General features: G+C 41.3%; 2 protein-coding genes and 1 long non-coding RNA gene across 5 annotated transcripts; 1 reads left to right on the forward strand and 2 right to left on the reverse strand.

Moving 5' to 3' along the window:
* Positions 1–22429: 22429 nt before the first annotated feature.
* LOC104578150 (sodium channel protein type 5 subunit alpha) lies at positions 22430–182699 on the forward strand. Of its 3 annotated transcripts, none has more exons than XM_088534772.1 (27): positions 22430–22742; positions 24339–24457; positions 29717–29806; positions 33260–33388; positions 38039–38130; positions 46065–46295; positions 61043–61106; positions 73119–73260; positions 74860–75057; positions 78842–79024; positions 81378–81779; positions 90267–90399; positions 92646–92884; positions 97005–97178; positions 98575–98931; positions 114650–115120; positions 129689–129835; positions 136253–136373; positions 144656–144810; positions 148785–148958; positions 163442–163564; positions 170102–170383; positions 177197–177250; positions 178756–178897; positions 179617–179717; positions 180206–180476; positions 180994–182699. In XM_088534772.1, exons 1-27 carry the CDS (start codon positions 22476–22478, stop codon positions 182226–182228), a joined length of 6096 nt encoding a protein of 2031 aa, XP_088390898.1. In that variant the 5' UTR covers positions 22430–22475; the 3' UTR covers positions 182229–182699. The 3 variants fall into 3 exon arrangements, with proteins under 3 accessions (XP_088390898.1, XP_088390899.1, XP_088390897.1); XM_088534773.1 differs by having other exon boundaries at positions 129692–129820; XM_088534771.1 differs by having other exon boundaries at positions 24339–24449; positions 29688–29806; positions 129677–129824; positions 136233–136373.
* Positions 144632–145050, reverse strand: LOC148592450 (uncharacterized). The gene is made up of 2 exons (XR_015913932.1): positions 144920–145050; positions 144632–144855 (listed from the first exon to the last, which is right to left on the reverse strand). It is a non-coding gene; the product is annotated as an uncharacterized LOC148592450 (long non-coding RNA).
* An 85256-nt stretch (positions 182700–267955) lies between the features above and the next one.
* EXOG (exo/endonuclease G) lies at positions 267956–284986 on the reverse strand. The gene is made up of 6 exons (XM_088534766.1): positions 284846–284986; positions 284012–284161; positions 281864–282003; positions 279905–279981; positions 279012–279126; positions 267956–268422 (listed from the first exon to the last, which is right to left on the reverse strand). Exons 1-6 carry the CDS (start codon positions 284976–284978, stop codon positions 267961–267963), a joined length of 1077 nt encoding a protein of 358 aa, XP_088390892.1. The 5' UTR covers positions 284979–284986; the 3' UTR covers positions 267956–267960.
* Between the last annotated feature and the right edge of the window lie 3372 nt (positions 284987–288358).

The raw sequence follows: 288358 nt of genomic DNA on the forward strand, positions 1-288358 counted from the left end.
CATTCAAAGTGTGTGACCACGAGCAGTTTGAACCCTGAAGTTTCTTAGCACAGTAGAAATTCTAGAAATGCACACTCAGCAAAAGTGCTGAAAATAAAAGAGTTCATCCTTCATCCACAAGAGTAAAATGTCTGCAAAATATTAGAAATGAAACTAAAAAGGAAGAAAAATTAAAATCAAAAGGAAGAGAACATGTATTACTAGTTCAGCCAAAAGAACAATTGCACCTGCTAGTACCAAGAACAGCTTCGTCATTCGATGCATGGACTCCTTCCAGCTTGTCAAAACAAATACTGCAAACCCAAGGCTGTTTGTTGCATTAGCCATAAACCAGTGGGCATAGGAAGCTGAAGCTCGGTTTAGCACATAAGCCAGGCACCAGTTACCACCTATGCAAATATATTGCAGTTTAGCAAGTAGGAGAGCTGGTGAAGATGTGAAATGACATTGGTGACATACTTTGTGGCCCACCTCCTCTGAACAGAGTGTTGATGGAGCCCAAGTGCTAAGTCAAGCTTCAAGTGTTATTATTATCTACTATTTTGTTAAGAGTACTTTTAAGGCATCCATCACCTTGATATAGTTAAGACCAACCTTTATTCTAGGATTTTGCAGTGTACAGCAGCAGCTAACTTCAGATCCTAAATGACATATTTATCAGTGATCACTCTAAGAAAGAACCTGCATGCAGCTGTGAATGAATAGAAGGGAGTTCCTTATCTTATTGTGAACATGACCTGGATAGAGGCAAGATATTTTTCTCAATATGACTGAATTCCAGAGAATTCTAGGTCTGCCCATACACACCTTAACCCATGACAGAAGAGGCTACATCAGAGCAGCAGTGCAGCCAAGGCTCAAATCTTTCTATGTTGCTAAGGTCTTGCACCCTGAATGTCACATGGGAGTGAATTGGCAGTCAGATGTGTGCATATTCCCTGTGTAATGTGCTTGAGTGGTCTGATTTGTTCAGAAGGCTGATAGCCTCACATTGCAGTTCACTACATTCTTGGCAAAACAATTTCAAAAGTTAGCCCCAGGTTGAGTATGCTGCAATAATACAACCTTGAAATGACAGAGACCTGAATTACTTTGATGAAAACTCCATTTTATAAAGATATTTACAATCTTCTTGATACTTGAAGCAAAAGAAAGGCATTCCTATGCAAATAATCCTCCAGGCTGCAAGTGACACAAAAGACAAATGTGGAAAGGGATAACGTGAGGAATAAGGAAGCCCACAATTTTCTTGTTAGAAGTATTCTAATGTATTTCTTGATAGGCATCACTCTGATTTAGCTTTTCGAGGTAAAATCATCTGGTTCCTGTCTATTTTGAGAAATGGATGATCAGAGAGACAAGGGCTGCACCTTTTGGCAAATGGTTGCAAGATAGTTTGTTATTGGTTTCCATGATGAAACCATGTAAACAAGACCTGTATGACTTTGCAACCCAGATTTTACTCAGGGTATTGACCTACTACCTGCAGCAGAGCTATCAACAAGATAAAGGAATGCAGAGAGGAAAGTCAAGGGGGAAAGAGCAGTTGAATCAACTAACCTACGGGAGCCCTCTGGAAAGAGATGCAATTGCTCCTGTCTGCATTGCCTTTTGATGATGACCTTGAGGCTTCCCCAAAGACAACACCTGCAGGATATTCAGATGGTTAATCCTGAACCCAGAGTCAGCTACAGCAAATGTGGCCTTTAGAAAAACAGCCTTGTTAGTGTTCGTGGGTTAATTTATCAGAACTCCGTCTATAGGCTGCAGGTGATGTGCTCACAGAGGCAGAAGATGAAGAGAGACAGAGCACAGGGTGACATGACATCTCTTCGGAGACTGCTGTTTTAGATGTGCATCAACCAATCCACAAAAACCAATGCTATCAACTCCAGTTAGGCCTCCCAGTTGCCTAAATTGTATCCTCTCCTCCCAGATTTCAAAGCTGACAGTGTTATTTTGTCTGTTGACTGCTGATCTAAAAGCTGCCTCTAGAACCAGAGCTTGACGGATGGGAAAACTAGCTTGCCCACTCAGTGGGAAGAGGGCCTCCAGTTGTGGGAATAATTGTTACATTCCATGATAGCGTAAGGAGTGAGGCAACCCTGCCTGTGAGGACTTCCACAGAAATGGCATTTTTTATAAAATGTCTGAAATACCTCTTACAGGCACCCCATTAAACACTCCTCTCAGCCTGGCCACAGCCACGTCTGAAGTCCTCTGAACTTCTTGTCCCCCAGGCAGATGCCACGGTTGAGTTCTGCTATTCAGTACTATGGCTACTCATAATTTTAGTACATCAGGTCATCACTTGGTGCAATGAAGACAGCCCAGGTGCCTATCTAAAGTTTTGCACATGAGGAGCATCTTGCTGGCCGTGGTAAGGGTTGCACAGACTCTCCCAAAGGCAATGCCTCCTGCACTCCTTGTGGCACCGTGTGTGTTGGCAGACTTCTCTGCTTAGCGGGGATAGAATTTGGACCACAGCTGGTAGCCAGGCAGGCCACCAAGCGCATCAGCCATTTCTCATTTTCTGATGCATAGCAGCTGAACTTTTTTTCTTTTTTCTTTTCTTTTCTTTATAAAACATGTTGAATTTGCCATGCAGGAAAATGTCCCCTTATTCTCATGCTTGTTTGTGTCCACTTGTAGCAAAGGCACAGCAGTTTGGGAGCTGTTTTCCCTTCTGGCTTAAAGCTTGCTTTCGGCACAGGGTAGCACATGCATGCACAACACGTCTTGTTAAGATACCGAGATCCTGTTTCTAGGTGCAGATCTACAGTGTGATCCATGTAGTCAGGGAAATAAAGCTAAAAGTGCATGTAAATTCAGAGCTGCTGTTGCGGGTCTCGGGTGCCATATGCTGTTCTCTGGGAGAGTAGGATTTCAGCCCAACAATTAAACTCCTTGGGGAGTCTTCTCTGCTGCCCTTGTCAGAGACTTTATGTGAAGTTCCTACCCCTGAACTCAAATGAGGACTGAACGCAGCCAGAAAGAACTGAACGGTTTTTCACAATATAGTTATTCTGATCACTTTAAGGGATTGATTCACATCAGTGTTTGGCTTCCTACTCTAGCTTACAGACAAGTGATTCAACCTTTGCCATTTCAAGGAGGAAAAGAATAAGATGAGAGCCACAATATTAATCTCTGTGTAGCAACAGCATGTTATTTTACAATGAGAAGAATGAAGCTCATGTTGCTGGATGAGAAGCAAAACTAATTCTGCTTTGTTTCCTGTGGCTTTAGGTCCTGTACCTCTAACTTGGCCTTCCAAGTCCATACATTCTTCCTAGTTATTTGTGGACTAAATGGCAATGTGTGCAATGGCTGGCTTATTGCTCTATGTCATATTGAACTTGCTGATTGCCAGAATAGATAAAGGATTGGAGCTACTTCTCCCACACTGGAGCACTAACTAAGTTTGATTTACTTTACTAGGTCTTCAATTCTATAGAATGAGTAGGCGTTTAGCATATCTGAGGTGTCTACTTCCCTCTCAGTATGACTGAAATTTGCCAATGGATTCAAAAGTTATTAGAGGGGATTAAAAGACAGACAGCATGATCAGATAAGGTTGTTTCCTCAGAGGGGAAAAAAAATAAGCTAAAGGGGGGAAGAAAAGAATACTGAAAGGACTCCTGCTATGCCCCCAGTACAACCTGACATTTTCTGCCTTCACAGTAATTAATACTGAATTAGTTAATACTGTAAATACTATATTCTTTACAAACAGGTGATGTAGCACATTCCAAAATGGAGCTCTCCTTTGCTCTATTTATTTACATCAAACTTAGAATATTGAATGTGGTGTCATTGATGTGGCATCAATCATCTCTGTCTCAGCAGCTGCAGCCTGTCATGTTGCAAGAGAGATGGGTCGAGGCTACCCGCGTTTCATCAGCCCCTTGCCTGAAGCAGGATTTAGCTGTCGGAAGAGAGGCCTTGTGGACTAATCACTACTCATAAAGGTGCTGTAAGACAAGCCACAGGGCTGGCCATGCTGCAGCCGGGGCAGCTGAGTGGCAGTTTGCTGCCTCTGCTTGGTTCTAGGTGCGAGCACGGAAAAGTTTTCAGTTGAGTAAGGATATAAGGCTATGCTGATCACAGCCTCTAAATGTATTAGATTGGCACCTTTCACAGTGGGCAATATTTTGCTGGTTAGAAGCTGTCAATCAAATTTGTAGATCAAGATTTCTAGGCTGGGGAAGCCTGGGAAGTCCAGTTGTGCTGGGTTTCCAGGTAAGAGATAGCTGCTGCGTGTAGAGCAGAGCTGATGGCCCTTTGATCCCTGTATACCTCTCAGAGCAAACACTATTAGTCACATCCCCCCATTCCAGAAGCAGTGTTAGGAAGGGGCTGGAATTAATGGAGTCTTTCATCTGTGAGAAGGGTGCAGGGATTAAAGCCAGCCACAGCCGCAAGAAGCAAAATAGTTAAGAGTCTGTGAAGATATTGAGACGTGGAATTTGATTTCAGGCTAAATAAAGGCATGTTCAGGGAGGTGGATTTTGAAATGTGAAGGAAAGCTACAAGATTGGCATTTGGGGTTCTGGGTTTTCTTGGCATTTCCAGCCCAATTTCCTGGGTTCCTGTTTATAGTGCAGAGCTGGTACAAATTTTCAATCAGACACACAAATCCAGAAATAAAAAGAATAGCTGGTCATCAACCTGCCACCCACACACACAGATAGAGCGAGCCAGCTGGGCTGGAGCCCTCCTCCCTGCCTTGCTGCTTCTCTGACGTCCGAGTCACCTAAGCTGTCATGACACATATGAGCTCCTGCAGAAGGTTGCTGAGGCCCACGAGGCAGCTCCTTGAGAGCAGGATGGGGAATGGGCTCTGAATGATTGCCTGAAGAGACGGACTTCATCCCCAGCCACCTTAACATAGGGGGCTGGTAGCTTGTGCGTGCCTTCAGGGAAGAGAAAAGAGATGTATGGATCAAATTCCATGCTTTGTACTCCGTTTGGAGGAATTTAGATGGGCTGGTAGGCACTGTGGCTGTTTGGGGTGACAGGTTCCAGAGGAAATTCATACCTGTCAAAGAAAAGGCTTCATTGGGTGCCCACCTGGGCTTACAAACCTTCTTACCAGCCAACAGGGCAGCTGTCCACTTGCAATTCTTCCTTGGGGAGGCAATGGACATGCCGATGGGCAAAGCTGAGCTGGGGTCCATTCCTTTTGCTTGTGGAAGAGCCATGCAACTTCAGATTGTCACAGCTTTCCTTTAGTCCGTTATGCATTTGTCCATTGTCAGATGGAGAAGTAATTTCACGTGGGACCCCCGGGTGCTACTGTTAAAGAAATGAAAAAAGCAACAGGAATTTCTAGGGCTGGGCTTCATTTTGGAGTCTCCAGAAGTTTGTGCAGAGTTGAAAATCCTTCCCTACCCTTCCCCCTCAGCTGGACACTTAATATTTTGCAAGAACATTTGGTACCATGTCTAGTCTTCAGGATTAGTAATTTGCTTTGTTGTGTGTTAATCTAAAGCCCCTGACTATGCAGCAAAAATTCAGCCAAGTTCTTTCTTGGAAAAATCTGGGAGGAGGGAATTAATCTGGTGCGCAGAATGAAGCACTGTGTGCAAAATGGTCGTCATCTGTGCTCTGTGAGCCCAGGGCCTGGAAGGGACCATCCACAGTCACCACAACTGCATCAGGTCCCCCAGATGTGCAACCGGGAGGAAACCCCAATATTCCTCACTGCAACCATGAGAAAGATCTGAAAATGGTTTAGTGCCAGAAAAAAAGTTTCCCTGCTGCAGTTTTTGTCATTTTCTTTCCTCCCAGAGATCACCAAGGTGCTACATTTTGCTCACCAAGCAAGGCTGATTATAGCGTATGCCCCTGCTTTTGTTGAGGTTGGCTTGCAGGAGATATAAATGCCCACCCTGCTCTCAGGGGGTGGATCACAACCCATGCCTAAACATTGCAAGATGAACTTTACGTGCTTTGATTGCAGGAGACTTTATATTCTGTATGCCTTTCTACCAAATGCTTCCCTCCACCCTGCACTCCATCAAAACCTGCCCAGACTTATTGTTTTCTTTCCTGCAAAAATGTGGTGGTAGTTTCTTTTTCTTTTTTTTTTTTTTTTCTAGGCTTCTAGAGATACAGACTCATCTAACCTAACTCAAAAGACGCTTACTTATTCCTGTTTGGCTTGCGTCTCATTTTGCAATTGCTATTATTTCATCCCTCTGGGGCTTCCACTAAGGCTACTCTGATGATTGATGCTGCAGGACCAGATGCATAAATATTAAGGAAGGTGAAAGGAGTCAGACTTACTGTTTCTCTGTGGAGAGTAGTGATGGGGATGCAGTTCTGAGAGCTGACCAACACAGTTGCAGTCTGTCCTCCGGATTTAAAAGCCCTGGAATCTACAGGTTAAGTTAAAGTTTCATCTAGAACTGAATTACATATTGCACAGGTCAGGCAGAGAAATGAAGGTGCTGCTGGTACTGGTGATTTTCACTAGACCAATAATGCACTTGCTGAGGATCCTGAAGTGCACTGGTCTCTTAACGCATGCTCTGCCTTGTCTAATTTCTTTTGCTTGTGGAGTGAGACAAATCTCTGGCCAGATGATCTTATTTATTTGCATAGTTTCCTGAATCTTGACATGCAAAATCTGCTGCAAACCTAGGTCCCTGTGCATGGCCCTAGAAATGATTATGCTAACTGTCAATCTTAGGATGTTATCCTTGCAGTTCAGTGTTGCTAGTCATCTCTCTTTGTGACCACCTTAATAAATCACTGTGTGATCGCCTTGAATTGCCAGAGGTTTGGTATTATCAGAAAGCCTGATGACAATATGCAGATACTGGAAGAACAGAAAGTCTTGCTTAGTGCTGAGTTAGCTGTCTCTTCTCTAATGCTGTTTCCAGTTCAACGGATGTCTTGATAATAGTGTTTGGTCTGAAGGCCACAGACTTATTGATGGTCACAGATCAAAATACCATCACTTCTAATAAATTATGCTGCCCTATTTCTTTTAAGAGGTGCACCAAGGACCAATGTACATAAAAGCAAAGGGAAAATCTGAACAGTCTCAGCAATGAGTCGTAGTGCTGCTGCCTAGAGTGAAAGTGAGCTCAACTGAAGCCACAAGTGAAATTTGGGGAATGCAAATTTGAGGCTGGCAGCGTTTCCTTATTGTGTGCCCTGTAGCACAGAGAGGTGGGTGTTGTTGTTAGAGGATGCCAAATTCATGCTTTTCTTGATGACAGCTGCTTCTGCACTCCTCTTTGCCCATTCATTCCACCTCAGATCAGATACAGTTTTGGAAATTTGAGCATAGATATATCAGAACTGTGATAAATGACACTGAATATTCTTTTCATAGCTCAGACTTGCAGCTAATAGTAACCAAAGATTTCCGATGGACTAAATTCAGTTTAATGTTCACAGTTTCCAAGACATCATTTCCCTGTTAATACCTATGAGGACAAGTGCTACTAGTGTGATCACGCTAAGATCTGGATTTCTCTACACCAATACCAACTGAGTAAATTAACTTTTTAGAGTCAGGGGTTGTGCATGAACCCTGATCCTTGTCTTGCTAGAACTGATCTCTCCAGACCTGTATGGGGTATATTGGTGATGGATGCTCCTCCAGGGATCCCGCATTGTCACTGCTCACGGTCTCTGGGGAAGTGGAGGTTCCTCAGTCTAGCATTGCCCATAAACATTTGCTTTCACATCCCCAAATCCTGAAAAATACATTCCTCCCTTTAAATCCCGTAATCACAGAGTATTGAATTTTCTATAGTAGAAAACAGGCTGGAAGACCTTTTGTTTAAGACCATGCAAAGCTATCAGAAATTCCAGAATCACTCTCTCTTCTCCATTTCCTACAGCAGAACCCTAAAAGCAGCTATATGCACAGTTCTGATGTTTCTTTAAGATGAAAACTTTTACTACATGTATAACCTATGAGCATCTATTAAAACACAGATTGTGAAGTGGAGCAGATTGTGTGGTACTGCCCATCTGCACATCGGATGCCCATGCTTACTTTTTAATAAGAGCAAGGAGCTGGATGTAATGTCATGCAGTCATAATTCTTGGCAGTTGCTACAGTTCATATGTTTATTGGAAGCTGAAGATTTGGAGCATTTATTAGATCCCTTTATGCTTCCTGCATTAATGCTTGGGATTTTTTTTTTTTTTTTCAGCTGAGCTCTCAGGCTGCTGTTTGGTAGGAAAAAGGTCATGAATCCAGAGCACTTTTACATGGAAAAGGAGCGTTTTGTGTGCCAAGTGGCACAAAAAATAAATAAATAAAAGGAGAATAAGTCCAGAAATGCCTTCCTGGCAATGCATATTTGTAAATTTAGAAGTCAGGGTGAGTTTTTATGACAGCCCAACACAGCTCAGGGTGAGTTTTTAAGACAGCCCTCTCCCAAAAGAGGGACAGAGCTCTGCAAGGTTATCAAACAGAACTGCTGCCTTTGAGAGGATGGACTCTCCCTTAGTGAGAAGAGGGCTGCAGCAGACTGAACCGGGGGTTAAGGCAGCACTTTCTTTTAGTTTTGGATCTGTGTTGGACTGGAGTCATGGCCTTGGGGCCTCTAGGGTCTTAGCTTGCAACAGATGGGATTATACAGTACCTGGAGCCAAGGGACAGTTTCTAGATGATTTACTTAGAAAGCCGCTTGGTGCCTTAGTAGCATGATCACCTTAGGAGAAGGCTGCAGGAGAGCTGCAATCTCTCCATCTCCAGCTGTATTGCCCACCCCTGTGCCACGGCGCTGTGGCACTGAGTGTTTAATGCCCCTTGTGTCCCTGTGCATGTTCCCAGCTGCGCAAGAGGGTAACTGATTGCTGAGGGGGAAGAAGATGCTCCGAGCAGCTTCCATCTCTTTGCATGGTGCTTTGGAGACCACCAAGAAACAATTTCCTAGATCTGAGATCTCCTGGGACAGCCCTGAGGAGCAAGTGGGAGTAGGGGTGCAATATGGGAAGCGGCTCCCTGCTCCGACAGCCCCATCCCCAAAATGAGCCCGGCAATGCTGGGCTTGGCCCTTAATTTACACAGGGTACGAAGGTGCTCCTAGGGTGAAATTCCCTCTTTTAATAAAACTCCCATTTAAATAATCAAAGTCCCAGAGATGAGCCCAAGAGAGCGTTTCAGAATACTTTTACCCAACAGTTGGTGTGAGATCAAAACGCGTTGGCATTGCGCTCCTTCCTGGATAACACGCCGTCATTATTTATTTATCTGAACCAAAGTGCTTGATGCTTTCATGCAATCACTCAGAGCCTGATCGTCTGACTCTTCATTTTTCTTTTTCTTTGAATTTGTTGTGTTTCAAAAAAGTTTTGAAGCTGTTGCACTGGGAAATCCATAGCTTAAGTGGCAACTTGCTCATCTTTTATTTATTTTTGCTATAATCCCATTGTTACTCATTCAAAACTCCAAAAGATCCTTGTCCTCAGTTAAAAGATTTATTCTTGGATAGGAGCCTAATGGTGGCTTTCAAAAGAAAAGCATGTTTTCTTGGTTTTATGTAGAAATTTTCCCATTTATACTTTTCCCATTTATGCTGTATCATTTAAAGAATTGCTGTCAGCTCAAGCCAAGTAAGTGTAAAATAAGTTTTTCATATCAGAATCAAAGCCACTTTTTGTATACTTCACAAACTCAGACAGAGGGAGGTTAAACCAGTGAGTGAGCCAGGAATAGGATGTGATTAGACTGATTTCTGGCCTGTTTCCCAACGTTCTTGGAGAAAAAATATCTTTCCCCCTTAGAAAATTGTGATTTTCACTGAGAAATCTGTTCCCTTTTCAGTATGCAGACTTTTTTATCTCACAAAGAAATTGGTATCTCAAAGTAGATGCTCTTTACTAAAATGCTTCTCTTATTGGAAAAAAAGCATTTTTTTTTCCATAGAAATAAAGATTCAATAGGAAATTTGCAGTCAGCTGTTACGTGCGGCAGGCAGTGCTGCTCTCTCTTCTCTTGAAAGTGATTTCATACAGAATCTCCACTTCTGCGTATCCCTGACACTGTTGTGGTTTTGTAAGCACATTTTCCTATTTTGAAATGTTTTCCTGTCTCCTGTTCTTGTGTAAAACATCCTCACAAAAAAGGAGAGAATGACTAATTGGAAACTACAGAGGAAACTACAAAATCAATTGCACTCAAAGAACTGTCTAATATAGATACTAAGCAACTAAAGAAAAAACAGAGAAATATGTGTCTATATTCTCTTTCTGAATCCAGCCAAAGGAATCTTGTCTATTACTTTGAAGTTTTTTCTCAGACTGAATTTTAACCCTTATATTTTGTCTCTTTGATGCTCAGCAACACAGATATGTACCCACATCTTTGGGTACACCAAAAATATTGAAAAAAAGGGCAAAGACAATCTTCCTGGGTTACAGGGTTATGTTGTCCATTTACACCAAAAGAAAATCTGATCCCCAAGCTGACTGTGCTCCTTTATAAAATTAATCCATAAGATTTTCTGCTCATAAATAACTGTGAAATGATTGAACTTTAAAACATAAGACTTCTCATGTGCTAAACCTCACGGAAGAATAATCTCTCGATAAATTTAGTTTTAAAGTAACGGAAGCATAGATGATTGCAATTCTATTTTTAGACATGCGCAGTAAAATATCTCCACTTGGCTTATGGAAATGTTAGTTTAAGTCAGAGCCTCCCGTTGACGATGGAGATGGTGGGGGGTGAGAGGGACAGCAAGGTCTGCATGGTGAGCAGCCCTGGCACTGGGTTTGGAGGCAGTGTTGGAAGGGACATTGGCCCAGATTGCATTGGCCAAGGTAGGGAGAAGGAAGAGGAAATAAGTGAGTTATGGGATGGCAAGAGCTACTGGCACTGCTAACATTTTCTGAGATGGCTACATCAGAAAAGCGCTTTCAGTCTGGATCTGTATCACTGCTATCTGTGCCAGCCAGCAGAAACACTTAAATGTTCAGTTCTCAGGCTCATTAAAGTGTGTACTGTGTAAAAAAAATCAGTTCAGGACCTACCTAGGTCTGTGTTATCATGGAATACCTAAAAAACATAAAAGTAGATCAGCTGGGTGACCACACTGAGATCTGTTTCTACGTCAGCTACATAAGGAGCAGACAGCTCAAATAAATCAGCAGGCCTCTCTTCTCAGCTATCTTATTCTTGTTAGGCACCGCTGGAGTAAGTGTTAAGTATGTGAAGTGGGATTTCCCATTACATTCTTAATGTGAATCTTCAATTTAATTTAGATTCACCCGGGAATATTACAAATTGTAAGAATTGAGAGCATCAGTAATGCTTTTAATAGTCTGATATTTCAAGCTGGAGGCTCTTCTTGTTTGGACCTAAGGGCTGACTTACAGGCTCTCCTTCGTGTTTTGAGACAGTATTTTCTACTGCTCACTGCTGGCTCTGGTCCTTCAGGGAGGATGGGAAGGGAGGGATCAGAAGTCACGCTTTGTAATTCTGAGCTGCAAGCTTGTCTCTTGTGGCTCATTTTTCCAGTGTATCTTCTTTAATTTTTTTATAACTCACTGATTGCAGATTAAGTGAGAAGAAGCATTTCTGTAGAGGACTCGTATTGGGTTGAGGCCCACAGGGTGTGTGAAATGTATCCTGCAGAGGTTGAAAAGGAGTGTCTGTGAAATGCCATCCAAATTTGTTTCTTTTCTCCATTGTGTCTCATATCTGGCTGGCAGGAAGGGTTGGCAGATAAGGTTGAGACTACTTGTAACCACTGAAAGCTTTGGGAATACTTCTGTAAGGGAAGGAGAGTCAGGGGAAGCATATTTTAGAGGCAGGCTAAACATATGTACATGTTAGAAGAGAGAAACTGTGCTATGCTGTTTGTTCTTTTAAACCACTGTATGCTTTGGCATAATTGTCAATCTGCAAGACAAGTCCAAGCCTGGAGCAGGAATTTGTCTGTGAACTAGGACCAAGTTGCTTTTTAAACTGCTATTTTGTCTTCTTCTTCATGGGTGCCAGAGTTTTGAATATTACTAGGCATTGCTTCATTCCACAATAAAAAAAAAAAAAAGATGAACTCAGAAGAATATTGCCCTATGTAACTCTATAATCCAGATCTCAGTTGTCCCTTTAATCTGTAGGAAAATAAATAAATAGAACCATAACGGGAAACCTTTTTTCAGATTCCTGACTCTGTGGTGGTTCTGAGTGTGTCAGGCTAATCTGGGTGGTCGTGTTTCAGCACGCTTGTCATTGACTGATTAAATATGCACAGTTCTTTGAAGCTAAAGATATATAATTAATGTCGTAGTGCAATTGTGGTCATTGGAAAGCTTTCATAGAAGTGTTAAGAGTTTGACACCCACCGGAGTAGAAAAGCCCCTTGGCCTGCCCCCTTACTACCATGCACATGGAGATAGTTGATCTCGTTTCTTTCAAAGGAAAATGGGGAAAAAAAGGTTATCCAATATCACATACTTTGTATCATATCCACAGTGGTCTGAATCTCAGGGAATGGATTTTGGTCCTTGATGCACCTGCTGGGACAGAAATGCAGCTTTTAGGAAGATAATAGTATGCCTGAGTAATAGGGATAGCCTAATATGGCCATATATTTGAGGGAAATTTTACTTTTTTTTTTTTTTTTTGGTCTGAATGAATTAAAACTTTCAAGGAAAATTGCTGTCTTCTGGAGAAAGCTGTTCTTTGCTTTGACGGTGATTGAAAAGAAATGCTCTATGGAATAATCTGGAGTAACATGGGAATCGGTTTGCAGGTTAAGATATGTATATCAGGCTGCATGTAGGTGTCTGTATGTGAGCTGAGTGCCCAAGCTCCTGTTCATCGTCAATAGAGATCTAGGGCTGCATGCATTAGCTGACACACTAGTGTCCATGGATATTGGAGATGGACTAGGGTATCCCACAGCTGCTGTGGGATTTGCAACTGCTGTTCCCTAATGGCACAGGTTTCCCACAGGGCTTGTATTCCTTCCCACCAGACCCAAGCAGAAGTTTAGATATGGTGGAGCAATCCAGAAGGCCCCATACACCAATGTGACCAAGCCTAGACATTTGGTTTGCTAGTACATATCTACATGTCAACACCTTTATCTACGCATTGAAACATCAATGCTTTTGCTAGGATCTAGAGCATTTTTTATCTCATGCTGAAGTTGACATCTAAAACAGGCCATATGACTCATGTCCTAACCATGACTACCTCTCCCTGAATATCTAAAATCCCATAGTTCTTTAGTTTGGCTGTTCTGTTCCATTGCATCAGAGATTTTGGTTGGTTCATTGTGTGTATGAGGCTATTTCCCAAGAATTTTACATACAAAATGCATGTATTTATAGCCAAAAAATTCTATAATACATTATCTGACCTGACCAAGCTGAGGGACAGGACTACATCTTAAGGATGAATAAAGATATACATGAATGTGTAGTGGAGCAGACAGCAGATAATACTTGAATTAATAGTTCTTTACAGGGCATCTTAAAGATTAGGAAACTTGTCCAAACTCCTACATTTTTGTCATATTTTTAATTTTTTGTTGAAAATGCCCTAAGAAAGGAAAAGAAGTCTGAGTGTTCAAACAGTGCAGTTATTCTATATCATACCAGAACCCTACCGGAGAAGGTGGTTTTATTCCTCCTACATGTAATGTCCTTTGGGGACGCTCACCTAGTCAGAAACAAGGCACAGAAACAAGACTGACCACAGAAGGTGATTAGGACCAAAATATTGGATGATCTTGCTATTGCTATTTATCACTGTTTTCATTCATAGGAATGTTATTTTTAAGAATAGTTAGTGGTAGTTCCTTCAGGAAACATAAAACCATTCCCAAATTGTGAACTAGTGCATTTTCCATTTAGGAAAACCTCCTACATTGATACCATCATCAGATGTTTCTCTTTCACAGGCCACTTGACATGTTATTTATTTTCTGTTTTACTAATTGACTACTTGGTCCCATAAGTTAAATTAAGCAAGAAGCCACAACAACGGTTGCAATGCTAGGCCACTGTTGTATACTTCCAGTGCACTGTGCCTCAGGCCCAAATGAGTATTACCAACCACTCAAGCATGCACTGTTGACACATAAATACGTATTTGGATGTAGCCTGTTAGTAAATGGAATGTACCCTGCAGTTTTATTTGGATGATTATATATTATTGTTAATTAACAGAAAATGTCATGACTTTTGGAAAAATAATTGTTCATGCAATGTGTTATTTACTCTAAAAAAAAAAATTCCCTGTAAAAAGATAAGGAAATTATACAGAGGAGAAGGGAATGATGGAATATTCAAGAGAGCCACAGGGTTCTCAGAGGAATGAGTCTCATTGACTGTCAGTGGGACATAGCCAAAATCACTTCTGGTAAAGTGACTGACTCATATACCTCTAAAAACACCCATGCTTCTCATTCTTTACATGCCCTTCTTCTCGTGTTCAGATGTGCTTCATGTTTTGGTTAGTTTCAGGACAAATAAAGTTTAGTTTGGCTAATCAATCAGCAAAATACAATAGCTAGAAGAAGGCAATCATCATGCTGGCATTAAGGGTATTTGAAATAAAACATATATACGTATATATATATCACTGCCTCTTCTGCCTTCTTGCTTTCATCTGCCTCATTTACATAATGGCTTAGAGCATTATGTAATTCAAATCAAATAGCTGTCATTCAGCCCCAGCTTCCGTTACATCTTTGCCATGAATCTACGCTGAGTCCCCGAAGCCGATGGGTTTGAAAGGAATGACAGAAATGAAATAATTCTGGCTCTCAGACACCAGGGGTCTGACCCGCTGCCTCCCGCAGTGAAACAAAATACTTCCCTTGACTGATGTGAGCTAAGGATTGGACCCCCAGAGCCTGTGTAAGCTCTTAACTCTGATTCCTAAACTTGGCAACTGAACATGCAGTTTTCAATTGCAAATGGGCAGAATATCCCTCCCCTTGGACAGCAGTAATCCCACTCTGTCTATCGGGGGGAGGAAATCTCTTTCTTTCCATCAGAGTGGAGGATTCGCTAGCTTTTTCCAATTTGTGTTGTCAGATTCACAGTGTACTAAATAATGAATCAAATCCTCAATATAACCTGGCAAACAGTGACCATACCCCAGCAAACAGTGATCAGCTACTCCCTGGTAGGATTCACGAGCCTCCATTCCCATCACAAGAGAAATAATTTGGCCAGTGTGCTTCTAAATTTGTGACCTTTGATGTTATTCATGTGTGTGTCATACGGCAAAAGCAGTGAGGTATCCTGCCCTGGAGCTGGGTCCCCATACACTGCCCAAATCCTTGGACAAACAGGGATCTCGTGTCCTCCTCCAGAAGAACTTATGATGAGTAACAAAAAAAATGCATTGCATTGGACAAACAAGGCAGTAAGATAACAGCGATAAAATCACATAGGTCTGGTGTGAACGTTACTGGCGGACTAATGCTCCATGCTGTGGACAAAGAGAGGTATTTGGAAGGATTATGTTGACTCTGAATAAGGTAGATAGGCAGGAGGGTGAGATAATTTGGTGCGATAATTATTAGGAAAGGGACTGAGATGGAGAAGCATGGGGGCTTGGGTGGTTAGAGATGTAAAGATGGGATGGAAGGCACATAACTCTTGAGCAACAAGCTCCCGATGTTGCAGAAGGAGGAGCTGTTAGGAGGACCTGCTGCCTTGCCTCATAACCAATGGCTGCAGGAAAGGGACCTGCCACCTCCTGCAGCTTATATTACACATCCATGCAAGTCTGACTCTCCTTTTCTTTATCTTTCACATGTAGTATTTTATTGACTTTCCACCTCAGCCTCTTTTTGCTCTTTGCACACAAAATAAGGAGAGGCTATATTGTGCTGTTTACTATTAAAAATAGGCTTCAGTTTGGTTGTCATGTCTGGTTCTTCTCTCTTAGTTCAATGCTAAAATTGTAAAAGATGCCCTGGTTTTGCTTGCTGAGTTCCATCCAACTCTTTTTAATGGGAATAGTCCAGTTCTGCTGAGTGTTTTGAGAAGTCTGTTGTTTTTTTTCCTACTGATGAAATGTTTCTCCATAAGCTACATGGTGAGGGGAACAGTGATGCCTTATTTATACGTTCATGGTAATATATCAGGCAGTCTGGTTTGCCAGCCATAGTTCCCTCTCCCCTTCAAGGCCTAGCAGTAAAGCTTTTGGTAGTCAGCATAAAACCTGACTTATTTCAGCAATATAACTATCTCATAATGGCTCCAGAATATATTTTAGTATCTGGTTTGCAGCTTCCTAACAAATGTTAGAACATCTTTATAAAACTTTCTGTGAGTAAAATGGACCAGATTTGATATATTTAATTCATGTGAGCATTAAAAGCACCCACTGGCGCAAGTAGCATATATTTGACATAATAAGGGGTTCTCCTTTAGATTTCTTAGTTCTTGTTCAAAGTGAAGAAATTTTTCCTTCTCCAAAGCTCTTCTGCAAACTCTATTGGTTCAGAGTAGCCGAGGAGTAATCTTTCCCTGGATCTGAAGGCTGAGTGGTTCATAGTAAAATAACTCTGAGGCCAATCTCTAGTTAATTAAAAGCAACATGAAAATCAGATTGGTGCAAAGAATGATAATTTCCAGTAAAATATAAGGTGTTAACTATAATGTACTGCTTTCCTCTTGCTTGTTCTTGTCATTCAGTTGCAACATAATTTGAAATAAAAACACCTGCAAAAAAGTAGAATATTTTATATAATAGAATATTTTATCATAAGAGAAGACTTAGTGCCAGCATTTAATGTTTGACATAACATTTGTCATCTGCAGATACTATTTCAATATTGGGATGAAATCTTCTGAATTCATTTCCTTTTAGCACATATTAGCTTTCTGAAGACTTTATCTTATGAATACATCATTGACAAGGTCAGAATGTTGTGATTCTGATGAGGAAGATGCCAGCACAACTCATTAAACTAGATTTAAAAGAAGACATAGTGTAGGCAGAGCTGCTTGCAGACTGAAGGCTTGTAGGTCAGCAATTCTGAGATTTCAGTTTTGGACATTGTGCTGTTTTTCCTTCCCAATGTGAATTGCAATGAGGTCTTCTCTTCCTTACTTATTCTAGCCCCTGGTCAGCACGTATGCTGAGCAAACCAGGCTTGTTTGAGGAGATGTGTGCGTTATGCGATGTCATTTCAACCTGCAGGGTTGCTCCGCGACGTGCACAGCAAGCAGAACCTCCGTTCCATCATTCTCCCTGCGTCACACCGGGGGTTATGCCAACACCACGCTTTTCCTAAGACATTTCCTGCAAGAACTTCGTATTGCATCTATTTTCATCAGATTTTTGTGGAAGACACTCTGCCCCTCCTTTTCCTTCTCCAAGGTCTTTTGTGCTGAGCCTGGTGTTCTGCATGTGGGGACATATGGCTCAGTGCGTGGATCACCCAACACTGTCTATCTGGGTATTCCTTGTCTTAGCAGCTCACGTCCTCAGCTGCCGGAATTTCCATGGGATGAGTAGAGTTGCACTGATTTACTCCAGCTGCAGCTGATTATATGTGTAAGGAGCATGTACCAAGAAAAATCATTGTTTACGGTCCTGACAAAATTATGCCTGCAAGAAAAAAAAAACAAAAAGAACAAACCAGATATCAGTTTAAGCAGAAGTAATGAATGTGTTCAAGAACTATTTTACTCACTTCTCCCTTGTTTCAGTACAAGTGTACGGACCCTCAGCAGCAACTGAACATTTTCAGTAGTATTTCCCATGGCACCTCTTAGTTGAGGAATGTAAAGTGCAATATAAATATGAGTGAATTAGATCTAATAAGGTTGCCTGTGATCATGAGCAAAATTATGATAATGTCTAGGTCACCTAGACTCCTACTGCCTCTTGATCTTTATGCAAAAGGTCTTTATTTGATCTTAATTAAAAGCAAGAATTCTCCATGAAGTCATCATTTCATGTTGCAGTAAAACTTCCATGCAGCGCCGTATTACTTTGCAGTAATACAATGCAATAAATACAATAGAGTAAGTGTGCATATGTAATTTATACATAAAAAGTTGTGAATGTAGGCCAGTAACATTAAATTAGATGTATCATTGTCTTGTTCTCCATTTCTGTATCCTGTTATTCTCATGTTTTTCAGTGCTTTGCAGGTCAAAGGAAAATGCCAAAGAGATTATATAGAAAGGAGAAAAAAAAAAAAAGGTGATAGTACTCCATGCATTCTTAGCACTTAGCATTTAATAGCAAGCCATTCTCATGACTGTTTTTGCTACCACAGCAGTTGGGAATGCGACATCCATATTTAGCTACAACCATTTCTTAAACAAAAGAAGATTTGGGGACTATTGTTTTTTTTCTTGGAGGATTTAGTTCTAGCAGAATTCCAGTAGGAATGCCTGTGCCTGTGGGCTATCATTCACCTTCCTGGCTTATGATCAGTAGCAGATTCCTCTGAGACATCATGGAAACTGGTAGGGTTAAAGAGATGAAGCTCTACTCAAGATGATCATGCTTGGTGGTATCCAACCTTGATCCTGTAAGTGTTGCTTTCACTTCATCAGTCCTAGAGGTTGACTCCTTTTTTTTCATTCCTAAGTGTCTGAAGTGTATGTAGATATGTCCACGACACTCCAGTGTGCCAGGCAAGCAGTTCTGTACCCCTGTTTGGACAGGAGATGGGGCCAAGAGAGGCTGTGGCTTCTCTGAAGTCAAAGCCCAATGAAGCCTAGTGCCCACAGGGAGCTCAGCCTCTGCTTCCCACACTGTAGCTGGGTGACCCGATCTCCTCACCGGCTCGGGGTAGTGTCCCAGGACATGAGGAGGGGTCGCAGGCACGAGTAGTGGTGGTCTGAGCTGGAGTGCTGCCAGCTGGAGGTGAGCACGTTCAACCTCTGCTATGTTTGCATGCCTGGAGGTGACCTGTTGCCCAAGCTGGCCTTCAGGGTGATGGTCATCATCCGTATGAGGTCACGGAAGGGCTCATGGGGCAGGCACAACTTACACTAGGAGCCTGCATAGTCTTCTGAGCAGGGGTAGCTGAAGCAAACGAGAATAAGGCTAAAGAACTAGTCGAAAATAGCATTTATCTCACCGAATAAATGCACAATATTGTATTTATTTGTACTTTTCTCCTCCATTTCTTGCCATGCCATAGAAAATATGCATCTTGGGGATTTATTTTTTTGTGAACATTTTGTTTACATAACCACTACATATTTATCAGCGCAAACTGATGTTAACTGAACTTAACAAAGACAAAGCAAGAGGAAAATGCTCATTCTGTGCATGGTGATATCACAAAAACAATGTGTTTGAAGCCTTGTACTTCAAAAATATGCCTGAGAGGAATGGAAAAATCCAGATTCATATTGTAAAAATATGAGTCACAACAGCTATTATCTCTTAAGAAATGGCATTCCAGCTCTTTGATTCAGTCATTGATGATTTCCCTTTTTAAGTTGTGGTGCTTTCTTACCCTTTTAAGAAACAACTGGGCTAACCCTGTCTATTTGTAGAAGTGTTTGCAATTCACGGATTAAAAGAAATTAGACATAGAAAAGACCCATGAAATTATCTTGTCCATTTCCTGAAAGCATTTGAAATTGAAGAAGAATTGTGCTAAGTATATATATTAAAATATAGCAAATTTAAATAATATACATCAAGAAGACAAAACACAAGATCAAGATTTTTTCTATTACAAGAGTGCTGAAAAATGTGAACCTTGATTAGGGAGAATATATGGAGGAGCAGGAAAAGCTCTAATCACTTTTGTGTAGTATTTTTCCACCTTGTTCTTAGCTAGGTAACTTTCTGGAATTTGCATTTGTGCTTGAAAAGCTCTGGTTTTGAGTAGCAGAAGTGTAGAGCTACTAGAAAGGATGGATGTGCATGGGTCCTGGCCAGCTATAGAGTCTTCATCAGACAGGGCTGTCATGCACGTACGTTCACACATGGACATGTGCTAGGTCCAGGTAGGAGAATACAACATCAGAGCACTGATTTCTGCAGGCTGGCAATGAGGAGGAGTGTGAAAATGAGGCAGATGCAGGGGCATTTCTTGCTTGCACCCACTTCCTGTAGCTTAGGGGTTTTCTCAGGCAGTATCTTTGCCTTTAGAGTTATTAATGGATCTTTTGCCCCTGGATTTGTTTTGTTGTGAATCCTTGCCTTTTTTTTTTCTTTCTTTTTTCTTTTTTTTTCTTTTGGCATTGACAGCAAGTTTGCTGTGAAACAAGCTTCAAGGTATAGTCGTGCACCATGTGGAAAGGCAGCTCCGTTGGTTGCTCCAGATCTGGTGCTCTGTGATTTTGTTTGAAATTTCCCAGTTCTGGTATTCTGAGAAGCAGTGAACAATCCCTCCCTATTTACCAGAGTGCTCATGATTATACAGACTTCTACTAAGAGCTCTCAGTCAGCTTCTCTCCAGTTTAGAGACCTAATCTATCCCATTCTCCTGATTTTTCTTGCTTCTTTCAGCAATGAGACAGGATTCACTGTAAAGAAACAAAAATCAATATAATTAAAAATATATTTTAAAAAAGAAGAAAAACAAAAGAATACTTTGGCCACCTGCACTGATATCATTTATGGAAAGTGAAATTTTATTCACTTGCACTGGTGCTGAGTCACATAGCTTTGAGCATAAGGAAACTCAGTTTGTGGGAAAGCTGATCATTTCCTGTTTTTCAGGAGAGAGGGGAGAGCACAAATGATGTGAGAGGAGAGACAAAACAAATAAGGAGAATATCTAAATAAATGAGAGTATCAGAATACCCAAATTCAGGGAAGGGCTAAGTCATTTTAGTCTGCTTGCTCAGGCAAACAGCAAGGCAGAGTATGATATATAAGCTCTAGTAAATCATTTCAGTATGATATGCTGTGATCAATGACAATTTAATGAATTCATTTTAAAACAAAGTCAGAAGAAGAAAAACAGTAGCTATTTGAAAGAGTACTTTTCTCAAATAAATTGAGTCAATAAATATGCTATTTGTCATGTGAAGTCCAGTTAAAGTTGTTTGCTAACAAAAATGCTGTCATCACAGAGCCTAATAGAAGCAAACTATCTGGAACTATCCACTGTAAATAGACAAATACCATTTGAAAGCAGAAAACAACAATTGCAGCTGAACAAAGAATTGTATCCTGCATGCATTGGTGAATGCCGTAGGGTAGCCCACCTCAAAATCTATGAAGATTTTGTTTGTCACCATCTATTATTTTAATTCAGTATGATGGTCTGGTGGGAGTAAAAGATATTAAAAAAAAAAGGAAAAATAAAAAGCCATGCTTTGTCTGTGAAATGTATTTTAATTGTTGCATAGTGAAGGTTCTTCTAGCTGGAAAAACATGTCACTTAAGTTACTGTTAAATTGCAAAGCAGGGCTTCAGTGAAGTTGAATGCATTTCTGCAGGCTGCTAGAAGAGGGATAAGCTTCATCTCCTTCCAAAGAGTAGTTTTAGATTGATTTTCACAGCTATGCATGTTACTTAGCACAGATCTAAGGAAGTCTTTGTTTTTGTCGTGTTTCCAACTTGCGCTTCGCTCATATACATTGAAAAGCGATGGTGCCTCTCACTCATTTTCATTTTGGTAGGGACTAGAAATGTTACCTGGGAAGCACCATCAACCTGAGATGGTCAAACCTTGCTGCTTTGAGTTAGATGTCCAGACAGGTATGTAGGTATTTGTTGAAAGCAGCCTGATTTTCCGATGTCATGAACTGGCAGCTCTAGTTGTTCATCTCCTCAGAAACCTGGAGTTTTCCCATGAAGGCATCAGGGCTTTGCCATGCATGCTTAGGCTTCCAACATCTTTGAGATAGTCGGGTGTGGAGGAGGAGAAAATGTTCAGAAGTATTGCCAGATATCCTGAGGATGGCATTTCCTATCCCCAAAGGAAAATAAACGCTGAAAAATTATGTTGCTGAAGCCCAAGACAGAGATTATTAAGAAGTTCGATGAGATATAAGAGTCTGAACTTGACCTTTCACTCTTTATATTTGGAATAGAACAGCTGGGGCATTTTTAGAGTTTGCATCATGTGGCCTGAGATCAGCTGATTTAAATCTTCCCTGCAGTCACTTAGGCACATTGTTCATCCACTCCCAGAGCTGCATTTTAAAAAATGAGTTAGGAATCCAAATCCCTGTCACTTTTGACAAAACTTAAGCTTGTATGAATCTAAGTTACTTTTAAAATGGGACTTAGTCTGCTAAGTTACTCATGCATTTGTGAATACTCCACAGTACATCTACAAAGCCTGATTATAGAATTGTTCCTAATTTAAACTACAATTTAAATCATTTCTCTTTTTCCTGATGATGTACTTACCACATAATATTTGATGAAGAGTTTTCTGATAACCTACATGTTATTTATTTATTTGTTTTTTCTTCCTCTTGGCTCTCCCCTTCTTGCTTTGTTCCTGTGACTTATCTTCGGTCTTTTTTGTTCCAGTTATTTCCACTACTAGGAGCAAAGGCCAGTATAGACAAAGCAGGATGAAAAGATGGCTGACTTCTTGTTACCACCGGGTACTAACAGCTTCCACCGGTTCACGCCTGAATCTTTGGCTGCAATTGAGAAACGCATCGCGGAGAAGCTTGCAAGGAATGCTAAGCAGGAATACAGAGAGCAGCTGGGTGAAGAAGAGAAACCTCAGCCTCAGTTTGACTTACAAGCCTGCAAGAAGCTGCCCGATATCTATGGGACTGTGCCTCCAGAGCTCATTGGAGAACCCCTGGAGGACCTTGACCCTTTCTACAATGATCGTAAGGTGAGCACCTTATGACGACAGTCTTCTTTGCATTTGCTAAAACATAGAATATTTTACTGTTTTGAGAACTCTGTTTCTTGTCTCTCCTCAGCCAGTGAAAGTATTTTTTTCCAGTTTAAGGATGAGAATTTTGTCATGAGCAGGGTTCTCAAGAAGTACCTAAATAGCAGAGCAGCAGAGTAAACAGTGTAATTAAGACTTGGGTGTTTTCAGATAACACTGAGTATGAATATACAGTGTCTGACAAGAGCAGCACAGTAGCTGAGTTAAATGAAGGGTTTTATCAACCATATCTTGCTGTCTTTATGAGACTTGACTCTTCACAGGTCTGTTTATCACTCAAGCCCCTTAATGTTAAGCGCTTCTGGTTGACTTGAGTCTGGCACTAGACTCTGCACACGGGTAAAAGGCACCTGCCTGACTGCTCCTGGAGGGCAACAGCTCCTTTCCTGCCAGGGCTGGTTGAACTCCATCACTATTGGAGATGACCAAAGGTTTGTAGTATGTGCTGCCCTTTGCAGAAGGGTGTGCTGCATCCTACAGCGAGTATCACCTGGTGTCCATCATGTGTAGACCGGACAAAGGCCAGAGAACCACAAACAGTTTCAGTCCAGAGCCACCTGGCTTGCTTACCACAATTTGTTCCCCCCATTCCAAACATTTTGCAACATGGAGGAGGACACAATAAAGCTTGGAAGCACAACATATTTCTAGACTGCTTCCAGTTCTTTCAGGTAGTGATGTTCTTGATTTGGGAGTATGCAATTTTCTGTAAACAATGGGTTGATACAATCACAATGCCTTTTTTTTTTAAAAAAAAAAAAAACAACCAAACAAACAAAAAGTGTGGAAGCAGAGGTAATGACTACAAAATAAAAGTTAAGCGGGCAAACAGAAACAGATTACTTATCTGGAAGGGATTAATTTAAAAACATCTATGGCCATGCTGTTCCTGTTATTCTCAGGCAGTAGCAGCAGAATATGGATTTGCATTTTTTTGTGTTGTAAAGGTTTTAGGTGCAGGATAGGCAAGTAGCAGAATTACTGAGAGTTACCTATGGACTTATGGAGTGGCCTGATCCTGGCTCCAAGTGACTCTTAGCTCATCTGTGCATCATTGGGCATCTTCAAGGCCCTATAAATTGGTCAAGCATCCAACTAACCATTAAATAAGTTGGGAAAAAAAAAGCTAAGTTAAAAAAAAAAAAAAGGCTGAGAGCAACAGGATGATCAAGGTAACAAAATAATAGGATTGCTGATACCTGGGAAGAAAAGTGGTGTGAAAATCCCTCCTCCACATTTTAGTTTCCAAGTCCTCTTTTAAAGGTGAGTCCTCTCCCTCCCCAGCCTCATGATGGAGATGATGGCAGGAGATCCTGTAAGCAGTGAAAGAGTAAAATGGTTGCGATATTGCAGTTGTTCCACGGGGAGTATCTTGGAAGAAACTTCATGGAATTAAAATGAGTTTGGGGGTCAAGGAGGGAGTGGGGAAGAAATTGGAGAGGCTGTCAGGTGTTTCCCATTGGGAAGTGGGCTGGGAAAAGCTGAGTGTTAATGCAAATACTGAATGTTCTCATTTCCTATTTTGTTTTCCAGACATTTATAGTACTGAACAAAGGGAAGACAATCTTTCGATTTAGTGCCACTCCTGCCTTGTATATACTTAGCCCTTTCCATACAATCAGAAGAACAGCAATTAAAATTTTGGTACATTCATATCCTTTCTGTTGATTTCCCTCCTAGTGTGCTTTATATTATTTTTAAACACAGATCAGTGGAAATATGAAATCAGTTGACTTCAATAAGCAGTTTTAAAATTTTGTTGCACTTGTTTGCTCTTATAACAGATATGTGCTTGGCTTTTTGGTCCGTTTTATATTGTTAAATGAGGTGTGAATGTAATTAATTTGTACTATTGCCATCAGATAGGTGAACTGCACTAGAGAGTTTAGTGAATTACTTAGGTTTGTAAGATCATAATCAGCAAAGAGACAGTGGAGTGAATTGAGCATGGTAAATCAGAAGCAGCAAGTGGCTGAAGTCCATCCTGGGAGATGTCCTCTGATGGACAACTTTGTCATAGGATGCTTTCCTATGGCTACCTTTCCTATGAGACCCTGTACCACCATGTGCATATGCAGTTCTATTTTGAACCACCTCAGAATTAATTTTTGGTGTTGTCTTGAAACAGAATATTTAAAAAGAAAACTTTGTTGTATTGTTAATTTATTTAATTTCAAGCTGTTGGCACAGCTGTTGGCACAGAGCACCTTTCAGCAGAAGAGCAATTCCTGATTTCACCTTGCTCTAGTTCTGAAGTAATACATGGGTGTAACTCAGGTGGTAGTGAGGGTTGCTTTGTTTTTTAAATATGTCCGCAGAGACATTTTATTCTGATTTAGTCACACATCTCTGAAAGATCAAACTGAGCCAAATGTCCAGCTTTGTATGAACATTATTAAAAACACAGTCTGCTTTTTCTACAGTGCACCTGCAGCTGTGATGGTTTTTTGACATTTTAGTGATAGAAATTCCACAGCTGCAATTCCCATGTCTATCAGAGAGCGCTAATAAATACTAGCATCTTAGAATCATTGGCTTATTATCAAATTTAGGGGAAAAAAGAAAGAAAAGATTCCCTGTAGTTCTGAATGCAATGGGAAAAAAAAAAAAAAGCGATATGAGAATATATATATCCTAACAAGAGGAAACACAGGTGAGGCTCCTAGTAACAACAATTATATGTAAAAAGGAATAAGAAGTATCAGCGAAGATGTTTTTATGGTTTCTAAGAATACACCATAGAATTTTGTGGTGACATTTGTTTGTGCATAAAGGTACATCTGTGCTGCTGTATACACAGGGCCAGGCAGTGTTTATTAGGTACAGTTACATCACAACATCCTCGCTGAAGCTAATTGAGGTAGATGGATTTTCATGGGTATGACTCAGGGAAGAATTTGACAACTGAGCTTCTCAGCAAAAAGTGTATATGGATAAATATTGGCTCCAGCTGCAAAGGCCTGTTCTGTCTTACTGCTCACTTCTGCAGCTGCTCGTGAAGGCAAGAGGTCACAAGTATGTGCAGTGCACAGGAACTACACGCCCTTGGTGTCAGTCAACCGAGAGATAAGAGGGCAAGAAGTCCTTATCACGTTACCTCCAAGCACAAGGCACACAGAGGAGCGAATTTCAAAGACATGTCAGGCACAAAAATATGGTTAGATAAGGAGCATAAAATCTCTGAAGTGGAAGGCCGCGAAGCTAACAGCGTTTTAGTTCCAGAAAGACCCAAGTTATCAACTTGTGTTGATAATGTCAGACAACCTCACAGCTCAGCCTTCGGCAAGCACAGGCAGGAGGCAGCATCCCGGCACAATAAGACAGCAGCAAAGTCCCTGCATTAGGCAGTGTGTTGTTTTCAGTCAATAAAGGCCTTTCACAGCAACCTGGAACACAAAGGCCAATTGGCTGAGTAGGAAGTCAATATCTCGGGCAGAAAGGAGCTTGAATTGGCAAGTACTCAAGCAGATAATATCACAGACATGAACTTGGGAACTAGATTTACTGTTTTGCATGAGTGTAATCAAGCAATCTTTATTTTCTCCTGAGGCACAAACCAAAAGAGCATTAACTGTCACGTAAGTGTCCAAAGCAACTTCTTTAGCGGATGCTGTATTTCCATTGCCAGTTGTTGAATGTACCTTGAAGGCCAACAGAATAGAACAGAGAGGACAGAGTTAAAATCATCCTATACAGAAACTGGGGATCACATTTCTTGGTTAAGCAGCTTATGTAGAGTTTTTCTTCTGAAACATCAGACAGGGCAGAGCCTGTAAGTAAGGTTAGTCCAGTCAGTTAGAGATAAGCCCTTTGAAGGGAAAGGATATCTATAGGCTGACAACCTCCTGCAAATGAAAATTAGCAGGTCTCATGGCAGAACCATGGTTTAGGTGGCCGCCTGAGCAAGACCATGGTCCAGTTCAATTATGGGAGACATTGGGTGCGTGGTGGTGGAACTATTTGTTCCATATCAAATACAAAACAAAATTCTTGAATGGTCTTTGTCTTCTGCATCATTAACTATTTTACCATCTCCACCTATTAATAAGATTAAACCACTGCTAAGCATTCATTTATGTCTTTTGCTTTAAAGACTCCCCCTTATTTCATATAGCATATGAGCCATGGGCTGTTCTGTGGTGTTCTTGGTTTCTCCAAGCAGTTTGCTGTCCTTTGCAGGATATATAGCAATTGCCTTTCCTAGTTATTGTATATTCTGCTCAATTTGCCACAGATCCAGGATGGCCGTTGCTCAAAAATTACCCTCCTTGACTCTATAATTATGAATTCTTGCTCATTGAAAATTTTTCTTTTTAAAGATTTACTTTTTTTCGTGTTTTCTGCTTGCAAAAATGCAAGAATCTACCGTGTGATTTGACACATTTTACTCTTTAAGGAAAAATGAGTCCTTGTAAATCATTTGTAATATCTATTATTGATTGGGACTAACCTTTGCCTGCCCATATTATATCTAATTTGGCTATGATCACTTAAACAGCTGCTAGTATCCAGTCTGCTAATTAACCATTATCCATCATAATAAAATCTAAAATAGAAGTATGTTATGTTTGAATTGATGACTTTATACTAGAAGACAATTTATAGTTTTTAGGACTTCCTTATATAGACTACTTAAAATGCCATTCTGTAATTTCAGTTTGGGAATATCCTATAAAACAAAAGTTTTACTTTCGATTTATTGTATTAAAAACCCTAATGAGGGGTGTAGTATTTTAGATTTGTGGTCTGTAGTCAGACTCCTCATTGGAATGTGTTAGCCATGTGTGTACTCTGTGTTAACTCATGGACTAATATGTTTTCAAAATTTAGAATTAATAGTAATTCTAAGTTATGTTATAGGCAAAGGCCTTAAAATAGGTTATTTCAATATCATCTTCTTCGCTCACTCTGTCCTTTCTGAGTAGACAACTGCCGTCATTTTTGACAGACTGCTTATGCAAACAATTGCATTAATTTTCAGGACTGCAAATATTAATTCTGTAGGAATCTCCATTTTTTCTTGCTTCTTACATAAACCTCTAACTTCAGCCTGAAACGAGCTGAAATATTTCTTCCCTTTATATTTTTTGTCATGTAGATCTTTCTGATGAATATCAGTTTAAATTTGTAGAGCATTTGATGGCCCCAGCCTGAACACTTACATTACCACCTTGAGTCCTCCTGATTATTCTCGTGGGACTTCACCTGAGAAGATTGTGGCATCTGCTTAAGAGCCTTTAGGAAAGCTGCTAGATTCAGCCTATACTGCAAGGAAGCAAGAATATATTAACCAGACTAGTGATCCTAAGATAGGTGATTATAGAGGAGTTTCCTTGCATAGGTTCGAATTGAAGGATAGTCCTTGTCTGGTATGGTCTTCAGATATCACTCTGTTGTTACTACTGTTGCTTTCATAGGATTTTCATTGTGGTTGAAAAAGTAATCCAACATTTTCTAGGCTAACTATAAGTCATAACTAATCATATTAAGCAGATAGACCAGATGATAAATAGTTTTATAAACCCATCTTGGGCTGAATTAAGAAAAAGAAATTAGATATCACATATCCTTCAGAGTTATTCCATAGGAGGTGTAGGCCCCAGAAGTGGAAAATGTTTGTGAGATGAGCAGTCCCTTTGAGTTCAATTACTGGTTTCTGCAATGGCACCAGGGAATATGTAGGTTGGTTACTACCAATTTAACTTGGTGGTTGCTTGTGTGGCACATCAGAAAATGTTCCATGCTGTATTCAACAGAGGTTTTGACTCTACAAAATGACACTTTTCATACAAACATTTCAGGACAAAAATCCTTAAAACAACCAACATTATCCATTCACTAGTCTCAAAAACAAACAAATCAACAAACAAAAACCCACCAATAAGATCTAAACAGAGATAAAATAAAATGTATCATTTTTACTGAACAAGACAAAAGAAAACCACATTTGTATTCTGCTGTATTTCCTTGACAAGGGTTACATCCTATTGACTGAATAGTAGTTTTTTTTCCTTTACCTTAACTTCTGTCCCTTTAAACTTGTTGCTTAAATGTTTCCCAATAACATGGGATCTGTTATTTCCACGAGATGATCCCATCATGTTTTTTTCTTTCTTTTTTTTTAAAGGAAGTGACATGTTCTTTCAGGAGAGTTGTTCAGTGAACTATGTTTTCAGTTTCAGGATTTTGATTTAGGGTGCTCCTTGCCTTACGGCCTCTGCTTAGTGGCTAAGTACACAGACCATACACTTATGATGTCAGTTTGAGCCATCAGTTAGAAAACTGGTGCCTCAGCTGAGGTGGTCAGTTTTGCAGCAGACTAAGGCTGTATATTTGCCAACAGAATTTGCAGATCAAACTTGAAAATTAGTGCTCTGAAACTCATATTAGCTTTTGGTGAAACTGTATACCTAGAGCAAGACCTAAAGCCCCCTAGATAGATTAGAAAGATCATATTTACAACTTGCCTGTTGCCTGAGAAATGCTTCAGGATGCAAAATAAAACAGGAATGTGCAGACCCGGGTTTTCCTTAAATACTTAAATGATACTAATCCCTCTTTTCACACAAAGTTGTGCACCTATGCATAATGTCATCTGACCAATACAGCTGTAAGTTTGGGGTATTGTATTTCCAGAAAACTGCACAGTCGGTGCATTTGTTTACTGTGGGAAGTATGCATAAAAGATGTAGGCAACCGAAAAAAAAAAAAAAAAAAAAAAAACAGGGAAGAGTATCTCAGCTCTTCTGTATTTTCATAATTACCTGTTCCCTGACACACTTGCAAACAAGCGACTATGGTAGTTTTTAAGTATCTTGCAAATTATGAAAGAGCTGTCATATCTTGTGTGAAATGATTAAAATTTATGAAGTCTTCTAGCAGATGTGGTTTTCCTTAATTCACTTATTTACATTGTTCAGTATGTTTATTATGTGCACTATTTTAACTAATTGTGTGTTCATGGCACAATCAGAGACTCCGCCGTGGAATAAATACGTTGAGTAAGTATCTTTGCTGGTACAAAGCTGCCCTGCCCTTATGTTGTCCTTCCTCTGCTATTTGTGACATTCTTTTTTGTTTTTTTTTCATCTTGTTTGATGTTGTCTGATTTCTTTCCAGTAATACTGAGCATAGTAGTTGTCCTGACAAAATGTTTTGCCAGGTGTTTGTCGCCTGTGAAAACTCCCTTAGTAAGTAAATTAACATTTTTAAGTCTCTACCAAGCTCATATTTATTGCTAAAATATGAGCAAAGCATTTGCTATGCTACATCTGAATGAAACCATGTATGATCAGAGTTGCACTTCAAACTGGCCTCCCACAGTTCCCATGCAAGAGATCTAAAGCAGTAGACACCTTAGAATAAGCTGATGGACCTTAAGTTTATTTTCTTAAACTAAAAATTACCAAAAGCAGAAGTTCCATTTAGACTGAGCACATAATGAGGAGTGTTCCTCTCTAATCAGTAGCAGAGATACTTTGTGAGCAAGTGCAAAATTATTTGAGAAAATTATTTTAGAACACCTTTATCAAGACCTCTCTAGCTTTCCAAATCCTCAGAGAAATTATCAAGATTTCCTATATAAAGATCAATTTTAAAAGGGGTATTAAGCTTTAAAAAGTCCATTTCATTTCTTTAAGTTGCTTTAAAATATTCCTTTTAGAAATAGGTACCAGATGCACACACTTATCAACCTACAGTGCATTAAACAATTATTTTGGCTCATTGAACCAATCAGAACACACTTTTAATTTTTGACTGACATATGATAAACACAGCCATCTGCTGCTCCAGAGCCTGGTGGTTGGTCTGCTCAGGATGGTAAGGAGACCAGCAAAATGCCCTTATTTTAAGTTTCATAAGATAAGGCAGGGTACATCTTCTAGGCCATAAATTACTAATTATAGACAGGACTGAACCAAATACTTCTGATCACAATAATGTCTTAATCCCAGGGTGTTTCATGTGTCTCTGTATAGTATACTGCCCTCAAGTATGTCTGTGACTGTCCTTTTCCCCAATGTTGTCCTTCTCTTGCTGGCAACTGTCACACAGTAGCATAGCCATGACATGCAGCTTCAACATGGACTTTTCATCTGTGTGAGATTGGGTCACTGGGTCTCCATTTGGGAATTCAAATGTTCTTCAGGAAAATATCAGAGTCATTCTTTAGGCAAAGAAAATATGGATATTGTTGTCAGTGCCCTGGACAAGACATGCAAGAAAGAGCAGAAATCAGAATCGTGCAGCATGGGGGAAGCCTTCTGCCTTTCATGTTTCCCCTTCTCCTGCTTCCACTCATACCTCTCAGCTTTTCCTCCTCAAATTCAGAGAACAAAATCAAAGCAGGTGCTTTGAGGAGCAAAATAACACGGTGAACTTTAATTCAAATTAATCAATATTGAATTTTAATTAATATTGGATTTGGAAATGATAACTTTAATTCATTTTGTTCCAGTGACTCAAAGCCTTAGAAAAGGTACGGTATAGATATTTGTCCTACCTCTTCTTTTAAAAACAGAATAATTTTGAAAAACAACAGCAACAACAACAAAAAAACAAATGAACTTACCCACTAAAAGAGTTAAACTCTCCCCTCCCCCAGAAACTTCTCCTGTTAAAGAAGCTCTTCTGTTGCTAGAGGACTTTGCCCCATCCATTTAGAATTCGACAATGATTATACAATCAATTAAACCATCTGACATGCTGAATAAATACAAGTATTTTATCACTTTAATGAGCTTATGTACCGTTAAGTATTTTTTTTTCAGTTTTTGCATGTGTTTTCTGCATGTATTACTGAATACACATGCTCAGAGAGACTGTCAATTGGTTGACCTATATTTGTGATATGAAAGCAGAACTAAATAGGAGCTGTAAATAATTGTATACAAGGTAGTGTTCAGGTGTACAGTCAAAAAGGAAGTGTGAGAAACATTCTAGCTCCATAGGTGCACACATGAAAAAACCCCACAATTCTGCTATGTGCAGATTATGACAAAAAATACTGAGGTCTTATATATGTTTAACTACCTCTACTGGGTGACACAAAGGCAAGAGAGTGATCAGTACCTGTAAGTGTGACCAAAGGAATACAGCTAAAGAGAAAATCACGGAGTCGCGGAATGGATAATTCCTTTTTTTTTTTTGCTCAATGAAGTTCTTCAGTATATTGACACCTTTAATTGCTTACACCTTGTGATTTGCCAGATAGGAACCCAAGCAGTTATGAGGAGTTTTACTGATGGCACCATTATGGTTAATATTATTTAATGTTACTTAATGACTAAACAGGAAACTCAAGACAGTATTTCTGGTGAAATTCGTAGCATTGCATCTTATGAAATCTTTGCTGTATGAGCTTTTAACTGTTTTCTTTGTGGCAGATACACAAGAAGAGAACTCTGCTGTGATATCCACTGCATCTTCCTTTGGGAAAAAGCAGTGGGAAAAGCCAGTGATAGATACTAAGCATCTATATTTATAATAAGATATGGCCTAGAATGTATAGTCCCAATGATTTAACTGTCTCAGGTACAAACATACAAAAAAGAGGTGATGTGTGCGCTGAAGAATGTCTCTGATGGTGTTTGGAGAACTGTGTATGTCTGAATGGTAGAACTCAATGCATTGCTGCTCTCCACAGAGAATTTGCCAGATTTTATTATGGGTATCATCCTTATTGCAAAATTCAAGATGTGTGTTCTATCCAATATTATTCACAATAAAGAAGCTACTGGCAATAACTTACTCTACTATAGAAAAGAAACAAACAAAAATCTCCCTTATGTCTTTCTTACTATCAGGCAGGTTGAAATTAGTACATAGAGTATTGGGGATATGTGCATTGATTTCCTGATTTTTAGTGAGGCCATTTTATTATTGCTCCATTCTGAAACCAATGTGATTTACCACAGATAGTGAAGTATAGGGGAATTTACAAAAATAGTTGATAAAAACAAGTTGCACCAATTATTAAACTGCTGCCCCTTGAAATGGCCTGAACAGGAAGGGCTGAGAGGTATGAATGGAATTAACATTTTCCATTAAATCACAAGGATTTAATCATTTAAATCACAAGGAAATCAGAAGGATTGCTGCGTAATTCATTACTTTTTCACTATTACAGTCAGTGCTTTGAAAGTCCCATATTGTAGCTTATCAACATAGTATTCAAACTTGACTTAAATGAGTGAGAATTTCCTGCACATCCAGCAGCCTAGTTTCATTCTGTGGCTGTCATGAGCACTTTCCCATTTCTTATAAGTTTCTTGGTCCACACATGAAGCTGCTCATGGATAGGTCAATGCAATGCTTATGAGCAACCCCAACAAAATGCGAAGAGGGCCACACACAATTATGTTGGGACCAACGTAATTAAGCTGAGTGAGCTTCTGCCATGGCTTACATTAACTGCTAATGTTTTTGCTTATCTTGGCCACTTTATTCCCCAGGTACACTTTCACTGGCATTTACACTTTTGAGTCATTGATAAAAATATTGGCGAGAGGATTTTGCATGACAGAATTCACCTTCCTTCGAGATCCATGGAACTGGCTGGATTTCAGTGTTATTGTTATGGCGTAAGTAACACTCCATTATATTTTTCAAGACTGGGATGAAAAGCAGAATATCTTAAAGAATTGCTTGAAAATGAGAAAATGCTGAAGTACATTAGCATGGACTTTGTTTTCCTGTGTGGTTTTAGAGCAAGAAGTCAGAAAGTTTCAATTCTGTTCCAGATCTCTCAATTCTCTAGAGTATTTTGGAGAAACTATCTAATCTTTCTGTGCTCCACTAGAGTTGCTTGTAAAATGTTTGTAATAATACTTGGATGTGTAATGTAGGTTTAGGAGAGTTCATTAAGTGGGCTGCAAGACCTTGATTAGAGAGTATGTGACTTTATTACTCCTGTATCGGAATCCCTATTTATACCCTATCCACCCATAATACCACCAAAGCCCCTCTGGTGCTCCATTTAAGATTTGGTCTCACTTTTGAACACATAAAATAACAATTAGCCTGACTCATTGTGGATCAACTGTGCATTAATAAACAAATTTTAGTTAGTAATTGATAGAAAAAAAGACTGTACCACGCTGACATTCATCTAAGAAATGTACTGGAATACGACCATATAATGAGACTTTCAAAAGGGAGTGAGAAGTTGCAAGATGTATCTGAGCAGTGGCAAGTGGAAGCCTCACAGGGAGGAGCATAGGATACAACTGTACTTCAGGGTTTGCAGTCATCTCAAGGCTAAACTTGACTTCACAAACCTTTTTCATCCTGAAAATCATTAATACTTCACCTCTATAAGGAATGAATTTGAAGGCTTCTGAAACTTGCTTCATATCTTGGGAACAGAAATATGGCCCTAACATGATATTTCCTTCTAGCTATTTAGTTTACCTAGACTATTAGAGTTCAGACAGGACGTTTGGGGTTCTGGTGCTGTGAAAGAGCTGATGGAACTGGGACATCCATATGGCTAAAAATACACTGGGTAGGGGAGGTGTCGGTCAGTGCTTGTGGGTAACATGGGATCAGCACAGGCTCTGGCCAAATGCAGGTGTCTGACAGTGTCAGGATTTCCTGCTGAGCTAAAAGTCCGGATTCTCTGGACAGAAGAGAGAAAAGCCCTTCAAGAGCACACCTTGTGTCATCTTGAAGTGGAAGCCAACAGAGGTGCCTGGAAGACACCATTTCCTCGCACTCATGATAGAAGTTTATGGCACCAGCTCAGGTCTCCATATGTGGAACTGGGCACCGGGACTGTAGAAGCCCTCTGAGAGCTTGTAGGACTAATAATCTTAGCGGTGTTTCACAGAGGAAGAGCACAGAGATGCACAAAACTGCTGTGGACTTCAGCAGAGAGATGCACGTTTATTTTAATAACCTTTGGATAAAAGCCATTCCTAAGGCCAGGTCCTGAAATCTGTTACTACATTCCTGTGGATTCTGCTGAAATGACTCCTGGTCATTATGAAAAGAATTAAAAAAAAATAGAAGGCAGATAGGGAGGCGCTTTTGGAGGGAAGTGCACACTAGGTATTTTTCTGAGCCAAACTTTCCCTCAAGAAGTGCTAAATACGATTCTTCCACAATATTTAGAGACAGAACAAAATACGAAGAGTTACAAGTCTGATATACGCCTGCCCTTGGGATAGTAAAATCAGGGTGCTAGAGCTCAACCACTTGTGAGTTAGTACGTGATGAAGGGGTTTGTTTGCAGGTATCTGAATTCCTCGTGACCAGGAGAATTTTTGTGCATAGATTTCTACTTGGCTAGAAGGCGAAAGGAAAGAACAGACACAAGCACAAGATAAGCAATAATTTGAGCATTTGAGCATTTTTGGCAGCTGCTCTCCTGAGCTGAGAAGCTGAGGGTATCCCCACTCTGCTTCGCAGAAGTCCTCTTGGAGTGTCTCATCGACTGCCACTGTAGCTCATCTCTCAGTGGTCAGTGCTTTAGGTTCTGCTCAGACGGTCCCTGTAGGTTTGTGCCTTAGAGATCTGGAAACGCGAAGGTTTGCACAGACCTTGCATCAGGCAATTGCCCAGAGGTGAATTTTACTCCCTGAAGGTGAGAACTAGGATTTAGTGCACAGAGGTTTTAGGATTAAACCTTTTTGTTATTCTGATTATACTAAAATTGAATTGCAACTCAGTTCTCCAGCGCTTCATAAAGCCTTCCTTGAAGCTTTAATGAAGAATTTGAATCTCTGCATTTTATTTCCCCTCTATATTACAATTTTCTGTCCAAATGATTTTTCATTTCTTATTTAGAAGGTCTTAAAATACAAGAACAGAGCTGCAAGTGAGAAAAATAAAGCTTCTTAAAATCAAATTACTCCATTGGCTACATTCTTCAGAATTGGCATCCATTCCTGTTGTTTTGTATTTTAAGCCATATTATATTAGCATTTTGTATCAAATATGTTTTTGAGACAGTTAAGGAGTGTAGGTGGAAAGGAAGGGAAAGAATTTATTAGTTTAGCCAGCTGTAAATGGTTCCTTGAGCTCACAGACAGCCTTGAAGGAGTTAAAAATGATTGCAATTTGATCTTCATACATACAATGAATCCTGCTTGCCAAGTATGTAACTAGCAGATAGTACAAAGGGTTGGATAATGGACTCTCTTCTGATATGGTTTATCCTTCATAGAAATCCAATTTGCAAGTAATTTAAAGTAAAATTGATTATGCAGGTAGCTCTGCTGTATCTTTTCTTGTAGCTAGTGTGATACTCATGGTATTTCCGCATCTGGAAATAAAGACATTATGAGGGTTCAAAACGGGCTGGAGGGGCCTGATAAGGGGACATGAGGTTTAATTGAACCTAGAGTGTTAAGCCACAAGACAACTGGATTCTTTTGCTTTTTGGTGGGTGTTATAGTGGAATGACCATCACTTGCTTTTGAGCAGAAATCACACTGATTGTATGGGTGACAGCTAGGGAGTAGCTTTTGATAGCTCATAAGAGAATAAGCAGTGTTTCCAGGGCTTTTCTCCCATACCTTGCTAGCACACCATTTTTCAGCCATGGTGTGCTCATGGATGGCACCAGGGAAAGCTGTGAAACTGTCCCCATTTCAATCACCATTTCTCAGGCAAGCAAACCCTTTCCAAACAGGCAAGGCAGTGATAGCTATAATTCTGGGTTGCAAAAGGAAACAGATGCCAAAAACTGTTAAATACAATAGGCATTTTCCTGGCTAACAGAACTTGTAGAATTCAGTTTACTTCTCACTCCCTGATAGAGAGGAATTGAGCTCCTGCAGTTTCATCTGAGAATGACAGAAGTAAATCTTAGAAGGCTATTGTGAACAAACAGTTGCATTTTTCATATGTTTATTTACATATTAGCAACACATTTTTACAAGTCTGTAGTCAGCAAAACCACATTAACATACTGTTGCTTTTCCCAAAATTATTTTGGTCATTCTTGCATGCTGCAGAAGAGTTTGGGAGAGAACAATTGTGTGAACCTAGGGAGAAATTAGCAAATAGCCATATCTCTTTGCCCAGATTCCCCTATGAAGAGGAGAAGCAATATTACTATTCCAGACCATAATCTGGATTAGCAGATATCGAGATTATGTTTGTTTTTCCTCCCCCAGAGCCTTAAGCAGGCTTTGTAAAATAACCAGGTGAGTTTTGTCCTTAACAAAACAAATGCCTCTGTTTGTAGTAGTATATGTGAATTTAATAGTAATATGAAAGGGTCCAAGATTTGGTTTGTCCAAAAGATATATTTAGTGGTGACTGTGGTGTTTACTGTATGCTCTCTTGGAGGAAATAATTTTGGAAAGCAATGCCAAAAGCAGGTTTGTTCTGTAACTGACCTGGGCACTTTTTGCTCTGATGATGCACAGGTCTCTGTGATGACAAAATGGCCAAGGTAGTGAAGAGCTGTGATTAGTATTTTAATCATAAACAGCCTGTAGTAGGATTGCAATTATATTCATTCAAAAGCAGCCAGAGGGCATGGATTTGATGTACAAAACAAAATCAAATTTTAAGTATCTCTTGAAACCAAGGTCTGCTATTCCACACAATACAGCATTGTACATGAAATAGCCCAGTACAAATATTTGAACCGATATCTCCCTATATTTCCTATGTGTAGTTTGTTGAAGCTGTTATGATGAAATATCTTGAGTATTAGAAATAGTTATTTTGTTAGAGAATCAAAATAACTCTTAATGATGTGAAGAATTTTTGTAAAACTACATGATGTTAAAAGTGTTTCTAGCATTTATTGCTGATAACAAAGTTCACATGGCCATTTTAAAGAATTGATGCCTGTTAGACGAGTTGAATAATTCAAGAAACTTTTGAAATAATATATACTATGGAAAGCCTAGGAGAAATGGCATCAATGAACAGCCAAAAAGTGGATGCACCTTTCGTTCAGATGCGTTCACTCCTGCTATGTATGAATGCATTCTTCATTCAGACACGTCTCTACTGTATAATTCCAAATAACTGTGACTTAATTCTACAGGTATGTAGGAGAATTTGTGAATGTAGGCAGTGTTTCACCTCTTCGGACTTTCAGGGTATTGAGAGCTTTAAAAACTATTTCAGTTATCCCAGGTAAGAAGCCCTGATCCTTATGTATTGGCTCTCAGCTACAAGTGATTCTTTCTCTGTCTCTCTTTGTCCCCTTGACTGTTGTTTTTGCTGGTGTTTTGTCATTGTCTGTGTGTGACTTTCCCTTGTTACAGATACATAACTGAATTTGTGGACCTGGGCAATGTCTCAGCCTTACGAACGTTCAGAGTACTTCGGGCGCTGAAAACAATCTCAGTCATTTCAGGTGAAAATCAGGTTAAACACTCCGGCTGCAGTTAAAGCCTACATGCCATTTCCAGTAGTAAACACAATAAATTCAAATGACTTAACTATAGATGACTGATCAGGAAATGGAGAAATGTAGGGAATGTGACCTGTCAATAGAATGCATTTTTCATGTGTTTTCCAATACTGTTTTCTGTTGGCAAAAGAAATGAGAGTGCTCTCAAATTTACCAACCCCAGTGAAAAAGTTCTGCTGTATAAACGCTTGTATACAGTAGATCATGAATCACATCCATAAAGTGCTCATGCACGAACCTTATGAAAATGGTCACAAAATTCTAATATAATCTATGGATATTGATTTTAAAAAGGGAAGGCTAATTGGCCTCAAAATGTTTGAGAGTTTCAGAGCACACTGATAGAGGGATCTAAATCTGTGCTGTGAGCTGATACCTGCTCAAGACTGAGAGCATAGATAGCCTAATTGGTCTGGTGATTATCCATTTGCATGAGATATAGAAAGATTGTTTAATTTCTGACCCTGAAGAGATCAGGAGAAGTTTCATGATTGATTTTACTAGATTTAGCATTTCGCAACTCATTTTTATAATTTTAAAGGTCTTCCCCTGGCAAAAAAAAAAAAAAAAAAATAGCGTTTTTGCTACAGGCCTGTTAGTGAATTAAACTTTTTTTTTCTCATAACTTTTGATCTGATTTATATTTCTGTTTCATAAAATAATAAACATTTTTGGTACTTACTAAGTTATGCAGAGAAGAGTCCACTTAGGACTGGCTGTATGGTATTAATATATATCCTTGACAAGTGTTATCTATAGACAGGTCTCATTCAGCCTCAGTGTTTAACATCTTCAACATGCATGGCAAGGTAGAGAAGATAGCAAAAAAACGTGCATGGTAGATCCTATCGATGATAATCCTGAACAGATGTTGGCAATCACAGGTGAAAAATATGCTAAACATTGAGAAAACTGCTCAGAATCTCACATGCGTCTATGTAAGGTTAGAAAGGTTTTTTCCATCTTTCAAATTAGGAACATCTGCCCTACAACATAAATCTAAACAAATGCCACAACTTCTAGGGATGTATATCAGAACTAATCATCTCCAATGCTCATAAAGATTTTAAGCTGGAATTGGGAATTCTGGAATGGATTGTTAAGAAGAGTGAGGAAAATATCTGTGTATATATATAGGTCTTTACTCCCTCATTTCAACATTAAAGTAACAGAAATCAGTGAAATGACTCAAAGAGCAAGGTGCTTTTCAGTGCAAGTGTATGTAGAAATATACCTCTGAAGGGGTACTTTAAGATGAGCAGGCATTATATCTGGTATTTCTGGAAATCAGAAATATATATATATATATATGTGTATATACATAATCAGTTAGCGAGAGAATTTTTAAAAAATTTTCTATAACTGGATTCCACAGTTAAACTTTTTGCTTGGGAAAGGCTTAGATGGGCAGCAAGTTGAGTGTGGATTTACAGATCATGTAGGATAGCAGCAGCTACACAGAAATGTATATAAAAAAAGAAGAATTTCTTGGCTTCCTTTGCTAGTGATTTGAAGACTAACTTGGAGGGACAGCTGTCTCCAGGGGACACCTTTCACTTTCCATCTTGTCTCGATCTAGAGACTCTTTAAAGAAAAGCCTGTCAATTTTGCTGAGTTATATATATTCATTTTCTGATGTTCTCTATCATAGTTGGAGCTGAACCATATTTTACATCACTAAACTGTAGCTGTTTTGTACTGAAAAAAAAAAAAGGGAGCATAGAGATCCAGAAGAATTTTATTTAAAATAAATTCAAACCTTCCAGTGATGTTAACACCTACATGTTCCACTTGCTGGTTAAAAAAAAAGAAGTGTATTATTTATTAGTGTGATACATTGTAACTCACATTCCTCCCCCTTTTTTTCCTCTGTGATTGAATATGTGATTAGTTTTCCGATAACTGCATTTTTAGGTACTACTAACTAAATTACTTGCTGACATAACTGCAGGAGCATATGCTAATAGAAAATCTAATTCTTAGATTTCTTTTGTCAAGATTACCTGTGTCTTAAGTATTCTTGAATTACAGATGTGGAGAGATACAAATCACTAAAGATAGTATAGCTGCATGTGAAACAGCTTTTTTTTATGTTAGCAGATAATTTCAGAGGGCTTGGTTCATTTTTCAGTTAGGCATACATTTTAAAGAAGATATTGGGCATGATACTGTGTCTATTTGGAGCTCAGTCGAAATTTATAATGATAACATGGACTTATTCTGGAATAAAATATTATTCCACGATAGACTTAGAAGCGTGAAGGTGATGAGCACTAATGTCTTTGCTGAAATTTTTGTGTTGAACAGCTAGAGTGAGGGGAATTTATTAATTCCTCTGTTGTATCTTAGAGGCAGAACCCTGAAATGTATTTTCTCTTTGGCAAATATGTAAGCTTTTCCTCTATAAAATTGATCACGCTTTTCTATCAGGTAGTTATATTTGCACAAACATACTTGGACTCAGCATGCTTGGTGAAATTGCTTACCGAAAGTAATGGGCCAAGGCCTCAGTGGTGTAAGGCTTCGGTCCAGCAAAGCACTTAGAGGCCAGTTTTCAAAGGCTTTCTGCTTCCCTTGAAATCAATGAGTTTCACTATTGACTCCAGAGGGAGTCAGTAAAGCTTGCAATTAATGCTTTTAAAAATCTCACCTACTCTTCATGCCTGGCTTTCAGTGCATAAGTTGGTCCAGGGACATTTAGAGGACACAGGACTTAAAAAGACCACCCAAAGCCTTAAGAGTCTGGCCCCATGGCCCGAGGTGGCACTGGGTATAACTCAAACCTGCCTGAAATTTATTGCCTAACTTTTCCTAGAAATCCTTAAGGGATGTCTTCCTAAGAAGCCCATTTCCTTGGTGTGCCTGAGGAGGAGGGATTCAAAGTCAAAACACAATCGAAACTTTAGTATTTCCCTGAAAGCCACGTGTTTCCTGGTCAGAAATTTGGCTGCCAGCATCTCCTGAGGCCATGAACTGCTCACCTGTGGGTCCTATCTCTGAATCCAGACCTTCCTACCCAGTCTGGCTCTCCCTAGATGCAACATGATACTTATTTTTCATCCTACATCCACCATGCAGGATGTCAGGGCAGTAGCTCACAACGGCCTTTAATGTGTCTGAAGACCATCGTGTGTCCCCTCAATTTTTCTCTTGTCTGCACTAAACAGCCTCTCTATCCTTCCCAGCCCTCCAGGATATCAGGTATAACATGCTGTATACAGTATCTGGGTATTTGTCTGGCACTACAAGATGCTCCTCCAGACTCATTAAAAGAAAAGTGGTTTTAATTTCTTTGTGTGTCCCTTATGTTCAGGTGCTTAGAAGTAGGTAACATTTTCTGTACACAAGCATAAAACCCTTAACTGCCAGTGATTTTATTTATTAATTAGCATCTTGCCTATTGCCATGGCAACCAGATTCAGGCTCTATTAATCTAGATGGGAACCACAGCATTCTTGGTCAGCTGTAGGAAAACCCCATAAAATCACTCATTTGTCTCTCATTAACAGCTTACTCAATACCCTAGCAGAGTCAGTAGGATTTTTTCCCATAGAGGGTCCCAAATTATTGTTTATCTCCATATATATATATATATATATATATATATAGTGATAACTAATAACTTAGGTAATTTAAAGACCTGAGGCAACCCCTCCACCAAAATGCCGACCATGATGATCGTAAGTATTTTGTAAAGAGCCCTTATCCAGACAGGTTCTGCGGCTCTTTCTAGAACAGCTTGCACGTCACAAACATCCCACAGAAAATGACAGGATACAGGCAAAAGGTGACCTCACAGAAAATTGGGCCAAGGCACTTTGGGGCCTGATCCAGCTCCCGTTTAAGCCAGTGTGAGTCTAAAGGCTATAAATAGCACTGTGAATGTTATCCAGTACTTTACTGATAGCCAGAACAGAGCTTGGAGCCCAAGATTTAAGGCTGTGTGGAGGAGATTGACCGCTGCCCACTGCTCGAATCTCACTGAAGTGCCCCCCAGAGAGACAAATTCCAGCCTTTTGGAGGTGGGCAAATCACCTCCTCAGAAAGTAGCTAGGTCTGAGGTGAGACGTGCTTGACATGGTGGTGGCTTCCTTTGAGACTAGCCTGACAATCACATTTTCATGGAAAGATCTACAGAAATGCTGAGAATCATTCAGGTTTGTCAACACGATATTGAACTTTTAGCTGCACATGTGAGATCCAAAATATTTTCATCAATACTCCTCTCTATTTGTGTCACTCCCACTTTTATATAAGAAATGCACACGTTCAGGAGAAGGGCTAGGTTAAGGGCAGAGGATCATGGTGCAAGTCACACTCTCCGTTTTTGTTTTTGCTTTCTCTCCTTGCTCTTTTCCAGACTGTGCATGACAGTGTCTGGTGTTCTTGTAGGTGATTGCCAACATCTGGTATGGATGCCATATTGAATTATGCTAACATATTCTTACATCTCATAGGAGGAATGGATGATGTTGTGGGATCTTGCCATTTCTCATTGTTTGGTGTTGCTTGCATTTTCTATGCTTTCAGATTTGCATATGAAAACGGTTTATTTGATTAACCTCTGATGTTCAAAGCTGTTAACCTCTACCGGTATTAGCAGGAATGTTAGGGCCAAATCCTTCTTGTTTTCTGCAGCTGTCAGGTTAATTATACAGCCTTCATTCCACTGATTTTAGATGATCTGGTATTGCTCATATCAGGCAAGCAGGATTTGGCCTAGAAGTGCCGAAAGAATTCAGTGATTTAGGAAAAGACTATTGATTATTCCATAAGGTGTAATCTACAGACTCGTTGTCATTAATGGGTGTTGACTTCACTCGGCTTTGGATCGGCTCCTCATTTTTTGCTGCATGCTGCCTGGTTTGATGTTTGACTTGCAAGAATTAAGTAAATACCTTTAATGCCCCATAAATAGTACTGTCTATTAAGCTATATTGCAGTGCTTTCATTGGCATTATTTCAGAGGAGGATTATTTATGCAGAAGATTTAACATTGCACTAAATTTGAATACATCTAGCATTGCTTTTACAAAACATGGAGATTGATTCAGAGAAATGCAGAGCATTTGCAAGAGGTCCTTATTTCCCCCTAGCTCTTTCAATTGTCAAGTCCAGAAATTTTAAATTAATGGGGTGATTTAAGCACATTACTTGGCAATGAATTGTGTTAAGCGGCTCCATGCATGTCGCTTAACTTTCTCAGTGCATTCTCTTTTCAAAGTGTGAGAAAAAATACACTTAGTCTGAAAGCATACCACTCCCAAAATGATATCCCTGGAAAGATGCAACAAAGCTCCCAAAGACAGAGTAAGAGCTATTATTAAGTGATCTTTAATTACAGCAGTTGTATTGCTGAATATTTTCGTAAACCATTCAGAGCTCTCTCTGTCTCCGTATATATGTGTGTGTATGCACATACACATACAAATATATGTACATGTATATATATGTAAAGCAAAGCAGAAAGCCCTCTCAAAAAAATAAGTATTTGATACCTGCAAGGAATGAACTTGTAACATTATAATATAGCATTAACATTCTATTTAAAATCCCAGTTAAGTAAATAGGAGAAAGAAATGTTTCATGAAATGACCTTGAAATTAGCAATATTTGGACCTAAATGTGAAAACAGATGGCCTCTGCGTGTTACTAGGATTTTGCAGGTTCTGCTTCCTAATATTATCCCCATTCATATTAGGACTCTTGTTATCCTTGCTCATGTGAGTAGGAGTTTGAAAGATTAATTTTTAAATGTATCCTAGGGAGGAAAGAAGAATCTGCAATGTAATTTGATTTTTGTTACATACAGAGTATCTGGCAGAGTATTTGGGATCTGTCCTAGTGTACTTATGTGAAACAAGTACAGGGTCTCAGCTCAGGTGAAAGAATCTGTGGCTTGGCTGTTTTTCCTTAAAAGACTCATTTTGCAGCCAGACTTTCCAAGTTGCACCAGCTCCAATGAAGAAACATGTATATATGTTCAAAGGACAGCCAAAGACGAGTTTCATACAAAACATTTCAGAATATAAAGAAGCAAAAAATCCCGCTGAATGTATAAATGATAAGATTTTCTTTCCTGCACCATTTTTTAATACTTTAAGATCAGGCTGCCCTAATCTTACTGGATTTGAGTGAGACCCAAGGAAGTCATTCGGAGCTGGGCTGCAACTAAAGCTGGTTTCACTTCAGGTATAAAGTCCATCCAAAACCAGACTATCAGAAGAGCAGCATCTTTTAGGCATCAAAATAAGTAGCCAAATTTTGAGATGAATTCAAGAAGTTCAGCCAGGCCTTTATCTAGATGTGTGACTAGGAGCTGGCCTCATTTGTAAATCTGTTTCTGGAGAGAAACATTGATGCCATGTTCAGTACCACCTGGTCACTTGAATGGCCACTCTATAACCATTAATAACATCTACAGGTTAAACTAAAGCCAATGCCCTGGGCATTTTAGGCTGTTGGATTCTGGGACCGCTGGATCTATTGGCCATTCTAGAGCCCATTCTCTTCGAAGAAACTATGATTTCCCTTGCCTCTATCAGCAGACCTTTAAGCCAGAGCAAAAACATGTTTTACCATCCTATAGCACCTCAAATATGATTTTATATTACTTTAAATTATACAGCACTATACAGCCTTTGTGGACGCCTAACTCTTGAGGTCAAATTCCAGGGAATTAAGATCTAATGTATATGGATGTATTCAGTGAGCAAATCAACATGCTTCTGAGTATTGTCCAGGAAAGTTCCCCCTGTTTTCTCTTTGGATTTTCTTTTTCTTTTTTCCTATTTAATTCGATTTCTCTTATTGCTGCCATACTGGTGACACTGATTATCAGAAGCGCTGATTACTACTTATTTGGTATTAATTAAATAGAAATAGAAATAAACAGCAAAATTGCTACCAGGGTGTAATTGATATTAATCTTCTAATACAGCATGAAAATGGAAAAGGGGCTCTTTTTGGAAAAGAGCAGTTTTATCATATTCGCATAGTGTTCAGTCACCTCAAATAATGCTGATCTCTAGGAATGTTTTGAAAGGAAGCAATATCTTTTGAGAAAACAGAATCATCCATATATTTATTGGATAATAAGCTGAAGTTAGTGTTATAGGGCAAAATACTAGTGGAATTACACAAAGGGGCTAATTTCTGTGACCTAAAGATTCTTTTCTATAAAATGATCATTTATTCGCATTGGCAGCATATTATAGCCTGATTTGCCTTGCCCAGATATTGCCAGATTCTCAGGTTAATTTACTCAAACACTTTCTGCTGGGTTTATTGGACTGCCCATATCATTTGGCTTAATTTTAAGCCAAAATTCCTGTTGCTCTAAGAAAATGAAGAGAAGGCAGTGGTTTTAATCACACAAGGACAGTGAGCAGGATTTGGTGCTAAAGTGTATAAAATAATCAGATGATAAATAACGCTCACACTCCTTTTCCTCTGTTTACATGAGGAATAAAGCTATCAGAATCACCTGAGTGATTTAAAAATAATTCATCTTCTCAAAAGCCAATGGGATTTTGTTTTTATAGATATATTTGCTATAGTTGCCTGAAAAGATTTCTTTTGTATTTACTTTAGCCACAATTAATATTGTTTCTCACTGTTACTCCATCAGATTCTTTCCCTCCACTTTTAAAGAAGTTTTTATTTAAATGGAATAGCAAAAGTCTTTGTCTAAACAAAATTAGGCCAAATTAAATGTTCGCAGGAGCCACTTGTCTCTTGTTTCTGTTGTTGAATTACAAATGTATTAGAAGTCTTTCTGATTTTACCTTCTATGCAGATGTTTCTCATGAAAAGTAGCAAACTGAAATATTGTTTCAGCCTCTAAGTCTATAAACTCTTGGCTTTTATTTCCCCAGGACTGAAGACCATTGTAGGTGCACTTATCCAGTCTGTTAAGAAACTTGCTGATGTGATGATCCTGACCGTTTTCTGCTTGAGTGTCTTTGCCCTCATAGGCCTCCAGCTCTTTATGGGCAACTTGCGACACAAGTGTGTCAGGGACTACACCCAGTTTAACTCTACCAATGGCACATTGTATTTGGATGGTAGGACATGGAACAACTCAGATGACTTTCTTAGTGATCCAGGTAAACTCTTTTATTTACTCTTAGTTTTTTTGTTTTATTTTTTGGTTGACCTTGGCCTTTTTTTTTTCTGTATTATTTTGGTCCAAGTCTATATACAAACCAGTATCCCGCAGGTGGTATATAACAACTCCCTTAGCACTGCTTTCTTCACAATGTTCATGTGGTTTCAAAACAGCCTGAGTAGCATTTTCCAATTTGTGTGGGGCTTTTTTCAGTTTTGGGGTGTTTCATGACATGTCTCTTTTCTGAAATCAGATGATCATGTGAAAATTCCAATTTTGCGTATGAGTCTATTTTGCATGCTGCTTTATAAGTCAATATATAGTTCTTACATTTTCTAGAGAAACCTTTAAATCTGAGGAGTCTTAAAAAGAAAGTCAGAGCAATTTGGTATTTATTAATTTGAAAAAACCCAAGAGTATTTTTTCATGCTATTAGGGTCTTAACTCATTATCTGGATTGGGCCATCCTGCAGTATTTCGTGCTCTGATGTTTATTATCAAAAGGCTTGTTTTCTAGGCCAAAGCAATTTTTAATACTCTGAAGTCTACTCTACTTTGAATTACAATGAAATAGGTTCTCTAAACTCATTTATTAACATTTAAACAAAAAGACTTTCCTGTAAATAAACTTCAGAATGAAAACAAGTAGCCCAGCTATCATCTGGGGACTGCTCCAAAACCCTCTGAGTCACCAGGACATCCCCATCAACTGCAGCGGATATTGGCTCAAATCCTAAACAATTTAATGATGGTCTTAAGAGAAAGAAGCAGCCAGACTGATGTATCTTGCTGGAGCTTGTGATCAGTGATGGCTTTTGGTATTTCATTTACTTTGAGAAGAAAAATGATCCACCTAGTCAAATTATGAACCTGAAATTTCTTTTGAGAGAAGTTACAATGAGTCATGGGGCGCCTCTACTCCAACAGTATGGATTCCTGCATCTTCTTGCTGGTATCTGTGACCCTCTGCACTATAAAACCTCTTAGCCTGACTCCTGACAGCTGTCTGACTTGAGTCAGGACTCTAACGAACTTCTGACATGAGGTTGCCTTCAATCTCTGGTTTATGCACCTCATCTAGTCTACAGGGACGTAAGACAGGTTTCACTTGGAATGAAAAGTTCTATATTGATGTCTTCTGATGCGGAGCTTGTGGTGTGATTGATACAGGGTTAAGAAAGGGCAGTTCATGAAGCTCTAGCTGAATAAGTGTCCTGAGGCCCAGCTCTGACCCCTCTAACTGCAAGTCTTCCCCTTGCCTCTAAACTGAAGATTCTTGCTAGCTGAAAGGGGGAAGAGTTGAGTGCTCCATGCTAGAGCTAACAAACCATGCTGGACTGCAATGCACCAGCTAACATTTTTTCCCACCCATGTTCCAGTTTCAAGATGAGTGTCCATGGAGCCAGTAAAGATATCTTTGCACCTGTGGTGGATTAAAGCACTTTGTGGATCCTCCCACAGATAACTGGCAGCTTGTTTGAGGTTCTTCTCTCTCTCTCTTAGAGAGGCATTAAAAGATTCAGTAGTGATGGCTGGATGTGTAAAGCCCTGAGGTAAAGTGAAAGAGATGAAATGGAGCTGTGAAGGTAGTTGGCTCTCTGGGAATAGAAACAGAGACGTGTACCACTGAGTAGTCTCAACAAGGATATAGTTAGTGTCTAGGCCAGCATTGCTTTAGTTGGGAGGAACTATACAACCACTCAAGCATCACATCACGAGCATGTTTATTTGTGCTGAGCAAGTTGGGCTTGACTTTGGGAGGGGGAACCAGTCCTGTAAACCTGTCTGGTAAATCCAGGAATGATTACTATGATCATGGGAATACACTTGTTATCACTCAAGGGGATTTATCTAGCACAAGGATGATCAATTTGGTGAGATAATGGATTAGACTGAATTAGAGTTTGACCATGTGGTATTAATAGCAAGTAATAATATTATCAGTGATTGTTTTCATAATATCTGAAATAAAGACCTGGTTTATTGTGGCATATAGAAGTTAGTTACAGGGGATGAACATGAATGATTTAAATAAATCAAGTACAGAGTCAGTGCAGAAGGCCACTGAAGAACCAGAAGAAAAGTAGATTTAGAGGAAAAATGTAGTGGCATGTGAATAAGAATAATGAAGTGGTTCTAGAAAAGCCAGAAAAGGTAACTAAGCTATTAGGCTAGGAAGAGCAGTGTTGAATAGGATTTTCATGTAGTGTTGACTATTGCATTTACACAATTCAGAAATAGAGGGGCTGGTTCATTTCTTAACTAAATCCGGTAGCATTTTATGTCTTATTTTGCATGTATTATGGTGAAATGAAATGACTATTTAACACAGAAGTACCGACCACAATTTAATAACAGCTCAGATTTCAAGTGCTGGAGGGAATTAAGCAATGCATACAGTTAAATTAAAGTGTAGACAGACCAAATTAGATAAAAAAGACGAATATATTAAGAAACAGAATAGTGTCAGTGTTTATTTTGGAGAAGAACTAGAGAAGAAAATTGGCCAACATGTTGAGATTGTGGTGTTCACTCAAAGGGAACACAGGCAATTGCAAAAGCTCCTTGGAGACTTCAGAAACAATGTGGCTGAGTCACTTAGTTTGGAGCAGAAATAGTAATCTAAAAAGCCAGAAAGGAAAATCTTGAAGTGTTGTCATAGATTCATAATGATAATATTAAAAAAAAAAAAAAAAAAAAAAAGGATTCAAAATAAAAATAAAATGTTAATGCTATTTATCAGGGCACCAAAATAGAGAATCAAAGGGGATATATATACCATTTTCACCTTTCCTGATGAGCAAACCTTGTTCTGAATTCTCTCAGATTTTAATGTTTCAAAAGACAATGGCAGAGGCTCTGAGATGAATCTGCTTCCTCTCATGATTTCGAACCTATTTTTTGCATGAATGAAATAACAAAACTAGTTGACCCCTTAAAAGGATACGGTAAGGAACTGTCTGTTGTGGCAGAGAAAATAGCTGAGAGACTTAGTCATGATGTGGAAAGGAAGATAAGAACTCAGTATTCAGTTTTTCTGAGTCCTTTCTGGCTGTAGATAACTGTGTGTCACAGACACAGGAAATGTTTTGCTTCTGTAGAAGCCTTGGGTTATGTTCCAGCTCTGGTTTTCTATTCCAATGTGACATGGTATCTGGACTAAATTGCAACCTATCTCCTTACTTTAACTCAGCTACTCAGGCAAGGAAACTTGTCTCATCCGCCTTCCCAACCCCCTTGTCTTGATTTTACAGAAGGGGAAAAAAAGGTCTGTTTTGGCTCATTAGGATGACCCAAAGTCCTGTGGTAACACCTGATTTTTTGGTTCACTTTTGAGGAAATGTCTGCTAAAGGGAATTCCTCCCTTTCCCCCTGCAGTCATAAGTAGCTCTTAAAACCTTTGCCATAAGAAAATGCACATTCTGTTCAGGTCCTAAGCAAAGGGTAATAGACAGAAGTGCCTAACAGAGCTTTCCAAGTCCAGTGCCCATAACTGTGGGCCCTACTCTTGTCTGGAGCAGTGGTAGACAGCAGGACTCCCTCCTTTTTCTGCCCACCCAGAGACCTCATCTGCAACTAATGCGCATGGTGCTGGGAGAATACTTGAGATGTAGATAAGGTTTTGCTTTCCTGATCTAGGCTCATAATTCATGGTCTTTGGACTCAAATCAGTACTGATAGATACTAAAAGGTAGAGGAAAAAAGAAAATCAAAAAAAAAAAAGAAAAAACAAACACCAAAACACCTCTGATGTTGCATTCCTTGCCTGTCCCTAGATTGTATAGTTATTCTCAGCTTCCCAGGGTCTGGAGTCTACTCTAGCAAAGTCTGGAACCCGTGCAGGACTTGCTGTATATTTCTTGTTGTCATATTGTGCTTCTTTGCACATCAGATGCTCCTGGACGAGCTCATTTACTCTGATGGTCTTTCCTTCTGTAGGACTGCCAAAGAAAGATCTAAGTCTCATACAAACTAAAGATTTCCTACCTATTTTATTCAATGCTTCTCACTCCTTCGGTTGTTTTAATGACTCCTGCACTTGGAGGAAATGCCAAGCAACTTGGCTAAGCAAGATGCAGAAGCCACGTGTCTGGAATTCAGTGCGAAAAACAGACTGAGGAACCTCTTCCATTTAAGTTCATCGCTTACTAAGTCAAGTTGTTTATACAGTAAACAGCAGTAACACTGAATAGTCCTGGCCTGACTGGCAAGAAGATTTCCTCTGTATCTCCTTTAGTAGCTTAATTTGGTGACAGCAGCTTCATCTGAGCTACTGCAGGTGCCTTTGGTTTCTTAGCTTAGCTACTGGCCACAGCTGCCGTGGTAAGGTAGAAAACCTGCTTAGTGTCTTCTCATCTTGCAGTAGAGATGCAGGTTAAAAATCTGCCTTTTGACCGGCAAGTTTATTCCAGAGTAAACAGGGTTTTTTTTTTTCCCATTTCTTTCCATTAATTTAAATGACTGGTTCTTTGTAATAAAAGAGTACAAAATAGTGATGGTTTACATTCACAGCATTATCTGGCCAAATTGTTAAGATACTTTTGGGAACTCTCTAATAGTCTAGAAATACCAGGTAACTGAAAAAGTACGAGCATAGTTCCAATACTTATAAAGATTTCTAGGAAAGAAGCTGCAAATAGTATACTTAAAAGACCATCCTAGGAAAAGGTTGTGGTGCCTAAATAAAACATATAGCTGATGAAGTGAAGCTTTATGAATGTGGGAGTCAGAGCAGATTAAAAAGTATATGATGGCAGACCTATCACTAATTTAGAGAGAGAAAAAGATGTACCAATGGACCAAATGTAGTTGATTCACATGGCTGATGATTGTAGAATCTTTAGTATAATTTATGTATGCCATTAGTAAAAGGGATTATTGACTAGTCAGTATGTAGAGATTTGAGTTTAAATAGTGTCTCATTTTTAAACAGTGCTATTTATTATTTTTCTCAAAATCAGGATCTTGGAAGGTGAAATGAAAGATCTGTGATTTCTTTTAGACAATCCTGTTCAAAATGTTGAAATAAAAGCTAGAATATTAAGGAGTTACCTGTTGTTTATTGGGGAGAGTTAACTGCCATTTTTATAACTCAACAGAGAGCTTTGCAAATGTCTTACTTGTGTCTTACTTGTTTTTCCAGATTACATTCTAGTATTTGTTTCATGGCAGCAATTCCTCCTCTTTAGAAGCCTATGTAGTTGCCCAAGGTCTGAAACAAAAGGTTAATTAAAAAATCCAAATAAAGTTTAATATATCATCTGCACTTCCATCTTTAGTTAGACCAGGATGGTTGATATTGTTGCTTCAGGTTCTCTATTTAGAAATGTGTATAAATATGTTAACTTTAGGCCTCAGGGGTCCTAGCTCCCCTAGGTGCACAATCTTTACAGCCTACAATTACATCCAACAGTGCAATAGAAGTGATTTGGAGAAGGAACCTTTTAAGTTCCTTCTAGAGGAGCTGTTTCATTTTATACCTCTTAGATTAGGCAGCCCCCAAAAATCTCACCTGGGCAACCAAGGCTGCTCAGAGCTGGTAAAGCAGGAGCCAGCACCAGATCATTAGCCAGCCTGATGTCTAGAAGTCCTAGATGTAGAGAAATATTGAAATGAATAGGCATGAGTGTTGTGAGACATATAGAGGTACGTGTATGTATAAAACTATATATTTGTATATGTGTATATATAAATATATATAAAATGCATATATGTAAATATATATTGCGCATACTTATATCCTGAGACTCATTATCAGCTGTGTCTTAAAAAAAAATGCTTCATTTTTTGTTTCACACCATTGAAATGGAGCTGTATGAACAGATCATCTAGAACTGTTTGACCATGGGGCTAAATTGGAAAAAGTGATGTGTAAGTCAGATAATAAATATAGCAAGACTGGGGAGCGATGAAGTGTTTGAGGTGGTAATAGAAGACAGTGAGTTTTTGATGAGTAATTATGGAGGTGGGAGGAAAGAGGGAAGCGATAAATCATGTTGAGACTGGAATAGGTGTTTTATTATGTATGGTTGTATTTGAACTAATGATTAAGACAAATAACCTCTCCAGACTTCCAGGCTGTGCTTATCAGTGTGGAATCTATTCATGATACTCCACAGCTAATTGTAAATACTGTGGCTTTGTTAGGGTGCAGTGATCTTTTGCTAAATAGCTTCATAAATGCTCAAATGTTAATGCTGTGATGTGTTATTAACATGGGTACTCTACCTGTGTGCTTTAATATTTTAAGCCACATAGAAAAAGAAAGGCAAAATGGAAACAGTGCAAAGATCAGAGAAACATAGGGATTGGTACCGTTGTATCCAATACAATAATTCCCCACCATTCAATATATTTTTTTACGCTTATGGTGGAAGAGCAAGTTCCTAATCTTCAGACATCTTGTAAAACAGAAGACCATATCCTCTAGATGTTTTTCTTTAACTCTTATCGCTGCTCACTCAGGGAAGAGAAGCCTGCTTGAGGAAAGATCTGCCATAGCGGAATAAAACTAAATTTCCAGTTTTTTTCATAGAATCACAGAATGCTTAAGGTTGGAAGGGACTTCTAGAGGTCATCTACTCCAACCCCCCTGCACACGCAGGGTCACCTAGAGCACATGGCACAGGACTGCGTCCAAGTGGGTTTGGAAGATCTCCAGAGAAGGAGACTCCACAACCTCTCGGGGCAGCCTGTTCCAGTGCTCTGTCACCCTCACTGTTAAGAAATTTTTCCTTAAGTTCCTGTGGAACTTTTGGTGTTTCAGTTTGTGGCCATTACCTCTAGTTCTGTCGGTGGCTACCACTGAAAAGAGGCCAGCTCCATCCTCCTCACTCCCTCCCTTGAGGTACTTCTAGACACTGCTCAGATCCCCTCTCAGCCTTCTCTTCTCCAGGCTGAACAGGCCCAGCTCCCTCATCCTCTCCTCACAGGGCAGATGTTCCAGGCCCCTGATCATCCTTGTTTTTTTGCACCTTCAAACTGTTCATAAACCACCAAAGTAATAAAACACTTGACTCGTACTATGTGGTTGAAAGGGGCATTTGAAAAGGACTGGTCCATGCTCTTCAAAACCTCTCCATGGATTTCTGCAGTCTCCAAGCTCAGCAATAACCAGCCTTGGAAACCAAACTAGCTCCTGCTCTGAACTCCGCAGCCCATCCAGCTGCGCGGTCAGCCCACTGGCAGGAAACTGCTTGGAAACTGCTTTTCCTTATTGCAGTAGTTTTGAGGATTAAATAAAGAACTATTTTCTCCTTTATTGTAAAATTCATACTTTTCATCAACACTGAATTTGCCCAACTGAGGTGATGAGGAAGTATGGGAATTGCCAGGCTCAATCTGACCTAAGATGTCTGAGGCATAGAGAGGCACCACACTCTCCGTAAGAAAGTAGTACAGCTTGAAGGAGATACTTTTCTAAATTTTTATTAGCTTAACTATTATATCTCTGGATATCCTTATCTACATAAGCAACAAATCTGTCTTTGAATGTTCTGGCCAAAGGGAGAGCCTGTGGCAGAAACCACAGAAGTTGAAATTACAACTGCAGTGGAAAAAAAATATTTCCTTTATCTTTAGTTCTGCATTTTTTTTCTTTTCTTTTTCTTTTTTTTTTTTTTTTCTGGGGGCAAAAAACATTTTTATCACATTGTGTATCCAGGAGCACCCAAAGCTCCTTGTTCTCATCTTTCAGAATGCATGCCATTTTTGACTCTGGTAGTCACCTCTTTTCTAAGATAAAATATCTCAATTTTTTCAATCGCTCTTCATATGAAGTTTCCTCACTGTTCTCCTTACCCACTTCTCAAAATACTCTGATCCTGCAGTTACCCTATTAAAAACAGTTCTTTGTACTATCATCCAGGTGTGACAAACTACTGTTTTATAGACTTGTGCATCTTCTTCCTGCATTGTCCTGCATCCAGTTCCTCATGCATCTCAGTATTACAGTTTTGTTCAATCACAGTCTCACAGTGGAAATGTTGGCTGAGAGTCCATAAAAACATCCCTATGTCTTGCCTGAACTGAGAAGGGAAATTTAGAACCTGAGAAGGTGGTTCAGATTTTCTCCTCTCATTTTTTTACAACAGAATATTCCATTCTGCCTCTCACTGCTCATTTTCTTTGAAAGGATAGGCCTCTCTAATGTTCCTCATTCAGTCATAGCCTTGGACTCGATTTACCTAGAAAATAATGTAATATCAATAGATTTTTGTCAACTCTCTGCTCACTTTCTCTTTCTGTGCACTTACAAATGTAATAAACTCATACAGACACAGTACTCTATATTCTAGATATTTCACATTGACTTTTCATCCTTAACCTTTGTGTTCTATCTCTCAGTCAGTTTTTGATCCAATTAATTTGTTTTCTTCTTACCATAGTATAAGCTAGAGTATTCTCTTTTCTGGTGGATTTAAGCATCTGTCAGTGATCATAAATGCATTCAACCCTCGTTGCAGCTTCTTATTTGAATTTCATTGTGTGAAACCTATCAAAGGAAACCTTCTGCAAAATTTCCAGAGAGCGCACTTAATCATTTTTGCTGCTATTGATGTGAAGCATATGTCTAAACAAGTGCCACTGAATATGCTTTTAGCTATGTGTTATACAGCCCATAGTTCTTAAAGTATAGGTCTGCGTGACTGGTCAACAACAGAGATGTGGAATGCAATTATTGGAAAATTGTTAAAAGCCAGAATGCATATTTATTGCTGGTCATTCTGTCTCATCTTCTCTGCCATGGAGATGTGGGCTGCCATAACATAATAGGAGGCATCTTGAGGCTCAGTGGTCTCGGCACGGTCCCCAGCCCAGTGTGACGGCCCTGGTGGAGCATCCAAATTCCCTGTTTCCTCTATGGCCTTCAGCTCCAGATGCTCCTGACATATATTTCCTTCCCTTGGCCCTTTCTGGCAGGATTTGCTAGATACTGAGGATCTTTGAGGCTTTTAGCTTTGTACTAGTGAGCTGAAGTGATTTATAGCAGAAGGCTTGATTTGGCATTTTTTTACTCTCTTTTTCTAAAAGAAGGGACAACCTAAGTCATCAAAAAGGGTCAGATGATTTTCAATCATGTATGAAAATTACATCACAGCAGTGCTACTGCCATGACGGGAGGTGACCAACTTGAGCAGGAGACCAGTTCCCACCAGGAACTTGTTGTGTATTTTCCTAGGACCTCCCATACCATATCTGCATCTCGTGCGGGCTGCCTCTTGTCCGGAGGAGTCCCTGAATTCAGGGCTCCATAGTTGCCATAAAGTCCTGTATAAGCTCACATTTTATATGAGACCTTCAGAAGAAGTCAACTGCTTGGACTCTGCCACCTGGCTTGTGTTCTTGTGATTAGCTCTTCGTGTCCCTTCCTTTGCGAAGTTGGGAAAATGTCACTCGAGCCAGTTGCAAAGGTTAAGTGGCAGGAGTCGGAATGGAAGGAGATGGCTGGAGGGGAGAGGAATGGAATGGAAGGAGACACCGGGATGAGAAACTATAGGGAAGAGCAGGGAACCCCAGAGCAAGCAGCACCAGGCAGAAGCTAAGACATCAGCAAATGCCAGGGAAGAGGAGAGGCACATCTCCTGTCAGATGGTGAGCAACAGGAGAATAACTGATTATTATAATTATTTGTAACCCCTTTTAGCAAGAAAGAACTGACTGGCAGTGCCATTTATTCCCAAGCATTCTTTCCTAATAGTACCCTTATTACAGCATGTTCCATCGCTTTTGTGAGAGTCATGTTTTTCATCTTCAAACTCAATTTCGTTTATTAGAGATTTCACTGCGTGTGACACAGTGTGCACAGCAAGTGCAGTAAGGATTCATTTTAATTATTACGGATTACCAGGAGGTGCTGTGTGTTTGCGCCGGTGGGCGAAAGAGCAAGGAGGGGGGTGCTATCTATTTTGCTTCTGTGTGACATATCACAACTCTAAGAGCATGGGGCTGTCTGAATTGCATTTTCAATGTGGAATATGGACATTTGTTGACTGCCAGTGCTCTGTGCCAGTAGTAGTGCAAGGAGAAAGTCTCTCAGCCAGCATGCACCCGTGTGGCTGGAACAAATAGTCCAAGATAACAGGCACCTCTCTGAAATTTTTGTTATAATGTCAGCCAGAGGACTCTGCTCTGGGCAGTGACTAATGATATGTGAATGCTGCTCATTATGCAACAACTGTGCTAATATATATATTTTTCAAATCAGAATGAATTGAAAAAATTGCCAGATGAATCAAAATATTATTTAAACTGAGTCTTATAGTGAAGAACAGAAGCTGGACCCAGGAACTATACATTATAAATTGGCACTAACCATTTTCATTTTTCTGAACTGGGAAACATAAAACTTTACTTCAGATAGAAATGATAGGACTTTCTATCCTGCAGCTGTATGAACAAATGGCTCTCTGTTTGGTGGGGTAATGTGGCTCTAGAAAGTATAACCTGGAGCTTATTTTTAATTATGCTATAATATATGCCATAAACTATCCTATTTTCTGGATTCTTTTTTTTGAGTAGCAAACAAACTAAAAAGCTTGGCAGGTGGAGGTGTTTGAATATTTGCTCAGACAGCTACTAGAACTTGGCTAGTTACCTTATCCTGTGCATTGCATGCCACATATACATGGAAGGGAACAGTGAAGAAACTTGAAAAATACTGGTACTTTAGAAAAAGTGTAGAAAAAAGCAACTGATGGTGCCACATGGAAGGAAAAGTCTTGTATACTTATTCTCCTAGCCCTATTGCAAGTGTACCTCTAATTGGCATGGTTATACTAGGGCTGCTACCAAGTTTCTTGGTGTCCCTGGGAATCCAGGAGTCTGATGAAATGAGACAAATTAGAGTTATTAGGGGGTAAAATTTAGACGTTCAGACTAGAGCACTTGGGAGTAAGGGGACACTGAGATTCTTGAAATTCTCAGTCTCATTTATGCCAGTGCATTTATGCCAGTGCCAGCCCAGTAAAGCATGATCCAACTGAATCACTCTAAAATAATGTAACTGAGAGATGCATTAGTGGCCATTATTGCTTGGTCCCTTTGCTGGTGAAGGGGAAGAGCAGACGTTCCCCTGCCTCATGTTTTGCTGTCTGGGCTCCCTATTGCATCTAAAGAAAACAATAAACAGCAGCAGTGGCTCTGCCAAATAATAATGTAGGTATAACGAGTGATGACTAATACTTGTATTAACTATTTCCCCCCAAACAATTAAGGGAATTCATTAGTGCTAACTCTGATGCTGCAGTTGTTTTCATGTTAGATAACATCAATGCCAAGGAAGAGGTAAGTGACATTTAGATGCAAAATGGATGTATTTATGGGCAACAGAACCAGACTGAAAAAGGTAATACTAAGTCAGGAGCTGTGGGGATATGGAGTCTTAGTATGTTTTTGTAGGGCTCAGACATGATAAAAATGTACATATGTTTTGGAAAAGATAGCATCTGGTTATTGGAAAATATATTTCTGTTGAGTTTTTGACTGCTGAGTACTGCCAGAAAATGTTTCATATTACTGAAAAATAGATAGGTTTATCTGGCATCAGTGGAGTAAATAATATATGACCAACCAGAAATTGATATGAAGCCAGTGTAATTCCGAGCATTTTTATTTTATTTTAATATGATCAGTATCATATCTTGATCTATAAATTCCTACAGTAGCGTCCCTAAAAGGCATCTTATACAACATAACTTTGACATCAAAAAGCAGGTGGAAATATATCAAACTTTAACCTCAAAAAAAAACTCCTGTTGTGTAAAGATTATGTATACATATACATGCACGAAAACTTCATTATTTTGGCGTGATTTTACTTAAAACATTGAAAAGAGAAATCTAGTCAAGATGTTTTCTGTTTTGTATTTTCTCTCCTCTCTCCCTCTCCTTTTCCTGTTTTGTTTCCTACTATTCCTAATGAACAAGCAGAAGCTTTTAATTGAAAAAAAAAATCAAGCCAAGACAATTAGAAGTCATTGGGTGTTTTTTTTTTTTAATAAGGTATTTATTGATTTGAGCAGTCTGTGCTTCAGAGCTAAACTCTTACTGTAAATGAAAAAGAAAAAAAAAGAGTTTTATGCTGTCTGTTCATGTTAGAGTAAACTTGTAGGAAGCAGAGGCTGTGAATTAACATGGTACAAAGGTAGATTTCCCTAAAATCAAGAGCTGTGGCTGCTTCTTAAATACCTCTGATTCTTTTGCACATCTGATAGAAGTCCAAACCGACTTGCTTTGAATGACAAATGAATTGTTGTGAGTATTTTTGAAAATACTGCATTTTTTCTCTTCAATCCCTCTTTCATTTATCAGTAGGGAATCAGTAATTAGCTCTTCTTCAGACTGCGTCTTGGCATGGTCACTGCAGACTTCATTATGCAGTTGCAGACTTCATGGCATAGATATTCTCTCTCAGCAGCATTCAAGCACTGATTCCTCAGCATGCCTTTCACAGAGCTCTTTGGCATCTACTACACTGCTTGTTTTAGAAATGTAAATGTTGAAGTTAGCAGCAGATGACAGAGTTTTGTGTATTCTTGAGATATGAAAGCTCACCCACAATACTGTTTCTTGCTTGCACACATATCTCCCCTCCTTCCTTACTCCTGTCCTTTGACACCATGCTCATCTCCTGGTTCAGCTGATCTTGAGTTATTGGTTCAGTCTTCAGTGGGTTGGCTCTATACTCGAGGGTTGCAGTCACACCTAGAAGAAAGAGGTCAACACATAGTGTACATCATTGTACAGCATCACTTAGGGACTTTTGAAGCAGAATAATAAGACAAAAAGACAGAAGCCACAGAAAAAAGCCACAGAAATCATAACTAGAGGTGTGATGATTCAAGGATTCAGCTTTAAATCAGACTTAAGCTCCTTGTGTAGAAGAATGCCGTTGTTCAAACCAGAAGCCATGATGTTCCTCAGGAGATACTGGGTAAAAATTTTAAATCTTGCTGTGGGGCAAATCTGCTTGGATTGTCTATGGTCCTCCTGGTCTTAACATTTAATGTATGCAAAGTTGCAGTTCTCAGGGAGTGGTGTTTGTTTGCAGAGATCAAGATATTCCATGTAGCGATAGCATCTCTACAAGGTATAAAACCACTGCAGTCTGTTGTCTATGGCAAGGTTGTGTCATACTTTCTTCTTATCCAAGAGGCTGTTGGGTTTGTATCACTAGCTGTACATATCCCAAATAAGACACTATCTGTCCTGAGAAGAGCAGAAGTCTTTCTCCAGCAGAACTAAGGAGTGATAGCAGATGCAACTCCTCAAACTCTTTCTCCCTATGGAGATGGTTCAGAGATCTTTAACTGTATCGAATACCTTTATGTTACTGTCAATCAAGATGTTTAGATAGAAAGACCACAGGTAAGATGAAGTGGAAAAGCATACAGTCTAAGCAGGGTATATACTGTGATGACTTGTGAACACTATCACATGCCCTCATAACCACAGAGCTCATGGACAGTAATTCCCTCTTGGCATGCATCAGGGCAGGGCTTTTCCACTGCTCGCAGCTTACTCAGAAAGCCACAGCACATCTGTTCGATGGCTTGAGCCACTGAGCATTCTTTGCATAGCCTGCCTGGATAAGCTGTCACTTGTGATTTTTTAAAGCATTTCACAACATAGGGTTAGCCTGGAATGGAGAACCTCCTTTGAGCATCATCTGCAGAGGCCTCTCAGCTCCCAAATACATGCTGTGTAAAGCTGTCACCATCGCATCCTGTGTCAACAGGGCATCATGTCCTGCTTCAATAAAGCACACCAGTATTATCTACCTTCTGTCAGGAATCTTCTGGCCTGTATTACATTTGTTATGTTTCTAAATCAATGCTTTTATCCTCTCTTTTTTTTTGGTATCCTTCAGGTTTTAGAGATACTCCTTAGAATGCTTTCTTAAGATGTTCTCTTTTAAACTGTATTTGATAATCTTTTTAAGAAGATTGGGTCCTGTTCCGTTTCTCTGAATTTTAGACTTCTCTGTTTTCTGGGGGATAGGAGAGGGAGTATGTACACAAAGGCTCTCATTAGCCTTGGGATGCTAATTTTCTTAAGCCTCATTGATAGTCAACCAGGGAATGATCCAAAGCACTTAAATTTAGCTTACTGCTCTCAGTCTCCCTCGAGAAGTGTCTGTCTCTCTTCATTGGCATTATGGAAGGCTACATAGATAAATATTTGTATTTATGAATACTTCCTTGTTTGTTTGATCTTTAAAGGGTGATGTTTTTACTGTCTGTTTCCTATGCTGAACAGAACCACTAATACAGGGGGAATGGGAATTTTTAATATTACCTTTTATTTTATAGGGAGTTACATTTTTAATCTACAAGTCAAGAATTTTTTTCATAAACTTCAATTAACATATATCTCATCTTTTAGAGTCTAAAAATTATGGTCAAATCAATGTATTAGTTTCACTAGGCATTGCTATGCATATTATCATTCTCATTTACAGTAGCTAGAACAAGCCTATACGATGTTTCCTTCATACCTACAATGCTGCATCTAATAAGGTGTTTTTGAACACAAAAGAGAGCTACGTAAAAAAGAAAAATATATTTTTAAAAGCTGTTTACAACTGATAAAAGTTATAGTAAACAAAGCAAGGCAAAAGCATTGAATTCATCAGATCTCTCAATTACTATTCCTACTGGATATGCTGTTTGGTGGATAATATTTGTGAATGCTAAAATTTTGGGAAAGTACTTGTTAAAAGTAGTTTCTTCATTTCCATTTCAGTGAACTACTTCATAAAAAATGGTACAGAAGATGTGTTACTCTGCGGCAATAGCACTGATGCTGGGTAAGTGCTTTATAAATATCTTCACTTCTGTTTTATTTTTGCCACATTTTCTTTCACTTCTGTCCACTTCTCAGCAGCACAAAGTAGACATTTCCACTTACCAGTGTCAGTAGTAATAAGAGAAAAGATAATGACAATATTATGCATAGTAAAATGATTTTCTGAACAGCAGGGAAGAGAAGTGTGTGTGTCACTTATTCAGGTCTAAAATCTTTAGGGGTGCTATTACAACTCTTTATTCAATGCATTTGATTTTCTCCTTAAAAGCAGTGAAGACTAAGTAATACTTTGGCTAAGTGGAGAGTATTTTAAAGGAAATTGAAGATAAAAGGAAAGAAAAAAGCTACGAGGATCTGGATTGTTGATGAATTCAACAGGAAGATGAACAAATTAGCAAACACAAGTTTCTCATTAGTCTCCAAATGTACATGCCTTTCAAGGGGAAGGTGCATAAACATTTGTGCATAATTCAGTTAGAATGTGTCTCCTTTTCTCAGAGTATATGCAGTAAAGACCCAGAATAATTCCTGTACTATAATAATTTGCTCTACGTAAAGGACTTCCTGCATGTCGTTGCCACCTGTAGATACAGCCTGCTCCTTCTGCATGTGGACCTCAGGCTCTAAGAATGTTGTCTGGGGTAAGCAATGAGATCTTGTAGGTTCGTGAGACCCTGAGGGAAAATGAAGACATGAGCTGGGGTGGGATAGATGGAGTCTCCTGTGGGCCAGAGGAGGTTATAATCCATGCAGAGATTATTGGATGGCAGAAGTTGTAGGAGAAGGATGAAACGAAATCTTAGACTACTGGGATGGATGAGCTTTTGATCTAAACATGAGAACATGTCTGAACCAAAGGGGTGGAGGGAAGGCCGTGTGTCAGGTTAGGGAGGAAGACAAAATGATCTCATTTCAGACGACGATACTTTCAAGTGGTAGAATTAAATGAAAGTGAATGAAAAAGTTAGGGATTAAATCAGGAAGAACTTAATGTGAAAACAAGTATGCACGCACAAGGACATAGCAGACAGATGAAAGTAAGAAAAGAATATAGACTTGCTTGTGGTCAGGACTGGGAGAAAAGCCATGGGGTGCCAGAGAGAGAAGCTTTGCTTTCTGCTGCCACTGTCTATATCTGTATTTACACAAAACAAAGGATAAACTGAAGTGTCAGCCTTCCCTCTGCATGTCTTGCATGTCTGATCTCTATTGCCAGTCTAATTTAGACTGTAAGCTCCTTGGGCAGAGGGCCATGCTTTCCTCTTTGTTTGTTCCAAGGAAGGTACAATGTCAGCATTCATTAATTAAGTGCTTTGTTGATTGTAATACATTGCATTTATCCAGGCTCAGGCTGGACTCCAAGCCTACTGGGATATTTCCTGGGGATCCCAGGATTTGGCAGTCTACCTATGGCAGTGGAATTCAGCCTTTGCTAGCTTATTGACAGTAATACTGAGCAAGAAATGTTCAACATGGCAACAATATGTTGCACATCATGAAATATTATACATTGTTCTCCCTGATGACCTGCATGGTGGCGGAGGCAGGCTGCTAATGCCATGAGCAATGTCAAAAGGGCTCATTATGTTATCTACAGTTTGTGAATCATGGCTGAAGCATCATTGCTCTAGAACTGTCCGAATGACATAAGGATGTATGGATTTAAGAACTGGGTTCCAGCAAGATATATTAGCAAAACCAATCTTGTTTCCTTCCCTAGATGGACATGTCAGCAGGAAGTTGTGCTTACAGCAAACCTCCTGTGGAGCCTCTAGGCCTGGGAGAGAGTCACAGCCCAAGATAGCAAGGAAAGAACTTCCAGACCACCATGAGGAAAAAGTCACCCCCAGGCCCTTAGCACATCATCAAAGCCATGAGTTTTTGTGCCATTAAGGAGAACCAATTTTCCTTTTGCTCATCAGCTCTTTTCTCTTCAGCTTCTCGCTAACTTAGATAGATATTTCATACCATAGGTTAAGGACTGATTTGAAATGCCTAAGAATGAGAACAAATACCCCTACTGTTTTTTATCTCAGGGTTAGAAAGTGTTGTCTCATCTGCTGTACCTTGTGCTGAGTCCCTGCCTCAGGTCAGTTAAGAGTAAGTGAGTTCATCAGATTTTGGTTCCCTATTTATTAGAGATGCAATTAATGACGAGTGAGAAGGTCTCAGCTTGGAATCCATTACCATGTGAGGCAGAGGAGACATCTGACAAGGCAGAGTCTGAAAGTTCCTATCATTTTTGGACCTTGTTGCTGTCCCTTCTCTGGAATAACTTGGATTTATTAGCTTCTGGGGCACACTGAGGTCTCAGAGGAAAGGTTGGGAAGGGTGGTGTCATGTGTGCACTCCTGGAGGGATTTGCTGTTAGAGTGAGGATATTTGTGTTGTGGCTGAGATATTAAATCTCAAGGTAATTGACAAAACCACTTTAGTGCATTTTAAAAGCAAGTTAATGACACTCTGAGGTTTGGCTGGCTGCTGTTATTATAGAAGAGTAAAAAAAAAAATCTAAATAAATCTACTATGACAATTATTAGGTGAGGAGAGTCAGATGGTCTGATGTAAGAGTGTTTAGTGATGGAGACTGCAACCTGAGCTGAAACACCAGGCCAAAATCAGCAGGGAAATGATCATCAGTGGATGCTACATCACAGGCAACCTAATTATCTCAAAGGTGGGGGCTTTATTGCATTACTAGGAGGGACTGTTTTCTGAACAAGCACCCAAACTGCCAATAAAGCAGGAGGTAATGGATCTAGCTAATATTGATTTTAGCTCAGAAGGGATTTGAATAGATGGATGTCACTCAGCAGCAGCAAACATAACATGCATCTCTAGTACTTTACCTGGCAGATGGAAGAAAAAAAAATGTTTATTTATCTTTTCAGGTGTGCTCAAGCACCCTTGAGGAGATACTTTGAAAATCACATTGCATGAGACATGACATGAGTGTTGGGGAGAGGGCACAGTTTTTGGCTGCTCAAAGGGCAGCGTGTCTGTGGGGTTTCCCATGTAATCTCTCAGAAACTTTCTTCCGGATGCCTGAAATTTGATTTTTCTTCATTTAATGAAATAGAAATTTTGTGTTGTTTTTATTTTGTTTATCCAACTGCATTTTTTTTCCCTTTGATGTACTGATGTAACAAGTAGAATTTGCTTTGTATTTACAAGGAACAAAGAGTCCAGTGGAAACAAGAAGTAATGTTTGGAGTAGACAGAAAATCAAATGATTGTGATCAAAGATGTTCCTTGGCTCAAAGTGAATGCTGGTGACACGTGCTTAGTGTTTCACAACAAGCACATTCAGAGCACTACGTTAATGGAAAAATCCTCTGCTCTGAGACGTGTCACAGATTGGTCAGACGCTGGAAGCTGTGATGACAGCAAGCCTCTTTTAACAAAAAAAAAAAAAAAAATGGAGTGTGATATTTACAGTATTCACATTTCTAGTTTTAGTTTTGGGGTTAGATTTGGCTGTTCTGTTAGATATGGCTACCCTGGGATTTATGCCAGTTGATTCTTTTTGCCATTTCACCTACTTTGATTTGATTTGGTTAAAACAAATGGAGAAAGCTCTGTCACTCTGATTTTTCAAAGGGATCACAAATTCCCCTATTAATCTGTCCTGCCATTTAATTACTGGTTTTGTAGCTCATGCAATTTTGGGCACCTGGCTTAAGTTCTGAGACAAGGTCCAGTACAACAACCAAATGCCTAGAAGACCTTAGCCAGAAGTGGAGGGTGGAAGCTGCTCTAGCCATCATGAAACCCATCATCACAGTTTGCTCTAGGCAGAGGAGGTGGTAGAGTTGGCCCTTGCCACCAAGCAGCACTTTGGCCTACCATGTCAAAGCAGTCCTTGAGGGCCAACTTGCCATATTTCTGCAGGTGTTTATGGGGAACTCTTGAGTGACACTGCCAAAGGCATAGCCTATAGCTGGGCCCTTTCTTTTTTTCTATTAAAATGTGGACAAGTCTGGGTGCTTGATGCCTGTCCCAGTTGATGGCACATGGCCAGCACCATACAAAATAACCAGAATGAGCACATATATCAGGATGACTTGGCCTCGTCCCTATTTTTAGATGCAACTGAACACCAGCAGCCCCTCTTCCAGGTATTTCCCTGCTCTAGTTGCTGGACGAATCTCTTAGCAAGTAGTTTGTGCACTGCACTATGCATCATGCAGCACCAACCGGACTTGTGCCACCAGTACAATTACCACATGCTCCTTATTGCTGAATATTAACCATTCATTTTGATAAGATGCCCAATACGGTGGAGTCTTGCTTCCTGTCAGACTTAAGGGGACTGCAGCAGCTTGGAATTATCTGTCCATGGAAAAGCAAGATATATTTCAGCTCTAAAGCTGAAATACAATGCTGTTATAATTTCACCGGGACATTTTCCTACTGCTGTTTTTCTTCCTTCTCAGCCTGAAGGTTTGGAAGAGCAATAGCAACAGCAAGGAAATTTTTGCATTAGAAGAAACACAAACAGGAAAAATGCTATGAACGTGCAAAAATGCTATGAAACAAGCAGAAAAAGAGCTACTTACCTCTTTGTTCTTTTCACTTTTTTCACTCGTATCTACAACAGGGAACCAGCTCTTTCAGAAAAGTGTGCATGTTTTAAGTCTATTGTATCCTCTTCAGATCTCAAGGTCAAAGTCAGACTGCTTAATTTCTCTTTTTTTCCCTTCTCACATGATATGAACGGTATATTCAGCTTGTGGGCAGGAATAGTCTACAAGATCGTACTGACAATGGAAGTACATTTGCATCGTGTCTCTACTGATATTACCAAAAAGACTAGTAAGCAGGAAGGAAAAGCAGCCAGCAAAGCTACTTCAGGATGTAACAAGAAAGCACCTTTGGCAACTGCATCCTAGGAACTGTTGCTATAGAAACTTTAGCTACCTTTATCCTCACTATGACCTTGATTTTTCTTAACAAGGACATTAATGTAATATACAGAGTGGGGTAAGATTCTGTACAGTTTTGTAAATCCTGCTGTCACCAGGCTTATTGTGTGTAGAGGACATAGAAGTGATACAACGCTCCGCAAAATCTTTAAGGGAATCCTGACTCCTTCTACAACATCACTAGAGAAAAAAAAAAATCTTTGCTGTGGCATTTTGGGGCATTTTATTAAGGTAATCAATGCCAGCATACAAAACCAGACCAGATACCTATTTTCGTACTACGGTGAGCAACATTTCCACGCTCAGTACTCCAAGCCAACACACTGTCAGCAGTACTCACAGCGCGCGTAGCGATGCAGCACTTTGATCTCTCCCAGCTGCAGTAATAACATTCCTTCACTTTCATAACATTCCTTCCTCCATGTGGTGGTTAAAGCTGTTTGCAAAGGCTTATCACACTCTTGGAGGCTGGAGATGAAGCACGCACTGCACGGAGGAGCGGTGCCGCTGTCACACACCTCCCTTGTTTTCCCCACCGCCGTCGTGTATATCTGCTGCTCTCGCTGGTCCTCTGCTTGCAGCAACCTGCATGAAGTGCCCTCCAGAAGAGTGAGTTGGACAGAGTGCTCTCCCACTGTTCTTATTTCCCGCTGCAAAGCTGGTGAGCCACACAACACAACCCCAGCTGTGCTGGACATTGCAGACCTGCCACGGGGAATATTGCCCAGAATCATTGCTTTTGTTCTGCTGCTGGCAATTAGGAGCGCTGCAGCTCTGAGCCTCCTGAACCAAAACCAATTTTATTAGCATTTTTATGAATACTCAAAGGCCTTCAGTGGAGGCTTCGTTGTGCTTGGTGCTGGGCAAGTAGGGTGAGAAGAGACTGCTTTGCTGAGAGGGCTGGTATTGCAGAGGTGCAGCCCATGAACCAGAAGGGATGAAGACCTGGCATTGTCTTTGTAGTCGAACATATTGTGTTGATAGGGAGGGTCAGAAATGGGAAAGATCCGGGGAAACAACTAGTCAAAAGTCACCTCTGAAAGGATGAGCTTTGTCAGGTGGGGCTCACCCTGGCAGAGCTTATATTTAACTGAGTGCAAGAACAGGCCCATCATAGGGAATGGGCTACCTGGGAGCGTAGGCATGCGCTTCATGGACCGATGTGCTTGTAATGCTGACCGGATTCAATCCAATGCGGCAGATGGGTGGTGGGAAAGGTTGGAAAGACCTGTAGAGTATGGAAAGGGCTTCTGTTCCTAAACACGACTACTTTAAATTACCAACAAAGTGATGGTATTTTGTAAAGAGTGAACTGTATTGCTTAAACTGTTAGGGCCTATGACCCAATTACATCCTAGTTTAATAAGCAATAACAGTCCTTCAGACTGTGCAGGATATCTTAAATGAGTTTGAGTAGATTTCCGATGCAAACAGCATAAGCTTTTCTCTCCACTCTGTGTTGGTTACAATGACATTAAGAGGAAGGTGGCTTGCTCATGGTGACAAAGCCTCTCCAATGCATGTAGAAATCACAAAAAAAGCAAGTAAGTCAGTTGGAAGATGATGCAGTGGCTATAGGGCGCAACATTTTGTATTGTATAGATACAGATTTTAGAGGCAACATTAATAGTCTCAACTCCTAGGGATCAGATTGTGTATTTGGAAGATCACGTCCCTAGTTAAATAGTGGCAGTAGGGACTAAATCAAAATCCACTCAGTTCTTAAGGATGGGTAGCCATTACCTCTTAGCCAAAGCTGCAATAGACTCATCAGCAACATGAGAGGAGCTGATGGGTTGCATTCTTCATTAAAGAGCAATCTATTATTTTGTTTATGATGATAAACAGTTGGCCAACATTCTGGTCAATAAGGTCAGCAGCAAAACCATTGTCCAGTCCCCTGATTGCCTGAGGACTCATGAGAAGTTGTTTACTTGATGCTGCATGAAGTTTAAAAAAGCCATACTGGGTCAGATGGAGTTTTCCTCTTGCATGTTTGCATGTGTGCACCAAGGGGTTGGTATCTCAATCTAAAACTGGATTTTCCATGTGCCTGAACATGCAGGCAGCAGGGGAATCTGAAACTTGTCTGCATGTGCAAGCCAGTGCTCTGCACAGGTCAACCCGTGAACCTGTAAACAAGCCTGCTCATGTGAGCCTCTTTCCATTTCCTCCTCTAGTTTCAGTGCTTGGTTTTTGTTGTCCTTTATTCAGAGCTCTTTTATTTTTTTCCCCACAGAATTTGTTTGGCTTTTCTTGCATCATGCTTCTTTCAGCTTGTTAGACCTTTTGCTTTAAAAGTTGTCCATCCAGTTTTTTTCCAAGCCCTCAGGCCTCTGGAGTGAGAGCTGCTGGAGGCTTGCAGTCAGGCCTCACCAATGTGAAATGTGCCTCTGTGAGCCAAGTATTGGTTCTAGCAATGCTTTAGATGGTAATTAATGGAGAGCTATAAGTCAGACCCTTTAACAGTGAAGAGCTTTAATACAGCAAAATAAAGAACAGAAGAAGAAGAGCAACCTATGAGCTTTAGGAAGACCAAACCCCATCAACTATGGTGTCCAGACACGGCCAGGATGGTGCTGGGCTCACTGTCTTTCTCTGGTCATCCTCAGGCCATCCTTTGTTTAAAAATCTTGCTCTGTTTCAGAAGGGGCAGTTTCATCTTATAAGAATAAAAATTAGCCTAAAGTTCTGTATTTGGTTTTACTGCATTCCTTGACTCCCTGTCTGACTGCTTGTTTCCTCCCTTCAAACCAAGGGAGGGGAAGAAAACATTGAAAGTGCAGAGAAAAGCACTGGGACCTATGTCCTGAGGGACACAGGCCTCTCCTCCGTGACGCTGAGGACTTCAGCACAAAGAAGCAGGTCAAAAGCTGTGAGCATCAGCATATTGTGGAGGCCATGGGTACCCACTCTCCTTCTAGCTGTTATTTCCATGCTTTAAAATTCCCTTGTATTCATGCAAGGATATTTTTCATTCCATTAGAATTAGCCATGTGTCAAATATGTCAACTATAAACTTTTCAGCTTGTTATTTTGAATTCTTGGCCTCAGGCTGTGCCCTCAGCAGAAACACTAAAAATCCTTTGCCACAATATGGTTACAAGTCTTTTTTTTTTTTTGAGTTTTGGTGTGGTTTTTTTGGTTGTTGTTTTGTTTTGTTTATTTTTGGCAGGGAGATTCCCTTTCTCTCCAATTTTTCTTCTTTTATATGCAATTCTGTGTAGCAAAGTATAGTGTGCTTCTTCAAGCAACATCAAATAAAAGTGTGGACTTTACCTTACAGATGTCATAGCTGACATTAGCAGCTGTTTATTGCTAACACCTAGTAATACATACACAGCACTTGGAACCGAATGTCACAATCCAGCACGTGGTTGTTTAAAAATCTTCTTTTATTGCACAGGCGTATTGGCCACTGCAGTCTGAATCAGCAGGTTACTTGGCTTGTTGAGATCAAACTCTTGAGCCAGAGCGTTTTGTGATTATGCCCCTCAGCTATAGCTCTCTGGCATTCCCAATCTATGTTACTTAAAACAAAGCTGTTTCTTATGTTCTTTAATTTCCTGTACCAATGCCAGCTTAAAATGGTGATTACAGCCTGATGGATAAGTAGGTAGACTGATGCTTTTAACTTTTCTGAATCAATGACACTAATTTTATTGTGATTAATTGAATGGCATCCTGTGAGGCTCCTGTGAAGGATGTTGTATTTATGTAGTTTGCTGTCATCGCCCATTCCTGTGCATCAGAGGAGAGTGCAATCCTGTGAAATGCTTTTTTTGTAGGGAACAGAAGCTAAAGGCTTTGCTCAAACATCTAAAGGGGGTGACATTATTATTTATCTAAGATGCTTCAGCCAAATCCTGCGACTCCTTTAAAAAGTCTTTAAAAAAGGAGCAAAAGGTGTCAGCTCCAGAATAGTATTTTTATGTGAGATTCTTCTGCCTAAGTTTCTGTAAAGTGTTTTTTTTTTTTCTAGGAAGTAGCATTTTCTTTTACTCATAGTGTTTCTAAAGTTTTCCCACAAACTATGAGTTATCACTTTTATCAGCTACAAAGGAGGGTGAGCAAGAGTAAGAGGTAAAAAAGTAAAGGATTTTATCTCAAGTGTCTGGTCTTCATAAGAGGGTTGTGATCTAATGTTAATAGCATTTTCTAGGTGAAGTTCATGCTTTTCGTGATGCAAACACCTCGTTCGAATGCTCTTACAGCTGAGAGTGATATTAGAGTACCATGTGCAGTCATTGCAGAGTCAGACAGTTCTTTTTCACACTAGCAATCTATTGCTGAGTGGAAAAGGTTTTAGAGACACATAAAGACAAAAATAAACATGAAAAAATAGTAAATGAAACAGAAAATGTTAGTCTGAGATAACCATTGTTCACTTCCATAGCAAGAGGAGTTGCATCTCTATTTCCGAGAGCTTTCCAAGCAATTGTAGTAAATTACTTTTAGTGGTTGCTCTAATCTATTTCAAAAAGGAGTCTCCATTCTGGAGTCTGCAATGTTGACAGTGATTGCAATAGTCTGTAGACTCTGATCTTGTGGTGCCAAGAAGTTCATATGAGAGTAGATCTGAGTGCAGACACTCCCAATATTTCCCCTTCTTTTGACCACAGTGCTCACTTGCACAGATTGGTGATTGGGGAGATTTAACAGCATGAAGAAATTGAGAGGATAAAGCCTTGCTTTCGTTCAAAACAATGGCAAAACTTCCATTTTGCCTAATTTGTGCTAGGTGTAACTCAGTTTCCAACCTGCTTAAGTTCACCTTAAAAGTAATATCTCTCAGGTCTATCATGAATGTACTCAACCATTAGTTATAACTTCAAAATCCAAGCAGTGAGACCAGCTCAGTGCAGTCATTTGGGATAGGTCTTTAGTGGAAGACTAAGGAAAATCTCTCCATATCTGGTCACAATCCATCTCTCCATAATCCAACTTAGTCCAAATTTGGACAGCAGCAAATCAGAGGCAGAAGTCTAATGGTAGATCCTGAAAGCAGATCCTGCCGTTAGGAGATGGTAGCTTTAATTTGAAGGCTGTTGCAAACAAGGACACAGATATACCACAGAAATTCAGAGTGCATATGCACATTTTAGAAAGAAAAAAGACGCACAATTGTAATTTCTGCATTTTTCTCCCTTAATTCAGTAATGATACTTTAAATAATATGAAGCCAAAGTAGGAAAGGTCTGGGAGGAGGCACTTTTAGGCCAACGGTGAAAAAAATTAAGTTTCTCTGTTTTCTTTCTATGTGAGATATATTTGCTATTGTCTAAATTCTCAACTGATTTAAATTTACTTGGCTGTACCTAAGCTGATAGAATGACTTATCATATTCACACTTGTATATTATATTTCATTAAACATAAACAATTCTTTTTCATTTTGTTGTTCTTTCTACAGTCAACAGCAAATATGGAAAGAGGCAACATCTTGCAATGCTTCAGCATTCCCCTTTCAGTGTTCAAAGCTGACTTATTTAAAAATTTGTGCTTGACTAATGATATTAAATTAAGCCTCTTAAAGTGTCGTTGAGTGTTTAATGTTGGTGGCTGACACTGCAGGAGATTTGTAACTTCAAAACCTATAGCAACATATTCTCATCTGAACATGCAATCCAGGGTTACTTACTGTGCTGTAAAGATTTGATCTCTATCAATGTATAATTGCTATGTCTTTTCAAAAATTCCTTGATTTTCATACCGAAATACCCTACTTCCTTGAGAACCGTTTTTTTTTCTTTTTTGGGGGGGGGGAGGGGAGGGAGTGGCACTTTGTTACTATTTCATTATTATTACTTTTCATTATTTATATTGCCAGTTTTCAGTTTGATTTATGGCAATATTCTGCTTTGCTAAAAAATAGCAGCGGCTGAAGCACTCTGAGGGTTATTAGTGGTGGAAAAAATTAAAAGCTGTGCACATTGGGCACATTCCACGTGCCTGGTGAAGTGTCGTTTGAGCTCAAGTGACTGAATATTTCTCAGTAGTCAGACTGTCTGAAGCAGTTCAGAAAACCTCGATTCCTCCTCCTGGCAGGTGGAGTTTCAAGCTCACCATCTGCCAGAGCAGCGACTTTTGCTCTCTTAACAACCTCCTGCTTGGAGGTTGGTTTCTGCCAAAGCCTCTGATCTGTTCTTGTAATGGGGAAGTGTCTGGTGGTTCGTGCTATGCAGGGGATGTGTGGTGTAGATCTTTTGGCAAAACATTTATTTTACATGACAGTCAGAGCAAGGCTGTCCCTTCCACCTTACGATTCATGTGATGATTCAGCTGAGTACTTACTTAGAACCATAGCTAGCTGTAAAGCAGAAGATCTCTTTTCTCTCTCTCTCCCTCTCTTTTTTTTTTTTTTTAATTGACATAGGGGTTAGAAAATTGGTAGTAAAGAGTGTCACAGTTTAATGAGACTCAATGATAGTCATGCCAACCTGCAAGCCATCTATTAAGGGAATGTGCAAGATGCACCTGAAGAAAATTTTCCTGGGAGAAACAGAAAAGATGTTATGATCCCAGACTACCTTAATGACTCAAACAAAGGATTGGATATTTTAGATTAAAGATTAAGTCCTTCCAGAGGGTGGTAAGCATGTATGGTAAGCAATGTGAGGGTGGAAGGTATTCAGATGACGTCCACTGATGTAGTCCAAACAGCAACAGATCACGAAACCTGAAAAACTGGTTTGCCATCACAGTGGTACCCAGAACTGTCTTAAAAGTGATGTTTATGATTTTAATTAGGGATAATTGCCAGGATAACAAAGATATTTAAACACTAACATCCTGCTTATACCTCTAACTCCTGTCTATTTCAAAAACCTGGTATACTGGGCACTCATTTGCCATTGCAGCTCAAGCTTATTTCTCAGTTTGTCCTTTCAAAGAAAAAAATAATTTCACAAAGGTCTTAGGTACTATGAGTTAGCTATACACTTATAGTTGTCTCTTGTGTTTTCACTCAATGGTCAAATTTACTTACAAGCCTATAACTGAAAGGGTTCAGTATGATTCCTTGGAAATCAATTCCTCTACATCGAAGCCATTTCTAATATGCCCCATTTATTGTCCCATATTTTTCAGCTCGTGTCCTGAGGGATATATATGCCTGAAGGCTGGGGAAAACCCTGACCATGGCTACACGAGTTTTGACACTTTTGGCTGGGCCTTTCTCTCTTTGTTCCGTCTTATGACTCAGGATTATTGGGAACGTCTCTATCAACAGGTACGACTTTTTTTGTAAATTTTAAAAAATATAAAATAAACACACTTGTTGTAAAGGTTACAGATAAATATCCAATCATTAAAAAGAAGAAGAAGAAAAAAAAAAAAGATCAGTAGATCACCGTGTTCTGGGCAAGAATTGATTAATTCCTACAATTAATTTCTTAGGAGTGATGATACCAGAAGACATTAAACTGGGTGTATGGAGACAAAGGGGAAAATTGGTACTTAGAGAAAGAAGTTTTGAATGAGTAATTTATCTAAATCTGAATTAAGCTTGCCACTTACTAAAGAGAGCCATATCAACACTTAATGGTTGGTTGGTGGCTGGTATAACATCAACTAGTCTCCTGTGTCCAGCTCAAAGGAAAAGTCTAGAAAAGCTCCTGTGTACTTGCCTATCTCTTCTTGCAAGATGTGACAATGACCATAAAATCACTGGACAATGAGACCACCTGGCATCCATTCAGTTCTCCCTATGGAAATTTTTTCACCAGCGAGGTCTAACAACTAGGGGTAATGTTGGAGTCACAGTTAACTTATCGTCCTGTTTGCAAGATTGTCTGGTTGGAAATACTCATTTTAGCATACGTTTCTTGAAATGTATGTGAACTCAGATTCAGAACCAAATTACATGCTCTGTCCATGATTTACTTCTGCATCTCAAAAATGCCAAAACTGAAGGATACTCTTAAGGAAATCAGCAGAGCTAGCATTGCTAGATACTATTGTGAAGGTACTGATATAGGCATCTTTGAAGGTACTGAGAATTTCAGCTTCACATGCTGTCAGTTCCACAATTTGGTTTCAGGAGAACAAAAAACAGAATGAAATCAAAGATTCTTTAAACCACTGGAAACATTTCCTTGATAGAGAACTTATGTACAACTCAGAAAAGTTGGAACTGTCATTGCAAATAACACCAAGCCCTTTTGTTATTTGGCCCTGTAATATCACACAGTGGTTGATACCACTAGCATCAGATTCTTGACCATGAGAGATATCCATAACAAGCTCAATCTGTAACCCTAAACTTCATTAATGTCCCTAAATGTGGTAGAGAATGAGGCAACACAGTCAGTGGAGCCCAGGATCATTATTCTGAAGTAGATATCTAAAAAGTTCACATGAATGATACCCTGAAAGTATCTATTTTTTCCCACTGACTATAAAGGGACCTAGATTGTAGATACCTAAAGGGAAACCAGATGAATACTAGTTGGAAAGTCTCTATGCATGGGGCAAAAATAGATTGGGTATGTGAGAGAAGCTTTCACTGCAGCTAATTGTAAGATTATCTGCTCTCAAAAGAAATCCAGCAAAGGTGTTTGGCAAAGGAGGAAAACATGCTTGTATCTTTCGGCAAGGCACATAGAATTTTTTACTGCACCATGAACAATTCTTTAAGAGAAGTTTATTTCCTTGGATGTGGTTTTCATTTGTCCTGAAAGGGATTCTGTTTGGGATATGAGCAATTGCAGAATGAAATAATACTGTAAATATAAGTCCTAAAAAAAATGAAAGTCATCTTTGTTTGTTTGTTTGTTTGTTTTAAAAGTATTGTGAACAAGTGTTAGCTATTTAATTTTTGTATTTACAGACTCTCAGATCTGCTGGGAAGATCTACATGCTCTTTTTTATGCTGGTCATCTTCCTGGGCTCATTTTATTTGGTCAACCTAATTCTGGCTGTTGTAGCCATGGCGTATGAAGAGCAGAACCAAGCCACTATTGCGGAAACAGAGGAGAAGGAAAGGAAGTTTCGGGAAGCCATGGAGATGTTAAAGAAAGAGCAGGAGGTCTGTAACCTATGACATGATTAGGGTTGGGTAATTTGAACAGTCAGTACCTTGACATTCACGTTATTTTACATTTTCATGATCACTGAAATAAGAGTTTTCTTGAAAACAGCTTATTATTTATTATCCAGGACAGAGTCTAAAAGAAAAATGATGGCTCTTCCTGCTAGAATCGGGGACATTTAGGGTTTACATATAAACCTGTACACTGTTGTGCCGGTTTAACTGTATTAGCCCAAGCCATCAGAGGAAGTTATATTGATTGACATAAAAGATGTTTTCATGAGGGTGTAACTACATTTGCATTGAGCACAGACCAATGATTTTGGTAGCTCCTTCATAGCCCTGGCTGAATGTTCTTCCTTCAGCTCTTTAGTTCATGTTCATTTCCACACTGTTTCATTCAAACAGCCATTAACACCCAATTGCCTGATAAAGAAGATCACAATGGAGGGCACCCAGTTTGTAACATAAATGTCTTTGTACCCAAGCAAATGAACAGGCAGATCTGAGGTTAAGTTTCACACATTATGCAACAGATATGGATTTAATGTCATGTTGTAAGTTTGAGAAAAAAGGGAAGTCAAAGCAACATAGTCTTAATAGCACTAGTTAATTTGCCTGTGGTTTGTGTGGAGTAGAAAGTCTTTATTAGCCAACCGAAGAGAACATTTTAGGTGTTGTGAGCAAGAAGACAATGAGTCTGAAATAACATGCAACACAGTATTTCAGAGGAATAAATGCTCGATACACAATATAAACTAATATACATAATTTTCGTTTGGGTACATATGGCTTCAGGGCCTAATCCAAAGCCCATTTAAACCCTTGGAAAGAAAATAGAAAATACATTTCATCCTTGACAAAGTATTAGTAGAGGCTTATGCATCGACTAAGTCCGTTTAAAGATCTATTTTGATGGTTTAAGCAATAGGTAGAGGCAATTTAGTCCATATAGAGGTGCTTTGAACAGAATAACTTTCTGCCATAACCTCAGGGAGTAAACTGAACTCCAACTCATACCTATTTTATACAAATTTTCATGTGTTTTGACTCCAGCAGAGCTCTTCCTAATAACAGTCAGTTCTAGTAGCCCCAGCTATAATTAAAGTTACTTAAGAATTTCCTTTTGAAGGCTTTGATTTCAGTTAAGCCTGCATGTATGTACACACACACACACAAAAAAGGAACAATAAGCCCTGAAAGTCAGAATGTGCCAAAATAAAGGTTGCTCATGCAAACCTAATTTGTTCCATTTATGCATATGCATTATAGCATAGTCTTTTCTCACATGATCATGTCTAATTTTCCCTGGGCCCTACACAGTACATGGACAGTGGGCAGTACATGACTCAAGAGCAGCTCTTCACTTTCACATCATTCTCTATGTAGCCTTAGGCCTACTCAAGCATGCTGTTCCTTATGCAGGCATTTTGTTCAGAGTCTGCTTCGAAGAGAAAATAACATCTTCAGAGGCTTTTCAGAGGCTTTTGTCACCATATAAACTTTGTGTGCTTCAAAAAGATTTATGTGTATTTGAAATAGTCTTGGAATACTATTCCAGTTTTATGGAGAGGAAGCTTTGGAAAAGAGGGATTAAAGTCAAACATATTCATTCACTGGTTTTGGGGTGTCAGAGATGCCTGGGTACTATTGCCTGTCACTTCATATCTACCAGATACAGTCCTGCATGACTTCTCCAGGCATTCTGCATGCTGACTCCTAACTGGGATAATTTTGTACCTGTCTCTGAACAGAAGATGTTTGGTGGGACCGAGAGGCTTATCCTGTATTCTAGGCTCAGAGGAGAAATGTTGCAATGGACAAGAACACTTCCACTTCTTTTCCCCAGCCCTCTCCCTGTCTTCTCTGGCCTTTTTAGTCTTTCCCTCACCAATTGCTCCTTTCCCTAGGACTAATGTCTCAGCTGTCTCACCCAAAGAGCCTTTTACCCAAGTTTTGGATTTGCCTATTTTGCCCTAGCACTGAGCCTCAGGAACAATTTACTTGGACTAATTTTTTTTAACAAGTAAACAAGGGTAGAAACTTTTCAACCCAAACAACGAGGAAGAAAATGCTAAGAAAATTAAAATTTTCTTGATTAACAGTGAGAGATACAAGCCAAACAGCACAATCTACAGTATTTTCTAGATATATAAAATATGATGGCAATCAAAAGGAAAAACTGAAAGTTGTTTGATCAGTTTTTACACTGTGCAGTTCAAAGGGAACACAAATATAATTGATAGGCCTGCTTGGAGACAGTCAGTCAATTTGTACAATTGCTCCAACACATTCCTAAACCTGAACTTAACACCAAAAGACTAGCTGAATGTTTATGAGGAGAAAACACTTCAGCAGAGCAATTAAATCAATTGACTCAAAAAAAGAACAATAGCCTAGACCAGCGTCTGAACCCTCCTTCCCTGCTCTAAGCAGCTTGCTCATGAAAGGTATTTCCCCCAGGAATTAAGTTTTGCTTCTCTCTCAGCTTGATAGAGCTACCGCTCCTCCTTGAAATACATGATTGATTCTTTACACGGCTGCTAAGTGCCTTCACTTTTCTTGGACTGATGCCTGTGGGAGGAAGGGAGTATTTTGTTGCGGAGAGATGATTGCCTGTTTGATTCTAGCAGCTTACAGACAATAGCACTGAGGATTCATGGGTTTCTTCTATTCTTGGGAATCTGGAGAGGTTTATATATCTATAAATTCAATCACTTTATGCTTTCTGAATTGGGGCTCTGAAATGGACCTGTCTCTGGGTCTGAAGTGGTTATTTCTCCAAACCCGACCTAGTTCTTTGTGCTCAGAGACAGCCTGATAGAGGAGCCCTCACTTTCCTCCCGCCTATACCCTGAACGGTCATCCAACGCACTAGTGTAGGCTACGGCTTCCTCCCTGAGTATATGAGTTCCTCCTTTTGGCTGTTCATTTGCTTTCAAGCCTCTTCCTTTCCATGCTCAGGCTTTTGAATTTGGCTTCTGCTGGGTTTCCAGCAGATTGTCCTTATCAGTGAGTTCCTGCAGCGATCCTGTAAGATAGCCAGCACGGCTCTGAAGCACATGGCTGGCAAAGTCCACCTTATCTCCAGTTAAGCCCATGGTTTTCTCCTTGATCTCTGATCATATCTGTCTGTGCTGCTGCTTGGGTTAAGCATTTACAAAAAAAGTGTAAGCTGAACTGCCTGCAGTTACCAGTATCCCTTTGTGGTAGGAGGGATATAGCAGGAGCATGGCTTCATTCCTGTCCAATTTTCTCAGTTTGAGGGGCTGAAGTTCACAAGGAGGTTAACCTTGTTCTCTAAGTCAAGAACTTTCTAACCGGAAAACGAAGTGTTATTCTGGGGAGTAGGAGTGCAGGGCAGACATGCAGATGTGCACACACAGGCTGTTCCTCTAGTAAAATTCGGGAGAACCTTGTCCTTCAGGTCTACATAAATCAGAAGATTTTATATGGCCATTCCTAATGCTCCTTCATAGGTTTGGAGTAGATCTGGATTGTAGCATGATCTGCACGTGTCTATTTACACTAGGAACTTGGCTTGCTCTGACTTACTGCATATTCTCCTCATGGCTAAGTGGAGAGGTTAGAAACATTAAGCCAAGTTCCAGCCACATGAGATAATTTTATGACGAATGACCACTTAGAATTTTTAATTTATCTCCTATACAACCTAAAACTTATCATGAAAAATAACTGCTGAACAGAATAATCATTAGTTCTCACTGTCATCCTAAACCCAAATGATACATCTTGCACCTCCCACCATCTTTTCTTTTAGGCACTAGCTGCTAAAGGAATTGATTCAATGTCACTTAGCTCATTGGAAATGTCACCTTTAGCATCCAAAAATGCTAAAGAAAGAAGAAATAGGCGAAAGAAAAAGAAGTCTCTGGGAGCAGAAGAGTATGGGGAAGACCAAAGGAATCCCAAGTCTGAATACGATGAAGGTCAGAGAAGAATGGTAAGTCATGGTCTGAAATGTCACTTACTTTGCTGTGCACTTTGCTGCATAGGCCAAGCTCTGAACAGGCCATTAAAGATAAAATTTCCAGCTGTAAAGAAGAACCAGACATTTGACATTATGACTGCAGACATTCTGTGTTAGATGGAAACACACTAGCACATTATTATCAAAATGAATTAAAAATATCCATTAAACATTCTTATGAATCTGTTTTTTTTTTTTTTTCACTTCAAGATTACCCACAACCTGATTTATTTTCTTATGCTAATTTCACTCATCTGGCTATACCTGTCCTATCCCTATCAGGTCCAAAATATTCCTAGAAGAAACATGCAAAGCTTGAAAAGGAAAAGGAGGAGGAGAAAGGGGGAAGCTTGTCTCTGAGGGCACTTTTAATTATATACAAAGAAGATATTAACATTTTTCTATTCCTTAGCTAGTTGCCTTCAAGTCAAAACTTTGTAGCACTTGTTTCTACTTTGTATTTCAGGGGAAAAAATGGAGTGAGGCTGTTGTTAAATAGGGTTTAAATAAATGTTATTGACATGCATGAATATGAATTTGCACATTATGTATCAAATGATCATAAACAGCCTCAGATAATTTGTCTTTGCATAACTGAGGGCAAAGTTTAAATCATTTTATTTGTTTTTTTTTGAATAGCCATGTAATGGGCTAAGTCTTTTAATATTTTGTTGTCAGTGAATTTAGGGATATTTGGCAGCCATAAAAAGCTCATGAAAAAACATGCAAGTGATGTAAGTAAATGTGACCAATTCAATGACTCCCCAGCTCACAAAATTTACATAGAGCTGGATTTCTGAAGTGACATGTATTTTTACATGTTTTTTTAATAGGTTTTGTTGTTGTTTTATTGGGTGACTCTGTTGCATTATTAATTATACCTTTGTTAAAGCTAGAATTGCTCTTTAGCTTCACTCTGGATGGGTCTGAAGGCACCACATACCAGAACTGGAGCTCTGCATTGCAAGTTTGTTTTGTAGATTAATATTTCTTGTTTTCACTTTTCGCCCCTGGATGTCATATGCATGAGAGACACAGGAGACACATTTCAAAGCTTATACTAAATCTTCTTTGTAAGGCTGTGTCTGGCATGGTTGGAGGGAGTAAGGCTGAGTCATCATTCAGATGCAATCTGAGCAGCTGTAAGTGTGTTGCCATCAGGAATCAGTCTCAATGGCTGTGTCATGGAAAGCCAGGCATGGATTTTTTGACCAGTTAAATTTGGTAACAGTCCAAATGAGTTGTTTTTAGTTAGAATGGACCTGGGTTTTGTACTCTTCCTTGTACCTGTGCCACAAAATAGTATCATTACATAGTTTAGTGGTGCGAAATACAGTGCAAAATGAAATCAGACTCATTTGGCTGGTTTGTGGATACTATGGAGATCTGACCTGTCTTCATATATATGTCTGGCTCATCAAAGAGTTCTGAAGAAGCTGAAAATTTTGTACAGGCCATAAAATCAAAAGTATGTTCTGCCTAAATGCTCTTATTCCATGATTTTCCTCTTCACAGCTATGAGGGAAGGGGATAGACTTGAATTCTTTATGCATTTTCTGAACATCCTTTTCACTCTATCAGAGTATATGTATATTTAGTGCTTAGCTACATCTTGCTGATGCTCCACCAGAATTTCACTCTCATTAGCAGACATCAGAGTGGATCGTCAAGGCTAATATTTAGATGTAAGAGAGACTGCTGTGTACTGAGGTTACCTACCCTTAAAGCAGACATATGCATTGGGCTAATCATTTTACAGACTAATAAATCATATCCCTCTTCTTGCTCTTCTTTTTTTTTTTTCCTTTATCACGTTCTTCCGTCGTGTTCTGCTTCTTCTTCCCTCTTCTTCTCATTTTCCCTGAAGTTCATTTCCTGCCCTATTTCTTTATCTCTTGTTCTCCCACTGCAACGTTCCTTCCCTAGCTGTTATGAAGATGTCTGATGAAGTAGTAAACTGGAGCTGGATCCCTTTCCCTGCTCCTGTCTTCTACTCCTTATGCTGCCTTCCCACATCCTTTGGCACTTATCAGATGGGGAGGGAGTAGAAGCGAAGGAAGTACCACTCTGTGAGGCGAATGCCACCTTGACCTCTCCTATTTCAGTACATCTTTAGCTGTCATGTATAGACAAAAAACCTTATGGCTAGGAAAGATTATTCAACCTCTTAATTTTGCAAAGGTTGAATACATGTTATTAAATCTTTCTTTCTGAAACACTTGGTTTAAAATGGAACTTACTGCTCTCCCCAGACCTTCCTTGCTCCTGAAAACGTTTTGCAAAATGTTGTTTCTCTTTCCCCTTTTTCCTTTCTGGGGGTTTCTAGACTCTCCTTGGCATTAGTTATGGTCCCAGTGCAAACTTGGTGAAGCGCAGAACCAGCCACGGAAGCGTATTCAGTTTCCGACTCCGTGGCAAAGACACTGGCTCCGAAACAGATTTTGCCGATGATGAGATCAGCACTGCTGGGGAGAATGAAAGCCACCGAGGCTCTCTCTTAATTCCAAGATCTGGGAGGCGTCCGAGCGTGCAAAGTCAAGTGAGCCATAGTTCTCACCCTGCTACTCCCAACTGCATCCAGACGGGCAAAAGGAACAGCTCAGTGGATTGCAATGGTGTGGTTTCCCTGATAGGAGGAGGCATCGGGGCACTCAACCCAGACCCTACTTCTCCTGCAGGGTTACTGCTCCCCCCAGTTATTATGGAAAAACCTGGGACAGGCGACCTGGTGAGTACTTTATAAATTTTGTATGTGATTCACACTCTTGTTTCCTTCTAAATGTTATTGGAGTTTGCTGTAATTTATTTACATGGTACACAATCTGCAGTGGAAACCCAAACCCACCATCCTAGAGAATGTGGGAGGACAATGGGCTAACTCCTACAATGACTAGTGTCTACTGCAGCATGAGACAAGTTCATGACTTCTGTTGAGACTTTCTCTTCAGAGCTGTCTGCAGGAAAATCTTGGATTTCATAAGAATTTTCCTTTCTCGTAGGGACATTTTTTAAGTTGGTTCCTTTTAGCATTTGAAAATATGACATTGTCCAGTGGCTAAAAAAAAAAAAAATTGCTTTTAAAATGATTCAGTGCAAATCTTTCAATCTCAAGATTGCCTTTCTCCCATGGCTTTCTGCTTGTTTGCATTTCACCTTTGGTCTTCTGTCTAGCTGCTTGAGGAGGGCACTTCTTAACAGCACAAATGTAGTTCCCAGAAGGGTTTAGTAACCAGTGCAAATAAAGCTCAGGATAGATGAGTGGATGATCAACAGCCTTCAAACCTTTTTCATATTTCCAAGATCTTTATTGCAAAGCAACACCATTGCAAAAATACTCAGTAAGGCTGCAAATAAAAGTATTACAGCTGATGCCATTAGGACCTCAGTGTGAAGTGCCTTGGAAAAGCATGACCTACTGTTTTAGAAATAACATCTGAACAAGCAGGGCAATATGTCCAGTCATGCCTTTTTGCATCCTAGACCCACTCCAGTGGGAATTGATCTCTATAGGTAAACATCTGAAGCTCACCACCCTCAACAGTCTTTAAAGCAATGAACATCTAGTCACTTGTTTTTCATCTCAGAGATCTAAAATTGGTCAGATAAATTTGTCTGGCCAAAGTGCAGAAATCTGCTCTTTACCTATAAGAGGAGCCCAGGGTCATTAACTCAGCTACCGATGTCTATATTGCATGTGGCTAAAGTTAGGTGAGATGCAACCCGCTCAGACTGAATAGACGCCACCTTTGGTTTAGATCAGGGCAGAGGAGAAAAGAAAATGAGATTCTAATGTATATTAAGCAAGATATTTCCTGAAGAGAAAAGCAAGTGAGATGGAGCCTAGCCGCGGTGTCAGATTATCAGTAAATTGAGAAGTAGTTTTTTCTCCAAAGCCAGACGGCTTCTTCACTTTCAAGCTTTGGATTGAATGTTTTTCCTCACCTATCTGGGCATTCCCTCTAGTCATGTTTAGCAAACACAGTCACACGCTGTAAATTCAAAGAGGGAGAGCTCTTTGTATGAGAATCTATGTGAGTATGAGAATTCTCTGTTTTGTTGACAGTTTTGAGGCTGATGTTCACACCTTTGTTTATTTAGCACTGTGGTACACCAATTTTTACTCTCTTCAGATGAGGAAGACCAGCCTTGAGAGTGGTCTCTAGACAGCTGAGTAACAGAAACACCATTCGTAGACACTAGACTCTTCCTAGACTTACCTCATCATGAAACAAGCTTCAAGTTAGAGCAATTATTGAAGAAAGAGTTGCTGTATTTCTTAGAGGATAAAAATGTGAACCAAATGAGCAAGTCATCGGTAGATGAGCTATGGATGTCCCCCTTTTTGCTGTAAGAAAAACAGTTCTGCAGCCTGCTGAGGCTTTCCCAGCTCAGAAAGCTCAGCAAACCATGAGAACATTCAGCCCTTCACAGAAAATATCTTTTTTTTTTTTCTTGTAGGATTGGGCCCTGAGGTGACAGGGAGGCTTTGAGCTCTGCCGGCATTCCTTTTTATTTGCCAGCTTCCTGCCTTTTAAAAAATGGATGTTGAAAATTAAATGGCCTGGGTGGGTGAGCTCACTTGGCAGTTCTCTGGTCCTCTAAGAAATAACTCTGAGGCACTATAGTAACAGATGCTCATTCAGTGATGCAATGTGAAAGATGTTGTGTCTTCTGCAAAGCAGGATTGTTATCTAATCTATCCAGAAAATGTGAGCTGGAGTTAAAAGCTAATTGGCAAGGAGCCCATTGCCGTACAGACACATTAAGGAACCATAAGCGCTGGGCATGAACGTACAGTCTCAGCTGTGGTCAAATGTAGAAGAAACTTGTAAATCCAACACCTCAGCATGTCTAGAGATAAGTCAACATGTCCCTGGGCTTCCTGCTTGATTATTTTTTCTGTTTTCTTGCAAAACTTATTAAATCAGCCTTGTTAGCTGTTCTAGTTTCTCTTTATATGCTCCCAATAGCTTTGGGAGAAGGCCAAAATATGTGGCCAGGTGAAGTTGAAGTTATCTTATTAATTCCACTGACCCTTCTACCCTGCTACTGTAATTTATTTTATATGAATGTAATCTCATGACGAAAGAGGACTCTATTGTACTATTGATTTGTGTGCCCCCCCCCCCCCCAAAAAAAAAAAAAAGAAAGAAATGGTCCTTTCCATGAAGGTATCAACTTAATATGTACCAAACGCTGAATTGAGTCTTCCGGGAGGCGTAACTCCACTGAGATTACCACAGTATCTGAGCTGATGGAGCTGACAGAGCACATTTTAGAGCATTAGCTTTTGAAGAGGTGTTTGTGTCCTTATGTGATTCTCAGCATCACCAGATGAGCTTAACACAGATCTGTCTGGTTGCTACCGAAATGGGAGATCATTGGATTCTGGGTTTTGGGGAGGCTTGGAAAAGCCCTTTTGATTTCAAAGGCAAAGAATTAAACCAGACCGTCTCCATTTTTGAGTTTCTAATCTGCAGCATATAAACAGACCTGCATTTCAGCAGATGTTCTGAAATAGGTTCTCTTAAGATTTCTCAGGGAAAGTTTGAAAAGTTACTGGAAACTTTTTCAAATCTTGGCCTATTTAATTTTAGCAACACTTAGACTGGACTTTTAACTCCAGGCAAGGCAGCTAGGGCCACAATGGACAGCTTTTATGGCTTTGTATTATTTGAGCTGCTACCCACAGGCTGCTTGTCTCCAGGAATGGCCGTGGGTGGCAGCTGTACTAGCATGAAGGCATCAGCATGGGCCCTTCTCCCTCCTGGAAGAGAGAGCACAGTAGCAGATTATCTGCTGGTGACTTGTGTGACTGATCTTCCAATGCTTGGATGGAGAAGAGCACATAAGCTAAGAAATACAGTCTCAAATGCTCTTCATTTTAAGACATACCTGGCTGCTGGGCACAGATGTTTGTGAGTCTACTTCCATGAGAGGTCAAGTGTATTCATGCTTTTTGTCTTTTGCCCTTAGTTACTAAATACAACTAGCAAAACAGGAGAGAATTGGTCTCAACGGATGTGCTTAGACCCTATAGTCTTGTCATCTGGTGTAGGTTTAATAGATGGCAAACTTGCCATTCATAGATGGTGCTGGCTGCACAGAAGCGCATCCATCCAGGCACCTTTCTGCCCACCCCAAAGTTGTCCTGCCTGGCCCGAAAGGTGTTAGGTGCCAAGTGACCACGGCCTTACACAAAAGCTGAGAATGAGGAAAGTGAACACTTCTGGGCCAGGTGTCTCCTAACACTTTACTGCATCCGCAAATACTTCTGTGTCACATAAGGGCAACTACAAGGTTGAAGGAGAGAAGGCAGAGTTCTTGGGTAGCAGCCTTTGTCTATGCATTATATAAGTAGCTTCCAGGCATGCTACAGACCAAGGTTTCGGGGCATTCATGTAATATTTATTTGTATAGCTTTATTGTGTCTTGGTGTTTCTTAGTTATTTAAAAGGTTAGAATATCACCTCGCACAACTGTTTGAACAGAGTTGGATTAAATTAATGAGCTGTTTTCTGGAGCTCAATTTACCAATGGGGTTAGATGAGGATGAATAAGATGTCACTTGCGGTTGTCTAGAATTTTCTGAGGGTGAAGTTATGCATGACCCCATCCTCTCTTTCTTCCTAAAGGCAAATGGAGCCTCTCCAGTAACAGCAGAGAAATCTCAGGGATCTTTGAAAGTAGTAGAGAGATGGGCATGAGATTGAGGACACGCTACTTTGTGGCAGTCATCTGTTTAGCTGTGCAATGGTTGCTTCATAGCAGTCACCAACACTTGGGTCTTGCTAGGAAGCCAGCTGCACAAGGAATATCCCATAGCAGAGCCGCTGATTAAATATCTTTGGGGTGGGAAAAAGAACAAAGATGGACAATGGTGAAAGCACTTGTGTTGCAGCAGGAAGGACCAGGTGGGACAGACAGCAGTACAGAGATGAGTGCCCAGAGGGCTTCCCAGCTTGCCATCAGGGCTGTCCCTAAAGCCACGTTCCTCGAGGTCAGGTGTATTTCACTGGTGTCCAACCATGTCTCATGGGGAGCAAGAGCAGTTCTCTGCTTGAAATCATCCTTCATGCAGATGTCTGCTGGAGTTAGCTGGAACACCTCTTTCACACACAACCTCTCCTTAATTTACTCTTGGACACACTTTATTATTATTTTTATGGGAAAATAGAAAAACACTGCTAACCCGATGGGAGTGAAAACTGTTGGGGAGTAAGGCAAGGCTATTTATCCAAGCTCCCAGGGTTTTAGAAGACCTTGAATTTCTTCTCACTAAGCAAAAAACTGTGTTGCTGACCACGTTGTTCTGAATTTTTTTGTTGATCCTAAAACTGCCTCGGGGGGAATTTTTTTTTTCCTTTCTTGCTTTGCCACGAGCCTGGTGAAAAGGCAAGGTGTTAGCACTTTCCACATTCACAAAAATGTCAACAAAATAACTCAGCCAAAAATCACCACCAGTAAGTGGGTGAAGGCAGGCTGGCCCTCCACAGTTGGCTGCCCAGAGCACTGTCACAGCAGCTCCAGTTTCTGCTTGTTTGCAAACTTTGCCAGGTTTTACCTGCAGTAAATCATTCAGATTTGATACAAATCCTGCATGCTCCTCGTTTGCAGTGCCTCTCTCTAAATAATGAAGTGGCCTCCACATTAAATGCCTTCTTTTTAAGGCTTTGCGCTATTATGACCACCTTCAATCTCATTAAATATTTGCGCTTGTGCTTTACTGGGTCCATTGTTTAAAATGTGGCCTGTCCACCTCTTTTTATGCTTGAAAAGATTTTTACTGTGCAGCGAAAATTAAAGCTGCCCCAGTTCCCAAATGTGTTCTGTTAAAAAGCTGCCATGTATGAGCCCATCTTCACACAGCAGTTTTGACATAATTTAGAATCGTGGGCACCCAGAATAAAATAATTCTGCAGTGTTATGTATCCTCATTTACATGCAAATTACTGAACAGTATAGTTGTCCCTATAGAGTTTAGCTGATCTAAATGAAAAACATTTTCAGTCAATCAAGTAGCAATACAGAAACAATCTTTTCCTGTTGGAGATGCCTTTATTTAATTCCATCGGGGTTTCTCATCTGGATTCTAAGGAGATTTCCCATGTAACAGTTCCCATGACTGTTGTTACATCAGCCTAATTTCTATAGAAATATAAGTACCACAAACTACTGTGACGGCATGTATTCTCCGTGTGACAATAATAGCCTTTACACTGCCTTCTTTGTCCAATTCCTGGAATCGTTCTCTATCTCAGAATGCCAAAAAATGCCAGTTCCTTGTGTGACTATCAGCTATCTAAAATAAAAAGTATTAATAAAACTCACCTCACACATCTATTCTCTTCAGAGAACAAACGCACATAAATTTCCTTGGGCAACTTCTATAATTTTAAAGATTTCATCCGGGTGGAAACTTTCATTTCCTGGAAAAAATGCTTTGTAGTAAAGTGGAAGCCAAGCACGTGGTGGCTTTAGGGCTATATTGGGAACGGGAACGGGACCACGTCGTCCTGCCGGAGCATTGCGGGTGCAGATACCACGTTCTGGCACGCGGGGATCAGCCCGTGCCGCTCGCGCGGAGCGGCGGACGCAGGGACGGAGGGAGGAAGGAAGGAGCCCGGTGCTGATCGCGGTGCAGAAATGCAGCTTGGCGCACGGGAAGGGCACGCTGCAAACAGTGCCCTTGGCTACGGCAGGATACCGAGGTCCTGGTGCCCAATTTTTCAGAGGGCAGTTGGGGATAACAGGCTGGAAAGAAAAGCAGCGTGACTTAAAACCCTTAATGAATTAGAAATACTGCCCCGTACTTAGGGAAAAAGGTCCATTCTCTCTCTCTTTTTTTTCATTTTTCTTGATGCCAGTTCTGTTTCCCTGAGACTTTCACATATCCTGGTTTAGCTGTGTCCAAAGATAGGGAGAATGAATTTCAGAATAAGTTTTCCACACAACTTGGTACCTCTGGAGTAAATTCTCTTTTCATCCATAAACAAAAAGTGTCCTTCAAATAGTAACCCCCAGCTGGTAGCTTTTTCAAAGCACATTGCAAGGAATATTCTTTACACATTAAGAGGAATATAATATCTCTCTTCACAATCAGAAACCTGAGGTTTCTGGGCATGAGGTTGAATAAAGAATTGCTGTTGGGATGGCCCGGCTTAGGACCAGATGAGGTGGCAAGATGGTGCAGTTTAAGAAGAGTTAAACTTGAGTGATCCAGAGGATTTTGAAATTTGTGATATTCTTATGTTTCATTATGCAGAGAGAGGGAGATAGAGAAAGAGGTTTTTTTTTTTTCTTTTTTAAATTGATTTATTTTTCTTGGTTCTGTTTTTTATTTTATTCTTCTTTGGAATTTGTACTTTTTTGTCTTTTGTGGTGTTTTTTTTTCAGTTGTATGTATTTGCTATTTACTCCAAACTGGTGCAGACGATTATGCAATTTTGTAAATGCTTTCTTCATTAATAAAACATTTGTTGTTTCTTTGTTTGTTATCGGACCTTTTTGAGGTGAAGGAAATCAAGTGAACTCATGCATCTAAAATATCATTCCCAGTTTCCCCAGCTCTGAAGCCAAGGATAGAGAGAATTCTTGTTACACTGCGCACAAGCAGAATTATCTTTGAATAGATTCTGATTACAGGTCTCCTTCTGTTATGATTATGTCAAAAACTCAATGAACACTGATCCAATTGTTTTAACAAAAGAGAACATTTTCAAAAAAAAAAAAAAAGAAAAAGAAAAGTTGTTTTGGAGCATTACTTGTTTCCTGGCTTAGCTACTGTTTAAGTGATAGTTTTAAAGTTCTTCACTCTTCTCTGGACTCGCAATATTTTTTTTCGCCTGGAGTACTTTGCTTGGCTGCCATGCAAACACCCGACAGAAGGATGTTCCCAGTCCCGGCGAGGTAAAAAGGCAGGTCATAGAGCTCCAGAGGGTTTGGCAATGCAGTTGCTCCTAGATCACCTTTCTTGAAGAGATGTGTTGATCAAGTGGTCCCTGACCACAAAGGTTGGTGTCCAGAGCCTTGCTTGGACCAGTTAGCATCAGTTCAGCCCTTGAAGGTCTGTGAAGATCTAGAAGATTTCACCAGGTGCTGGTCTGGCTGTTGAGAAACTAAAGCTATATAATCTCATATAAACCTGGGATTTTCACCCTTGTAGAGACTTCTTCTTGCACATTGGTCTGAGATAGATCACACGACTCATCTATCTGCAGTGCATGTCTCCAGTGTCCCAGCCTACGCATCCTGCATGGTCCTGCAGACACAGGACAGGGCTGTTCAAACGTTAGTTATAGGAAGCAGGTGTCTTCCCCAGGAGGTCTGTGGTGGAGCGTGAAGTTGAACTCATCTTTCCCAGCTCATCACTTCTCAACCACTCTTGTCTCCTGGAATTTGTCTGTATGAAGTAGAGGCTTGTAATATAATAGAAATCTTAATTTCTTGCCCTTGTGAGATATTAAATATTAACTACAGTATGGTGTCTGCATTTATTCCATGGTTTTGGCTGATTTTTTTTTTTTTAAAGCCCTCGAAAAGTATAAACTGATTTAAAATGAAATGTTATATAAATACGATTTGGGAATTATGCTGGGAGTTTTGTTTTTCTGATCTTCAATTTATTAGTTCTTTTTAAGCTTTTCCTTGAAAAATGTGAGATAGGGTTTTTTTATTTTTATTTTTGAGTGAGAGAGAAAAAGCTGAGGTTCTTCCCTAATTTCAGAGCTGTGAGACCAAAGATCACCAAAATGACAGTGCGTTCCTGTGATCTGGCAGTGTTTCAGACCAAGAGAAGCCATGTGTTGAGGAGATGGTTTGCTTGGTGTGATATCGGAGGCTAGTAATGGAGCTCTTACCCACAGCCCTTTTTTCTCATCTGGTAGTATAATTAAACAGTTAGCACATCTCAGAAATAATGGTATAATTAATGCAATTAAGCAGGGCATCTTTCTTGAGCAGTGCGCATGGTAGAGCAGCGTTGCTGTTTCTGCAGTATCAGAAGAGTCCTGATATTCCTACCGGGCACAAAGTTTTCAGAATTACTCAGAGTGCAAGTTTTTGGGAGCAGCGCCCTGCGCCTGGTTGGGAAATCGGTGACTTCTCAGGCAAGAAAAAGGGTGCTGAGGCAATTCTGAAAACAGTACCCCACGTCTTTTGCTTGGTTCCCCTACCCTTTTTCATGCTGCTGACCCAATGTGTTCGTTCCAAACAGACCTCTCCCTCCGACGAGGCGAGCAAGAGGCAGCTCCTGATGCCCCACCGCCCGTCCGTGGACCACTCCGACGAGCCATTCCAGAGGCAGCGGGCGGTGAGCGCTGTCAGCATCATCACCAGCGCCCTGGAAGGTAAGACACGGGTCCTTCATTTCCCCTCCCGAAGCCAAGTGCGTGACGTTCGGCAAGAACAAAGTGACACAAATGACAAGTATTAGACCTTTATTGTTTTGCAAGGATGCACTGCAGAAAATTAATTACATTTCCTATAACAGAGGCAGGATAACCAAAAGCAATATAATCATTCTGCTACCCAGTCACTTACCTAAACCCTCACAAAATGCTGGCCACATAGTCGAAGTTGGATCTTGGGATATTTTGAGTCCTCTTGGCACTTGATTTGCAGAGGTCTAAAAAGCTGCAGCATAACAGGGAAGCAGAAGGTTGGGGCTGCTGTGCACACAAATCATCTCTCTGGAGCTTTTACAAAGCCTGGCCCAGGCAGGTACCTGCTACCAGGTTTAGGCAAACCCCTCCTTACAAGTCAGCTAGTTTGAGAGGCTGTTGTTCTGATCCCTTTGTGATATGTAATGATCATTAAAGAACCCACCTGTCCATGCAAAGGCTTCTCAGCAGATTTGTCCACTGCCCAGGTCTGAATTTATGTCTCAGCAGGAATTCTGCATTTCCCCTTTTTACCCATTTATTGACATTATGGCAGCACTTAGATATGAAGATACCTATGAAGCACTATATGATATGAAGCACTATATGATATGAAGATACCACTTTTGTACCCTTTATGTGCTGTATAAAAGAATCTCTTATAGCCCCTCATGTCTCCTACACTGTAAATCGAGACAGGATAGGATAAACGGAGAAAAATGTCAAGCAGGCAGCATGGAGCAATGAAAATTCTGGATTCTCTTTTACTGACCAAATAGCAAAAAGCAAAGCAAAACTGAGAGATTTGTCAGGGAGATTTCTCACATAAAGTGACCAGAACTAGCCCTTCTTCTTCCTCAGGAGTACGGACACAGATAGACAAGATCTTATGGATCTGCCTGGAAGATTAGGTCCTTTGAGAAGTTTTTGCCCCTAACGCTTTATTAGTTTGAGTTGGGTTTTTGAAAAAAAAATGCAGGATTAGGACTTTGCTTTGCAATGACTTTGCTTATAGATGGTTCTCATTGCATTTTAAATACTTAACAAGAAACTCTGTGTTTGGAGCCTGGAAATAGATGGTTGTTTCTTGGAAGCAGTTCAACTTCCCACGGATCTCAGAGCACTGTAGGTGTTTGTGCAAAACCAGTACGTGCAGGACAGCAGCCAATATTGTGAAAGTTTGCAAGAAGGCTCCCAACATTGTGGTTGTGCTGTTCAGCAAAGGGAAATGCAAAGAGCTGCACCCTGGCTTAGGAGAGGAGGCTGTTTATAAAGTGATTGTAATAACAGGCTTGGCTGAAGTTTTCCTGTTATCAGCTCAGGTTCTAATTATATAGACTAAAACCTTTACACAGCATTCCTTGCCCATAAAGGAATCAGAAAAGAAAAGCATTAAGCAATTCCGTTAATCATTATCATTCAGCCATTAGCTGCCTTTTTTACCTTTCCTCCCCATTTGATGCAAATTGTACTTAGAGGCCATTTCAGTTCTTTCATATTCAAATAAAATGAACAATGTATAAAAGTTATATTTTAGGTAATATTTTAAAAGCACCTTTGGAAGCACATTGGAGCTTTAGTGCCATTTACACTCCCCTGATTTTATACCTGAGCCTTTCAAAAGAAATTGGGCACTTAATGCTCTTTTTTGATCAGGATATTAAGAACACAAGCCCTATTGATATCCAGTGATACTCTGACTCCTAAGAGCTTAAATCAGCTCGAAATATTGGATTTAAGCTCTTTCATCTCTTAACTGTTTTAGAAGGTTTTACTTAAGTTGCATCTAAAATGGAATCTGGAAGGTGAACAAATATATTTCAAATCTCAGTTGAATGAGGATAGTTCCCATTTAACAAAGTGGAAAATAGAGTTCAAATCTGAGCCTGCATATAATATTAGACTTTACATATTTAGTGTGCTTTTCTCTTTTTGCTTCTGAAACTTTTAAAAGGTTCTAGCTTTCAGAATAGGCCAGTATCTGATAAGTGCAAGGCAATTGGCAAAAAAAAAAAAAAAAAAAAAAAAAAACCCACAAGCATCAGAGCTCCCAAAATGCATAATTTGCCAGCACACTAGGGTGGAAATATTTGTGTCCCAAAAAAAGTTTAGGGTAATTCAGGGGATTTTCTCTATGCTATGAATCACTTTAAGTATTCCCTTGTCATATAATTCAGTGTGAATTGACTGTTCCTTTACTGTTTGCGACTTAGAGCTTGAGGAATCACACCAGAAATGCCCTCCATGCTGGAACCATTTTGCAGTTAAATTTCTCATTTGGGATTGCTGCCCGCTTTGGCTTTTAATCAAGAAATTTGTCAAGTTCGTGGTAATGGATCCATTTACCGACCTCACCATCACCCTCTGCATTGTGCTGAACACACTCTTCATGGCCTTGGAGCATTATAAGATGACGAAGGAGTTTGACCACATGCTTTATATAGGCAATTTGGTAAGTAAATTCATTTGAAATGCTATCTGATAGTTTAATTTCTGATTTTTAAAGTCATGGATGAGACCTTGGGAAAAGCCCTTTTTGATATGCCGTCAGCAAAACTTTGCCTAGGTTAGGCAGTGGAACATTGTCAATCCTATCTGAGTGTGAAGAGAAATGAATGAACGATATGAAACCACTTTTATTAAACCAAAATATTCTAGTGCTATTAGTAGCCATTAAAGCCACATTTTTTACCCTCTTGTAGTGGTTTGCTTGTAGTTGTTTAAAATCCACTTGATTTGGGGGGAGTTTGTATTAGAAAAGGTGAAGGCAGTCTGGCTATGGTGTGATTGAGTTTCCTCTGAAGTCTGGTGGTAAAAGCTGAGATATCCTCCAGGATCAAACTCTGAAAAAGCCTAGGAAAATGGTCTCTGTTGAGTCTGAATTTGAGAAACTCACAAACGAGATGTGAACAGCCCTTTATTCCTCCCCAAATGACGGCTGCATTCCCTCAAGGTGGGATTCACCTTGCCTAACTCTGGATATCTATAGCGTAGGAGTCAGTCTGAGCGAGTTCCCTATGTCTCCCTTTAAAGTCAATGGAGAGTAATGGACAATTTTAGGGCACAATTAACCTCATGTTTTGAAGACATTTACTTTTGGAGAAGGTGGACTGTGCCCTGGAGGTCGCTGACTGTAGTGACCATCTGTCCACTGACTGTAACAGGAGCCGGCAGAGACTCTACAGATGTGGGTGTCTGCATTTAATCAGGTGAACGCTGCTCTGACAGCTTTAGGTGGGCAGAAGCAATAACCAGGCCTCTCATAGCAGTCCTAGCACACGCTGTGCATCAGGTACAAAGCTCTGGTGCTTCACTGATCCTCGCTGTATAGGTTTGCTCTATCGGGATGCGGTTCCTGAAGAGAACTTCAGGCTTTTGAACCTTTCTCCAGTTTTTAAGCTGCTGTGTCTCAGCAAATCTCTGTTATTCTGCTGGGCAAAATTCTTCTGTTTGTCTCTCCTTTGCTCCCAACACATGCTCTTGAGCTCTGTAGAAAGCAATAGATAAGAGCAGCTCAGAAAGCAACCTGGCAGGACTGCCAGCTCCCCTTTGCAACCAAGCCTTGCATTGTCTGCTCAACAATGTGTGACCTCCTCAGATGACTTAAAAATCCTGTTTGAGACCCCACTCGGGCTCATCTGAAGAATAAATGTGTCCGCTCCTTGCCCTTTTCTTGGCAGATAGCTCCTCCCTTTTGCCAGGCCACAGGCAAGGAAACTGTAGACCTGGTGCCCAGGCCAAGCTGGGCTGACCTCTGCGCCGACACAGCTGAAGAAAACAGAAACCATGAGCAGAGAGAGGGTAGAAATTGCAAAGCAGCGTAGTGTATCGTAAGGAGGATTTCTCAGCACTGCCTGGAGCTCTTTGCCTGCTTGTGCTCAAGCAAAATAAACTAATGGGCTTTTTTTTTTTCTGTAGTGGGCTGGTAGCCCCAGGCTCCTCTTTCTTGGGAATAGGTAGATAGGACAGACCACCCTGGCTCTGCCTCGGTAGGTTGTCTGATCTCCCCCATAACTGGATTGCAAGCAGAGCGGGTCAGAGGCAGGTAATTCCATTTTCTGGAGGATTTTGCAAAGTCATTTGTAATGAAAATGGACAATTTTGCCGTTCACTGTGGGAGGGAAGGGAGTCCCAGTCGCAGGCAGCCTGCCAGGTGGCCGCCTTCCCTAAGCCACAGGCTACTGAAGCCTTCCTCTGCCCCCATGCTGATTGCCTCTAGCCTTTCCCTTACAGCTAACCCTCTTTAAGTGATTATAGGAGCATTAAACGGGGGGAAATATTAAAAGGACAGATCTTTGGCATTTTTTTCCCTCAAAGTAATTGTTTTTGAAGAAAAAGAATGAAAGTGAAATATGGACTGCTTTTCTCTGGGAGCGAGAGCAGTTCTTCATCTAGCTGTCAGTCACCGGAGATCTGCTGCTCTGATTTTATCATCTACTTCATGCAATTATGCAGCACCTGCTACCTTCAAACTCCGTTAGTTCATCACTTACAGAAATCAACATTTTTGAATGTCATCATCAGGCCTCATGAGCCTATATATCTTTGCATGTTTCCTCTGTCTATGAAATTCCATTGACCAAAAACTAGGCAGATGGAGACAGATTTGCCTGATTTTTGTCTTCCTTCAGAAACTGAGATGTCTTTAGTGATATTAGAGCTTAAATAGCTTGCAACAGTAGTTAAAAGGGAATTCTTAAGATGAAATCCTCCTATCGGTGGTGGCGTATTTAGCCATCAGCACCAGCCATGTGATAACTTACTTTTTTTTTAAAAAAAAAGTCTTGATCATATTCAGTATCCAACCTCTTGTACCAGCACAGCAAGATGTGCACCAGGTGTGAATGAGTTCACAGGGTTGCTTTGAAATTCATACCTTGTACACGTACAAAACTCTCCATGCCTTTAGGAAGGTTCAGCTATTTTGCTATCTTGCTATGACATTTCCTTCTCGGAAAGCTATTGATTAAAATGATTTAGGTAAAGAAAGTTATCCTCCTGAGTCATTTCTCAGTGAGATAGTTGCATAATGCACACAGCGTGGTATCATCAGTTTTTAAGGCAGTCCCCTGGATACAATTTCGCAGACATCCAGTTTCATGTTGCTCCCTGTCCTAGGGGGAATTGCAGAGTTCTGGTGGGACTCGCTGGGGCCTCTAACCAGAGTGACTCAGAAATTTTCGGTTTGTTAGGAATCTGAAACAGGTCATTTTTCTGGGCTCTTGGGACAGGACGTTGACAGGATGACAGCCCAAACTGTTGCAATCAGGTTGTTATTTTCCTAATGAGAAAGAGTTTTTTGCATAAGGAATTCTATAAATTGGTTGTCTGGGAGAATTTATCCATCCACTCCTGCAGCATTAGAGGGCGAAGTCAAACCTTCATCAGATGCAGGACACGACCATTTATTTTTATCCTTTAGTATCTTAACTTTCCACATCTTAATGGGCTCCACATCTTTGTTGCTGAGAGCCGATTACGCTTGCTGGGATACGGAAACAAATATTCAGTTTATGAAAAGGAAACCATTTCTCCTTCAATGTGTGTTACTGAGATATTAGCTCTGGATCTGACCCTTTCCAATCTACATGGAACATTGATATTGGCTGTTTCATGGAAAATCATGTGTTTGTTTAGATATAAAATTTCAGTATATACTTTTTCAAAATACAGTACCGCATGCACCTTGTACTGGGACTCAGAATGGAAATAAAATGGCATAAAAGAACTTGATGCCCACATTTTGTCATTTAAGTTTAAACCCTGTGTTGTGGGTTTAAATTGCTGTTTAGGGCAGGCATATGGAAGTGCAAGATCTGATTCTCTTAGATGCTTTGCAGGGATGAGTTTAAACTGAGTTTGCTGTCAACAGCCTTCCTTTCTCCTCTTCCTCTGTCTCACAGGTAATATTTATATGTTGTTTTAAAGAAAAATGTTCCAATTAAAAGTTTCACCATATGACATTTGAACCGGGTCACATAAATAAGCAGTGTGTTCTCAAGATTCTGTGAAGAGAAAATTGCAGTGACTATTCATAAGAGAAAAAAAAAAAAAAAAAAGGCTTGGACCGAAATTAGAGTCTGTAATCACCTTCTATACTGACAATAACCTAAAAATGATTGGAGGCTTGTATTGCCCTGGTATTGATAAAATAACAAAATAAAAAGGGATAATGCAACAGGTACGCTACAAACAAAATACCCCTTTAATGCTCCAGCTTCATTCATTCAGACTTCTCCACTGAAATGAACAGATTTAACCTTTATAAAAGGCACCTTTACACTTTCTTTTTTATCACCGAGACTTCAGATGATGGAAGGAGATGGAAATGTATGTTCTAATAAAGAGCTTGAACCCAGATGTCATCGTATGTTTACAGCAATATCAAGTATCATTGTGAAAAGACTAGGCGAGCTCAGAATTGTAATGCTGGCAAAGAATCAGACCTGAAAATGAGGCATTTGCTTGTAAAATGTTTTTGTCTCTCTCCTACGCTCTCCTGTGTGTCTGCAGAAAGTCAGCTAAAAAATGTGTTCAAAAAGTTACCTTCACTTCCTATTTTCTTCCTGCAGGTCTTCACTGGGATTTTTACAGCAGAAATGATCTTCAAAATAATTGCCCTTGACCCCTACTACTATTTTCAGCAGGGCTGGAATATTTTTGACAGCATAATTGTCATACTAAGTCTGATGGAACTGGGCTTATCCAGCATGGGAAACCTGTCTGTTTTGCGCTCTTTTCGATTGGTAATATTCTTATTCTGCTCTTATATGTCTTATTCTGTTACATATGCCTGCTGACATGAATGCAATGCATTTTCTTAAAAATGCATCTACTGATAAAGAATTTAATTGCTGCAAACTAGTGAAGAATATGGGATGCTAATTACAGACCATGGGACAAAAGGAGTTGTTCCGAATTTATATCAGGGTAATGAGAACATAATTTGATTACTTCTAGCTGTGCCAGGTACTTGTAGCACCCTTCAGGTGTTTGTAAGGAAAATCTGCCATTTTTGTGCCTGTGTACCTGTTAGCATAAAGGCAGCACATAATTGATGGTGTAAGAAATGCAAGATCTAGTAACACGTTGTTTTAGAACTTGTTATTCCTGTACTATGTTATAAACATGCCACAGTGCTTTTAAATGTTGTGAAAAGAAAATGTCTTTGAATTATTCACAGAGTGACTTTTTTTTTCCCCTAGAACCAATCAACAGAGCATCTGTCTTTCCCAGGAACTCCTTAGCTGTCAGCTCCTTTGTTATGCATGGGATAGTGGTATTCTATTAATGAGAGACTGTCGGCATATTGGAACAGAAAAGTAGTTTCCTTGCCAGCCTGACATTTGTGTTGCATTTCATGTACCAGGATGTCCATGCTAATTGTCCTGGCCATAATATGCCAGAAAAAGACCAGGAAAATAAGTCTTTATGGTTACAATTAGTGAAAGTCTTTTTTTTTTTTTCTTTTTCCTTTCAAAAATTTTTGGTGCTGTGTGAAAATGTCTATTTTTTCCCCAGTGCTGCTAGAGCCTGAGAGTCTCCTGTAAGTTTTTGAGCAATCCCTGTTCAATATGATTGAAATTAAACCTTTGGTTGAAAATATAGTACAAGGGCTCTGAACCATTTCCATCCCCAAAATAGGTCTTAAGTGGGACGTGGGTTGTGCATAGACTGCATGATCCTCGACACGGAGGTGATTTTCACCCTGGGAGCCAACAGCAAATAGCATCTGGCTGCGGTTTGCTCTAAAACACAGAGGAATTGCTTCTCTCTTTGCAGGATCAAGCCCTAATCCCCTTCTCCCAGGTGCCTGTCAGGTTGTTTAATTTGAGGAGGATAAGGAGCACAGAAAAAGAAATGCTATAACCGCCTCTTCCATCCTCTGCACACCTTGATACCCAGAAATAGCCTCCAAAGCGTGTCTGTCTACAAAGGCAGAGCATTGCTCTCCGAAACTTAAGCAACTGATACAAGAAGAATAACTGATATTTTATTAATAGATGTAGTGGTGTTAACAGGAAGTCCTGCTGAAGTCACCTTGTGCAGTTCACGTGTTTTGTTTAACCATTTTAATGATTCATCAGCTGACACTTCTGTTTTGCTCGTGAACTGACACTGTTGTTTCTGTCTTGTTCACAGCTGCGAGTCTTCAAATTGGCAAAGTCCTGGCCGACCTTGAATACGCTTATTAAAATCATTGGTAACTCAGTGGGTGCCCTAGGTAACCTTACTCTCGTGCTGGCAATCATCGTTTTTATTTTTGCGGTGGTGGGAATGCAGCTTTTTGGGAAAAGCTACATGGACAACGTCAAGAAGATAAGCACAACTGGCAATTTACCACGTTGGCACATGAACGATTTCTTCCATTCATTCCTCATTATATTCCGAATTCTCTGTGGGGAGTGGATCGAGACCATGTGGGACTGCATGGAAGTAGCTGGGCAACCACTGTGCCTTCTCGTCTTCTTGTTGGTCATGGTGATTGGAAACCTAGTGGTGAGTTGTCAAGATGTTTCTTCTTCCTTTTCTGGTGCACTTAAGCAAAAGTACCCTCTTTCTAAATGAGAAACTGCAAATCTCTCATTGTTCTTCATGTATAGCTTGGTGAACCACGTTTTCACTAAAGAAATTTGTTTACATCCCAAGCACAAAATTGATAGCTACTAAGTTGTGCTACTAATTAGGCTTAACATTTTTGCAGAAGGACAGGTAATGTTTTAATAGAAAAAAAGGCACATGAATTGGTTCTAGTGATTTTATTTCTTAAGCCATTTTCAGGTGTTAAGTGATTCTACTTTTTTTTTCCCACCATATCAGGGGATATCGGGGGATATTTTTATTTTCTTTTTATTTTTGTCCATTCAGATGTTGCAGGTGTTTGAACGTATTCCTCCTGCATGTTCTAGGAAGCTGCAGGTTATGCTTACTGCCACTTGCTTGCTTGCCTTTCTAGTAGAATATCCCATAAGCGTGAGTTATATAAGCTCTGAACCTATTAAGGCTGAATTGTATTTCCCTGTTGACATCTTATGGAATGCTTTGCTGGCTTGCACTCGTTGTGGAAATGTTTTGCCCATTCAGCTTACAGAGCATCTCTGACATTGTGGCTCTAATGGACTTGCTGTTTATGTAGTAAGTTGTTTAATAGTAGGTCTTGCTACAAACGTGTTGGAGTTTGCTACCATTTGCTTTTAATGGTTGTTGTTCTTTTAAGCATCCAGTGTTCTGGATCTGAGCTCATGGGGTTGAAAAGTTCATGAAAAAACTTATAGAAATGCAGAGCAAAGGATTTTCATTTACATTCATTTAAACTTTACAATTAGATTTGCACTGAAAATATTGATTGGAAAAGCAACCCATATATTATAGTTATTGGCTACCTAAATGAAAAAATTAAACTATGATTACTCAGAAAGTGGCAAAAAAAAACTTTACTTTTTTTTCTGACTTCAACTTTCTGTAGATTTTTTTTTAACTCTATGTAATCAGAATAATTAGGGTTCTTTATTACTTTCAGGGAGTTTAGCCTAACATTCAGAATTTTAATCTCTGCTGCTCTTAAACAATAGATTTGGTATATGGTAATGAACCTGAAAATCGTACTCTGGAAATACCTGAGCAATTGGTAATTTTGGCATATTAATGGATTATTGATAGAAGTGAAATTGCAACATCTGTTTCCTTTAGATATTAACAATCGTCAGTAGGCATAAGGATTGGTAAATACAAAATCTTTTCTATCTAGATTCCAGTGCTCAGCAAAGAACATTCCAGATGCAAAGAGATGTTGAAAATCTCTTCTGAATGATGATTCTGAATTCATCGGTCAGTTGAAAGCAAAAATAGTAGCTTTATCATTTTCATCCAACAGTTTGATAAGCATGTGGCAATCACTGGTAAATAGGAGTAGTAATTGTATGTGGTTCACTCAGAAGCACAGGGAAAAAAGAAAAGGAAAACGGTTCATAAATGTGACAGTGCTAGGCAAATGGAAGTAGAACAAAAAATCCTGAATCATGAAAACAATGATGTCAACCATATTACACGCAGATTTCACGGTCTTGGTTAGCAGGTAGAAAGTTCTCTTCTCCCTCAGACATCAGCAAGAAAATTCTTGTTTGCTTTCATGAGAGTGGATTGACTTCACAAGCTCTCCATTTGCTAAGCAGCATCAGACCCAAAAAATTAGATGACCCAAAAGAACAGTCAACTATCCAAAAGGAGAAGGCTGAAAAGCTCTTTATATTGCCTGTTGTGCGTAGCTTCCTTTCGCAGCAAAGTTCTTCTTTTAGTTTCCAGAGCTCCTTGTTTCTCACCTGAATTCCATGAGTCAGTACTGATATTTTTTGTAAGAAGAAAAATATTGAGAGTATATCTCATTTGGACTGAAAATTCTGTCCTAGTGTCTGAAGGCATGGAGGGAACCCTGTAGCATTTTTCCTTGTGTAGCAGATCTGCACATTCATCTAGATTAAATACCGTCAAATATTTTCCCCAGTCAAATATGGCAGTGTTCATGGTAGCATCCGTGGTCATTTTTCCCACTGGAGAACTAAGCAACCCACTTCAGATCCACTTTGTGAATACTCTAAGTTGATTTTTTTCCGTATTATCGGCAGACTCCCATGGGAAGAGGCAACTTGGTTACAAATGCCATGCATGATCCAGAGATGCCTTTAGTGATTTGGTTTGCTGGTCTTATCAAGCCTCACTAAGACAAATTCAAGGAAAGGGGAAAGAAAGGCATGGGAAATTAATAACTGCCCTGGGAAATTCCTTGTTACAGAGCAGTCAAGCAGTTGAAAGGAAGCTTAGTAATTCTTAATTTTTTTGTTGGATTTCATATTTCCTGAAAGTGTCTTAGATCTCTGCAGTGCCACATGAAACTATGTTTATTACTGGCCAACAGACGCTTGAGTCATCTTCAAAGAACTAGTAGCATAGCTACAAAATTATTGGCTGTGCAACTGGCTTTTGTACAATAACATTGTGCTGCTACCATCATATAGCATTTTTTGTGTCACTGAAGACACAGGGTAAAGGTAAAGGAGGGGAATGGCAATGTAGTTTCTCCGTCTTTTATAAGAAATACTGTCTGAAATCACTAGCTGATAATTATGTTTACTTTGAGGTTTTTAAGGGAGTTAACATATTTCCTATGTACATTTGTGTTGTTGAGGTCAACAGGGAAAATTACTGAGTCCGGATTATTAAAAAGATGTAGATGAATCCGGGCAATAGGCACTGCCTGGTATCTCCTCCTCTGCGGGGTCAGGTGGTGCTGCAGACCACGGTGTGATACCACCCATTTCTCAGGACATGATTGCATGTAATGGTCTAGGGACCTTTAGGGCACTAATGACGTACATGAATAAACCTGGCAGCTCAGTCGCACACAGAATAACCTTCAAACCTCTCTGTGGGTGCATGATGTGCTCCATCCACAGAGGAATTCAGCTTTGAAGATGTCCTTTTATTTTGCCCTCTGAAAAAAGCCCGTTGTCTGCTCTCTTCTGCAACACCTCCAAATGAAGGTGTTGCACAAGGTCACTCACGGTCTCTGCTCATGCTCCAAACTGGCTGCCCAGTCTGCAGAAGCATTTGGAAATTACCTGGGTTGCAGATTCCCCAGCCAGCTGTTGGGGAAGAAAAGGTTTGAGGGATCTGTTTCCTGGTATCTAAGCTGGTCATGCTGTGAGCAGGAGTTGGGCCAGCATCCACCAGAGGTCTTCTCCAACCATTATCAATTGTTGATGCTATAGTGGAGAGAACAGTCAAATGAGTTGCAAAATCAGTTGAAACAATTAGTTTTGGGGGTCAATATAGTACCTTCTCTACCAGGTTCATCTAAATCTTTTTGTTTCAGAACACTAATTAAGCAAATTTCATGATTAAGCACTTTCTGGCTGATTGATGTGTAGTTTAGGTGCCCATACATTTGACTCCTTTGCATTACAATGGACTGTCTGGATGGGTCTTTGCCCACTCCAGCCAAAGTCTGAAGGAGGCTACACTAATGCGCCCTTGAGAAGTTGCCTGAGAAGGCAGTTTAGGATGAAGCAGGGGCTGATTGAACCTTACAAAACCTTTTTTTGTTGTTGAGAATGGGACCTAATGACTGAAGCCTGGTATAGGTACTGGAAGTATAGACAACTCCTGCCTTGAGTCTGGTGCTCCACCCTCACGAGTAGGAGATGATAGGAAAACATCTCAAAAGAAAAACTAAGTAAAGATGTGGCCCTGTGGAGCTAATGGGATAAAATGCTATATGAGTTTACTGGTAAAATAATAGATTCACTGTTTCTGAAAGAAAATAGGTCATTTTATTGGAGGGGAATGCTGACCAAAGCAGATGAGGCAGATCAGCTCTGAAGCAGATTGATTGATACATGATTAAAACCCACCAATTTTCTGAAGTCAAAGGCTCACAAACAGGAGATGCAACTAGCCCCAAACACAGAACTGATACCTCTGCAGAAATGGTTAAGCATGGAATTACAGGTATAACCAGGTGTGCATTTACAGACTGATTGGCTTGTCAGACCAGACTAAACTTTGGACTAACATGTCTAGAACCACAGTGAGATGTCTTTATTGCTTTGAACACAAGTTCCTCATTGGATGAGGAGTGAGAGTCACACATTATGAGTGTAACTTCCAGGTGTTCCCACCTGTCAGATGAGGGAGATAATAGTAAGGTCAATGTATGGAGCTAGGGAGGAGAAGGGAGGAGAACTCTGACAGGCCTGAAAGATGAAACATGATCTTTTAACATTAGCCCTTGGCTTTTTTTTTTTTTTTTTTCTCTTTCTTTCGTTTTTGTCCTCTGTCCATGGAAATACTGTTGACTCAGAAAAGTATTAATGACATTTTCTGAGAACACAGAAGTAGAAAGCTTCACCAGTTTGCTTTAGGAAGAACCGCCTAACTCTTATTGAATCAATAGACACGCATGAAATTAAGAAATACAAGGTATAAGGTCATGCACTTAGCCCTGTTTAAGAATTTATGTTATGATCAAGTAGCTAATCAACATAAAATGCTTGAGAGAACAATAAAAGTCTACATATTAGTCACAGTGGATGTCTACATCTGAGACAACTACATGGAGCTTTTATAGTCACATCTGGTCAATGGGCTCCATGAAATTATAAAATACTTTACCCTAAAATATATCTAAAATGCACTGGAAATAACAATTAAAAAGTAGCTATTTCTGTCTCTGCAGTCTTGGGATACTGACTCAGCTGCAGACATCTACACAGACATATCACTGTGGTTAATTGGGCCAGCAACGTGTGGCAGCCATGAAAAGGGTAAATGAAATTCTAGTATGCATCGGGTCCAATAATTACAGAGGAGTAAGGAAAGTAATGGTGCTGCTGAACAGGGATATGCAATACTGTATATATTGCTCCATTAATGCTCCATATATAATGCTCCATTAATGACTGATGCTCAAGAACAATTAAATCAAACTGGAAAAAAGTACAGAGAAGAATATGAAGTTGATGAGGGTAGTGCAGATCTAAGCAGGGAGGAGAGCAATTTATTTTCTGGGACAGCACTCACCCCAAACTAAAGGAATATAAATCGCCTATGGGTACCTTTAGGCTGAGTTTGAAAAGGGGGTTTATGACTCTCAGTGCAGTGAGGTTGTCCAGGAGAACAAGATTTGTGACCCAAATGGACCTTCCAGTCCTGTTTTCCCATGTGTACCTGGCAGCAGAGCTGCTCAGCATGATTTAGATGAGATTTTAACTTGCCTGCTTTAGTTAAACCCAATGGTTTATCCTACAAAGAGGAGAAGGGCGAGATGGATGAAGGGCTAGTGAGCATGGATCCTGGCGTGACATGCTCAAGGACATTTGGGTTAAGGGGATTGTTTGCGTGGGGAAAAGGTGTGACTACGGATGTATGTGAAGTTCAGTCTGTGACAAAAAAAAAAAAATATGGGAATTTCCTACCCAGGATCCTGCTCTTAAATGATAGCCCCTAAGTGACACAAGGAGCCATTGGATCCCAAGTAATTAGTTAGTAATTACAGCTGTAATCATACAGTTAAACAAAATCAATCTCTGTGTGTGCCTGCAAGTTTGTGGATACTTAGATTAATTGTTTTCGTTTCCTCCCTGTTTGTCTTTCTCAGCACTTAACAACAAAGTAAAGGCATGTGATAAATATTTAATTCTGACTAGCTTTGTTTGCTAATATTGCCTGTAGTTTTGTGTTTGCAGCCAAGGGAATCGATAAAAAAAATCTCAGATAATAGATGCATACTGTGCATAGATGTGTGATACAGATCCGCTCTATGGGTTGTATGGTCTTTAGCACAGCAACTTTATTTCTGTGTAAAACCTTTTCCTAAAGTCAGCTGCTTGGTATTACTGCTTTAGTACCTTTGGTCTCTATCTGAGGAACAGGAGAGGGAACAGATGTGGCCACTGCCTCTGCACATTGGTAGCCCATGGTGCAAGATCAGCCAGTGGGACAAGGTTATAGATGTATTTGCTCCAATAAAATTTATTTCATGGCTTGCAAAAGTGTTGGAAATCCCCTACTGATGCAAGCGAGTATATTAAAATGGACAAAGATTGTCTTCAGATGAGCCTTGCATTTCTGCCTGAAGTGAAGGGATTGTCACTGAGTGAAGCTGAATCAAGAGTCTGGCCTTTTTAGAAGACATGAAGCATTACGCAAGGGTTTCAAGACCTTATTTTTTTTTTCACAGGGTGATTAAGAGTTGCTTTACCCCAAAGGCCTCATTCATTAAAATTTCTTGTCCCAAAAAGTGAATGAAAATGGAACACTGATGGATAGTATATTTCCAGTGATCTCCTGATTTTCTTTTCAAAGTAGATATAAATCTAGAGCAACTGTTTTCATTGTTTTTCTTTATACCTAGAAAAACGTCCAACTCAAAAGTTGCAGCCAGACTTACTGCCCTGAATCGAGTAATTATTTTGTCTTTTAATGACAAACATGTCCTTATTCAAGGGGCCACCGAAAAGCTCAACTGAAAAGCTCTGTAAATAAAGGTTAATATCCTTGGAGGGTAATGTAACATTTATACTGCAGTTCTTATTCACAGATCTGATGTGTAATATAAATGAAGGATGGAACGTGGATTTTTTTGTTCATTGTGTGCCTTCTAACTACAAATACTAGGTTAGAACTGATTGCTGGAAACCAAATGGATTTAGGCAGTGTGGGGGAGGAGGTGTTACCCACAACATTTCAATCTTTTATTTTTTCTTTTAATTTTCAAACCACAGCAGCAGTCTGCATGCTGAAGGCTTGCACGTTGTAGTACCACCACCTAGCAGGTATTCTCATTTAGGCAAGCGTTTTGGCCCATTATAGCTCTTCTTTTTACAAAAAATGGAAGAAGGAAGGGCTGAGATACAACTGCACGAAGAGCTGGGGAAGAGCAGTGTCTTGCAGGGAAACATGCATCCACCGGAGGTTCAAAGGGAAGTTCACTTTGCTCGATGAGTCTGGAGTCCTGCAAGGGTTTTCCCTTCCCCTCCCCTCTCCCCGCTCCCTCGTGTTTGCGTCCTGGATGCAGTTGTTCACCTCATCTGCTCTCTCAGCAGCGCCCAACATTCTGGAAATGTGCATTTGTATTTCAGTTGCATCAGCTGAGAAGGCCACTAGACAAACAAGCGAGAATAGGCATGTCAGGAACGGTCATCATCAGGACATGCAAAATCTGCAAAGCAGCAAGCGGAATGTGTGCGGGGCTCCAGGGAGGAGGGGGAGTCCCTGAGAAGCTACAGAAGCCGTGACAAGAGCTGGGGGAACGCTAGAGACCGAGGGGGGCTGCAGTGCTAGAGAGGGTCCAGGAGAAACCAGGAGGCTCAAGGGATGGCTAGAGGGAAGTGCAAGTGTCATTTGAGTCTCCACCATCAGCTTGGACATCTTATCAAGCAGGGCAATTTTTCTTTCTCAACTCACATGCACCTTTGCAGAAAAGCAGCCCAGAATATATGAATAAGCATATTTTGGGACATACGCATAATAGACTCCAAGCAACTGTCATTGTGTTACCATCCTTTTTGCTTCCACTTACATACGCCTATGGCGGGCAGCAGGAACATTTAATACAGTACTGAAGAATCCAAACCTCAGAGGAAGAAACCTAAACCTCAGTGGCTTTCCCAACTTCTCCCTTCATATCCCCTTCCTGCCTTCATGCCAGGTACCCACATAATCAGGAAGCTGCAGAGAAATTTTTGCTGCTCATGTGCCCCATTTTCCATCCTCACTGCCCTGAGCATTTTAAGGGTTATAGGCAAGATGTTTGAGTAGTTTCTGGGAAGCAGAGCACCCAGATAACTGAAGCTTTTGATCCAACATCTAGCTGGGTCCACGCAATGATTAAGCATCCTTGAAAGCAATGTGTGGCCCAACAGGATTTCAAGGTTACAGAAACACATAGTATCATGTACTAAATCAAAAAGATAAATCCTGATAGCAACTATCAGTCTGGTTTCTTTTGATGACTGCTAGTGAGAGATGGAAAGCCTGTGCCCTATTGTATGTCAGTTGAGAATCAAAGAAATCCCTTGCCTAAGACTCCAGGATTTAAAAAAAAAATGTGAGAGTTATCAGTACTCATGTAGGCAACTATCATTTTATTGGGCAGATATGTTCCACCCTAACGTGTAACACCATGTTGATGCTGGGCTAAAAGTCTGGGGGAGTTAAGCTCAGAATATTTCTAAGAGACCATGAAATGCTGGTAAGTTGGATTCTTGTTTCAAAAAATGTGATTGTATGGTAAATTGAGTACTTTAAAGACTGGGAGAATAAAACTGCTTTGCTAAGAAATTGGGAGACTATCTTTCAAAAAAGTGATGGCGATGGAAATGCACCCAAGAACAGATGAGACTTTCAAAACTAGTCTCCTAAAAAGGAATCTGCTTCCTTCTGTCACTTCAGATTTATGAGTTTGTGCATCCTGCTACAGGCTCAGTTGTTTCTCCTGAATAGCTGATTTTTGGCACTTGGGTGCCTAAACCTGAGTAAGCATCTTGTGTCTTGTATTATGGGACAAGTATATTTCAGGGCACTATTTGGTGTCCATGCTGAATATTTCTAAAATATGCCATCTTTTCTCTGGAACATCCATAGAAAGGTAAATCTTTTCAAATGTAATAGTGAAAAATCTTAATTAAAGTGGCATCACAGAAGAAAAATGAGCTTTTGTATCTTCTGTGCCTTAAGGGAAGCTTAAAACGAGATACTCTTTCTTTTCATCTGTGAAGTAAGTGTTTCCAAAAGCAGAAGTCCAAACCAGGTTTGTTGATGGCTCAGGACAGGTATGGTTGCTTTAGGAAATTTCAAGGAGGGAGATCTTTATCAGTGGAATTTTAAGGTTTTGTTGCTCTGATCCATAAATGAGCCAGTGAGGTGTCAGATGGAGGAATAAAATATGAAACCATACCCAATTCACCTTCAAGGGTAGGAGACTTCTCAGGTATATGGAGGAAGACAAATGTTAATACACTAAACCTGCCCACTGGAAATCAGCCTTATGCCATTTGTGCTACTCATGTTTCCAAGTCAGAGATATTCCTTGAAAAACACTGCTTAAGCATTGGTAACATTATATGAAGCAGTGGCAGGAGAAAATATTTTTAGTAGGAACTTGCATGTATATTGTTTTATTATGATACTAATGAATTGTTGAGATTTGGTTGTAGTCAGGGGACTGTCAAGGAGTTGCATTTCCAAGAAAAGTACTGCTCGCTATGTAGGATAAAAACAAGCATAAACTGCAGAAGTATATGGAAATCATTTTGCCCATTTTTGTATTACATCTGTCCTTGGTTAATAGTCTAAGTAGGATTTTGTCAGTGGTTGAGTTCTCACTAATAGTTGGATAGTTATTAAAAATCTAAAAGACACTGAGTCAAATTTAATTGGACAAGAGTGTGCAAAGGTAGGTACAAGTAAATGTGTCTCTTTTTATTAATGTCACTGTGCGAGTTGCCTGGATGTCATTGAAAGGGTAATGACAACAGAGATTTTTCTTGCATGCACTGAGGCAAGGACAATATTTTAATGTTAAAATAGATCAGCTGGTACAAATTTAATACATTATTCATTTCCTCTAAACAGCTTATGCTTTTTGTTAAAAAAAAATCTCTGAGTTAAAATATATTGATTAGTTATTCTACCAAAACTAACAAGGGAGCCGTTAGTTCCAACAGTCACCTCTAGAAATAGCTCATTAAAAGGGATATGTACAATAATAAGCTAATCATGACATCTTCTTAGAGGTGTTTGACATATAAAAAGAAAGTGGAATCTACATTTCCCCACTTGCGTTTGCATGGCAACATAGTCTGTGACTTCCCAAGGAAATAAGCTGAAGTGTTAATTTGGAAATGAAATGAATATCATGGAAGTTTCCTCCCTCTGTGGGTCCACTGAACCCTATTCAGGTGGAGGTCTCTCTCGCCTGCTTGATGATGAATCTCCTGTCCAACACTTCCTCCTGTTCCCAAAAGTTCAGCTTGGCCCACTTTTAGCATGTTAAACTCCCCTAAATCCAATAAAATCACTGGCCCACATTTACATATGAGAATCTCCAACAGATAAGGACATATTCCATATGTTTGGTATTACTATAAGCAGCATAAACCAGTGAAGAATCAGGCGTAGATTTCTTTTTCACTCAACCATTTTGTTTCTTGGCTGCTATAAAAGGCTCTGCTGTTCTATTTCGTCATCTCTAGATTTCACGTGTCATATTTTCCTCTTTCTACTTTGTTTGGACCATCCTTAGCCAGATTCTTGTTCAGATTAGTTCTCATCACTTCTTTGACATTCTCACATATACCATAGGCTTCTTTGTCTCCTGCTTGGAGCAAAACTCCTCTTTCGAACTTACTTTGGCTTTCCACCTCCCATGACAGATTCTGCAAGCTCCGTCTCATCACAACTCTTGATTTCACCCTTCCCAAACACATTGAAATCTCAGTGCTCTGTCTCCATCTGCTTGAAATTGTTATAAGATTTTTCAGTGGAAAAGCATTATGATTTTTAATTGAGTTAACTTTTGTACGGAACTCTGCCTTCTGTGAATCAATGTCATATTTTACTGGCAAGTAAAGTACCTGCTAGCTGACAAAATTTGGGGTTTAGATTGAAATATACTGTGAAAAAAGTTGATATTTTCTATGTTGAATTTTCATGGTGATAGTAAAAAGGCACTTCCATTTGTCTCTGGGCTTGAACATTTTTCAAGCACATTTAATCTTAGTTTTTCCTTCCTCCTGTTTGTTTGCTGCTTCTTTGCCACTGTAGGCTCCCTTCTCTGGGCAAACCTGGGAAATGTATTTATAAAAAAAAATTCTCATCTCTTTGACTTAATTTTCTCGGCTCTGGGCTTGATCCTGCCCTCATATTGATCCTGCCCTCATGCTGATTGGTATAATGCGTTGGCTGCAGGAAAGTCATTCCTCATGGTAGCCATTAACACTGTTTTATTTTTCTCTCTGTTATTTTACTACAAGTTTTTTTCCTTCTTTCTTTTTGATTCTCTCCAACTTTCTTTTCCCATCAGCATAGACAGGACTGTTTGTGCTGACGTCTGCTGCTGTGCATTGAATGGGAAGTATCTCGTTCTGTTGAGCTCCAGACTGTGGTCCAACCTGTCAGATAGGCAGCAAGAGTGATGTTTACATAGTCCTCTTTACATAGTCCTGCCTGCTGCTCCTAAATGGATGTACCCATGTTAGGTCTGATAAACCCATGGGTAGTCCAGCTTCATATCTCCCCTGAAAATAGGGAGAGATGAATGACAGTTTAAAAATGACCTCAGGGAAACTCTGATGTGACACAGAGGTGCTGTGAAGTGTAATTAATGGGCCTAATCTACCCGTCCATTACTCAAGCAGATTTACTTCTATGTAAAGTGGCGAGAACAGCACTGAGGAATCCAGTCCATTAATTATACATACCCCCTTAAACTGCGAGGAGAGAAGTAGGGTGACTGTTCCCTCCATACATGCAAACACCATCACATATGGGTGAGCTCAGCTGCCATCTAGCATTACTGCTCTGCCTTGTACAGCTTGAAGACGATCGGGTACACAAGAGACCGATGAAACTGCAGGGAAACGTGATGTCAATAACCTTTGTGGAGAACAGTCCCCAAAACTCCCATCCCTATGGTAAATATGCAGAAACACTAATGGGCTGTGTGAGTGGCTTTCAATTCGCCTGACTTCCAGTGTCTATAGTGTAGATAACTACGGCTGCAGCAGCCACCTATTCCTCATAGTCAACACAGATACCGGACACTTTTGTTCCTTTGCTTCATTTTGTGTGTTGGAGCCATCGGTTTTACAGAATCAAACAACACTGAGGTGAGAAGGGAACCACAACATCATTGAGGTGGGAAGGGACCTCTGGAGATCGTCTAATCCAATCCACCTGCACAAGCAGGGTCACCTAGAGCACGTTGCATAGGATCACATCCAGGCAGAAGGGATATAGGATGGGATATACAGGCACCTCTGACTATAATTCTTACATTTTGCCTGTCTATAAAGAGGACCCTAGATGCCTTCTCTTAGCAGATGACTCCCCTAAAGCCTTGCGTGTGAGTATCAGCCTTGCCACAGGACTATGCCTTTCAAGCATGAGCTCTGCGAGGGCTGTTCCATAGCTGCTGGGAAATTCACATGGTAGCTATCAAGCCAGGGGATAAAAACAAGTCCTGTTCTCTTCTTTCCTAAGGAAAGTAGAAATAAATCATATAAAACTGCTAGTGATAGACGGTTTCACGCTGCATATAAGAGAGAATGATTCCTGTAATATTACGTCAATTTTTCTTTCCTCTACAGAGCATCTGCTGTCATTACCATCACACAGATTTTGTATGGAGATTGGACTGAATTTGGTCCATTGTTTTCATTAAATTTCAGTTTCTTATATTTAAAGAAATGCTATTTCTTTAAACATACCTGTTTTTAGTCCAAGCAGGATAATGTGGAGTTGGTTAAAAAAGTTCCTGTTTCTACTGAATGCTTATATGGTGCTTCATAAGAATCTCCTCCATGACTGCTAGATTGCCTTGTTGGGTCAAACACAATTCTCTAGAAAAATCTATATGGCTACAAGCCAGGAAATCCACACCCACATGTTCACATGTTTTCCTAGCTGACCTTGGGCAGAAAATGCGAAAAAGAAAATGTTTTCTCCTTCCTGCCCTGGGCCACAAGGACAACTTCATGCTATACTTGGAGTGTCATGATCATTTCAACAGCAAGATCCTAAAATGCTATGAACCTCAGATTATGAGTTGGCTACAGGATAAAGAGAAACTAGGCTGGGAGGATATAAGCCTCTTATCCAGGCACAAATAGCTGAAATAACAGAAAAAGGAATACAGAAAATAACTGATCATGTAAATTGCTTTTTGCAGAAGTACTTTCTCAGTAAACTTTGCCCTGAGATGAAAATGTACAAAGGATGGGAAAATGTACTTCCAAAGAAGGAAATAGTCGTCCAGTAACAGAGAGATGGACTAGATGACCTATTACTGCTGTTTTCTGGCCTTAACTTAGATCTCTCGTTTCTTTGATATATATAGTCCCTCATGAACAGTTTTGCTTTGCTGTTTCTTAGATTTTGCCACAGTAAACAAAATAATTGATATATTAAGTTTGCTAGAAGTCATCAAGGTCTCCAAAGAAGAGGCTGCATCTTCTCCTCTGCTGGGTGAAGAGCAGTGCAGCTCTCCACTGCCATCAGAAACAAACAGAAAAGAAGAAAATCAGTTACTTTTACTGGTCAGAGTGTCATGAGAAACTTCTTGTTACACTGGCTAGGTTTGGCAAGTCCTGTTAGTTATTTGCTCTGCAGCCGTAACTGCCCTAACTTTCACTATGGAATACCTAAATCAAGACCCAAGAGAGCCTATGCTTCAGTAGATACCTCCAGAGCATGGTTCAGCCCTTCCAAATCTCCATGAATGCCAGAGTGTCTCCATGATTTATAAAAATATCTTAGGAAAACTCCTTCAACTTCAGCACCTCAAAGAGGCATCTAAAATTAGGCTGAATGAATCTAACTTTTTGCTCCTTGCTCTCTCTGCTAAATAATTACGTAACAAGAGTCACTAGCTTTGGAAAGTGAAAAGACCTATGAAATCATCATGTGTTATCATTAGCGTTTCGTTATGCTAGAGGTGCTGGAGTTTATTTGAGGACATCCATTATTTGGGTCCTAACCTCAAAGAGGACCTGCTTGGGGAGACTGGATGCTCAGGGCCACTGGAAAACAGGCTTTTTTTTTTTTAAGGAGATACATATCAACATGCAAATCTACCATTGCTTTTGGAAACTGAGTTAGTCTCTAGTTTGCTTTTACTTAAACTGAAATCATTGCTTTAGTATCCAGGAGGACTAGATATTATTAGCAACATCTTACAGGAAATGTGTGTCATGGGCCAAGTATATATTTTTCAGCAAAAAGCAATGAAATTGAGGGGAATAAGTAAACATAAAGTGCTTATACCGCAGTTCGCTCTGAACACCCAGCCATACATGTCTGAGGTTACCTGTTCATAAAGGAAGGAGGGAATGATATGTGAGATTTATTTTTGGCTAAAAGCATAAAGTGCAAATAGCTCTTCATGCAAAATGTCAGCAGCATTTCTGCAAAGCAGACAATATTGCTTGATAATCCATGGTAAATAACAACACAAAGAATGCTACCGCCTGTTATATACACCTGCAAGGTGTTGGGATGAACCCATGCAACTATGGTTTTGTATCTCAACCAAAATATGGAAAAATGAAGCGTTTTAAACAAGTCATTCTGCAAACAGAATTAATGGAGTATAGGCTGAAATTTAGCTTCAGATATGAAAAACTGAGTGTCTACATGTAGGTATTCTTGTATGAGAAAGACAACAAAGCTGCTGTTACTGTCCATGGAGATCAAGGGCTGAATTAGGAGTTGCCTGATGCCACTGGAGACCCTGCAGGTTGTCCTGCCCAGCCTCCTGCTAGGCTCAGGTTTCAGATAAATGTAAAAAGTGTGTGGCACATACTGCTCATAGCAGGATACATCAGGTATGTTTGGTCTGCTTGTGCTGGGGCATTGCAGGGGCAGTGCATTCAGTAGCTCTTAAGAGAACATTGGCAACTTCAGGGCTACCAACCACTTTCGTTTGTAATTGCGGCGATTGCAATCAGCACTTCAGGAAATAGAATTGACAAGATGCTTCAAATAAAGTGCTACTGGCGTGATCCAGACCAGGCTAGGGTACTCTGCAAAATTTCAGCTCAGATATTTTGAATATGTGAAAGAAAAGGGGGAGAGGATGCAACAAAAACTTTCAGCTGATGTTGGTTTAAGTAATCTCTGTCTGATCACAGTTTTCCCAGGCGTCTGTCTCTGGTACAAGTTTTTTACCTTTTTCAGTGCAGCATAAAATCTATAGTTCAATACTGCTTAGACCAGACAGGTATAGTGTTGTATACACAGCAATTAGTGATCAGTTTTTAAATTATTTGGCCTCTTAGGTGTTTATTCGCAGTCTCAGCAGGTCTTCAAGGCTGGCCATGAAAACACATTCAGCTATTTATAAAGGTTTCTGAATATACTACTAGTTTGAAGTTTCCCGTGTATGCATATCACTCTATACTGTGAAATATAAATAACAATATTCATACTGAGTGAAAAACAAAAAGGCACCGGAATACATAATTTCTAGAGTGGTCTTTTTACATATAAGCAGCACCGTTCTGGATTTCTGTAAGCACTGAAATTAATGATTTTCTTCAAGATGGAATAATACTTATGATAGGAAATTCATTATATTATCACGAGAATTCTGACACTATGTATACTATGTATCTTCTAATGAAAATGTTATCCCCTGTTCTGCTTCTGAGCTTAACACTTTGTTTTGCATGCTTCAAGAAGCTGCAGGGAAAGGGAAAGTCAGGATGTATTATTGTCCATGGTGAATTTCTGCCCATATGAAAAAAAATGTGCTTGGAAAATTCTGCAGTATTCTGATTCCTGCTGAAACCACCTCTATGTAGAGGTAGTTCCACAAATGCTGGTGGTGTTACATAGGCACAGATGAAATTAGACTCAGATCTTCTTGCTTCCAAGACCAAACAAGCAAACAGTTGTCCTCCAAACGATGGTGATTTTTTTAATATTATTTTATACATTTCAGGTGCTCAACCTCTTCCTTGCCTTGCTGCTAAGCTCTTTCAGTGCTGACAACCTCTCGGCACCTGATGAGGATGGAGAGATGAACAACCTACAGCTTGCTTTTGCACGGATCAACAGGGGACTTCAATATGTGAAGCACACAACGTGGGATTTTTGCTGCAGCGTCCTCCGGCATCCCAAAACAACTGCTGAAAAAAAGGCAATGATGAAACTTGCTGCCCAGAATACAGGTGCTCTCAACAACTGCGTGAACAGCCACACAACTACCGAGCTTGGCAAAGACATGGAGAGCTACAAGGAGAACCACACTGAGGATGGCATGAATAAAAACGGGGAGAAACACCTGGGAATTATGGACAACGATGATTTCATGACCAATCCTGACCTGTCCATTTGTGTTCCTATTGCTGTGGGAGAGTCTGATATCGAGGAGGAAGATGAGGAGCAGAGCACATTTACGGAAATGGAACAGGTAGGCAACTAAAATGTTTGCTAGCCATAATATAACTAGAGAGGGCTCTTATTCCCACCCTTCCTCTGGATCCACGGCTCATGAAGCAAATGTCCTGTGGCCTAAACCTGCCTTTGATATGCTGTTAACTTCGGAAGTTACGCATGCATATCCAAAAGCAATATTCATTCTCTAACAAGAGGCATTCCCTTTCTCTGTAGTCTTTGTTTTTGTCTAGATTAATTCTTCTAACAAGAGCAATGGAGTCCTTCCTCACATAGGAGCCTGTATTTTTCTTTCAGCTGAATCATGGGAATCTGAGACATTCTGACTATTGCCAGGCATTTTCTCATAACAGACAGTAGCTCGGTTTGAGCCCTATAGTGGGGTTCCAGGGCCAGGTAGCTCTCAAAAATTCCCTCAAAAACTGGATCAAGGAAGGTGCTGGTATGGCAATTTGCCAGAGAAAGTGAGGAGAGGATATAGAATCGTACATACTTGAACAGGAAAAACAGTTGACTGTGTGTTTTGGTCTGACATTTTGGATTTGCTTATTCCTCACAGTCCTCAGTAGGAATGGCAGAAAAAATTAGGGGTTTGAAATGTTGATGTTAAACAGAGAAGAAAAACCTCCATGAGAATACTCTTCTCTCTCTGCTTCGCTCCTATTCTCCATTCTACCGGCTTTAACTCTTGGCACCATGTATTGTAGTTTTTTAAAGTTGTTCCCAAATACTTCAGCCTTGAACTTGAATGCTCTGATGCCAATTGACACCTGCAGAGTTTAGCAGGCACTGGATCACAGATGTGGTTTTGGATCAAGCTGTTGGAAGGGACCTCCAATCTCTAGGTTAAATGGAGGCAAAGCTGCCCTTATAATAGCAGATTTCTCCTGAAAATAAATATATAAATGAATCAAAGCAGCCAGAGGAATATCCTATACCAGGAAGGTGGTCACAGATCAGCTGATAAATGTTAATCTCTGCTCCTTCATTGTACAAAGCTTTTCAGTATAAGTGAGTGCATCTGGTCACTAGTAACTTATATTGACCAGCTCCTTGGAAAAGCAAAGGCATGGGATATCATCAGGACATCAAGATAACAAAAAAAAAGTCTGAAAATTCTGGAAAACACTTTTATGGGCTTTTTATACTTCTTTTTTTTTTGCAATAAATCTAAACAATTTGTGTTGGTGAGGTGGAGGCAAATCACAAAGCTGAATGTGGCTGTATTCAGTTTTGCCTTTCTGCAAGTTGGACGTGTTCATAGAGACCTCCATGAGGTCCTGTCCATTGGTGTCTTGCTCCATCTAAAGAGAGAATAAGAATATGTAAAAACATTTTGTGACAGCTGGTAAGAAAATTGACTTCCAGGGATAACATCTGTTTTCTCTTTGATGTCTTTTTTCTATTACCAGCCTCGTATTAGTTAAATCTACAGGCAGAGCACACTTGAAGAGTGAAGTCTGAATATAGTAGATGGCTTTCTTAACATTAGCTGGTGCTGAATGGCAGAAATGTGTATAATTCTGGAGATCAAAGTTATTGCTTTACAGCTTGCTGCAGTGGGTCACATTTGCTTTTTTGTTTTTGTTTTTTCATCCATAATGTATAGGAAAGGTTCATTGCAATTTTGCCCAAAATAAAGCATATGTGTGTGTGGTGAGGTGCACGTGTGGTATCATCGTATTCAACCTTTGTCAGGATAAATAGAAATGTTTGCAGTTGGAGCATGGAACATGAAAAGTTTTAAAGATTACAGCTGATGGTGTCCTGAAAAACCCTAAACTACTAAAATTTTATTTAAAAGTACAATGTTTGCTTGTAGGTACTAGCATATGTGTTAGTAAAGGGGAAAGATCATTTTATGTTATAGAGCAAGAAAATGCTCACCTATAGTGAGATATATTAGAGTTGTGAGGTGAAGAATTAATGTTAAAAGATTGACACATTAATAAGATAAAATATTCAGAACAAAATTAAATTTGCAATTGTTAAGAACATTTCTTCAAAGTGTTTCAATAGGGTTGAAGCATTACTATATGCAATATAAAAATAAAGGATTAAGAATGGAACAAAACAGAAAAGAAACAAAGCTAAATAGGAGAATCAAAATCAAATACTCAGTTTTCACACTGCGTCTTTTAAAGAAATTTCCGATAAATATTAACATTATCAGGTTACCTTCAAAGTTTGAATTGCAGTAACATAATATGTTTGAGTGACATTTTTTTCAGTACTTAGTCAGTGCTAAGGAGCATGATTAACAGAAGTGTAACATGGTTCAGAAACACACAGGGAAATCAAATGCAGCTCACAGCTATCATGGGCATTAAACAGAAGGAAAGGAGTTAAGGAATAAATTAATTAGCCTTGTCATGAGTGTTTTCCAAGCTTTGACAAACAGCTGTTGCAGGTCACTACTCTTCCTTTTTTCATAGTCCCAATCAAATTTTCAACCCTTTTCTGAGGCCTTTGGGGTATACTGCTGAAACAATACAAACAAGAAGCAAGTTCATATATCCAGTAAACGATTTTATGAAATTTATGAAGTTTATGAAGTGGGGAAAATATGTACTTGCAAGAAGGTGCAAAAGAAATGAGTCAAAAAACATTAACATAACTAAAAAGTGAAAAATATTTTTTAAAAAAGTTCAACAGCAGAAATGATAATTTTGTGATGAGATTTACTTTCCTGATAAATCCTAATAAATTTGCTTCGTTGTAAACTGCTCAGTAAGGTGCATAGCCCTGAGAAAGCAGATCTTGAATGGTCCAAGCTCTGTGATTTTTAATCGTGCCATTCCAGACACACGTGCTCTCTGCACCCACAGACACCCCTCTTGATGAGCACAGAGGTTGCTGCAGAGGAAATTATGTCGCCTGGAGTTCAGTATTAAATGCCAGTTCACTGAATATTAAGTTTGGGGCATTGCACTGTGCTAACCTATGCATCAAAGGCAGCCTTGTGGGCCAGCGAGGAATTACCCTGCTTGCTCTTGAGAGCTCTAATTCTGTGACATCCCGACTCTCTACCAGTCCTTACCTCCTTCACTCCAGGATTACTGCAATAACCGTGGCAGCATGAAGAGGAAGAACAAGGGAAAAAAGAGCAAAATTTACATGATTGCACTGAAAGGGCACAATTACGGTGAAGTATCTTTTAGTGTACAGGGCATCATACATAAATGAAACAAGAACTACCAAGGGTGCGTTAAGCATTCAAATCTATTCTAACTTTCCCCTAATTATAATCCATATTTTACATATTTGCATATTTTAGCATATGCAAAGAGAATCTGTATGTATATTTACTTCCCAGGAGAAGAAAATATGTCCCGCTTCCATTGTTAGCTGACCTGGAATTTAGCAGACGTTGGACAATATTGTAAAACCTGCTTTCCTCCTCACACATGTAGGTCTTGGTGGAATTGCATGAAGATAGAGGTAAAAAGAAATTCCTGCATAACATCAATGACAGGAAAACTCATGATTCTGTAGGTTCTCTTGCTTCCCATGGGACTTATAGCACTGAACACCATTGTCCACTGTAGAGTCACTAGAGATATTTAAAGAGGGAACACATTTTTCCTGGAGCTCAGAGACCAGTGTAAGGTATTAAAGTATTTTCCCCGTACATCAAACATGTTCAAATTATATTGTGAAGCTATTTGATTAACCCTGATCCTATGCAGTGTGTAGGATTTGATAGATTTGACTCTGATCTTCTATCAGCTGAAGGACCCTGGACCATATTCTGTTCATCATGTGCTCGTGTCAATCCAGATGATTGAGCCATGCGAGAGGCTAAAGAGAAGATGGCCTCAGGCAGAACTGCAAAACTGTTGATACTGAGGGGGTATTTTAGGGTGATGATCAGTTCAACTTACAGCTCCTGTACCAAGGCTGAGCTCTTCTGGAAAAGCCACAAAACTGCTCTAAAGTAAGCCGTTGTATTTAAGAGGAGTGGGGCCCACAGCGTAATGCACAGTGTAATTCTCATTACGTGGCATTCGTCAGCATAACAGAAATTTCTAAGTTTAAATTTCATCTGCTGTTTCTCTTATCAAAGCTTACCCTGGCAGCAGACATCTTCCTGAACGGTACTAATTTGTGACACTGTCGTTGAGAGCATTTTGAAGGAGCAAGGCCTCTGGAGCACTTCTCAATCTCCTTTTATTACTGAGATGTGAGATGCTCCACCAGTTAGGAGACACGTGCTTGTAGCCCACACATATGGCAAAAGAATCAAAAAAAATTCTGAACAATAAAAGTTGTGCTAATGTAGATGCAAAAGACATAGGAAAGGGCCATCTTGAACTTAATTCCTTTGTGTTTATTATCTATTTGTGGCTGCCTGGTATTGCATCATTTTTGCTTAGGTCTTCATGAGACTAACCACCCTGCTTGCCCATGTGGGTATTTTCTCCCTGCCAGTTCACAAGGAAGAGATTTCTTCCACATCAGGGATCTGAAGATAAGTTTATCTTAAAAATGACAGCAAGAGTAATCACTGTTTTATCATATATCCAGTCATATTTCAGAAACACTTGGTGTCCAAATAATCTTCTGTTACATAAAAACTATCTTCTGTTTTCCCAGTGCCTTTGAGATGTAAAATTCCAGAAACAGATTGTTCTATCAGGAAAACAAACCCCAAAAGTCAGCAGCAACCACAGCAACTCTCTGACTTCATCGTTTTGAGGTGGTTCTCCTTTTGTTCAAGGAGTTTGTTTGGCTTTTTAGATGATTAAACTGGGTAATTTCTTGAGCCTTGTAGAGTAATTGTAATTTTTTACAAAGACAATCTTTCATATGTGACATCAAATTTCAGTTTTCAGAAGAAGGATGGACCAGATTGTGATGATGGCACAATTCAGTGTGCAAAGCTCAATTCTCCAGACTTACTGGATCCTGACAGAACCTTCCTGCAAACTAACTACATTGAAAGTTTCAGAGATCAGAGTGTTTCTTACTATTTACATTGCATATGTAGGTATAAAACTTAAATCTTCAAAATTCCTGCCTTGCTATTTCTTAGCCTTCAAGGTGCCCACAGCTATCGATGAGAACCACGTGTGCCTTTTTCACTGCTCTGTTTATTGCTTTGTGTTTCACAGAAATCCCATTAAAGACTGCAGTGAGGTTCCAGATGAGTAATGCCAGGCTGACACCCTGAATCAGTCCCCAGAGGACAGTGTCATGCATTTATACCACTGAACTGCATCCTCTTCCTATTACTCTAGGCCTCAAAGCATCCAGGTCTTCCCGCCTGACATTTGGATCCTCTTCTATGTTGATGACACAGGAGTGTCATCACCTAAGTGTTTCTCAGGTTCCTACAGTTGGCAAATGTTTTTAGGGCAACTTAAAAAAAAGACTCTGAACTTTGCCTTTAATTCAAATTAACACAATGAGGATGCTTCTGCTTCCTCCGGCTTCTCAAATATAATTGAGACAAATTAAAAATTGTCCAGGGCTTGTGCTGCCTTGGACGAGCTACCACCATTACCCTGATTGCTCTATAGCAGGCTGCTAAGAAGAAAACCCACCAAAGGTGGCTGGCAGCTCTTGGCTGCGACGGCCTGGAGGACGTGTCACGCTCACGGTGGCACTTGTGCAGTGACAGAGGCAGCAAGGCTGCCGTGTTCCTCTGCGATGGCACCTTGGTACTCCCACGTGCCGGGCCAGCAGCGCTTGCCTGCTCGTCTTCAGAAGATGCCGTTATTGATTTGTTACGATGGAGTGGCTAATTGGGTCATACGGGGAGCGCTCGCTGCCGGCTGCCGCGGCGCAGCGCGGTGCGGCTCCTTGCACGTTCCCCTGCACCAGGCGCGGGCGCCGCTGCAGCGCGGCCCTCTCCTGTCGCAGCATCCGGATCCCAGCTGCTGCCCTGCCTGGTTTGGGCCCTCCTGGGTCTGCAAAACAGCAGGGGATCATCCTCATGTCCCACCTGCACAGCTGCACCATCCCCATGTGCTCTTCCTGAAGCATCTCTGCTGGGATTTCAGAAAGGGATGAGCCTAGACCCACACGGGGAGCCCAGGATTTTGCACAGCCACCAATTTATTCACTGCTCTGGGAAGCTCCTCTCTTTCTCGCTCATATTCACATTTTGGCCTGGTCACTGTTTCTCCTCTCAGATATGACTCTGTCCAACACAACATCTGGGGAAAACCAACAACAAACACAACATCTGGAGAAAACCCTTCCCTGGCTTCTGGATGAGTAACTGACTCCATGTGTCTACTCACTGGGACAGTTCTTATATTGCCCTAATTGTAGTGAAACCCTAAGTTTTTCTTCTCTTTTTTACCCATATGTACTAAAGAATGACTTATTTGGTTTCATTTAAGGATTTTTTTGCCATTTCCAACATCATTAACAGATGAGATCAGAAAGGATCATTAGGATGATCAAGTGTTAGCTTTCTCATAACACAGAGTCAAAATATTCAACCAATAATTTCTGCACAGTGCCTCTAAATTTTATTTTAGCAAAAAAAATACATTTCGCTTAGTGATATGTTACTGGTAAGATATAGAAAAATAATTAAAGGTCTCAGGTAGCAAAGAGTTTGCTGTGTGCATCTGGATACACATCTGGTTCCTTTTTATTTAGTGCAAATGCTATTGTTAATTTCTATGTATTGCAGACTCGTCCCTTAAACTGAAGAAACTGCAAAAATCAAGGAATTATTCCTTGTTGACATACGAATAACTGAAATTATTGAAAATTACTCTTAAAATGCCAGAGCATAAAGATTTTGATACAAAATTATTTCTGAAAATGTCTCATGTCCCTAATAATTCTAATGTCTATAAATCAGAGATATCATGAAGCTTAGTTGACAGGGTGCATTAATTTCAGCCTTTTACTGCAGGAAATACACCTTATTGTCAGGAAGTGTAATACCGTTTCAAGCAATATTTATATTTCTGTTGTTTTCTGTTCTAGTCTGTGCAACAAATTCTCTTTTAGGGAAACTAGATGAAGTACCTCTGCAGCCAGTTGATTACTCCCCAGTTTTTACAGGCAGGAAGGAGAGCCCACGTATACACATGCATGCAGCACATAGTAAATCTTACAACATTCCAGCTGATGGCTTTATTTGGGCCAATATTTTTTCTGATCATTGAGTAAGATGCTTTTTTCATTATTATTATATGTTGTACAGCCAGATGCATAGCTTGCCTGGATTTCTCCCTTTTCAAATTGCATGTTTTGCTTTGCATTTCTTGAAAACTGCATAGGCCTCAATTATGGGCTAATTATTTTTAGCTGTAAAATACAGCATTTCTGCATTTCTCATGTCAGAAAGAATAGCAGGAAGACCATTAGAATAACAGAACTGTTAAACAAGCCGGCAGATTGAAACCAACCACATATTCACCTTTGCTTTTACATATATAAGGACGTTTGTATTTATTTTGCTTCAGTGTGATGTGCAGAGCTAGAAGACTCAATGTCAGATCTCTGCTGACGTGATTAGAGCAGTCACGCTGCTAGCAAAGGTTTTAGGGTGCTCACTGAGGACACAGCGCAAGGGAAATATATTTCTCCACAGCATAATGCCTGGGGTCCAGGAAACACAGGGAACTGACAGAGGAAAGAAAGAAGGAGAGAGGAAAAAAAAATCTGGCATTGAAAGAACTGATATGAGGCATAGCGGACTTGACAACATGCATTTGGACAAGTGCCCAGACCTTGGACTACACGTCAGTCACAGTCTACTGGGTGCCATTTCCCAGTATCTGTATCCCTCCCTGGAGCAAAACACTGCTCAGAAATGAGCATTTCTCACTGTTTCTCCCTTTGGTAAAGAAAATGCCGATGTTTAACATTTTGGACAAAATGATTTACAGACGGTTGCCAAACAGCTCCTTAAGCCAAGTGAGACAGTGAGCGTGTGCAGGACAGTAGAAATCTCTCCCCTTGATTGGAGTCCAAAATAGCATGATTTAAAATAATGGTACCTTAAAGTCAGTCACTTATTTTTCTTTTCGCTATTGTGTGCAACAATATGAGACTTCCTTAGTGATCAAAACGTTAATGCCTTATTGGGTAAAAAGATGAGTGGTTGTTTCAGGAACCCTCTCAAAGCACCCTGCACTTTGAGGCAAACTTCCAAAATTTTAACTTCCACCAGAGAAACTCATTTGCCTGAATTCCCCACATTATATGATGAAGAGATCCCAATTACCAAAAGAAACATGAAGCAGAGTGTGATTAAACCTCAAAATGCAATTTAGCAGAAAGTATTCGTTTGAACTCTAAACAATGAACACTTACGAAAGACTTTCACTGCCTATTTAAACCTTTTGAATTGATAATAGGCTAAATTAACTTTGTCAGTACCTCTTTTTGCCAAGTTCTCCCACTTAGACTAATTTTAAAACCGAATCCTTCAAATAATGAATCTGTGCTTCATTATGGGCAGAGTACTGCCCAGTGTGGGAAAAAGATCTTCGACCAGCAAGGACGAAGCTGTTGGCATTAATGCACTTTGCTTCTCCACAGCCAGGGTTCAATCTCTTAAAATGCTCTGGATTAATCAGAAGTGGAGCACGGCTAAACTGTTGTTCCCTTTCTCGAGGAAAGACGCTTGGCAAAATATCCAGAATTTGTGCAGAGACCAGCAGTTGTGGCTGCCATGATGTTTATCCGGGGAAGTTTTAGTTCACTTTTAATCAAAATAAAAAATAATGGGCCATACTGTTATTGGAGCAGTTTTTGCTGCTAACAAATTCTGCTCAGCAATGACAGCTTTTGGCCAGCTTTAGCCATTCTGGAGTTTAAGGGACAGATTCTAGTTTCTTTATTCAGCTAAGGACTAACAGCTAAGACACATTATCTTTTAGAACAAATACTGTCCTTTGTTCCCAAATACCCTATGACTTTCAAGGAAAAAAAATATATTTTTTAGGTCCATAGATTCCGCAGGGCAAGTTCTGTATTTAGCTACATAGGTGTAAGTTCAGACTAATAATTGCCGTGACTACAATGGTATTAACTCTGACAGATGACAGCACAGCTGAAAACTCTCTTGGGAGTAGTGGACTTCCAAATTAAGATCATAATTTTGTTTACGGGTACATTCACCAGGATACAAGCATGGGCTCTTTCTGAATTTGGAGGCTATGGTATCTAATGATGAATTATCTACACTGTTTTTATGCAGGTATATGTTACTAATTTTGATTTTTATGAATAGGTCCCTATTAATCCTGTGATGTTAAGAAAATAAAAAATAAAATAAAAATAGATGGAATCCCCTGTCTAGTTAAAAGCAGCGTGTCCAGGTTTTTGCACTGGTGAACAGAGAGAGAAAGGAGAGAGAGGAGTAGGTAAAGACTGCAGAATTGGACAAAACTAGGGGCCAACCTAGGCCAGTCATTGCTGTTAAAGTGCAGTGATGGGCTTGGCAGCATGGGGTGGAGAGTGGGGATACCCATTCTCAAATAATTCATATAAGACTGTTTTTTCCCACTTCCTTCTAATGTATATGAAGTTCCTAAGTTATGTGCATGTTTACTGTTGGTCTGAGCTACAGACTCAAGGCAAGACTTGAGACAGATCAGGGTGTAAATGGTGTTGTCTGCTAATGAAGTATATTTTCAGAGTAGCATGAGTTATGTTTGTGTCTTCACTACAGCCCTATCCCTGTGCTGTGTTATTGCTCCAGCTTTTCCTCAAATTTCTTATTGAACTGAGTAGTAACAACTATGCTTTAGAGGAGTAATTCTTCAAACAGGAGTAGAAATGTTCTCTAATGTGCACACTTAAAACTGACAGCTGCATACCAGCCCTCCTTTATTCCCAGCGGAATAAATGGTATTAATCTTCCTTGTCTCATATTAAGGAAGCAAGGGGATTTTCCAGATATATCTGGTGATTTTTCTTCTCATGCTAAACGTGCAGAAAGATAACTCCACTGATTTTATTGAAGCTACAAGGATTTACATTTACTCATGAAAGAAGAGAGCCAGGATCATAAATGATCTGTTCTGGTAATGAGAACCCACAATTCATTTCCCTGGTTCATGGTTTTTTATTTCTCTCCCTTTTTAAGAAAGATTTTTTCAAGGCTTTTCAAAAAAGAGTGAATTCAGCATATCTGAAAGTTGTCAGCCTGGCAGCTCTGCAGACTGTAGTCTCCTATTTACTTTACATAAGAAACAGGTGCCACCCAGGCAGTAATGCAAGCTTTGCTATATTTCAGCAGCATTGCAATCTGTTTGCTTCTCCCCTTATGTAGAGGTAGGATATAAACAGTTCAATTTTCATGATCATTTACTTCTTGGCTGCTCCGCAGAGGAAGGGTGCCAGTTACTAGATGCAAACTGTTGCCGGGAGAGGATGCCAATTGCTACCAGGCATGGTAATTTTGTGAAACCCATCGCTATCTGCAAGGGGGAGCATAGACATCAGCAATTACTTTCCAGAGTAAACAGTCCTCTTATAACCACACATGTTACGCTGCTGAACTGATACGTGAAGAGCTCCTTAGATTCCTGTCCTGTTTTCCGTCTTCCAAAACTGGCTATAGGAAACCTTACAGGTTAAAATACGTTGTTTGCTATTAAAAGGCTGATTGCTGCTGTATTGGAGCTGGGTTCCTTTAGGAGGCTCAGATTCATGGTGTGGGTCATCTAAGAGCGGCTGTTACTGTTACCTTCTCCCTGGTGAGGTGTCCTCTGGGGAATGGTGTCCTTGGGTAAAGCAGGACCGCCTCACCTGCATGGACAAGTGTGTCCCGTGATCTGGGACATTGTAGCTGAGGAGGCTTCCCCCTCTCCTCTGCACTGAATCTGTACCGGGAAAGACATTGCAGTCCATAAATCCTGACCACCTCATCCCTGAAAAGTGAACGCAGACCCTAAAATCTCTCCAAATAGGTCGCCAAGGAGATGTAGGACCCCCCAAGCCTGGTGGAAAGCAGAGAAGATATCTGGGGATGAAGCTTCCCATTGCGCTGTGGACTGAGTAAAGGGCAGTCCACAGTTGCACTCTCCCATCAGAGTCAGGGCATGCCCCCTCCACCAGCTCAGAAAACGCGTTAAATAAGTTCACGGTGCCACATCCTTCATCCTGTCTTGCTGGTTCAGCAGTGACAGTTGCAACGGGCTCTGGAGCCAGTTCTCTTTCTTACCACCCCACCTGCTTGGAAGGGGAAGCTTCCTGCTATCAAGGGCTTTGCACTTCTCTCCCACAACAGCCGTGGCCAGGGAATCAGGGAACAAATGTTACAAGCAAGGGTCGTGATCCAGATAGTGAGTGAAGTGTCAGGAGAATCCATCCGAGTTGATCACCAACTGAAAGGAGAGGGCATCGGATCGCTGTTCTAAATTTGTTTGCACACGATGGAAAGAAAAAAAAAAGATATTTCCATGGGGAAGGAATAAAGCGAATCCGTGCTGATGACAGGTATTTGTCTTGTTTTGCCAGCAGCAAGTCCTCTTTCCAAAGCACAGGCATCTGCACTAATCCCCATTTCAGCCTGAAACAATTAGCCGATCTGTGCTTTTCAGAGGCAGGACGCAGCGTGGAGCCTTTGTGTTTATTTGTGTCAGCAAACACGTATGTGGGTCCCTGCACAAACACACTTGAGATGTCACCCAGATTATGCTCTATTTCCAAGCCGAAGCCATGGTCACTGTTTTTCTGATGCTATCACGGACCTGCAGCATGCAAGGGCACAACTCTGGGAACACGGTCCGCAATGTGATAATACAGGGTTAGCAGATCACATCCCTTTGGAGCCCAGATCAGAACCAGGCTTTTGTTGTTGGCTCCAGAGGAGATGACTTCTGTGCCAGGCTCCCATTCATACGCCCAAAGTTTTTGCACTGCTCCATGTTTTGCCTTTGTAAATTATGAAAACAAATGAATCAATAAATATTAACATAATGTGTTATTGCCTTGGCAACATGGCACTTGATACAAAAAATTAAAAACAAATTACATAAACCACCCACGGTGGGGAACTTTGCAGGAGACAAACCTACCATGGCCACTGCCAGAAGAGCGAATCATCTGGAATCAGGACAAAAGCCTGAGTTAAACACAACAGGCCCAAGTTATATACAACAAAACAAGCACACCTCACCACAGACAGATGATCTGCTGCTGCTGTGTGCTGGAACAGGTTCCTCTTCATCCCGTGAGAGTGGTTTTGCAGGGTTGGCATCAGGCATTTGCAATAACGTGGCTGATTCCCCAACACTCCTTTTCGGACGACTTTGTAAGTGCAGATTCTGGTGAAGGGTCTGGTTCTCCCAGAGGTTTTTTCCCATCTTATAAATCTTCAGGGCACACTTGAAAGCACATGGTGATGAACTGATTCATTGTCCCAGAACATGGACATTTTTTCTCTATTGGATAATTTACCAGGAAATATGTCATCAGCACTAATTAGCATCATCTGCTTGGGTACTTGCTACAAGTGTGATATCTGGGAAGCAACTGGATCACGTTTCCTGGAGTTTAGTCTCAAGGAAAGTGTTCCTAGATCTTGGTGCCACGCAGAGGGGTTGCTCCACAGCGATGAGTTTGAGTCTTGTGTTTGATTCCTCCTTAGCTATTTGGCACAATCATTTACTTAACAATTTGAATGTTAGTCAGATCAGCTGAATTGCACAGCCTGGTCTCACATGCTGCAGAGTTTCTAATGAAGACGCGTGCACAACCTTTCTGCACAAATGAACTTGAGACGTCACCCCCGATCGCACCACGCTTTTAACATGGAACAATTGTTTCTGTTGTTTCAGTGCTATAACCAATACCCTGCCATTAAGATTACTTGGTACCAAGTCGTATGCACATTGCATTAAACAAAAAAAACACATTTATGGCTGAGCGCCTTGTGTACACTGTGCTTCCCACATTAGCCTCTCCTCTGAATATGGCACTATTTCCAAAGATTTACACTTTAAAGAGTGTAACTTTTGACAAGGAGAGAACAGCAACCCAGTGATTATGGAGTGATCTTTGGCCTGTGAATATCAGGGCTAAACTGCTTGGAAATTGCATGTACTACATTCTTATGCAGAGAATACAGGCTTGGACGTGCATAATTTAATTTATTAAAGTTAGAATATATTTTAGAGCACATGCCCTCTGAAGCAGGAAACGAGTAATTTAATTTTAAATTAATTTGCTAGAAACACAGAACGACATTTGAAAGGATTGGTACAAACTTGACAGTCTGAAAGTATTTATACAGACAGCAATTTGCTTAACCAACTGCTTCCTTTGTGTCATCTGTTATTTCAGATAGTTATATTTGGAGTAAAGTGGTTTTTCTGCTCTTGATACCTCATCTGGGTCTTCCTGCAGCGATGTGGCTTGTGAGCTGAGGCAGGTAGCCTAGGGAAGGGAAACACTCTTAGTGTGTGATTAACTTTGGATGCCAGTCAAGCCAATAAATAAATAAATGAAGTGGACAAGCGAAAGTTAAATAGGTTCAAATAATTATTACTGAAATCCTGTTATGCTTGTAATTTTTTTCTCAGCATGGAAGCCCTTCTTCAAGCAGTTCGTCACAACCCTTTGCAATCAGCTTGAGTTTCATTAATATTTTAGCAGCAGCGCTCGTAGTGACGTGAGCGATGGTAACGCTCTGATGGGCTACGGCGTCTGCACAGAAATCCCTCGCGCACAAATCGATGGCGCTCAACTGGTTACACCAGCGGCAACGCTTGGCCCCCGTACGGAGCCACCAGCAAGAGCATCTCCGATGCCATCACCCAGCGAGCGCTTCCAGGGCAGTGCAAGCACCAGCCCCAGGAAGGAGCAGCTGGATTTAATAGTTAGCAAGTGGTGGTGGGGTTCTCATCTGATGTGTTTGCAGAAAAAAATAGCATTATTACCCTGGTTGCATAGTCCATCCTTTTTTAGCAAAGTACTTAAGATTTTGTTCTCTTTTCCACCTGCGGTTAAGCCCTCCGAGAGCGGTGGGTGTCAAAGTAGTCTTAAATGCTTTGCTGAATGGGAGCAGCCTGTGTGTGTTTACCTGCAATTTCTCCACATCTTCTATTTCCAGATAGCTTTTATCCTTTCCTGTGTACTCCAGATCTTCCTCCTCTTAGTGTGTACCTTGTTTTGCTGGGGTGTTTTTCCACTCTGCTCAGCTCAGCGCTGGGCATTGCGTTTTGGCCCTTCTTATTCAGCTGCAAGGGGTGAGCGTCGCTGCCTGCCTGCGTCGCTCTGAGCACCCCTCCGTTATTCCACTGGAGTGCAAGCACCTTTCCACGTTCCTTAGGTCGCTGGAGAAAAAAACATCCCTCAAAAACGGAAAACGGATATTGCAGGATGCTTTTCCCCTCTAGCAACAACAGCTCGGAAAGAAAGCTAGCCTATTTTTTTCCCCTTTTTTTACAACCAAACAACTTGACATATCCACTTGCTAAACCTCAAAAGTTACCACGTAAGCTTGTGTAATCCTGTTGCCTGCCATTTTTCCTTAAGATGTCATTCCCTGACAAGTATAGTCCAGGGTATTTTCTCTTCTAGCTGGGGAGTTCTCCTTGAGAAATAAGCGCGCTATCAAAGAAAAAGAGAAAATAAACCCATCTAGGATTATTTCCAGCAGGAAAAGCAGCTGCAGCTGAGGGGGCAGCGATGCCAAAGTCCAGGCGGCCGGAGTCAGAACTCTGAGATTTGCGAAGAGTTAAGTGAGTTGCACGTGGATAAGCAGTTGAAGGCTGAGCCTCCACCTCCAGTAGGGCAAAAAGAGGTAACAGCAACAACTTTCCTACTTGATACTGCATGCAATCCACAGCACAAGGTCGCTAGTGCATGTCACGGATTTATGTGGGGTTTATGGCTGGTAAAAATATGTGCTTGCCAAGCGGCAGGACAGCAATAGTGCGCGGTCGGTATTACAGTCTTATTTGAGAAGATTTTGTCATTATTAAAAACTGGAAAGCTTGGGAAATGCGCATTATAAGTTAAGATACTTTGAATGGGATTCCAAGAGGTTTTAAATGAAAGCACAAATTAATCTATAACTTTAACCATCCCACTTTAGGAACAAATGTGCATTTTTTTTTCACAGAAACAGCTCTAAGAGTGGCATCTGCTGATTTTACAGATCTGCCTATGCCTTATTTTCTCTCAAAGGCATCTGTTAACTGCATTACATTGCCATCTTTTTTTTGTTGTTTTTCTTAGAACAGTAGACCCAAGAAACTTGCAAAAAATTTAATTACCTGACGTTAAGGTAGTCAGCAAATAGTAAACCTGGCTGTCATTTATTTGATATTAGTCAAAGTATAGCCCATTCACATGTGCTCAATATGTGCACTTTGACCTTTAATTTCATGTTTTAGGATTACATTGCACTCATGAACATAAATACCAAAAGTACATATTTTTGCCCCCCTGAGTGTCTCCAGGTTTTAAATTACCTATGTCTTAATTGCTGACCTGTTAGGCTACTTTCCATACAAATCCAGTATTTTGTTGATGTAATATTGCCTTTATAATTAGAAAGCAATGGTTTTTCTTTTTGAAATTAGGAAGCAGGATGATGTCCTAGGAGTCTGGAGAACTCCTTGAGATTGGAATAGTTGGCTGGCAGTTTTGGGGCAAAAAATTAATAAAAGTAAAGCAATAAGGTAAATGCTCATCACACCTTTTCAAGTTCTACCAAATACTAGGGAGCTTGTGCCCAGCAGGAACAATCCTATGGATAAATCTTTACGTGGTTGGAGGAGCCACAGAGCCAGAGCTTTTCTTGTCTATGCTGATTAATATTGTCGGATGGAGTAGACCTGGTTGAACTAAGTGTAGACATCCGCACATGAACTTGTCATCTGAGGCCACTCAATAATCAATGAAGACCTGTAGTCAATATAGTTAGCTAAATTGTCTCATCTCATACTGAAATCAACATTCAAATTCGATCAGATGAATCATCTTCTAAAAGCTTTTTTTTTTCTCTCCCTTGACTGGGAACCCAGAGTAACTAACTCAATTGTAGTTAAATCTACATTGTAGTAATCTAAATTTAAGTGAGCTAAATTCCACTCAAAATAACTAGCCATGAAGCATTTCTGTCAGGAATAATTCTCCTCAGGAGAATAGTTCTTGGTATTTTAAACTTCATCTTCACATAGGTAAAGCCCTGAAGTTGAGAGAGACACTCAATCATTTGATCTCAATCTCATGAAAAAAGTTATGCATTAAAAAATGCATAAATTTTGTCAGAAATTTTCTCAGACTTTACACTTTTTTAAGGTAAATAAACCTTGTTATTCTGAAATGGAAGTTGGAAAACTATGTGCTGTTTTTAGTTTCATAATGAAATTTCATAATACCACAGGAACATTCTAGCCCTGATATATTCAGCAACATTGTGTTAAAGAAATAATCCCCATTTCCTCCCTCAAATTTCAAAGGATCCTGGGACACAAATGTCACCTTCCTATAGCAGAGTATAATTGATTCTATTTGTGGCTGCTTAGAAAGAGGTGGAGGAATATGGCAATAATCCAGAGATGACTTGAAATCAAACGGAAGTTCACATGAGGCTATGAATACCGACATGAAAGAGCAAAGCCCAAAGGCTGCTATTTTTGAAGGCCAGATCTTGCGTGGACATTGCATACTTAGAGTCCTCCTATTCACAAGTAATCTTAGTGCCGACACATAAGGACATGCTAATCTATTTGATGAATGTCCCAAGAACTTGCGACTGGCCATATAAAGTCAGTGACTGGGAGCAAGTAGCTTAACAGATCTGGCATGCCCAATCGAGAGGACTTTGAGATACTGAGTCAATAACAGGAAGTCATAAGACGCATTGAACGTGTTCTGCATAAAACACTGTTGATGTCAGTAAAGGATACATTATGCAATTAAAAATTCATCCTATATAAATCATTAGAAAGGCTCTATAGAAAGAAAATCAATGTTACAGGTGGAAAAGTCCTCAGAACAAACCAGTAGATTTCTGTGGCTAAACACTTCCCTATAAAATATTTGGCACAACTTTTGTAGGTAGATTTTGTCCAATCTACCTTTAAATATATCAGACAGCTTATCTTCGTTCATTTACCAAAGGGAACAATTCACCTGCTTAGAAAAATCTCATGACTGGCAGTATTGTCTTAATAACCAGCCTAATTTTTTCCCTTTCCAGAATATCATTTCATTATTCTCTTTTTCTATTTTTATCTGATATACCCTTTTTATAAATTAATACCACTTAATTTAATACACAGTTATTACCTTCCTTTTGCCCATTTTGCCCCCCTTAAAGTCATATACCAGTGCTCTTTCACTTCATTACTTCTTGCAAATGCATATCTCAGCTTCCTCTGTCTGAGTCTTTTTACCTTTTTCTTTTCAATTCCCTCTTGCTGGTGACTGTCTGGAGCTTCTGTGCCAACAGCTAACGACAATATACCTAGTAAAATTTCCACAGAACCATAAAGAGAGGAAATAATAGCTCCTTCTCAAGACATGATACTTCCATAAATGCTTTCTGCATCATTATAGCACATTGCAAAATCATGTCATATTTTTGTAATATTGCTTTACGTGATTTGAAGTTACAGATTTCTTGGATTTCCATTGAAATATTCCCTTTACTGTATTCAGTCAATGTTTCAACATCCTCTTATCTTTAGTGTTATTACCTGCTGTGGCATAGTATTGGTCGCCTCTTCTGTATCTTTAGTGAAGATAGTGCTGATTCCCATCCCTAATAGCTCTTCTACTCTGAAGACAAAGTTATGCTCTACTTGGAAGCTTCAGATGATTCTTCTCCACACAATAATAGGAAAATCCAAGATAATTATTTTTATATTTATTTTAACAGACTTTTCTGTGATACTAATCTGGATATTTTATTAAGGTTCATATCTTGTATGTCAATTTGGTAGATGAAGTCTCTGATCTTCAAAGACAAGGGAGAGAGGGAGAAGGGAGATAAGGGAGTTAAGCCTAGAGCAAACATCAACTTTCAAGGAGATTTCAATGATGTTTGCCCCTGTTATGGGCACAAGTGGTGGGTGTTGAAGCCCTGTCCAGCTACGTAAGACAGAGTCACTCTGCCAATTAAAAATAATTAGCCTCTGCAACACAAAACCAGTGGAAGCAGTGGAAGATTTCTGAAAGGAGTTTCTGATGGATCCCATTGAATCTGCCCCAGTACCTCTCCTTTCCTTATTCCAAGAAAGGGAAAGGACAAACTTGGTGTCCTTTTTTTGCCAATTTTTGGTGTCTTGGCACCAAAATATCCTTTGCAGACAAGCAATCCATCAAAAAGTCTTTGTGTCTTTATGACATTTCACTCAACTAGCCTTGAAAACCGCTCTATCCTTTCCTTCTCTGAGTATTTATTGAATTTATTTAATCACAAGCGAGAGCAGGGAATTTTCTGATGTGATTCCCATGATTGCCCTCCTTTTCCTCTTCTCAAATCTCAGTACTGTGCTTGCTTACTGCTGCCCTCCTGATCCTTTTCAAGCTTTCATGAGCATTCAGTATTGATTGGTAATGCTGTGTTAAGTTAGTGTGTCAGATCCCTTTACACACTGTCTAGATCTGCTGTTCTGCATGTTTCAGGTAATCTAGATAGCTCTTTGCTTACAGTTTTATCAATTTTAACAGGCTTTCTATCCCATTTTACTTGTTAGGGATATTTTTTTAAGAGTTTATGTTTTTAGTTAATTGAAATTTGATGAGCTACATCTCCCTCATCAATTGTTAATATGTCTCTAGGTCTTTTCCTTCCATTACCGAGTCCATGAAAACCTTTTTAGTCCCTTTAACCCTTCTGGCAAAGAATAACCTTTGCTTCTTTTCCTACAAGCTTTCCTAACCTTTCCCCTCTCTCTTATATGTGTGGTTCCTTCTTTTTCTAGTCCCAGACCCTCAGTCTAGTGTTTTCTAAACCAGTGTTTTCTGTCTCTTCTTCCTTGAAGGCTTTTCAAAACAAATCCTCTCCTTTTAGTCTTGCATGTTCCCTATCTCCCTTTGACGCTGATGGATTCTAATATTTTCTGAAAGCTCCTCCTGATAAGTAACTGTAGCATTCTTGATTCTTTAAGATGTTTTCCTTGTAGTCTAATATAATTGCACTATATTGTGTTCTGTGGATTTCCTAATCTGTCTCTGCTAAATACAGCGATCTTATTGATAATGCTATCAATCTGACATTGTTCTAAGCTTTCTTTGATTTCTTTCTATTGCTACAAATTATGTACAATAAGACTCCTTTTCTCTTTGGGAAACCCTCTTTTCTGCATTCTATAACTGTATATGATTTAGGACAATTTCATAATGTTTTGACATCTTCATAAAAGAAAAGATGAGGACTAACAGAAATGCATTCCCTAATGAACAGTATCAGAAGGTTCTGACTGTGCTCAAACTTGGTATGGCATTTTTTTCCAGTCTTGTATGCAGTTTATATTTTGCAGAAAATGGGTCATTCTCTCTATGACAGCTGCATTCTGAATATGGATTTTTAGAAGCTTTATCCATATGTTTGACCTGTGCTTTTTGTTCTAACTTTCTTTTTGAATGTTCTCTTTTCAATTCTTTGTCGTCCCTTTGAGTAGAGCATTAAAAACCCTCACCAAGACCATGACCTTCAGGATGCTGCAGTTAATTGCAGACAAGTAGCTTCCATTCCCATGTGCAAGCACTACTGGAATGTTCAGTCTTGCCCATTTTAGCCCCTGGTTCAGCATTTCTTTGAATTTAGCTATAAATTTTGCATTGACCGTGTACACTGGAAAACCAAGGGCCCATTTTCACATTAATAATACATATATAAAGCTGTACCTATTCTCTAACTCCATCACTATCATCCTCATGGAAATAATAATTTATGTGTAAGTGCAATCTTCCATATAACTATCTCTCATTGTTTAAAAGCACAGGTAAGTATTATTGTCCTCATTTCTTAGATGAAGACAATAGTATTACAAGATAAGGCACAAAAGATTTAGTAGGTATTCAGAAAACACAGGATAAGACAGATAACAAACAATTCACATCTCCTGACTCCTGCTTATGGCTGTTTCACATTGCCATCATCCCTAAAAGATCCCATCCTTGTTGCCATCCGCTGGCGGCAGATACTGCTCCAACACAGTCAAAAAGCAAACTCTGAGTAGGGATAGGTAAATATTAAGTCTTTTGCTTTAACGGCCAATGTATTCACCAAAAATGAAGGAAAGTATCATTTTGCATTAACACAAAATTGAACATTTTATTTTGTCATATGAAATAAAAATGGAAAAAAAATCATGTTTTCTTCTAAAGAGAATGTTTTGAAACTGCTAAAAAATGAGCTGAAATGAAATTTCTGTTTATTATTTGGAAGGGTATTTAAATGTTTTTAATACTTTAAATATTAATAATTTAAATATTTTGAACAATATGTGAAATTTAAAAAAAAAACTTTCAGATTTTGGTCAACCCAATTTCTTGCATAGTTTTGGTCAGACTCAAAAGTAATTTCTGAAATAAGCCATATCCTACAAATGTTTACACAGATCTACTTGAAACTTCTTGGTTTAAGTAGATATTACAACCTCTTCTTCAGGAAGTGGCAATACTACTGTGAGAAGGAGCCCTCTCACAAATGCATTTGGTGACACACCATCATTTTGGTGACAGAGGGACTTCTGATCATCTTGGAGGAGAAGCTGCAAGTCCCTCCAAGGAGAGGGACTAAATCCACTGAGTGAATTTAGATCCAGCTCTATATGGGTTAGGAGTCTCTGGAAAACGATCCCAGACACTGGAATTGAGTGCAGATCCTGATTCATTCTCCAGTATTTCAGGAGCTAGATCAGACTACTGGTGGTTTGGTCATTCTAAACTTCCACCTAGCATTAATACTCAGTGCTTGTTCACTGTTTTTTATGGTTTATTTCTATTTTACTTTAAAGTAACTCTACATTTTAACTTTTATATTGGTTATTCATGGGTCAACTGTTCGCTCAGCGCAGAATAGGAAGACCTGACGCTTGAGGAGAGGGCACGCTAAGAAGTGCATGGAGATTTCTCCGTCGCGATCACTTTAGCTGGGATATTGGTTAGGAAAAACAAAAAAAAAAAAAAAACAGCTACTTCCTTCAGGGCAATTGATCAATTTGTTTTCCTCGTCTTTGCTCATGTTGACAACAAGCTTGATGAAATCAGTCTTTCTGAAGGCAGCACAGTGGATTTGACAAATCCTGCAGAACTGCTGGAGCAGATCCCTGAGTTTGCCGAGGAGCTGATGGAGCCTGAAGATTGCTTCCCTGAAGGTAAGGCCCTGCCTACTTCACTGCTATGCCAAAGGGAGAAACCTTGTTCTCTTGTCCAACATGTATCCACCTTCACACTAAGGTCTCTAGTACTGCAATAGTATTTCGCTGGATGCACTTAATTTCTTATATACTGGAATGTCCCAACCACAAACTCAAAATTACTTATTAACATTACTCCTTGAACTTCCAAAGTGTGATAAGCACACTCTAAATTGCTGTGTGGCTTCTAACTTGTTAGACTATTTTTTTCATTTCAAAAAAAAAAAAAAGGATTTTTCTAATGCGGCCCATGAAGGCTTTCGCCTCTCAAAATGCATGCATGATCATATCTGATAGAGAATTAAGTCAAGTTGTTTCTGTTGCTTAAATGTAGCCACTTAATAGAAACTGTCTTCAGAGTCTGTAAGATCCATGAAATCTGTTTGTTCTAAAAGGCGTTAAGATTATCATGCTCAATAACTTCAATATGATCATGAAAGTGCTAAATTTTACTTAATAATGTTAGGTAACAACAATTCACATTTACATAACCACTTTCAATACCAAATCACTTTTTAAATTTTATTAACACAATCCTACCCCAAGACACAGTGTTAAAAACTAACTGCATCAAAAGACCTATTCTCTAGCTAAATCTACAAGGTAAATATAATCCCAAGTTATTTCTTCCCAAAGGTCTATTCCAAGTGATAACTCAATCAGATTTTTCATTTTCCTTTGAATCTGGGTGAGGCAAAATAGGAATAGTTGAATGTTAGTATATTCCTTTGAAAATTCAAGGATTATTATATGCAACAACAGAGCTGCTCAGATGGGATCAGACAGAAATGATTTACTAGGTATATGAGTGCCCCTAAAGTCAGCAAAAATGTGCATCTCTATATGTGTGAGGAAGATGATTGAATTGGGTAAGGGAGCCCTGCGGGGCTTACAAATGTCCCTAGGATCTAAACATTATTTTGGCAGCTCTGTTTAAAAGCAGTAGCCAAAAATTAATACAGTTGACTGAAGAAAGCATGGTGCTCTGCTATAACTATTTTGGTATATAAAATAGTATTTCAAAATTAGATGTGAAGTTTTCGTTCTTTCACAATATATTTCTTAATGAGGATAGTGAGCAGCGATCTATGTCATGCACCACAAAGCAAGAAATTAAATTATGATTCCACATAGAAGCCTGCATTAAAATCATGTTGCTAGTAAAATTTCTCAGCAAAATGCTGTCAGCTTACAAGTGCTGAAGCTGTGGTTGGCCATGGTCACCCTCCGGTTTCTGAAACAAGGTAGGGATCACTCACCTACTGCTTCATTCAGTGCACAATTCCAGAGCAATCACACTGTAATGTCCTCTTTCTTCAAACAACCCGAAGAACTCTCTAAAACCCCGTCATGCAGAATGGCATCAATTCCAAGCCAGTCTAGCAGGTCTCCTCCACTGGCATTAATGGGACATGCAGTAGCAGTTACAAGCTTTTCACTTCTAGGAGGACCAGGCATTGGAAACAGGAAGCTGATTTGGAAGCCCTTTCTCATTGGGATTGCAGAGAAATGTAGAAATTACAACCAGGTGGGCTGAGTCCCAGATTTGCCAGTGGATTGCATTTTATTCATTATCTCTTCTAGTTCCTTATCAGTCCTGTTCAGGTCCTCATCAAAATTAAAGTCATTGTGCTAAAAACTAATGTTTCGAAACAGTTTTTATGTCAAAAGCATTCATGTTTGTTTTAAGTATTCACATATAGGGAAACAAAGTATTTTATAATTGTCTTCTGTTAATGCTTCTGTTTAATGCATTTCCCTAAACTTACCTTTGTTATGAAGCCTCACAGAGCTATCATAAAAAAAATCTATTTAGTCAGCTAACATATGGCAGAATTATAAAGTATTAAAATGAAATTACTGAAGGGCAAGCACTGAGCAATTTTCTCTATTGTGGCCTTTACTGTCTAGTAATAAGGAGCTATAAGAATATTTGGTATATTCAGGAAAGTGACCACCTTGTGAAAGACAGAGATTAGGAAAAAAGATGGTTGTTACCTTATTATCAAACCAGCTGTCTAAATTCAAACTATGACATTTCTAAGCACATTCAGCATGGGTTGTGTCCTGAGCAAATATGTTCAGGATTCAGTCCCCTTTTTCAGATAACAAAGGCAATGCAGATAATGCATGTTCTTGAAATAGTTGCTGAAAGTCTGCTGAGGTCACAGTTTTCCCGTAGGTGAGTGACCCAGATTAGCCTCAGGTCATTTTTCTTGGGGAGACTTGTTAATTTACCATTTATTGTTATCATTCTCAAAATAGCTTTGATTAAGGTCAGCTGACAATATTCTGGGGTCTTGGAAGAGGCCAAGGTAGAGTCACAACTCTGGCAGCTGTGAAAAAAAAATTATAGAACTAGAGATACCATTCTTGTTGCCAGTTGGTGGGAAAGCAACACCTAAGTGCCAGCTATTGGGTATTTTTTCTTCCAGATGCCTTGCAACACTCCAGTGTTGTTATCTCCATTGATATGTGCTCTCTCCACATCACAAATTGCTATCTATTCAGACATTATCTTCTGTGTTCTCCAGAAGGTCATTCAAAGGGAGCCCCTGGCCCCAGCGCTCTCCTCTCTCCCAGACCCTAATAGGAGAAAATTTTCACCGAGTCCTCAAGCGTAATTCCCCAGATACAGGCTGCTGGCAAATGGTTCATCAGATGTTTGTGCTGGAATGAACTACCTTGCTCAACACACAGTTGGTTGCAGCTCGTGACACCAAGGACGTCCACAGCCTTAGTTTCATGTGACCGTATAGGAGAGAGTATTGCAGTCAGAAAACTTTATGCACTAAAGTGAAGTTATTCTGGCTACTGGTGGAAAGCTTTGTTACATTCACTCCAGTAGCTATTAATGGTTGTTTAGAAATAAAAAAGTGAAGAGGAGCTTAAATTGACCAAGTCTAAACCGATCTGTAGCCGCTGTCACCAGGTGATGCTTAGAAGCTGAGTAAAACCAAGACCAACTGAAGGTGTGAAGTGTTATCCTAGAAAAAAAATGAGACCAAAACAACACTTTGAAGTTTTTTCTTCCTCTAGTCATCATACCTCAGACAAAATGCTCTTTTCCATCAGGTAGAGCATGCTACTATTTTATCATACAGTTTTCAAGCCTCAGAAAATATCTCCAGGCCTATTGACTGTATAGAATGAGAATAATTCAGGTTGGACAAGACCTCCAGATTTCAGCTTGTCCAAGGTAGGTAGATACGGAAAGTTTGCAGAAATTGTGTTCGCTCTACTGCTGCCAGTAGCTTGGGAAGTCTTTTGGGAACTCTAGACAAGGATAGTATAATGAGACTCACTTTCTTGCTCGAGTACGTACCATTAGCCAGACTGATCTTTAGAAACCCAGTTTGGCAGATGTATATTGGAGCAACGTTACAAACATCTGCCAGCTTGAATTTGCAGTGAGGAAGGCATGTTTTCTTTATGTCATACCAAGGAATTCTTCAACCACCATTCAAAGCCAAGCAAAATATGTTTTGTGCTAGAAATGAGTGTCCCCATAACAGACTAATTCTGTATAATAGTATCTACAAAAGTATTGTGGTCTGAAGCATGAAGACATGCTGGATGATAGTATAGAAATTATTTGGTCTTTTTGGCCTGCTGAAGAGAATCAGCACCCTAATCTGTCCAGAACAAATCTAAATTTTATGTCATTTTAAATATATATTAGAGGTGTGAACAAGCTGGGGATTGTAAAGGATCTACTCAGAAGCATTAAAGCAACAGGTTTGGATGCCATGCATGCAGAAGGAAGTTAACTACCATTTACAACAGAGATTTGTTCTACAGTGCACCAGGGAAAGGCAATAAGGTCTAGCAACTCCATGATTATAATGCCCAAGAAAATATGAATGTAGAATGAAATAAATATTTACACAAAATGCGTTGCAAATTAAATTCCTCTAATTTTTAGGGTAGCTTGTTTGTCATTGTGGCAGACATGTAAATGGTTTGACTGAGATGTGCTCCTTTCTGCTTGCATGTGCAGTTTAGGACCCACTGCAATCTACAGTTTATGATTGTGCTGCAGGTCACTGCAGTGACAGGAGGGAAAAATTCACTCATTATGAAAAACAGTTATGTTATACTGATGCATTCATAATGGCTTCCTGATGAAAATATTTCTGTTTAGTGAGAAAATGTATGTAATATTCCAACGTGAGTTGAAAACAGACGTTCTTGGACAAGTCTACCGCTAGGGTAGCTCGTTTCAGCTTCACTGATTTGCCAGCAAAAAAATTGACCTTTTGTGTAGGATTTTTTCTGTTGTTCCATGTTTCTATTGAGCTATAACCTACTATCCAAAAGGCTTTAGTGGAAATGAGTCAGTTTATCTCTGCAAAAGATGTAGCCCAACATGGCTTAGGGTAGCAAAACTGAGCCCTGACTAAATCAAAAGGCAGGAAACTACTTCTATGCAACCAGTTCCCTAATAGCATTGATTGCAGGGGGATAGAAGAAATCTATGAGACAAGGCAGTATGAGTAATGCAGTTATAAGAAATGCCAAGGGGGTTATTTGTGTCCTGACACTTGCAGTGTTAAAAGGTGTTAATGAATGGTCTTCTTCATGTGCCTAAACAGCTTTCAAGACCCGAAGCTGGGGTCTGCTGACCACCTGCCTTGTTGCAGAAGTCAGCTGGAGTTCTAATTGCTCAGACCCTTGCCCCCTAAAACACACTGGAATGTTTTTGATACCAAGTCATATTTCCTGACACTTTCATAGAAACAGGGAAAAAAAATGTTGGAACACTGACCAATGTCAGGTAAACCTTTTTTGCTGGATTATGTAAGCCTATAACTCTGTATTTAAGCTTGTGTCAAGGTCACCAGAACACTAGGGTGGAAGCAGCATGAGAAAATCAGAAAAAGCACAGGCATTAAATAACCATCAGTAGGAGGAATCAGAAAATTCAAAATAGAAGTAGACATTACTTACTCATTAGAAGACCTATTTGTGGTCAAAGTTTTATTTTTCCCCTTTTTTTTGGATTTACAAGAATATAAAAATAGCATTTCATCTGAATTCAACCAGCATGATTGTTCAGGGCAATGCTATTTGACATTAGTAATTGTACCAGAATCTGGTCTAAATATTCCTCAGTTGGACGCAGTCAAAAGCATGGAATTTAATAGTGCTGTGAATTTGGGCTGACTCATCTGAGAAGGTATTTTGGATTTTTCAAGGTATTACTCTCAGTACCAAGAGGGTTTTGTTTTGTTTTGTTTCAGAGCAAAAATGCATGCAAGCCATGAAAGAATATTAAAAAAAAAAAAAGTGTTTCAGATGGCTTTATATCTTTAGAAACACAGTTCCATACCTGTGGAATATCAGATGAAGCTGAGTGAATCAGCAATAGTCTGCTTTTGACATTTTATAAAACTTTGGAATCACAAATGAAATCTGAGATCTCATGTTCTGCTCGTTATTTTTTAATTTGAAGATGATTCCTTAACTCTAGCCATGCCTGCGCTTAAGTAGTCATGTAGTCAAAAGCCAAACTCCTGCAGGGAATGAGTTGTCCAACCCAGCTCGCACTGAGGAGCAGCAGTTGCTGATCCTAACCTTTTCCAATGATGCTTGTGCTGCCAATGCTAGACTGAGCCTAGGAACTCATCTAAGAGACTGAAGAGGCAGATATCAGTCTAAGAAGTAACTTAAAGCTAAAGGAGGGGGAAAGACAGTATGGGGAAAAAAACAAGCCTGAACAAAATGACAATTTTTTCAAAATGCAAACTATTAATAGGAGCAGGATAGGCTGGTGAAAAGTTTCTTCTGATAGAAGCAGTAGTTTGCTACAAAGGGGAGTTTCTGCTTAAGATGAGAAATGGACATTTAAGTAATAAACAGCTTGCACATTAGGGTGTTCACAGGATGAATAAGGAATCTGTGCCCAAGTCCTTGTTCCTCCTGAGTTGAAGCTGGGCTGACAGTTCAGTCGTCATGGACTTGCAGAGCAGCACAGAGTGGGGACCAGGCATCTGCAAGCTGGTAATGACCATGCTTGCTGTGCAGGCAGAAGCCATCTAGCAGTTTCAGGGCAAGAGCCTTAAGTGCCATGTCATGCTGGTCTGATCATTCTGCATGGGCATTTCAGGCTAAAACGTGGTGCTCCAGGCAGAGAAATCCATGCCATGCATCTACTTCCTAACACATAACCACATCACCATTGCTGAGCACTTTTAGCATAAAGTGCTGGCTAACATGAAATGCTTGTATCCTTTGACACAATTCTTCAGTGTTTAGGATTGAAGTGTATAGGGGGATAAAACTTTCCTTTATTTGAGTGGTACCTAGTACAAAGAGGTAAAGAAATAGGGGTCTTTTCTCTTAAACTAGCATCTTTTCTTGCCATTATGTTCTTCTCAAGTAGTTTGATCTAATCTAGTGTCTTCCAGATGAACTCATAATATCTCCGAGTCTAAGAGTACGATGACAATTCTGGAGCTGGTGTGAATCTGTATGATTTATATTTAGAGGACAGGTAGCTACACGCATCACCGTAGATTTACCATAACATAAATTGTTTCCTTTCCTGTTAGTCCCATCCTAAAACTTTATACGGCCAAGCATGTACATACACCTACAAACATCTCATACCTGGGAGAGGAAGAGGAGCTCTGGGAGAAGATCACGTATGGAATATATTAGCAGCACACTGTAGTTCTGCCACATCAGAGCAGGAAGACCACGGCTAGTATAAACTTACAGAAAATGTCAGCAGGACCGTAGCAGGCTTAGCAGCTCAGTTCCTCCTGGCAGAGTCTAGGACTCATAAAACCCCTCCGCCTACTGCCAGCACAGTCCTACTTCCAGCTGCATGGGAATCCCAGCGTCCTGGGAGCTGCACTTGATCTCTTCACAAATCACATGCAGCTCGTTTATGCTACCTTGAATTAGCAGCGTCTGCTGTACACATAACCTTGGCATTCACCCGCTTTCGTTCCCCAGCTTCCTTGACTAAATGTTATTTCTACTTGAAGTAGCATTGCATTACATCACCATAGCAAGTGTCTCTCGCTGTCACCTCTGAGCAGTTGCTCTGTGCTTCAGACATGTTAGAAACCTTGGCCACTTTTCAGTTACTGAAGCTGTAATTTCTTATCACACGATGGGACTGATAAAATACCATAGCAAAGTCTCTTTCTTTGCAACACCTGGAGCAAAGACAAGATTTTTTTTTAAAAAAATGCTTTTTTGAAAGTAGTGCAGTTTTTGAGGATCATTTCTATGAACATGTGTTGTCATATATGGCTGAATCACCAGCCTGGACAAGGACACGTCCCAGCTACCAAGCTGTGTGCTCACCACAATTTTAAGCTCCTACCCAGCACAAACCAATGGATATGGTGCTTTTTAAATAGGAAAGATCCATCCACAGGATGGATCTATCCGTAACTAATGACATCATTATTTTTCTGTAACAATAAACTGTGACTAAAAAGGCTAAAAGTTGTCACAATTTTGCCTATCTTTGCCTATGCTTGTGTAGTCCCCCTTTCCACGACAGCATTTAACTCTCATAGAATATTTGTCATTACAACACCTCACTGAGATATAAAACACTATGAAACACCAGTGTGGAACCAGCTTGTGGATGGAGAGCCTGGATATCTAAATTTCCATTTAAATCGAAAGGAATTTAGCCACCCAAGTACCTTCCTAAATTGAACCCTAATGACTTCTTTAAGCTCATGAAAGCACAAGAGGTCAAAATCTGCTCCTGTTCCTCCTGTGCGAATCCTTTCAGCACCTTGGTCCTATCTGCACTGCAGCACATCATCCCCTCTTCCCCCTTTTATCAAGTGGCCACTTTAATCACTATCTCTAGTGGTACAAAACACCAAGAAAACATCTTTCTTACTTTCATAAGGATGTTGAGGCTATTGGAAATACCCTGCTAAAATCATTAGGCTCATTTAGTTGTGCTGGCTGATCTTAGCTAATACAGTATGCTTGACCTGGGGCACTGGTGACTCATTGCCAGCATTTTCTATGTCATAAAAATCATTCAGAGAGACCACCAGGGCAGGTTTTAAGTGATTTTGAGTGTTTTTGAAAAGAGTGAAAGGGAGAAACAGAAGGCAGAACAGAAATAGAAGGAAAAACAACGGAAGTCTCTACAGAGTAGATCACAGTTGCAAAACAAGAGAATCCTTATTGCAGCTTTAAGCATCAAATAGGTTTTTTTTTTAAACAATTGCTTTCCTTTTTTTTTTTTCTTTCAGTTTGTGTCCGATTCTTCCCCTGCTGTTCAGTGGACATCACGAAGTTTCCAGGCAAAATTTGGTGGAGGCTGCGGAAAACCTGCTACAGAATCGTTGAGCACAACTGGTTTGAAACTTTCATCATATTCATGATCCTGCTGAGCAGCGGAGCCCTGGTAAATGCAATAGGATTTCCTAATGAGTAGAAAGTGGGCTTGGGTCTATAAGAAGCAAGTCCTTATTTGTGAGATACTTTAAAAAAAAAAAAAAAAGCATGTGTAGGACATATCTTCTGCTTTTTATTTTGATTTCACTCGCCTTTTCCCTATCATGAGGAATCTTCTGGAGTTTTAACATAAAATTATGATTCACAAAGGATTTGAAAAGCACACCCTTAAGGACAGCCTGTGTGAGGAAGCAGCCAAGAATTGCCACTTCAGTGTCCCATAACTATGGCAGTTCCCATCCACACACTTGCAATTTACTCTATGAATATCTCTCTCTTTTATTTTCTCCCCCGCCCTTGTTTTTTTCTTTTTTACCCTCTTTGTAAGCAGAAAAAAATTATCTTAAAATTATCTGACCACAGAATTAGTATGTGACCATTATGCTCTTAATTAATGTTAGCTTAAATCGCAGTAGCTTCCCCATATAGATAGCTCCTGCTTGCATCCACAGAGAGCACGGAGGCTGGTTGGTTATTGCCCATGACTCTGATAAGGAGAACGGTCCTCCTGAGAGCCCATTGCATACTGGAATTATCTTCTCTGTGTTATCAGAGTATTATTCTGAAATTTGCTGGCAATATGAGGTCGGGACAGGTTACAAATACATCTCTGGAGGTTGCAATTATCTTCTGCCAAATGGATGAATCTGTCTTAAACATATAGGAGAACCGTCTAAGAAATACGTATGCTCCACATCGCCAGGAATCATCAGGGGCAGAAAGGCAAAATGTAGAATGTGCGGAAAGGTAGGAGATTTACTAGAAAATTGCTGGAGAGAGAACAGGGAACAAAAAGAACAAGAGTAAACTCCCTCATACCGCTGCACAAAAGCCTAACACCCCACGGGGCTGTATAAATAGGCATGTTCTTCCACTCCAGTTGGCATCAAGGAGGCCTCAGCTGGAGCACTGGCTTCAGCTCTGGGCACTGCACTTTTGGAAAGATGTGGGCTAATTGATGAAACTCCAGAGGAAAGCAACAAAAATTATCAGTGGCGTATAAAAGAGGAGCTATGAGAACACTCAAAAGTTCTTGGTTCAAGTAGTTTAAGGAAAAAACCTGTAGGGAGATGAGAAGATTGAAATACGTAAATCTTGATAGAAGAACGAAAGAAATACCAAGTCCACTAGGGATGGGCAGAAATTTAACCCAGGGGTTTTTATTTTACGATGAGAGGCAGGAGGTTGAAAACCTTCAGTAGACACTAGGCTGCTTAAAATTGCCATTGCTTTGTTGAAATCAGTGTGGTGTGATGTTTTTGCACCAGTCTGAGGATCAGTGTGTTAATTTTTTAACACATTTTAAAGGGATCACGTCTATGCTATAGTACACTTTAGATGCACTTCCTTATGTATGCAATTAAAAATGCTTCAAATGCTGAATGCTGAGATATAAATCTCATTTACTTTTCATTGCACACATTCATTTACTTCTTCATAAGTTTCAGCTTGGCTAGTTAATTCTCTATATGGATAAATTCTGCTGCCTTTTCTCACATATCAGTACTGTGCCTCAGTATTTTGGTTGGAGATAGTGAGGAAAACACGTTCCTTTTTTTTGTTTGTTCGTTTTAACTTGTTGACGTTTGAGGTGAGCTCTTCCAAAATGTGAGCTCATCTGGCCGCATCCCTATAACATGCTGAATTCTTAGGGGGTTTTGAACCTGGTATATGTTTGTATGTATGTTGTTTATATGTTGTCTGTTGTATATTTGTACTGTAAGTTAAACCATCAAAATATGTTTGTAGCTTTCTGGAAAAGATGTAAAGACGTTTCTTTTGCATTTAAACCATCTACATACAAATTGGGAACTTATGTTTTAATAGCAATTGTGAGTAATGTTGCAGGCATGCTGCTCAACTCTTTTGTTTAACACACAATAAGGCAGCAGATATAGCTCTTAAAGATGTTTTACATAGAAAAGATTTCATAAGTTGAAATGAAAAAAAAATGCAAACTACTGCAGTTTAGACTTTAGTGTCTTTAGTCTCTTAGAGTCCATAGTTCTTGAAGAAATGCAGTGTACCTAGAACATTCAGGTAGCATATTCTTCATGCCATATTTAAGCTGCCTCCTGCTTCATGGTTCTTTATTAATAGAACAAATACCATTGACAAGTTACCAGAACACAGCGAGAGGAAAACAAGGATGGAGATGAGGAAATCACTTTAGATGGTTTGTTGTTATTTTTGTGGTAATTGCAAAGTACCGCAAGTCATCTGACAAAGTGAGCGAGCCCCTACATGAAGTGATAAACTCCAGTCTCTCTGTGTATTGTTTTCTGTGGCTTTCTCCAACAGCTCTTTCACACCCTTGAAATATCATTTTTGAAAGCAAGATAGGAGACTTAGTTGCAGTGAAAACGTCACCCCAAAGTGTGGGGACAAATGGACAAGCTTTGGCACAGGCTGCCAAGGCTTTCTTGTCAGTTTAATTCCTGTTCCCTGGCAGGCAAGAGAACAGTGTGACTGGTTGAGTGACAAGCAAGACACTTCTTGTATCTGCAAGCACTGGGTGTTCGGTAACTTTCTGAAGTTCCTCAGAAAGTAGTTACAGATCTTGAAATATGTAAATGCAGATAATTAAGATGATTAGCACAGACCCTCTCAAACAATATTGTGCTTTCTTGCTGCCAAGTGCTCCAGGTCACACTGTGGGACAAGAATAATCTATTAAAACCTCTCTTATCCAAGTGACAAGAACATGGAAGCAGTTTTTATAATGATGGTTATTTGAGTAGCTGGGTAAACATTACCACAGCCATTGCTGGACTCAGCAACTCCAAACCGGCTCATATATGTGCAAGCTTATATGTATGTACACGAGCAAGATCTATGTTATATGTGCAAACTTATATATTTAGAGACATATATATTCAAGGAAGATACACATTATGTGTGCATTATAAAGTGAAAGCTACATTATGATACTATATGTTTTATTTTAGTGGGCATATTGTTTTAAATCTTAAATATTTTAAAGGGGTTATTAAGTTGCTCATACTTGTTACAGATACAGAATGTCTTTTGATGATGCTGTGCAGAAGATTAGTTAGAGAGACAGATGAGATGGGTAGACAGGTACCTTGACCTTTAAAACATAATTGTTCTGTTAAATGAATAATAATGAGCATTTCTTGAGGCAGATATCTGTAGCTACTGAAATGCGATGGCTGAACAGAAGCCAGGGAACTTTGGTACTCTGTAAAACGGGCTTCAGCATGCTAATAACCCAATTTGTCATCATTAGCAATAAGATGCATTTGACTAAATGTAAGGGTAGAATTTGGCTGCTTAAAGACAAGCATCCAACGCCCTTGGAAATACGCCAAGAGCCCTGGGGTGTCTGAGGTGTCCACAGAAGAGTGGCACAACCAACAAGAGCGGAGGCAGGGCACACTTGGGCAGATCAAATGGCTCTAAGTGTTTATGTGTGAGACCTTCGGAGCAGCAGCCAGCTCAGGGCTTCACAAACCCAGGTGCAGGGTGTCTAAGCAAGGGACATATTCCCGATACAACCTGCAAAGGCTGGAGTTAGCTGATCATCTGTCAACTGGAGTAGGCTGAAGAGGTCTCCATCTACTGCAGTTGGAGGTTGGACTAGATGATCTCTAGAGGTCCCTTCCAACCTCAACCAGTCTGTGATTCTGTGATTCAGATTCATATATGCACATGCACTGAATTTCACTTTAAAACGCCCAACTGATGATCAGTTTTAGCTTAATATATCTGAAGTTAAGCCCATATAGCAGTGCCTTGTTTAGTAGCAGTCCTATTCAGTGCACTCTTTCTGTTAGTAACAGTAAAATACATTAAAAATCATAGACAGCCTCAGAAAACATTACTATAGGTCTGCAACACAGCACTGCTGTTTTCCAGCACAGTTCAGCAGAACAGTTCTTAATCAATTTTTTGTACTTGCAGGCTTTTGAAGATATTTACCTGGAAGACCGAAAAAATATAAAAACCATGTTGGAATATGCTGACAAAATATTCACGTACATCTTTGTCTTGGAGATGCTTTTGAAATGGGTGGCTTATGGCTTCAAGAAGTATTTCACCAATGCCTGGTGCTGGCTTGACTTTCTCATCGTAGATGTAAGTATCATCTTGCAATATTATATTTCTCCTGTTGGATTTTTCCATGTGCAAGTGTTTGCTAATGAGTTTGCGTTTGCAAAAAGAGTAACGACTTTGGGTGAACTTAAAAGTAGATTGCCAGACTTGGTTTTAGGCTGTGCATCCCCAGGAATCAGCGTGCCAGCACGCAGAAGACAGCACTGTGTCATTACGCAGAGGTGTTACCCTGCTAATTTGAGTCATGCTCCTTTTTCATCCGTAGAACACACTCTTTCTTTTAGCATTTAATGCCTGGTTCCACGCTCAGGACTAGCAGAAGGTCTGGTTACCTCCGACTGCTCTGCACATGACCTCGACACACAAGTCTTTCAGTAGATTAGAGAAGTTGTCCCTGGCATGGTTTCCTGGCAAGGCTGCCAGGGATGCATAACAGTATGTCCAGTACCATCTCCCGAGTACTTACAAGTGAAGGAGTCCAGAAGAAGGTGTGAATAGTCCCCTGGCCAAAGTGATTTCACCATTACAAAACCTTACAAAATGTTCCAAATCTTTGAAATATTGCAACGCGTAGTTCTACTCATAGGGTAAAGCCTGGAATTAAGTGAACATTGTTCAAAAGGGAGCTTATGCTCCCAAACTGTTGCTGCTACCAGACTTTCCTCCAGCAAAGGCGTGTGCGCTTTGGACACCGATCCAAAGGGAAAAATTAAAGAAGGAAAATCTTAGCACATCAAATCTGGAATTTCCCAAGGCCTGGGTGGGGATCTGTTCAGTGCATGAAAAGCCAGAAATACGACATCCCCCATGTGAGATCTGACATATCACCATGTATCAATAAGGGAGGCCATTTCTCATTTGCTTGAGCTGTAGGTGTGGAAGGCTGTCTGAGCTCTGCTATGACTGGAACTTATTAAACGTTTGAGAAATTATTTTTTCGCCATTTTATATCTGAACCTCGACTCAAGGGAGATACTGCACTTTCTTTGGCCCCAGTCCAGAAAAGCACTTCAATGGGACAATTTACTTGTTTGAAGTTATGGACATATCTAAGTGCACTGCTGGATCAGAGCCTCTGGAAGCTTCTTCAGAGCTTTAATAAATTGATTGATAAAAAGGAAGTTCTTTACATAAATTGGAGGTCATAAATTCCTCTTCATATACATGCTTGAAAACCTCTTAAAGGGAAGGCATGCATTTTTCACAGATTAGCTTCAATAGGAGAGGAAGGCCTGGTTTAATTATCTAACCACAAAAGTGGAAACCACAAGTTCCTAAATTATAGTCTAGCTCAGAAAATTGTGCTTGCTGTGGTTTAGGTCGAGTGACATGGCTTTTCTTCCTTGATTTCTCCATCTGGAAAACGGGACTAATAAGAATCACCTACAATATTATATGGGCTTCTGGGATTTTGCTATTGTAGTTAAGGTCCATAATGAGCTTCTGAAGACCAGGAGTGCTGGATGAGGGCTGAGCATTGTCACAACTATGAATAGGAGGGTCTTCCTAGCTCACTGTACCTAGATTGGTACAGTGTATTCACTGAAACAGTTTCAAGCTCTGCTCCACTCCAATATTAACAATTTCAAATGGCTTCACAGTTGTTATAAATACATATATTATGTTATGACATTTAATTAATACCAGAGGGAGTGAAACAGAAATCGAGCCCTCCCTGCAAAAAGGTCCCTTGGAAGAGGAGCTACTTAAGAACGCCAAGTCAATATGCAACCCAGGACGTTAGGTAAAGATTTCCCTTTAATAACAGGGTTTATGAGAGTAATGTCAGATTGTAGCATCAGCCACAGACAGACTGGGCAAAGAGAAAACACATTCCCTGCTGCAGATCCAGAGCCCATGTGGCCTAAGACAGAGCTATTTGGGAAAAAGGTCCCTGAGGTGCTCCATCTCCCCAGTAAATCCCTCCAATATAGCTTTCTTACTGACCCAAACCTTCTGTTTTCTTAGCAGATATTCAAATGTTGTTTTTGCAAGTTCCATAAGCTAGCCAAAAATTGCCTCACCCTTGAGTTGTTTTAGTTAATTAATTGACTTTAGGAAATATCTCATACTTTGCTGTTCCCAGTTAATAAAGCTTTTCCTCTTGCCCCTTTATGTTCTTCAAAGTCATTGGCCGATGCGGATTATGAGAAACCCATACTATATTTTTAGTGAATTTAACAGATGCTCTTCTCCTACCCTATTGCTCACACACACTCTGCCACTCTGAATTGGCAGAGCAACATGCTGTTATTTCCACAGCACACTTTTTACTTGAATTTACATTTTCTTTTCCGTTCTTTGAGAACCAAATCGCTGCAACTGAAATGCAGAAGGGAGTGAATGGATGAATTAGATGCTCCAAAAGAACCAGATGAACCACTTGTCTGAGTTTCTCAAATTTATTTGTTTAAAATTATTCACTTAAAAATTCCTGATCTGCAAATTATTCATTAGCAGTTTGGTATCGGTATTCAAAATTCAAGCTGCAATGGCTGATTTTTCATTGGACATGTGAAACCATCTATCATCTGTTTTTTCATTGTATAAATGCAACTCAGAGTCCTTTTTCTGCTGTGAATAATTCATAAAACCAGTTCAAAATCTGCAAGTATTCTTTAATTCTAAATGTGAAATGAGTACAGAGAATATATAAGCATACTGCTTCAAAATTTGAGTTTTTATTTCCTTACTTACCCTGCTCTTTGAAAGACCTTTAACTGATTTGAGCCTGTGGAACAGCAAAGACTCCATCTCATAAGTGTGGATTACAAAGAAAATTCTGACTTGTACAGCCTAGACATCAAAACACACAGTAATCCACAAACCAAAAGCTATTTTTGCTAGATGTAGAATCCCTAAAGGATGATCTCTGATAAGGGGCCTCTGTGCTTCTCAAACAAGTGTGCTAGCAGAGCAGAAGAGTAAGAGAAGGCTTTTAAACACATTGCAGCACAATAAAGTCCTATCAACAACAGTGCAGCAGATTTCTCTGGGAGGAAGAGAAGAAGGAAGCAAGGAATAATCTAACCACAAAATACAGGCTCATTTCAACTTAGGATACATGGGAAAGATGCCATGAGATGCCTACTGAAATACTGGGTACTTAGAACAAAAAACATTAATGTATATATGTGCAACAAGTCATCTCATAGCAAACAGCAACTGCTCTGCTAGAAGTAACCCATGTCCACACTGCTGCAGAGCTTCTCTATGCCCGTGAATTGGATGATGAGGACTGTAAATCCACAGTTGTTTTCAATGAGAGGAAAAAATCACAGACTGTAGTAATGAGGAAAGCACAGAGACTACTATATCTGGAGTTTACACAGATATCAATGTCACCCTTGGGATTGATGTTTATGAGCAAGCTTCTGTGTGAGGATGCCCAGGCAAATATTTTCACAAAGAATAGATATTTGCTGAGCATTTATGCAGTCAAAAATCTCTTCATACAAAGCAGATTAAAAGAGGAGCATGGACTTGGCCTGGGATGAAGGCATATGGAATTCCAAACGAACATTTAGGAAAACTCTTCCCAACTTGTTGTGCATGGTGTGATAGACAGAGACGGATATTTAAACAAGCAGCAGATAAACTCCACCATTTGTACAAGCTGGTGTCACATTTGATGTCCCTTTCAATTGTTTCCTCTGACCTATAAATATTATTTTGAGCTTATCTTGCTTGAGCTTGAGCCAATTAATTCTGAGCTCTCTCCCAATCTCCGCTAACAGTGCATGGATTGTTCCGTTAACAGTGATCGGTTCAGAGAAGGCATCAATCCAAAGCTTGGCATCACTCAAACAAAAGCTTTTGGCTTGTGGATTACTGTGTGTTTTGATGCCTAGGCTGTACAAGCCAGAGTTTTCTTTAGTAGTCCACTGCATGGTGGTGTTGCCATTGACCACTTCTTTCCTACCTGATCACACCTTGTATGCAGAGGAGAAAGACCAGGCTCTTGGAGCAGCTCGCTGTTGTGACAGAGCCCTCATGAGAGGGACGGAATAGCCCTAATTCATTAGCAAAGCTCAGGAAAAAAAAATCGCAGTCAAGTTGTGTTGCCTGCAGCATATGCAGAAAGCATTCTATGATTCTATGATTCTATGAAATCCTCTTAAATGGGCACTAGTGCCATCTCTCTACAAAGTACATTATCAGAAATCCATCATCTCCATTGCAGCTGTGGGGTCTGTTTTAATTGACCAAAAGTTAGTTCAAATCCAGGCTTAAAGGAACCTGATTATCATTTACTGCTTTTGGAGATGTGGGGAGGTGAGGGTTTCTCGGCAAAGATTATCATGTCTTCCTAAGGTGCAACAATGGGCGAAAGACAGTTTCTTAAATGACTGCTGTCTTAAAGATGGTGGCATCTTCTTCTTGCCCTGCAGATCATCTTCAGCAGTGGGCCCAAACACCATGGGGTGCAGCAGCCATGAGAAGATGATCTAGTCCACAGTTTTTGCCCAAATATCCCACCAATTCACTCTAGTTGAACAACCAGTAAGAAAAATAGCCTCTTCCAGTGAGTAAAATAGCTCGTTCCATCCCTTTTTCCCTGTGAGCCTGTTCTGCTACTGTGACAACAGGTTAAGCAGTACAGCTTAGCTGCAAAAGAGTTCAAGCCAGGCTCAGCAACAGATTTTGTGGTCAGATTTCTTAGATGAGTTATTCACCAAGTCCACTAGGCAGGATCTTGTAAAGGCTCAGGTAGTTGTGAAAAAAGCTGTAGTCTATTTATTTATTTATTTATTTTTATTTTTGTGAATGGAGAAGCCAGAACATGTTTCTGTGGTTTGCCTGGAGCTGCTGAGTTTGTATTTAGAGATGTGTATCCCCCATCGAGCAACTATCTGCTTCCAAACTTCCTATTTGCTTGGATGAGAGCAGCTCATGGATGTTCAGTCATTAAATGCACCGTCATTTTCACTGAATGCTTAAGAAATACAGACATGGCATTTTCCAGGATAGTTTCCTGGAAAGTGCCTGCTCTGAGATTTCTCCTTGCAACACTTCACTGACAGATGATTAAAAAAAAAAAAAAAAAAAGCTAATAATCCTTGGTTTTGAGATGAACACTTTAAAACAGTCCTTCTATTCTTAGTTAAAAATTGAATTGAATAAAAATTGAATTAAATATTAAATTATGCCCTTGTGATGGATTGTCTTTAAGTGACAATTAAAAACTTGATGTGTGAAGTAAATATTGATGGCTTATGATTACTTTAGTTGTTTTCTTTTTTTTCCCCATCTGTATTCCCTGTTGATTAGCAAGGTGATTTCTGTTTGCTTTACCAGTAATTGCACAATCTACTATAATGAGTTGTTCCCAAACAGCACTGAAACCCAATTTGTGTTCTTTGGAAATTACCTTTAAAGCAAGTGGATTTCCCCTAGATTTTGTTCTGAAGAGCACATAAGAATGGCATGACAAGAATACAGCCAAGGCAAAGTAAAAATAATATAGCTTGTCACTTGGAAGAGCCCCTTATGAGTGAATTTATTAGTGCTCTCTGCAAGCTATCAAAAATCCACAGGTTACAACAGGGAATAATCACATTCAGAGCACGTTCTTGTCTGGTTTTAGTCTAGTGCCTCAAAGTAATGCTCTTTGGGGATGTTTAAAGATGTCTCAGTGCACATTCTTCTGGGCCTGGACTGACATAAACCTCCCAGATACTGAACAGGAGGGAATCCCTCTCACAAAACCAGGGAGCATCGCTTTCCAAAAGGAAACCAAAAATGCTGTATTACTACATGTTGGCTAATTCAGGACAAGAAATTCTCATGGAGAGAAGAGAACTGGTTTTAATGTGTGTTAGCAGACCAGTGGACACTGTAAATCTCCTTTCTGCCTCCCCACACTTTATCTCAACGTAACATGTGCAAAATCATCCAAATGTCTTGTCTTATCTTAGTTTGCACCTCACATTAGTCTTTACAGAAATGCTAAAAGGAGCCAAGTGATAGCACACGCTGGGTTTCTGACAAGACATCACAGGATGAAGCACACTCAAGCTGGAGGAAAAGGGAAAATAAATGAAAATGAGGAGGAAAGTACAGCAGAAAGTATAGCCTGCTAACTGCACGTGGCAAAATGATAGCAGTAGGAAGAGCTCAACTCAGATTGTATTGAGGTGGATTTACCAAACATTTTTATTTCTTCAAATGATTTAAAGCTGGAACATTTCAATTTGCTGTTTTTTTTTTTTTTTTGGAGAAATTGCTTTAAAATGAAAAAAAAAACCATAAAACTCTTTAACTCTTATATGCAGCCTGCTTGGCCCTTTCTATCACTATGAGTGTAGTGAACAGATTCATTCTAGAGGCTCTATCCATCCCATCTGGCATGGTCAGGGATGACAGGGCTGCCATTAGGAAGGAGAAGGGAAAGTTGTGCATATAAGCAAATTCCAGCATTGACTCCCTAACATCAGCCCTCTCCCTTCTCTCAAATCACTACATGTGAAGGAAGGAGATAAGTCATCAGACGAATCGTCTACAGCCATGCAGCCTGACATCCTACCTCAACATGGCTCTACAACTGGCTTTAGGGTGGCTTGTGACAAGGAAAATGAAGGTGAAGACTCCTACTTGTAGCAGCAGGATCCTATCCTTTTCGGAGTCCCTTGCCAATATAAACTCAGGATCTATTCAGACTGAAGAAGCCAACAGAGATAATTTTCAGTATAAAATAGTCACACAACCACATCAACTCTGTTTTACTTATTGATTTTTTTTCAATTGATTTGGAGCATCTTATTAAATGAGTTCTTTACGGAAGTCAGCAAACCCAGAACTGCATGTTGTGAAAACAGCCCACGTCTCATCTCTTTTTGCATGACGTCATGTGTAAATAAGGTTGAGCCAAATTCGGCCCAGAAATAAGGGCCCTTTCAGCCCGGTACCTTGACGCTCCACACAGTCAATGGGGCCAAGTCCTGGGCAAATGACTGTCTGTTCTCAGAGCAACCACCATGTGACTCTGGCTTTATAAAGCTGATTTTAAATAGTAAATAATAATAAAGCACTGTCCTGTCCTCTTCTGACAGCAGCACTGAGCAGCAAGGAGGTACCCCGGGATGAATTGTGCAACGGTTTTGTGGATCTTTTCAAGGGGGGAAATATCTTTTTTATTCAGCTGCCATAAATCAAAGCTTGCTCCACAATGAGCAGTAGAACTTCCTTGAGAATGAAGATTTCTCTTTTTCCTCTAAACCCTAGTAGAAATACTAGATTTTTCATGCCACCTGCATCTGCACAGTCACCATGGTGTTCCCCAGAGATGTGGAGCCCTAACAGAGGAAGCCTTTGGCCCTTGGCCAAGCTTTGGCTGATGGAGAAGTATGTGTTATCCCAGAAAGCCACAGTGATCCCTCTTCCATCCCTACCCAGTGCTGAAACCTGGGAAATCTGGGACAATGTTGCCTGTTTGCAGTGGACAGGGGAAATGAGAAAGGCTGAGAACCCACCTGGGAAGGGATGTGCAGGAAAAGCACTGGTGAACAGGAGAGTGGAGGCCCTTGTCTCTCAGCAGCAGATCACTCCCCTTGCCCTTGGAAATGAGCCGTGGGTTAATTCTTGATTCCCAGCCATCTGCCTTGGGAATTTCCTGGGGTTGTCAGAAAAGCCAGAACAGGTGTAAAGGAGGCGACAGATTAAGGGAACAGCGAGACCTAAAGAGGTTCTTCTGGAAACTGCCAGGAAGCAATTAGAAGGCAGAAATGATTTATTTAAAAGCATTTAAGCCAACAGGAGTGGCGCATGCTGTTCACAACAAGGCTGCCCTCTGAAAGGGAAATATTGCCTTGAAAAGCACAGACGGGAGAAACAGGAAGCAAGCTGAGAACATGGAATATTAATAGAGCTTCACAGGCGTAATCTGAGCATTAGGTGGGGAAAAGAAAGAAGAAAGAAAGAAAAGAGGAAAGGACAGAAATAAATAATGAGAAAGAAGAAAGAAAAAAAGAAGAAGAAAGAAGGAAGAAATAAAGACAAAAGAAAGAAGAAAAAGAAAAAAAAGATGGAAAAAAAAGATAGGAAAAGAAAAAAAAAAAAAAAGCTAGCTCTTAGAGGAAACATCCTGAGGCAAAAAATAAGAGGGGGTGGCATAAAAGTCTTTTGGAAACTGTTTTGAGAAGTGATGTCTGGCTTTCCAGGAGATAAATTTTTGTTTCTAATTAATCTAGTCACTCATGCAGCCCATCACGTTACATTACATGAGAACGCTTCACAAGCAGCAATGAACTCCCTCCATGGAAGCACTGTATGTTTGGGAAGCTCTTCATTAACGCATTTAGTCCCCAAGCCACAGATTAATGCCGATGCTGCATGACTACAGTACAAAATCTGTGATCTTTATGTGGACGCAAGGGTTGTGATCACAGGTATCAGAGCTGAGAATGTGATTCACGCCACCTTATTGTCTCCCACTAAGACACTGATTTTAAGATTGCCCTTTACTCTTCTCCCCCCTAATTTGCAACATGCAGTTATTTGAACTGCAGACACAATCATAAAGTAAGGCAGACATGTGGCAGGAAATGCAATACTGGAGTGAAAAACTGAAGTTAAAAAAAAAAAGAGAGGATAATGAATCAACACTCATAGACGCTAGATGCTGAAAGGAATACCAACCTCACTCCAAGCCTTTCTCACTCAACCATATTTCAGAGCTAAAATTCCATGCATTTTGATTAAATTTGCTAATTCCTTTTTCCCTGTAGGTGCTTTTTTTGGGTTTTTTGGTTTGTTTCTTTTTGAGACCCAAACATAATTCTGCTCCTTTATAAATCAATGGGAGCAGCCTTTGGCCACAGGACATGCTCTTAAAGATCCTGGGCTTCTGCTTGGCCTTTGAAGATCTACCTTTTGGATATTCCTCTTTATGGCAGCATATAAAAGGAAAAATCAGAGAGGATTTAAAAGAGGGACCCTAAGTAATCCAATCTCTTTCACTTTTCTTTTTTCTTTTCTTTTTTCTAAGCACAATTAGAAACAGGTGTTCCCAGAGCATGCAAAAAGCTATTTGGAAGCACTGGAGGCCTGCATTAGCCTAGACTGCTTATTTAAGCAAGTGGCCAGAGCTTTCAAACCAGCTGCTGTGCTCCCTTTTGGATATCCTTTCTTCCCTGCTCCCTGTGCTCTAATTTGAACAAGCAGGCTGATTTGATGAAATCCCTGGCTACATGAACCGTATGCTCCGGCCCAAATCAGGAAGGAGGTCTCGTGTTCTTTACTGGAGGGAGCAGCTTGCTCATAGCTGTGTGCTGCAGGAGGGCAGATGCTTAGCAGAGGTTTTTGCTACTCTCACGGCTTTTATGCTCTACATTAGCAGACAGGGAGCATTTTTATTATTACTCAGGGAGCGTTTTTATTATTGCCCACTCCTTGCTCCTGGGCTCTGCTGTTCACGTAGTAATTATCAGGGGTTAACACAAGAATGGACTCTATACCTGGTAGCATCTGCCTTGGAGGCATGCTGTTTGCTCCAAGCGTAGCCAGTTTGCTTCCAGCATGGTCCAGGGGACACTCCCTCTATGTCTGAAATGTGTTTTTATGCTGGCAAGAAGGAGGATGAAAAATAGAGCAGTAGCCCCTATTGCACTGATCTCCTTGTCATAGGAAACCCCAGCACGGCTCCCAAAGAGCACACATTTCTCACTGCAGGAGCCAGCAAGATTTCATGGCTCGGAAGTGCATGCATGCTGCTAAAATGCTTTTGAAATGTATGGATGCAGAAAAGGAACCAGAGAATAAAAAGTAACTCCTCTGCTGACATAAGTGCAGTAACTGCTTAGGAGAAACCATATGTGATCTTTTGATTAAAACTGTTTCCCCTGTGCATGCTGAAAGGAAGCTGAATTATAGCACTTCCCAATTTATAGATGTGTTTTTCAGCAACCTTAAAATTCTCCTTAGACAGTTTTACTGGGGTTTACATTAGTTAACATCACCAATTTCTTAAAACATTGTCAGATAGTGAAGACATATATACCAATTACATGTCTTTATCTCTGTATGTTTGGAATGAACAGTTTTAATAGTCCAAAAGATGCTGCATATTTGTCAACTTGAGAATTATAGTGAATGCCACGGTGGAGTTCTTTGAGTAATTAAAACAGCTTGAGAGCTTAAAGATATACACTGTAAAACCTCCCATTTTAAAAGCCTGACCCCTGCCTTCAGTCTGCTTCCCTGGTGTGACAGCGGAAGACACGTGGCACACATTCTCCTTAACACAGAGAAAATACTTAGTGTGCAGGACTTTAATACCAGTGGGTGCCACCATGGGAGCAAAACGTGTGATGTAAGATCTCAGGAACATGACAAGCTCCCTTTAAATATTAAATCTGAATAAGTGACAGCTGCTGGAAAAGCCTGCTGATTCCTGGAGAAGATGTTTTTTAGGTGGTGGAGTCAATCATAACCTAGTATTGGATTATCAAAATGAAATTTCAGGTATTAATCTCATTAGCCGCACCTCTGCTGCGGCAAGAAGAAGCAACATTGTGCAAGGAATATCAGCCATGGCTTTGACAGGAGCCCTAGGGCTTTGCTGGGACCCTCCTGCCAATGAGCTGGGTGCTAAATGCTGCCCGTTCCAGAGGCTGAGTCCTTGGAAGAAATATTGGGAAGCCACTGATATCACTAAGGCGAAGAACTGGAATCCTATCCCCTCGTGATGGGGATTTTGCCATTAATGTCAGTGGAGTCAGGACGGCTTACACAGACTTAAAAAAGAAAATTCATCTTCCTTAGTGGTCCTCCTTGCCAGCTAGGTTGTAAGCAGGAGCCCATGATAGAAAATTCCAATGAAGACATCATCCTAGGGCCTGGAATAGAATAAAGAGAAAGCAAAGGGAGATGCAGAACAGCCGATAGTTAGCAAACACATCTATTATTGCTTGATTAGGTTAAGGAAAGCAAAATTTAGACAGAGGATCTGTGAAAACTTCTTAGTAAGATCTAGCATGTGCTGGAAAAAAAAAACAATATTCCAGGAATGCACTAGAAGCAGAACATCTGCAAATAAGAATAATAATAGGGCTTTTTGTGTCAGAAGTGTGCAAAGGAAGAAGAGGACTCTACAGCTTAGGTCTGACTACCTTTCATAATAGTATGGTGCTGCCTGGTCTTCAGAGTATTTTTTTTTTTCCTTTAAAAATAAAAAAAAAAGCTACAAACCAATTTGGAAAACGAATATTGAAAGAATTAGAAATATGTGCAATACTGGAAAAGTGGAGTTTGCATTGACTCTGGAGTTGTTTTTGAGGTGCCAGGAGGATTCTGATACCAAGCAGACCACAAGGCAGAAACCAAGAGCAGCCTGGGGCCACACAGCCTTGTAACAAGGCAAAAAAAGTAATAGAAATCGCTGACTTCACCTTTTTGCTGTGGTTATGTGGGGCAGTCAGCAACAATTTTGAAAACTGCTTGACTATTTTCCTAAAAATAACCTTCTGGGTCACTTTTAATCAAGTTGAAATGGTCAAGTTTCTGCTTTAATGATTCTTCAATAAACAGTATTTGACGGGGATACCTTCAAAATCAACAGTCGAGCATTTTAGCGAGTTGTCTCAGACTCATTTCTGACTCCAGTCTTGTAAATCATCACCAAATATCACCCAGCTTCATGGCCTTAATCCTCTGAACAGAGGATCTAATGCTGTGTAAATCTGTGTCAGGAGGACAGCAGCACCTGTGATGCATTTCAGGGTGACATTTATGGCACTGCGGAGAAAATGGTAACTCTCTCAGACCCAAAGTCTGGCCTTGCAGGATTGGAGCAGGGCATCCTCTGCCTTGAGACTAGGGGAGTTAGGGGACATAAATCTGAGAATGAGGGAGAAAGAAAGCAGAAGTTTGCACAGGGCAATGTGAAAACCTTAAAAATACTTGACTTTCAGTCATTGTAGGTGAAGATAGTGAAGAAGAAGAGTGTCAGGTGCTCTATATTTGATTCATTTTCTTTTAAATCTATATATTCATTTAACAAATGAAGGAGCTCACTGTGGAACATGCGAGTGTGCAGATTTTGGTTTCTATCATATAGGATGCTATTTTTCTCATCTCTTCAGCTTTTTGAGTTAAGAAGCTCCAACACCTCATGGAGTTAATGCCATTTTCTGGACTGAACTTTCCACCAAGGATACAAATATACGTCAAAATGATACTCTTAACAAGACACCTCAAAAATGCAAAATATATTTTAGTTTTCAGAGGCTCTAGTAGAATGGCTCTAGCATATAAGCATAATGCTCACTTGCCAACTGGTATTAGCCCAATCCTGTGGTCCTTTCTCCTTAATTAGGCACCGTTCTCATTAAAGTCAACTGGAATAGTAAATAAAAGTCATGGACTTTGGACTGTACGGCAATGAAACTTCTGAGTACAGATTATAACCATAAAAGCCCTACTGGTAAAAATTAGGGAAGATATTGCAAGGCTGCACACTAGCAGTTTAAGAGCATTGGCAAGTTTCAAGTGGATTTAAAAAGACTTCCCCCTGTCAGAGCCAGAGTTCCATATTTAACTGAGCATTAACTATAGGATTTAGGGGAAAGAAAAGTATTACCAGTGAATATATGAATCCTATAGTAGGATTTACTGTAAAATAGCTTCTTCTGTGCAAACATGGGTTCAAGTCTTTCAAGAGTTTTCTTAGGAAACAGCCTGATTGGCAACTGTGAAGTTTTTAAAGAGTTCACACTGCTAAAATGAGAAAGTGTTTGCTAGGAGACCTTCCTTCCGCATCAACCACCAGATCTGCTCAAGGAAGGTGAGTTTGTGTCACACCTTGTTCACAGCAACATGTTCAAGTGTGACAGCAGCCTCTGTGCCACTTTGGCACCTGCAGAGTCACCCTGGCTGGTCCCAGCAGATGTCCAGCCCATTGCATCCATCCTGGCCTTGGAGTCTTCCGGACCTTCTGCCCCTAGCCTTACTGCAACCCACATGCCACCAAAAAAAAAAAAAAAAGGCATCAGTAGGTAAATAATTGAACAAATTGAGCCAGTTTTGTAAAGATGAAGATACTTATATCTAGTCATATCCAGATACGACAAACCTTATCACAGACCTCATGAGTGATGTTGAGCTGGTCATTCAGTGGGTCGTGTTCAGAGAAAAAATCCTAAAATAGATGGGATAATTTCCTACCAGAATTGACTGTCTTCATGAGGAAGCCTACAGGCTACACCTCTTTTTTTTTATGTAGGGTAGAAGAATCTGAGCTTTTAGGCTTAGTTTCTATCTTTTAAATACCAATAAAATACATCTCTTTTAGGCCAGCTTTGCAGATAAATACACTTGTGAGTGTGAGGTACTCACATACCATCATAACCATGTTAAAATAGCTAAAATAAGATGGGAGTAAGGGAACTGTCAAGGGCAGTAAGCCCAGATCTCTCCCTATGGAGAAAAGAACAGATTATTAAAGACGGAGGTTAATTATGGTTCCTTTTTAACACGTGCAAAGCAGAGCGATACTTATGGTGCTGGAGAACTGTTTGGTTTCTCACTCCCTGGTCAGTGTGAATTCAGGTTGTGAACACTGATTTCAATGTGCAAAATCCATTTTCATCTGACCAGTTATCTCAACAACTGCCACTGTTCACCCAGATTCCTGCTCTAGACCCGATAGCACCCACATTTTTGCTCAGCTGGGCGCTATGAAAGAACAAGAAGAGCATTGAACCCCCTCCATGCTTTCTCCAGATTTGAAAATAGTTTATAGTTTAATCCCAATAAATTGTTTTTGAGGGGGAATGAACCTTAACACTGAGCACCTGCCAAGTTTCCTTCTTTACAGGCTGTTTAGGAATCAGAGAAAAGTGGTAAAAAGTACTGAACAAAACAGTCATGTGTGCATAATTCTTTTAAAAAGCTGATCGTATAAAGTCAGATCTATTGCCAATTTTGAAGACTTGTTTTCTAATCAGTAAGCTTAAGGCTGGTAATTGAATGGTAGTTTGAAAAATCTTTTATCCCTGCCAGGAATGGTTAGATCTTACAGGTGTGTGGAATGGTTCATCTGGAAAGCCTTAAATTATAACACTTATGTGACTCATCATATTTCAGAATTGGAAGGTGCTCAAGCACATTCTGAAGTGTACAGAAAACCTACAGCATTGGTGTCATGGAGAGATGGTTGTGTAGCAATAATTGCTTCTTTAATCCATTTTGTACAAGCTGATGGTAAAAGGAGTTCCACGTGTTTAGTTAAATGAAAAAGGACACCTTTAAAAGTCTGTATTAGTATAAAGTTTGTATTAAACCTGAAGCAAATGTTTGATGAGTTGGACAGAATTCTGTATATGTGTGAATGTAAAACATCCTTTTTACAACATTAGTCTAATGTAATGGTTTCCATTTAAGGTTTTTTAGTTTTTTTCCACTGTTGCACTAACCAGCTGTTTCTTTTCAGAAAGGAAAGGCAGTAGAGAAGGAAAATGGCAGAAGTCCACTAACAAATTGGGTTTTTCCTTTGTGTCTCCATACAGGTCTCTTTAATAAGCCTCATAGCTAATACACTTGGATACTCCGAGATGGGTCCCATTAAATCCCTCAGGACCCTGCGAGCTTTGAGACCATTAAGAGCCTTGTCACGATTTGAAGGGATGAGGGTAAGAGTAAATAAAGCACCGATCAAAGCTCAACTGTGTGACATCAAGCATGTAACAGGGCTCTGCTGCCCTCGGTTTTGTCTTCATTTAGTCTGCAAAAGGAAACAAATTATAAAGCTGCATCAAAACAACAAAATCAGAAATCCCTTCTTTGTCTTGGCTGCAATTGTATCTTTGCAGCTTTATCCTCTGGTGGATTTCGCGATAAACTAATCCCACTGCATAACTTGTCATATTGTGTTTTTTAAAACAGCTTTTTGGCTGAGGAAGCATCTGGCTAACAATTACCTCTCAATTATAAGATGTAGCAGGGGAATAACAGAGCCACAAGTTTGCTCCCTGCTTTTAACATGCATTAAAATGAGACTGACTGGGAAAGTTCTTAAGGATTTTTCTCACTGATTGTTAAAGGGAAAATTAGAAAATGCAAAGGGTATGGAAAGCAAATGAACAAATCTACAGAATCATTGCTTTGAACACATTTCAGCTCTAATGTGGAATGTCAGGATTAATGTTATCACATTTCAGTAATTTTTATAAAAATCAGTATTTTTATTTGCTGCTGTCTTGTGTGTCTGTCTCTCTCCCTTCTCCCTTGCTTTCCCTGCATGGTTGTATTGCACAAGGTACCTGTTTATTTGTTAAGCCTACCTATGGCACTAATCAAGCACAGCCCAGATTGGCGCTTTGTTTATTTAACTCCTCGCACCATGCGTGACTTGCAAACGATGACAACTGTTATCTATGTGAGCTGAGGCTTCTGCTAATCTTGCAGATCACATAGCAAAATAAAGCAAATCCTTTACGCATGGCACCTCCTCTGTAACCTGTGAGCACCACTTGGTGATCTGTGGTCATAATTCTATGTAAGACAACTTATGTTCTGCCTGGGGAACCCAAATCTCTCTACAAGGCCAAAGCAGATGGTACAGAGGTATTTTGAGGGTAGAGCTTTCCTGCAGATAAATTTGGTTCTGATTCATCAGTGCTCGGGTAGTTCAGGTAGTTCATGGGTAGTTCATGAAGTGAACTCTTAGCACTTAGATGTCCTCCTTGTGATACCTCTGTGGTGAGACAGTACAGAGCCTGAGACAACCCAGAAAACATAGCGCAATAGAGCAATTTTGGAGAACTTTTTATTGCTGCAACCCGTACTTTATCTGTTCTGTGGATTACCAGAGTTAGGGATCCAGAGTTTTGTCCTGCAGACCTTATGACTCTCTAAATCACGTAATTTCTGTCAATGTAATACAGCCAAACCTACCTCCAGGTCGATTTCGATTTTCTTAGTTGGTACTAACAGAAAAAGGTTCAAGAGGCTCTATTCATCTGGGCATGCAAACCTGATTTCTTTCCTTCTTTCAGCTAACACATTTTAAACGTAATTCACAAAATCAAAACAGAAGCAATGCTGTGAATCCTCAGCCAATACAAAATGATATTGCACCAATGTTACTACAGATGCTCACTCTCTTTCCATCTTTATTAAGCATACACATAAGTTGAACAAAAGTTGGTTTCAACAAAAGCTGCACTTTTACTAGAGTGATTTGTGCACAGGCTCTCTCAAATAAATTTAAATCTGGCTTATAGAGACTTAACTTCTATTGGTAGATTTGCAAGTTCAAGTGAAACCCCTTTAACATATTTTAAGCTGACATAAGACCACTCACTCTTGCCTTTGCATCAGTTTAACTAAATAGGATTCAAATCTGAAAAAAAAAATGCTAGACTAGCTCAAAGCATAGGAAAAGTGAGAAGCTGAAATAGGGAAGAAATAATGCTAAAAAAAGGCTCACATCTTTATTAAGGGGCTTTTTGAGAACAGGTTTGGTGGAGATCCTACATGTGTAAATGTGCACTGCTACATCAGCCCAGCAAGCTTCATTCCTGACATGCTGGTACCCCAGGTGCCTGATGCAGCATCCTTTCTCTTCACTGTACCACTGCTGCAGATGAAATATATTCAGCCTTTCTGAGCTATCAGAGGTAGTGAATTAGCTTGTAAATTATGATAAAGTGTAATTGGGAATACGTGCTATTGGCAAATCAAATCATTTTATTTTTAGCATGTCTAACCATGCTTAACATGACTAGGGACACTAAGACCTTTCATTATTAGGAGTTCATATGCTCCAGAAGACACAGGAAAATTGCCAGCACAGTGATAGATAATGATAATGTTGAGATGCAAACCCTGACAGTAAGAAAATTATAACTGTTTGCTCTACTATAATATCTCTTGCTTTGAGGATCTCAAGGAGGTCTGTATGACTAGAACAGGAGCGAGAATGTTCTCATTTAAGCAGCAGGGAGGGACTTGGTGTAGTAATGCTGGGCCCAGGCTTTGACACCAACTGGTCCTGAGGCAAAAGCACTTGGATGGTCTACAGGATCTGTTGCCATTAGATTTCAGGTCTTTCCCTGTCTTTAAAAGGATTGAGACCCAAGTTTGAAGCAAGTCTCAGCACATACCAAACAAACAGAGAGGTATGCAAAAATAATAATAATAATAATAATAATAATAATAATAATAATAATAATAATAATAATAATAGTAATAATAATAATAATAAGGCAGAACTGCTCCCATCCTGCTCTTTTCTTCTCTAAGTTCATCCCAAGGAGAGCAGTGTCCTGACTGGCCGTTACAGAAGACCCTGGGGTTTCTGTGCATGTGCCACCATCCTGCATCACCCACCACCTTCCAGGCCATGTTAGAGGAGCAGGTAAATTAACTAAGGTCTGCCAGGCCCAAGTCATGCAGTCTCCCAAGTCTCCTCATCCCTTATTCATCAAGGAATTATTTCAGAGCTGCCACTTCCCTGCAAATCTCTCCCCAGAAAAAAAAAAAAAGAAAAAAAAAGCTATTGCAATATTTTAAAAGGATAGATAGGAGGATTATAAACTATTTAATGTGAAGATGATACGAGGCAAAGTAATGGTGAGGCTGCTACAAGATACATTCAGTAAAGAAATAGCATAATTAGTGCTAGTTAGCATGATTTCATGGGAATAGGTTTTATAAAACTGATATGGTCCTTTGATTTGATTACAAATTATGCTGATGACGGTAACTGGGCTGATACAATATCCTTAGATTTCAGAGAGGAATCTGATACCACAGGACATTCTGATGAAAAAGTGAGCTTTGAAGCAAGCCAAGTAAACATACTCCAAATTAATTTAAAATGGATGATGGATCTCAGAAAAAGTAATTATAAACAGTGATGAAATTGTAATTTCTATGATGAGTGTCTCAGGGCCAGCAAGCCTTTGGAATAAAAGCTGTCCTTAATCTGGACTTTAACAGCATCTGGAAGAAAATATAAAATCTTTGCTGACAAGGCCAGACATAAAGTGAGTGGAGTAGTAAGTGATATTACAGATAAGGGAATTTTACTGACTGATCTGGATCACAAGGAAAAACAGATCAATTTTGTAACATGCATTTTAATAAAACCAAATACATCCTATGAGCAGGAAGAGAGAAAGTAGGTCACTGTAGGGGATGTTTCTTGGAAAACGGTGGATGAAAAGGACTTAGGGATCAGAACAACTGGTTGGCAGGGCACTAGCTTGCAGGGTGATCGGATAGGTGGGGTGACAGGTCCAATCCCTCAGCACACAGGGAAATTATCAAGCAAACAGTGAGAGGGCAGCACTGGAACTGTGGGATTCTCCCATCCCTGCTGGAAATGGGGTGTTAGAAACTGCAAAAACTCTGCAAAAAGCCATGAGTGCAATTCAGAATCTGTATGAAACATGATAATTAGAAAACACTTTATTTCACTATCCAAAATAATATTCAGTAGCAATCCACCCACAGTCAAGACAAGGATGACCAAAGCAGATTTCTAGGAGCAGAAGGCTTCCACATCCTCCAGGAAAGGTACTGTGAGACCAGACAACTAATGCCTCAAGTTCAACAAATTCAGTCTAGATAAAAGGCACCCGTTCCTAACAGTGAGGACATTGTAAAGGACACCAGGATAGACTCCCTAATGATAAGGTGATTGCCCATTATTTGAAATCATTATACTGAGAACTGGATGTCTGTGCAAAATCTGTGCCCAAGCTTGGCTAGAAGTTATAGCCTGTCCTGGAAGCACTGAGTAGAAGCTGGTGACCTCTGCTTTAGTGAAAGATAAATTAATGCATCATGCAAGACTATTTTTTTTTTTCCCCCGGATATAAAAGTGGAATTGCCTTCTTCTGAGCAGATGGTGAATGCAATCAGGAAAGCTGGGTACAAGGCATGAACTATGGATTTGCACCACACTGCAGGCAGAAAGGATGTTGGCTCAGTTTCTAGGTGATTGCAAAATAAATTGCAGGGAAGGTCATCTCACCTCTAAAGGTCTTAATACAAATAAAGAGATATCAAACCTTTTATTCTATATGATTATGTATGTTGCTGTTTCTAGATGCAGCAGAAATTCAGCCTTTTCCCTGGCAATGTTTGCAGCTAAGCTTTCAACCTGAATTTATGATAATAACTTGTCTCTGCATATTCAGGTCTTTAATCCTCCCTTGTCCCAGTGTAAATTAAGAGTGCTTCCAAAGACCAAATGGCACCACGCTGGAGTAAAAGCAGAAGTCATGGGAGAAGAGTGAGCCCCTTGGTTAATAATTCATTTAAAGAGGTGTTACAGGATTTGTTCCAGTCTCACATCATGTTTTGTTATCTACAAGCCATTGAACATAATTCAGCAGAAGGGAAAAAAAAAAAAAAAGCAGGATGCAGGAATGGCCATCGTTTGCCCTCCTGAAACCTGAATGTCTGTGTCTTGTCACAGAACAAGGGGTGGGTTCATACCATATGTAATATAACTTCAGTGGCTTTGTACCAGCCGCTTATTAAACAAAATTGAACAAAAGCCTTATCCTGCATAGAAGCAAGTGAAAGCTATTAAGCCTGGGGCTGAGGAAACATCCAAATGAGCCTTTGCTTTGGAAAGCATTTAGCATTTTGGTTAACAGAGTAAGTGTTATCTTAAAATGCTGAAGTTAGGAATGAAAAAAAAAACACAACTGAAAAATAAAACCAGCAAAAAAGATTTTTGAAAAGTCATCAGGAATGCGCCTATCTAGGAAAAAAAAAAATTGGTCAAGCAGCTTTTCCTGTATGAAAATTAGCTTCATTCATAAAGGCACAAAATATAAATCTGGGTTTTTGAAAGATTTACATAATTTTGTATTATATATTGTAGAAGCTACTGCTATAAATGCATGAAAACCATTTTACTCTTTGGGGGTTTTTCTTCCTCAGCAATATAAAAATGATGGTGAAACAAATATTACATTATTGGCTTGTCAGAAAATTGGACCTTAATAGGAGAGAAAAAAAGGGCTGACATTTTCCATAATCAGATTCACAATTGAATAAAATTTAATTTTTATGGATCAATATCACTTTGTCTCAGTTTCAGGGATGTAGATAGAGAAAAGTGAGAGCTCAGTGTCTGCCTACCAGATTTTAATCTCAAAAGCATGAGGTAGTGAAAGGAACGAATTATTATAGTGGGCTCTTGTCTGCAGAAATGCTCTCAGGTGGCTTTGCATGGCCCATGCAATCTCTACAAACATGGAAAAAACTTATAAAATGTTCTTCCCTCAAAAAAATGTCTTCAATACAATATTTGGCCTGCATAAGGGTCTTCAGATTTAAAGCAATAAATAGTGTGTATGTTTCCTCATTGATGTACTGGCACTGTATCGCATATTGCTATGTTTGAAACTGAGAGAAGTAGAAAATTTACTCCTGGTGAGGGCTTCAGACTTGAACCCTTTACCAGTGCCATCATGGTTACCCTTAGAAATTCCTTTCTCATTTAATTCTTATGAATCATTTTACGTAAGGGTTTGCACAGGAAGGACTGCCCTGCTTCAGGTGGTGTATTGGAACTCTATGACATTTCATGGGATAAAATAATATTATTTTTGTTAAATTAGAACGGTTGGGTGGTTTAATCATTTGTACTGAACAGATCAGGGAACTTCGTTTCATGTGCCATCTCTCTATCATTTATTACTTAAATAAGCAAAACGTTCCTCAGCTAGAGTTCACATTTCAAAGACTATAGAGTGTTGAGTTCAGTGAAGGATTCCAGAAATCTTTTCTGCTCTATTTTGACACACTTTGATGAGCCTCAGTAACTTCCAATTAATTGCAAGATTATTTGAGTTGGTCTGATTTAAGTGTGTTATCCAGTAAGGTTTGGGAAGTAATGATCAGTGGTAGATTGCTCCTGAATTAAAGGAAAGATTCTTCCTGGAAAACCATACTCCTGTGGGCGGGATGCCAGCAGAACAGATCCTCAGTTGCAAAAAGAAAAAAAAAAAAAAGAAGAAGAAGAAGAATATATGTGCAAACCCTGAAACAGTGGTTTGATTTCTCAGGTAATGTTAGTAGCTACTCATGTGAGACCTCATGAGGGTTCAGCCCAGGTAACTGAGGATGCACAAGAGCTTGTCAGGAAAGTGCCTATGTAAGTGCCAACAGTAATTCTGTTCCTTCTCTCCTATTTCACCAAGGTGGTGGTCAATGCCCTCGTGGGAGCCATCCCTTCCATCATGAATGTCCTGCTCGTCTGCCTCATCTTCTGGCTCATCTTCAGCATCATGGGAGTGAACCTGTTTGCTGGAAAGTTTGGGAAGTGCATTAACAAGACAGAAGGAGATATGCCTTTAGACTCCAAAATCATTAACAACATGAGTGACTGCATACTCTATAATGTATCCGGCACATTTTATTGGACAAAAGTTAAAGTTAACTTTGATAACGTTGGTGCTGGGTACCTGGCTCTGCTACAAGTGGTAAGTATGACCCTCCACTCCCCAAAAATGTTTCTCATTAGTTAGATATCTAGCTGTTTAAACTTCTAATGGACAGACACTGCTTGCTCCCATTGAAATCATTGCCTTCCGAGATCAAGTTAACTTGCATACTTTTCTGTTTATTTTCAGCCTTACCTACCAGGAGTGTGCCCTTCATGAAGTTCAGATGATCCATATTTCACATATGAATGTGTCCTAGAGATTCTGGGTTTTATTTAGAGTTTCTGGTACATCACTGATGTGATAGGAGGTGCTTGAACTACAGAGATGATAAAGATCATTCTGTAGATGTTGTAATCCGGGACTAAGTTCAGATCCTGAAGCAATAATTTATGGTCCAGGAAGGACCATTCATGCAAACAGAGTGTACTGGCCTTCCTGAACCACCTGGGCCTTCATTATTTCCCTGTTGTAAAAAAAAAAAAAAAAAAAAAAAAGTGCCTACAGTTACTCATTTGAATTTATTGGCTTTGAGGCATAAATCATACATGCATAAAGCACCCTGCAAAGCACCTTCTATAAAAAATCATAGCAGCAGCTCCTAGTAAACTACCTTTTTGAGGCAGTGCCACATAATTCAGTTTTAAAAAAAAATTATTTAGAAAGTTAAATCCGTCAGTGTTAACTTAAGTGGATCCATTCCAAAAAGATATATATATATTTGTGCAAAGCTCTCTGGTGTATGCATCCAGCAGTCTAGCAATCAATATGTATTTCTTTCTTATTTATTTCAGGAGTCAAACAAGAATTAGTTAAGTGAGATACAGGTTTCCAAAATTGAACTGGAGAATGAAGTTTAACTTCTTATTTGCTATCACACAATAAAGGATCTTTAGATTAAAGCCCTATTTTTACTGTAAGCATAACCTGCTTGAACAAACCCGTGAAATACAATGTTGATCAGATTGCTATACCTCACTCCCATATTGACTGATCTTTCTGGAAAAGAAGAGCAAATTAGAGAGGAGACTGTTGAGGTTCAGAGTTAATTGCAATATTTGATCTATAAAGACACAAGTAAGCCACTTCTATGGTTTTTTTTTCCAACAGCAAATGTAAAACATGCGTAAATGGGTTGCGTACACTGAGAGTTACTGTGTTGTAAGGCAGCACAGCCTAGTAGAGCCACAGGAGACTCTCTCTTCCTTTCCAGACCTTGCCGTTCTGCCGCTGAGTGACGTTAGGCAAATTGCTTCTTGTTCCCATTCCATGGGGCCCTCATGTAAAACAGTGATAATGACACTTAATTCCTGTTGTTCTTACTTTGCTTTGAAACCTAGCCGTGGCAAGGACTGGATAAGTGCCTGGAATGTTTGTTGCATTGCATTTTATACAGAGAGTGAAACAAATCCCTCGCGATGTGCATGGACAGGGAGGTTGCTGTCTTGAAGGATCTGTGGTAACGTTCATCCCTTCTGGGATAAAAAACTTCCACCCTGGGTCTTGATTGCATTGTGAGGCTTGCCCTTTGCAATGCTATAGGGTGCCACCTCTGACTTCCATCTGCTCTTCCAAGAGGCCATGCACCTTCTCATGGGCCTTTCATATCTGCCAACCCTGCTGCTTGCCATGAGACACACTTGTTTTTTGGCAGATAGTGCTTTTTTCTGTCACAGAACAGGGAAAAAGTAGCTTTCCTTTCTTGTAGAAGTGCTCATCCTTATATTTTCTGTTCTTTGCACACACACTTGAATCTGAGATGTTTTGACCATCATCTGTGAAGTCCTTGCAGTCACACCTTCTAGAAAACAGAAGATTTCAATGGGCACAACCATGTCTGGTTCTTTCTATGTCCTAAAGCTGAACTGAGAGCAAGAGCTTTTATCTTTTGCATGTAATTATGATATTCAGTTCACCCATGCAGGGTAGATTAATTCACTTTGAACGGTTTTAATTAGATTTTCCATTCGGTAGAGTGCTTTCTTTGTCTTTTATTTAAACATCCAATATAGCTGAGGAAAAACTTCCAGGTTTAAACTGCTATGGCTCATCTGAAGCTCCTTATCTCCTCAGTGGCTTCATAACAGAAACCTAGTTTGTTTGGTGAGAAAAAAATATTGGCAGATACACTAGCAATCTTTTTTAAAGAACCCAGAAATCAAGGAGACTTGTTCAGATATCATCATCACCTAAAAGAGGACAATCCTAAGATTGTGGTTCCTGTGAAGAAAAGAACCACATGTGTTTTATAAGACCTGAGCTCCATCTCTCTGGGAATCTGCCTTTTTTTTTTTTAATATAAATTGGCATTGCCTAAAGTGTGCCCTGAAACAGTTTTTTTTACCATTGTGCTGTACTCAATGCTAGTGATACTGGCTGCTGTCAGCAGGTGGGACTGCGGGCCACTGGAATGTCAAAAAACAACTAGTTTGGGGACTACTGAAGCATAACCACTATTAAAGTGGACCACAGCACATTCATGAAGGTACTATGAGGTATGGCTATTTTCCAGACAAAAATGGACTTGATGATCCTGTTGGTTGGTTTCTTTTGGACCCATGACCCTGTAACAGGTAGCAGAAAAGCAGATTTTCCAGTTGCAAAAGTACGGAAGAAGCCCATAAATGTAGACTCTGTGCAGGCTGGACAAATTGATTATGGCCCTAAATGATGGAATCTTAAAACTCTGTGAAGCTTTTAAGACAGATGCTGGATCCTTCCTTCAATACTGAGGACATTCGGAGTCAGATGCCATTTAGGGGTTGCTTTAAAACATCATCCCACACCTGGAGCTCTTATATATGCTGATAATGATGAGTTTAAGCAAGAAAATGTCAGGATGACACTCACAGAAAAGGGACTCAACATCTGGTTCTCTTCTGATGGACTCCAGTTGAGGAGTGTTGGTTACAGGGACCCCTTGCCAAGAACAGCTGCATGCGGTGTCACATATCGTGAACAAACTACCACAGGAATTGCAGATGCTCACTTAACAGCTCAGCTCTCCTAAACAAGTATATTGATGCATCTTTGTGCATGGCAGGACTGTGTATAGTGATGAAGAGATAACCATTTTGGTTAAAACCCTCAGGGAACCAAAATACAAGTTCCTGAGAGGGAAGGGGTGTGCTGACATTTTCAGCTGCTGCAGCATGCTCTTTAAAGAACTCTAAAGTTGTCTTTAGATGCCCGAATGCATCTGAAAATGCCTAAGACAAATCTGCCTGCCTAATGTTCTGGCTTCACTTCTACACGTAGCTGTAGGATCCTTGAGAGAAACAAAACATTGTTACTGCAGCGACTGCAAGACCCAGCAACTACCATCCAGAGACAAACTTGATGTTGGCTTAGCTGAGAACGGAATAAAAATAGGTCTTTTCCTACCTAATCTGGGATCTGTCATTTTGTTCTGAAGATGCCTTGACTTATACCATGCCTTGACTTATACCACTTTGAATCTGAGAAACCATTCATGTCAAGTGGTCATTCAAGCTCCTACAGTTTACAAAGGAGCTGTCTCATAACAGATTGCTAAAATAGGAAGCAGTCCCCGCTCACTCCACAACCTAGAGAAATGCCTCTTTCATGGAGAGAAAAAGATGGTTATTATCATGACTTTTTAATTTCCAAGAAAGATGACTCATTCTTCTCGGGGTATAATCTCTTAACACCCCAATCTATTAGGAGTAATTTTTAGTACAACCTACGGCCTCAGTAATGCTGTCTTTAGATTCCTAGAAATGCTTCATCTTTGATCTCTGCACCTACGTCTCATCAATCTGTACTTCTGTTGACCAAAGAAATAATCTAAATTTTCTAGTAGAAATTTTCCATTTCCATTGCAGAATTATTCCGTTCATTTTGTCATAAGCCCTACATATTTTTACAATATAGCATTTGTCTTAAGAGGAAAACAAATGGTCTCTTAGCCGGCACCTGGTTGGCTTTAAAAAGTTCTCCCTAGATTAGAACAGACTTGCATTAAAACATCCTGTAATTCCTTGTCACTCTGGGGCTCCAGATAAGGAATGGGAAGGTAAAGGGAACACTCCTAGTCCAGTACAGCAGCCAGGAGCTACACAGCTAAATCAGCCCCTTTGGCCAGATTCAAAGTCATGACTGAGCTCATAAATCAGCTACAAAATGGTCATGGGACAGTGGCATGTGTCTAAAGTTACTGAGTTATATGATCTCTTGCACTTTTGTAAACTGCATGATAGATTTTACTTTCAGCAAGGATGCTAAAAAAATGCTAAAAGTCAGTTTACATATTTGTATATATATACAAATTCCATTTGTATGCTGAGGTAGATTTCTCCATCATCTCCAAAACTCACTAGATTGAGACAAGAATACACACGTCACGAGCAGCATTTCCACGGCAGCTCTCAAGGACAACAGAGACCGTGTCCTCCTACCATGTCCTACCTAGCCCAGCATCAGCACTGCTGTCATAAATCATCAAAACCCAAAAATAACAGAAAATGAGCACCCCGTATAAAACCATTCTTAAAATGAAACCAAACAGACCAAAAAAAAAAAAATCACCAGAGAACCATCAGATAGTACAGGCATCTCAAATATGTGCAATTTGGATGTGTTGCTGGTACCCCGTTCTTGTTTTTGTGAGCTTTTGCTAATAATATTAATACTTAAGGAAACATTTTAGGAATGCGAAACTGCCATTCCTGTCCTCCAAAGCAGCCATTTCTATTGTAGTGTTGCCATCCTTTTCTAGAAAAACATTCCCCCCAGGCAGCTTTAAATCCTTGTTTTATTTTAAGGCACCATTTGGTTGTACGATAAAAGGCTTGAGGGCAGTTAGTCCCATCCCACCTATCCTCCTCCTCACTAATTTACTGCATTGCAGCTCTGACCAAGAGTCGAACAACAAAGTGTAATCCCATCCCAAGATGAGTTTATCGGTAGATAATCTCATCACATGACAGTTTCAGTAGAAAATGGTGTTTCTCTGGATAGCTTCCAGGCGGGATAATATCACACATACTCCCATGGAGATTTTGTCACTTCCTTATCCAGAGTGTAAGTGGTTACTAATTCCAGATAAATAATTTCTTTGCCCAGTGTTATATTTCTTTCATTCTCTGTATCTTTGACTCCCTGCAGATGAAATGTCTAGGGAAGCTTTCCAGAAGCCTGGTGGATTTTTAATTCTCTTAGTTCTGGACAACTGGGGAAGGCAGATAATCACAGTTTTTCATTTTAATATGCGTTTTCATCGGATCATTTCATCGTCTCTTAGCACTATAAATCACTATGTCTTGCAGTAGCCTCTCTTGCTTCCATGGTACATGTCTCAGGAGTAAAAAAAAATCTTCCCAAGTAGGAGAAAAGTACAAGTGAAGATCATCTTATTTTGTGCCAGGAGCAAAAGTATTTTTGTTGTTGTTGTTTTGTTTTCTGTTTTGTTGTGACAGGTTTAAATAAGTATTTGTTTCAGTAAAAGTGCTGATCATATCACTTGGGAAGTGTTTGCTCAAACCCTGTGTTGTGGCGTATTTTCCAAAAGGTTCTGATTTTCAGGGCTTAATCTCCCTCATGTAGTAGATGAAAATGAATGCAACCTTTCAAACATTAATTTATATATGCTTTCATGAAAAATAAATATGGTTGACCTCTTGCACAACATTTTCCTTTGGCTCAGCAGCATTCAAAAGAGAGTGGAATGGCAGCATTACCTCCAAGATTTAATTTAATAACGGAGAGTGTATAATGGAACATCTCTAAAACTGCTGGATGTACCTAGCTAAACACAAATGCGTGGGTTTCTCCTGGGAACCTCTGGCACGAGTCCAGTTTGCATTACCCGGGATTGTTTGCCCAGGCACCACAGTGGAAACTCAGCCTACGGGTCAGGAGGACTTTAGAAAATGCTAGGCGTGGGTCTACCATACACGCAAGTGAAAATCAGATTAAATAAATTAATGCAAAAATACCTGATTATCTACTCAGTCCGGTTTTAAATAGAGTGTAATTCAAAATGTATCAAAAGCCAAATAAGAAACAGAGTAATATAGAGGCAATAAATTACAATAAGATTCAGTGACTTCTAAGGAGTCCCTTTTAAAATTTCCTTTTTCCTTTTTTTCTGTTTTGTTTCTGTTATTCCTAATTATATACACTTATTTTTAAAAAAGAAAAAATTGAGAAACCAATCAGATTAACTCCCCTGTTTTTGCTAGTGTCTTGATTTACTCAGTTGTTAAAAGAGGGCAGAATCGGAGCTTCAGCGAGACCCCGCAACTCTGTCATTGCTCGTCAGTTTGACTCGTGTTAACGAGAGCCTTCATCTCCCTCATGTGAGACGTGGTCCTGCCCAGCCGTCTCCCTGGAAGACGTTCCCTGCAGCAGCAATTAGAGCAGTGCCCCTTGTTTTCTCCTCTTGCTGTCTCCGTGGGTACCACGCAGATCCTAGCACAGACCCTTTCATGACATATTATTTCTTATTTATTTAAATTTGCTATGGGAAAAACATTCCAGTTTCCAAAACTCTGACTTCCAAAAGTTTAATTCCCATATTTTTCCTTTCCTTATTTAAAATCTCTATTAAAATTCTTTGTTTCATCCCTATCACTGCAGAAAATCCAAAAACAACGTGAGTGAGAGAATCCTGGCAAAAACCATTCCAGTATCAATTTAAATGCCTACAGGAATACAAATGCTTTGTTTTTTTCTTTTTTTCTTGCTTTAAAAGCAGAACAATTCATTAACTGTGAAGAACCTACTGAACATCTTTTTTTCTTTTTTTTTTTTTTTTTTTTTAGGAGGACATAATCATTTTAAGATTTGCAGATTTACCATGTTTAATTATACATTTTGGGTTTTTTACAGGCAACTTTTAAAGGTTGGATGGATATTATGTACGCAGCAGTGGATTCACGAGAGGTAGGTCACTGCAATGAAAGGACTTCTTTTCAGTTGAATTTTGCAGCATTCATGATGTTTAGCAAAAAAAAAAGATACAAGTTGCCTGTGACAGCTGTGGAATTTCATTCATGGCAACTGGTCTAACAGGTACCTAGCCTAAGATATTAAAACAAATGCATTCATTCTGCACCTCTGCTTTACCTAACTGCCTTGAAGATGCATTGAGGTGAGCATGTTGGGCTTTGTCCTGCAAAATGTCCAGCACTGAAAGGCACTTTTTGAGATTGAACTGAGTGATAGTGAGTCAGGTTCTAAATGGGTCAAAAAAAGGTAGAAAAAACCTCACATACTCAAAGGTGCAGAAAAGTACCTTTGCTTAACATAACCTGTGATGCCGATTACCCAAGTTTGCATCCTCCCTGCTGCTGAATGAAACTCTGGATTATGCATGTGAAAATGGGACATGTAGGGAGATGAGAGTTTCTGATGTAGGCACCTTGCTTGGATATCTAGAGCTGGTGGGGCAAATCTGGGTGTTGTTGCCCAATTTGATACCGGAGATCTAAGGCAACAAGACCGCATCGCTTGCTCCTTCAGCAAGACCTCTGGTGGCCTTGGAGTTGGTTCCAAGGCATTACCTAGCATAAATTTTTAATGATAATTGGACTCCTATAGCACAAAATGGTGAAACAAACAAACAAAAAAAAAACCCTGTAATTCCAGCTCTTGCACTCCAAAATGAGTTCAGTGCGTACAAAAGCAGAACATGAGGGGCTGAAAAGCCCCAGCTTGCTTTGGTGTCACTGAGCTTTTTCAAAATTCCAGGATTTGTTCCTTTCACAACTTTGAGCTGGATAAGCTTTTAAAAGCTCTGAGCTCCAGACACAAACCCATCACTGGCGAAATTCACTACAATTCCTGATTCACTAGATTTTCCAGATAATATTTCTTAATTGGAAGATTTCTTTCCAGTATGGATATTATGATAAAAATAATTTGCATACTTGGTTTCCATTAAGAAAGTGGCATTTACCACTATACAGCCACCAAATAGTTCATTTCTACTCTTCTCAGAGTCAGAAATGACCATACTATCAAATAAAGTGACCTTCAATAGTGTTTTTCAGTAGCATTTAATTGTACTGCAATTATACTTTTGTTATTAGAAGTATCATCAGTTCATATAAGATTAGGGATAATCAGTAGATTGATTCTTTTCCCCTTCTGGGTTCAGACTGAGCACATTTTATTGGATTTGTTCTGAAGTTGCACTTTTTGAAGCAGTGTGATTGCTGTGACGGTACTATGAAATGCAGCTGCAATGACCATAGCATTTCAGATACAAGTGTTAAACTTCAAACAGATCAGCAATTCTGCTACTGGGAGAATATTATATATATATGTGTGGTTTTTTTCTGTTTCCTAATATTCGTTGCTGATCGTTGCCTTTTTATTAACTGCATTTTTTTTTTCGTATCTGTGGCGATAGTGTCATTCTCATGTTTTTCCTCTTACTTTTGCAGTGTGAGGAGCAGCCTGAATGGGAATGTAATTTATACATGTACCTGTATTTCGTGATTTTCATCATCTTTGGTTCTTTCTTCACGCTGAATCTCTTCATAGGTGTCATTATTGACAATTTTAACCAACAAAAGAAAAAGATAAGTACTGCATATGCTACACATCGTTTTGTGATTGCTGCAGAGACCAAAGCAAGGGATAGATTTAGAAGCAGCAGCTCTGCCACGTTCTCGAGATTAACAGAACACATCTTGCCTGATTTTTGCAAAAACACAGTTGTAGCAGCCCCTAATCTCCCCACAGGATGAGCGTCCTGAAAATGCTAGCTGGGAGATTATATGCCCAGGAGGAAGCAGAGCCAAGCAGCCCCAGGCAGAGAGGATCTCTGGCAGCAGCTCTGCTCAGACACAGACTGTCCTGATGTCCCCACTCTATGAATGACACTGTCCTTCCGAGCAGCGCAGCCTGTTCTCCTTGACACGGCACATCCCCGTGTGCCTCCAGGGCTCGGAGCAGGAGCAGCCTGACCTGGGAACGGTGTCTCTCACTGCTTCAGCTCCTCTAAACAAAGCAGTGAAGTTCTTGTTCACCCTGGACCTATCTCAAGTGCAGACAGGACTTGACGCTGCTTCGTGCTGCCCCTTGGTTGCACACACTGCTCTGTGTCCCCTGCCCTTCACCTTCATGTAATAATCAGCATCCAGCATGACACCATCTCAGGCCCTTGGTAGATATTTTGACAAAAGCTAAATGGCAAAGAAAATAAGAAAATAAGAGGTGGGTGCAGCTCTAGACGTGGCATGCAAGCAGTGGGATTTTGTTTTTCATCCAAAGTAACAGTTCTATTCTCATCCTATACTTAGGTGGACAAGATATTTTTATGACAGAAGAACAGAAAAAGTATTATAATGCAATGAAAAAACTGGGATCTAAGAAACCTCAAAAGCCAATCCCAAGGCCACTGGTAAGAATGGTGTAGTTCAATTGGACTATGTATGATAAGTGAATAATTAATGGAATAAATGCAATTCATTTTCCACGTTTAGAAGGAGCAATCAAAAACAGGTGAAAAACACCTTATATTTATATGATTTGTTTTGGACAGTGTTTGCAGGTCCAGGGACTTGTATGGTACAAAATTCCTACTATTCTGCAATATTGACTAAAATGCAGTTTATCTATGCAGTTACACAACAGTCATGTCTGTTTTGAATTAATTTGTTGCCCCAGTTCAAGGTCTTTTTCCAGTACTTTCAAGAGTATTAGAAGTTAATACATTTGAAATCTCCATCATCCAACCATCCATCATCATTTTCATGTTTATGAATTTCTAATTAGAACGAGTATATTGCCTATTTTCTCTAGGTCAAAGCTGATCAATAAGGAGAGAACAGTGTCATCATTTTGATGTAGTCCAGATTGCCTAACTAATAATCCTATCTTTTCCTCCAGAACAAATACCAAGGTTTTATTTTTGATGTTGTCTCAAAACAAGCCTTTGATGTCTCCATCATGATCCTCATCTGCCTTAACATGGTTACCATGATGGTGGAAACAGATGACCAAAGCCAAGAAAAAGTGAACATCCTCCACAAAATAAACATGCTTTTTGTTGCCATCTTCACTGGAGAATGCATCATTAAAATGGTTGCTTTGCGACACTACTACTTCACCAATGGCTGGAACATATTTGACTTTGTCGTTGTGATTCTCTCTATTGTGGGTAGGTGAATCTGAATGGGAGAGGAACATTTCCAACAAAACTCAAATGATAAAAAGGCAAGAATAAATTATTCAGGCATAGTTAAAGGCTCCATGAAATAAAATGCACTTCCTAGTAGGATTGGATCCTAGGGTGTTTTTTTTTATAATAAATTATATAGTGTAACGCTGACTATCAATAATTTGTGTGATCAAGGAAACAATGAAATGTCTTACACCAACAGATCAGTTCAGAGCCAAAGCTCTTAGAGCATCAAAGAAAATGATAGGTATCATCCTATCATGCTGTAATACAGATGTCAAAGTACATTTAAAGGTTCATGGACGTATCATAAAATGTGGCTCTGAACTAGACATACAGATGATAGAAATCCTAATTGCAGTGTCTTTACACTGTGTCTTCCAGTGTGGGAGCTTTTCACTAGTTTTGTCCATGATCTCAGTTGTTTTAAGAGGAAGTTTGTGATTATTTCTCACCTACTAAGTTGCTTTTTGCCCCCTTCTCTCTTGTTTTCAAGGCACCGTGCTTTCTGACATCATCCAGAAATACTTTTTCTCTCCTACGCTCTTCAGAGTCATTCGCTTGGCTCGGATCGGCCGGATCCTAAGACTCATCCGGGGAGCCAAAGGAATTCGAACTCTCCTTTTTGCCTTAATGATGTCCCTGCCTGCTCTGTTCAACATCGGCCTCTTGCTTTTTCTGGTCATGTTCATTTATGCCATTTTTGGCATGGCTAACTTTGCCTATGTGAAGAAGGAGTATGGGATCGATGATATGTTCAACTTCCAAACCTTTGCTAACAGCATGCTCTGTCTCTTCCAAATCACAACATCAGCTGGCTGGGATGGTCTTCTTAATCCTATTTTAAACACTGGACCACCGTATTGTGACCCAAACCTCCCAAATGCAAACGGTTCGAAGGGAGACTGTGGAAGCCCTGCTGTAGGGATTTTATTCTTCGTTACTTATATCATTATATCATTTCTCATTGTTGTAAACATGTACATAGCCATTATTTTAGAGAACTTCAGTGTAGCCACTGAGGAAAGTACAGAGCCTCTAAGCGAGGATGATTTTGATATGTTCTATGAAATCTGGGAAAAGTTTGATCCTGAAGCCACTCAGTTTATTGAGTATTCTGCACTTTCAGACTTTGCAGATGCACTGTCAGAACCTTTGCGCATAGCGAAACCAAACAAAATTAAACTCATAGCAATGGACCTGCCCATGGTCAGCGGAGACAGGATCCATTGCTTGGATATTTTGTTTGCTTTTACAAAAAGGGTGCTAGGGGAATCTGGGGAGATGGATGCTCTTAAAATACAGATGGAAGAAAAGTTCATGGCAGCGAATCCATCCAAGATCTCTTATGAACCGATTACAACCACTCTCAGGCGGAAACAAGAAGAGGTGTCGGCCATCGTCATCCAGCGGGCCTACAGGAGACACTTGTTTCGGCGCTCCATGAAGCAGGCTTCCTACTTGTACCGGCACAGAACTTTTGACAGCAGCATCCTTGAGGATGATGCACCCGAGAAGGAGGGTCTCATCGCATTCATGATGAATGAAAACTATGGCAGGCCAATAGATAAATCCGAGACTCTGTCCTCCACTTCTTTCCCTCCATCCTACGACAGCGTCACCAGAGGTACCAGTGACAACCTCCAGCTGAAGGTTACGGACTCCAGCAGAAGTGATGAGGCTATAGATTGTCTGCTCTCGCCCGACAGAGATAAAGAATCAATTGTTTAAATGGTTGTTTAGAATGCTTTAAAACATTGTTTACAGAATGTAATGCTGTAACTACACAACGACTGAAGCAGCCTTCTTATTAAACATTAGTTGCAAAAGAAGCAATGGAGTTTTTACCCTTAACTACAGGAGTCTAATAAGTCATATAACCTCTGACCCTGTTTTTTTTGACTTGGCTCAATATTTATATATGCACAGGACGAATCTCTGCAGGGTCAAAGCTGTTATATCAATGGCGTGAATATGAATATGCTAGACTGTAAAACAGTAAACACAGTGTATATCTATCCACAGATAAAGCCTGGCTGTATACATTCATTTAAGGTCTTACTCATATTAGTGTGTTTACTTATGGCGATGTATGACCTTGCATTCTGAAAAGAAAAAAAAAATATATCACAGCTGCTGTAGCAAAATGTAACACTTACTGTATATGTTGTGAATGGTCTTTCATAAATTTATTATATTTGATATTTTTTTACTTAAAAGAAATTGTCTCTTTTTTCATGGAGATTAATGATCCTTACACTCTTCATGATGAACTCTGAGTCAAGCTAATAAGAACTTGCGGGATCCTCATCATTTGAAGAGGACAGTTGTTGCAAAGTAAACTATTAAATTAGCAACATTTTAATTGTTTATTACACTAATCCCTCCCTGCTGGGACTTGTAACTGCTCATCAGCAGAATATATATATATAGAAAAAAAAAAAACAGAAGGAAACGATGTCAAATAGTAAGAGAAATTACTTGTTCTATCCTTCAGGAAACTAGACAGCACTGGATTCTGTTTGTAAAACTGTTAATAAAAGCACTAATTTTTTTAGTATGTTTCAAGAATCTGCTTTGAATACTGCAATCAGACTCTCACAGATAGACGTAGTGCATCACATTGTGTGTAGTGCAAAGTTTCTTTTAAGGGAGTGGGATAGGCTATACTTTTTCCCCAGGAACAGAGAGATAAACAGCCTTATTGGAAAATCTGTGGATCAATACCACTCAAAAAGAAAAAAAAAAAAAAAGAAAAAAACTAGTAATGAAAATGCTAACTGGGCTGTGCAGAACGGTTGCAATGGTGTGACCAAGGAGGCAGGAGGGGAATTGCCTCCAGATCTGTACACAAATTCTGAGGGTTTTGAGTCCTTTCTACTCAATGTCTTTCTTTCATTTTCTCAGCTAATACAGCCAGATAACTGGAGAAGGACAAGAAATACAGGAACCAATAATAAGAATCAACTAGAAAACAAAAATATCTTCATTCTTGCCGGCAAAGAAATATTTACAGCTGATGTAGACATCAGCTTCAGGCCAAAGATACGACTAGAGCGTGGAAGGTTGACGTGTGGCTGTAGAAAAGTGTTAGAGGTTTTACATGCTAAAATAGGTTATTATTTATTGTTAAACTTTCAGCTTTGATAGAATGTGAGAAAGTACTTATGGAATATAGAGACAAGTCCGTCATTACAGACAAGTTTTATTTTGTTGGGGTTTTTTTCATCTTCAGACTGATTGTACTTGGGTTTGGTTGGACTTCATGGAAAATCCTGCCTGAGATTTCTGTAATGAGCCATTGCACTTTAAGGAAGAGTAATTTTGCTTTTTACCTTGGAGAAGCAAAGTTATCAAGAATGTATTTAAGGTGTTCTGTCATTGACTTTTATTTACATGCCAGGTTGTAAAGGAGTCAAAATCCACATGGGGCTGGCGAAAGAATTAAAAAGTGACATGTTACAGTGAACTTTATCTATGGCCGTATTATCTGTCCTCTAAACAAATCAAAATATGTAAAGACAACACATACTATGTATCTGTGTATATATGGGCAAATATATTCTCTCCTTTCATTGAGAGGTGTCTCAGGCACTCACTTGAGAGTGGTTTATTGGTTAATTCAGAGGATTTGCCATCAGGATTCCTGGGGTCTATTCCTGATTCTTGCGAAGTGATTTTTAGGCGACAAATAATTTAACCTAACTGTGCCTCAGTTTACCCATCTGTAAAATGGGAATAATAATACTTACCTACCTCATGGGGGGTTGTAAGGCTTACTGATTGCAAAGTGCTATAAGGGAATGAAACGTACTATATAAGTATTATTATAAACTTGCTCTCTTGCCCTTTTAACCCCATGTCTGTGATATATAACATAGGGCTGTTCCTCTGGGGATTTTGTTGCCTTTAAATCTTGTATGTAATTAGATTCCAACTTAAGGGAACTACTCTTCTTTCTGTAAAGTGAAAACATTCTTTTTTCTTTCCTTCCCACACCTTCAAAAAAAAATTAAAAAAAAAAAAAGATAACTGCTCAAGGCTTCTCAAGTTAGAGAAACTTTCTACAGATTCCCTGTGTATTTATGATGTAACATTATTCTGTACATATCACCCAGAAAGAGTAGGAGATTTTTATATTTATACACACACACATATACATATGCTATACATATATATCTACCTTGTGAGTTTATAGAGTGGCTGGCACTCAGAGGACATGGCTTACTGATTAAAATGTTTTCTTCTCAATGGGATTTATTGATCATTAGAAACAGGCTGCCTATAATTAAACTTTCTAATTAGGAAATAGTACATACATTACTTGCTGAACAAGAATTTATTGGCTGACAACTGGCAAAATTATTTTCCTTTTGATGCTTCAGAACAAAAATGAAAAGAAAAAAAAAATGAGCATTTCTTACCTGATTCCTATGTAAGACAAACAGTCAAAGTCTCAAAAAAAGCCCAACCTGCACACAGCTATGCTCTGTTGATCATACTGTTTTAAAAGTACTTCTAACTATTTGCAACTTATATTAAAATATGCCTTCTCAATACATTCATCTGATATTTTTAATAGTAGACTATCAGCCCCATAATGAATAGGATGTCATGGAAGATTAGTTGGTCATTGATTGTATTACATAATAGCTCTTCCACTGGTCCTTTCACCCTTGCATTGAACATTTTACTGTCTGTTTTACTGTCTCATTGCTCTGAGACCCTATAGCACTGATGCAATTATAAATGCTTCTGTCTTCTACCCAAAAATCTGTTAAAAAAAGAGCATAATTCACAAAAATCTGGAAGAGGGTCTTAACTATAGATGCTTACAGTACAACTTTCTAAAAATGAATTGTAAATTACTTGCAAAAGCTTTGTAAATGGAAGGTTGGTTTTCTATTGGGTTTTCTATTGTTTTGTGGCACCATTCTTTAGAGCTGAAGAGTGAATGCTACCTTTGTATGATATGCAGAACTCCCCTTAAAAACATTAAATAATCTGGCTTGCACATCTTTATTAATGGAGATACTGACCCAACTCTAGCAATGATGCAGCCTCTGAGTATGGTGATTTAGTTAAAGATATTGACTCAGTAGTTGGCCCAGACTGTCTATAAGCATGGTGAGTGCTACCATTTTTTTTTGTGTTGATTTGTTTAATAAAGGCTACACCATGAATCACTCAAGCTACAAAAAGAGCAAGGAAAATATCAGCCAATATCATAGGACATATTAAGCCGTTTGTACCTGGAAAAAAGTCAAGTTTATTATGTTTCTTTATTAAATAAATAAGGATAACAAATATTTCCTGTGCCAAATTCTTTCTGTTATCTTACCATCATTTATGTGATTTCTCTGGCTCTTGCTCAGCACCTTTGAACAGTGCATGGCAACTTCTGGTAGAAGGTTAATCAATGAAATCCACTCTAGTTCATTGCTCACAGTAAGGCTAACTACAGTTCATTAAAGGCTTGGGTCAAAGCTTGTTGAAATCAGTGGAGAACCTCTGTGTACTTTAGCCAGGTTTAGAGCAGACCTAAAAGCATCTCTTCAAGGAGCTCAGTCTATAGGACCAGTCCAACTTTGTTATTTCGACCCCTTGTGCCCAGTAGGATTAATTGGAGGAGGGGTTTTGCTGGAAACACTGCATCTTGCCCAGAGGTTAGGAAAAAAAAAAAGATTTTCTTAAAATTCATATGGTTTTATTTCTTTTTTAATTACATTGATTCACATTTTGGTTATTATTAGGTTAGTTGTATGCCAAGATAGTGAGGGTAGCATCATTGCCACTGCCTGTGTGCCTTAATCCTACCCTAGAAGCTTCAAGAGGTGGAGATGAACATACTTGGCAATCATCTCCTAGCTGTTACAAGCATTTATTGAATCAAGTCTTACCTTCAGGAAGATTCGTGGCATTTTGGTTACCCTGTTTCAGTGCTCTGATTACTGTTTGAATGAGACAGATTCATAAACACCTTAAAACAGCCCAAAACTAAGCTGGCCCAAGATGCAAGAAGAGAGTCCACTCTACCCTTTACATCAGTTTAATAAAATCAGTTTTTAGATGTTTTTCATTAACCTGGAGAATTCTGACTTGTAGAGCAGCCTGATTTTTCCAAAAAATTAGTGTTTACTAAAATGGTTCATATAGTAAGTGAATAATAATATGACTTTTGAGCAATTGAGAGAGTAGGAGTTGACTTTAAATTTTTTCAGGGTGATATTTTTGATTGGAAAGCATAGGTTGATGAAGAAAATAACTTTTTATGGAGATGTCAGGCTAGTCAAAGAAACCTCTGGTTAGAATTGGTCATCAAAATTCCTATGGGAATGAAATTCAGAGTTATATTCCCTCCTAAGATTTCTGGGCATAGACTTTTACCAGAAGCACCTAATTTCTATACATGTCTTTCAGTAACTGTGCTAGAGACTGTGTTGGATTATGTGGCATTCCTTATTTTTGCATGCATGCACATACGTCAAAACTTTTTAAGGACTTTCAGATTTTCTATTTGACAAGGTGAAATTTCAGTCAATCCTTTTAGATAGATGCCTTGTTTTCCAGCCCTAACAAGGAACCTGAAGGACTGGTTCCCTAATTAATAAAAGTTTTCCACACTCCTGCGGACAAATACATTGATTTTACAGAGATACAAATCTATCCTTATATTAAACTATTTAGAATTGTTTAATTTATAAATTGTGTATAGTTTATAATATCAGAATCAGGACCTGCAAAAGCCAGATTTGCCCTGGAGATTTTGTAGCATTTTCAGTTCCTTTTTCCTTTTAATGCAAATCATGTCCCGAAATACCTGGGCCACTTCAGAAATAACTTTGGGTTCAGCTCAAGGGTTACATCACAAGCCTCCTCAGGGAGTTTTGGCACATTATATATTGTGTTTAGGGAAAATATTTATAATCATCAAAAAGCAGCAGAAAGAAGAGTACAAATATTTTAAAAAAGGTTGTTTTGTTGTTGTTTTTCAGTAAGGACCAGCCTCTAGTTGGATCTAACATTAAAGGATGCCCATGTAGAAGGGCAGGAGGAGCTGCATGCTCCTGACCACAGCGGTGATTTTTTCTGCTGTGTCCAAAGGTGCTGAGACGAGATAAGAAGTGGCTTTAGAAGAAGCGAAAGCCGATGGGAATGCAGCCCTTAAACCACCCGGGCAACTGCAAGGGGAAGGCGGCTGCTTCTTCACACCGCGTTTTTTTACGGCGAGCTGCGAAAGCCAGGCCTTGCTGGGTGCAGAACAAACATGGAAATCGTCCCGAGTGTTTACATATCGCCGAGAAATAGCACCCGTGTCAAAGGGAAAGCATGTGAAAGCAAATAGTCTAAGGGGAATAGCTACTGGCAGCGAGCAAATAAATGCTTGGGAGTCGAACGTCACCGATAAGCCGGCGAGGGCTGGAGGTGTCGGGCCGCAGGGTGGCCGTGCTTTTGTCAGCACCTCCGCACAGTCTATTTTAGCAAGGTGACAAGCAGCTCCTGGAGCTGCTCCGGGGCCATGGGCAGAGCCCTGAGCCCCGTTCGGATCCTCCGGTTCAGCTCTGCAATGATGCTGCTCTCCGTTAGGCAGCTGGGTTCTTGCCGGCCCATGGCATTAGGGATTTTTATTTTTTTTCCCCTGGAAAAGTGGGTGCTACACAGCTCCAGGCTTTCAAAAACACCTGCTGGGCTTATATATCACAAGGGTGCCTTAAAAAGTAAGATTCTGGCTTTTTTTAAAAAAAAAATCCCAAACGGGTTATTTACTTTAAAAAAATAAGATTGTCCTGATACCATTTGACTCTCTGAGCTAGGGCTGTAGGAGAAAAGCAGGAAAGAGTGGGGCAGTTGTGATAAAGCCACACAAAGTGGCCATACAAGTTGTTAAAAAGCTGCTTTCAAAGGAGAAGTGACTTCAAATCCCAAGCATCAAACTCATATTTTTAACAATCTGCATTTTCTGTGAACTCCTAGTCACGTTAAAGCCAAAAGTAGTTTTGTCCTTAGGAGAGCCAGGTTAGCATGTCTTCCATATAGACCATCCCTGCTACTCATATCTATCTTACTTTTTAATCTTTGCAAGCCTGTAGACAAAGCACAAACAGAGAGACGTTCATTTTTAGTTCAGTGATGAGTCGTGCATGTACCTAGGACACATGCAGAAGACAAACCTGAAGTCATGATGCCCAGTGTGCCAAAGATTCTTGGATCTAAGAAGTTTGGGCTCTTTGGGGGACGGGTGAGCCCTGCTAGAAGGAAACCACGGGCACAGCTTCTCTTGAGGACACCTGAGGAGAGAAGGCGGCTGGACTGCACAGAGTTGGCTCATTGGGAAATATTTGTGCATTTGCAACCCCGGGCACTTTGGCACAAAGGAAACTGGTGTCTAGGTCCAAAATTGCTCACTTTTTATGGGTTCTTTTCTAGACAAAACCGTGCATGCACTGAAAATCCATTTGCTCACTCTTGCTGGAACTGCCTGGGGCCAGCTGTGGACCTGTCTCATGTACTACAGGTGCTGCTCTGTGTCTGCTCCCTTGGCTGCAGGACGACCCAGAAAGCTTCAGCTGAAGAATAGTTTGAACTTGTGCTTTGGACTAACCTCTTTCCCCAGCTCATAGGGTTCATTGCTCCAGTTCACAATTTGGTTTCTCTTCACACAGTTCTCCCACCTTTGCGTGGAACAACGTCTGCAATACTGTCCTCTTTATTGAAGAGGAACTTCTTTGTCTCAACTGCATTTCCTGCCTGCATCTGAGTGGAACAAGATGCACTGTGACAGATTCATCTCCAGGGGACCTCCAGGGCTCCTTTCTCCTTTCCTTCACAGCAGGGCTGCATTTTCTCACAGCAGAGCATGAAGATATTTGAAAAACACACTTAGTATTTCTGAAATCTGTGTTGCTTGCTCCAGCTGAACTTGAAGGTATTTAATATTCCTTATCACCTACTTGAAGACTGCAAACCACAGCTCACAGTCCCAAGAAAGCTAAGCCTTAAGGAGCAGAGGATTCATCGTCCACTTCCACTTGCTCTATCCCATAGGCCAAGTGTGGCATCAAGAGAAGAAGACATCTGTAAATGAGCTTCTTTCTCTTATTATTGTAGTGGTGTTGAAGAAAACTGAGGAAAGAGCAAGAGAAGAAGGTCCTCCTGGGACAGTGGCAGGGAGAGCAACTGTGATTTAAACGTCAGTCCCTCCTGAGGATTTCAGGTTTGGTCTTGCAGCCATCACAAGTGCCCCACCGTTGCCGTGCAGGGCCTGAACTGCAGACAAGGAGGTTTTTTCCTGCGGTATTTGGCTAAAGTGGGGTGAAGGAGGTGCTTCCCCTCTGCAGATGAAGATGGGAGCCCCTTACCCCCAGGAGGGGAAGACTAACACAGTGCCATTAGCCCTCAAAAAAAAAAAAAAAAAAAGCCTTCGAGGGCCTATTGGCTTGTCTGGCCTCCGGATCCACATGCTCTGACTCTGTCTCTGGGTCAATGAAGCTGTTCGCCCATTTTGGTTTGATTTGATGGAGGGGCATAAGTCTCAAAGATAAGGGAATGTCTACAGGTTTTTGTGAAAAAAAAAACAGCAGCTGGGAAGATAACGACTGTGAGGCTTCGGAGAACAGGAATTGTTGAAAGAGTTCACATCTCAAGGAAAGGCAAAGAATTTGCAGAAGGGAGACAGATCTTACAAGGGTCTGAACTGGAAGGAAAAAAAATCAAAGTGCAGTTGCTTAACAATAAGGGGCTATCAATTATGAGATCTAACGTGCAGGAAATCAGATGCTGTTGGTTCTGGGGATTTGAGGAAAAGGGGAAGATGCATGAAGCAGAGCCTTTTGGACCTTCTGCTTCATACAGATGCTTCCTTTGAGGAACTAGGATAGCTGTGCATCTTGGAAGTAAAGTCTGCCCATGTGAGTCTCCTAGCTGCACTTCTACAAAGTGTTTCACATAGAAATTCAAGGAGTTGAAAAATGTGGGGATAAGAAAGATGAGGGCAGGAGTATAGGATCTCCTTGATTTGCTGCGGTAGGGCCAGCTATTGAGCAGCGCGGTGGATGGGCAACAGGATAAGCTAATAGATATCGCAGTGGTGATGGCATTGGCATAAATCTCTTGCAGTAGGAAGCATTCTTCTCGATAGGATCAGCAATGATGCAGACTCCCAAGCAGCTCAGAGAGATGTGCCACGGTCGCCTCTGCGCGTGCACAGCGCAGATAACCGCTTATCTGCACGGCTGGTGCTCCTGCATTCATTTATCCCCATAGAAATGTTCCAGCCGGGCTCTCCGGATACCGGGTTTCTCTGCACAAAAGGCAGCCGTGGATATTTTCTCCCAGTGAGAATCACCTGGGGTGGTGGGGAGGCGCAGGGAACAGCAGTCTGGCCGTGCTCCTGTGCGTGGGTCTCCAGTGCTCAGGTCTGGATTCACCTCCTGGAGAGGGTGTCACAAATCACTGAGATGCGACAAGTCCAAACAAAAGGAGAGGTGGGCTAGGGGATGAGTCAAGAGCTTGCTTTTTTATTATTTCATTTCCAAATCTCAGGGTTATGTTGGGAGGCTTGGGGTCCAGCCCTCTCTTTTCCTGTTTAACAGGGGGAAATCCCTCTGAAACCCTATAATGTTCAACCCTGTTGTTGCTACCACTGTTAGCATTTAGGTGGCATATTGCTCCTCTCCCTTCCTAAGAACAGGGCATGTTGCTCAGATGGGGGTTGCTATAGGGTAAGAAAGAAAACTGCAGTAAAAATGTTGTGAAAACAAACCAGAGGCCTGCAGGAGAAACCCCCATAGCGCCTCTCAAACAGAGGCTTGCTGGGCTCAATTCATTTGGCCCTCTTCATTTTGCTGCAAGCAAAATCAAGATTAATCAGAAAGGGAAAGGCCAGGCTGGGTGAAGAGGGGTTTCTAAGCATGATCCTGGGCTTGCTTGGTGCAGCTGGAAAGGAGTTGTCCCCTGGGAAAGCAGGAGGAACCGGTGCAGGTGGAAATCAGCCAGATGTGCATGGATGCCTTCAAAAGATAAAGCCCCAGTCTGTCCCCCGCAGCTCATCCGTGCATTTGTCCATCACCACAGGAAGATCTTGCATTTCACATACCACAGGCATCGCTGAGAACCCTAAGCCATAAAGGCTGCAGAGCTTATTTTTGCATAGAATCTCAAGGACTTATCTGTTTAGAGGGCCAAGACGTGAACCTGTTACCCAGCAGCTGCAATATTCTCACACCTCAGCCTCCATGGGATGGGTGAGAAGATCAGCTCGGAGATTAGCTGGTCTCCACATTCTTGGAGTGTTCAGCATAGAAACACTCCTGGGCACTGATAGGGAGAGCGTGAAGGGCTACTGAGGTTCCAGGAGGTGGCAAAAGTGGCCTTAGTCCAAAGTTAACAGGGGCTAAGAGCGTTTTTTAAGTTCCTATGGGGTATGAGGTGGGGGTGTAACTTGCTGGCCGATGTCGCTCCAACTCGGCATCGCAAAGTGTGTTCCAAAGGATGGGCCAAGCACATCCCTTTATGCCTGCTCTGTGTCTCCATTAAGCATCAAAGCACATTCAAAGCAGGCCTTCGTGATGAGTGTCCTCTGGAAGGAATTTCATTCACATGCTTAAAAGCAGCACAAGGCAAAACAGGGGGCATGAAGGAAAAGCGTAATATTATGTTCATGACTGCTGGGCTGTGTTATTAGTAGTTTCTCCTGGCACAAACTCTGAACAAAGCCAGTGGTGCCTTCTCCTTAAAAGCTGAAATAAAATCTGATCCTGTGAATACCTCTTGGCCTGTCAACGTTTGCAATTAACCATCTGATCTCTTCCAACCCTCTCCATTCTTGGTGCAAGGAGCTGGTGTTTGCAAGCATCACAGTTTTGGTGTCAAAGCTGTGTCCAAATCCCTGAAGCCTGAAGCTTAAGGTCCTTACCCAGCTCTAATTTGAGAGCTTTGACTCTTGCACCAGCTGACTGCATGGATTAAATGCATGTAAATACCTTCATAGTGACTGACAAAACATACTTGTGACACTATCCTAAATTGGGATGCTCTCCAGTGGTGCCCACTCAGAAACAGCTTCTTTATCCTCTGAGTCTGCTTTCTGGTGTGTTTCCATCATTGAAGTTGGCTTTCTAAATGCCATGGTGCAAAGATGCTGTTATTATTAATGCTTCAAAATCATCTCTATTTCAGCTCAGCCTGCTATGAGTCACTCTGATGTTTGCACCTTGGTGCTCTGTCTTATTGGGCTCTAAGAGAGTGAGAATGAGACTTTCCATTCCAAACACTCATCTCCTTCCCCAGCTAATGGGGTCAGACAGGTCTGCCTGCAAGACACAGATTTTCTTTAGGGCGTTGTGTCACTGAAGAACGCTATGAGAAGGTTGTCCCTTAAATATGGCTCCAAAATTCCTTGACTTATAGCCCTTGCTACATAGCTGTGCAAAATACGCTGTCTCATACACAGCGTTAAACAGATTTCTTCCCCCACCCCTTCAAAACATCTGAGACTTCCTATATCATTTCCAAGTGCCAATTTTCTGCTTATTTTCCTTTTGGTAGAGATCGAAATTATTCCCAAAGCCAATTTCTGGTTATTCCCTCTTCTTTTGGCTGTAGGATTTTGGCTGGCACAACTGAAACACGCTGCCTCCAATGTCAGTAGTTTTGGCAAGGGCCCCATCTTGGTCTCCAATTCATATAGGTTATATCCATGCTAGTGTCCATGAGCCATAGATGAATGTCTTGCCCGGAGGACAAATAGCATGGCATAACTATATCCATAAGGCTAAACTCTGGCATCCCCAGCTGGGTCTCTCCATCCAGCTCGCTTAGCTGGAGCAGTCCTGGGTGAGGCTAACCCTTGAATAATGGGTTTGTGGAGGTTGACCCAGGTCAGAGCAGTACCAGCATCTTTTGTTTTTCCCTGGCCCAACTCTGGCCAAATCTTTAAGGATTTTGAGGGAAAAAAAAGAAATAAAAGAACAGACAATAGATGATGGTAAAGGAAAAATGAGAAAAAGGAATAGGTGGGAGAATAAAGGGGGCTCACAGGGCATGACTTGGGGATGCCAAGCATAGGTCCTAACACCACCAGGGAGTGAGAGGTGCTGTGCTTGGAGGGTCTGCTAGCAGGTTCAGACAGAAGTGACTGCGTGCTGGCACTTGGGTTTATGCCTCACCATGTCTTGTTTAGTAGCACAGGAATAAGCACTTTGACATTGCTAGGTATGACATGGGGGCAACCCAGGAAACTCTGCAAAACCTGGCTCATTGGTTAAGTTACCAAATAGTGGGGTACATTCTGGTTTCAGAGCTTTTGTGACAGATTCCTAAGAACTGGGACTTTGGAGGATGGGAGACTGATTTTTTTTTCCACAAGTCTGACCAATCTCTTCATATTGCAAAAAATAAAAACAGAGGGAAAAAAAGTGTGTTTGCTTACAAGGTGACCCACGACTGCAGGGGGAAATTCTAAGGAAGGTTTTCCTGGAGAGGAAGGATTCCATTTCCCCAACTGCGTAGATTTATGTGGGCCAAAATATGCTCTTTTTAAAGGATGGAGATGATAGGATACTTTTTGCTCTAAAAATGAACACCATGTTAGCAGAGCAGAGCCAAAACCATGGAAGGACTCAGTTACACTTGCATAACAAAGCGACCACAAAATCTAATATTGCTGGAGTTCAAATGTCTGCTTGCTTGCAAGCAAATGACCACAAGGAATGCAAAGCATGGTCTTGCTGCTGCAGTCTCTGCTCCCGGGGAGACAACCTGCTGGGCTATAAACTTGCCAAAAGCAGCTGTGCAAGCTCAGATGTGCACTGCAGCTTGCCACTACCTTGGCTTCCTGCTTGCTAAGCCCCTTTCCTTTTGGTTCATGAGGAGTCATAGAGGGAGACAGAAGGATTTGTCGGTTGGAGGCAACTCATCTCATTAGTGACAGTCACGTCGTCACACAAGCAAGGCTGGGATAAGACAAATGAATCTGACTCAGCAGTCGGCCAGCTTTCCTCCTCCCCCAGCACACACAGCATGACTAGTGCTGATCCATAGAGGATGCTCCGGGCATCTCTCGTAACAGCAGCTGTCCCTCCCTTCGGAGGAAACAGGCATCCAAGAAATCTTGGTATGTCTCCTGCCACGCTCAGCAGGAAAACCCACGCTGCACTGCAGGCTAAAAGTGATCTTGCAGCAGGGCTGAAAGGTCCAAGACCTAGTTGTCCTTGTCACTGCGCATTAAAAAACGGGTGATCATTCAGCTGTGCACAAACAAAGGCTTTTATGTAGAGCAAACGCAATCTCCTGCCACAAACCAGTGTGAGGAGCAGTGGCAGAGCTGGAGGAGTTCACTTTCTGCTGATGCCTGAAGTCCCTGCAGAGATCGCGTGCTCAGCAAGTCCTGGGGCTCTGAGAGGAGGGAAGAAGGCAAAGATCACCTTGTTCCTTTGAAAGATGCCTTCTGAAGAGCATTGACACATGCCATCGTTGGGCCACGTTGCGTTATGCAGCCTCTCCTGCACTACTGATACACGGCCAGGGTTTGAGGCTCAGCTGGCCACCGGGCATGCCACGGGCAGCCACGCTGCAGCCATTGGAAACCCCATTGCTCCTCTTGCATTCCCCTCCCAGACACTCTGGACGACCTCCAGCTTGTCGCTCTTTATTAATGGTTCTTTCCTAGGGCTTTTTCACCTTTCCACAGCCAGCAGATGTTAGTCTTTCAATAGCTGAACAAAAAAAAAGCCCCAGTTCAATCAAATACTAAATTTTGCTCAACTTTATGTTCAATATTTCGTTTGAATCAAAATGACATGTATACACACACACACACACACACACAACATATATTTATTTATTTATACACACACGATATATATATATATTTGGTCAGCTTCAGCTGGAAACATCACTTTGAAATGCCATATGCAAATACTTGGACTCAGCAGTTTTCCCCCAAATATGTTGCTTCCTTATCAGACTTTTCTTTCATTTAGGTAAAAGAATTTCAAGCTTTGGTCAAACTTGGGCAGCCAGCTCATTTCAGATGTCCCTGGACCCACTCTTACTGGCGCAGGCTGCTGGTTTTAATTCTTCTATAGCGGAACTCTAGCCTGGACCTCTCCATTTCCTAAAGGTGTAAGCTGATGTTTGCTGGTTGGTGTTTCTGTAGCACCAAAGATCTACACAATTAATGCAGCAATGAGCAGATCTGTGAGCTGCTCCAGTGTAGCACAGTGCAGGCTTGGTTGCAGAGTTGTCCCAGATCTAGCCTGTTCCTCTGCAAACTAAGCTATTTTATGCAGTTTCACAGTTAGACTCAATATGTCAAAACCAGCCTTGGCCATGAATAGAGACAGTCTTTGCCCTAGGTAGATAATGCTCTAAGGAACCAGGGTCATCTAATATCTCCTCAAATAACTGGAAATATTTTTAGATGCTATTAGCAACTTAGTTATGTCCAACTGCATGCAAGTATGGAAAAGGGGATTTAGAACTACTCTGTTGAGAAGTAGCAAGTGTTACCCAAAACCTATTTGCTGAATCATATTTTTTGTCCCTTCTGACACGTTCTTCTTCAGAACATGCCCAAGCAAATGGCCACAGTCATACAGTATTTAGAAATGATAGTCATGATCCGTTCCATAGCCTCCTTCTCCCAGAAGCGTAACGACAAACTATCTGGATATTCATTTGTGGGGGGATTGTGAGATTCTGTGCCACCCCTAGGACTTGCAATCTCATTTATTGTTGCTTTCCAAATGAAAAAAACAAGCAGAGATGGGGTGCAGCACAGGTTCCCCAAAGGCTGCACTGTCTGGGCACACTCAGCATGGAAGAACGGCAGCTCTGCTGCTGCAGTTAGGGTCATAGACAGGATCACTGCTCTTCCTCATATGGTTCAATGCTCCTCAGATTCTTGCACAAGTTGAACCATTTGTAGCTGAATTAGGCCGACATTGCTCGTTCTGGCACTACCTGTTTAAAAAGGAAAGCTGGGGCTAAAGTGTACCCAGTAAGACTGGCACTGTGCTTACACTTCCCACTTAAGAATGCAAGCCCTCAATTACAGTTTGCCCATGTGCTTCTGGTGGGCTAGAAAGCATTTACATTGCGACAGCCATGACTGCAACGTGGTCACTTCTGGGAAGAGAAACAGCTGCTGTTTACGGAGGGTCAGGAGGTTTTGTGGTTTGGGCAGTGGCTGGAGCCCAAGGTTTTATTCTGGTAACACCACGGTTGGGTGCTGCAGTGTTGGGTGCTGCTGTAGCCTCTGTGAGATGGGCATCACACAGCTCAGATGCTGGTGGTGGTATAATCACAGACAGGAGAAGAGACTTGTACTACCCAATTTATCTGATTTTTTGGATAAATTATGCAGCCCATTCTGACCCCTGAGCTGCTGCAAGCCAGGAGGCTTCAAAGGGGTTCAGGTATCACCAAGCTGTAGCTCTGGAAATGCCTGAAGTGAATCCCAGGGGTTATGCTGCAGATTAGCCCTGTGGGAAATCTGTCCTTTTTCTCTGTCCACTGTGAAGTGGGTGGGAGGGTGTATGTGCGTTTATGGAGGTGGGGGAAGAAGGGGATAAAAAAAAAAAAAAAGGAATAACTAAGCTAAGGAATAACTAAGGTGTTCAGCTGAGCATGGCCTTCTGAAGGCAGTTAATATCTATGTCTTCAGCCCAGGAAGATCAAACCCTGTCTCTGACAGTTCTTCTAGGACACATGTCCCTCTTCAGGACTGTAAATGGAGAAGAGGCTACTCAGCTGAGCTTGGAAGGTGAGAGAAATGTCCTTGGTGGCTCTATGCCTTCTCAGACAATTTCAAGGGACTTGCCTAGGCAAACGTAAGGGACATGCATGCTTTTCAGATCCCCATTTGGTGGTGTTAAGAAATATCCCCTCTCAAAGGGGATTTATGAAACAGCTGCAGGCAGCCAGGTGCTGTCCCAGAAGCATCTTCTTTATAGATACGATGGTCAGCAGTGGCTTGTTGATTCTGGTTTTTTTTTTTTTTTTTTTTTTTTTTTTTGGAGGATGGTCCAGTTGGATCCACTCCCTACTCTGGCTTGCCTTTTTTTATGTAGAGGTTACATAAGGGCATCAGCAATGGGGCATGTCTCCAATTAGCCAGTACTGGCCTTTCTTTAAATGCCTACTCACATAGTCTTGTGCCTGGATGAGTTTTATTGGGTAACCAAACTGGGTAATTTCTAAAAGCGCATCTGGATGTGAAACAAACTGCATTTTCTCCCTCCTGGGGCTAGAAGGGGTTAGCAACAGCGGTGCATGGGGTGTTCTAAGGCAGACCCAGAGCAAAGCCGGGATTGCTAACACAGCCTCTGATACCCAAGTGTTAAAGCCCGTCCGGAGCGGTGCCCGGCACAGAGCCTGTTCCATTTTGGTGATGGCATTGCTCTGCGCGTGCCACAACGTGAAGTCACGGCGCTCAAAAAGGTAACGCGACACTCGATCCGCCAAACATGTGGCGAATTACAAAGGAACACGAAGAAATATTCAATCAGATATTCGGCCGCGTGAACGCACTGGCCAGCCTGGACATGGAATATCATCTTCCTCCGAACGAGACACCCGTGCCTGACAACTGTTACGATCCGTCAGATCCCAGAGCGGATCCCAACGTCCATCCCAATGCCCACAGCTCCATCCACACGCAAGCCAGCCTGGCGCGCTTCAGGGCGACACATGCTGCTACCAAAATGCTGCTTTTTTGCTAGAAAAGTGGCAGCTTTTGGTTTTCTTCACCTCCTTCTTTGGATGACCCGTTCCTCCCTGATAGAGCTTTGCATCTTGCTCCAAGCTCTGCTCGGGAAGAGTCATTGCGGACCGGGTCTTCTGGTCCAGGCAGGCGCCGGAGCCACCTCGGAGAGCCAGGAAAGGGGCACTAAGCAAGCAAGGATTGTCTCACTGCCTTCCTCCGCCTGGCAGGGAAGATTGCATTTGTCAGAAAGCTTCCATTAGTTGTGCATTCCAGCTATAATCTCCCAGCCTGAACATGGGAGCATCTGTTTCAGAGCCAGTATTATATAACCACAATTGGCTTGCGCGGAGCACGTTAAAACCGGGGGCAGAGGAGAGCCATTGATTCCACAGCACAGAGCTTCTCTTTAATAAGAACCTTTCTGGAACTGTTGAAACCTATCAGGCTTTTCCTGGTGTAATTCTGGGGGCTGGGGCTCTGGCAAATTACTAAAAACCTGCCTATATCCACAGGCACTAGCTGCCTGAATTATTGGGCTAAAATTCCCCCTTCTGGATGATGCAAAACTGAGCAGGAAGAATTTTTGTAAAACACTTAGAAATGGTGATGGTGGGATTATGTGCAGGGGAAACTCCTGTGTGTCAGATTTGTTGAGAGGCTAAAAATACGTTCCTTTTTTTGTGGGGGGAGGAAGGGGGAAAGTGACTGGCAAATAGTATTAATCTGAGACAGTCTGAAGCCGATAGAAGGATTATAAAGCAGCTCATTTAGGACTGCAAAATTCATTTTCAGTCATTCCTTTGCAAAATACTGGGTGGCTCCTGCACATCTGACAGAAGTTCTAGGGAAAATAAATAAATAAAATAAAAAAACACAAAGAACACGGAGAGACTTTAGCCCAATTATGCACAATTGCAATCTCCTGGTAGAACATCATTAACTGGACTCAAGTGACAGCTGGGATTAACACTGAATAAACATGTAAGGCTAAATTCAAAGATGCCTCAGAAACCTGCAAGGATAATCTACCGCAAGAGCAACTTTAGACGCAGGAAGCCAAAATGTGTAGTAGGGCTTTCCTGCTGCTCCACAACACCAATGTGCTGGCGTTAGGAGATTCTGTACACGCAGGCACACGCGTGTGCTGTGCATGCACACACACACATACACGTGTGTCCTTTCCTTTCCTTTCCTTTCCTTTCCTTTCCTTTCCTTTCCTTTCCTTTCCTTTCCTTTCCTTTCCTTTCCTTTCCTTTCCTTTCCTTTCCTTTCCTTTCCTTTCCTTTCCTTTCCTTTCCTTTCCTTTCCTCTTTCCTTTCCTTCCCTTCCCTTCCCTTCCCTTCTCTTCCCTTCCCTTCCCTTCCCTTCCCTTCCCTTCCCTTCCCTTCCCTTCCCTTCCCTTCCCTTCCCTTCCCTTCCCTTCCCTTCCCTTCCCTTCCCTTTCCTTTCCTTTCTGGCGTTGTGGAAGGTCCTCGTGAAAAATAACCCTGGCCAAGAACTCACCTTGGCGGTTCTCCTGCCTCAGCAGCCGACTTACCCATGAGCACAGACTAAATCTCAGGGGGGCACATGGCCCTCCCCAGGGTGCAGCAGAAGGCCATTTTGCACAGCCTAACTTTCACAGAAATATGAAGTGCACACAAGAAAAGGGCAACCTGAGTTAAAATGCACGGGTCACAGCGCAGAGAAAGCATGAGTGGGTGGGAAGAGCGAGCACCTTTGTTTATTTTGCTTCAAACCAGCCAGCCTGGCTCTTGGAGGGCCCCAGCAGCACCCTCTGGTGACCTGAGCTGTCCCAAACAGCTGGCAGTTGTTGGGATCGTGGAATTGGGCTCTGCAGGAAACACACACACTGTGAGGGGTTTTGCCATTGCTGGAATAAATCATTCAAAACTACGCGGCCCCAGGGGGAATTTTAGATTATTTAAAAGTGCACAGGTTGGCTGGGAGAGCATCCCACTGAGGTGGGAGTGTTTTGCAAACTGCTTGGCACCAGCGTGATGGGTGCATGTTGCCCTTCTTCACACTGTCATCCTGTGCCAGCACTGCCTTTGAGCACAGAGCACAGAAGCAATTGCCTGAGGAGGTGATGAACTATGTGTCCTATGACAGGAGACTCTTAGCGGATGCTGCTTGCTCCAAATTCTGCCCACAAGAAGGAATGAGGAGGCTGATGCCCCTTGCAGGGGCAAGTGCTCAGCGGCTGCCTTCCTTGCAGCAGCTTTGCCTCACCATCCAAGGCATGGGGATATTGGAGGGATAAGGTGGGGAAAGTCAAGGCATCAAGGATGAATGAAAAATATCCAATAATGCTAATGTTCCTGTTTTGGGGGGAGAAATTTCTGCAAGACTTGAAGATGACCTTGGGCTGAGACCATGCTCCCAAGGCAGCCCCTTTCCAAGGCATGAGCCCCAGCTTTATTGCTGCTTTAGTGGCGTTTCTGTCAGGGCACAGTTCATGCTCCATCACTGTGCATGGCATAAGCAGCATTCATCCTGCCATGGAGTCCTCCTAGCCCAAGCTACATCTGCTAAACCCACAGTGAGCACCATCCAGAAACACAGTCGTTCAGTTGCTTCCTGCTGAATACGCTGCTCTGCTGAGCAGTGACCTGGCTCGTCTGCTAATGTTTCTTGCTTCCTCTCAGCTATCATGGTGAAATACACCCAGCACAGAGCCTTTGGCACGTGGGAAACCCCAGGCAGCACCGTCATCTGCGTTGCCTTCCTGGTGACACTGGCTCCCACATGCACGTTAGGTCTCCTCTGCTTTCTGCGCTGCCCAGGGAATCTCAGATCAGACTTGTGGCTTTTCATCTTGATTTCTGCAGCAGAAGTCAGTAATCTGTCCTAAAACCATAGAATAATTCAGGTCAGAAGGGACCTCTGGAAGTTCCAGTCCAAGTCCCTGCTCAAAGCAAGGTCACGTTCAATGTTATGTGAAGTTGCTCAGGGTCCTCTCCAGTCAGGTCCTCGATATCCTCAATGACAGATATCCCAAAGCTTCCCTGGGTTTCTGTTCCAGTGCTGTGTCATAGTCATTGTGATGTTTTTTTCTTATATCCACTTGAAATGCCCTTTGCTACAAACTGTGTCATTGCAGCTTCTTCTGCTGTGTGCCTCAGGGAAAAAAAAAAAAAAAAAAAAAAAAAAAAAAAAAAAAAAAGGCATTGCTCCATTTTGTCTATAAACCCCATCAGGTAGCTGAAAACAGCAGTGAAGTCCTCTTTTTGTCTTCACTCCAGGCTGAGCAAAACCCGCTTTCTCCTCCTCTCCTTATATACTGTGTCCTCCAGCACCCCAACCATTAAGGTATGGCCTCATGAGGCACATGAGGAGCAAGTAATTGCTTACTTGTCTCTGCTGGCTGCACTCATGCTAGTCCAGCCCAAATTGTGTCACACTTGCTTTACCACAGGGGAGACTTCTGCTCCATCTGTTGACCACCTGGACCCCCAGGTGCCTTTTTCCAAAGCTGCCCCCTGGCTAGTCAGTCCCCAGCCAATCCCGTTGCATGGGGTTGTTCTCTCCCTGCTACAGGACTCCACGTTTGCCCTTTCTGAACACTTCTGAACACTCTGTCCATTTCTCCATGTTAATGGTGGCCCTGCCCTCCAGCCTGATGACTGCTCCCTGCTGCTTCCAGGGAAAGTAATACCTGGAACATGAGCAGGCTTTTAAATGGTGCTTAGTGTCTGGTATGTATGGCTTCCGAGATCTGAAAGCAGGAAATTCAGAAAGGTCATTGATTGACTAGAAGGATCCCATCTCCTCTTTTGGAGATGACAACACCAGACTCCCAACTAAGCACTTTAACTCAGTGGTGAAGAGAAACTTAAGACACGTAACTCCTAAGACACCATTAAGCAAAAATCCCTCCTATACGTTTTCTGGTAAGGCAAAATCCAAGTCCAGACTCCTACATCTCAGGACTGGTCCTGCCAGGTTTCCTATGAAGCATTTTCTTCGCCATGTAGAGCCTGGGAAATGGAGAGATGCTGCACGGCAGGACAAGGGGTTTAAATCTTCTCTAAAGGCGCCGAGTACATTCCTGGGTACATGAAATGATCTGAGGCTGATACTCTGATGTGCTGCCTCCTTGCTCCACTGAGAAGATCACTGGACAAGTGGCCACCAGGTATTAAATAGGCAAAGGTTCCTCCTGGTGCTAAAGACCCAAGAGTGGATTGAAGTTTCTTCTTGGGGTATGGCACAATACTGTTCTTTGAAGGGATCCTAAACAATAGTTTTTTCCCACAAACAGATGATCACGTTGGTTCTGTATTATTCAAATGTTAAAATCCCTGTTTCTTAGTCTTGTTTAGCTTGTGAAAAGGACAAGAGGAGTCAATAGCACATTTTCTTGCCTGAATTCCAAGTAGCATGTCTAGCCTTTGATTTTTAATGTCACCAGCTCTTATTTATTTTTAATGTAATGACTCTTATGCATAAAAATGGATTCAGTTATCTTCTCTAACCAATTAATTTTATTATGCCTCATCATTCTGCTTAGTCTCTTCCTAAAGTGCAGTCCAGCTCCTATCCTTTCCATGGTCATGTGGGTTTGAGATAGAGATAGGAATGGGGGAGTGTAGTGAAAACACCCGAGGTGTTTTCCCAGAAGCAGCCAGGTTACGGTCCAGTCCAACCAGCCCTCCCGAGTCTGAACTGGTTTCTGCAGACCTGCTTGAGCCTGCTTGCATCTACATTGCATGCTCTGCAGCACCAGGTCCAGGGGAGAGCAGAGTACTTGGGGTACAGAGCTGCCTCTAGCATTGCATCCCAGTGCTACTCGTGAGTAAATAAGCTCTGCAAAAATGTAGATGACCTGCTGGGGAGATTTCCTAACTTTGTGCAGGGATATGCAGATCCACCTTCTTGCGTGACGCTCATTCACTTGCATTTGGACATATATATATATGCGTATAGGCATATGGACAAACTTGCTCGCCCATATGCTCACTCCCATATGCAGAGAGATACATGCACCAGGGTTCAAAGTGCAGGTGCTTCACAGGCTCTGCAGGAGAGGGCTGAGGAGTCCCTAGGTTTCTTGATGCCTATTAGAAGGCATCATATGGGAGTGCTGCACACACAATGCGCAAAAACTGAAGATCAGGTCTCTTTAGAAAATGTGCCAGCTTTTCCTGTAGCTGAGATGAGAGAAATAACTTCAAAGTTCAAGTAACGGGTTACCCATATTTATATCATAATTACTTGCTCATAGCTTAATTACTTGTTCTTGACTTTCTCTTGAGCTATCTTGGTCAGCTCTGAACAGACTCCTCCTCACAAAGCAGAGCAGTAGGGATTGTGCAGCAGTTATAGCTATAATTTGCTGTAATACATCCGTGGTTATAACTTCAAGGCACTCAAGGGTGTGTGATGAGACAACGTGGGTGCTTTGTTTTCCAAGCTTGGCTGATCCATGGGGGAGAGGCTTTTGCTTTGTTGTCCACAGCAAAGCAAGGTCCTTTGGCACAACTTAATTTAGAGCTGAATACCTCACGAGGAACTCAAATCATCCCTTCAGATATGGTATGTGCAGGGGGGGTGTTATCTGCCACTCTGCTGCCAGGTCACCCCTTTGGTAAATTAAATGTGGGGAAAGTTCACATGTGACTAAATGCTGGGTCAGCATCAGAGCGGATTAGAGAACTTTAGCAAAAATATTTCAGAGAAAAATCCCTGGGTATGTACCCTACTTTATTCTGATAGAGAATCTTGAGAAAGAGAGAAAGAAAGAGAGAAAGAGAGAAAGAGAGAAAGAGAGAAAGAAAGAGTTTACAAATGCTTTTGCTCTAATTTAACCCTAGTTTGTTATTATTGCGTTCTTTTCTCTCACCTGTCTCTTTCCACCCATAATAAAGGACATTATTTTTATAACAGGAAGGAAGAGATTTTTTAAATAAAATAATAAAATGTCCCAGCACTAAAGATATTAGAAGACAAAGACTGTGATGTGGACATTTAGACATTTGTTTTCCCCACTCACAAACAGGAATGTTAAAACTTGCTTCTAAATTCTAGCATTGAAAATATGACTCAAATCCTCCAAATCCCACTTAAACTCCCTGTTTGTAAGAATAATGGTTCTACTGAAATAGCCTTTTTTTCCTCAAGTTCTACATTTGGGATTTCCAGGTAGTTAATACTACTTGTTTTGGAGTTTTTTGTTTGTTTGTTTTTTGTTTGTTTTTTTTGTGCAATGGAATAATCAAGATGGAGATAAGGTCATACTACTAATAATAAGGTCACTATTTCTGTTCCAGCATAAATGCAGAAGTCTAAACCCATAATGCTTATGTCAGCAACCTGCTTCTGCATCCTCACATGCAGAATATTATTAACCGGAGTGTTCCATTATTATTTTTAGTAGCTATTGCCCTACCACCATCCTCACTTGTTTAACCTAATTTCCAGCTGCTGTTATAGGTGGTGTACTCCATGTAGTCCTTGAACAAAAGGAAAACAAGATTTTACACTATTTTATTTACAAATAAAATCACTTTCTGATCGTTGAGGCACCTACGTGGCCATCTGCTTTGCTTGATGTGCAAAACAGATCTACCAGCAACGCTGTTTCTATGAGCGTCTGTTTCCGTGTATGGAGCATCTCCGTGCTAACTTGACCAGGCAGGGAGGCGAGTTGCCCAGTTCTCAGCATAACGGCTTTGGTGGTTGCAGACCTTCCAGCCAGATGCTACGGAGTCTGACAGATGTTCTCTGAGGGCAGTGCAAGGTAACCTGCAAAGGAAGGGTCATCTTCACACTTGTGACCATGTTCTTAGTGAGAACATGTTTTCTTCTGAGCTGTGAGGATGATTAGAGAAGAGAAGAAAGGGAAATATTTTCCCTTTAAGTTTTGGGGGAAGAGGACAAAAAAGCCCTGCTAGAGGCAAAGTGCAGGGCCTGAGGCTGACTTCCTGTCCAGAGCCGAGTGATTTCCTACTTAAAAGCTGATTAATCCAAATGCTTTTCAATTTAGAAGGCAGAGATCAATCAATAATTATCCCATTTAATCCCAACATAAATCCTTTAATTTTTTTTTAATTAAAAGCAGTCCAAGCACCACCGGCTGGGATACACCAAATTGCATTAAACCTCAGAGTCCCAGGGGAGAAGCACAGGCAGTAAATTGTGCATGTGATTTTCTTCTTTCACTGCTGGGCTTAGTGGCTGCTCTGTCTGCCTCCTAGCAGAAAATGATGAGCTTGGGGTTGTGTCTGGCATGAGCAGGCAAATTAGATATTCCTCCCAAGTGTGCATTTGCTCACAAACTGAAGTGTCCCATCTGCGATCCAGGAAGAAGGAATTCTGACATCTCCTCCTTTCCTCCAACAGGGACCACCAGGACAGCTGATGCCCCCTGACCATGATAAGACCCACAGTAAGATCCATGATATAGATATCCCAATTCCAACTCATGGTCAATTTACGAATCTAGCTCCGAGCTGAGAACTTCAGAGGAACCTAGTGTTATGATATGTCCTAGTACCAGCAGTTTAGAGCACAAGTGTCTTTTTCCCAATTAGCAATTAGCAATGTAATTATAAATCTAATCAATTAGATAACATAAACAGTAAGGATATCCCCAGAACTATATCTCTTCATCTGTATTATAGCCACAAAAACCAGTAAACACCATAGGGCAGCCACAGCATATATGCCAAATGTCTTTGGTTTTAATTTAGTGGTTGAATTATGAACACTGTTTGCAAGAAACCCACAGACACACTGGAGTTCTTCTTCAGTTGGTTTAAGTAATTAAACCAAAGTCACACCTTTCTTCTTGGTGTCAAGGAAATCTTCATTAAATGCTTTTTATATAAGTGAGCTCCTGCTACCACTTGATGGTAAAGCTTAATTAAAAAATGCCTCTAATTAAATCCAGCTGAGCTGTGTGTCTGAACATCTATTCCACGCTCCTTACCTACAGTAATGAGTCAGCTGTGGGACACTATGGAGCCACAGAAAGTGTCAGGTCCTGCAAGTTTGGAGGATTCTTTTGGCAAACAAAGGCTGTATCTAATCGCCTTCCTCTTCCCCCAGCTAAATGTGAAACACCATCAGAACTGGAAAAACACAGAAGGCAGCTGAAAATAGTGATAGTGCCCATTGCATGGTGAAAGAGCCAAAGTCCTAAGGGCACTGTGCATGGGGGCTAAAAAACTCATCCTTTCCATTCATTTCTTCTCAACAGGTTTATCTGGCAGGAATGTTTTTGCAGTGTGACTAATTATAACTCAGAAATGAACTGTAAAGTTGGCAGAATCAAACGCAGCCAAAAACATGAGACATTCCCCTTGGCTTGTGCAGCAGCTTTCAGTGTAATGCAGCTACAATTTTCCTCTTACCCTATTTTGACAGCCTTTTAAAGACTTTTTCATATTTTAAAAGGCTGTTTATGTGCCACTGTCCAGAAAAAATAATGTCTTTTTTGGCAACCACAGAACAAGGAATGCTTATTTAAATTCCAATTTTTGCTGGTTCCAGTGCTGTGTTTTAGCAATGTATGCAATTTAGACATCTCTGCAAAAGCAACCCTTCCTTAATTTCTTGGAGTCTGAGAGTTTATTTTCTGCCAGCTGTCTTTTGAAAGGCTTTGAATAAAACAAAGTTTAATTATCCATAGGCAAAAAAAATGCTAGTTATTTTCTGGAGCGCAGAAGGACTTGAATTTTTTGAGACTTTTCAGAGAAGTAACTGTCAAATATGCATCATTCGCATGGTGAAAGTGAGAGCTGCAATACAGCCACCTTCATCTAGACATGCAGACATCCCCTAAAAGCCCAAGAAATACCTTGGGAACCTCTTAGGTTGCAGCAGAGGCTGGAGTACATTGAAGCCTGCATAACGGGGCATTACTCCTGAAAATCTAAACTATTACTTTGAGTGCTGTGTCCTGACCTGGCCCTCATCTGTCTCTCAGCTAGTGAGGAACATGTTGCTGCTTCTCCTGGCACATCACCAGTGGCTCATTCCTGAAGGTGTTTCAGCAATACTCATTAGCGTGACCTGTGGGAAAGGAGTACCTCCTCTGACATATCCATAGGTATCATCTTCCCAAAGGCAAGACATATTTAAAAGGAACATAAAACTTACGGTGATCTCTGAGGCAGCCACTTACACACAAAAACAGGGTCCTCTAAATGAGAGGTGTATTTGAGAATTGTGATGTTGGTATTTTAGCTGCTTTAAGATTGCAGATGATGTGTGGGTGCAGTAGAAGGTAGCACAAAACACATGGCCAAGACCTCAGTCATATTCAATCATTTAGACTTTGGCTGACTTCAGGACTAGGGAAACCATCAAAAAATCATCAAAACTGAATGAAGTCACACCATAAACAGTGGAGGGCAACAGCTTCTCTCAGAAAAATTCTCACAACTCTTGCTTGCCTCAAGATGAACCCAACTGTTTCATGGGAAAGAAGACTTTGAGTAGTCAGTGCTCAGTGCTACCATAGCTGCATTGCTGAATGAGGTTCAGCTGCTATGGATGATTGCTACGAAGAGTCATGGCACGACCACAAGTGTCCTCTGCAGCACCCTGAAGTGGCTCTTGCTGTGATCTGGCTAATGAGAACCTTCTTTTGAAGAGAGCTGGGACAGCTGTCATGCACATATTCCCTGCAACCTCTTTTCTAATGATTCAAAGCAAATCCTGTGTCAGATGTGTTGGGCATTCTCTGGATAATACATCTGTCCAAAACAGTCCTTTCCGATGCAAAATGCGCTCTTAAAACCGCCAGAAGCTTGGCTTGAGAAATCAGGACAAAGCAGTTAGTTAGTGTAGCAGTCTCTCTCCCCTGAGCTTGGCACCTCTGTGACTCCTCTATTTGAGGTTTAAGTTTTGAGGGTGGGAATAGGAGACCCTCTCTGCAATTCTCATGGAGTGGTAGCCTGTTTCTCTTCCATTATTTCTTCCTATCCTGGGATTAGTGATTCTGCCGACTCACTGGGTGCCTGGGGAATGTGCCTGAGACTGGCTGCAGCTGCTGCTGCTGTCGCACACAAGATATTCTGTGAACTCATTAGCCATTATCAGCACGGTAGCTCTCACCCACGCAGAGCTGCCCCGCTAACATCAGCATCGGCTTTCCTCAAGTGTCTTTTGAGGATACCAGGGGCAGCGTGTGACCATGGGGAACTGTGGGGTGGAGTGGAGAGAGCCTCTCTGTAGGTCTCTCATGCGTGGCATGGGGAAGTCAAACAGGCTGTGATGACAAGGTGCTTCTCCTGGTAGCACCTAAATGTCTTCCAGACATGCAGGAGACAAGGTGCGAGGCTTAGTCATGCATCTGTTCCCTTTGCCCAGACAGATTGTGGGCAGAGGTGCATTTTTCGTTGGATTTTCTATGAGTAAATATATACTTGTTGCTATGCAAAAGGTAAGGCGGAAGAAGCATGTCTTACTCTTTGAGCAGAAAGCAGCGAGGTGTGAGCTGGTCTTTAGTTCTGGGCTATCACACCCCCTAAACCTCACCTTGGCCCTCACTGCAGTTCTTCCTCATGCATATAGGACCATTATTCTTATCATAGATGGCTCTGCAATGACAACCCTTGGACCTTTGGGTGAGAAGGGACATGTGGGCATCCTAGAGGTGAAGTCTGAGAGGCTGCATATGGTTTGGTGCCCCCAGGGAATCCTGTGGAGACAGTGGGAGGGGTTTTCCATGTGCAGGAAGCATCTTTGCTGAGAACATGAGCTATAACCTCTTACTAGCTGAAGTTTCCTGTTTAACAGCACCTTCATGCTAATGGGTGTGATCTTGCTGCAATTCGCCAAAGAGTGAGCAAGGCCAAATCTGGGTCATTTTTACAATGATATCTGTTGATTCCAGCAGAAACAGGTTTTGGCAGTCAGCAAATTCAACCAGTAAATCCGCAGGGCTGAGGAAACTGTTACATGCCCTTGTCCCTTCTTTGAAACCCAGACATTGGAGCAAAACCAGTCTTGCCAACTAAGGGCCCACAACTGCTGTCAGCAATACTGTGTCCATAACAAAACTGCAGCAATTTGCCCTACTCAGGTCTCTGAGTAGCACATTTGGTGATGGACAAGGAGAGAGGACAAGTGTGAGACTGAGGCTGGAGTGCATGTCTTCAAGCAAGGACCACTTGATTAGATACAGGAGAGCAGCCATAACTGGAGGAAAGGAAGTGCCTGGTGAGAGCTTCACATGCCGTGGATGAGACCTGGAGGACCTCAGGTCCATCCGCTGACACAAGGTATCAGCGAGGGAGTCGCAAGAGGGGGTTGGTAATAACTACAGGCAGAGCCGCATTCCCAGGACTCCCAGCCTCCGCGCGGAGGGTGTGTGAACTGCCACGCTGCTGTTGCACATGCCTTGGGATCCTTCTCTGGTGTTTGTCAGAAGAACACCTACAGAATAAACGTCTATTATCTGCCCTGGCCAGCAGCCAGGGAGCTGGGCTGTGCTGCTGCACACCACCACTGACAGCTTCTCCCTGCCCTTCCTACCTGCAAGATTGACACGACTGGGGAGAGCTACTGTGCAACACATGCCATAATTAAGACATTAGATCCGTGAGAGAAGCTGGGGTGTATCCCTATCTGGCAGGGAATGCCTACATGTGATTTAAGAAGGATGTGTGACGTGTTTATTATATCTGGAATAAAACAATCTCAGTGACCACATGGAAGAAGCTGTGTTGGGGAACATGCTGTGTGAGGCTGCATAGTCCTGGCATAGACATACCTCATAGCTGGGGCATCTCACAGTTTGTCTTTTTTGCTTGCTCCTTCCTTGCAAGAAGGCTATGCCCAATGTTTCCGGGTGAATCCTCCCCTCATTCTCCATGCACATCATTTATAGATACTTTTTCTGCCATTTGTCTGGTAACCCAGCAGTCTGCTATAGGAACGTGTTCTTATGAGGAAGGAAACAAATCTACGTGCTGTAAAAATGCGACTATCCCTAAGCTGTACCGCAACATAAGGCAGCACTGAGCTACCTTCACTCTTCCAGCACATTGAATCTTTTCACTTTTCAGTATCCCTTCCAGTAATTAAAAGAAATCTCCTCATACACCTCCATGTGTGCCCTGCTCTGCCACGAGATCAGTGTGACACATCTTAGGTGAATAATGATGCTAATGAGGTACAGGTTCATCGCTTCTGACTTTCACCTCCTTATTGCTTCTCCTCGACCTATACCCTGTATTAAGATGAATGAATATCCATGATACCTGAACAGAGTAGTGAACTCACATTTTTATTTTGTCTCTTACCCCAGCATTAATTGCTTACTTTGAAAATGGGTTGTAAAGATAATAATCACTTTCCTTGCCACCAGGAACACCCCTGCCTTCAGGTGATCCTTAGTATCTGACACCATGACATTGCAGCTGCTGAGTATAGGGGCTGATGTATTCCAGGAGACTGCCTTGCTCTTTTATAAGCTTCATAATTTTCTATTAGTAACTCAGGAAAAATGTGAGGAAGTGGAGTTCAGAGTGAAGCAATATTTCTAGATCTGTGCTGATATTTGCACTATGGTGCTTTGTTGTATAGTCAGTAGCCATCTGGTGAAACATTTGAATTTCTACACATAAAACAGAGGAAAAACCTTCATTTTTCTTTTTAGTCCATGGATCATCTCCACTTCAGTTAAAAGTGCACTGCAACAAGCATTCTTCAAGATGCAGCCTTGACCCCAGCATGCTGCTCTTTTAAAGCAGATCCAATGGCACTATTAAAGCAAACGCAGGCTGTGGGATGCATATGCAGAGCTCTTCCCTGATACTGCCTATTGCTAGGTCTCCTAAGCATGGGATCAACTCAAGGAGGACTTTAGGTGCTGCATGCCGCTAATTCTAGACGTTATCAAAAATCTTATTGGAAGATTTTATAACAACATATTGCTTAGCTGACAGGACAAGTGGCAGGAAGCTCTTGACTCACTTAAGCCACCTTCATACTTACTCTAGATACTCTTTCCTCTTTATTTCCAGTCTTTGGAAAGGTTTGATGTGGGGTGACGTTGGATCCCTCAGTCTGTAAGATTCAACCTTTATATTGTGTGTGTGCATCAAAATGACACAAATACGTATAAATGAGACAGATGCCCATCCATAAGAAACTTGCTAATCAGTGATCTTCCTTCTGCAACCAGAGCTCTAGTCTAGTGCAAGCAGTCAGCAGGCTTGAAAGAAGATTTATGGGTGTATGTATTTATATATTTATGGGTATACATCTCCAGGCAAGGATGGGGTATAATGGTTGGCACTCACCCTACTGCGGAGTCCCTTAAAAGCACTAGCAGCCTAAAGCAGCAGAGATTCTGCTCACGGTGTGATGACAGGAGGACTCTTGTCCAAAGCTTGCTTTGGAAAGAAAATTGTAAACTATCCTAGAAAATGCCTTTCTGTCAAAATACTTCTCAGCCTGTGGTAGTTATTGAAGTCAATCTATCCACTGCCTTTTGCAGCAAGCAATATCGGATGCTTCCCCAAAAGGTGTAAGCTTCATGTTATGTGCAGGACAAGCAGCTCTCAAGGTGAACATCGGCCTGAGCCCAGTCAACAAATGGCTTAAGATATGAGGCCTGGAGTTTAGCTGCACCGTATTTGCTCACAGTGGGCTGAAATCTGCTAATACAAAAGGCCATGGTCCCTTCTGAAGTGAATTCACCCTGGGTTGCTGCTCCTGTGGTATTTCTGACCATGTTGCCCTAACACCCAGGCAAAAGGGAAAGACCACAAGGAATTATCCAAAACAATCCTTTTGAAGGAAAAAGAAGCAGAAACTATCTTCTGGAAAAAGAAAATTGAAAAATTAATTCTTCCCCGCAGTGTGATACCTACATGCATCCCTTGAGCCCAGCACCAAATCTGCTGGGACTCCAGGCTGTGGGAGCACCCATCGCCCTGGGAGAGCAGCTAACATCACTGGCATAAATCCTCCCCAGTCATCACCGGCTACCTCTTTCTTCCTCCTCTCTTCTCCCAGCAGTGGAGTGGGAGGGGAAGAGAATTTAAAAATTCATGGAATCAACGTCCTCCTCCCTTTTTTTTTTTTTGTTTGTTTGTTTGTTTGTTTCTGTCTTTTGGCCATCTACAGATCATACTTCCTGGCTGCAATATGACAGCCATATTCTTCACTCTAAGGGTTGCTTTTAAAAAGACCATCTTTAAAAGATGTTTGAAACACGTTGTCACTGGACTCCTGAAGCCAGGGCTTTAAAGGGAGCACAGAGTATTGCAAAATAGGTAACTTAAAGGTCAAGCACTGACAGAGCTACTTCCTTCATGCCTCTCACGCAGACCTGAAGTCTGCTATTAGTCCTCTCCAGATTAAGAGAGGCTCCATTTTGCCCGCTGAAATAATTTTATCCCTTTATTTGGCAGCCAAAATGATTACTTGGTTTAGTAAGCAGTGACCATACCAAATTACCACAACCGCAGGCACTCTCTGCCCTTGGGCTTCCAGCATTTTCACAGGATGCGGGAAGCATTTTTCCCATTTTAACACTTGATATGGTACTCCTGGTTTTGCAAACGTCTTAGACACCCCGTGCCAGCGCAAATATCGGATTTGCATTCGGTAACCTTTGCGACTGTGGCTCCGGAGAATACATTTCCCGACTTTGTATCACCTTGCGAAATACTTACAGTGAATGGACAGTAATACACAGATATTACTCCATAGAGCAACCATCCGATACGTAAAGTCAGGAGTTCAAAGAGGATTAAGGATCACTGGCAACGAACAACACGCATCGCTTGTGGACAGGGAAGCAGCCACAGCTGCTCCGACTTTTCACGCGCTGGAATTATTTCAGCATCAATACTGGATTGCTCTGGAGTTTTCCTTCTCTTAAAGCTGTTGACCCATATTTACTGTATTTAGCAGAATCAGGGGTTACAGGGTTAGGAAAAGTATCCTGTCTAGCAGAGGCAAAGATGTCATCAACTGCTCAGTAGGAAAAAATTCATTGCGTGCATGCAGGGCAGGAGGTGGACTCCCTTCCTCTAAAAACCGACTGTCCCATGGGGAAAAGATGTAGGAATACACATCCCATTCACATCCAGGGCCAGTGGATACTCATTCTAGTATTTGGGATATCACTTCAGGGAGGGCATTTTGGCCAGCTCATTTCAGGCTGATGACCATTTTCCTGCTAGGATAAAACTATCCTCATGAGATATATCAAAATGAAAGATTTAAGCAGCGCTGGGCTTGGCTGGTATACAGGAAAGAAAATTATTGTGCACTTGAAGGAGATGGCATTTGTGGATATTATTACAGCCATTTTGGTAACAGCAAAGCAGACACAGGCTGGCTCTTGGGTCCTCACCATCTGAGAGTGAGGGAGAGGTGTCATCTAAACCCCCGTTTATGAACACAGTTGTCCAGAATTTGAACAAGTGCAGAAGAGATGAGCGCCAGCCGCTGCAGAATCCGTGGTTATGGGAATAGTTATTTGGGTCCTAATGAATGCAAGCAAGCATTACCAGCTCCCAAGGCGGTGCGGAGCCAGGACCTCTTGGTGCCGTTTTGTCTGACAGAGCCTCATTAGGCAACGTCTGCCAAGGGAGCGTTCTCCAGCTCCGTGGGCTTTCCTCCATGCGCTGGCTTCCCTCCCTGTGCCCTGGGCTCGGGGACGTGCCATGGGGCTGCTGCAGCTCCTTGCTGCGCTGCCAGGAGGGACGCAGGGCCTTGGAGCCGCTCCGTCTCGCAGCGGCTGGACACAGTGTCTGCCCAGGAAATAGCTCCTCTTCGTGCTGTCTGTTAGGGAAGGGGTTAAAATCATAGAATCATAGAATCATAGAATGCTTAGGGTTGGAAGGGACCTCTAGAGATCATCTAGTCCAACCCCCCTGCACACGCAGGGTCACCTAGAGCACGTGGCACAGGACTGCGTCCAAACGGGTCTTGAAGATCTCCAGAGAAGGAGACTCCACAACCTCTCTGGGCAGCCTGTTCCAGTGCTCTGTCACCCTCACTGTTAAGAAATTTTTCCTTAAGTTCCTATGGAATTTTTGATGTTTCAGTTTCCGGCCATTTCCTCTAGTCCTATCAGTGGCCACCACTGAAAAGAGACCATCCCTGTCCTCTGCACTCCCTCCCTTGAGGTATTTATATACACTGATTAGATCCCCTCTCAGCCTTCTCTTCTCCAGGCTGAACAGGCCCAGCTCCCTCAGCCTCTCCTCATAGGGCAGATGTTCCAGGCCCCTGATCATCCTTGTAGCCCTGCGCTGGACTCTCTCCAGCAGCTCCACATCCCTCTTGTACTGTGGAGCCCAGAACTGGACACAATACTCCAGAATAGGTAAGAAAAGCCCTGCTGAGCAAGTCTATGTCTTGATTTGCCTGTATTTGCAATAAAAGCAACATTAGACAGGATGGGGGCAATTGCAGCAAATAATGCTCTTTCTCGAACGCTGACTGGGAGATCCACACTTGCTGGTGAAAGTCCTGCTCCAACTTCTTTGTGCAGCAGGAAAATAAGGACTCTTATTAGTGAGAACTGAGGCCAGAACCAAGATTCCTCCAGTTACACCTGTCCGATCTTTATTGCCAAGGTAGAAAGTCATTGAATGTGAAGCTTGCCCTAAACAGGCCTGTGGAAAGGGCAATGAGAAAGACTAGAGAGGGGCATTTGTTAAACCTTGAGACATCATAGTGCTAAAAATACCTGGTCTAGTCAAAGCTTTTTTTTTTTTTTTTTTTTAATTGAAATGTGTAGGGAAAAACAGTTGGTGAACTTCCTGGTAAATGGCCTAATTGCCTGGGAGTTTTCTTTTTTTTTTTTTCACTTTAATCTTTCAAAGAACGTTTGCACCAGTGCTCCTAAACTAGATTTTTTTTTGCTCCCTCATTATAAACTCTGCTGGAAAGTGCTTAACTCTCTTCATGACAGGGCAAATGAAATTACAGCAAATCTAAACTTTAAGGGAATTAAACAATTCAGACATGGATTGAATTTCACTTTATTGCTGTTTTTAAGACTGAATGGCTGAGTGCTCTCCTTTGGGGACTCTCGTTATTCTGCCCATGGGATTGTGCAAGTGAAATGCAGTCTGTTCTCAGCAATGTTTCTGCAGTTTGCTCATGGTTGAGATCTTGTAAATGTAAACCCAGGGTATTTTGTATGTGGCATTTTTCCCCCGGTCTCTTTGTTTGTCAGTGAGGTCTAATGGTTACAGCTGACTTTGAAGTCAAGTAGCCGCTTTCTGAAGCTGCTTTGTGCCTGTCTTGTGGAGCTTAGTTAGACCTACCCATAGTGGTGAAATCTTAGGTGACTCCACGTTTGTCAGATACTTTGAGGCAATGGGCCAATGTGCCCTGGGTAAATGCAAAACTTTGGGGAAGGTTGCTCCAGTGGTGAGGCAGATACTGGGGAGAACCAGGTTCAATTCCTTGCTCTGAATTTCTCCCCTAAAACTAGTTGTCTCAATATGAGATAGCAATTCTCAACTGCAGTGAGAGTCTATAGGATTAGGTAATTTCAAGGAGCAATTCCTTGCAGACAGCCGAATTAGGAGAAGATGAATCACTCTGCAGGGACACCTATTTCTCTCCATTAACTTAAAGACAGTCTAGAGTGATAATTCAGCTGAGGTATCTTGGTAGAAGAGTCTCGTCCAGGCTCTGTCCAAGCCTGTTGTGCTCTCAGAGCGGCCACCAATGTGGTCACAGACTCAATACGTGCACTGCATCCTTTCCGTGGTGATCCCCTGTGATTGGGACCACCTTATTGTCCATAAGCTCCTACGACTGGAGGGTCTATGTCCCGTGGATGCTGTGCCTGGATTCCTGACTGCATCTTGCTGCCGCTAAACGTCTCAACAGCGGTTCAGCATGCGGGACCTTTGCTTGTAGGATTCAGTTCCTCACTGGTAAAGTAGGAATGATTGCATCTTCACTGCCTTCAGGACTTTTTTTAAGGAGAAATACAGTAAAGCCTTGAGAAAACCAATTCCTACAGTAACTGTGGGCAGGAAAGGCATAAAACCACCTAACTGCCATTTTAGAAGCCTCTGACAGAAGCCACTGGCATTTCTCTATTTGGGAAAAGGTCAGCTCATACCCCAGGAAGAAAAATTTTAAACAACTTCATTGCATTAAGGTTGTTGTCCCACTTTTTTTTTTTATATTATGTAAAGTTAGAACTAACAGAAGGAAAAGTTTTAAATCCCTGTGTTCTTTGCTTGCTTTCTGTGAACATAATCTTCTCTCAGATAGGCCTCAGACAGATGTTTATCTGAAGTGCACTGTCTTACTAGGTAATACTGGAAATCTGGACCAAAATATTGAGTAACTTTCAGCAGAGCCTCAGTGTCAGCACTCAATATATTGGTCCTGGTGTAAGGCCCCTGCTGTAATAAAGATTAAAATTAAGCAGTAGAAAACTGTTCACTGCAAGAGCATATCCCCCATGAAACTGCAAAAGATCTGATAGCAACATCCGTGACAAGTGTAGGTGGCTACAGATTGCAAGGACCCCAGAGGTGGCCTTGGCCATAGCAGAGAGAATGTTTGTGGCCTTGGAAACTTCTTGCGATGTATTGATTACTGCAAAGGGTTAATAGGAAGGGAAGGAGGGTGAAAGAAGTTTGAAGAGGTGGGAGATGGAAGGGTTAAAAATAAATCAGGATTCAACTGATTTATACAAAATGACTGTGACCATACTGGCTTATGGGCCAGGCTAATGTAGGTATATTATTAAGAGAATAGGCAAGTGCAGTAAGGACTAAGTCATGTTATGTCCTTTTCTTCCCTCTTCTGTTCTTGTGTTACCTACTGAGGAACAGATTTTAGTGGAATCTGATTCTTAGATTATAAGGCCTGGAAGGATTGGTTTGGTTATGATTAAAGGACAAGGAAAATTTAGAGTGCCTTAATATAAGTAATAAACAAAAATAAACCATAAGAGCATAATAGCTCAATCAAGAACGGCAATACAAGTCAGTGGGGATTTATGTTCAGTTTCTCTTTTACAAAAATGCCTCTCCAGCAACACCTTTAGCAGCGCAGTGTTGCTGGAGGGATTTTACTGGCCAGCCTACATTCAGCTTAGAATAATATGGACATTGTCTTAAAGTGCTATGCTTTATTTGGGATGATTAGTGATTTATTTTCAGCTTTCAGTCAGCAGAAATCTGGCCCCTTCCAACATCAGATGGGCTTGACTCTTACCCAGTAGTAAAGAAGCAGAATGAGGAACTGTTTCTAGCACCTGAGTTGCAAACATGCAGCAAACCCATTTACCAAGTGGGCAAGAGGTGGGAAAAGCAATGGGAAGATGTCTAAACAGATCTGGTCGTGATGGTGTCCTGTCCAAACTGCAGAGGAGATGGCAGAAAAGATGAATCTGGGATCAGAGACACCCTCCTCCTCTCACAGTATGTCCTGAAGTTCACTTGATGCTCAGATCTGGCTTTTACTGCGAGGAAGTTAGAGGTGGCACGTGGGATCATATCCATCACATCCTCTATCTGCAGTGAATCAAGCAAGGGGGTTGTTGGGGTGGAGGAAATCCCCAGAGATCTGTTAGCAGAAACTGAGCAGCAGAGCAGTCTCCCGGCAGAGATGGAAAGGAGGGGGAGGTGACACCATGCGTGTAGGTGTGGAGCACATCAATTTTCCAAACCAAAATTGCAATGCACATATTTTGCTTACAATACCCTGACTTTAACTAAAAAACAAACAAAAACAAAACAAAACAAAAAAACAGAGACCTATTTTTGTTGAAATATTTTACAGATACAGAGATACAGGCTGCATTCCATTTCTTGTGTTTGCAAGCTTGCTTTGCCAACACTGAGCCAAAAAAGAAGCCCCATGGCCATGCTTGCACTGGGAAATGCAGGGCAAAGAGAGAGGCAGCAAAGAGGGAAGCAAGCAAAGGTGACAGTCGTCAGCACGGTCCCCATGGCTGGGCGCTGGGCTCTGACTGGCTGGCCCCAAGCGTGTAGACAGGCTGCGTCCTAAGTGTCCCGATAAGATTGGGCCTCCAGAATGTGTCGTCCTGAGAACGCTTGCTGCTGTTTATCTGCGAGCTGAAAAACTTTCCAAAGTTCACCAGCCATCAGCCCTGACACCCCGACTCAGACCAGATGACAGGCAGACGCGATACTGAACAGCTTTCGTGCCTCTGGGCGATAGCAAAGTGGCTGAGAACCCAAAAGCTTCAAGCGAGCTGTTGAGTCAGGTCTGCTGACGTGGTGGTGGCTGTTGAAATGCACCGCTGCGATTCTTCAGCAGCCTCATGGCATCTTGTACGAAGCGTGGGATCCATCCCCTGGCTCTTGGGTGCTGCATGGGGTGGCAGGGAAAGAGTCAACGACAGCTGAAAGTCCCCCACAACCTTGGGATGCCAGGGCAGCTCTTGGCCCTGGACAGAGGCTGCCCAGGTGCTGGAGCTCTCCAGGATGGACAGACACCAATGCTCATTTAGATCTGGGGGAATGAGACAGCTGAGACCCAGAGCCAGCAAGGGCAGGCGGGCCAGGAACAGTGTCCTCTGGGACTTTGTCTCCTGGGAAAGTGGCCTCGGTAGCCCACTTCATCCTCCAGCAGCTGGTGGTCAGCAGACACCTTTGCTATTGCCTGACAGCCTCATGCTCCCTTTTCCTCTCTTCCAGGCTGCTAGATGCAACTTGGGCATGGCTGTATGCAAGCACTAGCTTTCGAGTGCATACATTGCTCCAGCACAGAAGCGTTTAATGGGATGGATGTGGGAAGGATGCCAGAGGACTTAAGTGTGGGCATCCATGTTCTTCCCAGTGTAGGTGTTTCGAAGTGCTGGATATTTTAGACCAGAGGGGATTGACAGGCGAGGTTTACATCAGTGTGCAGGATGGGGGAAACGCCAAGCGACCTCCCAGCGGGGTGTTTGCTGGAGTGCTTTGAAGCCCACCCACCCACAGCCTCTCTCTGATTTGCTAAAATTACCCTTATTTATTAGGCATTTAAGTCATTTATGGAGGAAAATAATTTGTGGATTTATATTCTCCCTTTTCATCAAAAAGAGAAAAAAAACTGCTAAGAGTAAAACGTAATCTTCTTACTGTATACATCCCTATAAATCCTTACATACTCAGTAGGGTGTTGTGAGATTTGATGGCTTAATTAGTTAATGTTTACAAAGCACTTGTTGAGCTCCTTGCACGAAAGATGCTGCAGAATCACAAGCTTAGGATATATTTTTGTCACCTAGTTAAGATCAAGCCACCTATAGGAAAGGGATTTGTTTACATAACTCAAGCATTATATAACTCTTCCAAAGTTTGGGAAAAATAAGAGAAGAAATCAGATAGGCTGTTGTTCCAGCCACCGACTGACAAAGGTCCCAGAGATTTCTGGTAATCTGTGTGTCCTACGGGAAGGAAAAGAATTTTCTACAAGAACCCAGTGTTTTTTAATCTTGTGCTGTCTGCAGGGTGGTGAAACATGCTTGGCACCGGGACCATCCTCAGAGCACCGCAATTTGAATTCCGGGCACTGGTAGCACTACAGAAACTGCGCGGAGAATCTGAAGTTAGGCACTATTTTTGGAAGTCCCCCTCGTCAAACAAGCTAAAAATAGCAACAAATGCTGTAGGTCCTTTACTAAGAGGTAACAGCCAAGGGCCCCATCAAATCCAGTTCCTACCCATGCAGATCCAGCTCTGGAGTAAAGGTCTGCATGGAGTTGTTTGCTTTCTTTCCAATGAGATTGTCTTTGATGTCTGTTAGTAGAAGCAGTTTCAATCAGTGATGAGGAGGAAGGTGCTTTTTGGATGCAAAGATTGCACAGGGACATTGATTCCCCCACATGCATAGAGTGGTTTTATCTTGTTTTGCTTATTTTGCAGCTACCACTGAAGCATCTAATCCTTTTCTGAGCTGAGCTGAGCTGGGAATCTGGCTCGTGCTACCACCACATGGCTGATCTCAGATCAGAATGGGCAAAAAGCATCCATCTCAGAGAAACAGCCGCTGTTCCTCAGGAAAGAAACCCTGTCGAAGGAACAAGTGTTCTAAGAAACTGCCAGCTCAAAGAACGATCGCAGGCAAAAAAGCAAATTCCTGGTAATAATGAGGTCAGCCCAGAGAATAGAAGTACTCTGGTCCTTAAGTGTAGGGGTGCTGTGCTGTCCCCTGGGAGCACCATGCACTGGTCCTGGCTCTCACTCGCCGAAGGGATGCCGTATTCATCAGGGGAAGGGTGACAAGATGGATCAAAGGTAGAGAACGGGTCCCATGCAAGGACTATTAAATAGACTGGGGATCTTCTGCCTTCAGGGCAGATAACTGAAGGAGAACATGATAGTGGGGTATAAAGTCATGACTGGCCTGGAAAAAATTAGTAGTCAAGGAGCCTCTGACTCTTCTGCTCCAAGGACCAAGGAGGTGTCAAATGAACCTCACAAGCAGCTGGCAGGATAGGAATAAAAGGGGTCACTTCTACACCCTCAGGTTTGGGGCAAGGGACATTGCAGACATTATTTGTTTAGGCTCCAGAAGGTTTTTTTAGGTTCCAGAAGTGACTATATGAGTTCATGGGCAAAAAGTCCCCCAACGCTTGTTAAGGCCTGGGAGGGATGGCCCAGGCAGGGGTGCTGCGGGGCAGTGGGAATGTCCATGCTGGTTCTAGCTGCTCACCCCGTTCTTGCTCGTTGTTGAAGATGGGACACTGAACAAGGCAGACCTCCAGTTTGGTCAAGTATTAGCATTTTTATGTTTCTTCTATGCAACATTTATTTGTCAAAAAATGTATAGTTCCCTGTTAGCAGCTCTGGGCAGCAGCGCTGCTCTTTTCATGTCAGGAGTGAGCCCAAGGCACGGCACTGAGAGACGTTTCTGCCAGTTTGAGACAGAGCTCCTCTGTGATGGTCCTCACGCAACCACGTAACAGACCTCCTTCCCACGCACAAGTAGTAGAATTACACCTATCTTCCCCATGGTTTTTTTGTATTTTTACACCCTTTTTTTGTGCGGGGAGGTGGATGTGATTCAGCCATGCAATATTATTTAAGCCTTTTTCAAACAGTAATGATTCATCTCTACAGTACACTTCCCTCCATGTTATGGTCATGGCACAGAAACAAGATGTCTCGGTGACTCTGCCTCAGCAAACCAGTTGCAGGAAGAGCCCCAAATCCAGCTCACTGCCAACATTTTCTCCCAGTGAAGACCTTGCCAGGTGGTTCCCTCTAGGAAAAACCCTGGCCCAATTTGTCAGCCAACATTAGTCACCATGGCATTGAGGGCAGACCGGTGGCTAAGGTGGCTCTAAGGTGGCTGGATCAGGCAAAGAGTATGTTCGTGCCTTGGCCATAGTCTAAACAAGCCTGTGCCTGACAGAGACATATTTAAGGTTTCTTCCATCTGCATGGACCAGATGTTTGACCCTCAGTGTAAGTGTTGGCATTCCTGAGGGGGCACTGTGTGGATGACTCATGGATTTAACCTAAATGATGCTCTTCAGACGTGTTGCTGACAAAGCCTCGGTGACTTGCTCAAGAGCACACATGAAGGCCAAGCCAAAGACAGGAGGTAAACATTTTTTTCTGCCTCTTAGTTCCTTACCCAAATATGAGTACATCTTCCTGCTTTTGATCTTATGATTAAATGAAGAGTCATCCTTAGTCCTTGATAAGAGGACATAACAAAACTCCTACCGATTTCTGCCTGATTCTATTCCTTATGAAATTGCTACCAAAATTTGAGGTGACCAATCCCCTTCGTGTTGACCAGCTATCACTTCCTTCTCTTTTCCTTCAGCTGTAGATCAGTTTTGCCGCACTTCTGAGACAGAGTCACAACCATCTTCTGATTATGTTCATAGTTAAGTCTGCACAAATTTCAAACACCTCCTCTGGCTTTCCTCCAGACTAACAGAGTGAAGAATCTGGTCTGAAGAATCTGAAGTATGGATGGGGGATATAGCTAAAAAGTGAAAAGATGATATAGCTTCAAATCCAAAGTTAGTCATAGACTGCACTAATCTTCTGGATCATTAGAGGGAGACCTGATGGTGTCCTTGAGGTCCACGACAGTCTTCAGTATCAGTGAAATTTGGAGTAATATAATTTTCTGCTTTTATTGTAGGTAAAATGTAACAAGAAAAATTACCTGATCTCCTATTTATTTTTTTAATTATATATATTCTCTCTTATTTTTTTTAATGGCTTCATTTTCACTCTTTTGTAATATAGGTGTTTTAAACATTGGGTGCCACCATTGCTTCTAATCTAGTACAGCTTCTAATCTAGTCCAGCCCTAAGTTATCCCTAAATGCACTGGAAGAGAATAATGCTTGGAAAACAAAAGAAGTCCTTGATATTAGAAAGGGGTTCCTAAACCACTTCTTATCACTTTCTTATTTTGTGATCATTTCGGACTCTCCCCGCTTTTGAAATTAGAGCCTGTGTATTTGCAGCTCTTTTGTCCCTCAAAACACCTTGTCACCGAATTATTCTGTGCAGGAACTTTCTTATAACTTATCTCTTCCTCTGACTTGTTCACACTTAAAGGTCACAGTCCTCTTTCTCTGATATCACCAGCTCTTGCTGTGAAAAGGGGTTGGAGTCCCAGGCTGTATCAGGAATTCACGGAAGAGCAGACAAAAGGCTCCAGGACAAAAGCATCTTTTTTCAGAGAGTGTTTCAGTAAATTACAGGCAGCATGGAGAATGCAGAAAAGGGACCAGGAGTAAGGGCTGAGGATGGTGTGGAAAGGTCATGATTTGGCACCATCTGCTTCCCTGATTCGCCCAGCTCTTCCCACTGAAAATACACCACCCCCATGGCAGCTTTCACCCCGCTACCCAAAACGTAGGGCTCTGCAATAAAAATGCAGCCCACAAAATGTTGAATAGTGTTTGCGCTGAGCACAGGATCCTGAGATAATCAGATCAGTGAGATCCAACACTTGCATCTTACAAATAAGCTGAAAGTGACCCAAAAAAGCCACCCAAAGAGTTTTCCATCTTGAATTTGGGTTTTAGCAGGATGAAAATTAGAAGAGAAGCCTCTCCTAGATACAGGAAACTTGGGTTTGCTGGTTAGATATATGGAAGTAAAAGAAGTCAAAGAGTAAAACTGGTTATCACTTTTCCTTTGGAGGTCATTCAGCAGATCAGACCTATTACCAGATGAGCTTGGCTAGACCCACATGTCCTGTTTCAAAGTTAAAGTAAACTAGAAAAGTTCCTAACATCCAGATTTAGACTGGAACTCAAAACACATGAAGAACAAAGTAATTTTGGGAGGGCTGACCAGCACTGTCATTTCATGACCAGCTGGATGAAGAAGGCATCCATTCTCAGAGGAGATACCAAACATTGGCTTCAGAGGTGTATTCTTTTCGAGGAATACAGATGAAGAGGCTTAATGAGCAGGTCCACACAAGCAAAGACTTCCATCCACAGAACAAATGTTGTGCAACAAGGAGGACCTGCTCTTTGAGGGAATCACCTACTGGGCTGATCTGAGAGCAATTGTTTAAATCCATCCCTCTCACACATAGTCATGCTGATTTGCAAAATATTTGCTTTGCTTCTCTCCATGATGAGTGGAGCAGATGGTGAGGTCTTCCCCACTAGTCTGAAATAGATACAGCTTTAGTGAGGACTATTGAAATGCAGTTTCCATGAAGAAATGTGGAAGTGCTAGGCTTTACTGTTGATTTCCAATAGATCTATGTGAATAATTGATTTTTCTTTCTTACAGTGAAATCAGAAAACTTAGAGGGGGAGGAAAGGTATTGATTAAGAATTTTTTTTTTCCTGTTTTAAAGTCATGCTATATTTTATTTATTCTCTTCTTCTTTTTTTTTCCCATCAGTGTAATTTCACAGTAAGTCCACTGGAAAACTGAACATCTGTGTTTATGACTGTGATATGCACTGGAGATTGTCACTTTGATGCACTACACCCAGTTCACATCTACGGAGCCCAGCCTTCTGACTGCACCTGGGAAATCACTTTTCTGCTCATTCTCAATATTTTCAAAGAAAAAAAAAATCCCCAAACTTAGCAGCTACAGGACCGTGCAGGAGCTACCTCAGGTAGCTGTAGTAACTTCATTAAGTCTGAGCTGAGCTAATTAGGTCCCAGGATAGCAGGTTCCTAAGTGTGTATTGCCCAAGCCTGGCACAAGTGACCTCTAGGAATGCCAGGACTTTTCTGAGTGGAAGCAGAAGCAACCACCTGGAGACCTTCTTGCAAGATAAAAGTGGAGATCTGAAATTAACTGCTTAACAGATTGACTAACATGAGAGAAAGGTCTTACAGTGAGAGTTTCTGTTCTGACAAGCAGCTACTTAAGTAAGCTTTGCAGAACTTTACAACTGGCCAGTATTTTGGAGGATGTACATCATGAAGCCCAAGATCAGCACACCTGGACTGTGGGTGGTTGCCCGACCATTTTTGGGGGTCTGTGCATCTTCATGAGGGAAAACGTATAAAACATTTCTTTCATTTTAGTGGATTAATCTTTTTAAGAAATGACTCAAACTGCAGATTTGAAAATACCGAATGTCAGTTGCTCCGTTATATTAGGATATCATTACTGTTGCGTCAGTGACTTTTTTCCTTCAGCTCTTATTAAGACCTCTGATGGTTGTGCAAGATAAACTCATTGCACTTCAGATTATCCAACACCTACAGAAAACTGAGTTTGTTAGTCTCACTGAGTTGCTAGGCAGCCCCTACAAGACACCGTGCATTTCTGATGCATCTGTTAGCAGGTGGAATTGTTGAAGAAAGTGTAAATAAAAAGAACAATACTGAGTAGTTACATTTTTAAGTTAGGCACCTGTTCAGTACCCATGCTTTTGTGTCTGTGTAAATAGGCAACTGTGAGTTCCTCAAACACGCAATCGTTCAGGCAGTTGAAAGAAGTGTCACCCTTGCTCACTCTTGCACAGGTTACCAAATGTCCAAGTCTGTGATTTCCACATGTGTTTATCCACAAACAAACTCACATAATTCTTGATCTTTTAAAAAGTAATGCAGAGCAGTGCTTGGAGGAATGCAGTATGTTGGGACAAAGCAGGTCTTTCACCCTGGCTTGCAGGGGACATTACTTAGGACTTGTCCCAAAAAGGGGATGTAACACATGAAATGTGACTTAGGTAGACTTGGGCACAGAAAGCGCCAGGAGGGAGGCTGAACCTTCCACCTTTTCTATGTAAAACATGTCACTGTGCTCCAAGGATTTTTTTCTGGTTTGGTCCTCTGGCTGCTTGATGTGACAGAAATAAATGGCTTGAGACATAGGAGCTGCCACAGAGGATGCCCTACTCCTACAAGCGTATGCAAACCACTGCGCTTCAGGACAGTAAATTATATAATAATCCAGCACTAAAAAATACCAGTTACTATGCGTTTCTGAAGTTTTCATCATGTTTTTCCCTTTTGGAAATCTCAAATCAGGATACGTTGCTGCCCCATTCCCTCCTACTCTCCCCTGAGGCAGGCAGCCAGGAAGAGATTAGTTCCTTTTCTGTTGCAAGAGGCTCTCCAGAAGAAATGTTTCCGCCTGGGAATTTCAGAAGTTTCAAAATAGCTTAGATTTTCCAGCGTATGAAAGGTACCACCCTGGTAATTATCGAATGTGATAAATTGTGTAAGTCCTTGCTAGTAGAGTAAGTTTTGCCCAGATTCTAGAGCAGGTTACTCCTAAAGGAAACTTAGGTTTAGCAATTCACCAGACTTATGTTATTTCTGATTCCATTTTTGCAAAATGATGTACACAAGAAGCATCAGCACAAGTCACGGTCCAGGCTAAACGGGCCAATAGTTAAGATAACCCTTCAATATCTGATGCATACGTTGGCACAGTTCAGGGGAATCCATGAGAAAAGGAGCACAAGTTACACTGGTGAAGGAATAGGGATCCTAGTGAAAGGTGCATTGCTCTCTTGGGAAGAGGAGAATTTCCCCAGTGAGACTTGTTACGAGATTTTCAGCCTGTGAACAGCCTCCTTGGCTAGAACACCACTGGGTTTAGAAAGTTGAATTTATTCAGAATCATTCTTCAGCTGCACAGTGATTATAATAGAGTTCAAACAGAGATGTATGTCAGAAAATGCAGCAACCAGGCACTTTCATATTTTTTTTTGTTTTGAAATGTAAAACAGCTGTGCTGAGCTGAGTCTGGTCTGGATTTTGACATAAATTTACAAATTCTGGACTTTGACAGAATATTTGATGTTTAGTCTAAGAAGCAGATGAAAAAAAAAAGAATCTTTCAAGAGAATTGTCTTGTAGAAATAAACTGAAAATGCCTTAACAACATTTCATTTCGTTCTAGCACTACCCTAAGTGCTTTGTGTCAATTTATTCTAAGATGAAAAAAAAAATTAAAATGTTAAATGATTGCTTTGAAAGTCCAAACACAACGGCACCGCAGTCCCCACAGCAAGTGTCCTTGGTGCCTTTGCCACTCCGCAGCACCACGTGCGCCAGGTCTGGGAGCAGCTGCCTTTGGTGCATGGGAAAACAGGGTGGCAAAGAGGCCACGGTGCTGGGGGGCCTGGATTGAAGGCTTGAAAGCACTTTAGGATGCCCTGTGTCACTGCACCGTGGCTTCTTGTCGGCTCTACCGCCTCACACGGTGTTGTCTTATGCAGCGGATATTTGGGAAATCTGTCTCGATTCTGCTGCGCCATATATGGGGATTTCAGCACAGTGCATGTCCATCGTGCCTGTTGGGTATTATCTGTATAACCCCTTCGGGCCGGATTATCTCTTTTCCCGAAATCTGTTCCATATAAGGGGCTGGGAAAGGGCTGCGCGTCTCAATCTGCTCATGCCTTGGAGTGGCGAAAGGACCGTGCGCCTGCTGGGACTTGGCTCGAGCCCCAAAACGTCCCCATGCTGAGATGGCTGAAGCAACTGGCATAGGAGCTCACCCGCTGTGATTTGCCATCCTCTCTCTGGGCCTTTCCCACAAAACTTCTTGGGAAAACGGGTCGGTGTGGTCAGATCGTGGTCTTTTGTGCTACAGAGGAAATGCCAAAATGACAGGAAATCATCTTTAGTATATGTTAAAACTGGGAAAACCACTCAAACCTGGTCTCAGCACCCAAGAAACAATATGGTCGGTTCTGTTATTACATAAATGCTACAGCTAAATTCTATACTCTAAAAATGCTCTGAAGCCAGCACTGTCTAATGTCTTTCATACATATTGCAACTCGATAAACACAGGAGAGAACACGTACCTCAGTGAAGGATAGACTTTGTGAAGCAAAAGAGTTTTCTGCTCATTTCTGGGATGCCTAATAGTGAGTTAATGGCACAGAACAATCCATAGTCAAAACAACTTTCTAATCCCCCCCATTAGTATGTGGTCTGTTCTGTATATAAGTGATTCATTATAGAATTTTACTCCCATAAAAGCTCTTATATCTTCCTTTTGTACATATGCCAAATGGCAAGGAAAGCCAGAGGCAATTAAAACAAATATGGCTTGAATTACAGGCCTGTTCCCACAAGACCATGTGATAAGAAAATGGGTTAAGATGTGCAATAATGCAAAGTAGATGCTCCAGAGAGGCCAGCTCTCCATCGACATAAATTAGCAAGGCTCCTGACTTTGCTGCATTCATCCTGCTCCCTCTGAGCAGGGTCTCCCCTATTTTGCTGAATCATTTGGTTCAAAAGGAGCACAAAAGGCTATTTCTGCTGTAATAAATCCTGGCTTATTCCAGCATTCAGCCTGCACCCCACATCATCCAAAACTGTGGAGCCATGTCCATACAAAAACAAGGTTTTATCTCCCTATCCTTAATGTCAACAGCTAAACTGAGTGTCTTTTCTGTAGGTGCAGAAAGGAGAAAGCGAGGGAGCTTTCTACTCACAAAGGAGGTGACGGGATGCAGAATGAGAAAAGTAAGATATTGAAGAATGAGAAAATTAAAATCAAAAAGATTTTCCTTCTCATACCTCAGCTGCCACATCAGATCAGGGAACACAGAACAGGTCAACATATTTATTACTTCAGTAGTGTGTTTCCTCTACTGAACCTTCAGTAGTGTCAACTTCTTCACTCTGATCAAACAAACTGATTAGGATTTGGAGGAGTGCTGTGTCTTAAGCTAGCCCAGATAAAGTTATAATTCATATTCACTCCTGTTTGAAGCTTCAGGGTGTACTAAATCTTGTAGGGAAGAAGCTCCTTTAGAAAACCATCAAGAAAGTCAACATCACTGTTGCATTTCTCTATTACATGACAAATCTCTGTTCCACAGAATCTCAGTTTTTCACACCGGAATGACTAATATAGTTAATTTTGTCCTCAAATAATTCCCATGAAGCCTGTACTCAGGCTACATTTCTAATGAAAACTGATTTGTATATGAGTGAAACTTGACATCACCATGGGTCTGAGTCACAGGAAACCTCGTTAATCACCAGCAGAACGAAAGCCATCGTGGTCTGTTTTCGATGAGATCATACTTCCCTGTCTTCAGAATCGTTTAATGTCCTCAAAACCTAGGACTTGATCCACATCCATCCACAATGCTTTCATTCAGAGGATCAGCTGGTAATTCCCCTCTGGCTTTTGTCCAAAACTCCATAGAAAACTTTCATTTAGCTAACATTCTTCATCTCACAAAACGCTGGGAAATAACATCTTTAACAGCTGAAAAAGAACTCTTTTGGAACTACCAGTGTTTCTTTGGGGATGAGGATAATTGGAGGAAGAAGAAATGAAAGTTGACCATGTGGTTTCTTTGCAAAGTTTGTCTGAAGCAATGACATATTGACTTCTTTTGACGTTTGTTCTTTTTAATTGGAAAATTCTTACCAGGGTTTTTCCATCATTGCCCACCTTGCTTACAGCCTGAACTCCATGGAAGAATGAGTAGGAACAACAGGTAGAGACACACATATTGAGAGGTCCTGACAACTGAAGGAATAAGCTGACTTCTGCTTACATTTTTGGCCATGTGTCTTACACCACAGTGAAGAACATCCCAGACCTTGATTTCTGCCTCCACATTGGGTCAAAGTAGGAAAGTGGATCTTGGAAATAGTGTAAGTAGAGCAGCAATGACAGCCCTCCCTTCTTCATGGGAGTATTTAAAAAAAGTCGTTAAAATTCTACAGATGAGATACTACTACAGTAGGAGCCAGGAGTATCTGAGCTAAGGAAGCATCAAGACTGGTCACAGGTCATGAGATAGACATCTGGAAAGAGATGAGTGCAGCCAAAAAAACAGGGAGAGTTATAGCTTAGATATACAAATAAATAAAGCAGCTTTGCTGACCTGTTCTACTGTGTCAGGTCTCATTGCTCATTCAAAGCAGTCAGCAGTAGTGTGTGCTTTTTAAATGCATGTCAGTTTATAAGCTTTCTTCCACCAGGCCTTGCAACAAATGTTTTTAAAACTTTTGCTTACGGGATAATTTGTCCGATAAGATAAATTGTGAGCTGTTCAATGGATGCTTGGGTTCTGACCTCTGTTAACTGCGTTCACAAAAAAATGCATCGTTACATTGCCAAAATACAACTCATATTCCCCTTACCAAGCCCCAAAACTACTATAAAAGAACACGCAACACTGTGCTGGAGAATTGTTGTCCAGCTTCTTGCTCTGGAGGAATGGTCTGGCACAGGGTTGTACCAGAGGCAAAATCAAGGGAAGATGAGACCAACTGGAACTGTCGTTATGTTAACTGAATGAGCAGGTACAGCCCTCTGAAGAGGCTGGAAAGCATCGATTTTGACCTAATTTATTGTTCTTTATGCACATGCCTAACCTGTCTCAGGAATGGATGCACAGGCTTTAGCTGATCTACTCATGTGCACAAAGTTAAGTACTTCAGAGCTTGCAGACTTTGGGCCTAAATCCAAAAGAGCAAAGCATCTCGCCACATTCCCTGAATTTATCTAGACCAGAAACCCTTATTTCAGCTTGAAGCTTCCCAGACCCTCTGTCTATGCTTTCATAAGAGGATGACCTTAAGCCCTTGACATATTCTGTTGAAATGTGATTTAAAGCTCTGGCAGCAAGGCAAAACCTTTTATTTGCGGTGAAAAACACAACAAACATAAGCTGCTGCCTTTCTCCCTCTCTTTCCTTCTTCTACTATATGAATTCTTCAGGCAGACAGGTAAGACACAATTGAATTTGTGAGCCTAATGCATATCAGTTCATGCACCCTAGACTAGCTCCTAAAACTGTGCATCTCGTCTCACCATCTGTCGTGCAGAGGTGGATGGTAGCAGAAGAGAAAAATTCTGCCTTGGTACACAGAGGAAAATCATTAGCACTAGAAAGGGTGCTGTTACCTGAAAAAAAGGCAGCATGTGCTTGAGGGAATGAAAGCTCATTAGAGGGCTGGTCTTTGTTTCCATTATTGTTAAACCATCATGTGCAATCTTAAACCAAAATGTCTATTCAGAGGATTGCAGTACTCAGTAACACATAATTTTTGAGCATTTTATGGATGTCTATTCTTGTCCAAAGCTGTCCTTTCTTTCCTTCCTGGCATTTGGACTTTTCCCCTCCACATCTCTGTTTCTTTGCCATACATAAGGGACACTGTGCCCATGTGTTTGTCTTTCATAATTCAGTTTCACAGCCCATCTCCTCAAAAACTACTGCTTTTCCATCAGTCTTGTCTTATCTTTGGTATTACTCATGGAAGGAACAGCCCAGACTTTATCACAGCCTGTATTTCACAGGTTGTCAATACTCCCAAAGACCCAGGTTCATATAGCCATGCATATGTTAGAGACCACCTTATTCCACAAATAGTTCCAGCAGTTTTAGGCTGGCTCACTTGCCAGGATGACGGATTGCTCATCCAGATATTCAGACATGAATATGAGCTGCCCTTCCCTCCACAGGGCAAGGGGGGACTGCCCTGCCACAATCCCAGAGGGAATTACTTTTATTTTGCATTTTGCTTTTGGTGGTCAGACTAGATGACTACAGTATTCCCTTCTCATTTAAATAATGTATCCATGCACTTATCCAGCTCTCATTCCAGAACACAGGCATTGATCAAAAATATTTGAGATCTTGCTAGTACTAGATATAATTGAATGTTTTTCTATAGCTTGAAACTCCTATCAATACTTATTGAAACACAGAGCACACACTTGTCCAGTGAGTACTTAAAAGTGACTTAGGTTATTATGTTGTGGTTGATTTACAACAAAATTGACTGAATTATGAACTGTGTGAAGAAGAGGTAATTAAGTTTGAGAGGTTAAGTCTGTCAGTGCTTTGGATTATGATAAATACAGAGTCCAAAAAAAAAATATTTCCCCCAGGGCCCTAGCCTGAAGAGATACTGAGCTGCTATATGTGCATATGTCCTATACTGGGACAAGTGTGTTCTTGGCAAAATGGGATTTACCTTTTCAGGGATCATAGTTCCTGAAGTTAAACTAATATGAGCTGCTCCATGTGATAAGTCTGAGGGCTGCTGAATAGTGAAAGACTTAAAAAACAATCGCATCCTGCATTCAGATTGATTTTCCTTCCCTCCATTTTAGCTCACAGATTTATAGAAGCAGTTTTACAAAGTGCCTATCAACATCTTAACTCAAAGCTTTAGATGCCAAAAGCTCTTTCAAAGCAATTTTGCTGCCACTGTTACTGTTCGTCAAAGGCTTAACTTTTGAGATACATTATTAATTGCATCCAATAAATAAATAGTCAGTGGAAAAGAACAAACTCCTCTAGGGTCTGATTCATCCCACCCAAGTTATCTAATTGAAGAAAGGAAGACCTGGCTTTTGCAAGGGGCTCATAGAGCATAAATGGTCCCTTTAACACATAACTTTAGGAGAAATAACTTTAAGGGAAATGCCTACCTTGAAAGACTAAATGAGACAAACGCTTCTTATTTAATTTATGAGATGGGTCACCAATGCTATTTTCCATGCTGCAAACATTTATTTTTCTCCTTATGATAAGTCCTGTGTGTATATTGCCTGGTCTGGTGATAACGTATTGAAAAAACGTGAAGACTCACTATGTGCAAAGTTGATACCTTCCAACTTCAGATACCTACTAGGTCTCTCAGGCAACACGTGGCTCTCACTGCAGCAGTGGAGAGGAACAGGCGCTTGGAGGACACCGTTCATCTGAGCTGCTGTAAATGGCAATGAGGTGAACTTTGGTCTGCTACTCCTTGATCAAGAGAGATGTTGTTTTGAGTCATAAGATTTTGTCCTTCTCAGCTATTGAAACATCCACAATGAGGAAGCATTGCTGCTTGCACTGGATGAATATATTTAATGTCACATATTCACTTTTGAAGCCCACGTGACAATACCTACCTCCTGAAGACAGTCACAATATTTCTTCAGAGTTAAAAAAATAATAGATTATTTCACTTTAGGACCTCCTTGGCACCATGACAAATATTTTTTTTCCTTTTTTTCCTTCTTTTACTTTTATTTTGTATCTATTACTCTACAAACAAGTCAGCATTTACAAAGATGAGTGTGAGCTTAATAGTCAGAGCACACTCCCTGGAGAAGGGGTGATCTGACTTGCTCCCATAAGCCCAGTGCTTTGGGAAGATGAGTTTACAGGCTTTCCTCCAGCTCCCTGTTTTATGGAGAGCTGATTTCTAATCTCTATGAAATGGCACATTTTTCACAGATTCTTTACACTCAGTTGTCAAGATAACAGGAACTGTTCCTACTGCTTTTGGTGGTAGCACAACTAATTTTTAACTCTAGAGGAGTCACTGTTGTTGGTGGAAGGCTTTAAAGGATGCATCTGTGTTTCTTCCTGACTTAACAACTGCAGGCAGGGAAGCATAGCAAACCTTGAGTCCTCAGGAAAAATAACCAAAACAAAAAAAAAATCTTCTGCAAATATATAAAACAGATGTTCTTGTGATTTCTAAGCTGACATATATTCACTTCACTGGAGTTAAAGAGATTTCCTGGATGGCTAAAGGTTTAAGCTATTAACCTAGGTCATTCCTTTCTCACAGCTTCCCCAAGTATGGGTTGTCCTCACTGTCTTCTTGAGCTCCTGCTGAGTTGCATCCTCTTCTGCTCCAACTACAGTGACTGGTTTTACCAGCTAGAAATTTTAATGACTCCTGCAGTAATACTGAGGTATGTGACAAAACAAATAATAATTCATTCTCTCAGGATCCCCTCACAAGAGTATCCTCATGAATGGGTTCTTCCTGTTGCATTTCTGCCCTGCCTGGCACTACACATTTCTAATGTTCTTGCTTTATATGAGTATTAGAAGGTTCTTTTTTTCTCTTTCCTTCTTTTCCTTTTCTTCGAAGACCATTATTACACTTATGACCAAGATCCCCTTTGACTGCAAATCATCCCAGCAGCATGTGCCCAACTCTGCAGTCTGCCCCAGAATGGCAAGCGGGATTTCCCTCTCGCTTATTAATCTGGGATATTAAAGCTAAAATCTGATGGTGGGACAACATTAGCCATGTCATGGCTGATCCCACTGGTGAATAGAAAAAAAGGGACAAGCTGAAAAAGAAGCATGTGGCATGCAAATTTGGGGCCTACTGCAGGAAAACAAATACGGAAGATCAGATGAAGGAAAAAAAAATGAAAAGAACAGGGAGGACCAGTAAAAATGGGGAGGAAATTAAAAATCTTAAAGTGAAACAGCAGTAAGCACAAGCCCTGTTGTTAGCACCTATGTAAAGCACTGCAAAAATGGAAGATTTTCCCTATCATGTGCCCATGTGCAGCTCAACACCAAGTTTTGCAGTAAGGCTGACAGGAGAGTAGACCTCTATTAAGAGAGGTGGCAGCAAAGAACAACACAGTGATTAAATGCAAAATTGAAATCATAATGAAAATTGGAGCACTGAAAAGAAATTTTAATTAAGTAAGCAACTGCAAATCAAACAAATGTATTCATTATTTAATCAACTAGTGAGTGCAAAAATCTCAACTAATCAGGAAAGTCTCAGGGAGCAGATAAAGAAACAAATCAAGGAACCAATTTAAAAGCCATAAGAAAATAGCACACATCCGTACTATAAAAGCGCATTTGTCTGAGGAACAGAAGGTGAGGTTTTTTGTTTTGTGTTTTTTTTTCCCCACAAATATCATCTCTCTTATCATTGCAAGACTGTAGGTTTTAGAAAAAAAAAAAATCTTATGCTGAGATTTGTGATGCTGTGTCTTGCAAACTTGTGTTTAATCTGTTTAGTCACAGAAAGAGTGACTGCAAAGTGATGTTCTTTGTCTACTTCTATCATTTTTCCCTACCACACAGACCCCACTTGAAATATCGTGAGACCTGATTTCTCTGTTCATGAGGCTGCCTTCATTAGCTGTTTCCAAATGCCAAGTGCAAAAAAAAAAAGATTGAAAATGGTGGGTTCATAAGGAGATTAGAGTTGGGGTGTCCCCAGTTCAGGTCTGTGCCATGCTCAGAATGTTGTATTGGGGAATGACAGATGAATCAACCTGAGCCTGTTCCCATGGTGGCAAAGAAATTGGGCTTTCTATTAATGAGAGTTTTGCCACAAAGCTGATAATTTGCTGCTGCTGAAGGCCGGCGAGAAGGAGGGAGCTGAGCATGTCTTGCATGTGATGAAGGCCTGGCTATGGTTGTGCTCATCCTCTTCCTCATCTAGGAGAGCCTGTGAACCCGAACGCCTCCCCGCAAAGTCAGCATGCAGAGCCCTCGCCAAACCTTGGCTCTACTTCAGCCAAGTAATTACTTCTCCAGGCTTCCTTACTTGTGGATTTGAATCTAAGCACAAAACCACAAATCCAGAGAGAATTGTCCTTTGTGCCGTTCCTTCATTTGTCTGCACTTGAAGAAGTTGCGTAGAGGCAACTTTAATAAATTAAAGAATACTACAGACAAGTGCTTTGCTGCAGAGCCTAAGTACAGCGTGTCTAGAGCCTAATAAAAATCACATATTTAATTAGTGGCTTCATTTAGCATTGTGTGAACAGTGATTCACTGTACCGAGCAAGAGGAGATGAATAGCAAACAGACCTTGTGTGAGGTACACGAGGAGAAAAGATAGTATCGAATAAATGTTTTATGCAAATATTAAAGATCATGAGCTGCAAAACAAAGACCTATATGAAAATGCGGGGGTGATTTTAAAGTTCAAGCATGGGGAACTCCTCTGTAGAATGGCTGGGAAATGAGTACATCCCTGCACCAAAAGGAAAGAAGTCTGATTTCATGTCCAGAGTCGGAAATTCAGATATGTGGTTTACAATCTCTTCTTGGTCATCGAAACACAGAGCAAATGCTTTTCGTTTTCTGTTTCTCCTTGTTTATGGTATTCTGTTGCTCTTACTGCCATGGTGGCTTCTCGCTTGTACCATTTTTCACCTCATCACACCTCTTTTGCAGATGTGGAATGATAGTGCACAGCCCCAGATCCGCAGAGGGATGGCGATTGCCTAACTACTGCTTTGGGCTCCAAGCTGACAAACTCTCCTTCTGCAGATGCAGAGCTCAGGAGGCACCTGAAGTTCAGAGCTGCTAATGTCTTTTTGCATCAATGTTTCGAGGAAGTTAAAGGTCTGCCGACAGCGAGGGCCAAGTTTACCAGTGCCTTGCTCATTCCTCAGGCTTATAACCACATAAAATAGGTGCTCTCTGGTGGGGACCAGTCTGCAAACATGCTCAGAGCATACTTGGGAAATAAGGCTTTGTCTGCTTCCCCAAACTGTTGTTTCCCCTCTCCTCTCCTGGGAAGGTTATTGCATCTATGGAAAATGATAATGTTTTCTCTCTCCGCATGGGGATTAGAACCCATTCGGGGGAGCTGTAAAGCACAGGAGATTCTGGAATGGTGATGTGTGCTCCATTCCCCAGTATGGAGGCTATTCTGGTTTCTTCAAATAATTAAATCTTATTTGTCTTGGTCTGGGAAGAAGAGAGATGCATCTATAGCATCATGACTGTATAGATGACTCTATAGCATCATGATTAGAGCACTCCCATGGGAGGGAGGAGCGCTGGGTTCCAGCCCTCTAAATATCTTACTGCTTAAAATTAAAGAAAATTCTTTGCACTGTGTTAGTTCACTGAGAGCCTCCAGAGAGATACCAATCTTCCATCTCAATCCTTTTGGCCAATTTTGCTGTCAATTTGGTGTTCCAGCAGGGAAGAGCAGAAACGTTGCAAGCCAAGCAACTTGTGCGTTGATAACCAGCCTGGTTCACATTCAAACTCGGTTTGCTGAACCAAGGTTGACCTGCCCCAAATGGTGAGATGAGCACAGAGGTAAGGTTAGTTGGGCATCTTGCAACTGAGTACCACTGCTCAAAGCAGTAGAGCTTCTGGCCCCAAGATAATTGGGTCATGCTTCAGCAATGTGGAGCGAATGCTGCTGAAATCTCACGATGAGCATCTCCCACCTTGCGAGAAGCAATCCCTCCCAAATCCCCCTGTTTCTTAGATGGACCCTGGTGCCAGGCTTCCCTATCATCAGCCAGCATGCCAGAATGCTTCCTGCTGCCTCCTAATGACATTAGCGGGAGGTAATGACGTTGATCATATTGGGAAAAAACAGTAAATTCAATTGTGCCTTGCTAGCAGGATCAGTGTGCTGTCAGCAAGGACGTGCACACATGTACATGCACACGACTACCTATCTTAGCACATGCACCAGAGTTTGCCTCTGGAACCCACTTCCTATTAATCAGTAGAAATCAGAAACAAGCCTCTTTTAGTCTACTATGGGAGACAATGTTTTTCTGGGCTAAGAATAAATCTATCAATCAGCTGGAAATGGGGTGAGTGGGACTGATTTTAAGGAGGCTGAGGTCATTGTTAGGTTACATCATGCAGCCGTGTTGTATGACAATTCATATACCAGAAGTGGATATAGCAATTTCAGCTTTGCTACCAGAGCGAATCTGAGGTAAGCAATCTGAGGAAAGAGCTTAGAAATCTTTGTATACACAAAAAGCTGCTTGATGAGCTTCCTCATCCTATGGCAAAAGAAGCATTACTATCTCTGGAAAAACGATTTCCCCCAAATCCCTAGATATATCTGGAACCAGAGGTCAGCACTGTGCTTTTTAAGGGAAATCCCACTCAGTACACATCTAATTATTTTCCTGTCTTCCAGATCGTCCATAGCAGTCCCTGATAAAGGGATAGGCAGAGAAGAATTGCAGTCCAGTTTATGATTTTACATTATTAAGCCATTGGGGACTGCCAGACAATCTGAGAGCTTAGTGAAGTGAACTCTCTAAGACCTGCTAAGCACTCAGGAGGCCATATGCAAACCCACAAAAAAAGGAGTATTAATCGTCCAATGAGGTTGTCAGGATATTCAATATGTGAGTGACAGATGAGAGCAGAACAGAAAGAAGAATTGTGAAAGGTAGGACAAAAAAAAATAGGAGGCTTCAACATAGCTGTCTTCTCAAAATTTAAAATTTTTCTTTGATTTTTTCCCCTAGGTGAGTTTGCTTTCTGTTACATAGGTACAAATCCATACTTGAGCACTGATTTCACTGGAATCGCTCCAGATTTACTGCAGTGTAGCTGTTCAGCATTGGCTCTTCACAATAATATGCCTCATTAGTGGCTACTTACAATGTAACTGAATTATAGGATGTCTAGTTCTGGGCAGTTGCTGCAAAATGGAGCACTGATGTGACACCTAATAAAGTACTTGTAAATGTCTTCTGGGAGCTATAATACCATATTATTTATGAAGTGCCATTGTGTTTAAAGACAGAAGACCAGATGTTAAATTCTGTCTTATTTACACAATGTCGCTGAGGATTAAATCCATTGTGTTTACTAAGCAGGTCCCGATAGACACACTGTACATGTTGGGATGGAGTGTCCCTGGAGACATGGAGGTCAGGCATGGGGGGGAACACAGACCCCATCTATGGCAATAAACTAGTTCAAGATGAATGTGCCTTGTTTTGAGCACCAAGCCAAATGTTCTAAGTTTTGCTGCAAAAAATAAGTAGGGAATGATAGTTTTCCCAGATCTGCCGCAAAGCTAGAGCCTTTATAGCTTAAAAATTGTAGCCTTTTCCCTTTCCTTTCCTTTCCTTCCCTTCCTTCCCTTCCCTTCCCTTCCCTTCCCTTCCCTTCCCTTCCCTTTCCTTTCCTTTCCTTTCCTTTCCTTTCCTTTCCTTTCCTTTCCTTTCCTTTCCTTTCCTTTCCTTTCCTTTCCTTTCCTTTCCTTTCCTTTCCTTTCCTTTCCTTTCCTTTCCTTTCCTTTCCTTTCCTTTCCTTTCCTTTCTCCTTTCCTTTCCTTTCCTTTCTCCTTTCCTTTCCTTTCTCCTTTCCTTTCCTTTCCTTTCTCCCCTCCTCTCCTCTCCTCTCCCCTCCTCTCCCCTCCTCTCCCCTCCTCTCCTCTCCTCTCCTCTCCTCTCTCCTCTCCTCTCCTCTCCTCTCCTCTCCTCCTCCTCTCCTCTCCTCTCCTCTCCTCTCCTCTTAATTATGCTTCCCTTTTCTCAGATGAAGAGAACTCTTCTGTAAATCATTCTCAGCCGACGGCGAAAGCCAAGTTCAACCAGCAAACAGTCCCTCTTAAATGACGTTTGCTCACCATGACTTTTGGAGTGGATGGATTCCTACCACGAGCTTCCTTAAGAGGCAAATATTCCTGACATGCAAGCTTTGAGGGTGCATTAAACAAAATTGTGATTGGAAAAATGAAAAGCAGCATAAACTTGCACTAATGCAGCAAGAATGAGCCATAATCTCGTTTGCTGTGTGGTGCCTGAGGGCAGCAAGTTCCCAGAGTCCTGGAGCACATGGGCAGAAGGGTCTCCAGCACTGCAGAACAAAAAAGCCTCCAACAAAGAAATCCACAGATCCTTGCAGCCATTGCACTTCAGTGGGCTTGTACAGAGAGGCCCTCCTGGATAACTGAGAAGGAAACTCAATGACACAGGAGCCCTGAGAAGGTCTGGACAGGGCAAAAGTCAACTAAAATGCCCTGCCAGAACACATTATGTAAATAATTGTCTTTGGATACTTTTAAAAATCATTAGTAAAACAAATCATATTTGAACTGAATCTGTCAATGTGCTTGTATGCACCTCCTGGATTCTGTATAAATCAAATGCCTATAAGGGATTTATTAGGCTCAGGAGATGGTTACAACTGTGTGACATCTAGGTGCAATGGTCAGTCTGTTCAGGATAAAGGTAACTGCTAAATAAGTTTTTGTTGTTGTTCTTGTTTTGATTTTTTTTTAATAAAAGCATCTGTAATTACAGGTCTATCACCAAAAGAACATGTGAGGCTGATAAGAATTAATCTGTGCAAGAAGAGCTTAGCTTGGGTGCCAGCGAGCTGATTTTGGTAGAGCACCATCCACATACTTGGCCAGGCTGGCACACAATGGGGAAGCAGAGCACTGACCAAGTGAGGGAGCATGAACAGCATGACCAGCAGAGACAAATATGAGATGGAGCCATTGCTGGGTGAGGAACGAGCTGAAGAAGAGAGCCTGGAGTGTAGGAGATGAGCTTTCAGTTGTGTCCTATGGACTGAGGACATGGGCACCGACTGCATCAAAGAAATACCTGGTTACAGCCAATGCCTTTCCCTGAGGGAAACTGCAGGAAAGCCTCAGTGTCTGATAGCTTCCTGCCTCAAAATGGGGAACATTAATTCCCACGCTTTATGCCTGTTCAAAGGACGGGAAAGCACTTGCGCTTCTTTAAAGGATACAAAATTCATTCTCAAGGGTGATGCCACACCGCTCAGGTGTACAGTTTGACAACCAGTTAGACATGGCTATGTTGGATCCCTCTCTAAATACATCCACCGCAGCAGTTTTCTTGTAGACCTGCTTTGGGCAGAGCCTAACTGAAACTACCAGTGACTCTTGAGTAGCTGCTGGAACACAAAGCTGGCACATAGTTTAATTATTTGTTGCCATAATCTGATATGAGGAACTCATAGAGCTATGCAGGATAAATTCATGGCTGGTACATCTCCAGTGGCACAGTGAAGGGATGAATTTAATCTCACGATGGCTGCTACCATCCAGCAGAACTTCTCTTTACCATCTTTACCATGTCATGAAATATGGCTCCCACCATGGAGGGGACGCGGCCACTCACAGGTGGCATAAAATAACTGCTAAGGAAGATGTTACACTTTGGAACTTTGGGAAAACTCTTAATTCCCTTTCTTAAGGCATTTAGCTTTGAGGCTGCATCTGGATAGGGCCATCCTCTCGCAAGCTCCTCTGCAGTCCCACTGGAGCTACTCCATGCCCGCAGGGCAGCAACAGCCTCTACTCAGCCCTGGTGAGGCCGCATCTGGAGTATTGTGTCCAGTTCTGGGCTCCACAGTATAAGAGGGATGTGGAGCTGCTGGAGAGAGTCCAGCGCAGGGCTACAAGGATGATCAGGGGCCTGGAACATCTGCCCTATGAGGAGAGGCTGAGGGAGCTGGGCCTGTTCAGCCTGGAGAAGAGAAGGCTGAGAGGGGATCTGATTAGTGTCTATAAGTACCTCAAGGGAGGCAGTGAGGAGGATGGTGCTGGTCTCTTTTCAGTGGTGGCCACCAACAGAACTAGAGGAAACAGCCACAAACTGAAGCATCAAAAGTTCCACAGGAACTTAAGGAAATTTTTTTAACAGTGAGGGTGCCAGAGCACTGGAACAGGCTGCCCAGAGAGGTTGTGGAGTCTCCTTCTCTGGAGATCTTCAAACCCGCTTGGACGCAGTCCTGTGCCACGTGCTCTAGGTGACCCTGTGTGTGTAGGGGGTTGGACTAGATGACCTCTAGAGGTCCCTTCCAACCTTGAGCATTCTATGATTCTATGAACAGCACCTCCTCAGCGGCACCAGGAGGTGGCAGAAAGAAGGGGGGCTGACCATGGGTGAAGGAGGAGGTTATTGATCGCAGCCTTGCAGATTCCTGCTGCAGGGATGGCTCAGAGGCTCTAAGTGCCCTGCTGCAGGCTATTAGCCTGTGTCATTTCCCAGAACCCAGACATGCTTCCATGCTGCTGCTTCCTCTTGCTAATCCACAAGGAATATCAAAGCGACCTGGGTTTGTTTGGAGGTGGAGTGGGGGGAGAGGGAAGGATGAGATCAAATGGGACTGGAGGAACAGCAAGACGGTGCCTCCCTAACACATACGGTGTGCAAGGGCACATCTTTACTCTTCTACCTAGTGCAGGGAGGTGTAAAAATCAGCTGCACCCACATATCAGCAAATAGAAGAGATGAATGTGAAGTGGGACAAGCAGGGGTTAAAGGGGACATTTTCCCTCTCATCGAATCCTTGAAGATCACCTAGTGACGAAATGCAGCTTTGGGTCCTCTCCCTGATGGGGAATCCCACTCCAGATCTGCTTCGGGAGAACTAAATCTGCCTCCTGCAAAACCTACCAGGTTTGTGACCCAGCCTCCAGGCTTGCTTGGGGCAGGACAAGTCCTCTAGGAGGGACATCCTCCCTCAGGGTCTCACAGCCATGGATTTCCCTGCAGTCCAGAGCAGTGATTTGGGATGCTGGAGTGGGGCATCTCCCCATCCGGAGAGGGGTCAATGCAGCACCAGCCTCTGCTTCTCCAGGCACGTCTGAGCCTGAACTCATTCACGTGTAGATCTGTCTTCTGGCAAAGAAGACAAGAGGAGAAAATCATCCATGAATGTGACCCCCTCGCTTTCATAATTACCATGTGTGTGTAAACACTGCCCTCTGCCTCCTGGAGAAAACTTTGTTATTGGGCTTGGGTTTTGTGGTTTCTTTTCTTTCTTTCTTTCTTTCTTTCTTTTGTAGGAAAGGAGGATAAAACAGCATTCCTAAAGCCTGACCTCAGCACACGAGATGAGTGGAAATCCCACGGGACACCACACTGGGACTTCCAGGTCAAACACTCTAGACATGGCGTGGGCCATGGAGTGGGCCATAGAAGTCGTCAGTCCTCCAGGCATTTGGATCTGGGGCTCTTTTAATATGACTTCTGAAAGGCAGGAGATGGTGCTTTTTTCACTTTCTAGCTTCACATTTTCAACCATTTCCTCCCAGCTTCAGAAACTGGGAACATTTTTGTATTGTTTTTAATGACATTGAATTTCTCAAGGCAAGGGGAAGATAAAGTAGTTTCGAACTTTACATCTAATCTGAGAAACCTGGCCCAGTCAACCCCACTCGGGTGGACTCCCAGGCAGTCCCATGAGGACTCTCAGCCTAAATACATTAGGAAAAAAATCTACATGGAAAGAGTAGTCAAGCATTGTAACAGGCTGCCCAAGGAAGTGGTGGTATGGTGGTACAAGAAATGTGTAGATGCACTTAGGGACATGGTTTAGCAGACAATGGTGTTGAAGGGCTTTGAGTTGGACATAATGATCTTGAATGTCTTTTCCAACCATAATGATTCCATGATTCTGTGATTCTACACCATGCAGGGTACTGAATTTTCCCAAAGTGACAGCCACCAGGTGTGCAGCCAGGAGGACCATCCAAGTCATAGGAAGAGAGGAGAATATGTGAAGGTTCAGTGCAGTCTGCAAATGGTGACCCGATTCCAGTGACATGAGACTGCCAGGTTTCCTAGGCATGGCCCACCCTGGTCTAGGTTTCAGAAACTTGATGTTTCTGGGTCAAGGTGGCAGCTCTGTTCTTCTTTGACACTATTTTGGCACCTCCACATCTGGGTAGGCAAGGCTATCATGGGAAATAGGGGAATGTATTGTAAAGAAATACATCCAGCTTTGGTTCACAGGGGGTTTGTGGAGGCTTTTTTTTTTTTTTTTGCTTTTGAGTTTTTTTTACTGGTCAATAAAGCTGCAGTTTGACTTTAGGGTGGAGATTTGGATCAATTCTCATTTTCTACAAAATGATTCACTCTTATACACCAGGGAATAGAATTAAAAATGTAATCTATCTTGTTGAGAGGTAGAGGCTGGGTCATGAAAATTAACCCCCCCCGGGGCATTTAGCATGCCTTTTCACATGCCAGTAAATAGCAGAGAACCTCTTTGAATTTCTAAACAGTAATTTAGAAAAAAATATTTTCAGTTCTGACCAGGCATCTAAAGGGATTCTGCCACAAAGACTTTTTTTTTCCTGGGGTGCATTAAGAAGAGCGTCTCCAGCAGGTCAAGGGAGGTGATCCTGCCCCTCTACTCAGCCCTAGTGAGGCCACATCTGGAGTATTGTGTCCAGTTCTGGGCTCCACAGTACAAGAGGGATGTGGAGCTGCTGGAGAGAGTCCAGCGCAGGGCCACAAGGATGATCAGGGGCGTGGAACATCTGCCCTATGAGGAGAGGCTGAGGGAGCTGGGCCTGTTCAGCTGGAGAAGAGAAGGCTGAGAGGGGACCTGAGCAGTGTCCAGAAGTACCTCAAGGGAGGCAGTGAGGAGGATGGTGCTGGTCTCTTTTCAGTGGTGGCCACCAACAGAACTAGAGATAATGGCCACAAACTGAAACACCAAAAGTTCCATAGGAACTTAAGGAAAAATTTCTTAACAGTGAGGGTGCCAGAGCACTGGAACAGGCTGCCCAGAGAGGTTGTGGAGTCTCCTTCTCTGGAGATCTCCAAACCCGCTTGGACGCGGTCCTGTGCCACGTGCTCTAGGTGACCCTGCGTGTGCAGGGGGGTTGGACTAGATGATCTCTAGAGGTCCCTTCCAACCTTAATGATTCTATGATATTGCAGGCAGTCCTTTAATTAAGTATGCAGCTTATAAAATTGTCACCTTAGAAGTCCCAGACCAGCTAAATGCCAAGAGCGATCCAACAGGAGGTTGGAAAAATCGGCTGCAATTTGTCAGTCTTTTCTGTAAAACTTGCAGGAGCTGAAGGCAGGAAGACTTTTGGAGGACAGTAAGGTATTCGTGGAGCAGATAACAGGGAAGAAATAGCCCCAGAAAATCAGGGGAATCAGAAAATGAGGAAGGATTCTGTATTCTGCAGAGGATCCTTCTGCGGAAGGATTCTGTATTCTGTGTGTTGACACAGGAACAGGGAAAACTATGGCGCAACATGGATGTGTTTTGGGATGGCAATGAAATGACTTTGGGAGGACAATTCAGTTAGAATATCAAGACTTTAATTCATTAGCAGAAGAAAAAAAAATATTGAAATGCTTCAAACGAAATGCTTAACGAAAGCACACCTCACAGTGGCAGTGTAAATAAACTAGCTGAGCTTCCTAAGGATGGTGTCTTCTGATACCATTCACCTGACACATGAAACAGGTTTGAAGAAAACTCTGTTGGGTTTTATCCTCAGTGTTTAACTGGCTTGAAGTGGTCAGTTCTAAATTACTACTCTTTCAGTCATTATCTGAGTTTCTACAGTGCTTGAGAGAGGCCAAGTTGTGGATCAGGATATCTCTGTTTGGGGGTACTGTAAAAAGACAGACTAAAAAGCCCCCCTAAGAACTTTCAACCTTAGTAAGAGAGAAGATCCAATAATAGGTGCAAATGGACTGCTGGGATACCATGGAATGGTGTCCATCAACATGACCAGCAGTGGTATTCATGCTTCAGCAACTTAACAACTATTGAGGGCTCTTTTGAAGCAAAGGAAGGCTGAAAGGAGGGCAGTGAGGGTGATTTGCAAGCAGTCCCTGAGGGTTCACAAGAAAACACCAAGCTACCTGCTTGAAGATGTTGTGCCCGAGTAGCAGAGGTTGGTCCAGCACAGGCAGGTTAGAGCTGAGATTAGAGGTGACCTTGAGCAGGCCACAGAGGCCTTCAAAGTAAAATCCAACCACTGTGTCTGGTATAAAAGTTAAGGCAGATCAAGGGAAAGATAATAATAAAAAAAAAGATGTAGATGTGCCAGCAAAAGCAAAGAGGTGGGAAAACACTGTGAATAGATATGCAACCCATAAGACTGTCATCGCCCAGACTAGGAACAGGGACATTGGGAATCTGTGTAACAAAAACCTGGAACAAACTTTTGGCTTTTAGCTTGGTGAGTGCCCATAAAAAACTTTATGTTGTAGAAAGAATAAATCAGAAAGAAAGAGAAATAACCTCTCTGCAGGGAGAGACTGGGGGGTAGAAGATAACTCCCCTTTATATGGAACCGATTCACGTTGCCTGCAGAAACTGGACCAGGGATGGAGAAGGCAGCTCAGTTTTGACACCCAAAATGCCAGTGAGGTATCTGAGCCCCATGAGATGGAGAAATGAGTCTGCACATCTCCCTGCCCTTGGTCCAGGCCCTGCCTCAGCCAGGGCAACTCAAGAGCCGTCAGGGCCGAAACGTGCCCAGAGCAGAGGCGCGCATGGAAGGGAGATGTCCACACAAAGCCACCCACTGACAGGCACCGACGTGACACCCATGGGTGATGAGGAAAGACGCTGCTCAACATAAACCCGTCATTCGCGCCGTGGCCCTGATGGCCGTTTCCCTAAGTGGCACGGGTGTCAGCTTTTCCGCTCTCACAACAGGCAGTGAAGTGCTCCTACAGCACTATGATCTATCTTTAGGGATAAGATAAAACATCAAAGAAGTGACTGATTCCTGGCTTCCCACCCCAGAGCTGAACATCAGGGCCACCAGCAGCCCACGCATCCTGCCATCCCAGAGGAGCATGGCTGAGTTTGGGAAGGACTGTCACATTCCTAAAAAACCTAGTCGACTTCATCTCCTTTATATTGGCAACCAAGTTTACATGGAAGCCATTTGTGCTTTTTAAATAAGTTCCTTAACTTTAAATAACAATAAGAAACGCCTACATAAAAATGTCTTGGTGCCCTGCAAAGCAGATTTACAAAGGGAAATGGTGACCTCTCAGCAGCAAAAAAAATGATAATTACAGGCAAATAATCCATTTTATCAGTCCACCAATAACCACAGCATGAAATAGCCCCCATTAACACACCCAAGACCAAATTGTTCACTTTCCTCCAACTGCCTGTCAAGTACATACGTACATGGAAATGTTTGCTGTTTTGTTGGATGCAAAAACTGCCTTCCGTACAGTGGAAAAAAAATGAGAAAATGTTGGAAATGACAACAGCTCTTCCCTGATTTATTTTAAATTTTCTAGCAGATACTTTGAGAAGCAGCTGCCAAGATGCTCTTCCCTCCCTCTCTGCTCTCATCCTTGCTTAAAATATATGACATAGTCCCCAGCAGGACTGTGAGGAACACGTATGTCACACAGACAACCCGAAGAAAACATGAATATCTCTTATCTGAGTGCAATGACTCTCAGAAGGTGCTGGGTGATGGGAGATACCAACAGGCTCACTTGAGGGACCTCTGAAAGCTCCTTCTTGCTCGTTCCAAGCTATTCACAAGATGATTCAAAGACTGGTTTAATTTAAACCTTTCAAAGGTGAACAGCAGAAGGAAGTGAAAATGCTGTGTTCCCTACTCGCCCACAAAATACACCCTGGGCTGCTGCAAGAGCAGGTAAGAAGAAACCAACATTCTCCTGCTACATGTGACTGACAGGTATTCCCAGCAGGGACGATCTACACTGCTGTGTCCATGTTGGCTATTTGCAATGCTGGTAATGAAGGTCCCTAGCTGGTATTTCTGTCACTACCTTTCATTTTGGAAGCCCCTCATCTTTGGCACCCATGTGTAGATACACAGGTAGCCACACAAATAGGAGTCTGTTCTGCAAAATAACGTTCTCTGTGCAACATAATGGGGAACAGAGCTGATCTTGGATGTCAGAACTGCATGAAAGTCAGGTATTTTTTCAGTGACAAGATACTGTGCTGGGACTACATCAAACTCCTTATTGCAGAGGCTTGAAGAACAAGTGCGTGTCATCCTAAAATCAGAGCCCTAATGGTTACTGCTGCCATTCTCAAATGAAAGTGAGAAATAAAGTCCTGAGGCTGATGGAGTAGCAGGGAAAAAAAATAAAATAAAGGCAGAGAGAAAGGCTACAATCAATTAAGCAACCGAATTATTTTTCAAGGAGGCAGTCAATAAGGCAAAAACACCAGCGATACAAATAGCCTCGAGGAACACACTGATGGGTTTAGCACAGCCGGCTCTTTTCCATTAGCGGAGAGGGATGGCTTAGCCGGACACACAGGGTCACTTTCTGCTTCAGTTCTTCCCACTCGACAGCTCAGCTAACAGGTGCAACTCCATGTTTAAATTTGAATAAGAATAACGAAAAGCTGCTGGTTAAGCAAGAGAAGACGACGCGTCGCGTGTGAACGGGCACCTGCCCTTCGGGATGAAAATGAGTGTTGGGAGGGATCGTGCGGGCTCCGGGCTTGAGACTTTCGCCCTGTCCCCAGTGCCAGGATGCTGGGTATCCTGTGTAACATGAGCGGGGAATCGGAGTGCAATTACAAGGGGTCAAGTGTCTGCATCAGAAAGCTATGAAAATCACAGGAAGTGATTATTAATAGCCACAGCAGGGAGGTGGAGGGCTTAGCAGGTGGTCCTTTCATGAGAGGGTTGTACCTGTTTTGCAGAGCAATACCAGGTCTCGCCCCTTGGTGCTGTCAATCAGATGCTTTCTCTCTGGCAACACAAATCTCAGCAGCAGAAAAAGAAAATAGAAAACAGGCGTCCTGCCTCTGCCCCAGCTTTGTGTTAACCGTGGGCAAAACCCACCTGATGTCCCTTCATTTCGCATCTCTGATAAGCAAGTTCTTGGCTTGCTCACCAAACTTTGGTTTCCATACCCAACCCAGAAACAGGATGGGTTTCTAAAAACCCATCACTCAATCTTACAACAATAAGGCCCCTGAAAGCCACCAGAATGTCATGTAGAGTTCTACATAGTCCTTCTCAATAAAACTCAAATATTTTTGAAAACAGATTTTTTTTTTGATAAATAAAATATGAGAGCAGGCTCCATTACAGGAACAATCCCCAAGATGATGCCAGAAAACTACTAGTTCTCTGTTTAGAAAAAATCCCTGTCTCTGAACAAAGAAGGCAATGATACTATATGCATTCTTGGGTGGCTTAGATGAAATCCATTGCACTTTATTTGAAATAATAACTCCTACTTCTTTTTGAAGACAAAAAAGAACCCTCATGACACTTGCATTTTCAATGCGCCTTACTTCTCTCTTAGCCTGTAGCCAATAGCCGTTAATCCCTTCCACAGTAAATAATTGAAGATGAATATTTCCCAGAGATTATTGCACTTAACTTTGTTTAGCAATGAAATGGTTAGAAAAATTCCTGTTGGCTAAGTCACAAGTATGACCAGGGAGATTCTGAAAAAAAAAATGGCTTATTAAGGTTGCTTAGGTTGCTAGCAAACCTGAAAGGTCATCTTTACACATAAGGCACTTAATGAATTCCTGGATTGATCTTTATCTTAGTTTTTTATCCTAATCCTTAGGAATTGGATTATAATGATCACATTTGCACAGTCTCATGCTTTTGGAAATGAAATGTTTATATTCATTAAATAAACTAGAAATTGTTTTCCTTGAGGATGAGTGGCTTTCTTTAGGAAACTTACTAACTGCAACCAAAATATGGGCATATAGGCTACACTAATCATCCAGCTCCTTGATTCTTTCAGAAATTTAAATTATCTGACATACAAGCAAGGAAAATAAATTTAGCTTCATATTGAAGGCTTCATATGGTTGGCATATTTGACCTCTGAGAGAGTATTCATATTACGCTGGAGAACTTCAGCAGTTGGATCTAGGGCTGGATCTTTTCAAGAGCACCTATGCATCCACCAGAGTAAATGGCCAGGGTTTAGGGCAGCTCATGCTGGAGATATAATAGTTTGCATCAACTGTGGGCTCAAACACTTCAAAAAAAAATCAACTCTGGGCTTCCTTATGCAAAGGGCATGATGTTTTTACAAAAGACTAAATGACACTCTGGGCATTGCATGGAGTTCCCAAGTGGAGGTCTAGGGGCTGTGGTGTCCAAGGGATGCCAAGATACAAAAGACACAGGCTGAATACTTGAGGAATGAGTTGGATTTCCAGTAACTTCAGCACATTTAGTCTCATAATATCTGTGAAACTTCTGATGTCTTTTCCTCTTTATCAGTTGCACAATGCAGGTTCTGCCTCGTGAGAATAAATGGGATTATAATTGAATATTTCTTCTAAAAAGCAATGTAAAGAAATTGAAGTGAGGAATGGTGTGTGAATGTGCACTCAAATTCCTCAAATTTCATAGTCTTCCCCAGAAAAAGGAAAAAACAAGGAAAAAAAAAGACATCCCCATAGGCAGGTCCAGTTCTAGTGGGATAGAAATGAATATATAATACCTTCCTTTTGAAGCTTATATTCTAGTGTTTTTATTTGGGCAAAGGGTAGTCACATGCTGGAAGGACTTTAATTGTAAATTTTTTATTTGGTTTTGCTGCAAATAATCCTGGGTGCATCACCTCACCAGAACCAGCAGCGGCGGCTGCAGGAGTCCTTGGGCACGTTCCGACGACCTTCCTTCCGCGTGCAGAAAGGTGACTCCAATGCTCGCGGTGTTCTCTTCTTGACCCTGTCCTTCCTAAAACCAAAGTCACCCTGTTCCTCGCCCCGGGACTGGCTCCGGAAGGCACGTGCCTGCTCTCACACTGTGTCTTAAAAAGCCCCCGCATCGCTGCTGGGATGTGGGATTTGCTGATCTGATCGCAGGAGACAGACGCTGTGACACCACCTGGGATGGTCCTTTTTTTAACAGCTGGTCTATTCTTGGGGCAAAACAGGGGAAAAATGTCCCTCAGAATGAGTTTGAAGGGATGGGATGCTTGGTGGACCCTTGGCTGACCCTGTGTGAGCTTCTCCCATGCTCATGCATCACTACACCTCAGTCATGGCCTGGGGCACCTTCCTGTGCCATGGACAGCCCTCTCCTAATGGGAAAGCTCTGGTCACGGTGGCCCGAACAGCTGTGCAGTGACGGATGTTGTGCTCCCTGGGGAATGCACATGGCCCATCAGGAATATTTCTGCTCCTTGGATGACATGGAGGCTCTCAGCTGCGTCTGAGCCTGCAGACACTCATCAAAAGATAAGACCAAAATACCAGCCCCATCCACACGTATCTCTGTTCAGGTGGGAAAGGGCAGGAGAGACACTGAGTGTCCATGCAGTTGGCCCTTTCAGATTTACTCCAAACTGAGGGCAAATACGGGCTGATGTCCACCTGGTACTAGCAGCCCTCTCCAAGAATTGCCTTCCTAGCTTGTGTCCCAAGCCGCAGGCCCAGAGGTTTAAGCCTTTCAAGTCAATATGCAATGAGGTGCACACACCTTCTGGGCCACTGGCCCCTATTCCAACTCCTATAAAGGTTTAATAGTGTTTTGATTAAAAGCATTCTGCTTCTAAACGAGCAGGCACTATTAAACCCAGATATCCTATAGCCCTTATATCTCTAGGGTGGGCTATTCTTTCCCTTTCCACAGCACAACATGTTGATGTCAGCAGTGGCAGGGCAGGTTTTCCACCTATATCCCCCCAGGCTTATGTCGCTCACCAGATAGTGGAAGGAAAATATGATATTTGACTCAGGAATGAGGATTTTTGGGGGTTGGTATCCCCCGCTGAGCAGGACTGCCAATCTCCATCCATCCCGTGCAGCGATCCATGGCTCTGGCTCTCCAGGGGAAAGCGCTCTCAGGAAGGTCGCGCTCTCCTTTTGCTTCAGCAAGGCAAAACCCCTGTTCACCCTGGATCGGAGTGAAGGCTGGGTTTTTTGACAGGCTTTTGTCTTCCTACTCGCTAGCCTGGAAAAAAAAAAAGCAGCCGAACCACAGGTGATGCAATTCGATTAGAAGCTCCTGAGGCTTAAATGAAACAGAATTATTTATCAAATCTCAGGGCCATTAACCGTGTCTCCAACAACTGCAAAGCCACAACCTCCCCCTCACTTCTTCCCTTCCTTTTCCTCACAACGGCTCAGCAAGAGCCAATAAAATAAATATTTTTTTCCCTAATGCATTTTTCGTTCTTGCTCTCTAGTTTGCAGGAGGTTAGGCTTCCTGTAACCTGGGCTTTGCTTTATTGCTGCACTTTGAGCCTGGCTCACCTCAACCGGGCCCTATCCAGGGGTTACAGCCTGGTTCACTCAGCTCCATGCTCCCTTGGCTCCGGTGCCAGGAATGGCAGGTAAATCTCCAGTGTTTTGCAACATATGGTAAACCCTTAACAGCTGTCAACACAGCAAGTGAATCACAGGTGGCTGAAAGGAAACTGCTAAATCGGTTGTGCCTGGAAATTTTGACTTCTGTGTTTTTGATATTTCCTCCTAACCATTCTGTATGTTTTTTTCCCTTGGGGACAAAATCAGTGTGACAAATATGAGCATTCTATTTACACTGAGAAACTTTGTTTCCCCCACGTATTTTTTCTCCTTAAGCAGATTAAACATTTTACCTCTTAGATATCTCTGACATTTCCCTGCAGGAATGTTAGTGGTGCTATTTGCAGAGTAAGATGCTGCTGAATACAAGTTAAGAGAGCAGAACTGGTCCCTTGCTATGTTATATTTCTCCTTGTTTTGGCTGATTATCAAAGGTTTCAGCTCTATCTTAGTGTTCACTTCCAGTTTTGTCCAAAATTATTTGGCTTGAAAATTTATTGGCTTGAAAACGTGTGGAGTTCAGTCTCCCTCTGGGGAATCCCACAGCTTCCGTTCCAGGCGGAAAACGCAGCCAGCACAGGCTGCCTCGGGGTAAATAACTCAGCTTCCCCCAAAAACAGAGCGAGCAAAGCAGTCAGTGTGAGACAGTGGCTTACAACTGTACATAAAATGCCAAAAAGATTGCACCACTTTCTGGACAAAAATCTCAAACTTCTTGTGTTTAATCTCTAGTAGTTTATCAGTGCCTAAATGAAACACTAACACAGTTATGTAAAGTCCACATCAGTCAGAACAGGTAGAAAACAAATATTTTTCATGAAACCCTCTGCTTTTATTTATATTATAAATTTTATAGATATATTTATACATTATAAACTTTGCATATATATATGAAGAAGATACATCCCTAGTTCTACCATTTTAGAGGAAGTTAGAATTCTGTTTCATTAAATGCTTAATTATGAGTCACCCATTAAATCTTTTTTTTCTAATTAGAAGCCTATAATGATGCCCATAAATGGTCTTTAAAGTGAACAATTATCAAAATACATAAATGCAATACACATGATTAAGAAAAGCATAGCAACTACCTAATTAGCTATACAATTAACATAATAAGTGTTAGTTAAAAGTGTTTTCCACCTGCTTGCTGAGCTGTCAGAACATAAAAAAAAAAAAAAACAGATCCAGCCAAAATATAGCAGGCCAGGACTCTTCTTTTGCCAAAAGGCAAACAAAACTTTGAAGGTTGAGAGGTCATTTCTAAAGATAGAATTCAAGCTTTTGGAGTGGACACTAAGTTTGAGTCTAGGTTTGACAAAGCAAGTTATTCTATTTCCGCATTAAATCATAATCAGAAAATAAAGGGCATTTCAAATGTCACTTGAGGTAGCAGCCTGGCACGTCTATGTTTTGTTAGGAATTCTATCTTCAGCTATATTTCATTCCAAAATGTGTAGAGAGCTCAGCATCCATTTGACATTCTGCTGAAAGCCCTTGTGGAGACAACCCCAATTCTGGCATTTCCCAGGTGGTGTGAGCTGGGCTGGACCACCTCAGAGCTGTCCTTTCTTTGTAACAAAGACAGATCCTGCTTCTCCTTCTCCCTCCATTTGTTCTAGCCATTCACATCGATGCAAGGCAGGGGCAAAACGTCACGACTCTGCTCTGTGCTCAGGCACATGGTGCCAAGGTCACTCCTTGCTAGCAATGATGCCTTCAGGTTAGCTCACCCCCACCTTGAGTGCCAAAATTGTGAACATAATCCTGAGCTTTACAACCAGAAAACAATATTTAATGATTCTAGCTATGTGGTTATCCCGAGGAACTTTCGAGGTTTCCATAGGATCTGCTCCTCCAGGCCATGAGGTAATTGCTTATTGCCTTGTACTCTGCTGCAATCGTTCTGGAGGAGCTAGCAAATTATTGTGAAGCTGGAAGCGTTCAGCAGCAATGCGAGTCAGGCTTCAGGACTGTATCCAGCATCTCCACTGCTGAGGACAACATCCAGGAGGCCAGAAAAAGGATGCCAATCAACTAAATGGTGATGTCGCAGGCTCTGCACAGAGGTTCCCCTCCTGCTAGCTATGCTCAGTGAGTCAGACTCAGGAAAGGACAGATAATTTCAGTCTCTCCCACCCTGCTTTTACCTGCTGCAGAATCTCCTCCAGGCCAAAGGAAGTAACGTTGCATTGGCACAAAGCATTTGATCTGGCTGGAATCCTCTCCAGACTTCAAGTTGTCAAATTAACATTTGCATCAACTTAATTTTCACATGACTCATCATTAAATGATTCAGTCTCAATGTGAGCAGCCTTCAAATAGAACCGACCTTTCTTTCAGAGCTTGACCTCAGGTAGGGATTTAGTGGGGGAACATATGAGTGATTCAAATGCAGATGCCAGGGTCGAGCTGCTTCGGATTTTCAGCACATAACTTACAAAGGAAGGGAACCGTCACTACACAGCAAACACAAAAGAGCCATTTGGGATCCATGGTTTCCTGCCTTCTCATATCAATTTACAGAAACTCTAGCAAACAGAGAAATATGTCAGGAAAGCAATTGCAAAGCAGCAGGAAAAACCGGTGCATATGATCCAGATGCTGAGATTGAAAGGTATACTTGATGTAAGGTTCATATGAGACTCTCCAAATCCATCATAAACTCTTTGCACTGGGAAGGTTTTCATGTTAGTGGTTCCCCGGAGCAAGCAGGGAGCCGCTAAGGTTGAAGACAAGCAGATGAGGCTACAGCAAAGTTCATCAGGGCAAACTCACTTTCCATAAGCATAGAGGTCCATCCTTTTCTTGTCTTTTAGGTTTCACAGCTACGTTTTGCCTCTGGACATCTCTTTAGTGAGTGTAAATAGTGATTTGCAGGATTAACCAGGTAGGTGATTTTGAAGACCAGTTCCTGCCATGTTTTCCTGTGTCCGTGGCTCCTGGGGAAGGCACTCAGGAGCTCTCAGCTGCAGGAACGTGGAAGCCAACGGGTTACAAAGAGCAACATTTGTGCCAGCCTCCAAAAGCCCCTGGGTCAGATGTGCTGAGCCAGCCCCTTGCATGAATCAGCTGCCCTCCCACAAACTAGGTAAGGAGTCTAAAATGGGCGGGTGGCCCGAATGCCTTCCAGAGCCAATATCTGCCCCAAAGTGGTGCCCAGATTTGACCAATATTGAGCTCAGTTGGGCAATGACCTTCTGAGTACAGGCTGCCAGCCAGCCGCCTACTTACCCCATCAGCATCCCATAATTGCCCTTTAATGGGTGCTGAAACAATTTAAGGGACACCTGGCAGACACTCGTGGACGTGCCTACACTCAAAGGGGGCCCATAGCGACCCTGCTCCCTCCATGTGCAGAGTGGTTGCTCCTGAGTACCTGCTTCTTGACACCTTCTGTCCTGCTTCCACTTCTGACTCCTATGGGTCAGAGGAAAACTCAGGTGGGAATAGGCCTCAGGAGGCCTCTACTCCAATCCCCCGTGCTCTCCTCATCTGCTCGTTTGGAGTGATTATGGAGGACCTGCTTTTTTTAGGAAGATCCCCCAGAAATTGATAGTCTTGAGGCCAGCTCTCTCCACAAAGCGAGCTCTCCTTTGCTCTGAAGACAAGGTGTGAGCCCCATTCTCGACATGACACCTTTAACCCCTTCCCTTTATGTGTCCCCCCTCACGTCAGGCACGAGAGGAACAAGTCTGAAGTGGGCCCTAAACATCCAGGCTTCTCTTGAAGGTTTATTCCTCAGTAAGGCTACATTTTCAGAGACTACTGGCTCGCTCTTATCGGGAAAGCTGCCACTGGCAATATTTGTCCTTCCTTTGCAAGAAAAACATCTTGGGCCTGAAGTTATATAAGTGTCACATGGGATCCAGGCATTTTTTCCCCACTCACTCACAAGTGTCCTTTAGGGTTTCTTATCCACAGGCTGGGAGTCCAGGAGCAGTTTGTGTCTCTTCAGCTCCAGTATCTCGTCACTAGGCACCTCTCACTTTGGAAAAACCTCTTCCCTTTTCAGAGTGCTCCTCAAGTCAAGAGAAAGACCGTGACCTGATGTCTGAGTCCAGTTCAGCCCAGCAAGTAGTTTGTTCTGCCTCTCTCCAAGAAGCTGGAGGTCACTGGGTGTTTGTCCGATGGAAAGATGTGGGCTGCCAGCCCCTTTCATCTCACGTTTTCTTGTTGAATCCTTTCTTTTCCGGTGCACAAAGCAGGAGGATCATGGAGAAAAGTCCAAATTGCTAAAGCCACACAGAAAGCCACAAGAGTCTCCTTGCTGTGAAACAACAGAAACAAATTCAAAGGCTTCTAAAGAAGCATGAAAAATGTTGGGAAACAGATGAGAAAATCAGAAGAAATGAAAAAAGAGTACAAGATTCCCATCAGGCTAAAGACTGAAGCTAGCAGTCAGCAGCACATGAAGCTCCACGCTGGAGAAGCCCAGAAAGTTCTTGGTTCTTCTCACATCTTTTGGACACATTCCTCTAAATACGTTGTCACCATCTGCTGGAGGTCATGGCCAAAACCACAGACGACAGCAGGCAAAGATATTCTCTGCGTCCTCCAGACACCAAATTTTTCCAATTTTTCCAATGCATCAGGTCAGAAGCATATTACCTTACAACAACAGCAAACAAAATCTTTCGGGGGAAGCACAGTGTTTGGCTAAATACCTCTTATACCTCTGAAATCTGTCTTGATGATTTACAAACTGTTCCCAGGACTCAGCCATGAATTTCAGAGGCAGTTCAACGTACTTCCACTTTTTCTCATGTCACATACACCTGGTTCAGTTCTTCCCCACCATAAAATTTTCATGAATACCTACAGTTATAGCTTCGAGAGCTTGGCTGTGTTGAAATTTGAGACTTTAAGGGTTTTGTTTTAAAGTTTTTGGTTAAAGTTTCAAGAGATAGAAATTTTGGATTCAGTATATTTCTCTAGAAGATGTTCACGGATCATTAATATGTTCAGTTCATTAAGTAGACAATAATAGAATTGCTACAGGAAAAGAAGAGAAAAACCAGTACAATATTTTGATCCAATTGCTCATCCACTATAGTGAGACCAGGACTCCTGGGTTTTATTGACTCTACATTTGACCTTGAGATAATTGCGCGTACTTGTTTGTCTTCAAAATTCTAACCTCATCTGTTCCAGGTGTGCTGCAAACCTGCCATTCTGCTTAGGAAGTCCACCAAGAACATCTGATGAACAGGTACTTCCCTGCACTCCACAGACTGTAGTGCTGCCTGTAAGGAAAACTGTTGTCAGCAGGGCATAAAATGTAACTCATCCCATCCTAAAATGAATGTCTAAAGGCACACTGCCCCAGAAGCATACATGTCTACATCAGATGTAAAGGGAGCATTCGTTTGCTCCTTCTCAGGGCCCCATTAGGCATGCAATAATGCCTGTTAAACCCGATGACTGCCTAGTTCAGACCTTGCTGTTTCTTTATTTCCATTTGTTTTAGGAAATTAGAATCATTACTGATGATTGCTTTATTAAGAGGGGACAAGATCAATGACCTGACGAGGTCCCACGCTGCATTGCCTACCTAATTGCATCCCCAAAAGAAATGGCACTCAGTCCTGTACTACGCTATTTAAAAGTAATAGAGTTGTTCTGAAAAGCTGCCAATGGTGCTGTACTCTATTTTGAAACAACACAACTCTTAAAAGCTCATCCTGGGGAAAGATGCTAATGTGAGGTAGTGAGAGAGTAAGTGAGGTAAATCCTCTGTTTGCTCTTCTAATCACTTAATGTGCTAAAAATGAACAAACACTTGTCAGTTATGTCTCATTGTGGGGGTCGCTGGCTTTTTGACAATTTTTATATCATCAGAAAATCTAGCTCTATCATGATGACTCTTCCAAGGAAGTGACTACATGTTTCATATCAGGCCCTGCCTCTCCGTAGCAGTCATTGGTGTTGTTTCTTAAATAAAAGTACCTCTCAAAAATTTTTGATCCAGGAGCCTGCAGGTGACATTCAGACAACCTGCTAAGGTGCTTAACACAAGTGTAGTGACAGCAACGGTGCTGGGTGCCTGGTTACATGGGGAGGATCCCGGCTGCCTGAGCAGGGGACCTCTGTGCTTTCAGAGGCAGGGTAGTTACTTCTGAAGAGAGAAACTGGGTATCTCAAGTGGGAGCTGATAGGATTCACGAGCTGATAGGAGCTGCTGGGTGGAGATGAGTGCACGAATTCCTGCCTCTCCTGCAGCTTAGATTTCCCACCGGACACCTGCAGCGACTTGATGCTCTCTTTAGGTACTTAACTAGAGCACCCTCTCCCTCAAAAGCCACCAGTGAGGCATCATCAGCCAGTGCAGAATAGATGTGTTTTGGTGCTGGGTGCCCAATGGAGTTGGCAGATGAGAAGCAAAGTCTCTAAGTTCCCCTGAACTCAACAGCCTCCAACCTACAGCTCATCCACTGCAGCACTGGCTTCTCCATGTCAACTCCAGAGCTGGTGCTGGGATGCCAAGGATGCAAGTTATCTAAGGCAAAAAGAGAAAACAAGAAGACCTCTGTGTAGCCTGGCAGGCCTCACACAGAAGGACAGACCTGCACTAAAGGAGAAGATTCAGCAGCATCGTGAGCATCGCCCATCGCCCACAGTAAAGACAATTCTCCCTGAAGCCTAACTTCAATTTTCTTTGCTGGCAAAGAAAGGCAGTTCCTCCCTGCGCTTCCCCCACAGACATTCCTCGCCCTCCTAGATTAGAAATTCATAGTGCACACAATAGACCCTGATTGCTATTTTCTACATTCTACTCATCATTTTCTTTAGTCACACCTCTGTGATGTTTTGTAAGTCCTTATTGAATTTGACAGCAGTCGTATGCCAGAAGCACAGACATGGTATTAGTCATATTTCCTCTACTTGGGAGTAATCCAATAATGGCTAGGTAATTAAAGCCCGCCCCTTACATGTTGGTCTTCATGATTTTCTTTTGTATGTTCGAAAAATAGATGTTCTCCCCTGCAGACCAGCCCTGCTGGAATTTGAACAGAATTGCACAAACCCTCGCGATGCCCAAACCTTCTCCACGCCGCAAAGGCAGCACCGGAATGTAGAGGAATGAGGGAGGAACAAATAAAATAAAAGCAAAATACAGAGCAGTATATGAAAATCAGGAAGGTGGAGGAAGGAATGGGAACCAATATACCAGGAGCAGAGGAAGAGGCAGCAAATGCCTTGCACTATCTACAAGCCATAGGCTTCACAGCCCATTGCCTGGTGCCCTGCTTTAAAGCTGTGCAAAGTCTCACCAAAAGTGAGAACGTCAACGTTTATCCCCAGGACACAAAAAAATTGCACATCTGGGCACTTGGAGAAGCTTGGGGAAGCATGTAGTGAGGTGTCTGAGGTAGGTAGAACTAGGATCTGATCTCCCAAAGGCTCCCCTAAAACTCAGACAGTGTGAGCTATTTATCTGGCTACACCACGTGGCTTCTGGGACCCATCAGGAAAATTCAAATTTCAACTGAGAGTCCCAAAGCAGAGGATGCAGCACCATCCTTGGGCTATGTGGAACAGCACCATGGACATTCCTTGGAGAAACACATCCGTTTCCTGCTGTCACCAGGGTCTACAACCCAGGGGTGAAAAATGCTTTCTCTGCCTGTGATAACGTGTCTTCATGACTTACAGAAGGCACTTCGGCTATGGGAAGGCCAGCAGAAATAACTGCTAATTTATTCACCAAAAAGAAAAAAAAAAAAGCTCGTCAGGCAGCCCTGAGATAAATGGTACATTAGAAGAAGACAACATGTTGACCATGAGCATGGACCATGACCATGGGCATGACCACAAGCAACATGTTGACCTGTTTGCCTTTCATCCTTCAGCATCCCACAATCCGAGCTGAAAAGGAGTGGAATTCCTCAGGTTTTAGAAAGGTGAGAGCTCTGGGAACATGAACACCAAGGTGACATCCCAAGCTGGGACTCAGCGTGCCGGTCCTGCCCCCTTCCCAAACTCCCATTCTGTAGTTTCTGCTAAAGTCAGGTTTACTAAGGTCCAACACCAGGATGGTACCAGCAGTTGGTGGCAGCTCAGGAGTGACTTAGCAACAGTGGATGGAGATAAAAAACATGCAGGAGGTAGGGTTGGCCAAGGAGTCAGAATGGTTTACCGCGAGTGCAGCTATATTTTACCCTGTAAAAAGTGTTTAAATGTTCCAGCTCATGGAGCAACATTAAGAGTGGCAGCATGGAGTATGGTGCTTGTGAAAAACAAGAGCAACTCTCATAGTTCCCTTGCACAGAATACTGAATTTTCAGCCCAAATAATGCCTTGGAGGTTCATAGTGCCCTTCACATACCTAAAGTTAGATATATACTTCTATATCCTGATGATTCAGGGCTTGTGCAGGCCAAATATAGCTGGAGAAAGCTAATATTAGTGTTCTCACTTTGAAAGTCTTGCTGTCAAGCCCAATATATTAGTGCTTATATTGTTAAATGTCTACCCTAAATTATATAGAGGGTATGCTGTGGCTGACTCAATGTTTTCATTTCCTACCTTCTCATCTCTACAGAGGCAAATTTCCTCTTTATGAAGAACCCCTTTGAAGTAATTGAGATTACTTGCGTGAATAAGGGTTTGTAGGAACATGCCTGAAAACTCTAAGTCTTTTGGGTAGGAACCTTGTCTTCCTACACATGTACAAAATGCAGTGTGCATACACATAATCCTGTAAAATTATATACCACAGTCAAGGCCTCTATTCTATCATGTTCACTCATTTGGAGTTACACTTTGCTCCAGGGATCATAGAATCATAGAATGCTTAAGGTTGGAAGGGACCTCTAGAGGTCATCTAGTCCAACCCCCTGCACACGCAGGGTCACCTAGAGCACGTGGCACAGGACTGCGTCCAAGTGGGTTTGGAAGATCTCCAGAGAAGGAGACTCCACAACCTCTCTGGGCAGCCTGTTCCAGTGCTCTGGCACCCTCACTGTCAAGAAATTTTCCTTAAGTTCCTGTGGAACTTTTGGTGCTTCAGTTTGTGGCCATTTCCTCTAGTTCTGTCAGTGGCCACCGCTGAAAAGAGGCCAGCTCCATCCTCCTCACTCCCTCCCTTGAGGTACTTACAGACACTGCTCAGGTCCCCTCTCAGCCTTCTCTTCTCCAGCTGAACAGGCCCAACTCCCTCAGCCTCTCCTCATAGGGCAGATGTTCCAGGTCCCTGATCATCCTTGTGGCCCTGTGCTGGATAACTATCTTAAGAAGAGTGGGCCAACTTGATAGCTAATATATTAGCAAGAACCAAAAATTTAATTCTATGCTTGCATATATATTATCAAATCAGAATCAAAGGGACTTCATATTCATTCTTTGGGCAGGACTGCTCATTCATGTCCTTCAAGCCACTTTTAGGTACATCTGTACAAGTAAATGAAACAGCATGAGGTGACACTAGAGCCACTTTGTCCCAACCAAAGGCGCTCAATGAGCACAAACCTTGACTAAAAACTTTCATGGAAGCCTGTTCCCAACATCTTGTCTCTGCTGAAGACTTGCTGGTCCCAGCACACCTAGCACTAGCAGTAACAGGACAAGTGTGGGTCTTCTGTGGTCCTAACTTAATAGCAAGATCAAGCTTCATTTTATGAGCCTGCTCCTTCTTCCAAGTTCCCGAGGATCTCCAAAAGGTCCTTCAAGCCACCATAACATTCTGCAACACGAGTAAACGGTTTTCTTTTGAGGCGTTTGCAAGACGTGCTGCACATTGCTTACTAAAGCATCCACCTGCAGGGAATGAAACCCCTTCCACGCATCCCGCAGCTGAAAGCGCCTTCTAACTGCTGCAGGATACGTGACATTTCCAACCAGACCGACTGCAGCACTAACAGTCCCCATGGAGGAGCGGTCCTGCAGGGACGGAGGGAGGGAGGGAGCAGCCAAGCCGGCCCTTTTCTGGTTTAGTGCCAGAATGCTGCAAAAACCTATTTCCTTAATTTAATAACCAGCCGTGCCTTCCCTCCCCCGCAATTCCTATTTTTTGTGGAGCAAATACGAGGTGGAGAGTAGCCACGGGAAGTTGATGTTCATCGCGACAAGAGATTCTCCACCTGGTTGTGCAATGTGCACATTTTCTCCTCTATCAGTGTGTTTGTAGATACTTTATACATTATTTTGAAAAGGAAGAAATTGGTCTTATATTTATCTGAATACCAAGACTCCCGTTAAATACACTGTACATAAAACTATTTGCTAGCTGATTGCCCCTTGCTGGCAGCCCCTCCAGGCTGTCCACATCTCTTGTAGGGAGAAAAAAAAATGAAAATAAATGGCAAATTCATATTTTCAGCACAGTGTTTGACCACCTGCAAGCCACACCACCACACTTTCAAAAAGCCCCTGGGAATGCCTGATTGCAGCACTCAATAAGCAGATCCAATTAAAAAAAAAAAATCCCATCTCCGTCTTCCTCTTCACCAGCCGCGCGTTCTCTAGCACATTTGCTGCAGCATTAATTTGGATTTTATTTTAGTTTTTATTCTTTCTCCTGCCCATTTGCACAAACGCGGGGTTAGGTGGAGCCCACATGGTAGCACCGGGTGCTCCCCTGCCCGCTCCTTCCCTCCTCGCCTTGCCGGTGTTTTCCCTTCGGTAACTTCCCACTCCGGCATCCCGCTTGTGCACGAGGTAAAAGAATTTGTTGTCTCGAAAAAAAAAATAGGAAAAAAAAAGTAATTTACTGTGAAGCACTGGCTGAAAATCATTTTCTGAACCGCTGCACAATTTTAATCAGACGACCGCACTGTATCCAATCAAGGGAGGATTATTTGTGCGGGGAGCGGAGCCGGGGGCGTTCCAGCGTGGCCTTCCCAGGAGGACGGTAAATCCAAGGAAGACAGAGACATCTCGGGCTTCACAGCCTGCCCAGACCTAATTTGCGCTAGAATTACACGGCCATTACTAATGTATATGGGGACCCAAAGTGATTACTTAGCTATTAGGAAGAGCCAGGCGCTCGCTGGCGGATGGTGGCTTCCTCCGACGGGAGGACCAAGGGGATCGGGCGAAGCTGAGTCGCTGCTCTGGGATGGAGAGGGCTGCAAAACGTGGGCGTGAAGGAGGTCACACCAGGGCTAAGCTGGGGGTAGGTCCCTTGGGTCCCTTGGTCCCTTCTAGCCTGTTTAGTGCAACTTGCATCTGGAAACCGGCACCTGGTTTAGTCCCGGCGCCACCGCAGCCTTCACACTCGCAGCGGGCACAGCGTCAAAATATGATTTTAATTAGGAGCTGCTACAACAGTAGGAAATCCTGTGTGGGGTCTCCTGCTCCTGGGGTGTTGGGACCCCAGAACCAATCTCTCCCGCTGGCAACATCCTACTTTCTAAGCGTTTTTAAGCAAGAAGGACATGTGGGACCTTCAATATTTAGCACTTGGCCTGGGCACAGGATGGAGCATCCCAGGTAACGAGAGCTCTGCTGTCCCTGGCTGCTATCCAAGCGGTCTGAGTGCAGGAGCTTTTCTTCCTCGCCTGAAATTTCCAACTTGGTACTGCACCCTCCTCTGTAACCAAGCCAATAGTCTCTCCCGGTCACCCATCCGCTCTGCCCCTAAGGGAACATCCATTTTTACATTCCTGCCCATGAGAATCTCCCCCACGCATCAAAACTCTTGAAGGCTGGAGCTGTGATGAAGGAGGATGGGAAGATTTGGCTGAAAACTGCAGCGCGGGGGAACACAGAGGAATCATAGAATCATAGAATGCTTAAGGTTGGAAGGGACCTCTAGAGGTCATCTAGTCCAACCCCCCTGCACACGCAGGGTCACCTAGAGCACGTGGCACAGGACTGCGTCCAAGTGGGTTTGGAAGATCTCCAGAGAAGGAGACTCCACAACCTCTCTGGGCAGCCTGTTCCAGTGCTCTGTCACCCTCACTGTTAAGAAATTTTTCCTTAAGTTCATGCGGAACTTTTGGTGCTTCAGTTTGTGGCCATGTGCCATCCCCATCCACGCAGCTCCCGAGTCTGTCACGGGGCCGATCCGATGCGGACGGTGCTCAAGCCATCGCGGCAGCGCCCGGGTTTTAGCCCGCAGGAAACGCTGAGGGCTGCAGTTCGGCACCCCGTGCTCAGGAACCGCCAAAAACCAGGTCAGCTTTTCACCTTGTCCTCCTTGCCTTTACTTTTAGCTTACCTGGCATTTTGCAACACGTTTTGGGATCCAGTTTGAGCTTCAGCCTGCTTTAGGAGCTACGCTGCCTCATTCGGCACGGGTTTCGTCTTGCCTAGGGAGGATTATGGCTCCAGCCACGTTGGACTCAGACTTGCTCAGGACCGGGCCAAGGAATTGCTCCTTTGCAAAGATCTCCATTTCTCACCTTGGAAGATGCTCATTCTTCCCACAACCCAAATCTATCTGTCCCCAGCCAAAAATCTCTCCTCTTGCTTCTTAACCCGTGTTGGAAGTACTTTGTTCCAGGCCCATTTTTCCTGCTTCTCTCCCAACCCACTGAGCACATTGAGGGGCAGCCAGGCCACCAGCCCCGGTCCCTCTCACACCAGCATCACAAGTGCCTTGTCCAGCCCTTTGAGGGCAGCATTTGGGGACATTTTGTGTCCGCGGCCGTTAATTTTGCACCCAGCGGGTGGCAGAGTGGCTTGTTCGGTGGGTTTAACGGACCGGGCCGATTGCTCTGTAGTATTTTACAGCCAGGAATGGTGGGGCTTGCTTGCAGCCAGCACCAAGCACCCATCCCAGAGCATCCACACAGACACTGGAGATATTTTAAGGAAATACTCAAAGCTGTTGCTCAGGCTTTGCCTTCCGAGCTATGGTAAAAGCAGAGAAGCCATTAGCTGCACAGGCAGATGGCTATTAGGAAGCATGTGAGAACTGGCTACGCTGCGGTTGTGTAGGTGGAGCTGATTAGATGGACCTGAAGCAAGAAAAGAAAAAAGAAAAACGAAAAGGACCATTTCCGACAAACCCGCCGCTCGCTGATCTGCCCTGCAGTGCGGTGGGAAAAAAGCTTTTCCTGTGTGACCGCAGGAGAAGACGATTCAAAAATAACAGCAAAATTGCTCCTCGTTTCCCCACTGAGCCGGGTTACTGGCCAGAGCACTTTGGGTTTCTACGCAATTCCTGCACAGGCTTCTTGCCCGGCAACAAACACCTGGAACAGGAGAACAGGACTAGTAAGATTTTGTTGTTGTTGTTTTTCCACGCAGTTTTGCACGGGTTAAATACATAAAGGAACCTGGGCATTGGAATGCCAGAGGTCCCACCTCACTATAACATGCTGCCAAGTCTTAAAACCCTCGTTTGCCTCCCCCCTTACCTTTAAATGTTATATTTTGGATGAACAATTCAAGAGGCCTAAGCTTCTGCCACTAGACATGCACAGAACTAGGTCCTAAAGCCACCTAGCCCTTTGCAAAGCCCCAGAGCAGTTCTCAAATCAAGCATCTCTCTGTTTTTTGTTGCATGCCTGGCCCTACCTCAAACAAAGTTTTAGAGCTCCCTACCTGATTTAGGCCTCCCAAATTCCAAGTTGCAAAGCAGTGCTCCAAAACCAGCTGACTATGCAAAACATAAAAAGGAGAATTTAAAATATGGCCCCATAAGCTACCCCTTCAGGTACAAAGCAACAGCATTGCAAAGCATCAGCACAGGGTTAAATCCTCACCTGGAATGACATTCATGGACAAGCTGGACTCAAAATTGTCTTGGAAGCAGATACACAACTTGGCTGGGCAAGGGTAGTTTCAAACATTACTACCAAGAATCTTATCTAGGATAAATCATCAGCCTCACACCGCACTGCTGTCAATGCAATGCTCAAGACAACAATTTACTTAGCCTGGTTATCTTCATATCACGACCAGAAAGACAGCTAACGGGGGCATCCCCCTTCGTTTTTGGACGCTGTGAGGCTGACACGGTGGGAACAGGCTGCCCCCAAAAGGCGAAATCACAAAAGTGCAACCGAGCCCTGAGGCGTTTCAGTGAGAACCGGTACCGAACCGGGCTGGGAGGCGAAGCCCGGAGCCCTCGAGGACAGTAACAGCTCTTGCCCTTGATTCACGCCCGCGTTATTTCCCTGACAGCCTCCTATTTACCACCAATTTCGCCCTGAATCAAGACTCGCAGCAACAATCAAGAGCAGACAGTGGACAGAATATCAGAAAATTACCCTATCAGGTTGTGGCCGGTCAAGTTCTCCTCTTCCCTCACAATCCACTTACCCAGCTTTAAAAACAAACATTTTAAAGCAGAAGAGTCTTCTCTCTTTCCAGAATTCGGGACATTTAGCTGCCCCTGCTGTTTGCAGTGCAGCTGCTGAGGCGCACGTTCAAGTCATCGAGCGTGGAAAGGAGGGACGCGCACCCAGCACGCTTCCCGGGAAAGAGCTGGAAGCGAATATTTATGGAGGTGGCTCCAATTAGTGTTTAGACCCTCTGCCTCTGACACCTTTACTTGCAGTGTATTTCTCAATAAAATGGATCTGGTTTTTCTTTTCTGCATGTGAGACTACACGGTTACCTCAGCTGAGGCAACCAGAGCAGGTGATCATCCTCCTCGGCGCATAGGAGCGATGGTGTCACCGACACGGGGGCTGCCACCTGCTGCCACCCTCCAAGGGCAGCTGAGAAATGTCGACCATGCCCACATGGAGCTGAACACCACACAGGGGGCCGAGCCCATGTGGTAAACGGATGTCACCCTGTGCCATGTGCTCTAGGTGTCCCTGCTGGAGCAGGGGGGTTGGACTACATGATCTCTAGAGGTCCCTTCCCACCTCAACCATTTTGTGTGTGTGTGTGAAACCACGAGGCATGAAAATCACAGGAACTGGGCCTTGCTGGAATTCCAGGGGGCACGTAAGGCCCGAGAAGGCAGTGGGCTCGGGAGCAGAGGCCTCCCGAGGGAGCCACGCTCTGCCCCTCCATGCGGCTGGAGCTGCGACACCTTGAGGCGCCGGGGACCTTCGCCCACAGCCGGTGCTGTGTGAACGGCCCCACGTGGAGCTGCAGCACATGGATCGCTCCAGCTCCACCACATGGATCGCTCCAGCTCTACCAGGAGACCCCGGGAGAGCCCTGCCCCATCTCCGCAAGCTGCCACGATCTGCGGTGAAGAGGAGCAGGAAGGTGCCACACAAAAGGACAGAACATGCAAAGAACTCAGAAAACAGAGAAAAACAGTGCAAAGCGCAGGGTCCAAGTACCCTTCCCATGGAGGTAACCCCATCACAGAACCCAAGAGCAGCCCTAAGGGCTGCCTGGGATGGAGTAACAGCACTCAGCAGGAGACACAGAAAGGAGGTGGCAGTTTGTTATTGTGGGTAACGCACACCCCGGTATCTCCTAAACGCTGATAAGCAAGAGGCTGCTTGTCGCACTCTGATTTATTGTGTTGCTACATTTAGTAAGATTAACAACGCAAATCTTGGGCTAAAAATTGAAATGAGCAAACGTTTTGTCAGGATTTCACCCAATTTGTCTGCAATTTATGTGGGCAGTAAGCTTTTATGATGTCCTTAGCTACCCACATTTCTCTGTTTTCGAAATGTCTGGATTTTGTAAATGGGCTCTTGGCAAACACAAGGGTGCCATGGGAACCATAACTGCTTTATAAATAAAGTGTTCCTCTTTGGAGAGTGCAAGCGAATTGCAGTGAAACTACAGATTTTAGGAAGCTGAGCATAGTCTGTGAATGACAACATCCAAACAGTGCTCCTGCTTCAGCCCCACATCAGAAATGGGACCCTTCACAGAAAACACTCCTACATTCACAACCTTAAATGTATTGTTACTGCCTAACGCTTCATTTATATAGATTCCTACCATTGTAAAAACTTTCTAAGTTTAGACAGTTTTTACTCTTTCCAGATGCAAAATGTCACAGGATGCAAGTCATTAATTTGTTTAGGTATGAAATTTAAGATACATAAACAAAGCAAACACGAAATTAATGAAAAATACTCATATATATTTGTGACAAATCTTTGGAATGCACGTAGAACTTTGATCACAGGGTTTATAGCTCCAAGACTGTAGAGCTGGGTATGAAAATTGAGTGACCACAAAGAAAAATAAAGCAAAAAGTGGAAATAAAAAGGAAGTGTCCTCCTCTCAAGCCAAACAAATGCACGCTGTTGCATGTTATTCAAATTCAGTGGTGAAAGTGAAATATTAAGCTTACATTAATTTCTCCAGATCTAATCTACACTGATAGCAACTTCTGTTAACTCTTTTTATTATTTTTTCCAATTTCCAGCATATGTATTAATGGCAACAGCCATCAACTACTGACATGCTGAAGTATCCAAAGCACACCAAGTCTGTAGATGCAAGAGAATACGAATTGTTTGTTGAACACCACGAAGTTACTAAGATTGCAAGGGATTATTTAATGCAGGTTTATTTTATATAAAAAATGCTAAATAAAATATGTCTAAATGAACTTACTGGAAGACAATTGCAGGCTGTTACATTCAGACACGTTCCAGTTACACTCCCAAGGTGTTCACTGTCTATTTTTACAATATTCCTAGAAGGGATTCCACACAAACCCCACGTCTGACGTCTGCTTTGAAAAATAGCACGAAGCCTTTTGTGGAGGTCCTGTAATCTATTCATGCCAGAAAGGGGCCATTTTCATTTCCCACATCCAAATACTGCAGCAAACCACGTGTGCATCATATTACAGGAGAACGAACGTTATTCCAACCTCCCCAACTTCAAAATGCTTCTTTATTTTTTCACATTTCCAAATATGCAGCTCAGAAAGCTCTATTTTCTGTTTGCCTACAGCCTTCCTCTAGACGTACAAAACGCAAGCAGGTTTTGGACGAGCACTCAGCCAGCTTTCCCCTCCCTGGCTTCCGTTTGTTTTTCCTGCATCAGTTCCTCCTCCTTCTTCTTGTGAAGCTTTAGGAGATATTCGTCAGGTTCAATTCCTGCTTCCCTCAATTCTGCCATGACCTTCTCCAACCGGCGCAACGTGCGAGCGCTTTGCACTTTCCGAGCAGTGATATACAATGTGAATTCCTTGAAACCCATCAGTTTACAGGTATCAACATCACAGATATTTTTTACATCCTTGATTTTGTCCACCTGGGGGAAGAAAACCAATCCCGACATTTTTTCCAGGTCTTCAATATTTACTTGAAACTCAGCCAGCTGGTGACTGAAGCCTATGGGATCATTGGGCACCACAAAAGCCCCCAGCACCAGGGGCTCTGGGGTTGTTCTGCTCCGTCTGGCAAGGATCACTTTGTAGAGGTGGGACGGCACAGCTACATCATCCTTCCCAATCACCTAGGGAAAGAAAAGTTGTTACAGATATAAATCTCATCAAAGCTCATTTGGGGGTTGAGGGGGGATCCTAGTATCTCCAAAATGCTGTGTGCAACCACACATCAGAATCACGTGCACTGCATCACACCACAAGCTGAGACAGAAACGTATTTCCTTGCAGCTTCTTATGTATCTCCTGGGGACCGAGCTAGTTGTTTGTTACCCAAATCTCTCTCAAGTAGAAGACAGTCTCTCAAATGCAAAGGAGAGGAGTAAGCTGCAGTGCTGCTTGGCCACTGTCCACAGGAGGCTTTCTCAGAAGGTTCTGGGCCTTTCTCATATAACAAAACTTTCTATCTGGCTGTTAAAAGCAATGAGACAGACAAAAAGTCAAATATTCGTTAGTAATTGCCTAAGCAATTTGTCCAGGATTTTTGCAGATACTAAGTTGTAAGAGTGAATTCCACTCAAATTTTTCCAAGTAGAGGAAGTTTTCCAAGCCGAAACTGAACTGGAACCAAATCTGAAAAACGTTTTGGGAGCAGGGAGTCAGCCAAGCCCCCAGCTCCCTAATCCCCCAGGGCAGATCAGTTAGCAGAGCTGACACGAAGGGCCGGCAGGTCCTTGTCACACTGCAGTGCACTGTGAACGCTCTCAAAGCTCTTCTCACTAACGGTGGCTCCACGTTATACTTTAAAGTCCCTTATTGACAGATCTAAACCAGAAACGTTCAAAAGCCACTCTAAAAATCCATTCTAATTTATCTCGTAAATTATTTTTTGTGCCTATGCTAAATAAACATTTTTACGAAGGGTCCCAGATACAAAAGTAGTACATTTAGTGGCTTTTAGTATCTTGAAAGAGGGAAGTTGGTCCAAAGAAAAGGCATGATTTGATGCATGTATTTATTCCACATTCATTATAAAACACTCCAGGAGCTTGAATACGTTGGGTTTCCTGCTGTGTCCAGAGACCAGGATCCCAGCCTTGAAGTACTATGAAGGGATGACCAGGATCATGAATTTATTTAAAGCTTGTAGAAAACTCACACGCACATGTATGTAGTAGAAAACCCATCCCGCATCGAGAATTAATCTGAAGGAATATTCCATTTTATGATGAACAAATGTAATCTTTCCCCTGTCAGTATTCAAAAATAAAATGGGGCTCATGTGTGCACTTTATTAACTTTTGCTGCAATAGTACTGAGCTTATCTGCTGTGCTGACAGAAGCTCAACGCTCACACACAGAACTGCAGTGTTTGCTCAACCTGCTGCATAACTGCTTCCTAAAACTGTACTTTTATCCTAATGGCAACAAAAGATGACGTGGATGCTCTGCAAGAGCTACCCAGGGATCTTGTTTTATACATAAAATCCAGTATTGGAGCATTATATACAGGGTGTGTAACACTTGCAAAAGCAATGGCTGCTCGTTTGGATTTTTGTTAGATACCTGCCTTCTCTGGAACTGCATTTTATTTGCATCTATTTCACTGCCACAACCAATTAAGGTGTTTTACAAACTAATCTGGCCTATCAGTTCAGACATGCTTTGTCCAGTCATATATTCTGTACAACTCAGAGGAAACACTTCTTACCTCTGCTTTATTTCGTGAGCATTCAGCACTTCTGCAAAAGATGATACATTTTAAAACCCAAACTTGGCCTGTGGCTACAGAAGCAAGGTTCAGTTCATCTATTCCCATCAGTTATTTCAGTTAAGAATGCTTGCAGTGCTTGAAGTGTGTCCTCTGCCTCCACTGCCAGGTCTGACTGGTTAGACCTATCCTCAAAAAGTGCCTTTAAGAGAAAGGGAAACCTCTGGCAAAGAGGTGGAACATTTGCTCTTAGACTTGTTTATTCTTCTGCCAAAACAGAGCATTTTCCTCCCCTTCCCTAAACCAGGCTACTTAACAGCACCTCTGTATCACCTTGCTGTGGTTTACACTTCTCTACAGAAGTGATGCTGCTTGTGCCACCGACCTTCTCCCAAATAAAGCCCTGCCTGGGCATATAACAATCATTGAAACAGGCAAGCAGTTCCCTAAATAAACGCCTTATGTTAAAGCTACTTTCCCTTTCAGCAAGGGCAGATGTCTTGATAGGGAAATTAGAGCTCCTGAGTGTCAAAGCACTTTGCATTTAGCATTGGGTGTAGGTGAAACCGGAGTTACAGCCCCTGGGGATCAGGAGCATGAATAATCAAAACTGACTGATGTACAGGTAAGTTTAAAGTATACTGAAAACTACGCATCAATCCACAGCTGTATCTAGTAGCTTAAAACTGAACTAGAAAATGGAGAGTGCTGGAGTCTAACCTTGCTGGGATGGCTGGCACTCAGATCAGGGGAAATGAAAAGGGGCCAAGGAGGATGAAAAGCCCTTGGAGGGGCAGTTTGCATTTCTGTATCCCCCAAGCACAAGCAGTGGGTGACAGCGTTGAAGGCTGGAGGCTCTAGTTCCTTTCCTCCCCCTGGAAGGGCCTGCACGAGGCCGCGGGGCACCTCGGAGCTGCTCCAGCTCCAAGGGATGTTTGTCGTGAGCCTGAACTCTGCTCATGGGGTTTCCCAGGGCTCCTCATTTGCCGCTTGCCCGTACAACGTCCCACCCTTCCAATTCTAAGCCTCTTCATGTACCTTTTCCCCCCCGTTTTCAATGGGCACATACATCCTTGGACCTCCTTACCTCTGCTGCCGGCCCTCCCCAACACCTCCCACGCAGCAGCATCCTGCCCCTGCCAAAAAAAGGGCCAGAGGAAGGGCGAGCTGCGGAGGGAGCTGCTCCGAGGAGCTGCAACCAGGGGCTGCGTGGCAAATGCAGAGCAAAGAGGTGAAGGCACCGCGTGAGCGAGCAGGGGATTGAGGCTGAGGAGCGAGTGGGTGGGTAGAAAGGCTGGGGAATGAATAGAGCCGTGCACAGAACAGTTAGGTATGAGATGGAAACACTCCGAACGCCTGGAGTGGGCGTCAGGGGAAAACAGACCCGCTGCTTATGGAATATTATGCAAATAGAGAGAGATTCTATGCAAAATAATGTGTTTGTGCACAGTATACGCTGCCATGAAGGAAAGAATGAAAGACAGAACGAGGGCCATCTCAAAAAAAAAAAAAAAAACCTTCTTTTTGAAAAAAGGTAATTCTAAATAAAACTCAACACTGTACAGATAATGGCCATGAATGTAACTTATGCACCACTTCAGTTGCACGTAAACTCCCTTTTGAGGATTTAAAAGAAATTTTAAATAGCGTACAGGCTTTATACTAGTCCTCTTAATAGCACTAAACATCTTCTACAATTACTTTACAGAGTTCCAATCCTGTTAAAGTGATTAAAACAAGTTTCACCCTGACAAAGTGGTCAGTCCACAACAGTGTTCTTCACTTGCACAAAGCTCTATCCCCCAGGTCATTCTGCTGGAAAACACCATGAAGTATTTTCTCTATTAAAGGAGAACAAAAGGAAGGTGCCCTAAGAGAATGAGCATGAGTCAAACGTGCTCCTCTTCTGCAACTTGAACTGAAGCACACGAGGCATCACTGGTAATTTATGCAGCCAGGGCAATCCCACGATTACTGTTAAAAAGAAATGTAGTCCCTGAACAAGCCATAATAATTCCCTTGCATCATAGTGCCTTGGAGTGTACAGCTTTTCTAAGGGCACAGATACAGAAGCTGCTGCTGAATGCTCCTTGCAGCCTGTGCAAGCAGCTCAGTGCCAGGAGCAGTAAAGCACCAAGTGAAGTTAGCAACGAGCCAGGGAAAACCCCAACAAATTTGTTTCCTATTGCCACCTAGAGGATTTTCCTACCTTAGCTACAGCAGTCTGGATCACTGCTCTGATCTGCACCATCGTGTTCAGCCCAGCGCGTGCCAAACAGCGGCACGTGGCACACGGGGTGGAAAGCAGGTCAAGATCATCTGTGGACAGATGTTGACTTTGATTTGTGCTAGCCTCTCCACAGGCAGAGGATGATCTTCCCACAATCAGTGCGACGGCTCTGTCCCAGCTGGAGAACGACAGGTTTTAATAGTATCTGTGACTCAAATCTCAGAGCCAGGGGACACAGCACTGGTTTGCTGCAAATCACTGCTGTGCCAGCTGCCTTCGCAGCGCACTGGGGAAACGACACCAGGTAAGCTTTTGCTTTGCCCTTTGGAAGTTTCCGTTTTTGCATTCCTACTAAAAAAGAAAAAAAAAAAAAAGAACTTAAAATCTTCCACATTTTCAACAGCCTGGGAAGCAGAAATATCCAACCTAAAAGCCTTTAAAAATATTCCCTTCCCACCTATACATGTAATATCATGTGAAATTTCAAATATGGCTTGTCTTCGCTGTCCATATTAGTTCAGCAGAAAAAAATATTAATTGCCCTAACATTTCAGAGTATTCCACTTACTTTTGCTTTGCTTGTTTTGTTCAGTGGGCTGGCTCCAGTTGAAGCCCTATGCCCAAACTTGACAATCTTGTAATGTTGTAGTATTAGATAACACATTTTCAGCACAATGTTCTTTTTGGTTTTTATTTCAAGTATTAACATTGGAACACGATACCCATATGCCACAAGTGTATAGAAGCCTTTTCCCCCCTTGATATCCAATTAATCATGGACAGCAGTCATGACTACGGGCTGCTAAAATACGTGCAGTTCTTGACATTTGGAGATGTTTACCTTTTGCTAAAATAATAAATGTGCTGGTAAGGAACTGAAGAGCTTGCAGGCACAGACAAAGATAAAGGCAGAAGCAGCAAGATTTCTTAAACCAGAGGGAACTCGAGTGTTGATACATTTGGTCTCACGGCCAAGTCACTGAATAGGGATTTTTCTAGCATTCTGCTCCCTGCATGATTTTTATTAAATCTTGTAACTCTTCCTACTTGATTTTCTTTTTAATTTCAGAAAGAAGGAATTTGATAATATTTGTGAAGAGCTTAGATGTTAAAATAAAGATAGTTGTTGGGGCACATTGGGTAATTTGAAGCACAGCACATTAAGGCCACCTTCATGGGAGGAACCAGACAGAAAAGAGGCAGGGGCAAAGTTGTCCCTACAAATTACAATTTACAGATTAAGACAAAGAAAACCCCATTCTTCATAAATAGAAATAAGGTTGCATGTAAGCATAACAGCGGAAACCAAAGACATTATTGGAAACAAAACAACTGAATCTTAGTAAAACAATTAAAACAACTATATTACATTTTAATTTCATCCTGAATTTTATGCTTTTATAAGCATAAAAGAAAGGGTAAGGAATAATTTCTTAAAGAAAGATATGCTCAATCTAATAGTAGTATTTTGCCACCTAGTGACTAGAAAATGAAAATCAGCCATGAAGAGAATTAGCAGAAGGGTCTAGTCGTTAATCAGCAAGTGACAGCTCAGGATTCACAATTATCTGAAATTCTACAATATTTTGGTAACCAGAAGTCATAATCAATCACGATTTTACTGTGACTACACACTCAGGATGCATTTCCTGCATCAAAAGGGCACTGGCAAATGCATTCAAATGGTAACTCCAGAATTTCCCTCTGCACTCTAGCAACCCTTTCTTCCCTATCTTTCTAATAACCAGAGATTAAATTAATATAGAGCAGAAATTAGAAGTTCCTAAAAGCAAATATACACACGATTCTGCACACTTGGTAGGTAACAACACTTCCACCTGCATCTGGCATTGATGAAATTAAGAGTTATCACGATTCCGGAGGGACAGGTTTCAGGCACATCATGCCCATCACCCTGAACACGACAGCAGCCCTCTGGGCAGGTGCTTGTTTTGTTTTAACTCTTTTGACTCGAGGTGTGATCTGGCCCCAGACAGGTCTTGCTTTAGATAAAATCACTCAAGCTAATAACACGAACCCACGCTTGACAACATAGGGCTTTATTGTAACAGGATAATGAATTCTGAACAGAAACAGACTTTCCAGCAGCATGGGAAGTTCCCTTTAATATCAGCGTTTTTTCCTCTACTTGATTGCTGCAAGAGCATTAACTGCCCTCACTCCAATCCCTTCTGGGTTTGTGATGGGCAGCACTAATTCTGTTAACACTGTTTTTCCCAATGATTTGAGAGAATCTATCAGATGGCATTGAGAAGAGCTGAGTGGTGTGAGGGCAGTCCCTGAAATACAGCAGACACTACAAATACAAACCAAATTAACAAACTGTCATAAATTTTCAGAGCCAAACACTCCAAATACAAACGTATTTCAGTAAGATTCAGGTTGTTATGGCTGGCCTGATTGCTATTGCTAAGTCATTTGGCAATCCTAGAAAAACTGAAAGATGATAACAGTGTCCCTAAAAACACTGCTATGGCATTGAGAGATGAAAGTTATATTAAAATAAAAAAAAAAAAAAGGGAATGTGTATATGTATTACGATGTCCTGTTCATGGGACCACAGACTGGCTCTTCCACAGAATCCATCTAGCTTACTCACCACCAAACTCAATACAGCCCCTATCATCACTCTCCTTATAATGAAAGAAGCTTCAGGACGGGAGCAGTGCTAAATAAAAGCAACCCCATAAATCTCCCCTGCACTCCCTTCTCCTCCGATCTTAACCCAGCATCTATTATTTTCATTTGTCCATCACATCTAAATTTAGGGTTGACAAAAGCCCTGCTGGTTATGCCAGGCTGATCTAAGACCTAGACCTTTGAAAATAAGTTTTACGGGACGTGTAAAATGGACCTGCATCCATTACTGTCTATGCAGCCTCGGGGACGTCAACAAGCAGTAACAGCCCTCAAGTTTATTTCTTCCTTTACCGGGGATTTCTTCCACTTACAGTGTTTTTATTAAGAAGGAATCTCTGCTAAGTTTGAAAGTTGACTAAGAACCTGTAAAGCACCATCATATATGCAAGAGAAGCAGTTTGCTTTTCAGTGACTTTTTTACCACAGATACAGGATGACAAATAAGCATCTCCTCTGAGATAGCTATTATGTATCTCTGGACCAAGTAGCCATTCTACTTTGAGTATTAAACCATGGTCATGATGCCAGAACAACTTCAGCGAATATATGTACATAAAAAGCAGCCTTCTTCAAGCAATAAACAAACCTCTCTGTATTGTCCTTTGACAGACACAGCTGATCCTTCTTATATTAAGATTTAATACAGTGACAGCAGGAACAGGAGGGTGGAGAATTGAGCACGATGCAGCAAAAATCACTGCAAAATTCTCTAGTTCAAACTCAAAATCTGCTGACAGAGGAAAATCGCTGCAGTGACAGTCACTGGAGAACAGCAATGTATAAAACAAGACAGTGTCACTTTGATCTGGACAAAGATGAAAAATCTGCATTTGGCTGTGCAATGACACAGAACAGATTTTTCCTGCTGGCATTCTATTTTACATATATTCTTGAAATATATTTTGCAGATATCGAGCCCAGTCATCAATCGTGTCTTTGCAAAAAAAGCCTCCACTGGAAACAGATGAAATGACAGAACGTATCTCAGGATACAGCAAGTTCAGCCAATAGACAGAACAGCACTGGCATCTAAGGAGTTCAAGGTTAATTCCCTTTCTGGAATTAAGCAGCAAATGGTAGAGAGCCCAAGCAGGAACTGGGAACCATGCCATGACCGAAGCTCTGTTTTTCCTTTATAGTGATCTAAAAATAACCTTTGGGGATGTCTCATGAGAAAAACACCAGGCTGTATATGTATTTCACCACTCATTTAGCCAAAAATAAGGTAACAGAGATTGAAAGGAGGCTCTGAAACAACACAATGCAGTCACACCAACTGAAGTATTTCTGTGTCATCTTTCTCAGTTCTCTCGTGGAGGAAGAGAAGAGCATTAAGAAGAGCTTTGCTGTAACAGTTCTGTTGGCAGACCACAGGTTGTGCATTTCAGCACTTCGGTGTGTACTATAGCACTTCTCCTTAAACAGCAGCTAAAGGCAAAGATATTTCCCATATCGACTTCGTAAGTCCAAGCAATGAGGACTAAAAGCCTTTCATTTCTAAGGCATTTGTCTGAATCTAACAGCGTTCACTTCTGAAAGACAGCACAGGGTTACCTTCCAGGCTCATCTAGAAGCAAACTCCAAATTCTTGCTTTAGGGGCAAAATCCCAGTCTGCTAAAGACAAAAGCAATGACTGTAATTGCACTTGGGGTATCTGCCTGGCAAAAGAGCCTCTACACACAGCTTTGACAGAGCCCAGCCCCTCTTCTTGCAGTACATGTTGGTGCAGGGAAAAGCAGACAAACAAATACCCTCCGCTTTGAAATCTCTTCCCCCCTGAGGACAACTTCAACTGCAAGAACTTACACTACACACATATTTGAAAATAACAAAGCACTTCTCAATCTGTGTTTATTTACACTTAGCAGTCTATGTACACTTAGGAGTGTTGCTTAAGTTACAGAGAAAAAAAAATTACAACTTTTTTCCCCGCTGGTAGCTAGCATTATCTATTCCTAAATTCATGACCCCAAGTTTAAGTATAATCTATGTAATGAATCCCACTCTAGGAAAGCTGACAAAGAAGGGTTTATAAATGCTGCCAAATGATAAAATGAAAACACAAATGCCATCATTTCATTATTTTCAATTCCACACTGAACTCCACTTCAGAGTTTATACCAAGACCAAACCTGATAGCACGTCCATGAAAGACCAGAGTTGTCAAACCCAAAGATGATGAAGACGCCTTGGCACCAGAGAACAGAACAATACGATAATCAAAGCAGCATGCACATTTTGTGCCACTATTATTCCATCACTGTATGCTGCTATCAAATTACTTAGAAAAAAGGCAGTAAGATACAGTGCCTACTCTTATTTTTACCTGCAGAATATCAAAATTTACATTTCAGAAACAAAGCACAGAGTCACTTTTTTTTTTTTTAAGAAAGTTTCTTTTGTAAATAAACACTTTTTTCTAGAAACAAAAACTAGAAAAGGATGATCAGGACTGAAGTGAAGGAGCTGGTGGGCTGCACAACTCAAGTGCTTGCTGGAAAACCATTTATAAAATGCTAAATTTTATAGCATTATAAAATGCTATAAAATCAGCTCACATGATTTTTAATTCTTTGCAAGATGAATGCACTTTTAAAGGATTAAAAAAAGGACCCCTTCCTTTGGGTGGCAAGGAACATAGCCACTCTAAAGACAGCTTTACCACTGACTTACTGCATGGCACTGACCATCACCAAAGCACTATTTATCTCCCTGAAAATGTGAAGAATCACCACCTTCCTCAGAAGGATGTGCTGATAACTGAAGTTAGGAATTGCCACTGAATATTAAAAAGATAAATTACTACTGTACTTTCATGTGCATAACTTATGACTGTCTGAAAGCAAAACAAAAATATCCACCCACAAGTCTCTCATTCCACCAGAGTGAAGGTTATAGACATGTGTGGGTGATACAAGGGACAGTTCTTGAAAGTGAAAACCTCAAAGTAAGCAGGCAGAATTACACTCCATCACTATTGAGTTCCCAGCTTGATCTAACAGAAATCAATTGTACATTTATAAGGGATAAATAGCATGTAAATTTTACTGCTAATCAAGCTGGGGTTGAAAGCTCAACTTCCCTCCTGTTCCCATCTCTCATATCGCTCCGAAACAGGGACTTGCTCATAACAAACTCATTCACTGCTCCTCAGAGAACTGGCCAGACAACTCAATTGCTCCTGAGCCGACACTACTGATTATCCAAGGACTTATTTGCAAAGAAAAATATTTTTTCTAGCTAGTATGCTAACTAAGTACAAAATATAGTATTAATTATTTGCATCATGCTAGGTAGTATCTAGCAACTGAAAACAACAGTATTTCATTACACTAGAAGCAGAACTTTATAAACCACACCCCCCTCCTTGCAAATGTTACTCTTTCAGATCCTACAGAAATATAAACACATTTGCAGAGAACAATTTGGGACAAGCAAGAATAAGTTCATCTCTCAACTTGGTAGCCTTTCTTGTTGGCCTGTCTGCCACTGATGTCTTAGAGACTGTGTATGATCAATCCTCAAACTTCTGTGTATTTTAAGCATGTAACAAAAACAGGAGGCCAAAACAAAGATGGAAGCAGCAGTACCACACACAAGTAGTTACACTAAATTCACCTAAGCTTGAATGAAGTCTTTCAGTTGGCTTTGGTGGTCTTAGATGAGGCCTCAAAACTGTCATCTTAAGCGATGCACATGGGATTTCATCAAACTGCTTTTAAAATTAATGCAGCATTGGCATTCAAACCCTCTACATAGCTCAGAGTTCCACCCTGCCTTTGCAATGCAATCACTCTAAAATATGTCAATAAATGATTGAATGGATGCACACACATCAGCAAAACCCACTAGCTCTCTAGTCAGATGCTGTCACGTATTATAGAAGTCAGAGTACAGTTTTGCTACAGATTGTGAGAAGACATTTAGTAGCCCTGTCTTCTAAAAATGTACTTTATAAATGTGTAGGCAGAATATATCTCCAGTGAACTAGACTTCTCTGATACTTTGCTTTTAATAGGAATTTTATCTTTGTTTTTTCAAGCTATAATGAAAAGAACACTTTAAATAAGGAATTAACAATACTTAACAGTGTGCTGTTAACAACATAGGCTCATACCTGATAAGTAACTCTCTTCTTTCCATCACCACCTGTTTCGGGCAAGGTCAGGGGTCCAGAAACAACCCAGACATCCTCAAATCTCTCGGTCAATTCCCGACAATACATTTCCATTCTGAAAAGATATTTATCAGATTAAATAATGTTAGCTAGGAAAGCTTAATCACCTCAGAAACACCAGTAGGAAGGATGAGATCAACTACTGACTGTTCTGGGGCATTTATCCAAACTCTAATGACTGACACATGCCCAAGAAGGTAAAATGCAGGCAAAAGTCTTTCCAGATTCACTTATTTGCAAATAGGCATGTGTTAGCAATGCACATTTGAAAAGAGTTTTCTGTAGTTTTACCACATTCCTTGAAAATCATAATTCTGTACTCACTTACACTGGACACTATAAAGATACTGATGTCTTCTAGAAGAGTAAAAAGATACAAGTGAAAAACCTTATCTGACTGTTACTGGAGGCAAGGGACTTGAACAAACACCTAAGACCTAAAACAGTGATGACTCCATGTGCAGCACTGAGCTCTTCAAAAATCAACATCCAAACACATAGATGTGAACACTCTTGTACTGGAAACGCTTTTTTTTTTTGTGAAGAGACGTTAAGCCAGAAATCTATTCTTCCTAGTTTCTACTGAACTTACCCTACAAACAGACACCTTAATCCTGGTAATACTTTATTTACTCTATATAAACATCCTCTACAGCTTTACTAGACAAAGAACTGAAGTGGTCATTCTTCTTACACTGTGAGGAATGAGTTACCTTTCAGGGAACATTGCTATGATCGCTACAGGAATCGTGTAAAGTCCCTTAGAATATTCTGAAGATTTTTGATTTATGCCACTGCCTGATATTTTTCATTTAGTTCACTCAACTTCTCACCTGTTCCAAAATCCAGCATTATTTTCATAATTCTGAGGCACAATGTTAGAAAGATAAAATGTTTCAGCCATGGCTCTCTGCATAAAGAAAGAAAACAGTATCACTGCTTTGAAGAATTCTCTATAAAGATGTACTAAAAACACATTTTGGATGTTTCTGGATCAGAATCTTGCTATCTTCATAGAAAAATATAATCAACATAAGATGTCAGGTCATCTTATAATACCCAAGTCACAATATCTAAAGAATTATTTTGGCATAATAAGTGAAAACTGAGGTGCAAACCTTGCAGACTGGATATACTTTTGTTTGACAGAAACATAATACTAGAATATTCAATTCTAGCGCCACAGCAATTACAAAACCCACACTGTAGGAACACAGCAATACATTTGGAAGCAATTAGCTTCCTTTTCAGAAAGGAGAAACATTTTCACTCATGCTTTTTATGTACTGCACTAGCCAAGTGGCTAGCTTTTTCCTCAAAGAAAAGCCTTTACTAAAAATATTGAACAGTATTTTACTATTTTAAAGCAACACAAGCTGTTGGTGATGAAGTGATTTCTAATCTTCAAACATCTACACACTTGGTTAATTTTATGCTTAAAAGCACAAGCTTCCCTAAATTGAAGCTTATATATCTGCAGGTGTAAAGTAACATACACAGGAAAATACAGATTTTCACAAGATCTTAACCCAGAATCTTGATAGTTTCTGTACCTGTCCATGTTCCTCAGACACTTCTTCCTTTTGAAAGGGAAGGGCTGATAAATGCACTTAGGATAACGCGCAACCTCTACCTGCAGTCATTACATTGTGAAATACTTCAAGGTTTTATAACCCTGTATTTGAAAGGTTGTATTATCACGCCATACTGCACCCTACCTCCAGAATCTCTCTGTGCAGGTAGCTCACCATGCCCCAACTCCCCAAACGTCACAAATAACCACAGAGACCCCTCCAGTAACAATAAAGTGACCAGTTCTTTCATGTATCACATGTCACTGGGCTGTCACTCTGTCCCTAGGGTGCTATACAGCACAGAAATACAAATACAAGGCGCTTCTTAAGCTTGCCTGCATTAGGCACGTTTCAGAAGGCAGCCCAGTAAATCCAAGGCTGCTTTGCTGGTCAGCCAAGGTGTTAAGGTATGCTCTTCCTTCAGCTCAAATAAGTGGCAGGTGAAGGCACTTCATACACTGAAAGAACTATGGCAAAGAAAAGGTTCTACTTTATCTCACACACATTTCCAGAAAGGAAAAAGCCTTTAAAATCATCCAGTCAACCTTTGCCAATATGGAAGACTTCTTAGCAGTATTTTTGCTCTGCTCCATGTAGTCTTAAGCACTGCAGCACCTGTCAGCCAGAGCAAAGCTATCTTCCCTATCTCAGTTTACCAGGGCTTCCAAAGACACTTCAGAGGTTTGGTTGCTTCATTGCATACAGAAGGTGACACATGAGAAGTTAAGAGACTTGCTCAACACTATGCAGTGCAAGAACTATCCACACTATCTCTGCTAGACAAGGTAGCCTAGGCATGATTTAATGAGGCAAGGTATATCACCAGAGGACGATTTACAGCATCTGATTTGAGAGTAACAGAGCACTGGAACAGGCTGCCCAGAGAGGTTGTGGAGTCTCCTTCTCTGGAGATCTTCCAAACCCGCTTGGACACAGTCCTGTGCCACGTGCTCTAGGTGACCCTGCGTGTGCAGGGGGGTTGGACTAGATGATCTCTAGAGGTCCCTTCCAACCTTAAGCATTCTATGATTCCATGATTTAGACACCTGAAGAAGCGAGAGCATCATGAGGAACAGACCTTGTAACTCAAGTCCAGCTCTGCACTTCGACAAGACCGTGTTCCATCTCAAAACAAAGAGCAAAAGGAACCTTATACATCACTTTTACTGGTCTTTTTACACTTTCCCTTGATAAATACAAATTAAGAAGGATTCCTACTGTTGAAAACTTGTTATCTCCTGCTGGTGCCATGTGCCCTCGTGACCAGCCGCTCCCAATGTAGTCTTCATTGACAGCACTGAACATTAGAGGGATGTTAGGATCTGGTCTGAATTTACAGTGCCTTCGGTCTGCATCACCTGAGGAATAACACACTAAATTGTTAGCTTATCAGTAAGTTATTAGTTTAAAAAAAAAAAAAAAGTGAAATAAATAGTACAGTACATGGCGCAGAAGACATTGACTATTTTTTCTCTTTAAAATTCAGGGTGTTACCTTAGGCCTAATTTCACATTTGCATTATACAGGACCACTACATATCCTTTCATTGAACTAATTATACAATTATATATTCTCTTCACATTTCTGTTTCACTTTATCAGGGCCTAAACAAGCTAGAAAGAATCCCCTCAAACTTTGCACGTATTTCCCGAGGCAAGGGGCCATTTTCAAGAGTTGTTATTTGTTAGAATGATTCCTTCTTCTATAGACGACTGTGCATACACACACCAGCTTCATGCACTCAGCCTCTTTTTAAAGCATATTAGTACTGAGCCATACACACCCTATGCTTCCTTATGCTCCATCCTGAGAACAAAGTGTGAGAGATGCTCCTCACTTGTTCTCTGCAGAATCCAGAACATCTAAGGACCGCAAGGAAGAAGGGAAGAGGTAGGAAAAGAACATGCATACAGACAATGCATCCATGAATAATTTCCTCTTCTTCACAGACTGTATGTCCACGGAGGTGACACCAAAACCTTTATACCAGTAGAAGGAAGGAACTCTCCGTTTACTTTTTTTTTTTTCCTTTTCTTTTTTAGTTGTTTATTTTTGATAAAGCACATAACATGATACTTTGGCTCTCAGGACTGATGCTTAGGAAGCAAAACTGATAAATTTATTACTGTGCAAAATTAAAAAAAAAAAAAAACAGGAATCCTACTGAATCTCAGTACTTAAAACAGTGTAATTTACCTATTGAACCTGAAAAATGGAAACTCTATCCCCACTTATTCTCTGTTCAATTATTTGGTAAAAATGGGCAATTTCTGTCATAATCAGCTTTATATATCTCACTTGCACATAAAACCGGCTTCTCTCCATTATGTTTCTGAAATATTTGCATTTTTATTTATCATTAAAAACTACCTAGCTTATTTAATACTCCACACTCTTTCAAAGGTCCAATACACAGAGGGCTTCTATGGCAAATACATCATCATTCAGCATCATTCTGCCTCGAGTTTCAACTAGAGTAGCTATCAGACACAAATCAGGGTTGAATGTCTCAAGATGTTTTAATTTCAACTTACAGATTAGTTGTCACTTGGAAAACATTTTAACAATCTAGTTTTTAAAGTCCACTTGAAAGCAAGCTTGGAAATACTGCTTTCTTCTCAGAGAGAAATAAAATCAATTCTACCACTTAGGGATTGGCTTTGAATATTTTCAGGATCACACTTTTAATGCTGAAAGATAACACAAAGACGGTGATGAAGATATACCTGAAGGGCTACTACCTTCATAAACCATTTTACAATTATACAGTTGGCTCCACTATAAATAATTTGCCTTATAAAAACTGAAATAACACTATGAATTTAATTTACAGTGACACTATTCCACTCATACTTCATTCAGCACTGATAGCAAAAATGACTGAGCCTTTCTCTTGCATAAAGAACAGTTAAAGAGTATTTGATAATGCACGAGAACTGCATCACAGTAACGGCTGCAGTACGTACTTGAGCTTTAGCTTTGAACAGTTGTACCTGTTGATCCCTTTTACTCCACTTTTATCTCAGAAACACGTATTTCTTTTCCTCCCCTGTTCTGGGGAAACCTCCTCAAGATCTACAGATGAAAGAGACTGGTTATTGAGGGCCTTGACTCTACAAGCATTCCCATGTGTTAGTTACTCAACTGCCATAAGTTGGCCCATGAAGCAAACGACAGTTTACACTAGCTTAGGAAGCAAAAGTTTTATCCACTTGAGCAACAGACAAATTTCTCCTGCCTGCAGTGGGATGGTGAATGGGTGGAAAAAACTACACCTAGAGAAAACTACAGTCTGCCCGCAGGGTCCACAGCCAGCAACCTGCTAAGCCCCTTCTGGGTGTCACAAGTAAATAAACTCCTCCGTACCCAGCGTCTTCTGCTTTGAGATGTGCTCGAGGACCCAGCGGGGCACCCGCTTGGCCTGGTCGTAGGAGAGCGCGTGGTTCGTGTAGCAGCGGGTCTCCGTCCCGGCTCGGGGGAAGCCGAACTCCTCCAGCACAGCCTCCTCCGGCGGCTCTGAGGAGAGAAACCAGCAGAAAGCGGCCAAAAATGAAAGGGGGTGCTCAGAAACCTGGCAGAGAGGCTGCTGCTATAATTAAGACAACGCAATTAAGGGAGCCCACGCACGCTTTTACCAAAAACACTAAGTTGTGCCTACACCTAAGGAATCGCTCTGACTCCTAACAGCCACACACAACTGCCGGTGCTTCCTAAGGGGAGGGAAAGAAAAAATAGAGATAAATTTACGGACAAACTAGGCATTAAAGAGCAAAGCAGGCACCCAGAGGCCCTTTGGTGGCTCCTGAAAACACCCTCCCCCAAGCCCCACCATTACTGGAAAAGCTCAGGTGGGTGAAATCATTGCTTCAAAAACCACCTTGCCTCTCTATTTATGTATTTTTATTTGCCAGAAAGCTTTTTTTTTTTTTTTTCCCCTGTCACAGAGGAATATTCACACATCCCTCTCACAGGCTCCGGATTTACAGCAAAGCACGTTTCCATTTTCACGGCCTCACAGTGCTTCGATACCTGCAAAACCTCGACACGTATATAAAAATACACACGTATATATGTGCATGCACATACACACACGTATATACGTGCGCATGGGGAACCTGCGGCTGCGACTGGGGCCCCGTTTGGACCCGACCTGGCGGCCTCGGCCGCGCCACGGCTCCCCCTCGGCCCCGCCGCTCTTACCCTGCGGCAGCGCCGGCTCCGGGCGGCTCTGGCTGCGGAGGAGCCGCCACGCGGCCCAGCACGAAGCGGCGGCCCCGGCCGCGGCTCCGCAAACGAAGCCGCCCACGAAGCGGCGGCGGGAAGAGGCCGCCATGTCCGGGCGGGTGGCGGGCAGCGGCGGCGGGAAGGGCCGCGCCTGCGCAGCGGCGCCCGCGCCGCCATGACGGGAGGTGGAGGGACCCGCAACAGGCGGTTCGCTAAACGAAAAACTTTTTTTTTTTTTTTTTTTTTTTTTTTTTTGTCCCCACTTCTGTGATCAAATCGAGATGCAGCATTTTATTCCTATTTTAATCAGGGAAACCACCATCCTGGTGATTTAAATTCAACTCCCCACTCCTCCCACTTCTTCCGCAGGTGCCCATTTTGACCCCACCTGGGGCTGCCCCCTGGTTTCCTATCTAGGTTCAAACACCTCCAGCAAAAGCTCTATTATTATTATTGTTATTATTAAGAAAAAGTGGCCTGCTCAGCCATCCAAAACGGTGGGGGGCACCCAGACCTGTCCCCTCGCTGCAGTTCTTGGCATGGTGCTGCAGTTTGGCTGAAAGCACCAGGTTTCGCCTTTCAGTTTTCGCCTTCTTTCTTTTTTTTCTCCCCTTTTCCTGCCTTACTGACCCCACCAGTGCTCAAGCGACAGCAGACAAACTTTTGCAAATCAATCTGAAACCCCCTAAGCCACGGCCCTTCCTTGGGCAATCGCATATGCAGGTTCCCAGGGATTCCCCTTAAACCCCCAGTTGAAGCTCTGCTAAGGCTGCCACCGCAGAAAAGTTACAGTTTTAACATCACACCAACAGGACAAGCGATTATTTGTAATTTATTGTTTATTTTCATATACAAAAAGATAAACTTGAAATAGTTCTTTCTAGTTTTTTTTTTTCTTTTTTTTCTTTTTTTTTCTTTTCTCCCCTCCTATCTGTTGGGGTGTCGCTGCTTCACACGGGGCAAATACTACATTCATACAGGTTTATTCGGGCGCCCAGTGCAAAGCTGAAGCAGCGAAACTCCAAGCTGGCAGATCTAATTTCAAACTTGAGACTCATTTCTAAAATACCACAGTAAAAAGGAACAAAGATCCACTGCAAATTCATGAACTATGATACAATGTTCTTTCCAAAATGTCTTCATTTCATAACTGCAATACAATGGATGTCTGCATTAGGCCATTTTATATATGTATGTGTGTGTGTGTATATACACACACACATCTAAGTGTGTGTGTGTGTATACATATAAAATATATATATATTTAAAAAAAATCAGCACACTTCAATCCAAAAGGGGTTACAGCAACGAGCTTAACTCTCTGTATACTTTTTCTTTAACAGGATACTTTAGTATAACTTTTGTTAACTCAGTAGTACAAGCTATCTCTGTTCTACATTTTTATAGCTACAAGAGTGAAATATAACCTACAACATTTACATTTCACATATCTTGGTATACAAACAGTACTTACTGAATTTGAGCCAAGGACCAAAAGACTCTAAAAATTATTTCACCATCTGATAGAGCTTCCTGTAATTTACACTGTTTGCTTCTGCAATCTTCAAAATCATTTACTTAATCTCATAGTTTGAGTTTAAATCCATTCAAAACTGGAAATCCTGGAGAAACAGGTTACTGCAAACTCTTATGTATACTCTATATATACAAGTTAAGTAACACAGCGTAATAAGACGTAGCTATTTATCCTAAAACTGATATACACATATTTCACTACGCTAGACAAGTCTTAGGATTTTTATTTTATTTCTTTAAATAAAGCACAAATTTAGAAGTAGCTGGTAAAACTTACAATATGATGGTTTTAAATGACAAATGGCTAGGGTGAGATTTCGTTCCGCTAGTGCCAAAACATTTTCTTGTGAGTTTTGTACTATGCTGTGTTGTTTAACTGTATGCGCCTAACGTTACATGCAGAAAGCTCTTTCCACAAGAATTGACATCAAACTGTACTTAGGTCAACTTTACAGTACAAAATTTGTCAAACTTAAGGACGTATGTGAAAATATTAACAGGTGAAAGATCAGCCTTTCAACTCTATCATGAGGATCACGCAGATTTCCTAAGCGGTTTGAGCAGATTGGCAATGGCATTGTGCGGACTTATGGCATAGATCTGAGGTCAAGAATGTTACTTAGTTTGCAGTAACCACCTCCCTTAGCTCTAATCCACCCACAGGTCAACTTTTGCATCCTAGTTATTCCATTAGAAGGCCAGCAGCATTGCAAATTGCCTCCTTCTGGGAGATTTTAATGCTTCTCTGGAGTGATTCACCAAAGAGGATCATCAGCCATCAATAGCCATAGAAACATTTGACACTTGTGGGTAAAAAAATGGGGAAGAAAAATATTTTCTCCTCTTCCTTTAAATTAATTCTTAGATTGGGGAGTTACTTCTTTGTCCAAGGAAAATGGAAACTGTACCGTTGCATTAGCTATGTAGATAAATAAAAACAACAACAACAAAAACAGGTACTCAGAAAAGAGAAGGTAGCTGGAGGAAGGGCCCAACATGTTATAGGCCTTGTCAACATGTATTTTGCTATCCAGAAGGTCGTTCTGGTGTTTACACTATCCAACATCCTCCTCCTCTTCCTCAGTCACGTTTGGGTTCTTGTTTTTGTTTTGTTTTGCCTTGTTTTAATGAGGGTGGCAATCCAGAGATGCCAGTGACTACTGAATTAGGGTTTTAATTGACAAGGATGGTTACTGGGTAAACTTCAGTTCGTTAAAGTTACAGAAAAGTCACATAAGGTATGGCCAAGGCTTTCCTTGTCACAAAAGCAAAAGCTAATGAAATCTTCCCAGAATATGCTAAGGTTTTGCAATAACAACCTCACTGGAATGTTATACACCGAGTTTTTGTTTTTTAAACAACTGGAAAGAGGCCTCTGTTTCAAAATGGGCCTAAAAATGCAGAAGCAGTGTTTTAATCACATAATCTGTCCCTTTCAAATACTGAAATAAAAAGGCTAACAAAGGAAGCACTTTTCAAAAAACACTCTTGATATATATATATGTGCATATATATATCCAGCACAATGCCATTATAGAGCTTCAGAGAAGCCCTTTTGGTTTCATGTTGGAAAACAAAAAAGGTTGTTTTTTTTCCTTCAGTCCTTGGGGATCACTTTCCATTTATATATATATATATATATAATAATAATATATATACACACACATATATATATAATATATATATATAAATACCCATATATAGCAAGGTTCCTGTTTGTGTATGTTACAATATTGTAGTATCAAGGAGAATCCAGATAGCAACACTGTTTTTAACATGAGGTTGAGGTAATTGGTTCTTGAAATACCTGGATCACAGACTGCATCCAGAAATAACAGCTGGGCAATGAAAAGTGTGATTTTTTTTTTTCCAGACAGAAAATACTAGTAAAAGGAAAAAGAAAGCTTACAGCAGTTGCTTTTACATGGAAAAATAAAGGCACAACAGAACGGC

This window comes from Tinamus guttatus, unplaced genomic scaffold (assembly GCF_059628265.1).
Source record: "Tinamus guttatus ecotype Peru unplaced genomic scaffold, ASM5962826v1 Tinamus_guttatus_pri_ptg000599l, whole genome shotgun sequence".
NCBI lineage: Eukaryota > Metazoa > Chordata > Aves > Tinamiformes > Tinamidae > Tinamus > Tinamus guttatus.

Bases quoted from the DNA above. Each gene is read 5' to 3' on its own strand.
- LOC104578150 (XM_088534771.1), top strand. From the start codon at position 22,476: ATGGCTGACTTCTTGTTACCACCGGGTACTAACAGCTTCCACCGGTTC. The intron at 24,450-29,687 runs GTACATTCATAT...GTCTTCTAGCAG, and splicing joins GAACAGCAATTAAAATTTTG to ATGTGGTTTTCCTTAATTCA. The intron at 98,932-114,649 runs GTGAGTTGTCAA...TATACATTTCAG, and splicing joins TGGTGATTGGAAACCTAGTG to GTGCTCAACCTCTTCCTTGC.
- EXOG (XM_088534766.1), bottom strand. From the start codon at position 284,978: ATGGCGGCCTCTTCCCGCCGCCGCTTCGTGGGCGGCTTCGTTTGCGGA. The intron at 284,162-284,845 runs GTAAGAGCGGCG...TTCTCTCCTCAG, and splicing joins GGAGCCGGCGCTGCCGCAGG to AGCCGCCGGAGGAGGCTGTG. The intron at 268,423-279,011 runs GTATGAGCCTAT...TTCTTTCCCTAG, and splicing joins AGAAGAGAGTTACTTATCAG to GTGATTGGGAAGGATGATGT.